The 252,840-nt window shown below is 44.0% G+C and overlaps 1 protein-coding gene across 49 annotated transcripts; it reads left to right on the forward strand.

Moving 5' to 3' along the window:
- Positions 1-23,965: 23,965 nt before the first annotated feature.
- Positions 23,966-212,637, forward strand: MAP4K4 (mitogen-activated protein kinase kinase kinase kinase 4). 49 transcript variants are annotated; one of them, XM_074332400.1, is made up of 32 exons: positions 23,966-24,333; positions 24,687-24,752; positions 110,945-111,001; positions 144,789-144,914; positions 146,179-146,289; positions 150,195-150,285; positions 152,200-152,330; positions 154,050-154,104; positions 155,555-155,633; positions 158,973-159,148; positions 161,646-161,718; positions 163,244-163,454; positions 174,889-175,050; positions 177,833-177,919; positions 178,502-178,717; positions 179,621-179,782; positions 182,370-182,603; positions 183,538-183,644; positions 185,024-185,172; positions 185,863-185,960; positions 187,919-188,094; positions 188,610-188,730; positions 189,695-189,886; positions 191,846-191,963; positions 192,294-192,464; positions 197,881-198,024; positions 200,863-200,997; positions 203,969-204,069; positions 205,594-205,767; positions 206,280-206,439; positions 207,248-207,387; positions 209,128-212,637. In XM_074332400.1, the coding sequence occupies exons 1-32, from the start codon at positions 24,277-24,279 to the stop codon at positions 209,209-209,211; spliced, it is 4,164 nt and encodes a 1,387-aa protein (XP_074188501.1). In that variant the 5' UTR covers positions 23,966-24,276; the 3' UTR covers positions 209,212-212,637. The 49 variants fall into 49 exon arrangements, with proteins under 49 accessions (XP_074188501.1, XP_074188502.1, XP_074188506.1 ...); XM_074332401.1 differs by having other exon boundaries at positions 182,376-182,603; positions 185,021-185,172; XM_074332405.1 differs by having other exon boundaries at positions 178,595-178,717.
- The last annotated feature ends 40,203 nt before the right edge of the window (positions 212,638-252,840 follow it).

Genomic DNA, 252,840 nt, shown 5'->3' on the forward strand with positions numbered 1-252,840 from the left:
TTTGGTCCTGGTATCTTTAACTCTCACTTCTTTACTTGGCTTAACTCATTAGAATATCCAGCATGCTACTGAATTGCAGTGGTAACAGCTACTATCCCTGTATCTTCCTAACTTTTTATTTGAATATTTCTATTATCTCACTGTTAAGTATAATGTTTAATGAAGGAAATTTCTTTTTCTAAATTGCTGAGAAAGAAATGTTGAAATTTAACCAAAATATTATTTTACATTTGAGATAGTTACATTGTTTTTTCTTCTTTAAATTATAAATGTTGAATTACAATAACAGGTTTCTTAATATTGAACTAGCCTTATATTTCTGAAATAAACCCTATTTGGCCAATCATATTAGAATTTGCCTTTAACCACACTGATAAATTTCATTTGCTGGTATTTTATTTGTACTCTGTTTTAGAATTTTTGCGTTTACTGGGGGTACCAAAAAAATGTATACACATTTTAAGAGATGTTATCTAATGCTCAAGTAGCAGTTCACCATAATCAGAAGTGTCTGGACACTGATGGTAACCACTTTGAGCACCTCTTGTAATTGCAGAAGTCAAATGTGACTTGTATTCATTTTTTGTTATCAGTATATATTGAGTATTTCAATTAATACAGTTTTTTCCTTTCTTAAAATGTGTATCCTTTTTATTGGCATCCTCTGTATATTTTTAAATAATTTTCTTTTACAGTTTGTTTATCTATTAATTTGTTTATCTTTTACAGTTTGTTTATCTATTAATTTGAGTTTCACCCAGTCAGGTTTTTGTTAGCCATGTAGAATGACTTGGGAAACTTTCCAGTTTTTTCTAGTGTCTGGAAACTTTGTATGTCCTAAAGGTCTGGGAGAACTTTGCTGTAGCTATGGCTGACAAATAGTTTTTTAAAGATAAATCTTGTGCTGTCTTTAACTTCTATAGAGATTGGTCTATTCTGCTTTTCAACCTCCTTAAAAGTCACTTTGGCTCCATGTTCACTGCAGCATTATTCACAATAGCCAAAATGTGGAAACAACCCAAGTATACATCAATAGATGAATGATAAACAAAATGTGCTATATACATACAATGGAATATTATTCACCCAGAAAAAGAAATGAAGTTGTAGTACATTCTACAACATGAATGAACCTTGAAAGCATGCTATGTGAAATAAACCAGTTATAGAAAGGCAAATATTGTATGATTCTACTTATACGAAATATTCAGAATAGGCAAATTCATAGAGAGAGAAAGTAGATTAGAGGTTACTAGAGGCTGGGAGAAGAGAGGAATGAGGAATAATTGCCTAATGGTTACAGTGTTTGTTTGGGATGATGAAAAAGACTTGGAAACAGTGGTGAGGGTTGCACACCAGTGTGAATATAATTCATGCCACTGAATTGTACACTTAATGTGGTTAAAATGACATCTTTTGCTATATATATTTTATCACAGTAAAAAAAAAAATTAACCTACATAAAGTGCTTTTTGTTTTGTTTTTTTAAAAAAATGTTATTTTTGGTAATTCACATTTTCCTAGAATATCTTCCATTTCCATTAGATGTTTAAATTTATTGGTATGAATTTATAGTTTTGTCCCTTTCTCTAATTTTGTTTATTTTTATGTCTTTCTTTTTTTGTTGTTTAGGCTTGCCAAAAGCTTATCTATTTTATTTTGTTTTTTCCCACCAAGAAATAGTTCTTGGTTTTATTGATAAAATATGCTGGGTTTTTTCTTTTCAATTAATTCTTCCTATTATCTTTATACATTTCTTTTTTAGGAGTTATTTCACTGTCTTTTTTAGCTTCGTGTTTTTCTTATGTAGTCCCCCTACTGTCTTTATTTCAAAATAACTCACAATTTTAGTTAAAATTTCTCTTTTTATCCTAGACATTAAACATTTTTAAAAGTTTACAAGCAAATTGAATGTTTTTTGCTACCCTTTCGTTGTTGCTCATTTTTTAAAAAATAAATTTTATTGGGGAATATTGGGCGACAGTGTGTTTCTCCAGGGAGTTGTCCTTCAATCTAGTTGTGGAGGGCGCAGCTACGCTCCAGGTCCAGTTGCCATTGCTAGTTGCAGGGGGCGCAGCCCACCATCCCTTGCGGGAGTCGAACTGGCAACCTTGTGGTTGAGAGGATGCACTCCAACCAACTGAGCCATCTGGGAGGGAGCTCAGCTCAAGGTGCCGCGTTCAATTTTAGTTGCAGGGGGCACTGCCCACCATCCCTTGTGGGAGTCGAGGAATCTAACTGGCAACCTTGTGGTTGAGAGCCCACTGGCCCATGTGGGAATCCAACCGGCAGCCTTCGGAGTTAGGAGCTCGGAGCTCTAACCGCCTGAGCCACCAGGCCGGCCCCTTGAGATTTTTTTTATGTGGTCTAATTAATAGTGTCTTTTAGGAGTTGTCTGAGGTCAACAGAAAATAATGTATGTGAATATATATGTATGTATTGGCACATATATGCACATGTATATGTGTGTGTGTTTGTGATTCAGTAGTTATGGTATTCAAATCTTCTACATACAGAATTAATTTTTTTGTCTGTTTAATCTTTTAATTTCTGAGAAAAGTTTGTTAAGATGTTCCACTAAGATTTTTGATTATCAATTTATTTTTGCATATTTGCATATCAATAACATTTTTGCATGTTATTAAGAGGGCAAAGACAATATGTTTCTTAGCAGACGGTACCTTTACCTTTATGAAATATCTTTTCTCATTCTAACACTTTAGCCTTACATCCTATTTTGTCTGATATTAATATGCCATACTTACTGTCTTCAAATTATTTTTCAATCTGCATAAGTTTGAATTTATATGGGTATATTGTTTTAAAAACAGAATAATTTTACAAGACCTAACAAAATGAACTCTGCTTCACCCCTCCCACTCTGATTTTCTCTCTCTAGAGACAACCACTTACTACTCTTGTCATTGTTTCTTCCAATAATTGCTTCCACATTTCTGAGTAATAACCTTCCCACTGCTGTCTCTTGCTCTTTCAATTTTGGATTTTATCTATTTCCTGTTGTGGAATGTTATTATTTAGCTCCCTTACATGACTCTATCACATTCCCATTTCCCACATCCTCCCCAAAGAGTAATGATTTTTGGTTAGATCAATATTCAATATTCATTATTCTGTCTAGGAAAATATGATTCACAATCAACTAACTTAGTATATTATGATTTAATATCCTTTTAGGTATAACTTTCTATTTTCCCTGAAGTTCATAAATTTTCTCCTTTGCTTGGTTGTTTGTATACCTATCACAAATTCATCCACAACTTGCCACCTGAAGTGTCAATCTTGCGTCCACTTCACATAGTCTACTGTCTGTCCTCTTATGTCATTGGTTGATGTCGTGCCTTTCTGCATTGCTGTCCTTTTCAGACTTCTCTGCACCCTTATCCTGAACATTCCCTTGACAGTTCTCCTGGGGTTTTATTCCCTATTTAATCCCATTTCTTTTTTTTTTTTTTTTTTTTTTTCTGTTTACTTCCTTGTTTTGGTCCACCATGCCCGAAGCTTCTTAGGACAGGGTACGTGACGGTGACCTGTCTGAAACTGTCTCTATTGTATTCTTACATTTGATTGATAGCTTGGTGGTACATGTAGAATTCTAGGTTGGAAATTATTTTCCCTTATGTGGGGGCAGAGCCCCAGAAAGTAGTTTCCAGGCTCTCGGCCTCACATAGACAGGTGCTGGCTCAGGTAGTAAATGGCCAACTGTGATTGCATGGCCATCAGCTGTGGCTAGTTGGCCGTCAGCTGTAACCAGTGAGCCATTGGCCACAATATAACTGCTGTGGCTATGCTAGCAGAGAGAAGAGAGAAAGGATGGGGGCTAGCAAGAAGATGGCGGCTGGGCTGGCAAGCGTGGATGGCGGTTTGCGGACAGTGTGGATCCAGCCTCCAGTGAGAGTATAGTGCCGCCAGAGAGAATATAGTGGTATGACTCCCCTGCCTATGGCTCCGTGGGTGTTCCTTTTTGGCCTCACCATATCCTGCGTTCTTGTGTGGGGAGCGGGACCAGAGACCCCGCAGGCCTCCCCGCACGACAAATGGCGCAGCGAGCAGGGTCTCCCGCACGACACCTTAGGATTGTGATGGTTTGCTAGTTTCCCGTCTTGCTGTTGAGACGTGTGAGGCCCATCTGATTCCTGCTCCTTTGTCTGTGGCCTGTTTTGTTTCCTGGTAGCTTTTAGGATCTTTCCTTTGTCATGAGTGCTCTGAAATTTCACAATGAGTTGCCTCAATACAGATGTCTTTTCATCCACTGTGCTTGATCATTAGCTGGTGCTTTCTATCCAGAAACTCATTATATTGGGGAGAGCTCTTGAATTTGATGGCTTGATAATTCCTTCTCCTTCTTCTTATCTCTGAGACTCCAATTTCTCAGCATAATGAGCCTTCTAAACTGATGCACTGATCCTCTATCATTTCCAGTCTATTTTCACCCTCTTTCTTACTCATGCTCTTTATTTCTCTCACTTCCTGGGAGACTTTCTCAAATTTATCTTCTTAGCTTTTCATGGAATTTTTCATATGTGCTATTATATTTTTAATTTCTAAGACAACTTTTGAATGTTCCTTTGTTCATAGTCTATTGATCTCTTTTTTCATAGATATAATTATCTTCTTTTACTTCTCTGAAAATATTTTTTGTTTTGCTTTCTAAGTTTCTTGTACTTCGACATTGTTTCTGTCTCCCTCAAATTTGTTTTCTGCTTTTATGAGGAAAGTTTCTTCAAATGTCTGGCGATAGTCAGGAGTGAGTCACTTAAAGTCTTACTGGAAGCTCTCTGTGGGCAGGTGTGGCTTGTTTCCTAGTGGGTTCACTATAAGAGGATCTGTCTGGGCAGTGTGGTTGGGGGACCCCTGACCATTTGAAGGTCTTTTCTCTTAGGCTAGTCAGATTCCTGAGAGAGATTGCTCCAATGCCAGGGACTCATGTTCTAGACCACTGGCATTCTTGGAACCTAATGGAGGAAGGAGACCACAAATCTTATATTTCATACTCTGTAGCATTTCCCTGAACCCGACTTTGATCCCTCATTCCTCACCTAAATCCTGAGTCCAGTGTCATTCTAGTTCATTCTTTCTCTAGTCTTCTATGGAGGTTGGAAGTATAGTTGGAGATTTAAGTACATCACATATGGACTTACAATCCCATTTTCAGCCTCCCATACACCCCATCTTCCATACTCAGAGTGGTGCCTCCTAAACTTGAACCTTTCTGGTGGTTTGTGGCACAAAGCTGCCTACTTCTGGGTTTCCTCCACTGCCAAACAGGGATTAGTTTTTGTTTTGTTTTTCAATAATTTACCAATTCGATGTCTAAGTGCTTTCCTTTCCCAAGATGTTGTTGCATCTCTTTGTTATTATGGGTCTATCCTTATATTTAAAAATGCCCTTATTGTATCGTTACTGGGTTTTGGGTAGGAATGGGAGCATCTTCAGTCCGTCATACATATTTAACTCAATGCTCTCTGTTTGTTTTCATTACTATTGGTTTGCTCCATCTTTGCTTGTTCCTGCATTTTCAAACTTTAAACCTGTCATTTTGTTTCAGGTGTCTCTTATAGCAATAAAAAGAGTTAATATTTATTGAACACTATTTGCTAGGCACTTTACATGTACTATACCTATATTATTTCATTCATTACTCATGATAACACCATGAATTAGATAGTACATGTACTATTTTTATGCTCTCTTTATATATACCTAGTAAGTAGTGTACCTAAGATGGAAATCCAGAGCCTGTACCACTGTACTAATCACTATAGTACTAGGAATGAATCTAGATTTTTTTCTTTAATCCATTGGAGTCCTTGTTCTTTAATAGGGGAATTTCAACCCATCCCATGTATTGGTATAAATAGTATATATAAATGTATTCCTACTATCTGTGTTGTTACTAGCAAATATTATGTTATTATTAGCAAATATATTACTACTAGCAAATATTCACTCTCTTTTCCATCTAAAAGATGGTTATACTTCAGTGCCCCTTCAATGTTAGGTTTAGACATGTGCTTTGTTTTAGCCAACTGAATGTAGGTGGCTTCTCTCTCATTTTCCCTCTGCCATGAACACAGGTAGTCTCAGATAAGGTTGCTAATTCATTCCAAGTCCCAGAATGAGAAAAAACATGGAACAGACCTACAACCTGAAAAATGACGTAGCCAACCCAAGGCTACCATGTAATGTGAGCTGGAAATGAATATTTAATGTCATAAGCTACTGAAAATTTTGAATTGTTTGATACGACATCCTTTATCTTCTCATTTCTATAAAAACTTGTTTTCTTTTGCTGAAGTACATTTTTGAATATTATATTTCAAAGAGATCCTATGGGATATAAACTTTTTTAATCTTACAATGTCTAAGAGTGTCTTTATTTTGACCTCCTACTTGAATATTAATTTGGCTGGGTATAAAATTTGAAGTTTGAAGTAATTTTCACTAGGAATGTTGCAGATTTTTCCCCCCACGCTCCTTGTGTCTATTTTTTCCTAATGCTGACCTGAGTATCAGTCCTTTCTAGATAACCTGTTTTAGTCTTCTGGAAATATTAGGAATTTTTCTTTATCCTTGGAGCTTTAAATTTTTTAAAAAACCTTTATACATAGCTGCAATGGTGATCTCTTTATTTTTTTAAATTCAGGTATAATTAACATATAACATTATATTAGTCACAGGTGTACAATATAATAATTTGATATTTGTATACATTGCACAATGTTCACCATAATAAGTCTAGTTAGCATCCGTACATAGTTACAAAAATTTTTTTTTCTTGTGTTTAAAACTCAAGATTTACTCTCTTAGCAATTTTCAAATGTGCAATACAGTATTATTAACTATAGTCACCACACTCTGTATTATATCCCCAAAATTTATTTATTTTATAACTGGAAATTTATACCTTTTGAATACCTTCACCCATTTTTTTTTTTATCTCCCTCACTTACTTCTGGCAACCACCAATCTGTTCTCTGAATTTATGAACTTGTTTCTGATTTTGTTTTTGTTTTGGATTCCACATGTAAGTAAGATCATATGGTATTCATCTTTGTCTGACTGAGTTGTATCAGTTAGCATAAAGTCCATGAGGTCTCTCCATTGTTGTCGCAAATGGCAAGGTTTCATTCTTTTTATGGCTAAATAATATTCCACTGTGTGTGTACATGTATGTTACATTTTCTTTAGCCATTCATCCAGCAATGGACACTTTGGTTGTTTCCATATCTTGGCTCTTGTAAATAATGCTACAATGAACATGGGGTGCATATATCTTTTTAAGTTAGTATTTTCATTTTCTTCAAATAAGTGGGTCACTTTCGTTTTCTTCAGAAGTGGGTCATAAGGTAGTTCTGTTTTTAATTTTCTGAGGAACTTTCATAGTGTTTTCCACAATGGCTATACCAAATTACATTGCCACCCACAGCGTACGAGGGTTTCCTTTTCTTCACATCCTTGCCAACATTTGTTTCTGTCTCTGTTGTTTCTTATCTTTTTGATGATAACCATTCTAACAGGTGTGAGGTAATGGGGCCCTAAAATTTTAAGTTGAAATTTCTAAATTATTTTTCCTTGCTCAAAACTGTGAATTCTTAAATCTCAAAACTCATATTTTTCATCAGCTCTGGGAAATTGTCTTTGATTATTTATTTGAATATTTCTTCCTTCCTTTTTGTCTTTGTTACCATTAGAACTCCTGTAGAAAAAATGTTCAATGCCCTGTCTTTCATGTCTTATACTTTCTATCTCATAACTAATCATTGTCATTACTTTATCCTTCAGCACTTATATTGAGAAATTATTTCTTGGGTTGATCTTACACTTTCAGCTGATTCCAGTCTTGTTTTCATTTCGATTATTTGGTTTTATTTCATAAATAATTAATAGGTGTGAAAACCAGGATTTAAATCCAGAGCCCGTGTTATTAACTGCTACATTACTAGTAAAGAGTATAAAGATTTTTCCTTTAACTCAATTAGAGTCTTTGCTTTTTAAAAATAAATTTTAACCACCTACATTTATTGGGATCATTGATATGTGTGAATGTACTCTTACCATCTTGGTTTAAGGACATGAAAACTGTTAAATTTTCTCTAAGTTTATCACTTATAAAATATTTTTTCCTTTCCTCTATTAAGGTTATTTACTTAGAGTTTTATTTTTTTTTTTAATTTGATGATTTTGGTGCCTTTCTTTTCTCAATTTTGCTTTTCTACCAATATTAGGCTAATCTTGGCTTTCTGTGTTCATATTTGAGATTCTTCTTCACCTGTCATTGAAAGTTTTGTTTAGTCAGCCTCCTTTTAAATACTGAAAAGAATCAGGGTTTGGGGTTAGGTTCATGTGGGAAGCTTGTCTGCTGGGTCTCCCTCCCTCCTGGAGCCCTATCCCTCTTACCTATTCTATGGGCTTCCTGTGCCAAATTTCCCACTTAGGAGAAGTATTCTTGTACTTTGGAAGTAAATATTGAGTCAGCTCTTTCCACCTCTTTCTTCTCCCTCTAATGTCCCTGTGAAGGTACTTCAGAGTCAACCTATATCTTTCTTTAACCCCAACATAGTATTTTTTGTTTGAAAGTAGTTCGAAGGTTTCTCACCCAGGGACACGTGCTGATGTCATCACTGGATATGGACAGTGAAAGAAGGGGAAGGGAAAGGATTGCTCCAAATATAGTAATTTAACTAATTGCCCTGATAATTGCCTGAAAGTCCAGACCTGTTCTTTGTAGTCATTTATGCTGAGTGTGGAGAAATTTTAGAATTGCTTTTGTGGCCCTGAATTTTAAACAGGTTTTTTTCCTGTTCTTGTTTTGCCACCAATGCAGTCCTATTCACTCTTTGCCTTCTCAAAATTTCTAAAATTCTGGACCATGGAAATTTCTTTCCTGTGTTTTTTTGTGTTGTTGTTATGTTTTAGTTATTTCTTTACCAAAGAGAGGGATACAATGTCTTCAGTTCTTTATTTAGCCCCCTTGATTCGGTACCCTCTATTTCATTTCAAAAACGCATTCCTTGTCTCTAAAACAAAACAAAGTAACTAAGTAGGGAAAGTGGAAGAGTGTACATATGTGGGTAAGTTGCTTCTTCATAGCCACTCCTAACAGGCTTAACTAAGGGACCATTATCATCAATCTCATAATCCATACCCAGGGGAGACTTTCATGCTTGGCCAAACCAGTTAACTACTTTTGTCATTTCTTGGTGCACTCTGCTTGGTGCACTTGACCTTTTCACTTGCTCTCCTGCCCCAACCCACCTTTCACTTAACTTGACTGTTCGGAGTTGTCTAGTAGTCTACTTTCTACTATATAGAAAAATCATCTAAAATACTTGTTTGCATTAAAATGTTAGAAATTCAGTATATTTTCCCTTCCAGTAATATGTGTACTTTGACAATGATGAATGAAGGAAAGCCTTGCTCACCTCGTGTTTGCTATGGACTGAATGTTTGTGCACTCCCAAAATTCATATGTTTCAATCCTAACCAATGTGTGATACTTGGAGGTGGGGCCTTGAGAACACAATTAGGTCATGAGGGTGGAGCCCTCATGAAATGGATTAGTGCCCTTATAAAAAGGCAGAGAGAGGTTGCTTCTGCTCTCTGCTCTTTCCGACTTGAGGATACAATGAGAAACCATCAGTCTGCAATGTAGAAGAGGGCCTCATCAGAACCTGACCATACTGGCATCTTCACCTGCCTTCCAGTCACCAGAACTGTGAGAAATAAATTTCTGTTGTTTGTAAGCTACCCGGTCAATGGTATTTGGTGATAGCAGCCTGAGCTCAGACAGGTAATTGTGGCACTGTAGGTATTTCAGAGGGAGAGGTCTTCAATGCACAATTTTCAGACCACTGCCTCTTTGCCTGTTCATAAAGATAGCTCTGCCTTCTACAAACGGATCCTCCAGCAGCTCTTATCAAGTTTGCAATGTGAACTGCCAACAGTCATTTATTTTCTCTCCTTAGTCCTTTGTAGTCAAAGATAAGAACACTTACTCTTAACAATTTTGAGACAAAATCCAGTGTAGTCCCTGGATATTTGTTAAGGGTGGCCTGTCAGGTACTTATAAATGTGCACCTTTGGGAGGGTGGAGGGCATGGTAGGTGAGTGTGCCAGGGAGTGATTTCACTTTTATTTCAATGTCTTCATACTTTTCTCTAGAAATGGCCCAAAGACAATTTAAGTTTCCAAAAGTCCCACTCACTGCTTAACGATACCATCATAGGAATTTCCCAGGAGGGCATAATCCCACTCTGCACACCTGTGGCTGGAGGATTAATCCACATTGGATTAATCCATCTGTTAGTGTTGACTCCCTGGGGTATGCACAGGAGACAGGTTAATACTTCTGATACTCCTCTCAATTATTGGATCCCTCTACACTGGGTACAGATTCCGTAGCTTTCCTGACACTTTTGGATTTTTAACAGCTCCCTTCATTTTCATTTAATTACTTGAGTGAGCTTGGACTAGACAGCTCTGATGTACCCTCCTCTAATCAAAGTTCTTTCTACTTTACCATGTTGATTCCTGTCAAACACAGTAATATGTGTTTGTTTTTAACTGAGCTATCACACAGGGTAATCTGCACTAATCTTAAAGCAGCCAGGTCAAAGTTAGCTGTGACTGGCTAACCTAATGGTTTTATTATTCTTAAGTTTACTATTATTATGAGTAAGCATATCACTGTATACATGATATAACACAAAAGAAAGTTGCAGAATTCCACCACAGTTTAGAATTAGAAAAGTCAGGATAACAGATTCGCTATAATATGATCCTCACACGCTCTTTCTGGAGTCCTCTATGTAGGAACACCATGACGAAAAATATTTTTAATGTTAACTAAATGTGTTTTGTTATGTGCACATTAAAACATAAAATATTAAAGTCCTTGTGTTAGCCACACTTTATTACTTATCCCTCCACCCCACTAAGAGTCAGTTTTAGGGTTCAATGTGCTATTCTTTTCTCCTTGCAGATCACGGGTACTTCAGACGCATTGAAGAACCAAAACCCAAGTGCCACCAAGTCCCTGTAGAGTTACAGCGACAACTCACTATTTTCACAAATTGCCTCATGCTTCCTATTCCTGCCTCACTTTAGTACCTTGTAAGAGAAGAAGATATTTGGCAAAGTTTAAACTGTGTGTGTGTGTGTGTGTGTGTGTGTGTGTGTGTGTAACATATTAAATATATCTGAAATGAATAGGCAAATTTGGGAATACCCTCTAAGGATTTGTTTTTCTTTGTCTTTAGTGAATTTAAGTGCACATCACACACAATGACCCCTGGCTTTCTCATTTCAACATTCCAAAATGGCACAGAGACTCATACTTGGGGTTGAGCCTGTTTGCCTTTGTTCAAACCAACAAACTGGGCATTGTCTTTGCACCGTCAGTCAGAGCTCTAAATAGTTGTCAAGAATGTATAACCAGACATGCAATTACCCAAAGTGCCCTTTTGCAGACCCCGCTTTAACTAAGTGCATTCCCCTCATTTCTCCCATCTGCCGGGCTTGTTGGCCTCTCAAGATTGCAAGCCCAAAGGCTCAGGACTGTCTGCATCTAGGACAGCACCTATTGTGTGGCTGGAATTCAGCAAATGTTGAAAAATAACGATAATTACTTGTAGAGCAAGTTCAAGGGCTCCTTAATACAATGCCAAGTACTTTCACTTGTCTAGTGACAGAATCTTTGACATAGAGGCTGTTTTCTTGAGAAGAGGTGGTATGATGCAGGAAAAGACAAGCCAAATGTGGTCTGGGCTTCTCTGCAGAGTGGTGTGATCGTGAGTGAGTCACTTACCTCACCTAAACCTGACCATCATTGTCGACGGTCATAGAGCTGCATCATTCCAGGTCTGTGATAAGGATCAGAGAAAACAGTGCGCAGGAAAACCCTTTTGTGAACTAGTAAATGTCCCGCCATCTTTACGACTGCTGTATTTTCTGAGAAGCAGTAGTCTTATGCTTCTCAGCGACCCTGAACTCACAGCCTTGAGCTGGGTTGGCAGCACAGAACTCTGATGGAGTATGTTCTGTTCCAACCCTTCTCTGGTGGACCAAGCATCCTTCTTGGACCATATAGGGAGAGATCAGGTGGCTGCCCGTCTGTCTTGAGAAGTGACAGGTGATCCACTTTCCCCATGATATCTCCCTTGAAAGCCTGCTCTAACACTTGAAATATCCACCTTTAAACCTTCCCCTCTCATAACTTGGCTGAGTCTTATTGGAAGGAGTTTGACAAAATATACCAAGAACCTCACAATTGGTCATAGTCTTTGATTTTGCAATTCTACTTCTAGGAATTCATGTTAAGGAAATTACTAGCATACGTGGTATTTAGAACAGTGACTGATTAGAAATAACCTAACTATCCAAGACCACAGGATTGGTTAAATATATCACATTACAGTTAACACATCCATTAAAAGTTAGGTCGTTACAGGGTATTTAATGATGTAGAAATATTTGTAATATATGAAGTGAAACCAACCAGGTCACCAACAGTACAATTCTGGTTATAGTTGTCCCTCAGGACCCATGGAGGATTGATTCCAGGATCCAAGTGGACACCAAAATCCACAGATGCTCAAGTCCTTATATAAAATGGCATAGTATTTGCCTATAAGCAACACGCATCCTCCCATGAACTTTAAATCATATCTAGATTACTTATAATACTAAATATAATGTAAACGCTATGTAAATAATTATACTTTATTGTTTAGAGAATTATGACAAGAATAAAAAGCCTTTATGTGTTCAGTACTGATGTGACCATCAACCATCATAGGCCAAACCACATAGTACACATCAGCAACAACATAACATGTTTTTTTTTTAAATATTTTTGATCCTTGATTGAATCTATGAATGTACAACCCATGGATATGAAGAGTCAACTATACATTAAACACACACACACACACACACACACACACACTTAGGAAAAAAGACAAAGGAAATATATTAACTGTTAAGGATTGTACGTAAGGATTATAGGTTAATTTTGTTTTTTATTTTATACTTCTCCGTATTTTCTTCAATAAATATGTGTTATTTTTATAATCGTAAGAATGCAATTTTTTTAAAGTCTCTATTTTGCATTAGGGAATTGGATCTTTCAAGACTTGGTTAAAATGTCTAAATTACCTAAAACTTACTGTTCAAATGTATGGGTTGTCTACAGACATATGAAAAAATGTTCAACCTCACTAATCATTAGAGAAATGCAAATAAAAACCACAACGAGATACCACTTCACTCCAGTCAGAATGGCTATCATCAATAAATCAACAAACAACAAGTGCTGGCGAGGATGTGGAGAAAAGGGAACGCTTGTGCACTGTTGGTGGGATTGCAGATTGGTGCAGCCACTATGGAAAACAGTATGGAGGTATCTCAAAAATCTGAAAATGGAACTACCTTATGACCCAGGAATTCTACTCCTAGGTATCTATCCAGAGAAATCCAAAATGCTAATTTGAAAAAATATATGCACCCCTATGTTTGTTGCAGCACTATACACAATAGCCAAGACATGGAAACAACTGAAATGCTCATTGGTAGACAACTGGATTAAGAAACTGTGGTACATTTATACAATAGTGTATGACTCAGCTATAAAGAAGAACGAAATCTTATTATTTGCAATGATATGGATGGGCCTAGAGAACATTATGCTAAGTGAAATAAGTCACATGGAGAAAGACAAACACCACATGATCTCACTTATATGTGGAATCTAAAGAGCAGAATAAATGAGCAAACTAAACAGAAGTAGTCTCAGAGATATAGAGGAAAAACTGATGGTTGCTAGATGGAAGAGTGGTGGGGATACAAATTAGTAGTCACAATATTGCCACGGGCATATGAAAAATAGTTTGGGGAATATAATCAATAATGTTGTAAAGATTTTGTAGGGTGTCAGATGGGCAATTGTCTTATTAGAGAGACCACTTCATAGGCTGTGTAGATGCCTGACCACTGTGCTGTACACTTGATGCTGAGCTGAATAATATTGAATGTCAACTATAATTTAATACATATAGTCACAGGATGTGGAGTACAGCATAAGGAATAGAGTCAGTGGAACTGTAATAGCTATATACAATGTCAGAGGGGTAGTAGATTGGGGGTGGGGGTTATCACTTTGTGAGGGATGCAAATGTGTAGCCATTACATTGTTTTGTACAGCTGAAACTAATATATATATGTTGTCCACATGAGTCCACATGGTTTTTAATCCTGGATCTGCTACTTTCTGAAGGTGCAATTGTGGCCAGATTACTTAATGTATTGTCTTGGTTTTCTCGCCTGTGAAATAGGGGTAACAGAAGTGCTTGCTACACAGGATTGTGTGAAGATTAAGTGAAATAATGCAGGTAAAGCGCTGAGTAGAGCACCTCGCACATGGTTAACACCAAAACGTGGGGGTGACTACCACATTCCGCTGCAAACTACTTATGTCACATCAGCACAGGTCATTGGTCAGTTTAATTTGTGGGAGACCTCTTGTAGAGTTGTTGGGAGTGGAAAATTGAGGACCCAGAGATCCAGAGCTGGAGAGCACCCCCTCCCTACCTGGTTGGGTCCACCCTGCCCATAATCCTGTGTACGGAGTGGGGAGAAATGATATTCTTTTGTATCCCCACAAAATTCCTGGGAGGTAAAACTGCCCCACTTTAACTTTTCTGACACAATGTACAGAGTAGCCAAAGACCAGTGGCTGGGATAACAACACATTTTAATTTCCTGAACTGTATGTGGTGAAGTTTCATTGTACTGACATAGCTTGGCACTTAATTTCCTTAGCCTTTTAGACACAAAGCATTCCTAACAAGAAAATGGAAATAAAAGGGAATAACTGCATAGTGAATACACATGCTGATTTGAAGATGTCACTGAGAATCGCATAATTACCCATTAAAATAAATGCGTGCCTGTAACAAGCGAAATAAATATTTTTGCTCCCAAAAGCATGCAGCAGCAATACAATCATAATTAGAGAACACGAAGCAAGACATTCTTGCTTTATCCGTGCCACATCATATTCCCCGATTTATATTTTTATGTAGCAACTTCGTCAAACTTAGCAGGAGACAGCATTTCTTTTTTAAATTAAGTAAACATGCTTGAGTTTCCATTTAAAAAAATGAAACTACTTCCAGTAACTCAGTGGGAGAAAGTCACAAAGAATAGTTCAAAGCCAGTAAGACACTATTTTAAAACATTTAGCTAATTCTCAAATATCCCAATCAAACTGGAGTTTACTCAGTGCTGAAAAATATTCCTCTGGCTTTACAACAAGCAAAATTCTTTTCTATTTGGACTTATTTCTACTTTAGTTTTCTTACTTCTTCCCCCGACCCCCTACCATCTGTTATATATATTTGTAAAAAGGTCTAAGAAGGATTTTTTTACAATCTAACTGAAAGATAATTTTTTACAGCAATTTGCAAACTACGTCATTCATTTGAAAGTCAGTCTATTTGAAAGTTACAGTGTAAATGAACGAAAGCAACTTGTAGCTAGTGGTGAGAAGAGAGTTTCCTGTGATTTTTTTATTTTGATAGACTAACTCAGTGCTACGAACTCAGTACCTGCCTAATAAATACGTTAGATAATGAGGGGTGGCAAGACAGGTGAGGAAGTCATAGCGAAAACTATCAAAACCACCACTTTCTTAAACTATCCCTACGCTGAAAAACGTGGAAACCAGGACATTAGGTAAGAAAGAATAATGGTCTTCAATTTCTGTAAGAAACATCAAAAGTGTTAAATTACTGTTATAGGCTGAATTGTGTCCCTCCTAAAAAAAGATGTTGAATTCCCAAGCTTCAGTCCTTCAAAATACTTCCTCGTTTAGAAGTAGGATTGTAGCAGGTATAATTAATTAAGACATAGTCATACTGGAGTAGGATGAGCCTTAATTCCATATGGCTGGAGTACTTAGGAGACGATAGCTGTTTGAAGACAGACACACGAGGAGGACGTTTGCGAGTGGAGCTGTGCGGCTGGAGGCAGAGGAACACCAAAGATGGTGGCAACCAGACCTTAGGGAGAGGCGAGCGAGGACTGACTGCCTGACACGGTTCAGAGAGAGCCTGGCCTGCCGACACCGTGACCTCAGATTCCTGGACACAATACATTTCAAAGTACCCAGTTTGTGGTACTTTGTTAAGGCAGCCCTAGGAAATTCCTACAGTTTCTTTATTTCATTTTATTTTAAAATTCAAGTTTATTTTTTATATCATAAAATAAGACATGCTCATAATTTATAGAACCACTAATTTATAGTGTCTTGAAGAAAGGAAAAAATAATTGCTCCCAGTTTTGTCAGCTAAAAACTACTAAAATTTGCTGTCTTTCTTCCCAAGTATTCTTATGAATAGTTTTTAAATTTTATGTAGTTATGACTATAATTTCATACCAATTCTGAATGGTGATTTTCGATTACTATTACAACATACCTTTCTGTATTATTACAAACTTTTTGTAAACATCCTTTAAGGTTTTCAATATAAGCAATGATGTTCAGATTATTGTCGGGCAACTATAACTCCATTTTCATTATTTCGGTCAGTCTTTTGGGTGTGGCTCTGAGGAATTAAAAATGTTTCTGATTATCTCATCAATTCTGAAAAGTGCTGTGTGTGCGAACCAGGAGGTAAGTTATTTAGTTGAAAAGAGGCCATCAAGTAGACCCTGATAAACTGTGGTCATGCTTAAATAGTCGGGCAGGGAGACACAGCTTGTCCACAGATCTGTGCATGAGGGTGAAACATTTAATAATTAACGAACGAGCAGTCAGTGAATACTTGGTCCCATGACACCAAGCTGGGGATCTAACCCCTCAGATTGTCAATTCTGGGGAAGCTGAGTCCTGAGCACAGGGGTTCTGGTTCCCACTCCTGCATCGTTTCTATCTCTCTATTCAGGTCATGGCAATGATTAAAAAAATTCCTAAAGCTCTGCTTACTTTTGAATATATCTATTAGATATCTCTGTCATGTGATCATAGAAATCTTGGTTCTAAGTATATTTGAGCTTGTGGTTTGCAAACTTTTCTTAGCAGTGGAAATCTTGTCTTAATAAACTATTACTCATATTCCCAATTTAGAAAACATGTAAAAGCAGAAGCTGTGTGATGGAAGGAGGGAAGGATAGGCAGCAAGCCCACCAGACCTATTACTACCTTCCTAGACCTCCCTGGGAAATCCAGGAAGCCCCAGCACTGTCTCCAGGGACCCCTAAGGAACATAGTTTGTGAAACAGAACACATACTCTAGTTCTTTGTCCACTCTGTATGTAGAACGGCCATGCAGAAAGGGTCTCTTTTAAGGTCTGATGTGTATAAAGAATTAATAGTTAATAAAAATACTTTCTCAATTTTTCCTAGGCCACTGGTTCTCTCTTCTGAGTGACTGCCTTGTTCCCAGTTCCTGGAAATTTTGAAATGGGTGGTGACATTTCTGAGTGGGTTTATGTTGAGTCGACATTCAGATCATTCCCTCTTCCATGCCTCTTGCCATCTATTGGCACCCGCTTCCTCTGCATTTTCTCGTCTCTGTATCTGAAGAGCTAAGCTGTGATTCTAGAGATCATTTATTTTTGTGTAGCACTTCTCCACAACTATTATTTTAAATCTGAATACATTTTTTACAAGTGAGGAAGTTGATAGTGGTAGGTTGTAATGCAATAAAAGAGGCAATTCTCTGAGAGTCAGTGGTCCTTCCTTTTAGGGACTGAGTTGCATTTCCAGGAGTGGAGTTTCCAGACACACTTTCTTGTCCAACTCTTCTCCTCTCCCAACACCTCCCCACTCCTCAACTGCCAACCAACGCAGGGAGCTGTCTGTAGCCAAGAATTAGGACAAATCCACGGGATCTATGTCAGTCACGGCTGTCTTCTTGACCTGGTCCTGACTATAATTTCCAAGTTAGCGGGCCACCGAGTATAGGAGATTGACATGGCCAAAAGGGTGAAGATGATAATTATGTTTATTTAAAAGAACAAGAAAGGCCTCAAGTTTTATAATTCATAACTATGGCATTTACAGTTCATAGTTTATCATTGGCATGTCACCACTTCATCTTTTATTGCAGAGCCTATTTTGGAAGATTTTGAGACTGGAATCAATATAATTAACTGAGAACTGCAAATCAATAGGACTGGCCAGCTTGCAGTCTCACTAATGGAGAGCTGTGGTTCATTCATTTTTAAAGCGATAAACTTGATTATAATTGAACTCTTCTTCAGTGGGGGTTCTGATGCAGACTGGCTGGGATCTGATGCATTGTATGCAAGCTCATGAGACTGTTTTAGCTGTGACATATTAAATGGCTCAGCCTAAGAGAGGCCCACTGGTCTGGTCTCTTCCTGGGGTCACCTCCTGCACAGGCTTAGGATATAAATATGTGATCATGTATAAATAAGTCTGTTACCTCTTCAGCTCACAGGCCTACTTTGGCCTTTCCTTGGCAGAGTCCCTCAGTCCCCTCACCCAACCACGTATCAAAACCAGACACACCTGATAACTATTTAATGTCACCGTTCGGCTTCTCCCATCTACTTCCTATGGCTTCCATCTTGATTTCTAAAGCTAAGGCTATCTCTGACCTCATTTTTGAGGTCCCTTGAAGATTTTGCTGGTAAAGGTGTTTCCATAGCTGGACTTGATTTAAGCAATCCTGATAAATAAAATACACATTTGCAAAAAGGATAAGTTAAGGGACAGTCATTCCCTTTATAAAAGATGTCAAATAGATGACTTGTATAAATGGCAAGTTCCTCTGCATTTAAAATACAATTGTTTTTTGAAAAAATGTTTACGAAAACTTTTTCCATGAACACAGGTACAAATAAAGTAAGGTAGAGCTACATTTTCTCCTTCTCTAGCTAGCTAGGTCCGTTCAGCCCAGCGGCCCACAGGATAACTGCTCACCAACACGTGTCTCATTGGCTTGTCTCCTTTCTATGTTTCATTTTCCCACCTCCTTCACTTGTGCTTCCTGCGATCATCTTTCACATAAAACCCACGCACCAAATTCTTTTGGGAGATCTGAGCAAAGACAACTTCCTCATCACAGAAGTGACAACATCTACAGCCCTTGTGGCTAGGGTACAGTGTCTGTCTTCTGGTCCGCTTCTTCTTTTGTTGCCCTTTGATCTGCTTCTCTATCCCCCACTTTCCATCCTGTTTTGTGCTACAGTAGTTGCTTCCTTATAATTCAACTGATACACTAGTTAAAAAAGAGTCTGACTCCTTCTACCAGTGCTCAAAGATGGCCTTTCAAAGGCTGAACTCTGCTGCCAAAAATCTATAGCACTCCACATGTTCCATTAACTCCCATTGCCATGTCAACCATCTCCACTCTGGCTAAGAGGTGTGAGTAGTTCCAGGGGTGAGGCCAGGGTTACATAACTCAGAGTCTCTAAGGCCCTCAGGGACCTTTCGATCATTTCCATCCCATTCCTTAATCTCACATGTTAAAGAACTGAGGGGCAGAGAAGTTGAGCATTTGCTCAACACCTTGTCCATTAGAGAATAAGAACTCAGACCTCTGACCCCTAAACCTATGCTTTTCCTTTCTGAGCTCTTCCTGCACACACCCCACCATTGTTTTCTTTGTTTGACTCAATTCCCCTTGCTTCATCATTTATTTCCAGTTGACCCAAGTCCTCTATGCCCCTGAGCCCTTCAGTTATATTCAGGCTCAGTTTCACAGCTCTGCTGCCCTCCTTGCCCTGCCCCATTCTGAGGTTGAAAATCAATTTCCACCAATATTTTAACAACAGACAAAAAAACTAGGAGATATGTAAAGTGATGTACAGGGGGTTGTCATTTTTGACCTCTTGCATAATTAAGCTTCCCCTGGAATTTCTGTGACTGGATGTGAGCTGATTGTACCCTGGGAAGATGCACATTTATATCCCTGGGCCTGCTGAACCCGTAAGCTCTCTCCTGCCATCAGAACTCTTAAAGCCCAAGGCTAGGCCATATCTCCCTTGACTTAATTGATATTCTGGGTTTGTTTGTTAATCCCCACATCATTCATTCCTCGGTTTTGTCTTCTGGTGCCACCTAACCTGTCCTCTAGCTTTATCTCTCAGAGTTCTCTGAACTGAGTCCTCTGGCCCAGTGTGGCCAGTTTCCTCATTCTTTCAACTTCTCATTCTTTGTCCAAGTAAGCTATTTTTCCTTCAGCCTAAAATGCCAAATTAGTATTGTTTTCCAAATTATTATCTTGATTATCTCTTTGGGTGGGTTTATTTTGTATTCTCAGATAGATTCCTGAGGACAAGGGCCATGACTTAAGTTTATTTCCTGACATCACGTATTGCACATGGCTTGTTATAGACTAAATGTGTCCCCCAATATGTTGAAACCCTAAACCCCAGTGGGGCTGTATTTGGAGATGTGGTCTGTAAGGAAATAATTAAGTTTAAATTCATTGAGGTCATAAGGGTGGGTCCCTGATCCGATAGGATAAGTGTCCTTATAAAAAGAGACACCAGAGAGCTTGTCCTTTCTTTCTGTGTACTAGTTCTCAGCAAAGCCCATGTGAGGACATAGTGAGAAGGCGGCCATCTGCAAGCCAGGAAGAGAACTCTCATCAGAAATCAAATCATCTGGAAACTTGATCTTCTAGCCTCTAGTACTGTAAGAAAAGAAATTGTTATTTAAGTCACCCAGTCTGTGTTATTTTATGATGGCAGCCTGAGCTAATCTGTGCCTATTGATTGAGAACACGGCCCCTGCCCTTGGAGCTTGAGCAGAGTTGCATACTGGGCAGGGGTACCCTGCTTCTGTATGAAAAGTTGTCTTCGCACACAGTCCAAAGCCCAACCTTCCTTTGCCACCACCATACAGAAACTCCCATCTTTTCCTCTGCTCCTGACAGCATCCTCCCAAGTGTGGACAAAGCTCCAAACCACAAGGAAAAAAAAATTTTTTTTTTAAGATTTTATTGGGGAAGGGGAACAGGACTTTATTGGGGAATATTATGTACTTCTGGGACTTTTCCAAGTCAAGTTTTTGTCTTTTTCAATCTTAGTTGTGGAGGGTGCAGATCAGCTCCAGGTCCAGTTGCCATTGTTAGTTGCAGGGGGCGGAGCCCACCATCCCTTGCGGGAATCAAGGAGTAGAACCTGCAACCTTGTGGTAGAGAGCCTGCGCTCCAACCGAGCCATCTAGCCATCCCACAAGAAAATTTTTAATGTCGTCTACACTGCTCTGGCATCCCATCAGATGTCAAGTCTTAAGAGAGTTGACTAGCCCAGGCGCTATTACCTGGCCTGTGCTCTTGAGATGGCCCTTTTACTATACTTCTTACCTTATCTTCATCTCGTATACAGAACAAGAAACGGAGGCTCAGAAGTCAAGCAACTTGTGCAAGGCTACACAACTGATGGGAAGTTAAGTTCAAATCCAGTTCATCTTTGCCCTAAATCTAGCATACTTCCCATTGGACCTCTTTCCATCCCGCCAGAATTTATTATGTTCTGCCATTAACTATAGCTATTTATGAAGCTGTTGTACACCCATTTTCAGATTGTAAGCTCTGAGGATAGGCTGTCTTAATCTTCCTTGTATCTTGGGCAGTGGCTAAGCCAGGGCCTTGTGCTGGGTAGGCACTTCAAGAAAAGGTACTGAATAGAAAGTGGGAAATAACCGTCATAGTGGTGATCATGGGAAATTGCAGCTCAGGAGATTTTGAGAAAGCTTGAAGGAAGAGATGGTTTCTGATTTGAGCTTGAGGTGATGGAGAGGAGATGGAGGTGGTAGGCAGAGAAAAATGGGGTGGTCTGAGGCGGGCCTCAAAGTCATGAGTGTAGAGTTGAGACTAGGTTGGGGGGCTGGCTTGGCGGGCTCGCAGGCCCTGGTGTTTCTGCATTGAGTTTGGCTGTGCACACCAAGCAAGTCACTTAACTTCTTTGGACGTTGGTTTCCTAATGTGTAAAGTTGGAAAAGTAAGAGTGTCCGCTGTTTGGGGTTAATGTGAAGAATAATGAGATAACGTATGTAAAGGACTCAGCACATTGTCTGGACCCAGTATGTGTTATCTATTATTCATAATGAACACTACTAAAATATTACTCTAATGTGGTCTGAAAGTTCACATGGGCACCAATCTAGCTCTCTGAGAAAATTATTTAATTTACACTCATAGATAATGCCATTGCTGTTGATAAGCACTACAAAATTCACAAGAACACTTTGGTTACTATGATTTTCCTAACCAACGGATTCCAGGAGTCCTTGAATGTACCTTAGTTTTACAAGGCATTCTCATGGTGCAAAATTATGGAAACCAAACTCTTGGGAGGCAGGAGAGAGCTAAACATATTTGGGGTAGAAGACTAACCTTGCTGAATCAGACTTGGGTTTTGGGGAACAGGCTGACCTGGTGAGAATCCCGGCTCCTCTTGCAGGCTATGCTTTTAAGGACGTTAGGCACACATTACTTATCTTCCAGTCCTTTGGTTTCCTCACCCCTAAAATAAGAATAATATCACTCCCTGGCTAGAGGAGGGACTAAATCGGGTACTGTGTACAAGGTGACAATTGATGATGATGGTGATGTATGTGAAGCCTAGTTATGAAGGGCCTTGGATTTTCACCCTGTGAGGCTGCTGCTCTCGGTGTGGTCCCTGTAACTGCAGGTTAGCATCATGCAGCACTTGTTAGAAATGCAAATTCTGGGGCAGCCTGTTGGCTCAGTTGGTTAGAGCGCAGTGCTCATAACACTAAGGTCGCCAGTTCCCACATAGGCCAGTGAGCTGCGCCCTCCACAACTAGAGTGAAAACAATGGCTTGACTTGGAGCTGATGGGTCCTCCTGGAAAACCACACTGTTCCCTTCCCCCCCCCAAAAAAAGAAGCAAATCCTCAGGCCTATCCCAGACCAGCTGAATCAGACACGCTTGAGGTGGGGTCCGCAATCAGTGCTTTTACAATCCCTCGGGGTGAATCTGAATTTAGGCTTGAGAAACTGCTGTGAGGTAATAGGGAGCTATTGAAGGTTTTTGTACAGCAGAGTGATGTGATGAAAACAATGGTTGTGCACAGACAATAGCTCTTGGTTAACAGGATTAAATTGTCTGACCACCCACAAGCTTCCAAAGTTGCTGGAAGATGCCTGTTTATTGATCCTTATTGATCTCTAGGCACAAAACTTGGGTTAGTACTTATGACCCCAAACAGTGTTCGCCTGAGTTTGGTAACTCAGCACAAGAGGGGCTGTTTGGGAATCTGTTTCCATCCATCCAAAGACTTGGGACCGGGCAGCCAAGGGATGCTCAGCGAATCCCGCCACTACAACCGAGTCACAAATTTAGCCTGGAGAAGGGACAAGAAAACCATGTAGGGAAATCGGAAATGAGGGTCTTGAGGGTGGAGAATAGGGTGGTGGGGGAAGGAGATGGGGATAAGTGGGAATAGGGGGAAAGGGAGGACCGTGCTCTGCTTGGGTACACCCCCTTGGAGTCCCTTTAGAGGGACAGGCTGGACACAGCCTGTCCCTGAGAGAAGGGTCCGGCCGCCTCTCGGCCTTTGGGTCCAGGTCAGTGCTCCTTGCTTATTGTTAGTGCGAGGTAGGGGCGCCGTCTTGCTCTGAGGACCTCCCCGGGGCCACCCCAGGCGTGTTCCTCCGCGCTCCGGCCACTGGGGAGAGCGCGGCGCGGGGCCGCCGGCCGGCCATTGTTCGGCCCCACCCCTGATGCATATTCACGCCGCGCGGGCGGCTCGCCCCGCGCCCTCCCCAGCGGGGCTTCGGTGGGAGTGCGTTTCCGCCCGTTTTTCCTGCCGGAGCAGGAAAGGGGGAGCTGTTTTCTCTCTCCTCGGAATATATTTTCGGTGTCCCGTGTCCCCTCCTCCCTCGCCGCCCGCCCCCCTCCCGCCTCCCTCCCCGCTCCGCCCCCGCCGCCCGGGTAGCTTTGTCTCGCGGCCTCGCGCTCACTCGCTCAACTCTCGGCGGCGCCGCGGCCCCAGCTCCGGGCCCGTCAGCAGCGCGCGGCGCGGGCGCGGGGCCTGAGGCGCGGGCGACGCCCGGGGGCTGCCACCGGCCGCGCCATGGTGTGAGCGGCGCCGCCGCCCCGCGCACGCTCCGTCCGCCCCGGCCTCGCCAGGCGGAGTCCGGGCCGCCGGCGCCCGTGCGAGAAGGCGCCGTCGGCGGCCTGGCCTGCGACGGAAATCATCCCGAAATCGGTATCTTCATCCTCACTCTTGGTCTGGTGGCCAAAAGGGAAGATGGCGAACGACTCCCCCGCAAAAAGTCTGGTGGACATCGATCTCTCCTCCCTGCGGGTGAGTGGCCGCGACGGGCCGGGCGCGGGGCGCAGGGGCGCGCGGGGCGCGGAGCGCGGAGCGCAGGGCGCAGGGGCCGCGCCCTGGGCCGCTCGGCGCTCGGGCGCCGCCGCGGGCAGAGCCGCGGGCGCGGCGGCCCCTTTGTCTGCCAGTGTCGGCATGTGCGGGGTCGGGGTCCCCCCGCCGCCGCCCCCCGCGTCCCGGGCTCTGCACCCGCGACCCTCGGCTGCTGGAGGACATCGCCGGGTGAAACCCACCTCTTTGTAACCGCCCTTTCTCTCCAACTGCCCCGCTGTATTGATTCATTGTTGTGCAGCTTTCAAATGATAACCCCTCCCCTCCTTCTTGTCTAGGATCCTGCTGGGATTTTTGAGCTGGTGGAAGTGGTTGGAAATGGCACCTACGGACAAGTCTATAAGGTCGGTGTGGGGCGCCTTCTTTGTTTCCCGTGGCATGTTGAAACTTCTGGTCGGGGGACCAGAGGGGTGATAAACACGCTGCTGACTGGAGGCCACGCCACTTGGCCAAAGTTGGGAAAGGGGTTTCTCCTCGCAGGCCCTCTGTTTTCAAACAGTTTACATCCAGACTGGCCTTAAAAGACCTCATTTCCTGGCTTTGAGATAAGGAAATAAGCTACACTCTTAGGCATGCACTATAATAAAATGGGAAAGCATTTTTTTTTCTTTCCATAAGACAACCTTCTTTTTTTTTTTTTTTTTCGTTTTCCCCAAATCTGGCCTTCTGACTTTGTGTGTTAATTAAAATTCAGGCTAGGCAGGCCTTGCCCATGGTTATCCTAAACCACTGCCTTGGCCTTCTTGAAAATTGTCATCGTGTTTCCTCGTTTGAATGCTTGCCAAGCTCTCAAGGTGTGGAGTTTGTTGTTACCTGGGACACTGTCTAACTTTGTCTTACATTCTACTGATGGATACATGTTTTGGAGAAGCAGGGAGGGCTTGTGTTTGGGCCACAGGAGCAGGAAGAATTGCAGTGTGAGGATTATAAAATCTGAATTCCAGGAATAACCTGTTTGACAGGTGTGTAATTGAAACAGAAATGAGGGAGAGTGAGGAGTAAAGAGGTTGCCCAGCTTTCACACCCATCCCAGGTCTTTCTCTCTCTCTTTTTTAACACTCACCCCCCAATGGCAAATGAATCTAACAAACCTGGAGACTATGAGTCTGCCCTGAGTAGCTGACACCTGATGTGACTAACTGTGCTGTTCATTTTGTCCAGTGCACATTCTAGAGCTTACGAAAGAGCTATAGGTAATGGAGGCACAGGCCTTGAACATTTGAAACAGAAGGGTAAATCTCCCTGTTCTGATTTGTTTCTTATACTAGCCGTTTTCTAAAAGTTATCTGCACTGGGGGTGTTTGCAGCTGTTAGTTAGAGTGGGTACAAGGTTGGAATAGAAAAAAATATCTTATGAAGCAGGGCTTTGTGGTTCACCATGAAGAATTGTCATTGTCTCATTAATAATGAGAGTGGGGGGGCATGAAAGCTGACTGTAGACATTTTCTTAGGGCGAATTAAGTGTGAATCCTATTGTCTCTTTTTTGCTTAATGAATAGGGTTTATCTGTCCCTTGAACACGTCTCCCCAACCCCAACGTCCCCTGGACAGGACTGTGTACTGGCCGGTGGTCTGAACTTGAGTCAGTATTCTTAGGTGATCTCAAGTGAATTAGACTGTGTTTTGTTGGTTAACTGTTGGGGCTGCGGCCAGATTTTTGAATTTGAAAGGAGCCCTGTTAACTCAGCCTGCTGGCTCAACTGAATTTGGAAGCCTTTGGAAAATTTTGGAAAAGATTGTGTTGCAACTCATTGAGTGGCCTGGTAACTGGCTTAAAGACATTTGCCCTAGCCCCAGTGTTTGTTTAAACACCAGTTGTTTTTTTCTAACCCAGTTTTTCTGGCTAAATCTAAATGGTGAGTATACTCTTCCAAGTGAGTTAGCCAAAGCTTGTTTTTGACCTGGTTACACAGTAGTTGGATTGTATCTTCCTGGGTGAGCATGGATGTGAAGGGTGGTGAAGTAAACTAGAAGCTGACAGTCTGTTTTTCAACCACAAGAAAGAAGAAAGAATGAAACCTCAATGTGTATTAATTGGTTTTAAGAGGTAGGAGTTCTTTTTGCTAGCTGGTTCATTAAGCCTTTTTCCCCTCCTCATTTCCTCTTTGGTTCCATCCTCTCTTTCACCCAAGTTTTTGAAACAGATTTGCCTGAGTACTGCATTTGGGAAGTGTTTGGGATATTGACAGTGACACAGCTCTCTGACTGCAGAGTCTGTACAGTTGAGGAGAAATTCTGAAATTGTGCAAATCTAAAGAATTAAGAAATCTGTGCACAAGTGGCATACAATCACGAACAGAACAGTGCCTGAGACTTTGCTCACCAGCAGTCCTGTTTTATCATTTTGGAAAATTTCGACATACTCAAGGAGAGAGAGTAGATCGCATAGTTTAACAGTTACCGGCACATGACTAATCTGGTATCTGAGGTCTTCCTCCCCTCCATTTATCTTAACCATTTCACCTATAAATACTTCAGGATGTACCTTTTTTGTGTTTTAGATAATCACAGTGCCATTCTCGCACCTAAAAAATGAATTCCTTAGAACCAAATCCTGAGTGTGAACATTTTCCTGATTGTTTCATACATGTTTTCTTACTATCACAGGTTCTTTAATATTTATGAACTGGTGCTGGGCAGTTTAGTCTTAGAGGTGGTGGAGCTAGCAGAAACAGTTAACATCCGTTTCTTCTCCCTTCAACTGTATAATTTCTAGAGCCAGTTACATTATGCATAGGAGTTTAGGATTTTTGTTAGCATAGTTTGCATATGGTGGTTTTGGGATTAGATTATTAACACTCTAGCATTTGTTTATGGCTGCTAAGCATCCATTAGTGTGAATAGCATCAGAGTTTGGAAAATATTTGTGACTAATTGTAAAAAAGAAATTTTTAAAAAGCAATTTCAGGTAAAATACCTGTAAGCTGAACAACCTGTAGTCCTAATTTATTTCATTGTTATAGTTTCTGTTTTTCATTTTTTCCTTTGAACCATTACTCAATTTTAGTCACAGTGGTTGCTTATTTTGAGAAGACTGCATCCGAGTGAGTAAAAAGAGGGAGTTTTCTGAGTTTTGATATATTCTGTGAAAATGGCTTTTTTGGAGGATAGTTTGTAATTTTTTCTACCTCTGAAAAAAATAGTAAATAGTCTGGGTGTAGTTGAACAGTATATACCTTTATCTTAAAAAAGGAGTTGGAACACAGGATATATTCTATCTAGACAAATTTATTTTTTGCCTGAAGTTTTTGAGGGAAGCATACTCATAAGTTAGAACTCAAAAAAATTGTGAATATCTGTTAACAAGCTTTCATTCAAATACCATATATTTATAAGAGAAATGTGTACAGAATGATCTTGTGCATGTTGAGTAAAAATAGTGAATTTTAATTGTTTTCATCAAAGAGGGAAAATGATAGCATGAAAAATTGAAACCAGAAATAATAAATCAAAATTAGTTTTTGTAGTACATTGGATTTTATTAGTTTTAATATTCATTTAATCATTTTTCTTGGGGTAACTACTGTTATTTTGTATTTTGTGAGCATATAATGGCTGGTGTTCCAAAATGTCTTGACCTGGAGAAGGAAAATCCTGTGTCTGGAAGGTTACTGTAGAGAGTGATGGGGAGGTCTGGGAGTTTAGAATTCAGTGGGTGCAGTGTCTGGAATCAGGGCTTACTCCCGGGAAGGCCTGGGCATTTTGACCCTGTCTGACCATGCATGTCCTTGGAGGTTGAGGAGGACAGCACTCTAGGCCCAAAGATGGGAAGCAGAACCAACACTGAGAATGTGCCACCATCAGGGGCTTGTGCTAATGCTGTCCCTCTCATTTTCTGAGGGAAGATGGGGAGAAGGTGTGTGTGGTAGAAGGACTGAGTGTGACCTTTGGGAATGGCGGGAGGTTTAGGGCGCAGGGGGCATCTTGGGGAGAGGTTATCTGCGCACCTCTGCGCAAAAGAAAGATTTGAGGAAGGACATCATTCTTTTGAGAATTGAGGAGCAGTTGAAAGTTTTGTTGGGATTGGGGCTCCCTGGGAATAGGAGATTTGATCAGAGGATGTTTTGGGAGAGGAACAGGAAGGATGGTTGGCCTAGGGCAGCAGTCCAGAGAGAGGAGGTGAAGGGTGGTGCAGGGCGGTAGAGAGCAAGACTTGTTGAGGTAGGTTCTTGGCTCCCTTGAACCTGCTGAGGTCACTCATGTCTGCAGGCTTTGGTGTGGCCCTTTAAGTGGGCACACTGCTTGCCCACTGGGTTAGAAGGAGCTCTGGGATTTGTGGAAGTGCTAAAATGACTTTCCATTGCTCACCAATAAAGTGCCATATAAATTGTGTAGTTTTTAAAATCATTAGTCTAACGTTTAGAAGTCATCACTTAAAGTATTGTGAAGTGTTCTCTAAATGTTACCTTGTAAGTGTAGCATCTCTTGTTCTTGATTGGCGATAAAGACAGCCAGTGGGGCAAAACGAATTTTGTAGCACCAGCTGTTTTCATTAGGTGGAGGATTGGTCTGCTCCTGAGTGGCATGTACAGACTTGTTCCTTGGAGCTGGGAGGATTTGGGACTCGGGTAAGGTGGGAGGGAGCTGGCTGGCCTTGTTGAACACGTGCTGATCTGTAGTTCTCTTAAGAAATAACAACCCCAAACTTCCAAAAACTGTTTTGGAACTAACCTAAATCAGGAACATCAAAAGCCTTAGAGAACACCCAACCACCAGACAAAATCCTGCTGATGGTGGCTTTTTAATTCCTTATTGCTTGAAACTTTGTAATAAATAAATGTTCATTTGCATAGCAGCAAACTTGTATTTTGCCTTTTTTCTTAATCAATTTTGGATATATGTATATTTCTATGTATTGACATAATTCAACAATAATATCTGGGGGCACTTTTGGTGCATTTTGTATTTGTAGATTTTTGTGAATTGATCCTGGAAGAGTAAAATGTTTTTTGAACTAATACATCCTACTTTTGAAATAATGCATCCCTGAACAGGTGTGCTAAGCTAAGGAATAATCATCTAAGGAGTTTCATTCCCAGGACACTAAAAATGTTATAAACTAAATACATTTTAACTTAGAGATGGATGCTTTGACACATGCATTTCATCCCTGGTCTTTTGTTTCTTTGCTTTATTAGTAAATACCTGATTACTTCCTTAGTTGTGAACAGCTGCTTGAACCGAAGGAATTGCCGAGTCTTCGAGCATCAGATGTTTTCCATCTCTCAGTTGTATTAAGTTTATGATGCCTGTGCTTCTTATTAGTATGAGTGCTTTCATTTTTCTGTATTCCAGTCATTAAAAAAAGAACTGGCAGACAGCAGTAGGCTATTTAAATAAGTGCGCAAATGTGCCACTTTCAGACCCAGGAGGTCCAGGTACAGAAGCAGAGCTGTTAACCAGATGGCAGCACTAATATGTGATACCCTGGAGGGCCTGCTCCCCTTTGTGTATACTGGTCTGCTAGGGACGTTGCTGTCACGTGTACCGCAGTACGGACTGCATGACAGTAGACTGTGTTACAGTGAAGGACTTCACAGGAAGTTCTCAAGATCAGACACTACTTATTTAGAATGTATGATGATTTGAATGGTTGGAACAATTTTAGGTCACCACATATACCTTTGAAAATCAGTGTTTTAAAAACTTGTTTCTCTCCAAGTAGATATCTGGTTAGTGGATTGCGGGCCATCCTATAAAGTATTTGTAAGTAATTGCTTTGAATATTTACGGCAAACAGATTTTTCACGAATTCAAGTTGGTTTCTCATACTAGTCGGAATACCAGTGTTAAAATATTAAGATATGTTTAATATTTAATTTGGGGCGAATGACTTGATTTTCAGGGGGTAGAGATTCCCAAGTACTAATTTAATTTTTGGAGAATTAGTTGACAGTTTTTGTTCCCCCCCCCCCCCCCCAATAAGATGATAATACAAGAAATGAATGAGGATAAACGTTTGGACATATGTATGAATGGATGGCTAGGAAGAAAATGGAGAAGGCCAGGGGGCTGTTATATTACCAGTGACCAGCGCGGCAGCTGTGTGTTCTTAAGTTGTATATGTTTTATGACTGTTCACCAGACAATCTGATACTCTGTTATGAGGCTGGCTCGGTCGTAAAAGTCCGCTGGTGTTATTCAGAAGGGAAGTGATGTGTTGGCAGGTTCTGAGATGGGAGGCCCTTTCTTCTATAGGAATTTCAAAAGGAAGGACAGAACAAGTTTTAGGACTCCCCAAGTTTTTAAAGCTGGGATCTTAGAAACTCGGACATCTGTGTGGCATTATGAGGAACTTAGAACCCAGTTGGGGAGACAAGATGCAAAACGACCAACCACACGGGAGTGGTTTCATGTCACCGATGTTGCACTCTCTGTGCTGTTAGTCTTCTGCCTGTTTGGTCTGCAGTGGGGAAGGAAACGGGGATGCACTGGTCGCAAAATGCCACGTCTGTACCCTGAGCTATACATCCTGTAATGTCTCTGTTTCCCCACGCAGCACACGTGTACTCAGACACAGCGCATGCCCCAGTGGGTGGAACCCGCTCGGACTTCAGTGGGCTTTTCCAGCCTCAGCAGGGCTTTTCTGTGCTGGAAAACACAGTACAAACAACTGGAAAAGTGAAATGAAAAGTAGCCGTACAAAATGCCAGCCTAAATCTTTTTATTGTTAGAGTCGAAGGACATAATGTTACCCTGTCAAGTAGCTGTAAAAGTCTTTACATAGTCATTCTCCGTTTCTGAAATGATTCGTGTCTTGTGTTCCACAGTCAGCAGACCAGACCTGGAGCAGCACTGAATGGGCAGGAGCAGCTCTGCCTCAGGCCTTTGGGTTGACCTGTGGCAATTAGCAAGCTGGAGGATGGGGGCCCGTGGCCACGCCCAGCAGGTTCCCCCCACCCTTGAGAAGGAGGGAGCCAGAGCTCTTGCTGCTTACAGCTTTTTGCTTAATTTGCCTTTGATCCTGGGGCATTGCAGCTATCTCAAATATAGCCAAATATTGACAGATGATCCTATTAAATATAAATAATGAAAAGAAGAAATCACTTTTACGTTACGACTTAAAAACTTTATTTTCATTCTATGATAAGTAAGGCCTTAAAAAACTTACCAAACTTATGAAAGTACATAGTTAACCATCAAGTGATGCTCAAATTCTCACATCACCACTTGAAGTAGTTACCCTGTTCCCAAGAGGCATCGGTTTTCAGTGCGTCCAGGAGCTGCATCTGAAATTTACCGCCGTATTTCTAAATCACGTTTATGTGGCTATATGCTGATTTATCAGTTTTATACATTTATTGACTTTTTAAAACAGTAGCTACAGTTGTTTGACGACTAGTGTAGCTCTACAGGACCTGAAGATTCAGTTCTTATGCCCACCTCCTCCCTTAAATGAGTACATCGTAATTTTGGGTTAAAATGATACTTGTATTATCATGACTATGTAAGTACCGTTTATCTCTGAGCCAAGCAATTTAATATGATAACATTTCCTTTTTCAAACACCCCTTCACCCTCTGGTTGTCTTACTTTTTCATTTGCTTAGGTTGGTATGTACCTGTTGTTACCTTCCCCCTCAAATGCCCTAAAAGATACATGAAATGCCTGAAAAAGTTAAGCCCAGGTCAACAATTTTTCCAAATGCTTAAATAGGTCAGATAATATTGTTTCAGATAATCTGTTGATTCCACTTTGTTTTTTTCCTTCGTGGTACCTCACAGCTGGCCAGGTATGGCTGCTCCCTAGACCTGGTGCAGAGCTGTTGACCTGGATTGCTATTGCTTCCTGGATACTAGTCTTTGTTTGTTTGTTTACTACCCTGTCTTCCTGAAGCACATCCTCCAGTAGGAGTTTTTTATAAGAAAGGGTGCATGGCTGTAAAGGTTTTAAGTCTTGGTGGCTGAAAATGTCTTTATTTTTCCTTTACATGGGATTTGTATGTTAGCTGGTGGACAGTAATCTAGGTTGAATATCTTTTTGTTTTAGAACTTTAAATACATTGCTCTACTGTTTGAGTGTGACCCGTTTTAAACTTCTTTTGGGAAGCTTTTAGGATATGCTCTTTATTCTTGGTATTAGATTTTATGAGTGTTTTTTGTTGTTCACTCTTCTAATTATTACTTGGTTAATTTTTTTAATATCTGGAGATGCCCTTTTGTTCTGGGGGAAATTTTTTTGTGCTCCCCTCCAACTTCTCTGCTTTGTCTTTCTGGAAGTCCTATTGGTTTCTTGTTTGATTTTTCTTATCTTTTCCTTTCCTTTTTTTTTTTTGTCTTATTGTTCTAGTATTATGGAATGTCTCTGACTTTACGTTTTAATATTTCTATTGAATTTTTATTTTTAATTTAGAGCAATACTCACTTCTTTTTTTTTTTTTTTAACTGCATCTATTCTTTTGTGGCTATATCTCTTATCTCTCAGTGTATTGAATGTAGATTTTATTTTGTTTGGTTTTCTTGTGTGCCTTTGTTTTTTTTCCGTTTCCCCCAAGTTTCATTTTTCCTGCTTATTTATTTTGGTCTTTGTCTTTAATGGTGAAGATTTTCCTTAAATGCCTTGAGATTCACGACTCTGCTCATAGTTAAGAGTAAGGCACTAGAAATGAATTGGAAGCTCTGTGTATAGGCGCAGGAAGTTGCTGACTGATGGTACTTCAAATGTACAGAGGACGGTCGGGATCCGTACATGTCATGGATGGGAACCGCTCTTCAAAATATCCGTAGGTCTTTTCTTTGGGTCAGTTTCTCTAAGAAGAACACTCTGAGGCTTTTCTTACCTAGAGGATTAACATTTGTTTATTTATTTGCGTTCTGGGGTTCAGGGCAGAGAAAGGAGCTGGAGACCCTGTAGCCTAACGGGTTAGCTTTTCAACCCTGTGTCCCACCTCTGCCTGTGTCCTCTCGTCTGCAGCATTTCTCCTTCAGTGTCTTCAGGGACTACACCTCTGGTTTCTTGTGGGTGTGGAGCGATTGGGATAGTCCCCAGATTGTGCGAGGTAGACGGGACCTGGGCATTCAGTCACAAATTACCGGTTCTGATTTCAGCTTTATCCTTCCCGTGGTATCAGTTGCTTCCAAATGATGATCTTTTCTGAGTTCTCTGGGGCAAATTGCCTCACTTTTGGTGTCCTTCTCAGTAGCCACTTAGGTTGTAACATTTTCGTCTCTACTGAGTGAATTACTGCTCCGTCTGTTTTTTTAATGGTCAAAACCTGATAGAAATGATTTCTCCTGTCATCTATCTCTTCCCCTTTATTTCTTTATTCTTCTGTTTACCTTATAATCATTTTTATGGATTAAGCCCTGTGGATCAGTCCATCAGCCTAGAAGTTAACTAGCAGCTGTATCTTTGATTTTAAACTTTTTTGGTTTTGCCCAGGTGTTTGCCACTTTTCATCCAGAACAATAACAAAACCAACAACAGCAACAATAAAAACAAAAACAGGAATAAAACTGTGACTTAATGTGGGAGCTGCAAGCCCAGGGCGAGGTGGATGAGAAGGCAGAGGGAGGCAAGATGCAGGCCTGCGCGTTAGCAGGCTCCTTGCTGCTCTGAGCAAGCCTTCGAGAGATTCCGAAGTTTCTTCAACAGGTTTTTTTTTTTTTTAAACAGCTGAATGGAGGTATGTTTTATGTATGGTGAAAGTCACCCATTTAAAGCTTACATTTCGGTGCTGTTTAGTAAATCTACTGAGTGGTGCAGCCATCACCACAAATCAGTGTTAGAACCCTTTCATCACCTTAGCAAGATCCCTCATTCTCATCTACAGTTAATCCCTGTTCCAACCTATAGCCCCAGACAACCACTAACCTATTTCCTGTCTATAAATTTGCCTTATTTGAACATTTCATATAAGTGAAATCATACAATGTGTGGTCTCTAGTGTCTGGTTTCTTTCTCTTTGTATTATGTTTTTGAGGTTCATCCATACTGCTAAGTGTGGTTGCTTGCTCCTTTTTATAGCTGAATAGTTTTCCAGAGTGTGGATATGATGCTGTGTTCTGTTCAGTGGATAGACGTTGCAGTTGTTTTCAGTTTTTGTGAGAAACGCATTCAGCAGGTGTTTTGGCCTAGCGTCGTGGACTTGTTCAGAAGTGCCAGCTGCCTGATGGGACTGCACCTTGGAGTCTTCTAAGAAGGGAGAAAGACTGGAAATGTATCTGCCTGGGTCTCCTAGTTCTCGTCATACGACCAGACGCCTCCCTGTTCTGCGCCTGTCTGCTTCCCTGAAGCCTTTGTCTTCCCCACTCTCATTATTAGTCATCACTGTGAGTTTGTTATTTCTTTAAATGTGAATGCACTTTCTTATTGCTGTGAAGACGGACTGTTCACTATCAGTGAGGTCATTGGTACCAGGAATTAGGCCAGACGAGTTTTGGCTTCTCCCTCTTTTGGGGGATTCCATTCTGTAATAGCTGGCCATGTACCATGTGATGCTCAAGACTGGAGTTTTCCTTTATCGGGGAAGGTAGAACGTGTTGACTCGCCAGGTTTTTTGTGTTTTTTTTTAAGGAGGGCGCAGCTCGCAGTGGCTCATACGGGGAGCGACCTGGCAACCTTGGTGTTATAAGCACCATGCTTTAACCAGCTGAGCTAACCAGCCACCCCAATTTCTTTTTGAACTCATCAGATTTAAAAACAAAACAAAACAAAATCTATTCTCTTTGGTCAGAAGGATGTATACCAAATTAAGTGAATGATTTGTTATATATGGAAGAATACGGTTACTCATTTGATTTGCTTCAAGTGTACCTTTCAGAGTATTTTTCTCATCTTTCATTCTAAAGTACTTTTATATCTTTCATTAGGGACTTCCTACATTCATTCTTACCCGCTATGGTAATAACTGAATACGGGTGTTGAGCAGAACCCGCGACCCTCGTTGTGTAATTGCTGTGTAGGTTTATGACTATTCAGTTCTGAGACGTCAAGTCAAGGACTGGTGTCACCTGAGTTAGGGCTGTACATCCGAGGGACATACAGTTTATTGGGGATCCCAAGTTAGGCCCTGAGTATTGTCTGAGGTTGAGGATATGCGTTCCAGTGACGCCCAATTCATTGAGTGTATTCATTCACCTGCCAGGGCGTGCCTTACATTCTAGGGCCTCTCCTGTTTGAACTTGGCATATTTGAGCCCCTGTTCTCTGTATGTTGTACATATGCTCTCATCCATTCTTCTTGCTCCTTCCTTTAGTTTCCAGAAAAAAATATGTGGATGTTCAATTCAGCTATTTACTCTTTAGTGATTTGAGGGCTTTGTATCTATTTTGTGTTCTTCTGACTGTGGATATTTTGAACCTGCTCTGTTTGGCAAGATTCCTTTCGGTCAGTTATTCCTCAGGTACCTGATGCATACATGGTGTGTGCCAGGCATCAGGTGAGGCTTGCCCGCCGGTGACAATGAACAGGAGGAGCAGTCGTGGAGCACAGAGAAAGCGGTTTTACTACCTCAGGTGGGGAAGAGCAGGGCCTATGGACCGTATGGCCAAGCTGGATCTGATAAAGCAGATGTGCTAGTGTGCACGATGAGGCTTTACGATTGAAATTCAGTGGGCAAAGAGCAAGGAACAGTCAGCTCGATCCTTCTTCATCTTGGTTAATAGAACTTTGAATTCAGATAGAATGGGTGTGTCCGCTGATTACGGTCATTGCTGCCCTTTCAGTTTGCCTTGAGCCGTCTGTCTCTTGGGAGGCCCAGGTCCTACCTCTGCTGCTGGTTCAGTGTTCCTTGCTGTTTGAGTCTCCTGTATCACCGAGGAGTTAGCAGTTTATCCGTTTAGCACCCTCAGCACCCCCAGAGCTGGAGGGTGGAGAGGAACTCTCATCTGACCTTTTGAGAGTGTCCTCTGAGCAACATCTGGAATCATACCTGGAATATTTGGTGACGGGATGGCCTACAGCAGGCCACGTTGGGCCTTGCAGTACACACATCGGAGAGACGGCCTTACTCAGCCTGAAGGAACCTCTGTAAAATGGGAAGAACGATGTACAGCATTGTGCTATTCAGATAGTTTTTAATAAGTTTCTGGAGTTCAGATTATACAAGGAAGTGATGTAAAAGGTGAAGTGTTGAATTTCTTTTCAGGTGCTGTATATTTGCTTTTCGGTAGGAGACAAAAGGTGATTTTCCTTTCCTAAGCCTACTGAGTAAAATGGTTGCATGGGCTTTTGCGAAAAAAGTTTAGTATCATGTGAAATATTTCTTATCTTTCTCTAATCATGCTGGAAAAAAGGCCTTTGCTAGTCACCAAAGAGTGAAATTCTGTTTTATTTTGTTTAAACAAAGCCTCTCTCAGTCATCAACCCCAAGATTGAATTAGACATTTCATTAGTTTGCTACTCAATTAACTGAAAATATATATTCTCCTTTTTACTTATTATATGCAAAAAGTGATTTAAAATGCTAAATATAGGATGTTGAGAGATATATATATATACATATATATATATATACACACACACATATATGTATGTATGTATATATGTGTATACATATATATATATATATATTTTTTTTTTCCTTAAGCTTTATTTGGTTTTATTTTTTTCTGGATCTCTTTGCTGAGGGCTTGGTCTCATTGATAGTTTGTCTTTTTCTCCTTACACACTTTAAACCTATCACAGTTTACGTTCAAATGATACGTACTTCATGTATAATATAAGTATACTACAATAATATCACTTTAGTTTTCCCTACCTGGTCTTACAGTATTTTTGGTTTACATTTTACTTTTATATATGTTAAAAATTTCGAAATATATTGATGTTATTTTTGTTTAAACAGCTAACTATTTTTTAAAAAGATAAATAATAAGGGGAAACCCCTAATTTTATGTACCCATGTGGTTAACATGTCTGGTGTTCTCCATTCCTTTTGTCAATCCATATTTCTATCTGGTATCATTTTCCTTCTGCCTAAAGGACTTACTTTATTTTTTGTAATGCAGGTCTGCTGGCGATGAATTCTTTAAGCTTTTGTGTGTCTGAAAACTTTTTTTTCGTGCTTTCATTTTTGATAGTTTTGCAGAGTATAATATTGTAGGTTGCTGTTTTTTCTTTCAATATTTTAGGGATGTGACTCCATCATCTTCTCACTTGCATTGTTTGTATGGAGAAATCTGCTGTCCTTATTTTAATCCTTTGTATATGTATATGCTGTTTTTTTTGGACTGCTTTTAAGATTTTCCCTTTATTTCTGATTTTGAGCAATTTGATTGTGATATGTCTTGGTGTACGTTTCTTCATGTTTCTTGTCCTTGGGGTTTGTGAGCTTTTTGGATCTGGGGGTTGAGAGGTTTCATCAAATTTGGAAAAATTTTGATCGCTGTTTCTTAAAAAAATTTTTTCGTCACCTCCCTTCCCTCTTAGGTTTGGGTATTCCCTTTACATGCTTATTAGGCCACTTGAAGTTGCCTCACAGCTCACTGATGCATCTTTTTTCACCCCCGTGGGCTTCATTTTGGTAGTTTCTTTTGCCATCCCTTATATTAACTTATCTTCAGTGTTGACTCTGCCATTAATCCCATCCAGTGTATTTTTCATTGCTGGAAGTTTTGGGTCTTTTAAGATAATTTTCTGGGTCTTTACTTTTTGAACATATGGAATACAGTTGTATTAATAATAGCTGTTTTAATGTCCTTGTCTGTAATTCTAATATCTGTGTCAGTATTGGGTTGGTTTCGATGGATATTCTCATTATTGCTTATGTCTTCCTATCTGGTAATTTTTGAGTGAATGCCACACATTATATGCATTTTACCTTGTTGTGTGCTGGGTATTATTTTATTCCTGTAAGTATCCTTGAGCTTTGCTCTGGGGTGCAGTTAAGTTACATGGGAATAACTGGATCCTTTTGTGTCTTGCTTTTATGGTTTTTGTTAAGGAAGTCTTGAACAGTGGTCAGTCTAGTGCTAATTATGCCTCACTGCGAGGCAAGACCTTTCTGAGTACTCTACTTCATTGCCCATGATTTATGAGTTTTTTCCATTTGTTTGATGGGGAGAGTGACTATTCTCATCCCTGTCTGAGCACCTGCACTGTTCCTTCCTACCCTTTTGAATAGTTTCAACACCCCCTCACCTGCCACCCAGCCTTCGGTGGTTTCCTTATGTGCATGTGCTGATCATTACTTGGCTGGAAACACAGGGGTCCCTCTGCACAGCGTGGGAGTTCTTCCATTTGTGCAGCTCTCTTCTCTGCTGCTGTCATCGGGAACTCTAGCTGCTTTGGTCTGCCTGCACCGTGAGCTCCTTCTCCTCAAATGAGGGAGTCTGCCAAGCTCTGCTTAGGTTTCCTCTCCCTGTGTGATGCCCAAAAACTTTGTAAAGGGAGTAAGTCCAGGCAATTGTATGGCTTACCTCATTTGTTTCCTATCTCTCAGAGATCACTGACCTTCATTGTGTGATGTCTAGTTTTTAAAGAACCTTTGTTTCATAAATCTTGTATGGGTTTGTTTTGGTTGTTTTCAAGATGAAACGTAAATCCAGTCCCTGTTAACTCCATCTTGTACAGAAGTAAAAGTCCAATGGTATGTCCAGTCTGTCTCTTTATTCACCATTTGTTCATTATGGGACATCAGCAACATGATAAGCTGTGAAAACAACCCCTCCTTCTTTCTTGATGGGAGTAGTAGGGTGTAGGAGAACAATTTTGGATTTTAAAAACACCATTTTCTTAAAAACCTTTATTGAGATGTAGTTCAAATACCACACTATTACCCATTTAAACTGTACAATTCAATGGCTTTGAGTATATTCACGGAGTTGTGCAACCACAGCTGCATTTTAGAACACATTCCTTACTCTAAAAAAGAAACCCCACACCCCTATTTTCCTTTCACTACCTCTACCCTTCCCACACTAGCCCGAGGCTACCACTAACCTACTTTCTGTCTCTAGAATTACCTATTCTGGATATTTCATATAAATGGAATCAAACAATAGTGTGTTTTGTGATTGGCTTGTATTGCTTAGTATGTTTTCAAGGTTCATCCATGTTATAGTATGTATTGGAACTTCATTTCTTTTATCGCAGAATAATATTCCATTGTATGGATATACAGTGGTACCTCGGTTTTCGAACGTAATCCACGAGTTCTGAAACGTTCGAAAACAGCCGACAGCTAGGCCTCAGGATCTTGCACTCAGTGGAAGCCGTGTGACATGTTCGACTTCTGAGTCGTGTTCCAAAACTGAAGCATTTACTTCTGGATTTATGGTGTTCATAAACCAAAATGTTTGTTTACAGAGACGTTCGAAAACCGAGGTACTACTTACTGTACCCCATCTTATCTGTTAATCAGTTGAGTATGTGGGTTGTTTTACTGTTAGGCTATTAGGAAAAATGCTGCTATGAACATTTGTGTACAGGTTTTTGTGTAGACTGTATTTTCATTTCTCTTGGGTATCTAGAAGTGGAATCGTCATATGCTTACTCTATATCTAATCTTTTGAGGAACTGCCAGACTGTTTTCCAATGCAGCAATACCATTTTATATTCCCACCGGCAGTATATGAAGGTTTCAGTTTCTCCACATCCTTGCCAGTACTTATAATTATCTGTCTTTTTGATTGTAGCCACCCTAGTAGTATCTTATTTTAGTGGTTTTGATTTGCATTTCTCTGATGACTAATGATGTCGGACATCTTTTCTTATGGTTGTTGGCCATTTGAATATCTTTGGAGAAATTGTTATTCAGATCCTTTGTGTGTGTTTTTTGTTGTTGTTATTTTTTTGTTTGTGTATTCTGAATACGAGTCCTGTGCCAGATACATGACTTGCAGTTTTTTTCTCCCATTCCTTGGGTTGACTTTTTACTTTCTTGATACTATACTTTGAAACACAAAAGCTTTAAATTTTGATAAAGTCCATTTTACCTATTACGTTTTTTGCTTGTGCTTTGGGTGTCATATTTAAGAAACCACTGCCTAAGCCAAGGTTATGAAGATTTATTGCTATGTTTTCTTTAAGTTTTATAGTGTTAGTTCTTAGATCCGTTTTGAATTAATTTTTGTATATGATGTGAAGTAGGGGTGCAACTTCATTCATTTGCATATGGTTATCCAGTGTTCCCAGCACCATTTGTTGAAAGGAATATTTTTTCCCCACTCATTTGTTTTGATACATTTGTCAAAAACCACTTGACCTTAAATGTGAGAGTTTCTGAACTCTTCTTTCTTAAATTTCTGGACTCTCAATCTACTCCATTGATCTCTATGTTTATCCTATGCCAGTACCACGCGGTCTTGATTACTGTAGCATTGTGTAATAAATTTTTTGTGAGTCCTCCAACTTTGTTCTTCAAGTGAACCTATTTTTTTCCTCATCTTTTTACTAATGACTGACCCTAGCACATGCTCATAATTTCAAGAAACTTTTTTTGCAATTGCCAGAAGTTTTGTGGTTGGGACTTCCTCCTCTCATGACTAAAAGGTTTACTATTTTGCAGACTGATGTCTATTCATACATATGTCTGTGTATGCCCTACCCCCCAACCAAATACATATTTGTGAGAGAGCATCTAGAGATATTTTTGAATCCTTTTCCACCTGTAATTGCATTAAGGAATGATTTGATAATGCCACTGATTCTTTCCGTGTCTTAGTGACTCTATAAATTAAGTACCATATAGCACAGAAGAGTTAAAAATAAAAGATCTAAGTCAGTGGAGCCATTTGGAGGCCAAGATATCTAGATGCTCTACCTAGATCAGTTTATCATTTCTTATTTAAAAAAAAAACACCTCACTGTAAAAAGGATCCCAGAATATGTACAAATTATGTACCTAGATAACATACCTGGTCATTATTAGAACAGTACAGAGATGTTTCTTAAGGAAGATTAAAACCCTGACCCTGAACCACTAAGAAATAGCGTGCCGTGGACTTCAAGGGTTGATTAATCAAAACATTTGTTAAACCAAAATCTTTATTATGTTTAAAATATGTCTTCTAAGAGGAAGAATGTGTTTTGTCAACGCATTATTCTAATTTGACAATGATAAGTGAAAAAGTTCCTAATCTCCCATCACCCTGATCCCACCAGAAGTAACAAATACCCAAGGAGCTTTCCATTTCAGTCACAGTCCTGAAATTCAGCTGGCCTGTGACAAGAGCAAGTTGTTTAATATCTTGAAGAACCTCACTCAGATGATACAGATAAATCTCAAATCCAACCCAGAGCGTTGCTTCAAGCAGTGGTGACTTTCAGGCCTTTGGAAATTTGCTGCTGCTCCGTAAACACAAAATAATCAAGTCTTTTCAAGTTCAGTTTAACGTTTATTATTATTATACTCCCAAAACATAGTTTTCATGTAACTTTTTCAACGACTTGTTATAAATATTAGCGAAACAGGAACTTCCCAGAGCACAGATTTCATCCTAGCAACCTGTTCAGACTAAATTACAGGGAAGGAAGGTTTTGCTAAAGTGCATTTCCTCTACTTGTGAAGAAATCTTTGTTGAGAAATAAACTTTAACTTGGAGAAGATTGTGCCATCTCTATGCAGTGTACTTAAGAGACATAATTATCTTACATTTCAAGAGAGGGTCTATGACGAAAGCAGCAAGATAACCCCTCTCCCGCCAAAAGAAAGAGTCTATAGGAAATGTATTCGACAACTGTCTGATGTAACTGATGGTAGAATTCTGTCTTCCCTTCATCAGCGAAATATGGGAAAACGACCCTTCCCGTGAAGTTCAACACTGACATCAGCCAACCCTGAATAACAATGGAAATTAAAACTCCTTTTTGAATCCCTTGCCGAATGCATTTGAACATCCCGGTAGTTACTTCCGCGTTTGCTCATTGGACGTTAGGGGTGTGAGGAGGCTTGACGATCATCTAGGTCAAACTTTGGTGAAATAATGGGTCTGAGATTTGTTCTGAAGACGCTTTAGCCCCTTTCCGAAATCACAGAGCTCATCAGTCACAGGAATGGGACTAAACCCTACCTCTTACTAAAAATCAATTCAAAAAGTTACTTGCCACTCAACATTTCTTCTGTGAGTCCCTTAATAATTTTTCATTTTTCAGAGCAGTAATGATAGGCCACAGGACCAAATGTATATGAACCCCATACCTGTATTAGTTTGTTTGAGCGACTGTACCCAAATACCACAGACTGGCTTAAACAACAGACACTCATTTTCTCACAGTTCTAGCGGCCAGCAGTCCACGTCAAGGTGTTGGAAGGTTTGGTTTCTCCTGGGGCCCCTCTCTTTGGCTTGCAGATGGCTGCCATCTTGCTGTGCCTTCATACAGCCTTTCCTCTATGCGTGTGCACCCTGCATGTGCGTCCCTATGCGTCCCAATTTCCTCTTCTTGTAAGGACACCAGTCAACTCTAACAACCTCATTTTAACCTAATCGCCTCTTTAAGGTCCTGTCTCCAAATGTAGTCACTTTCTGAGCTATGGGGAGGTTAGGCCTTTGATATATAAATTTGGAGGAGGTTATGACACAATTTTCTGTTCATAACAATACCGTAAAGACACAGAATAAGGACAATAAAGGGACAGAAAATAAGATTGTGCTCTAAAGTACTAATGCTTTTTCAAGTAATAAATCAAGAATTTCATTTTTTAAAACTAAGAAATACATACGCTCTTCTGTTCAAATGTATGGTATATTTATTCAACACAAAAATACTACAGACTCTATTCTAGATGCTGGAGATAAAGAACTAGCAAAAAAAGACAGTCCATGCTTTCATAGAGTTTAGGAAGACAGAAACTAAATACATCAGGTTGTGATAAATGCCTCTTTCAGTTGGCTTGTGCTGGGTAACAAACCAGCCCCCAAACGTAATGGCTTGAAACAACCATCATTTTATTTGCTCATGATTCTTTGGGTCAGCAGTTTGGTCTGGGGCCAGGCTCTGCGTGGGCCCTCTGCAGGTCTCCCAGGGCCCCTGAGGCAGCTGCAGTCAGCCCGCCAGGAGCTGCTTGTGCTAAGACAGGGGCTGGCAAACTTTCTGAGCACCCTGTCGTTTTCTTCGTCACGTCTCAGTGTTCTGTTTCTCTTCTTTTAATTCTTCATTAAGGAATATTTAAAACGTTTTGGATATTGTGGAAAATTCCATTTGAGGGGATTGAGATGGAGATACCATGCTGACCTTTTAAAATGTCTTCATTTTACAAAATTGTCTAATAACCATTTGTTGCAGTGTTACCACATGCCCTGTTTTACAGCTAGGACTTAGGATTTTCCATCCATTTGTTTGGGTAGGATGAGCACAGCAAAGTGGTAAATAAGTCAGAAGTTAGTTGCTTTGGTTTTAGGTGCTCGATTTATGTACAAAACTAGACCAGCTTTTCTTAGCGCCACAGGAAATGAGTGGGGCTTGGGCTGGAGGAAGTCATGCATTCTCAGCTTTCAGTTTGCAGGCTTCTCATTGGTTCTTTAGGAGAGTAAGTGAAGTTTATTTCCTTCCCCAAATGGTGATTTTGAAGGGGAAATGAGATCTAGCTACAGGTGAACTAACCAGATTGTATCTGCTCTTTATGGTACAGAAGATGAAGCTTGAAGATGAGTTTCATTTCTTAGGAAGACTAAAGCAAATGCTGGGCTTTGAGGCTTCAGTGCTGAGGTTAAGGCTTTCATAGGATAACTCTTCATTTCTTTGTGTGTGGGAGGGGGTGGGGGAACAAACTCTTGATGAGTTAATGAGCTATTTTTAAAATTCATAGCCTTCCCTCATTAGCAGAAAAGTTGGCACTGGCTCCATTGCAGGGCGAGTCTCAGTTCCAGGGGACTGCGCACGTGGCGGCGTCTGGGGTATGCCATCTGCGGTGCGCAAGCCGTGTGTTTGAGAACTGAGGGTCTTCTACAGACAGTGATTTGGGTGGGTTTAGAAGAGAAGCCAGATGTGCTTGGCTCAGTGAGGACTCATTAGCCTTTGATAATGTGATTATAAAGATGGATGGCATTGGAGAGGTGAAGACAGAAAAATGCTGACACTGGAGGTTGGACGGGTTTGTGGGAGTTTTGGAACCAGCATGCTTTATCTGAATTAATAAACGGGACGTCTTGCTAGTGTGTTCAAAAAACAATAGCTGTCTTGAGTGCTGACTCCATGAGATCTTTTATAGACATTCCCTTGTTTTTATCCTTATTTTACATGTGCGTAGAGAGGTTGAGTATTTTGCCTGTAGTCACATAGCTAGTAAGCAGTGGAGAAACCAGGCTTTAAGGCCTTTCAGTGTTGACTTTTAGGTTTAGCACTTAACCATTTGCCAGACTGTTTCTCAGGGCAGCGTAGGGTTGAGTTGATGATAAGCAAGACGTGACGAGGCTGCAGAAGGTCGAAGGGCTTGGGCTTTGGGTGGCGCTGGAAGGGGGAGCACGGGGAGTTAGGGTGGCGTTCAGAGGCATGGAGTGCAGAAGTGGCCAGCCCTGAAGCTTTCCTTTCCCCGACTTTTCTCTGCCTGGTTTGGTGCTTCTCGCACTTGAATGTGCACTTGCATCGCTGTGGGAGCTTGTTAACATTCAGATTCTGATTCAGCAGGTCTGGGGTGGGGCCTGACAGCACCTCTGCCATGCTCCCAGCTGAGGCGGAAGTTATCTCACACTTTGAGTACTAAGGACCTACCGTAGGTGGGCAGAGAAGCTAGGGCAGGAAGTGGTAGTGGTTAGCGGCTGGTGTAGACATCCATTGGAACGCAGCTGTTAGGGCAGCTGATTTGGACCAGGGTTATGTCTTATCTGTGTGGTGTAAAGTGTCTGGTGTATCTGTCTGTTCAAAATCGCTGATTTTATGAACGGACCATAACTTTGAGTTGGGATTCTAGTCTGAGAATCACAGGACGTGGGTATAGGGAAGGCTGTTACAGAGATTATGCAGCCCCACTGCTTAGGTGACAGGTGAGTAGGGAGGGACTCTGTGGCCTGCTCGGGACTAGGGTCACAGAGATCAATCTGGGGTCTCCCCTACCCTCACTGACAGTCTTTGTCCATCTGGGGTGAAGGCCATGCAGCCGGGTGCTACCCCTCCCACCCTGTTTGGTTATTTGGTGGCAAAAGTCAGAATAAGAAACTGATTATCATTTTCCTGTTTCATTTCGGTTTGTAGTGCATTTCCTGGCTCAGAAGTGTCTCAGAGAGTGGGTCAGGGGATGATGATGGTATCTGAGCCGTGGCATTGAGTTTCTAGTGAAAAGAGGTGACGTCATTGTGGTGGTGCAGACCCAAACAGTGCAGGCCCGTCACTCAACAGCTGTGTTTTGAGTTGGGGTGGGGGGTGGGGTGGAAATGGGCAGGTGTTAATACAATCAAATAGATAACTTGGAAAGACTGAGGCGGGCTTTTTTACTTCTTAATTACATGCTCTGTCTTGCACCTAGGAAAACAGGCAGGAGAAAGTGTCATTGTTGGAACAGAAGATTCAAAGGCCTGAATGTAAGAATAATGGATGTACCTAGGAACAGCTTGAGGATTTAAAGTACTGTTGAGAAAGAAGCAAGGAAAAAAATCGGTCTGGGCAGGAATATGTATGTGACAGTTGGACTTAAGTGTGTGTTTTTTGAGGGGATAGTGGGTAAGGTCCATGGTTTTCATGTTGAAGACCTGGAGTTCTAGCATGATAGTTCTGGAAAGAACTTCAGAGAGCCTCCAGTTCACCCTCCCTCATTTTTCCTAGGAAAAAACCCCCAAGAACCCAGAGAGGTGGAGGAATTGAAGGGCGTATGATATTTATTTACCAGTTATAGGGTAGACTGCCAAATGGACTTTTACATTTTTGCCTAAACTGACTTGTTGACACTCTGGCTTTCTCTCCTCTTAACTCATTTTATTAAACATTGTTCTTTTTATCATTTTCCTTTGATTTTTAGATTGTGCTTCCTGAAAATTCAGATATTCAAGCTAATTCAGTAATCTTTTGTTACTGTTTTCTTAATATGGGAATAATTACTAGATGTGTTTGTCTTAGGCTTTCAGTTGGAAAGCAAGTGGAATTATTGCAGAATTTCTGGTTTTGGCAGTATTGATATCATAATTGGCAGTTTGTTGCGTCAGGCTGGTCTTTAGAGAACAACATTTTTAATATTCAGGTTTTCTATGTGTCACATTAATAAAATCCACACTAAAAACTTGTCCTTTAAAAGCATTATAGTCTAGCTGAATTGCCTTTAGCACTACTCATAGGTATTTTACTAGCATGGATTCAGATCTGATATCTAAATAGTGCAGAAATAACATGTGTATTGTACAAATAGACGTTTGAAGTGTGTCAGTAGGCTCTGAGGTTAAAGAGAAAGAATAAAACCTAGAAATGGTCAACGCTCCATGGGAGATATTGCTATAAAGTGGCCTTGAGAATCCCAAATCCACTCTGAATGGCTTTGGGAGAGGTGCATTGTTTCCCTTTGACCCTTGTAAAAAAGCCATTTCCAGAGAGGAGGTCGCCCAGAGTATGTGAACTAGGGGCCCGCTGTTTGGGCCTGGATGAGAGGGCCCAGGAGATCATCTGTATGCCAGATATTTTGAGTAGGGAGTTAAGGATGGGGGTGGTGGGTTACTGTGTGTGTGTGGTAATTCATGTAGAACACAAGAGTTGTCATAAAGCTGGGGTAATCTTTTCCCTAGCAAATGCATAGCAGACAGAGCCCCTCTCTCTCAGCTTCTCTTCTTCCCCCAAAACCAATAAAAGTCATCAGGACAGCAAGTCTGCCTTCTGCTGGTAGCAACTTCTGTGGCGTGTTTTAGTCCCTAACTCCTGCTCCACCTGGTAAACAGAGGTCCTAACAGACCTTTTTGTTAGGACCTCTGTTAGGACCGCCTGGAAGCTCCTGACCGTGGTTTACAGCAGAGAGGGTGGTAGCATTGGGGGTGGGAGGGGAGAGAGAGCTGAACCCTCATGCACCTTGGATCACTTTGGGGGAGCTTTTAAGCCTCACCCTAAACCAGTGAGTCCTAGTCTTACCTGCACATCACCATCACCTGGGGAGCTTTAGAAATGCTGATAACTGTGCTGAGACTCCAGAGACTCTCTTGATTGTCACCTGGGTGGTACGGTTTTTAAAAGCTCCCAGGTTATTCTGATGGGCCTTGAACCTTCTAAACTGTTAAGCTTGGTCAACACCTTTTGTGTGCTGCAATCGGTCCGTTTCCCCCGTGGCTCCGCCGGGAGTTGAATTTGGAAGTTCTTTGCCTCTTCTTCTTTTTGTTCCTTCTATAATAACTCAATTTTGGGGAATACAGATTTCAGCTGATTGGAAATTTGCCCCTTAGCTAGTTCTATATTTTGAAAGAAAAAGGTAAATCAAAGCCTACTTCTCCCCCCGCCCCCCTTTTTTACCTCCAACCCCTGAATGGAAAGGTCATGAATTATTATTGATTTTCTGCCTGGCTTAAAGTTTTCAACTAAGTATTAGTTGGAAGTTCTTCCTTTGGGGAGTTTGTTGTTAATTTGCATTGTTTGTAAAAGACTTCTCATAGATACGACTTTGACTTGATCGGAGGGACTTTGACTTGACTGGAGGACGTCTCCTTGGGGGTCCATTTCTGGACTAAGGACCAAAAAGGTTCCAGAATCACCTGTTCCTTCCCCAGGCTTCCCTGTGCTGCAGAATCGCGCATGGCTGAGCTGATCGTGTGTATATCAAACACTGACACTGTGTATTCAGCATCTTATCTGAGGATATTTCCCCAAGTTTTATTTTGCATATGATACGAACATCTTATATAAAACGATAATAGTAGTAACGTTTTCTTGTAAATACTTCTAGTAAATATAGGAGAGTGTTGCTGAAGATGTTTGTTGTGTGTAATAAAGGTAAGAAGTACAGGCTTTGGATAAGCACAGAATGTGGGTAGAGCAGAGCGTAATTTGATTTTGCACAGCCTCTGGAAAACTCTGAGAATCACTGTTTTTGTTCTGTGAGGTTAGGCTTAAGAAAGCCTGGCCCTTTGTGTAGCGTCTGTGCCTTCCATAGCTGAGATCCTGCGCCAGAAACCCGGTCCTGAATAGGGGTTGTAGGTTTCACATGAAGAAACTTCGAAATGGTCTTTTGTAGATTTAAAGCACATTTTAAATTCTTTGTTGCCAGCCTTGTATTGAGCCAAGAAGAAACCGTAGATTGCCTTGATGGATTCAGTGAGCTCCTGATCATGGCCTTGGAGAAGGAAAGGAGCTTGTAAGTTAACTGGTCTGCGTTTCCTCCTGCCCACATTCAGGAAGCCCTCCCACAGCACAGTGTCTCGGGCCAGTCCTGTGTCCGTGTCCCTTGCACACTCAGGGACAGGCGCTCATGGCCGCCATCATGTACACCATTCACAGTCGGCATTGTCAGCTGACGTTTTCTTGCCTGTGGTCCCGCCCTGGTGAGATGATGAGCCAGACGAGGAAGAGCTCACTCACGTTTCCCTCCGACGTCTTAGCTGTAGCTTGGTCGTCTTAGTATGTGTTCTGTGTATGGCTGAGGCCTCTGTGTTTGACATGAGACCTGTGGGTGTGTCCCAGTGTGATAATGACCTGTGTAGAAATGAGGATGCAGAACAGTGGACCCAGCACTTGTGCTCTCCAGCCAGTGAGCAGTGTCGTGTTACGTGCTTGCCCCGCTCCAGACACTGGAACAGCCCCGGGGAACTAGGATAACTGGCACGGAGCCATGAGGTCACGAGGGCCAGAGCCCCCAGGGACCAGGACGGATTCCCTGCGGCGATAGGACCAACTGTCTTGAGCTGGTTATTTCATCTCTTTGGGCGACAGATTTCTTTTCTAGAAAAGAAACGGGTGGGCTAATGTGGGCCATTTAGCGCTACAATTTTGAGCGCTTTCAAAAGGTGGCCCTTCTGAAACCTCTACTATGGGGATTCGTTAGAAGGCGATTGAAATTTATACGGCACCAGGTTTCACCGGCAGGATGTCTCCAGATAGTGTTTTGGGTCTAAATTGGTTTTTTGGTTTGGTATTTTTGCCACATTTTCCAGTCAGAAGAGTCTGTTTGGAGGCATTAAAACAAAAATCAGCTTTGGGTCTAGAACTTAAGGCCTAGTTTTCTCTCTCCCAGCTGCGGGAAATTACCCTGAGCGATTACAAAACAAACTGATCCCAGCACCTTACCCAGATCTCTTGGCGCAGAAATTGGTATTTTTTTAAAGTTCTTCTAGTGACTGCACAGCCACGTTTGGGAAATAACTAGGTTCAAAAGCACTTGCTTCTTTTACATAGTGAAGTATTTGCACATGACATGAGACATGTCTGGGATTTACTTCAGAACAGCCCAGTTTCAAGGAGGGAGGTGGGTAGGATTAAGGGTGGATGGATGCACAGGCCTCAGTCACAACTGTCTACTTTTGTGGTTGACCTTTCCCAGACTGAAAAGGTAAGTAAAAAAAGTTTTGGTTTTTGAAACCATTTCCTCTTGCCTGTTGTGTTTATTCTGTGGTGAAAAAAGGTAAACGGTGAGGTGTGCACCGTGCTCATCTCATTTGAGACGCCCTTGGAACCAAGACCCCTGGAGTTGCTGGCTGCGTTGACCCGTGTGATCGTGGATCCCGCGCTGCTCGGCACCATTTTAGCATCAAGGCCACAAGAGAACATGAAAAGAGACATTCTCTCATACGGTGCTCCTGTGCCAGAATCAGCAGCTCAGCACTGGGGTGTGAAAGGAAAACTGGTGGGTGGCGTTTGTGGCTGATTATTTGGGGAGGAGCCAGGACACCTGTGGCCATGCGGTATTCACGGGTGGCATACAGCCTTCTGCAGTTACTCTGTGGCTTTCGTCTCTTGTCCCCTTACAGCCTGTTTCTTTGTGGCCACTTCATGTTCCAATTGGTAGAAGTCTGGATAGAAGCTCAGTGTCGCCATGAGCCCATTGAAAGTGTGCTGACCCGTAGGGAATCCCTGGCCTGCGGGCTTTTAGCTTCACAGCTTCCCCGGGTTTGGGTGTTGGCACTAGAACTGGTCTGTGTGTGTGTGTATGTGGGGGGATGTCTTTCAGCTTTTCATCTCTTACACTTTGACTATGAAGATAAACCAATCGGATTGGTTTGTCTGATAGACAGTTGCAGATTTAAGTGTTTTGAAACTATTATTTTTGAGGATTTAGAATTATAAAGGGTCTTGGGGGCTTTTGTGTATTTCTGGTGAATCAAGGATTTTGGGAGGAATTATCATGACAACTGCTTTTGAATTAGTGTGGAGTCCAAAACCTGATGTAACCTCCCGTTTACTATCACAAGGTATGTAGTCTGTTGTGGGTGAGGGAGGCCCTTACGGATGCTCTGCCACCGAGGAACACAGTGATTAGCTAACTCATGGTCCATTGCTCTGTAGTGCTTTAGTTTTCATTTTGTTGTTGACTTAGAAATGCACTTGTTTTAGTTAAATTATTAGCTAATATTGGCTAATCATCTTGGAGTTAATTGTGGGCCTTTTGTGGTTGGTAGTAAAAAGTCTTTCATTCAGTTTCCACTCTTAGGTTGGCTTAGGTGACACTTTCATATGCCATCGTCAAGGCTTCACGTTTTACTTAGAACATAAATAACTTTATTTTGGAGTTATAAGGCCTTAATGGACAGGATTATAAAACAGCTTCCTCAAACTACAAAGGAAAGAGCAAAAGTTCTTGATATTTGTTTGGTCTGATTGTTTTATGTGAGATAGAGGAGGAATTCAGATTTGCCCTCTCCTAACTAATGATATATGTGTCGTGCTGGAGACCTTGCTCGCTCCACCATTTGTCTTGCAGGGCGGCCTGCGGGGTCTCTGGTCCCGCTCCCCACATAAGAACGCAGGACATGGTGAGGCCCCAAAGGAACACCCACGGAGCCATAGGTAGGGGAGTCATACCACTATGGTCTCACTGGAGGTTGGGTTCACATGACCTGCAACCTGCTGCCCGCTTCTCTGCCTGCCAACTGACCGACTCACTGACTCTCGACTCCCGACTCTCCAACCAGCACAGCCACAGCAGTTATATCAGTGGCTGTTGGCTCACTGGTTCAGCTGACGGCCAACTAGCAACAGCTGATGGTCATCTACTACCCAAGCCAGCTCCTTTCACGTGAGGCCGAGAGCCTGGAAACTGCTCTCTGGGGCTCTGTCCCCACACTATGTTTGAAGTCACAGATGCTCCATAGAAACAGAACATTTAGCATTTAGTTATACAGCTACCATTTTCAAAAAGAAAAGGATTTATTTACATAAAACTCAGTGGAGTGTATTCTAAAAGTCGCCCGAGAGTTTAAAAAAAAAAAGCTTAACAAATAGTATTATCTCAAAATACCCAGAAGTATAAGGGGCCTCTAGTCAGTGAGGCTGTCTTTTGAGTGTGACTGTGGAACTCCTTAAAGGTAAAAGCCAATTTTATCTGAAATAAAAACTATCTTTGTCAGACATAGCTTACCAAACCACCTGTGTTTTAGACTATTTTTTCCGTCAACTACAGATTAATATGAAAATAAAGAGAAATAAGAGACATTTGTTTGTTGATTTGGCAGTTAGCTTTTAATTAAAAATTGTTAAACAGAAAGACCAACTGTGGTGCTCATTTAGGACTCCAGGTACAAAATAACATGGAGCAAAGAGCTACAAGATGGTCAAGTTCAACTTGCTCTCATGACACAACTGAGGAAACACCTGAGTTGGTAACCTTAAGATTACAGCCTAGAAACCTCCTGGTTCCCAGTCTGGCACATCGTTGGGGTTTTGATCCAGAAGTACAGACAGCAGTGGCATATTTCTCTGCAACATACTAGCAAGGCCTCCATCCGTGGTCCCCCTCTCCTGGGGTGCTCGTCCTGCCTCAGTTTCTGGTCCAGTAGGTCTGGGACTGAGAATCATGTTTCTAGCTAGTTATTGGGTGCTGTGGAGGCTGCTGGTTTGGGGACCAAATTTTGATTTAATATCTGTATGTTATAATCGCCTGGGCGCTTTCTTTCCAACATTTTATTATGAAAAAATTTAAACCTACAGAAAAGTTGAAGTATAAAATAAATACCCATATACATTCACCTCCTAGATTTTATAATTAACATTTTAATTGTATTTGCTTTCTCACACAATTATCCACCTGTCCATCCATCAGTCCAGCCTTCTTTCTTTTTTTTTTTTTTAAAAAAAAGACAGTTTTCTTAGAGCAGTTTTAGGTTTGCAGGTAGAATAAGGTAGAGAGCTTTCCCATATACCCTCTGTCCCCAACGCAGTCACAGCTTCCCCAACTATCAACACCCCACCAGATGGTATGTTTGTTAACAGTTGATGAACCTGCGTTGACACGTCATTATCACCAGGAGTCCCTAAGTCACATTAAGGTTCACTCTTAGTGTACATTCCATGGGTTTGGAGAGATGTATAATGATATGTACCCATCAGGATAATGTCATACAGAGCAGTTTCACTGCCCCAAAAATCTCCTGTGTTCTGCCATTCTCCCTCCACTCCCTTCCTTCCCCCGGCAACCACCGAGCTTTTCACTTTTAAACATTTGTGCCTTTTCCACACTGTCATAGTTGGAATTAGTACAGGCATACCTCGGAGATAGTGTGGATTTGGTTCCAGACCACTGCAGTAAAGCAAATCACACAAATTTCGTGGTTTCCCAGTGCTTGTGAAAGTTATGTTGGCACTATACTGTAGCCTGCTAAGTATGTGGTAGCATCACGTCTAAACAGTGTACTTACCTTAATGAAAAATGCTTTATTGCTAAAAAATGCTAACCATCCTTTGAGCCTTCAGCGAGTCTCAATCTTTTTGCTGGTGGAGGGTCTCACCTGGATGTTGATGAAAATGCAGTATCTGAGATGGGTGGTGAAGCGGAACGGGTGACACGAGGTGTGCCTGTACGTACGGTGTTTCCCCCAAAATAAAACTTAGCTGGACCATCAGTTCTAACGCATCTTTTGGAGCAAAAGTTAATATAAGACCCGGTCTTATTTTAATATCATCATATAATATAATGTATTATAATATATAATTTATTATATATTATAATAAGTTATAAAAATATTATAAAATAATATATTATAAGACCAGGTTTAATATGATATCATACAATATAATACCGGGTATAATATAATACAATAACAGGTCTTATAATAATTTTTGCTCCAAAAGACGCATTAGGGCTAATGGTCCATGTAGGTCTTATTTTCGGGGAAACACAGTAGCTGTTTCTGGGGCCCCATTCATTAATCTGCGATGAGGCGTAGGTACGATATTTTAAAAACAAATCTACCAGGTGATGCAGCCATGTTTGGAGACCACTGCTCTAGAGTTTTCTATTTTTTGTAGTATGTGAAAGAAGTTGATTTATATTTGGAAATCTGTGAAGATTAAGCAATAAGTCAGTCTGTGGCATGAGAAGACTGGTGAGTGTTGCACACATGTTCAGTGTTCAGGAATCTGAAGATGCTGAAAACGAAACAACAGATGAAAGGAAGAAACTTTTATGGCTCAGAAAATGATTTGTTGATTGTGAGTTTCTGGCCCTTCTTTCCTATCCTTTTTCTTCTTCAGGATCTTCTCTGAAAAAATCTGCTGGACATTGTATTCAGAAGATGTAATTTCTGTTTTAGCATTATTAGGCATTCAAGTGCTTGTCCTCAATTTTTGCCCGCTTTTCATAAAAGGACAAAGTAGGACTGAGTTTCTCTAGTTGTGGGTGCAGTCCATTAGTGGGTAGTGCAGCCAGGTTGGTTGGTCAAGACTCTCATCTTTTCTTTTAATTAAATAGAAAATAGAGTGTGTCACATGTACTCAGGGTGTTTTGTGGAAGTTTCGAAACCTTTATATTTTGATAAAAATGTGTGTTATGTGTGTATTGGGTGGTGGTTTTAAATGTATTTTTAATTACAGGTTGCAGTCAGGATAGTTTGAAAGCTAGTGAATGGGAGATGCTAGTTTTTGTTTTTGTTTTTGTTTTTTTTTGTTTTTTTAGTAAAAGGAACATTTAAAAAATAAACGTTTAACTGAATAGACATTTCTTTTGAAATGAAATCCAGCCACGTTGCCTATTGTTCTCTGCACTGTGATCCTCATTTTATTATGGTCTAGTTTGGCTAGGGCTCCTTTGGCTGCGCCTACCAAGATTATTTCCTCTTACTCACCCTCTTCAGTTGCTCTTCCCTCCCCCCACCCCCTGAAGACCCAGCTCCACCTACTCCAGTAGTGTGCTCCCCCCAGTCACAGGTCTTTTCCTCTCACCTAATCCTGTCACACCTCCTGTCACCTCCCATCTGCCATACTCTCTTTTGGTACTCAAGGTGTTTTATGGCTTGAGGGTTATCTTCACTAGTGTGGAAGGCATTTCCTGCAACCCTCAGCACAGCCTCAGGTGGCAGGCAGAGGACGAGTGACCGAGCGAGGTGCCCTCAGCACAGCCTCAGGTGGCAGGCAGAGGACGAGTGACCGAGCGAGGTGCCCGCAGCACAGCCTCAGGTGGCAGGCAGAGGACGAGTGACCGAGCGAGGTGCCCGCAGCACAGCCTCAGGTGGCAGGCAGAGGATGACCGACTGACTGACATGTCGGGACCTGGCCTTGTTTCTCCTCCTGCAGCTCCGTGGGCCTTTGTGGATGTGCTGGCAGGAGATGTCATGACTTCTTGGGGAGACAGACTGGGAGCTCAAGTGGGACCAGGGGACCTGCCCTTGAAAGTATGTCTGTGGACCTAGGATGGGAAAAAGGAAACGCTTGTTTGGTTTGGATTCTGCTTTCTTCATGTACTTTGTATCTGAAACATTTTTTCATGTATCTTATTTGTCTTCCTTATCATTTGAAATCGCTGCCTGGCATTTTGCAGATTTCTACCATTGTGATATTAAAGACCAGTTTGGTCGATGGTTTATTTGGGGATAATCATGGTTTACTTTTCCTCTGGTCCTGAGAGATTGTGATGATATAATTTTGAGTCTAGGCCAGAGGTGTAAACTTGACGGGTAGGCCATCTCGCCCTTACTGAAAGACCTGTCTTTCTCACCTTCCCCCCGTTTTTGATGACAGTGGGGAGTGTTTTCCAGATGATGTGTTGTTTATAGCAAAGGAGAGCAGAGGTTCAAGTCCTAGCGAGTTCGTAGCACTGCAGCGAGGTCCTAAGAAGCTCAGGTGGGGGCAGGGGCTGGTCCCGCTGCCTCATCCATTCCCTGTTGCATGTCACAGACACCACACCACTGACTGCAGGACCCTGTGGGACGAATGCCCGTGAGCGGTGGACATGCCTTGCGTAGGGGCCTGTTCCAGTCATCCAGAAGGAATTGAAATGGTATCATTACTTCTTAAAATTTAATTCCTGTCGATTTACTTCAACTCAGAAATATGTCGAAGGGTACATGTACATTGATTTGAATGGACAGTAAGCTTTTTAAAATTGTAAAGCAGAGAGCTGAAAATCGTCTTTTTTACAAATGGAGGCTGCGGGCAAGGGAGAGGATCTGAGCGTGAACCTGAGATTGCACGCTGCGCCTGTTTCTAATTCACTCAAGATTCCTTGTAAATAAGTTTTGGTTTCTGTTGTGGATTTTATCTTCCTTCCTTCCTTCCTCCAGAAACAACTAGAAAAACCATGAAGCGTTCCATAGTCTAGTCTTGTGTAGAACTTACCAATAAAATGAATCCGCCCCTTAAATTTGAATTGGGAAGGGGAAGCTGGCTCTGCGCGTTGCTGTGGTAACATATATAGTGAGACCATTACTGACGGAGTAGGTGCAGATTTCAGTATACCGTGGGACCTCGGTTTTCGAACATCTCCGCTGATGCACATTTCGGTTTATGAACGCCGTAAATTTTATGGATCTGTGGTATCATTAGATAGTAAAATTCATGCTAAATTGCTGTTTTAGGGGTTGATTTTAAAGGTCTGGAATGGATTAATCCATTTTGCATTACTTTTTTTTTTTTTTTTAAAGAAGTGTGTTTTGTTTTTTCTTTTTTTTTTTTTTTTTTTTTTTGGGTGGGGGGAAGGGGAACAGGACTTTATTGGGGAACCGTGTGCACTTTCAGGACTTTTTCTCCAAGTCAAGTTGTTGTCCTTTCAATCTTAGTTGTGGAGGGTTCTGTTCAGCTTCAAGTTTGTTGTTCTTTCAGTCTTAGTTGTGGAGGGCGCAGCTCAGCTCCAGGTCCAGTTGCCGTTGCTAGTTACAGGGGGCACAGCCCACCATCCCTTGTGGGTGTTGAACCAGCAACCACAGAGCCCGCGCTCCAACCAACTGAGCCATCTGGGAGCTCAGCGGCAGCTCAGCTCAAGGTGCCATGTTCAATTTTAGTTGCAGGGGGCGCTGCCCACCATCCCTTGCGGGAGTCGAGGAACTGAACTGGCAACCTTGTGATTGAGAGCCCACACTCCAACCAACAACTGAGCCGTCCGGGAGGCAGCTCAGCTCAAGGTGCCGTGTTCAATCTTAGTTGCAGGGGGCAGAGCCCACCATCCCTTGCGGGACTCGAGGAATTGAACTGCAACCTTGTGGTTGAGAGCCCACTGGCCCATGTGGGAATCGAACCGACAGCCTTCGGAGTTAGGAGCACGGAGCTCTAACCGCCTGAGCCACCGGGCCGGCCCTTGCATTACTTTCTATGGGGAAACCACACCTCAGTTTTCGAATGTTTCAGAACTCGAATGTCCTTCCAGAAGGGATTACGTTAGAAAACCGACGTACCACTGTAGTTTATTATAAATTTTAAACTCAGTGGGAGCTGAAATGGGCTCAGAAAGCCGACAGAAGTAACTGGTGTGTCATTTGCCATGGCCCTGGGGCCGTAGTAACCCACACACCCTTCTTTCATGAACTTTCCAGAACTTACGTATGTCATGTTGACTTTATTCCTTTGGGAATTCATTACCCCTGAGGGGCTTCTGTGGGGTGGGGCTGAGGAGAACATGACAGGCAGCCATCTCCGAAAAAGTGGTTTTACCACCTTGAGATTAGTAATGTTTTGAGTTTAGCTACTGAGAAAAGGGGACGATACACAATTCAGGGGGAGTTTTTTCCTCCACCTAGTCTTCGCCCCTCCAAACCCCTGCTCAATTGCATTTCCCATCTTCTCTGGCTTTGTTTGAGAGAAAGGAAACCACAGCTCTCCTTCCTGGGTTTGTAGAGTGATTTCAATCAGCTGTTAGTCACCTCCCCACTGCCAGCCACATTTATGTGCTGGTGGACTTGCAAAGATGAAAGCGTGGTCTCAGCGCATTGTCCTTAGTATATTAGGATTAAGCAGCCATCCTCCTGGCAGGGGGCCCTGTGTCACTTGACTTCTGAACCAGTGTCTCAGCATCCCAGAGATGCTTTTCAGATGACTTTCAGGACCATGGGTTGGAACTAATGGGCTACGTGTGGTGTGAAATATCCCACTCAGCGAGCCGTGGGATCTAAAAGCCAGACTCTCCCTCGCAGGCTGTCAGGTTGCCCTGCTGGCCTGGCCTTGGGTCTCCATGTCTGCAGGAGCCCAGACGTGGAGGCTGTCCCTGACCCTCTGTGACAGGAAGGAAGTGGCTGTTGCTGGTGAAGGTCAGGGAAGGTCAGGGAAGGTCTGCCTCTTCAGGGGTGTCATTAAACCACTGTGTGAAAGGCGTGTACAAGTCCCTCGTGATCACCTGGTCCACTAGCCTCATGGACCAGAGAGGTTCAACTTCTCTCATGGGGTCACCCAGCAGGTTGCTGTCAAGTCTAGAATGAGACCTTGCGTCTGTCTCTGTGACAGCTGGTCGTGGGGAGATGAGCGGTGGGCGTTAGGTGTGGCAGTTCACAGAGGAGCAGCAGCAGATACTCTGATTTTGAGGGAGAACAGAGGACTTGGGGAGGCAGGTGTGTGGTGAGCCTGTGAGCCCTGTGGCTGTCTCTGTGTGAGGCCAGAGGGCACAATGCACAGAGAGCACGGGCAGGAGAAAGACATGGAGCCAGACGGAGAAGTGTCCTTCCCACAACCTCAGAGCTTGGAAACCGTGGACAAGTGATGTATATTCTCCTTGAAGTTTAATTTTTCTTACCTGAAAACTAGCCCCTCAAGCCTCACTTTGAAGAGGAAGTGCTCTGTGTGCAGGGGTGTGAGCCGCGCCAGCCCAGCGAGGTGATCTGCGCGGAGGCCCCTCCACGCTCTCCAGCTCCAGGGCGGCCCTGCTCTGGGAAGAGCAGCGATTTGGAGTCTGATGTCTCTGAGCCAGTTTCAACTCTTTCACATACTATGTGTGACCTTGAAAAAGTCAACTCACCTGGAGCCTCTGTTCGCTGCACTGCAGCTGGGAACAGTAACATTGACGGCTGCCGAGTGCTGGACGGCTGAAGGCAGGTCTGGCGGTCGGTGGCACCTGGTGGCATTGCATAAGTTTAAGTGAGCTTGCCCCTCCCCGCACCACCCCCACCCCCACCCCCACCCCCGAGTACCTGGTAAGAATATCTTTTTTCCTTCCGTTATTGCTGAGACTATGATAGAGTAGAGATCCAATGAGTGAGTGGATTCATTATCTATACAGGGAATCTAGTTTCTTGAATAATAGAGAAGGTTGAAATTCTGAAATTACTTTTGCGTGATAGTCTACAAAATCAAATATTATGGAAAATACAAAGAAAACACTGACTTTGTGAAATGTCGTGCCCCCCCCACCCCTTAATTTTTCTTTTATATGCTAACAGCTGATTGTTACATGTATAAGGCTTACTGTTGTATTTTTTAAAAACTCACAAAAAACTCACAAGATAAACCTGAGGCCTACTGTGTCTACCTGTACGGTGGCTATTGTGCTGGGTGGTAATTTAGTACAAATACCAGGTAGTTCACATAAAAGATAATAATTAGCCTTATTACATAGCCAGCCAGAATTTATGTGTGTGTATTTTTGCCAAGTCTGGCTTTGTTTATCTTCATTTCTGTATCAGACGGGCGGAAGTTGTCGGAGGGCAAAGGTCTTTATTTCTTGGAGAGTGTCTGAGCAGAAGGCTTCTGGAGCGGCCCAGCCAGGGCACCAACTAGGCACTACCTGCCTTATTTTTGTACTAGGGTTTCCTGCTGAGATCAATGAGAAACCTGTAGGTTTTGGAGTAAACCTTTCCCAGAATACCCTAAATCACTCTTCTCAGTCATTTGTTGGGGATGAGTTTAGGGCCGTGGCAGAAAGGCAGGCAGAGGCCGGCTGGCCATAGGAAGTCCTGTGTTCCAAGCCTAGGAATTCAGGCTTTGTCCTGAAGCTGTAGGCTGATGGTTTGAAGCAGGAGAAAGATGGTCTGGCAGCAGTGGAGCAAAGTAGGGCTAAAGGCAAGGAGACCTGTTTGGATTCTGTTGAAGTAGGAGTTGAAAATGGGAGTAGAAATGGAGGTACTGCAGTCCCCCCTCTTACCTGTGCTCAACTGTGGTTTGAAAATATTAAATGGAAAATTCCAGAAATAAACAATTTGTAAGTTTTTTAATTGAGCGTCGTTCTGAGTAGCGTGATGAAATCTTGTGCTATCCCGCTCCGTCCCTCCTGGAATGGGAATCGTCCCATATTCACCGTCTCCACTTCCTAGACACTCAGTAGCCGTCTGGGTTGTCAGATTGACTCTCAGCTCATGGAGTCGCGGGGCTTGTGTTCAGGTCACTCTCATTTTACTTCACAGTGTCCCCAAAGTGCAAGAGCAGTGATGCTGGCAATTCCTATGTGCCAAAGGGAAGCCCTAAAGTGCTTCCTTGAAGTGAAAAGGTAAAAGTTCTCAATAAGGAAAGAAAAAAAAATCATGCTGAGTTTGCTAAGCTCTACAGTAAGAATGAATCTAGTGTCCATGAAACTGTGAAGCAGGAAAAAGAAATTTGTGCTACTTTTGCCGTCTCACCTCAGACTGCAAAAGCTGCAGTGTGATGAATGCTTAGTTAAGATGGAAAAGGCATTAAGTTTGTGGGTGGAAGACGTGAACAGAAAACATGTTCTGATTGACAGCTGTGTGTCGTGCCAGAAAGCATGGAGCCTATAGGGAGACTTCAGCAGGGGACCCCCCTGAAACAAGTGACCACACTCACAGAACGTAATTACAGTAGAGTTTACGCTTGGGTTAGGGGTACTGCCCCCCTCCCATGCAATACAAAATCTGCATGTAACTTTTGATTCCCCCAAAACTTAACTACAGTCGTCCCTCGGCTTCTGTGGGGAATTGGTTCCAGGATGGTCTGACACCAAAAGTCCCTGACTGCTCAAGGCCCTTATATAAAGTGTCCTAGACAGTCGGCCCTCAGCAGCTGTAGGCTCCTAACTGCAGAATGAAAATCCTGTTTTTGATGTGCAACCTGGGGGTATAGAGGGTCACCTGTGCATTTATTGAAAAAAATCCACACATAAGTGGACTCACGTGGTTCAGACCTGTGTTGTTCAAGGGTCAACTGTATATCGTTCTAGTTGTTCCATTGTATTATTGGTTATGGTTGTTAGTCTCTTACTGTGCCTGACTTACAAACTCTCCCAGGTATGTGTGTACAGAAAATAGTAATACACGAGTGAGAAAAAGGGTTCAGCACGGTTTGCGGTGTCAGGCATCCACGGGCTTCTTGCGGCATATCCCCTGTGGATGGAAGGGTCCACTGTAGATAGAAGGGTGTAAATTGGAGGGTTGCATGAATACAGTGGCGAGTTCTGGGTGACAGGTCACACTGACAGGGACCCTGAAGTCTCAGGACAGCTGTGAGTGGTTGCTGAGACGCTTTCGGAATGAGGGATGCTTTTTCTGCAGGGGAGAAATCCACTCCTCCAACCTTCTGTCTTCTGGTGTTCTCCCTGAAGTCTGCTATGTACAGGTGTTTATTGCACCAGAGCAAGTTGATGGCCAATACTTTCAAAGCTGAAAATTGTAGCGTTGCCTCCGCCGAGCTCCTCAGCAAATAGCCTGTTCCTAACGGGCCCCTCGACACCTGGTCTGTTCCCTACAGTTCAGCTCTAGGGGTCTGCTCAAAACTGAGCATGTCACCCTCCTTAGTATTTACCATTTGCAATGGGACGAAGACCAAACTCTCTCGTAAGACTCTAGGCCCAGACTGGTCCAGCCCCTGACTTGGTGCAGGCCCCAGCCGGGTGCCATGGGCCCCCTTCCTCTTCATGCTGCCACCGTGCTGGGCTGTCAGCCGCTGCGTCTTGTCCCGCTCCGGCCTGCCAGGCACTGAAGATTTCTGCACGTCTGTCTCTCTCACGTCCCAGCTGGGTCCTGGTCACAGATGTGGGTACTTTGACCACTCACTGCCTGTTGTCGCAGCACTTGGCACAGTTGCATTTTTACATTAGTTTCTGTAATCTGGGATTAGTGTTAGATGGGGGACACTATTGTGTGTCCCCTTGCTTATCACTGTGCCTGGTGCATAACTGGCCATTATGTATTTTGAATTCAACTCCAGTGCATTATAATCATTCATCCTGTTGCCGACCCGCAATCATTCAGAGGTTACATTCAGTGCGTTTCTTCTGAGTGTCCTACACAAGATGAACTCCTTTGCAGCGTGTCCCCTAGTGCCCTGTTCTAACTTTACAACCCTCCTCACGTTTGCTGTAGTTGTTCGTCCCTCCTGCCAGGATGGAAGCTCTGAGGGCCATGGAGGTAGCGCTTCTGACACTTACAGGACTTGGCACCCGGCGGGCATGGACTTAATAACGGGTTATTGACTGGAAGAACTCGTTAGGAAGATACCCACTAAAATAGAAGCAGCGAAAGCGCTGGCATCAGAAAGGTTAATCCCTCTTAGTCTCTCTTCTCCTTTTCTCCCTCCCCAGCTTTTTCTCCTCCCTCCCCTTTCCTCATTTCCTTCCTTTCTCTCTTTTGACAACTCGTTTTTACTGTCACAGTGTTACGTGCTTGCTGTGTTATAAGCTGTCCACACACAGGAAAAAGGGGCGATTGGGCAATTTGGAGTTTTGATTATGAAAAGTTACTCATTATGACAAGTCCGTGAAACACAGATGATAAAGCTGATAGAATCTTGTGAAAGTGTGTGTCAGCCGGAAGAGCTGCCATGCTGGCATTTAGTGCATTTTCTCTGAGTTGCATTGCGGTGGACGTTCCAGTTGGTCAGACATTGTGAATGGGGTACGGTTTCCGGGAGATGGAGAAGTGGGGCCAGGGCTGTTGGTTCACTACAGCAGGAATAAGCTTATGTGGGTAACGAGGGCTGTACCCTCTTTTTAGTTCTTAAATTAAGTTGGTTATGTGGCTCCAAAGAACTTAGGAATGTGCAGTTTGCTCCAGATTACTTAAGTGACTTAGGCCGTATCTGATGTGAGTTCTTTTTATTTTTCCCCTATTACTAATTTTGTCTCTTTGATGGATCTGAGTATAAGATTGGGAAATGTTCAGTATGATGTCTGGAAAAGAGACAGGCCTGGAGTAGTCTGAGGCAGGGCCGCTCAGTGTTGTTTTAAACATGCTGATGGATGCAAACATTGCAGATAATGGGTGTTTCTTTTCCTTTCTGTGCCACTCCTTTTGAATTGCTCAAGGCCCGGAGCCTATGTCTGGAACAGGTGACTCAGATGAAAGAAAGTTTGAAAAGGAAAAAAGCTGTCATTTTCTGGTTACTCACTATCATTCAGGCCCAAATTACGCCTTTTCTCTTTCTTTCTCCTCCCTCCTTGCTCCTTCACTTAGATCCCTGTCTCCTTTAACCTTCTCTACACTTTTTAAGTTTGCCAGGAAAGGAGTGGAAGTGGAAAGGAATGGCATTAATTAGTATTGTTGATCCCCTGCTCTGTGCCCGTCTCTGGAGATGTGATGAAACTCAGAGAGGTTACCTCACGTGGCAGCATCACACAGCTGCCCCGACCGGGTTTGACTGAGCTCACCCGACTGGGTGGCCTATGCTGCTTTATCACCACCAGGGAAGGTGGCTTCAAGTGACAGCTGTCCTACCCCCCACCCCCCAACAACAAGAGAATTGGAGGAAGCTCATTTTAGTTTTTCTTCTCAGAAGTCACTAAAATACATTCCCAGAGAAAGACTGGGAAACTCCAAACACCAAGGAATATCTACATTAACCTGGATCCTCTCTTAATCCACTGAACAAAGGACATTAGAAAACAGCTTCTGACCAGAAACTGACTTAGATTTTTAATGAACATAGGGGCCAACCCGAGGGATAAAAGCATGTCAGACACAGTGGATGAGAAAGAAACGCCTTCCGTCAATACTAGAGGTAACTTACATGCAGATTTTAAAAAAGCAGTAGGATGTATTTTTTTATGCAGGACAATTAGAGTCAGTTTCGTTGAACAAAATTGATAGCCGTTGCCTCTGGGAGGCGATTTAGTGCTTGGAGCTTTGTCGAGGGAAAGAAATAGGATAACAATGACCTGCAGAGCCTTTCGGTTCAGTGATTTTTCCCCTCCCAGACACCTTGAATGTCTTATCCCCCACTATCCTCCCGTGCCTGGGGAGTGCCCTGGGGACCCCGGCTCAGGCATTGTCCTTTTGCAGCTTCTAGTGACCGCCCTTCCCTGTCTTGGCCCCTGTGGCTCAGCCTTGCTTTCTGGGTTCTCCTGTTTGGGGCCCATATAGTTTAAAGGAAGTACCAGTGGTGGAAAGATCACGGTCTGCCTGGGCTGCCACCAAATAGTGCTGGCCCTGGGGAAGTGACTGAACCTAGGAACCCATTTTTTCAGCTGTAAATTAGGCCTAATCCCCATAGTGCCTGTTCAGGAGGTGGTGGTGAGGCTTGTCAAGGGGAACAAAGCCCCACACTAAAGTGGTCAGGACGGATTTTAATCTGTAGTGACTATTGCAAGAGGGAAGAGCCCAGCAGGAATTGGACTCAACCTCAATTTGTACAGAGGTGACTGTGCCTTCTAAAGGGAGGAAGGTGGAGTAGGGAGGGGATGAGCCGGACTCTATAGAGCCGGGAGTGGGGACTGGACCCTGTGACAGCCACCTGGGCCTGCTGACCAGCCCTACTGAAGTCAGGCTCCTCCCCTCCCACAGGGCCTGGGAGATGGGGCCCTGCCCTCAGGCTTTGGCTGGACCGCTCAGTTCTTTTCCCAGCTTGAGTTTTCTCAGGCAGGCACTTTAACGGATGCCGGGGTCATCGTAGGGCTGTGGCCCTGAGGAGCCACGTGCGCGCGCAAGGTATTTCTAGGCCAAGGTTAAGGCCTAGTCGAGAAAAGGGCTTGGAGGAGCCTGGCTAGAGCTGGGTCAGGGAGAGTGTCTTTGTCAGGATTAAATAAGGCCGTGTTCATAAAGTGACATGTGTCAGTGTGGTTGCCGCTGGCAACATTCCTGGTTGCTTTGGTGGGGCATTCTCCGTATTGTCCTTTGTATCATGGTCGTTTCCTGTTACCCTGTAATTCCCGGAAGGCAGAGTCCGTGCCTTAGCGATGGTACAGGGCCTGGTAGAAGGGTCAGAGGAGAACCCATTCTCATAGAACCTGTGACAGGTTCCACCAGTATCTCTGCAGCTGACCGCTCACTTGAAGCTGCATCAATACCGTGTTTTCCTTCCTTGCGGGAGTCCTAACGTGAAACAGCATTTGATTCTAAATCAAGGTTGTTTATTTTGGGGGGGCAGGAGGCTGTATTACTTTTACAATAATTCAGTATAACTTAAGACATAAAAAGCAGAGGCTACTTCTGGAATAGCTGGTCCACTGCGCTTTGCATTCTTAGTGGTTGTAGTTTTCGATCCCTGGAGGTGGCCAGCTGCTTTCTCAGTCTGAGTACTCTGTGCCTTAGTGAACTAGGGCTTATTGTATAGATTTACTTTTCATAAATTCTGTTGACTCAAAAAGGTTAAAATAAATAGACTGACTTTGAAAACTTGTTTCCTTGACATAATGGCAGACGGGGGGAGAATTTCCAGTGAATTTGTAAATTAAACTCCAGAAATGAGTTCAGATTCATTCAGTAGATTAGAGTTGTCAAGCAGTTCCTTGTTTGCTCAGCTGTAGAAGTATCGGACTGGGCGGACCGGCCTTGGGACTCTGAGGGGCTCTCCCTCCTCACCTCCCATAAATGAGAGGGCCCTGTCCATCTTTGTCAGCAGAGCAGCCTCCCTCTGCTCCTCCCGCTCCTTGCGTCTGATACTGGTCCTTCTTGTGGCATTGGGGAAGCAACTCGTTACTTCTCACTGAGGGGAGAAGGTGGAGGAAGCGTCCTCGAGGCTGTGGGCATGTGGATGCCAGGCCCCTAAAGGTGAGCAGTGAGTATTCTGCGAGGATGGAAAATGCTCCCGAGTCTTCAGTAGAACGTCTGCCCATGTCTTTGGCTTCAGAAGTGATTTGTGTCACCTGGATTGATTTCCCCCTAACCATCCTAATCTACAGCTTCCTTGATTGTCCTGTGCTGCGAATTCACTATGTAATTGCAGCACCACACAATTAAGGTCGTTCACTGTCTCCAGCAGAATCAAAACTTGAAGGCAGTGCTTTCTGACCTTGACGTCTGCAGTAACTGTTCCTTTCAAGCTTGCTGCGAGGCCAGAAAGCAAAGTTTTCAAATGGGACATTTTCAAAAGACATTCAAATGGGACAATACCTATTTGAAGGTAGGTTTTAGTCTTCTCTGTTTGCACTGCCAGCATAAGCAAAGCCCTTCCCTTATTCGCTTTGAAAAGAGCTTTATTTTTAGAGGAAGGAAAGGAAACATGTCTGTTCAGAAAACCTTGCTAAGTTTTGTGGAAGTGGAAAATTCTCTCCTAGTCCTGCTCCCCTTCTCTGTAGCTAATAATAATAACAGTGATTGCAGCCAGCGTTGAGTGTTTATGTGCCAGACACTGTACTGAGTCTTCTACCCTGAAAACACCCCCAGTAGCTGTTACTCCCACAGCTACAGATGTTGAAAGTGAGGCCTGTGGGTTATTCATCTCACCTAAGGCCATAAAGAGTTTAACAAAAGAAAAAAAGAAGGATCTGAGAATCACTTCCCACTTTGTGATGTTTGAGGACTGAACCCCATTTTATTACAAACTTTGTAGTTTTGATTCGCCTTCGTTTCACATGGGGAAGTGTGGAGGGTGGTAAGTGTTTTTCTCCCATGAACCTGTCACAGACTCCATGTTAGTGAGGGATTCCTTGCCTGTTGGCTAAGTTGGATCAAGGGAATTTTACTCTGTTTCCCCCTTTAATTACTCAGTTTTAATTTCGAATGAGTAAGTGTTGATACAATTGACCTAAACAGAAGCTCTTTGGAGTTGTTAATTTTTTCTAGTGTAAAGAGATCCTGAAACTATTAAAACTTTGAGAACCACTGGCCTAGTGGTTGAAAGTGTAGGCTTTGGGGTCAGCTGGCCCTGTTCTAGCATTTGCTAGCTATGGGCCCTTGGGAAAGTTACTTTTCTGAATCTGTGTCCTTTGTTGAAAAATGGGGCCAATATTAGTAGTAAGCTAATAGGGTTGTGAGGATGAACTAAAGTGCCCAGTGTTTGTCTTAGGGCTGGACACCCCGTAAATGTTGTTACTTCCGTGTGGGGGGGTGGGGATACAGAGAGGAGTGGCTGCCTCCCGGCCTTCCAGGAGTTCACTGTCGTTTTGAGGGGCATGCATGTAAGCAGAGGAACCATCGTGCTTGTAGAGGATACATGAGGGCTCTAGGTGCAGGGCGGGCTGTTTGTCTTCACCTTTGGCTTGGATGAGACTGTTACCAAACACACAGGAGAGGTGTGTAAAAGGGCCCCAGGGTCGCGCATCCCCAGTGGGTCTTGCCATCTGGGCAGTAGGACGATTGTAGAGGACCCTTCAAAGTCCTGCACTCTTGGGTCGGGCCGGGCTCACCCTGACGCAGGAGGAAGTGTGCTGCCCAGCAGGGACTGAGCCCTAACTCCCGGGCACCTGGGATTTGTCGGCAGGCTTCCCAGGCAGGTCCCGACAGGTCCTGACCTTGCTAAGTTGGGGCAGATTGACGAGGCCACAGCCCACGGCAGTGGACAGTGGCCTGGAAGCTGACAGGTAGCCGAGCGAGTGCCTGTTCTCTTCAGTGACCTCTTTGCACTGGTGCTGTTTTCCTTAAGCCTTTAAAATAATTGCCTCTTTCCTAGTCCTTGCTTTCCCACACATGCTGCTTGCCCTCCCTTCCCTTCGTTTGCTTTCTTCTCTCTCTCTCTCTCTCTCTCTCTCTCTGTCTCTAACTCTTGGTCTCTGTCTTCTCTCTCCCTCTAGGATGTTTATAAGTAAGTGTGTGACAGAGAGTGAAGCCCCTTTAATTTAGTGCTAACCGTGGCCTGAATCAAACCAGTGAGGACTAAAGCTGTTCCATTCATCCCTTTCCCACTTCCCAGCCCCCTTGTCTTTCAGCAGCTGGCACTGGCTCCCTGGCCTCCTGCCTGCAGTGGTTTCCTTGTAAGGGTTTTGACTGACAGTGGGACATTTGGGGTGAGGCAGGTAAAAGAGTGGGAGCACTTACTGCCGCCCTAGGACACAGGTGTGTTGCGCTCAATGCCTTTTCTGAAATGGGTGAGAGAAGACCTCCCTTACCTCTGTCTCCCTGAGTGGGTGGGGAGCAGTAGCTTCCACCTTTACCCCCATGGTATGCACATTATAATTTAGAGGCTGAAAGAACAAACCCATTTCTCTCCACATTTAAATCTAAAGTGAAATGAGAGGCTTTCGTCCAGCCCAGCACACACGCCCCTTGTTAAAAAGAGGTTTTACTTAATTTAAGATTCTTAAAAATAGAAATTTGTTTACGTTCAGTTCTAACTTGGCTTCGAGTTTTCTGCTTGAGGGGCTGGTAAGACTAGAGCAAGGTAAGTTCCACGTCCGTGAGGCTTCAGTACTTGTGAGAATGGTCTTGTTAGCCGGTGGTGACGTATCTTGGGGACAGTTGCAAAGGAGAGGCTGCCGTAATATTTAGGGTTGTAAGGCCGGATGCTTCTAGAAAGCATATATGGATCTGAGAGGCGTTTTTAGGGTTTACGTTTGGTCAGCAATATTTCTAACATGGGGAAAGTAACAAAACAAAGAGTTCTTTATAGGAGAACTGTGGACCTTGTCTCAGTAAGTGACTTGTAATAAGGAATAGTGTTGATTGGGTCACTTGTGGATCAAGGGGTTATTAAGGCTCCAACTCTCCACAACAGTCATCCTTTTTCAATAAATGTGGTGTCTGTTCCCTACCCATGTGACAGGATTTTATGTCGAGCTCTCCGTGGGGACTTGCATTTCCTGACAAGATGCTCTTAGCCTTTGCTTCTCCCCCACCCTCACACCCAGACGTGATCACCGTTTTTACCAGGGATCAAAACACGCCACGTTTAAACCACTCTCAGAAACAGATAGTACAGGCAGGAAGAAACCGTGGGGAGGTAAGGGGGACCGACCGCCTGGTTTCCTTAAGGTCTTTCTGCACTTTCTTCTTTGCCGCTCTGCGGAGAACCGTGAGGAATCTCACTGTTAAACACAGTGTCAGCTTTATCGGTGGAATTTGTGTTAGCATACGAAGAGGAGAACATAGAAGTCTTGAAGTGGCTCCTGAAATTGGACAGAGCAGATTTAGAGAATTTTATCTTTTTATTACTTCGTGAATTTAGTTTGTTTTTCTTTTTTTCTCCTTACTGAATCGCAGGCGTTAGATTTGTAGCGCCTGCCTTTTGGCCAGCACCAAAGGTTGGGAGACATGGCTTTCTGTGAGAAGGTGGGGAGGCCTGAGCTGGTGTGTGGCCTTCCCCTTGGGCTGGGGTCGGCGCTGCCTGAGGAATGGGTGCCCGGCGCCTCGTGGCACAGCTGAGGCCAGCTGTGCTTCATCTCCCACCCAGCGGCCAGGGCTCTTGCCTCACGTGATGACACAGGGTTGCAGGAGGCATTTCTGGCCACCTGCTCTTTGTTGATCTCTTCTTCCTAAGAACAAACAGAGATGGGTAGATTCAAACGACTGTGCAGTGAGCATATGGTTCTGAGGCTCTAAAACTTTGGCTTTTTAAAAAAGGCAGGACTTGAGTTATTCTGAATCGTCAGTTTCCCAGAGAGCAACTCTTCAAGCACCAGAGTTTATTTAGTAACTTCTGTGGTGGGAAGAGTTCTAGGTACTTTTGTCATCTGTAATAGGTAGAAAATTTAAATTCCTTTTTATTGCTAGTGCAGTGCTACCTTTTTAATATCCTTCTATTGCAACATGGCGTGCAGCCAGGAGTTGGACACAGGTGCAGTAGTGGCATTGGCACTTGATTTGTTGCAAAAGTGTTTGATGGTGTGTGTGTTCCTTTGGTTTGTTTGCATCTTTTTCAGGGGTGAAGTACAGCGTATGCAGCCTGTCAAAGCATGTAATTCCACATTAAGTATAACAAGATTTTTTTCTATAATAAGATTTCACATTATAAAATCGGTTGAATCAGAGCAATACTAAAAGATGGAAAAAGTGAAAATATTCTCCCCCCGCAACAATATTGTTCCCCCTTCCCTCCCAAATAATTCTACTTCAGTAGCGTGTCACTCTGTGAGTTTCTCACACACAGTGCTAAGCATAGTTTCATTTGCCCCCAGGTTAAAATAAAAAGTAATAGAACCCACATCTTCTGACTGTGAATCCTAAATTTATACTGTATCACACAGCTGCCTTTGGGCCATGAGTTCTGAGCTTTTTTCTCATTGTACATGTGACTCTCTGATGTGTCTAAGTTTTAAATGCCAGACGTGCGCGCGCGCACACACACACACACACACACACACACACGGGAGGTGGGGTTTTCAGAGCTTTGGGTCGGAATCGTATTCCAATTACGAGCATAGAATGTGCGCAGACACTTAGCACCCATACTCATGAAGCGCCCAGCTGAACACCCTCTCCTTAAGTGGTGAAAACGTTCTGGGTGTGAGCTACTAAATTGATTTCTGGAGCCATTAGCTTGGGAAACAGCTCCAGAGTGTATTACTCCCTCTGTCCGCTCTTGTTGCCTGCATTTTCCCCGTCAGAGCAGGTCCGCTCCTCAGTCTTACTGGTGTGGCCTCACCACGTGCCTCGGCTGCCATTGCTGACACCTGTCAATGACACACAAACTGCGTTCCTTGAAATCTGATTTCATGTGTCCTTTGTTTTGTTCCTTCTTTTTAAGTAAAAGTGTATGCTGATATTTTTACTGATGAATGAATATAGTTTTCATTGTTTTAGAGCGTTTGTGAGAAACTTACTTGGCGTTTTCTAAGTTTCAGAAGTGGCTTGATTTGTTGATGTGCCACCGTCATGCACGTTGTATGCAGGTGAACTGACTGCTTCCCACGGCAGAAGCACAGGCAGGGAGCCGCTTTGTACATGCCGTTCTCTGGAGTTTTAATTTTGTGGGATTATTTTTCTAATTGCAAGATGAGAGCTTGCTATAAAAATGTTGTTTTGGGGATCTTGTACATTTTGAACTATGCCTTTAACTATAAATATTTCTTAAGGAAATTTAAAGTCATATTAAAACTAAATTATATTTCACTTCTGAGAACAGTGCCGACCTTTGGGGAAAATTTTTTTAGGCCAAATGTGGACCTGTTTTCTGAAGTTTTGTTCCCTGTCTCTTTACTTAGGTAGTTTTGATTTTTAGATCCATTCCATTTTTTTTTTCTTTCCCTAGTTATTTATAGAAACCTGAGATTTCTAGCATAGGGAGTGTTGTTGCTAAAACAGGCAGTATTGAGGAATCTAGGTTTAAAGGGTTATTAGCAACTACGAGGCGTGATAAAAAAAATAATGGTTTATATTTAAATATAATAGCTTGTTACAGTAAAAGACACATTGCCACTAATCCCCCTCAAAATACACCCTCTTGCTTCGAACACACTTATCCCATAGTTCTTGCCACTTTCTGAAGCAGTTCTGGAAGTCCTCTTTCGTGAGTGTCTTTAGTTGTGCTGTCATGGCTGCCTCGATGTCCTGAATCAATTCAAAACATTTTCCTTTCATGGTCATTTTGACTTTGGGGAAGAGCCAGAAGTCACACGGTGCCAGATCTGGTGAATTAGATGAATGAGGACACATCGTAATGTTTTTATTTGACAGAAATTGCCTTATACCAGAAGCGATGTGTCACACGGAGCGTTGTCATGATGGAGGATAAAGACACTCACAAAAGAGCACTTCCAGAGCTGCTTCAGAAAGTAGCAAGAACAATGGGATAAGTGTGTTCGAAGCGAGGGGGAGTATTTTGAGGGGAATTAATGGCAATGTGCCTTTTACTGTAATAATTTTTTTATTTAAACATTCACCATATTGTGTGATCACACCTGGTACATTAGGTGAACAACAAAAACTTATGTCCTTATGTCCACATCCTTTTTCCCTCAAACACAGTTTGAGATTGGCATCCTGAATAGTTAATTATGAGAGTTTAGGATGAGACCAGGAGGGAACTCTGAAGGCTTGTCCTGGGGTTGCTTTTGTGTACACATCCTTGGTCAAGGTTGGTGTACGTTTCTGCAGGGTTTGGGGAGGAGACAGTGATGAATCTAGTCCCCAGAGCACAGGTAGGCATTGCAAGGGTTCAGTAATTAAAGACTTCTTTGAGGAGCAGGTACTCCCACCTTCTCATTGGAGAAGGTCTACCGCAGAAGGTGGCCGGTGACCACAAATTGAAACAGTTCCGTAGGGACACAAGGCTGGATGCCATATTCCAACAGCCTTACCCAGTTCTTCTTCCTCCCAGGGTTTTTTTTTATTTTTTATTTCTTCTAAGCCTTCCAAAAGGGATCCGGAAAGTTGTCTGAGGTCACGAACAAACTAACCAACAAGGAACAAAGTCCCCAAATGTCTTGTCATTACTAGCTGTGCTCGATTTGGCAGAAGAAGCGGGCTTACTTGGTCTTTGCAACAGCCTTGGACAATGATTGCGGGCACGAAGGAGGTCAGTTTCTTGCACTGCTGCCACCTGGTCCTGTGATTCTAGTGGCAAATGCTGTGGAGGCGCTTGAGAAACTAGGAGGGGTGGGTGGTTAACAGCGCTCTGCAAGCTCAGGGCAGAGTTGTTTCCTGTGGAGAAGCCGAGGACTGTTAATGCCCTTTAGCGCCTGTGTTTTCTAGATCATCTAGTTCAGAAGAGCAGCCTCAACCCGAGTCTGGTGTAAAGCAACGTCGTCGTGTTTTATGGGGTTTCCAGAGAACGTTGGTGGGTACTGTATGTAAATAACATACCTTGCTTTTTCGCTTTTGAAGAAGATTCCAGAGTGCACTTAGTGAAGCAGTTCAAGGCAAGGAAGCACCCGAGATAGATCTCCATTTGCACACCTTGAACTTCTGCGTGTGGGTGTGTCTGGGTGTGTATGGAAGTAACCAGTGCTGCTGGCAGGTGCCTTTTAACAGCAAGCACAGCGGCAGAACAGTCCCACTGTTTGGCTTTGGGATTGAAGTCCGAGTCCATTGCTATCAGATTAGTGAATGTATTGAAGAGCTTTCTGGTGTCCACTTCATTTCTGGTTACCATTTCTCGACCTTGAACTTGGAATACACGAGACTGCTTTTAGAAGTAAGGAATGAAGAGACAACTTCGGGGCCAGCTGGATGACCTTACCAAGGGGGAGGCACCCACAGAATGTTGTCTTCTGCGGCAAATCCTCTCCCTGTTATCTGTCTTCCCGTTTCACCTCCTCTGGGCCCCACGGCCTGGGAGAAGCGCTGTGGGCCGGCCTGACACCTGCTGTGGGAGGGAGGTCGCCTTTCCTGTTTGGTTTGTGTGGCCCTTCCACCGCCCTCCCCGTCCGTGTGGTGGAGAGTCTGCCTTTGCTAACAGCTCTTCAGTTGTGAATTAGCATTTCTGGGAAGAATACAGAGTTTGTGCATGTAACACATTCTTAACCATGTGAAGGAAGGAGCATGAAGTCAATTAAAAGAGGAAAGGAGCAAACAGACTCCTGAAACTGGTCAACTTTGAGGACATATTGAAAAGGATCCCGACTTCGTAGAAATGCTCTTTTCCTTCCCTTTTATTTTTGTGCCCCAATGGGAGACTGATTTGTCTGGCTTCCCAGTGCTGCATCCTGGCCCGAGCGTGCTGATCGAGGAAACAGATCGCTTAACTCCTGCAGTGACATGTGTCATGGGGCTCAGGCCGGAGACCGAGCCGAGGATTCCTTGAGGTCCCTTGAGACACAGGTGCTGTGCCGTCTCCAGGGAAACATGGGCAGGCAGTGTGGTAGGGAAAGCAGGCCTGAGACAGACAACTGCTAGGTTAGTGATTGATTACGTGACATGGACGCTGTTAGGAGGGGCTGAAACTGAAAACGGGACTGGCTTTATTTACAGACAGGTGAATGTCCTTCCTTAGGGGCCTGGCCCCACGCAGCTGTAGACAGCGCTGACCAGCAGCAGACTCTGGCAGCTTCGAGGGCCATCGGCACCCCGACTGTGTGTGCTGTCCTGGTCGGTGCCTGGGGTTCGCATGGGTGTAAGCTACTGTCATAGTGGGTGGCGCCGTCCCTCTCAGGTCGGCCTCGTCAGCCTGTTACTTCTGTCCGTGTCACTTTCAAAGGTTCCTCTTCCTGAGTGGCAGGCCCTTAGCTTTTAGCTGATGGTCTTTTGTTTTGTAGATTTTTTTTGCTTGATTTAAGGCTTGATGTACAGCCTGGGGGAGGGGGGCAGGGGGGACATTCCGGGCTTGAATGATAGTTCTAGCCGGAGAGAATCGTCTGGAGGTTAGGAAAGTTGAGCACTTGTGTTGCAATTTGCTTTGGAGGGAAAAGTTTGCAATCGGAGCTATAAATCCACACTGCTGTAAAAAAGTTTTCTTGTCACAAGTGTTACTTTATCTGTGAAGTGTCTGCATGGACGGTGGGGGTGCTCGTATCCTGTGGGAAGGCCCCATTCGTCTGGCGGGGAATGGAATGGGCTAGGCGTCTGCGGGCAGGTTCTCATGGTGGGAGTCTTTGGGTAAATGATAGTGCCTTGTCTCAGTTTCTACAAGGGACACAGTGAAGATGAAAACACTTGGCCTGTAGCCTCTCAGAAGGATGACCAGGGACACAGTGGGGGAGCTTTGTAAGCTGCTTCGATGTGTCGTCATGAGCATCGCTGTCTGTCACCAGCTCCGCACCGTCCTGGGGTTTTCAGGCTCTAATAGTTCTCGTCATTGTCACGAGAGCACAGTGATACCCTGCTGGGTCTGGGAAGCAGTGTCAGGCGCGATATGTCTGGGTTGTGCTCATGGGTCATTGTTTGTAAGTCTTTAAATAGCCAGGTTCAAAGCCTATTTCTGAGGAAGAAGCCATGGTTCGGTGGGGCTGTGGGGAGGGTACCCTTTGTCAGGCTTGAGAGGACTTGGTCAGGACATCACCACAGCGTCTGTTCTTCTGACTCTGCCCTCTGAGCGCCGGCGCCCTGGCCAGCACTTCTGCGAGGAGCCCTCGCCAAGCACATTCCTTTCTTCTCATGCTCCTACTTGTAGAACGTGGGAGAAATGGTCAATGGAATGAGTAGGCAAGCCAGCTCTCTTTTCCCCCTCAGCATCTTTTTTTTTTCCCCCCAAACGTTCTTGCTTACCTAGCTTCCCCAAAATGAGTTACGAGGGAATTGGGTGAAATTTGGGCGAGGAGGAGGGAGAGTGGAGTGAACAGCAGGGGTGCCGGCAGCCACATTTGTGGCCTGGACAATGTCTATCACGGTCATTAAGCACGGGGGCTGTTCTCCATTTCCGTTGGATCCTACTCCACTTTGGTCCCAAAGGAGCCAGGACAGGGGCAGGTGTCAGCTGCTACCCTGTTTCCCCGAAAATAAGAGCTAGCTGGACAATCAGTTCTAATGTGTCTTTTGGAGCAAAAATCAATATAAGACCTGGTCTTATATTACATTATATATCATATCATATATCATATCATAAGACACAGCCTTACATTATAGTAAAATAAGACCAGGTCTTGTATTTTTTGCTCCAAAAGATGCATTAGAGCTGATGGTCCGGCTGGGTCTTATTTTCAGGGAAACACATACGGTATGTTCCTTTGCCAGTGCTGTAATAGTTTAGTGCCTGCTCACACCCCTCGCAGGACCGGTGACCTCCGGGTGTGTGGACGTCCCCTGAGGATAAGTTTCTGAACTTTATGGCATTCAGTTCCCGATTGGTTTTTTGTTGTCTTTTTCTTCTGACCTTCCCTTCCTTCCAGGGTTATAAAGTGGATTAAAATTAATTTTATGTCGAAATTGAAAATTGTATGACATGGCCAAGGACAGATGAAATCACCGCCGTATTGGAACCTGGCCTGTGAATGAGATTGTGTGGAAGTCAGTGAGAATAGAATGATGTAGGAATCCCATGGGCACACAGGTTTACGTTTCTTAGTTTGTGTTCACAGTTCCCCAGCTTGTCTTTTATTGAACAGTTAGTTTCCCAGTGATTCATGTTCTTATCTGAAAGGTGGCGTTATCTCATTAGTCCAAGCCTTTTGCTTCAGTTTTGGCTCAGAAGAGAATGCCACTCCCTGTATCAACCTACATTTTCTCCTGTCCTTGTTCATAAAACGCCCAGCCCACTTTCTGGTTATCACAGTTGACAAGCTCACGCCTTGTGCCAGAAGGCACTTGGCATTAGGGCGTTAGAGGATAAAGGGGGAGGGAAGGAAGGGATGGTATGGAAGGTGTGCTGAGCCTGGCACCTGGCTAGTGCTTCCACCTGCAAGGCTTTAGATGATGTAATGTTCCCCTGTAGCTGAAGAGAAAACTGGAGGCGGAGCAAGGTGAAGTCACCTATCTGTGGTCACAGAGCTTGAAGGTGATGACTTGAAATTCAAGCCTATCCCATTGAACTGCACCAAGAGTTTCACCGGCCACGTCCAGGTCATTACTGCTGCCAGCCACTGTCCCACATCCACTCGTGAAAAACCTGTCAGTCTTAGGAGACTCCGTCCTGGTTCTGTGGGGGCCGGGCTCCAACTGCAGGGAGCACCGCAGCCTTCCACAGTCACGGCATTGGAGGGCAGCAGCAGGCGATGGGACGATGCCGGCTCTGCTGGTTGCAGAGTGAGTGATGGGAATGAGCAGCCAGCGTTTATTGCATGTGTTATGCATGCTGGGAGCTGCTTGGCTCCAGGAATGGACCATCCTTGTACACACACTATCTCATTTAATCCTTCCAGTTAATGCTGTGAAGCAAGCATTTTTTTAGATGGTGAAACTGAGCTTTAGAGATGTTTTTGCAGTTTGGCTGAGATTGTATGGAGCTGGTCACTGGCGTGCACAGCTGTGGTTCAACTTCCTTGCTCAGCTTAACCGCCTCCCTAGATTTGCCTTTGGTTAAAACAGGAACTCAGTTTCTGTCGTGCAGTCTCCCTCACCTGGTGACACACTTTTTCAGAGAAAATCTTTGAAATAAGTTTTTGAAATGTGCTTTTGGCATATTGAACATAAACATTCTCACTGTGCTGCTTCCAGGAGACTGGAGGAGTTAGCAAGATGGGGTAGATACCGTCTCTTTTGTTGGGTCCTGGAGTCTGAGGAATCAAGTCAGTTGGCATCTGAAGGTCCCATCTAACTCTGATTATAAAACAGTGATGTGCGTTTTAACAAGCACGTGTACCACTTTTAGCCTTTTGATGTTATCCTTTCAGACGTTTTTGTCTGCAAGGACCCACTGAGTGTTTTAATCCAAGTATTTGACGTAGGACCCCCAGTGAAAAGATTTCCAGCCTCCAGTCTAAAAGGTAATCCATTTGTTACAAGTGGTACTCATAGAAATTGCCAGCACACTAAGAGATTTTGGCGATTGCTATGGCTTTAGTCAGTTATGCAACCTTTAGACCAGGGGTGTCCAAACTTTTTTCAACGGTTTTCACCAAGGGCCATATGCGGTAAAATACACAAACAGCCGGGCCACTCACTCGAGGTGAAGTACGTGTTGCCTCACCTGGTTTATTTAAGTAAACTAAATATATTTTTGGAATTTGCTGCAGGCCAATTAAAAATGGATTGTGGGCCGCAGTTGGCCTGCAGGCCACAGTTTGGACACCCCTTCTTTAGACAGTTACCTCAGCCTTTTGTGGTTTAAAGAGTTAAGGGCCATTCACACCAAGATGACTTACTCTGAACAGCAGAAGGTTGAGGCAAAGGTTTTCGTGGGCATCCTAGCTCCTGCTGCTGGGGGTTTCTCTGTGGGCCTTGCAGGAGCCACTGAAGCCCATCCCCCAGGACGGGGACAGCTAGCCCTTTGCAGGGCGAGGCTGGGGTGGTGTCTTTATTGTTAGTTCCCACGATCAGGAGGGGATGATTGACCAGCCAGGTGTGTATGGCACTTGGTTTCCTTTCTGTAGTTGGAGAGGCTCAAAGAATTGCTTTTGTTTTTCAGTGTTAGATTAACATCGACCAGTAGCGCTGCCTGTATCTTCTGGTCTGGTGACTGTGAGACGCTTTTGAGGGGAGAGGGGGCCTGCAGAGCGGCTCGTCACACTAAATGTGTTTCCGTGTCGCTGCCCGATCTGTGGGCGATCACTTTAAGTACTGCGGGTTCTGATGAGGTTCTGGTCGCCGTGTGCCGGAAGTCTGAGCTGGGCGGAGGCACTGCTGTACGTTTTCACTGAGCAGAGGGACTAAAACAAAGCCCCAGAGAGAATGTATGGAGGCTTAGTGGCTGGTACAAGTAGCAGCGACTTCTCAGCCCTCAGCAGCTCCTTGCTGGAAAGGGAAAGCCTGAGGAGGGAAGGCTATGGAGATGGAAGGGAGGAAAGTGGGGACACTGTTTATAATGGCCCCCAAACCCAGTATTGTGTGCTGTCTCATGACAGTGAACTCACGTGTGTGGTTAAATGCATCTATTTTTATTATTTATGCCTTGCTCCAGGAAGAATTTAAGGTGACTGTTTACTATCCAGGTAAACCTATTGAGGTAGCGAGACAGCTTTCCATTATGTGGGTACGAGCAGCTTTGCATCATATATTATATTAAGAAAACTTAATGAGAAGTTGACCTTATTTGCTAGACTTGGGAATCACTAATGACTAAGAGAGTGACAAGATTTGTCAAGTGCTTTTTAGACATTTAACTTGGTGTTTTGATGTCTTTTTTAAAAAAGCAGAATGAAAAAAGTCTTGTATTCTAGGCTAAAATTCTTGAAGGTTTTCTTGTGTGATTCCTAGGAAAGGCCCTTTGTGTTATGCAGACTCTGACTTCACGTGACCAGTGCTGGGGAGTGAATGACGGCGAGACCCCGCGAAGGGCAAGGCTGGCACTTCTTGCTCCTTTCATGCTCATCTCTTCCTTCTCTCGCCCCCTGCGCATGTCTCTCCAGTTACCCCCATCCCCAAGCGAAACTCCTGTGCAGGAAAAACTTTACTCATGTTCGGAGGTGGCCCGGGACAACTGTTGAAGGAAGCTCCAGAAAATGGTACTTTGAGTATCATCTGTGTCTGCACAGATTAGAAGTTTTTGGTCCCTGTGTCTCCCCCCCCCCCCTTCACACACACACACTCCGTTTTTGCATTGATCCCGTTTTCCCCAGTTTCCTTCTCATCTGCCTCTTACATTTGTGCATTAAACAGAGTAGACTGTTCAACGGAGAACTCTGCATTCATGCAGAATACTAGGGTGTACAGAGTAGTATGTTGCCCTTGAAATTGAGAGGTGATCCCAACCTTTGGGGTGCTGGGCAGTTCGTAGGGACAGGTAGTTAGGCCTTAAACAACACCATGATTGGGGTGCTGACCCCTGTGCAGTCGAAAATCCGCGTGTAACTACAGTCAGTCCTCAGCATCCGACTGAAAACACACACTTGTGTTTACTGCCTGCCTTTTCTCTCACTGGGTGACTTCAGTAAGTGTGCTTTTGTCTGTGGTAACTTTTGTCATATTTCTGTGCTTTACAGGAAACTTTGTTCAGAGCATGAGTTTCTTATAATACAGGTTCTCAGGGTTAGTTTCCTTTTTTTATTGGACACGCCTCTGATCACTGTATCCAAATTGTGTATTAGCAAAATCTGTTGCTTCTGGGCCAGAATTTCAGCTTATGAATTTTCCAGACACAGTTTCTTGAGACTTTCTTATAGGTCAGTTTGCATTTTTTGAGGGGGATTCTTTAAATTTCTGATGAGAATGATACGAAAGGGCTTAAAACTTAATTGTCTACCTTCTGAGAGTAAATCTGTGAGCTTTGTCATTCATTGTTTGGAAAGGATTTGATTGTAGACATTCTTAACTTGACCCCCTCCCCTTTTTTTTTCAGTAGGAAAGAGGTATTAAATTACAACTGAGCGTTTTGTTGGAAGGAAAAATATCTGCCCTTATGAACACTTGAGAGCTTTGAACCATAAGCACACTCCTGAAGTAACAGTTCTTGGCCACTTTCCTCAGTGCATTGACAGAGGTAGACGTGAGGCAATTCCAGATAGAGTTCCGCTTCCCCTTCACCGTGCGCTGGGTTTGTGTGTGTGACTCCTTGGTTTCAGTGCTGGAAGTGCGCATGGTGAGGGGTGGCGCGTGCGGATTTGCCTCCTTTTTACTGCGCCAGCTGGGTTCCGGCCTGGGCTTTCTGGGAACATAAAAGTAATTTCCTGGGCTTTACTTGCCTTGGAGGTTTTGTTTTTCGGTTGGGGTGAGGTGAGGAGCGTTACTGGATCAATGAGGTTTAAAGTAAGCGCCCTGAAGTGAGAAATTTTGAAGAGAAAGGTATGCTCACTTTCAGCCTAAGTTATAAGCAGAATTATGTGCAACCCCATCTACCTATTGCTGGGTCAGCTGTGTTTCAGGAAGTCATGAAGACACTCGATCTTAATGAAGTCATTAAGAGCTGGTTCTTAGACTTGCTGTAAGATTTCAACATGAGCCTTAATAAAAATCTCATAAGCTAAGAGGGAATCTGGAAGCTGAGTAGATGCCATCTAGTCCAACCTGCTTCTATTTTGCAACTGAGAATGCCAACTTCTGCCTCATAGCAGTTGAAAAATACTGTTACAGTATTGCTGGACGTCTGCGGTAAAGAGTTATTAGTGACAGGGCTAGAATCTACTGCGTGCCTTCTGGGTCCCAGTGCATCTTCATCCCAGGTCTGTTTTATTATCTTGCGAATGGCTGCCATCACTTACAAATGAGTTCCCCTCCTCTGCTCTGAAAAGCGCTACAGGGTGGGTCGTGTCTGGGGAGGGCCCTCAGCACCACCCCATTCAGGCGTGCAGAGAGCCCTGGCGCAGCGTTTGTTGGACTATTAAGCTCTCACTCAACTCCTGAGATCTCTTCACAAGTGTCTGCATGTCCCTTTGGGAGAAGGGGGAGCAGGAGGGTAACTTCTTTCATGGGGAAAGCTGAGGGCATAAAGGGCCTTGGGACTTTGTTTTATACAATTACAGAGCCATTGGAAACTCACTGAAATGATTACAGTTGGACGAGCGCTTTTAGCAATAATGACATAGTCACTTTGTTTTTTTAGATCATCCTCTGTTCGTAAGTAACCTCGGAATATTTTGCACAGGTTTTGAAAAGTACTGTATATAATCTCTGTTTCTGTGTCAGTCTTTGTCTCTCTTTCTATAAAACTTGAGAATATCTTCCTGGTAAATAATAAGTAAATAATAAAAAGTAAGTGAGTAGATTGGATCTACAGAAAAGTTATCTGTACCTTGCAAATGGTAAAAATCAAGACTTGAACCCAGTCTCCAATTTTTTATTTTTCAGTAAATAAGACATTTAGTAGTGTGATGGGCCGTATAATACAGACTCCTTGGAAAAACAAAACTTGAAGTAATTTTTATTGTCGTGAATAGAGTCATGGAACTCTCTATTCTTAGAAGATGGTAAGTCAGTACCTACGTGTCAGAATTAGGATAACCAGCTGTTTTACACCCTTTATTTGAAAAGGGGTGCTGACAGAGGGATTTAAAGACACGTTGTCAGGGACATCTTACTGTGCACTTATTTGTGGCTCAGGTCAGTGATCCCGGGCAGTGAAATTCATAATTTCCTGAAATTCTCCCAGTAGGTGCGTTTCCCAGCCGCTCTCCCTTGAGTCCTAACCCTGCCCGACCCCGTAACTGTCTGGAGATGCTCATCCTCTCGGGAGGAACCTTGGGTCTGAAGAGAGGAAAGGAAACATGGCAGAGTTGGCAGACGTCAGGAGTATAGGCAATAGGAGCAACCCTGCACCTTAGGCGGCATGCACTCTTGGAGTTAAATTGATCTTTTAGGAGCTTGACACTGAAAAGAGATTTGCCATTCTATTTTAGAATTCTTGTTTTTAGTTTTCATTCGACTGTAAAGGCTCATTAAATTAGGTTAGACTTCTCTCTGTTTGAATCAAGTTTGTTTCTTTGGGTTTCCTTGGGCATTTTTCTCCTAGAAAGAGGTCTTATCTGTTTTCCTTTTCATGAAGGAGTCTTGCATGATACCATCTCCTTGGCATTTCCTCCGGGTTTGCTGTTCCAAATTCTCCAACCAGGAGGAAGGCTTTGTTTGTGAAGGGGAGCTGTAATATAAGTGAAAATTAACTGAGCTTTTCTTTAATTCCTTTTTAAAAAAATTTAGACTCCATTTCACTTAAGCCTTTAAAATATTTCTGGGCTTTCATACTATCTAGGATCTCAGCTGGCTCTCAGACGTAAGACATCTGTATATGACTTAGATAAGACATCTGTATATGAATTAGAAAAAAAGTGGTTGAGAGGCAAAGGTTTGTATTATTCTGATGGTAGTCTAACAGACAGAATATTACAATTTTTTTTTTAAGCTCAAAACTGAGCCCTTTAACTTGTTGGCATTTACTTAATAAAGGCTAGGTTGAATCCGTAGAGCCAGCCTTTTATCTTTGGAAGTCGTATGGGAACAAAGTAATGTTTAAGCAGTAATAACTAAAGTGAAGCGTTTGTGCTTCATCAACTAGCTCCAGAAGTTCAAGGTACTGGTGAGACAATACGGCTTGCTTTTCACTTGGTTTTGGTGTAAATAAAGTACTTCATGTTTAAGATTATGTAAAATAAAGTGTTGGCGTTTACTCTTATTATCAGACATATATGTATTTTGTTTTTTCTGATTGCGTATAGACTGTAAGACAGTCTTGATGCTTGACCTTTTCAGTGACTTGCCTGAGAGTTTGCTTGGGCCCGGTCAGCCAGCAAACATCCATCCGTGTGCTTTGTGTGTCAGCGCCCAGCTGGGTGCTGGGGAGATAGAGGTGAGGCGGGTAGTCAACCCTTACCCTCCAGGTCACCTTACTTTGTAGGCGGGTAACTGAATTGCAGTGAGAAGGGGAGCTCTGAGGAGAAAGCGGCACTTGAATCCTCTTTTCAGCCATAACGGCCCCGTCACCCCGTTACCTTCAGGGCCTCCACACGTTACCATGTTAGTTAATGATGGGCGACGGGGAGGAAACGTGGTTGGGCAGCAGTGGGCTGGAAGGACAGACTGATGGCAGAGGCCTGGGTTGCCTCTCGGTCAGTGGCTCAGTAGGTCTGTAAGTGTGGGCAAGTTAATTAACCCCTCTCAATCTGTTTCCTTATCTGAAAAACTAGGCCAGGATCCGTGCCAGGCAGGGCTGTCGTTAGGATCAGAACGCATCGGGAAAGTGAATTGACTCACCCTTCAGTAAATGGTGTTATGACTCAGGTGATGACCTTTGGCATCAGGAAGCGGTGTCCCGCACGTAGAGGTGCCTCACTTTAAGTGTCTAGGAGAAATCCTCACGGAGAGAATGTGGAATCCGGCGCGTTGCCACACCGCGATAAAACACAGTCTACCCTGGCTTCACTGCGGTGACGAATCCACACCTGGCACAGGTAGCCAGTTGGCTGTGTCCCTGCTCCCGTCCCCCTCTGGGCAGTGGCTTTGCTTTGCGGTGACTTGAATTCCTGGGATTTAGAATGCCTGGGGAGTTTTCAAAGGAGGGCCTCTGAATAGGACCTCTGTCTGGCCCAGGCCCTGTACTCCCATTCAGGCCTGAGTACAGAAGTACTTTTGATACATCTGCTGAGTTGTCAGCTCTGGTGGAGGTGAAACAGCTAAAGTGGCACAGGGGAAGATTATTAAGGGCCTGGCCATCTAAATGGGAGCTCTTTAACCGAAATCTGGCAGTAAACGGAATTTCCTCATTCTAAATTGCTGTGAAGAACCCCCAAGCATGTGTTGCACAAAGCTTTACTGTTGTCTCGCTGGGGGCTAGCAGAGGGCTGTGAGGCTCTCTGACTTGATAAAATCCCCTCCTCCTCAGCCTTTCAGTGCCCGGCCCTCTCTGTGTGGGTGTAATTGGAACTGGGAGAAGAAAGGATTATGGAAAGCAATAGTCTGCTTTCTGCCAGTCTCCAGCAGCTGTTTTGGGCTGGGGTGTTATGCAGAATTTGAGTGGCTGCCATTTGTGGAAATGTGACATCTGATGAACACTTGGTAGGTAGCTAGATGGGTTTCTCATGGCAGCCTGACTGTCCATCTTCCTGGGGATGTGAAGGCAGAATAGCGAAGTGGCTGAGGGCCCCGAGTCTGCGGCCCCAGGGGGCTGGGTTGGAGCCCTGCTCCACCGCTTGCTAGTTGTGTGACCTGGGGTGAGTGAGGCACCTGGAAGTGTGGGAGCAGTGAGCCCACTTCATCTGTTACTACAGAACTCCAGGGACAAGAAGCAGACCTTCGGTAGCTCTTGCTCTGACTGACCACTCCGCCAGTGGATAAAGGCTCCGTCCGCAGGCTGCCTTCAAGTTGGGCAGGAGGCAGTTCATGGCAGAACCACTTGGCAAAGGATAAAGCTCAACCCAGGTGTCAGTATCACCGCTTTACAAGGCGTGTGCAGGTCAGATGACTGGGTACTCTCCCTGGGTAACATTTTCTCGAGGGGTGTGATTTTTCTAGGGTTTTGCTGGCCAAATTGGTGGGCTTATAAAATAAATTTCCAATCAATTTCTTTTTAATTGAAGAATGACCATAGTTTTATATGAGAGTGTGCAAATAAGTGCACAAGTCCTTCTGTGCGTCTTCTAGCTAAAGGCCATGGGAGTAGAATAACAATTTTCAGAAGACTTTAAATCCCCCAGTAGTTCTGGCAAAGCAGGCCAGGCCATAGGGTTCGTGGTCTCTAGACTTTATAGCAGCTTAGTGAGATGAGCTAACTTGAAAAATGTCCCATCAGGTTTTCTGTGGGAAACAGAGAAGAGGCATTAATAGCACTCTGTAAATGATTAATAGATGCTTCTGTAAAATGGGGTTATCTTCTGATTTCGGAAATCCCCTTTAAGTTAAAAAGAACTCTCCGGGTGTATTTGAAACACAATCTGACTTAAAAAAAAAAAAATCCATGCCAGATAGTGTGCCAGCACTAAGTTCTAGCAGAGAGAGGGCTGGGGCGACCTGGTCCGAGTCGCCGCACTGCCTGCGCTGTGGCTTTAAGCGCTCTTTTGCCCACACAGACAGGACGTGATGCCTCAGCGCTGTCCTCTGTTGTCCTTTGGGGTGATAGTGATGCAAGTTTACTTATGTGGGAAGTCAGTGTGGGACTGTCCCTTAAAGAGGATTTAACATACTTATAAATATTGTCTACTCAAACACCGGCACACACAGGTTAAAAAACAGTAGTGTGTGTGTGTGTGTGTGTGTGTGTGCGCGCGCGCGCGCGCATAAAAGTATACCTTACACATAAAATACGGATATCGTGCCCGTGTAGCCTTGCACAGTCATACCGCACATAAAGGTGTTTCTGGAAAATTGCACCCAAATTGAACCTGCTGTTAAATCATAACTCATCGGATTAGGTCATTATACTGAGTGTCAAGTGACTTGGAATTTAATCTTAGTTTTGACACTTGCTTTGACACTGATCTTGGCTGAATCTTTGCCTTTGAGGTCAAATTCCCATTGGTAAGTGAGGATGAGCACATTCTTGCCCTGCTCGCCTCCCTGGGTTGTTAATGAAGATACATTGTGTGGATAAACCATTACAGTAAGTCCTCACTGACCGTCGTCGTCACTTAATGTTGTGGTCTAACGGAACCAGTTGTTACCCAAGGCTGATTGATATAAACAAACAAGAATTAGGCTCCTAAGGCAGATTTCTGGTCACAGAAACACCAGAAAACGTCTAAAGACCCCAAATATTAAAAGTTGAAATAAATGTCAGCTCTACATACATTGAAGAAAGTGAATAAAAACAAGACCATTCTTTTCCAACCCTCCGATTCCAGGTCAGGGTCACGGTGGCAGGAGCCCATCCCCGCAGCTCGGGGTGCCAGGGGGACCCACTCTCGACAAGACGCCCTCCCGTCAGAGGGCCACCCACACACACCCACTCAGATGGGGACAATGCAGACACACTGTCCCCTCACATGCTCGTTTTGCGGTGTGGGAGGAACCTGGAGTCCCCAGAGAAACACGCAGACGCGGGGAGGACGTTCAGAGTCCACACTGCCAGGGGCCCCGCCAGGAATCGATTTTTTTTTTATCAACACTGTAGTGAAATGACGTTGAATGGAATGACGTTATCTGAGGACCTGCTGTGCATGGAAAGGCATGTTTGAAAGTATGTGATGACTTAGAAGACGGTGCCATATGTACAGCATTTTGAAACGTTTTAATGGTACCTGAGGAATTAGTTATGTGGCTCGTTGTGCAGTGTTATTACTAATAATTGTGTCTGCCTTGAAGGTCTTAGATTTTTCTAAGGCAGATTATACCCGAATACTACAACGTCTTCACGTTCTGGTCACATTTGCTGCTCATAACTTAGGCCAACTTATTTGAAGTTAGATCCTGACTTCTTTCATATTTTTGGCTCATTTGTTTCCCTTATTTTTATTATTCCCCTTTTCTTTCTCCTGCATTCTCCCTTACTTATAAACATCCCTAAAAATCCTAAATGCTTTGAAGTGAAATAATTTCAGATTAAAATACTTATTTCACTACTCAAAGTGATTAAACTTATTCATAGGATCACTAATATTGGCTAAGCTGACACTGTGTAATCCCTTACCGTAGAAAGTGCTAATCATGAAATACAATTCCAAAACATGTCAGTCAGGATCTCACCAAGTCAGGTAACACTGGGGAGAGAGGCACGAGTCAACCACACAGGTGATGTGAAGTCATCATCAGCTAAATCCAAAACGGGAGCCCGTCTCTAAGGCTCCTGCCTCGTTTCTTCCAAAGGTCAGTGTCACGGCCTTGAACAGGGTGCTGGGAAGATTGCGTAGAAACAAGCTAGCAAATGGGGAGGGGGACTTGAGTATGGACTGGGTACTGGATAATGGGGTGTGTGTGTGTGTTTCTTTTAGCTGTGAAAGGCAAGGGGCTGTTTTTTCCTGGTTTGGAAACGAGGTCTCTTGATGTCTGCAGCTTACTTTGAAATGGTTCAGTGGGGAAATCTATCTTTTTAAGAGAAATACATAAATATGTCAAAATGTTAACAAATATTGACTCTAGGTATCGGCTAATTAGATAGTCATCATATTTAGGACCATTCCTTCCACTTTTCTGTACGTTTAGAAATTTTACAATTAAAAGTTAAAAATAGTATTTTCATTTTTGAGGCAGTTAGTCTATAAGTTATAATTTAAAATGTAGACCCCCATGAGTTCGTCTAAAGGTATTTCTTTGCCGTGCTGACTTTTGGCCTCTGTACAGCTTCCTTGTTTAATCTTCAGCAATAAAAGGTTGCACACGCTACTGTAAGACCTGGGTGGCTGGGGCAGGGCTCGTGGATGCCCTTGGCAGCGCTTGGCCTTGGGCTGCTGGCTCTTCTGCAGACCCACCTTTGCCTTCACTGCAGTGATGAACCCTTCTTTGTACTCGATTGCTTCTGGGAACACTTCCTCCCTCACCCAGCCGCTATGCTGTAAGTCTGTGAAATGAAAGAAAAATAAGGCTGTTGGACTGATATTCCTCCCCTTTGAGTGAGTAGAAGCAGGACAGGAGGGAGCTGGCTGTGGTCACACAGGCGTAGTGGGGAGGAAGTGAGGTGTGGGGTTTGGAAGTCAGGGAAGTTGTTCGATGTTTGCAGCATGATAAGCAGTGTCCTCCGTGACTTAAACTTGGACCCTGGGGCCTCTGGAGACCAGAGCAGCCCTGAGCTCATGGTCTTTGGGGTGTGGCCCAAAGCTCTCTTGAAAGTTACTTCTTAGCGTATAAAATACACATGCAGTTTGAATTGGTTGGATAGTTTTGAAGGAGATTAACCTAAGCCTTCGATTTCCAGCCATAATCAGAGTTGGGGTTTCTGGGGGGTTTTTTTCCCTTCATTTTAAAGTTTTCTTTAAAATAAATTAAACATTGCATGTTTTTTCCTAGCTTGTTTCCGGCTCCAGGATCTCTAAGCTCATTTCCCTTCATGTTTCCTGTACTAGGAAATAATTCTTTCAAGCTCTGTCTGGTTGCATAGGTTGAGGCAACTTCTTTCCATTGGACAGACTTGTTGACAATGAAAAAGGATGGCTAAATGGGACAATGGGTAGGTGACCCTGTCCGGTGAGGACGAGCCACAGTGATTTGCTTTAAGAAGAATAAACCCCAGCCAGGCGCACTGTGCAAACCTGTTCCCTCCCTGGTCGTTGGGTTCAGAGGTCCTATAATTCAACCTGGTTTATGTTAGAACATTTTTAAAAATTTAAAATTATAAAGCGCTTCTCTCTCTTGCCACAAGCATGGTTTTTCAGAATCTCTTCAGTTTCCAATTCAGAAGGAGATTGAGCTACCGTTTCCTTGTGGCAGCTTGCTTCTGGTTGGACCTGTTACCTGCAGAGTGGCTTTGACCTTCAACTCTCAGACCTTAGGAAAGTACTCTAGTACTAAGCATTTGGTGTGAACAAACGTCTCACCTTTCGAGATGCTTTTGCTTCTGTTTTTATCCAAACCAGAGTCCTTACTGGGCAGAATTCTTGGGCTGCTGGCCTCCCAGACAGAAATGGTCCCTTCTCAGTGGCATCGTACACGAGGTGTATGGCGGGTTGTCTTCGCCTTTAATTAGGCAGGAAATTTGCTTTAATAATTGCTGTGACAGCTTGGCTTGCTAATAACCCGGTTAGAACGAGCTGTAATATTCTGTTGCTTGTACTCAGACCTATTATTTTTTTTCTCTTTTCTTTCCCACAAATAAAACTGCCTTTTGGATTGGATGGCTTACTATAAAGTGGTACTGTTGTTCCAATAAAAGATGGAGTTTCAGACTTTTCTGGAGTAGCTAATTGAAACGCGGATTTTCTTTATCTTTTCCCTTAATTGTTACTTATTCATATGTTTCCTCTTTACACTGGCTTATTACTGCAATTACTTAAGCAGCTTCTCTTAAGTATATGAGTATTTTGCATCATAATCATAGTAATATTTTACCATCATAATGAGTTGGGGGCACGGAAGCGACTTTCTCTTTGCATTTCCACATCCTTGGGGGTACACTTTGTCCTTTTCCAGTAAGATTTTGATCTCTTTACCCTGTAATTGACCAGTGGGCTGGAGAGAGAGAGAGACCTTACTCCTCCATTTAATACCTGCTGCTTTTCTGTGAATAGTAGTGACTGCTTCACCAAAGCATGCAGTCAGGTTAGAAAAGATAGCGTTAACCTCTCAAGGAGCAAGAAAGTGCTTCGTTCAGTTCTGACACCCGCAGTGCGGTCCTCAGTGTTCCGGTTTTGGCTTAGGTATTGTTTGTTTTTGGTTACAGTACTGACCTTTCTGAGTTGGCTAGATTTTCCTTAACGTGCGTGTCTGTACAACGCACACAATCCACTTTTTTCTGGGCACAGCTTGAGATAATGCTGTACGTCCTCTCTCGCCCACTGCTCCAACAGTAACTGGCACAGCTTGTGTCTTTTTCCTGTTAGTGGGGGGCGGGTGGGACTGGGGCTAGGGGAGCAGATAGACACGGTCCACGGCAACGGGTGTTTGCAGCCAACATCGCTGGCCTTGCTGCTTCTTTGGCAACCTAAAGCTAAGGGTTTTAGGAGCTACTCAGTTAAGTGTCTTAAGAAGACACCCTCTTCTGGCCTTGCAGGGCTGCTCCTCCTCCTTTTCAGCAGAAGGCAGAAGTCAGTGCCTTTCATTTGCTCTGTGGTGAAAAGACGCCAGTTCTCAATAGGCCCAGAATGTCAATGGCCGCAATTGATAGGAGGCTGTTCAAACCCTTCAAATTTATAACCACAGGGGTATGTGGTTACAAAGCTGAAAGGACAAGACTCTGTGAAGGTCTAGGGTTTTATTTATTAGGTGCTCATTTTGTAATTTTAGATGAAAAGAAATCTTGGCTTTTTGTTTTTGCCAATATTTCCTGCTTACGTTTGATATGTGGCTTCTTGGAAATAACTATAATTCACCGAATTTTAAGTAGTGTTATGTGACATGGCTTCTTTTTTTTTAAAATGGGGAAATTAAGTGCTTGATTAAAGTCTCTTTTGTTCTTGTTATCATTTAAAGAAAATGTAGAGTGAATTCCAGATCTGTTTAACAAACGTTTACTGAGAGGCAGCTGTGTACTGGAGTTGTACTGGTGAAAAGTCAGCTAGGTAAGGCCCCTGCTCCTGGGACCTGCAGACTCAGGAGTTTATTCTTCAGTGGAGGGAAAGATAGGCGCTCATGGTACATAGACTTTTGAGAAGAAATAAGGATTAGTTAATGGAAATACAATAGTGTAGGGTGGAAAAATCATTTAAGATTTTTGTGGTAGATGCTTCTCCTTTATGTTAGAAATGAACTAAGTTCTAATATGTTTCTATATTAATAAGTTTTTGGAATTGTGATGCTCATCAAGAAATACGAGATTTTGAGTCATGATTTTGAGCCATTTGTTGGGCATTGTCCATGTGAAGGAACGTCGGGAAGGAGGTAGGGATGACTGACGACTGACGGTTGATGGGTATCAGTGAGGTAAGGTGTTCTGGCTTTTATCATCAGGTCGGTGCAAAAGTAATTGCGGTTTAAGAGGTTAAAACAATTGGGAAAGCCACAACTACTTTTGCACCAACCTAATAATTTGTCATAAGCAAAATTGTGTTTCATAAACAAACACTAGGAAGATCACCAGCTTCATTCACATCTTAATGACTGTTGATTGAACGTGATCGTATCACTTGTTCTCCTTCCACAAATAAGTTCTGAACATTAGAAAGTTGCCGGTAGTTTATTTCCTAATAACAAGATGTTGACATACACGTAAGTGGAACCCTCAAAATTGGCCATCTCAAAATATGTCTTAGGTTTGAATTTCGCAAAGCATTATATTGTTCCTTCTAATTTTTATGGTATAAAAGTATTACACTGTAAAACTCTGGTAATGCAAATTTAGATGTAATGTGACTAGTAATAGCTCATCTCCTGTCCGGCCTCGTTTCTCACATCGAGGGCCGGTCTTCGTGTCCTCAGTCTTCTCCTTGCCTAATCTCCATGGATTGGACTACAAAGTCTGACCTGGGATTCTTAGAATTGCCGCTGCTGTCTTGAATGGCAGCCAGCCAGCCACAGGACCCAGACTTGTCCCAGTGGATAATTAGGTCGGAGCTGACAGCTGTTACCAGGTGGCAGCAAATTGTGGCTGCATTCAAGATGGACGTGGATTGCGTAGATAGGTGTGTGGCATCCCCGACCCCCACCCTATGGAGGACGTGCTGATACCTTCTTGCCCCTTCCTGGAGTCATGGTTAACTTGGTGGGGAGAACTTTTTCCAGATCACGAGGATATGCGGTGAGATGGGAAGATGCTGTGGCCATTTTCATAAGTTGCACCCCTTTTGCTGTATCACTTACACTTAGGCCCAGGTCTTCTGTAAGCACGCAGGCCCCTCTCTTTTGTCCTGTCCAGTTGTGGAAGCCCATTCTCCTCTCCTGTTTTCCTCTGAGCCAGCTGCTCAGTCTCTCTCCACTAAGTTTCAGGTGCCTGTTGAAAAGAAGGGGGTGCATTTTTCCACCTCGCATCAGTCCTAGCCCTTCACCTTGGTTGAATTCTGTTCCCACCACTGTCTTTGGAACTGCGTGGAGACTGTGCAGAAGGCGGACGACTCGTTGAGTTGTCCTGTGGTCCCTCAGTCACGTGATTCCCTCAGTGCTCCAGGATGGATGCCATCGTTTGAAGAATTGGACACTGTAATGAGAAGACGCCCGACTGACCCCGCTCACTGTCATTCCTTAAATAGAAGCAGAATCCTACATAATTTACTGGAGGCCTGAGAGTGAAACACAATAGCTTCATGCCTAGTGATTGATGGTTTGGAAATCTAATTGCTGGTGGTCCTGACACTGAGGTCCCCGGTGGGTCAGCACGGCTTCTCTGTGGGCCTCTCAAGCCTCAGCAGGTCAGGCCAGGCTGCAGGCAACTCCCGCTGTCCATGTGCTGTGCGGTGGCTCTGCCAGGGCTCCCAATTCTGTGGGCTGAGTGTGTGTTGAAAGGACAATGCCCAGGTAGACAGTTTTGCTCTTGGCCTCTACTTGGGTGCGGCCCCTGACGGGGAGGGCTGACGAAGAGGCCCACAGATTTGTATTCGGCGTGTCAGCCACTTGAAAATTGTTCAGAAACAAATTCCTTGTTTTTAATTCCCTGAGAGGGCAAATTGTCTCCCCAGGGCTTACAGTCAGGCGTTCCTCATTTTAAACAGACCCTGTATCTGAAGTTGTAGTTTACACACATGACAAAAAAAAAAAAAGCACCCAATAAGACTTCTTCAAACTTGAACTTGAGTGAATGTTGCAAAAAATTCTTTGCTCTAAATGCCTGCTTTAGCAACACAGGTACTGATTGAGAAGAAACATCGCTGTAGAAATATTTGTCTCCCCCTGAATTTTGTTCATGTTAAATTCAGGACTGTTATGACCCCTTTTCCAAAGATCCGGACGAGATGATTTTGTGTGTCATCATCCAAGAAAGGATGAGACAGAAATGTTGCTGCTGAGTTTTCTCAGTTATCCCGTGTTTGGAATAATCGTGTGCTTCCCTTTCAGCGCTGGATGGGAGCAGCAGTGCAGAAAGCAAAAGTTAGTGAATGAAGTCCTGGCAGCGTTCATGTTGCCAAGTGGCTCATCAGTCATGTAACGTAAAGAGCTGCCTGTGCCATCATGATAACTAACGTGTCTTTATCGGGACTTTTCACACACATCCTCACTGTCTGTGCCTGCACTTTGAGGTTTTGTGCCAGTGAGGGGACCGAGCTCCAGACGCTGGGAACGATGCCCACCGATTCATGTTACTTACTCTGCTTTGCTTTATTTGGGTTGGCAAGTTCAGTTTCTTTGCACTGGGTTTTCGGACAGTGAGCCCACCTTGCTGTGGGTGGTGCTTTGTAAATGCTGCGGGACTCGAGACCCCTTTCCTGTGCCTCTCTGTCCCTAATGGGCTTTAGGTGGTTTGACTGTGGCACCCGGGTAGGAGTTATACGTGTCCCTACTAGAGACTCTGAATTGTAACTTTGTTGCTTGACAGTGTCTTAAGAACAGGAAAAGTGAGGGGGAGGGAGCGAAGACAGTGCCAACACAGCAAACTCCCTGAGCGGATGTGCCGGTCTGTCTGAGGGGCCCCTCACTGAGCAAACAGGAAAGAGTCTGAAGGGCCTAGAGGTGTCCTGAGTTTTGAGTCATTTCTGCTTCCCTTCACTATTTAAAGATGGTCATAAAGTACACTACTTCTGTTTTTTTTTTTGGCGTACAAGTCTGAATGTTAACGCATGTGTAGATTCAGGTAACCACAGCCAGAATCCAGAAGAGTTCCATCACCTCCAGACCCCCTCCTGCTATCGCTTGCAGGTCATAGTTTGAGGACTGTGTGTGGGCGCTGAGGAGACTTGCATTCTTCCTGTCCTTGGCTTTTTGCGAGGACCCGGGTGGGGTGGGAGATGTGGCGGGTCCAGGTGTGGGGCAAGGTGCGCAGGCTGCAGGCCGTCCCCGTCAGTGGTGCTGCGAGTGCCCTCGGGTCTCGTTGCTCACTGGGTCACACTTAGTGCTCTGATGCTCATTGCTTATTGCTCTCACGAACGAGGGCTTCCTCCTCCTTTTTTTTTTTTAAAGGTCTGGATGATGGTTGTAGGCATTCATGGGTTTTGCAGTTGTATTTTCGACTTCCTACACCGGTCTTAACCCCTTAAGCTTTCTGCATATTGTTGAGTGGTTTTGCAGGGCCCTTGTCAGTTATATTTCATTCAGGAGGGTAAGTTCCTGGGGGCAACTGGCCTGTACTCAGACCTGGAAAAGGAAAAGCCCTAACTGTCCACCCCAGAGGCGGGATGGGGTGGGGGACGGGGAGGAGAACTCTGCACCCCAGAAGGGCGTCAGCATTTGGGTTGTATTTGGCTTCCTCCTCCTCCATTTGATTGTATTTCCTGTGAAGATTTTGTATCTCACCAAGTTTATTCTCGGATGCTCTGTTGGTGCTGGGGACGGCTCTGGTGGACGTGCCAGGAAGCCTCTCAGGAGACTGCCTGAGAGATTTGAAGGTTGTACCTCCTCTTTGAGGTTGTGTGCAGAAATTGTGTTTACAAATCACTGAATAGATCCGCCACACTAGCGTCTGCCACTCATAGCCCGGTCTTCATTGGCGTCCTCATTATTCATTGAAACACCACTTACCGAGCACTTGCTGTGTGCCGACCCTGCGCTAGTCGCTGGGGTGTTGCTTCTCCTGCCTCTGGCTTCAAATCTAATAATTAGTGATTCGCCATCTGGGTGTTTTTTTTTCCCCCCTTAAAAATTCTTGAAGCGCGGTGAAGGGCGGGTGACCGTACCTTCTGTTTGCCCAAGGCAGCCCTGGCTGACACCTGCTGTCTTGGCATACCTCTTATTAGTGCCTCGTTCATTCTCAAGTGTCCTGTTTGGATGATAAATTAATATGGTCACCCAGAGAGGGGGGAAGGATGCAGGCCCCATCTTTGGCCGTTTACCAGTCGGTATTTTTGTTGGAGGGTTACGTGGCATGTGCTACTTGGGTTTCTCCCACGCTGGAGGGGCCACACCTGCTTGTTTACATGTCTGGGAGATAACAGTGTGCATTTATTAGCTCCAGCGCGATGCTTAACTTACTATGATGGGCTCCAGGGAGATGACGTTTACGGGCACTTTTCAGTTATTATTGGGAACATGAGTTTTGGAGGTACATACGGGAGTCTTTGTGACATTCTTCCTCAGGGGGCTACAATTACAGTTACTCTGAATTATTTAGGGGAGGTTGCAAAATATGGACACCCAGCCCTACTCCTAGGGATTTTGATCAATAGATCTGGGTGAGGCCAAGCACGTATAATTACCAACAAAACGAAAAACACCCGGCAACAACAATACAAACCTCTCCTGGTGACTGATTGTCAGCTAGGGGTGAAGAGCCACTGCGGCCACCTCTGATCAAGGACCTTGGCCTCTGTCGATACCTACATAGGTGAATATTCTGAGTGGCGAGGGCCGGAGAGCTCCTCCCAGCCCACCTGGGCAGCCTTTGCTCAGCTCAGCTTTAGACATTGTTTCCTTGGGTCTAGGGACCCAGCTTTTAACAAGTCGATTTTTCAAGAGAAGCTAAAAATCTGGGTTTTAGAAATTTTACAGCCTCTTAATTTTTGGAGTGTTCAGTGAAAAAAAAAAGACAAAAAACAACGTCCCCTTCCCCCCGACCTCTCCACACACACTGTAGGAAATGTGATGCCTAGTTTAGTGAATTATAGGGAGAAGAGCCCCGCTATTTGTACCTAGAGCGTGGTTTCTGGCCGTACGTAGTACTTGCTAGAGTTGCCTTAATAAGATGCCAGGGTGACCTGAAATAGTAGAAGTGCAGTCATAACAAGACAACACACAGAGGCTATTTTTAATATGGCTCTGTTAAGAGGCTTTTGTTACAACTCAGTAATTGAATTTTGTAACCTCGCAACCCAAGGAGCCACATACCAAATGTTAATATGTAGTGATGTGCACATAAATTTAGGGATTTATTTGTCAGTTAAAACCATTTGTTTTCCCTCTGACTATTGTCCTTATAGAGAAAAGGGAGGCTGCTTTCAGTGCTTGGTTGGAGAATCCTAGCCAGGCTGTACCAATTGTGGCCTTAGGCCTTAACCTTGAGGAGGAGTTCTGCTGAAGAGAGCCGTGCGGTCAGGTGGTAGATGGAGGAATCTAGAAGCTTTTTTTTGCCAGAGCCTCTGGATTGGCCTCCCGCAGCCCTCCCTCTATAAGGAGGAAGCATCATTGTGGAGTGTGGCCTGGCTTGTCCGAAGGCTCCTGCTCTCACTGCGCTGGGCGCCGGGCCGGCCTGTTTACAGAGAGGGCTGCAGTGAGACATCCTTGGGCCGCTGTGTCTGCTGTCGACCTGAGGGAGTGGAGGAGCAGGTTCCATTGTTGAAGCGTGGCTGGAACCACCTTCATGCTGCCCTGGCAGGTGGGGCCTGTGCGGTTTCTGTGTGGGTTAATTCTGGCTCCCAAGGCCCTGCAGGACGCGTCATTCATCACCTCCTTCTGCTCTCTGCCCAAATGACAGGGTATCAGAGAGGCCACCCTGGCCACCCAGCATAAAATAGCAACTCCCCTTCCTGGCCCTCCCTCTCCTCTTCGCTCTGCTAGGTTTTCCCACGTAGCTTTTTCCCCCCTCCTTGTACCCATCAGTGTGTAGTCACGACAGCAGCAAGTGTATTCATTCACCTGTGGACTGCGTGTGTCCCCCTCTTAGACTGAGCACAGACCTCATCTATTTCACTGGCGTATCCTGGTGTGTAGACCAGTGCCTGGTAAAGCAAGACGCTGGCCTGGGCAGCAGACCTCAGAGCCATGGACATTTTACAATGAGGTGGCCACACATCGGAGAAGTTAAGTGACTCATTGAAGGTCATAAACCTGCTTGTGGCAGAGTGAACAGTTGACTCATATAATTAGAGTTTATCTTTGCTTTTAATATCATGGGTTTATCTTAGGAAAGCAAATTTTGGTGTATTTGTGGCTTGAAGGGTTTCCATTCAGTCCTCTCCTTCTACCTATGGCTCCGTAGGGTAATTTTGGAGGCCCATGGCTATGGTTGAAGAGAGTGTCTTCTCTGGAACAGCAAGTTCATTGACAGACGTTGTCCCATCAGGGGGCTGATGAATGGGAGCAGGTGGGTTTGGGCTGAACCACAGGCAAGCTCTGTATCCCTGAGAAGAAAGGGGCCCTGGGCATTTCTCCTGCTGTCCCGAGTTAAGCATGTTGAAAGCCAGAGCCAGTTAAGCACTAGTGTAGATTTGTGCATGTCACATTCCCTTATCTTTAATTTGTGGGGCTTCTGCTTCCCCCAAGCAATTTTGAAATCTTCGTTCTTTCTCCCTGGTGTCATTTTCTGAGTCTTGCCCTTTCATACTGACAGCCCCAGGCTTTGCCCAGACCTCAGTAACGTTCTCAGGGGTTCTGCGGGCACGGATAGGAGGTATCTGTGGGGGTAGCAGCAGGGCTTTGGGGTGATTACTTGGCAACTGTCAGTTTTCTCAGGGTGCCTTGGTTGCAACACTGGAGGCTGTGGGACCAGTGGGGTAGACTGAAAAGTGGAGGTAGGGTTAGGAGGAGTTGAGAGGCCTTTCGTAAAACAGCCCAGTGGAAGTGTCCCTCTGCCCAAGGCGCCAGGCAGGGAAGGGGACATGTATGAAGGGATACACCCAACCCCTGATGCTTCTTCCTCACCGGCGTTTACATCCTGACTTCCACCCGCCCACTGTTGTCAGTTACTGAGGGGGATGGGCGTAGATTCTGGAACACAGATTGTTAGCTTTACATCGCTGTGGCCTGTAAGGAGACATGCGGATCCCTGAGTTAGGATTCCATCTCTCGCTCTTACTACTTCCTGTGTGACATTGGGCTAGTTGCCTAGTCTCACGGAACTGCCACTTCCTTCTGTAAAATAGGGATGATTTTCTTTTTTGTGAGGTTGTGGCGAGGACTTCCTGTATTATGTGTTAAAGTGTTTGTTTAGTATGTGCCAGGCACAAAGATAAATACGAAACTATTTGTTAAAAGAAGGAGCACGCAGTAGGTGCTTCTTTATCATTCTTTCCTTTGCAGGGTGGGAAGGAGGTTTCTGGGCAGGAAAGGGGAAGAAAGGAGGGCACAGAAAAACGGAAGCATCCATCTCATCACCACTGCACTTTGCCCATTCATTTAGTTCTGTAATGTGATCACCGCACGGCGTTGTCTTAGGAGTGTCGGGCGGTGGTCAGAACACTGGCAATTGGCCCCTCTAGGTTTATTTAGACCTCGGTGAAGTTATAACACTGTTCTTTTATTTACTTATTCACAGAGTCTTTCATTATGGTTCTTATTCTTAGAAAGCTATAATGGGCGCGTGGAACTCAAAAAAAGAAATGGGACATAACACTGAGGAAAACTCATCTGTTTCTATAATACAGTTTTTTGTAGTAGATCATAATTTTTAACAAAAGATGCTTTGAAGGGAGAATTTTTGTTTTCAGATACTGAGGCAAAAGCTCTCTCTATTTTCTGTGGAAATAACTTATAAGACATCAACGATCCGTTTTTCATTTGACCAAGTTCAGTTTTGCTGGTCTTAGTATGAGTTTGCATGAGGATGTTTTGATTTTGAAAACTTGAGTTGATGGCTTGAATGCATCATTCTGGTAAGAAATACTATCAAGTGGGGCCTCAGAGGGACACTCTAAAGGTGGGTTTTCTCTTTTACCTTTTTTTAAAATAGGAGGAGTAGGAGGATTATGAATAATGAATGAAATAGCTTTTGAATATTCAGCACACGCAAATACAGGGTTGTATACAGACTTTGAAAACTGGAAGCAAAACAAATACTGCAGGTCCGCAAATGACATCGTTTCTTTATAATGTGGATGAGATGCCAGAGGAACTTAACTCTTGAGTATATCAATTAACCTGTGGGAAAATTGGTTTCGTTATAAGTGGTCACAGGCACAGGATTTATCCATGACATTAGGTGAGGACTGGTGGTACTAACCCCAGAGGCCACATTCCAGGGAGGAATTATGCCTCTAAACTGTGCCACTGCCGAGGACACTGCAGTAGTAGTTTAGGTTCAGAAACCAGATTCTACTTGTATTTAGAAATCGTTCACGGAGACAGAAAGCTGCTTACGGTTTGACTTTATATAAATACTGTAAATATATCCAGGTTCATGGGCAGTGTTATTTTAGAGTCAACGTCTTGAAGTGCTGAGAAAAAGTAAGGAACAATTTGCAAACCTTAATTGAAGGTTGGGCTGGTGATGTAGGAAGGGACTGTGGGTGGGTCAGGAGCCGGGAATGGAACCAGAACCCTTTGTATCACTTAATCTCTTACCTTTGGGTTTGTGTCTGGAACTTGCACCTTTTTCTCAGTTTGAGTGCTTTCGTGATGCTTGAAGTGATATTTTAATATTGAAAGTACACCCTGGGTATAATTCTAAAAATTGAGTGCACTGTGAAGTCACAAAGGAGAAATGTAGGAAAACTTCTTGGTGGGGGAGGGGATTAGTGATGGGAGAAGAAGAAGGGCCCCCACAGAATTCTGTTACATCTGTTGTTCCAGGTGAATGGTTAGCCATTACAGTAAACAAGCTTTTTATGAAAATTCCCTGTTCTGGGTATGATTGGTGACCTCCAACCGTCGTGTGGAGTCATGGGACCCTCGGGTCCACTGTGTGTCTGCTCTGGCCTCACAGTGGGGCATGTACTTTAGCCCCTGTTGGTTACGTTGTGCTGTAACACTGGGTTCCCCAGCTGCTCGGTCATGAGGCCCAGCGCCCTTACCTGATTCTTTTCCTAACGCCTCAGGTGAGAAACTCAAAGGTTAATGTAAGAAATAAAGACAGGACTCCTTGCTTCGGATTAGGGGATGGTGGTCACCCTGCTGTTGCCAAGGGGAGGCCAGAGAGGAGCTCAGACTGAGAATTATATTTACCGGTAAACGGGGATCATTAATCTTGGAATAAGTAAAATAACGAAATGTAGCATATGACTTGGTTTTAAGTGAGTAAGAAAATATGTCAATTTCTAATAGAAGTTATGAGTGCTATAATTTGCATGGGTTCTGGAGAAAAATTCTGGTTATACATTTTGCCTGACATCTGAATGAACAGACATGTATTATTTTGTGATTGTAGAACTAGGTGCATCCTTTTCCCACCATGAAGATATCTCACTCTGGAGGGAGACTCCTAGTGACCCATGGTCGTTTTGAACTTGGGAAGGCTTGACCTCAGAAGACGCCCTTCCGCTCTCAAAGCCCGTCTGACACTGATGCCTCAGGCCCATCCCATTCTCTTGCTCCCCCCCCCCAATCATGGTGCTGTCTGCTAGACTGAGGCCTGCTTATATCTCATAGTTAATGGGACCTGTTGCCGAGGGGGGTTGTTTTTATTACCATTTCACAGAGGAAGAAAAGGACGGCCCGCCAGGCTGAGTCACTGGCCGGTGGTTGCCCTCCCGTGTGGTGGACGTGGGCTTCCAGCCCAGGCTCCTGACTCCAGGGCTTGCTGTGGGCATCACTATGCAGTTTTTAAATATTTTAACATGTGAAATAAAGGAACTAATGGAGAAATAGTTTCTTATTTTGCTCCTTTAAAAATATTAATAAATTTGAATCCTAAAAATATTGACAGTCTAGAAGCATAGAGAAAGGTGAACTCACTATTTTGAGTAGCTTCAGTCAGCAAATATGAAACTGTATTTTATGTGTAGCTCTTGTTGTGAGAGCCCTTAAGTGGGGAATGTGTTTTATGGGTTGCGTGTGTGTCTCCATTGGTCAGTTATCTTTCATCCAATGTGAATTAACTTATCTTCAGGAGTTTAGTATTTTAATGTATCTGGACCGTCATATTGATTCAATTTCAGGTCTAACATGACCAGCTTGACTAATTACCTTAGCTGGTGAATGTGGTATGCCTTGTCTCATAGTGACTCAGGTAGAAGAAGGGCTTTATACCTGTTTGCCTGTGCTAAAGGATTTGGATTGTTTGTGCTATTAAATATCCTTTTGTTGTTTTAAACTAAAATTACTGAACCTGAAGTTAGGGTTTCTCAGAGTGAGTAGAGGAAAAAGCAGCTGCAAATGTATTTTAAATGTTAGTGATAGAATCTGACATCTCCATTGTTTTAGATAGTTTGATATGAAGACTTGCCAGTCAGTGCCTTTTCTTTTACTATTAATGCAAGAATGGATATGCTATTCTTTTGTCCACGGTTGTAGTTTTTGGACTCTTTACCACTGTTGCTTTTTAATTTGCCAGTTTCACTCTTAAAACATAATTCCTCTCGCTTGAATACTCTAGTCCAGACACTGGCTCACATGTGTGTCACACTGCAGGGAGCTGTCCCTTTTTCTTGCAGCTACACCAGGTGTCTTTAAAAAGCAGCTGCCCTTTCTGCCCACTTGCCCCACTGCCCATCCAAATCCTTCTGCCCCGTGCCCCACTTGAAGGAATTACTCATAAACTCATGGCAGTAATTCTTCCCTTGCACCCTTTCATTTCTGTGTTCATACAAGTTGTCTCCACTTCCCAACATAAAGGTGATTCTTGCTACAGTGATGCTGCTCACCTAATGGGCTTACCTTGCTGTCTGGCCAGTCCCCCCACCCCCTCCACCTCCCGATCTTTTCTAGAACACAGATGAAAATGACAGAACACGCATGCGGCCCCATGAGTGGGCTCTTTCTTTGTAGGAGTCAGAATATTACTGCCTGACGTAATGTTCCCTGAGGCTGTCACTTAATTGTTAGGACAGGATAGTAATTGATGTTCATAATGATTTCCCTGAGCCATTAAGAAAAGCATCTCTAATGTACTCAAGATTTCAGGGTTTAGAAAGATTTCCATCCACATTGGGCTCTTAAAGAAAAAGGATGTGGGGCATAAATTAGTTTACTTTCAGCTGTCTGCTAACTCACTTATGCAAAGTGTCTCACTTATTAGACGGTGGGCACTTGGTAGTTGAAGTCTTAACCATGCAATTCTGACTGTTTCATTCTTAGTAGAAGTTACGTGTACACATTTTCTGCTATTGAGACATAATTTTCCTTAAATGGAATGTTGTTCCAGATAAGGTAGCTCTGACCTAAGAAAGGCATAATTCTATGTTGAAGCCTTTAATTTTAAACTTCGGGGAATAGAAGCACTGTCTCATTAAATCACATGTCTTGACTGATCTTATAACACTTATATATTCCGGTGCTTTCTTTGTCTTCCTGCTCACCCACAGCCCTGATCACGGAAGGGAGGTAGAGGGAGATAAACAGATGTTAATTATAATAAGAAATCATAGTTACAAGGGTAAAATGTACAAACATGTGCACCTGCTCACCACACACTTGGTTTGGGCCTTGGAGGAGCGCGACGAGAAAAGCAGGTGTCCGTGGGGCCGTGTTGCTCTGTTCCTGCTGCTGGAAGGAGGTGTTTACAGGGCTGGGATGGGTGTTCCTTGAAGTCTTTCTCCCAGGTTAACCGTGTGGCTCCTTATCCAAGTTTGCTCATGGAGTGCTGGCTGGGTAGTATGCCTCCCCCCTTTGGTTGAATTTTGGATTTTCGCAGGTACTTCCTGGAAAAGAGCCCTGACAAATGGGACATGTGGTTTTGGGGTTCACAGTGCAGAACCAGTTAAGCTGGTCTTTGATTTTTGGCGTGGATGGATGTAGAACCTTAGAAAGAGTGGTCAGTGGATTGCCCAGCGCTGAGCTCATCCATGGAGAGCTCATGGTCGTGGAGTTTCTGTATTTGCTCTTAAAAAATAAGGAAATCTAAGGGGGAGTGGGTTGGAATTTTAAAAAGTTTTTTTAAAGACTATTGTTTAGAGCAGTTTTAGGAGTCACAGCAAAATCTGTGAACACGGAACCAGCTAACGAGGTACTGAGTTTCTTTTCAGAGCAAACAGACCCATACACAAGACAGGCACTGAAGCATGTGCAGGGGAGAGAACTTTGACCTCCAGCTGCACCCGGAACCTCAGGTTCCCCCTCCAACCGAAGGACCAGGACATAAGCGCAAGGAACTTGGACACTGGAACCCTTTCAGAAGCCAAGGTTCCGTTGTGGACGGCCTGTTACCACAAATGGCCAAGGTCCAAGGTCCTCCCGTGAAAACGTGCCCACCAGCACTTGCGCACACCTGTCCCCCAGCCCCTTAAAAACCCTTGGTCAGGTCCAGCGAACAAGATGGATGTGAGGCGCCATTAGGCCTCCCATCTTCTCGATTGGCACCTTGATCATTAAAACCTTTCCTTACTCCAAACTCTGAAGTTCTGCATTTTGGCCTTTTGAAGCCTCGGGCACACAGACTTTGGCACCAAATTGAGAGGACGGCACAGAGGTTTCCCATAGACCCCAGCTCCCACATGCGTAACCTCCCCGTTACCGGCTTCGCCACCAGAGGTGTACGTTTGTTCCAACTGATGACCCTGAATGCACACGTCATGGTCACTCACAGGTCATAGTTTATATTGGGGTTCACTGTTGGTGTTGTACATTCTATGACTGTGAAAATGTATAATGAAATGTATCCATCCTTGTTGTTTCGTACAGAGTGTCATCGTCCAGAATGCCCTAAACATTCCCTGTGCTCTGCTTGTTCATCCCCCTTCCTCAGGCGGAATTTTTAAGTCAAAGTGTGATGATGTGCGTAAGACACCCTTGGGAGAGAGTTGGCAGGCCAGGTGTGGCTTGGCCACTAGACTTGTGTCCTTCTAGCGCTCTGGGTTGTTCTCATTGGTCAGCTATTTTGTTGAACTCGGCTGGCTTATCCTTTGAGCTGTTGAACATTTCAGAACATAAGTTCTATGACTTTATGGTAAGTATAATTGAGGTTTATTAGAATTGACTTGTTACAAGTCTAACCTTCATACACCCCACCTAAGGCATTGAGTGCATGCATATATTATTGTAATAAATACTGTATGGTCCAAAAAGGATGTGAGAACTTGAATTTGGGCTTTTTCAGACAAGCTTGGAGAAGTGAATGCATACTTCAGAATGTATACAAATCACTAGAGATTAGATGAAAAGTCATGGATTCCTATACCCACGTACAGAATTCTCATGCTTGGGTCTAGTGTGGGGCCTGGAAGTGTGCACCTCACAAGTGAAAGTGGGAAACTGAACTTGCCTTCCTTAATAGAAAAACTTGACACCTCTCCCTCCCACAGTAAAGCTTTATATCCAAAATATTACATCTTCAAAGCAACAAAACACCACTAAAATCATTGAGCTCAAGGAGCAAAGCTTCCAAGTGGGATGGAATGAGGAGCAGGCAGGGCGTCATGCCTTCTGCCACAGGTGCACGGTCACGTGATGGTGGAAGGCCCTCTTCCCACTTAGTGGGAGGCCGGCATCCTCTTGACCAGGTGCAGTATATGACACGCTCCTTTCGTCTCGACATGTCTGGAGAGGTGATGCAGCTTTGACACAGCGTATAGTCCTGGCCTGTGCACAGCTGCAGACATGTCCCTTTCTGGGATTTAAGGTTTGCGTGCAGCTCACGTCTCAAGGGCTCCTCGTCTGTCCTTTGATGACCTTCAAGGCCACTAGGGCAGTCCTTGCGGCCTTGCTGCAGCCCGTGGTGGGTCTGTGTCTCTGTCCCATGTGATGTTCGCTTCCCGTCAGAGCAGACACTTCGTCCCACACTGTCCCGTTCCCGGAGTGTTTCTGCCACAGAGTACATGTTTCTCTGTCACCATGTTATGTTCCTTCTTGTGGACTTTTTTGTATGGCCCTCTAAATTAGAAGCTCCTTGAAGGCAGATGTGGTACTTTATCCCTTTGGCGGTGTGGGGTGTGTCCTGTTGTCAGCCTTCAGCTTGCTGAGATCTGCATGGGTAGGCTTTGCTGTTAAGCAGTTTCAGGCAGTTATTTTCAAGTTTTTGTTTCATAGTAAACTCAGCAGAAAGAAAAAGCATTCTGATGTCCAGTATTTGTTGAAAGAAAATTTATGTTGAGATAAAGGAAGGAACAAACCAAACCCATTATCAGTTTTAGAAAGCCGGGGATGAGGGGTTTGAATGTGTTTGCACTTGCCTTTAGACGTCCTGAGAACTCCTTTGGGATGTTCTTTCATGGACTTTGCCTGATTTATCATAGGAGAGTAAAGGCCAAGGGTTTGAAAATAAGTTTTTATTATTTGTTACTGTGTTTCCATGTCCTATTATATCACTCACGTAAAATATTTATGTTGTAGAATAGTATACTTGGCAGTCCCCATGTGAATTGGTTAAATAGGACATTTGAGGTCATTTCTATTTTAAAGTCCACACCCTGCTCTAGGGAACAGTCCCGGTGTGAATCTTGAGCTAGTTAACACTGTTAGCATTTCAGTTTCTCCATCTATAAAATGAGGATAACGACACATATGTTGGGTTGTGTGAGCAATAAATGGGAATGCATACAAAGTGCCTTGTTCACGAAATGTCCCAAGAGTGGTGTCTTGTGTCCTGTTCTCACAGCCCTGTCTCTGGGACTGGAATGTTTTCCAGGTGTCGCAGGGCCATGCTTGCTGAAGTTCAGGCTGTAAGTGTGCACATATGTCTCTGGGTTGTTGAGGAAAGAACATATTTGTTAATCCTAAATTGTGTTTGCTTACTTAGGAGGTATGATCAAGAACTACGGTGAATGTTTAAATAAAAAAAAAATTTATAGCAAAAGACACATTGTCATTAATACCCCTCAAAACACTCCCCCTCGCTTCAACTACACTTATCCCATCGTTCTTGCCACTTTATGAAGCAGTTCTGGAAGTCCTCTTTCGTGAGTGTCTTTAGTTGCGCTGTCGTGGCTGCCTCGATGTCCTGAATCATTTCGACTTTGGGGAAGAGCCAGAAGTTGGGCGGTGCCAGACCCTGTGAATAAGGTGGAGGAGGACACACTGTATTGTTTTTATTTGACAGAAATTGCTGTACCAGAAGTGATGTGTGACAGGGAGCGTTGTCATGATGGAGGATGATTTATGGCACATTTTAAAACACAACTCTCAACTGTAGCTCACACCTGACTCACTGCACTGAACAAGTTGAAACTTGTCACACACTGTTACTAAGAGTCAACGTGCCGCTTCCTGTATTGAAGACCCCTGCCTTTCTGATGGATGCAGCAGCGTTCACCGTATTCTTTGATCACAATGGAAAAGCTCTGTGTCACACATCACTTCTGGTATGACAGTTTTTGTCAAATAAAACCATGGTGTGTCCTCATCCACCTCATTCACTGGATCTGACACGTGCGACTTCTGGCTCTTCCCCAAAGTCACAATGATTCAGGTCGAGGCAGCCATGACAGCACAACTAAAGACACTCACGAAAGAGGACTTCCAGAACTGCTTCAGAAAGCGGCAAGAATGATGGAATAAATGTGTTTGAAGTGAGGGGGAGTGTTTCGAGGGGGATTAATGGCAATGTGTCTTTTACTGAAATAAATTTTTAAAAATTTAAACATTCACTGTACTTCTTGATCACACCTCATACCTTACATAGTATCACAAACTTAATGGAATTTCCTTCTCTAATATTCTGTCCATGCTCTCACCCAGAATGATTACAAAAGCTTTACGATTCTGTGAAGAAAGGTGATGTTCAAGTAGAAAGTGGTTGGGGCAGAAAAGGTGCCAGACTGCAGTGCAGTTCCTTGTTGCGGTCTGAGGTGGTGCCATGTGAGAACTAGGGTGCGTGAGGGAAGGTGGAGCAGGAGTGGGAGACTCTTTGATGGGCTAATTGGTGTTGAACAGGGGCATGACCACCCCATGGGGTAAGAGGACTAGTTAAAGGCTCTTTCACTTCCTGATTCATTTGCATCCCCTCTAAGTTTCCTCTTATGGATGACACCACCAGAAGTTGCCTCTCAGTGAGCATACTTACTCATCACAGGTATTTTAATGGAGCTATTGGGGTCTACATTATGCAACATGAGTTAGTTACCTAGTACTTGGTGACAGTAGAAAGTTTAGGAAGATAGGAGCATTGCCATCTTTTCTCTTGGGACTTGAAAAGCATTCTTTGACTACTGTTCCTTCTGCTAGGCTCCCCTCTGTGGGTTGGGGACAGACTTCATTAGAGGCAGACAGGCTGCCACAGTGCCCTGCATTTTATAACCATGTGGTGTGTGTTTTTCCCCCTTGCTTTCTTTCTTGGAACATGTGTAATGCATATTTGCAAATGCAAGTTGGCAATTTTGACTGTTAGAAGAATCATGAAGGAGAGTTAAAAATTAGGGCATTTTCCTTGGCTTGGATGTCTGCCAAGAATAGTTTGAGTTTTGCTTTTCAAAGGGAAACATGCGTTTTTCTCATTTAAAGACTAAAAATGAACCAAGTGCCACGAAGGTTGCTCTGCTGAAGGGGACGTTCTGGTTAGTGTGCGCCAATAGAAATGCGTGAAGTAGTATGGATTGCAGTAACAATTTTAATTCTAAATCTTGCTGTGTTTGCTAACCCTTTGAGAGAATTGAGGGGAAATAGTTCAAGCTGTTTCTTTAAAAACAAAAGACTTCAACTGCAGGAATTTGACAAGATGATAGAAATCGGAGTCCATCTCTTCTTGCATTTTACATAATCATTGTGGAAAGGGGATCCTGCTGCCTTCTACCCTGGGCAGATAACGTAGTAATAAAATTCAATCAGAGCTCTTCATCTGCAGAATAGGATAATGACCTGATTTGTTGTCCTCATAGGAGTTTTCAGGATCTATTGGGAAAATAGCTGTTAATAGTATTGGGGGGCTTTTCACCATCAGATGTCTCATAAGTGCATTAATGTTTTTCATGGTGCCTCATCAATAAAGCAAGCGTGGGCCTTCAGTCTCTGCCTCCTGGCATTTTATAACCCTGGATGGGACACCATGTCCAAGAAATGTAGACAATAGGACAGGAGAGTCAAGTTCACACATGGATGTTAGGTATGTATGTTTAATCCTGACCAAGTCATGTACCGGTGTATTTTAAGAATAGATGATGCCATGGAAAGAAGGATCCTCTTAATATTAAGTTCCTGATCTCGCCATGCACACACCGGGAGTCGCAGTGACAGGATGCTGGATCCAGAGGCAGGGGAAGGAAAGGGGTCATGCTATTCATCTGTGTTGAGCAGACTAATGAAGCAGCCTGTAAGAGATGGGATGGCGGTCAACATGGGATGATACAGTGCATTGTAGCCGCAAACTTCAGGGAATAATGTGTGTTCCTGTGTCCTGAAGCCCCCAGCGCAATGCAGTTGGCTCTGATTGTGTGTATTTTCACATACTACTGAGGCAGTGTGAAGGAGAGCCATTTGTTTAGAAGCTAAAGCCATGCCAAGGGGCCGTGGGTGGCCTCCCTCGTGGGTGGGCACCTGGCTTTTGCAGACTTAAACTCATAGCCCACCCTGAGAAGGGCAGTCATGGTATATTCTCTTGGGTAGTGTTGAGTAAATCACAGACACATTTTTATCATTTCAGAAGACTCTTTACGTAACCCCCTCAGCACAGGATTACATGTACATTCAGTCCTAGTATTAGTTTTTGTCCTCAGGCTATTTTACTGGCCATTTTGGTTCCTTTACACAATGGTGGCCCATCTCAGCAGATAGATTATTCTTTTTCAAATTTACAGTCCTTCCTTCCTTCCTTCCTTCCTTCCTTCCTTCCTTCCTTCCTTCCTTCCTTCCTCCCTCCCTCCCTCCCTCCCTCCCTCCCTCCCTCCCTCCCTTTCTTCCTTCTTTCTTTTCTTTCTTACTTATAGAGAAGTGCATTACTTAAGCATCCCACTGCCTTCCCACATACTGGTCTTGCCTTTTGAATATTTCGAGAAATGGGCCTAAATTGACGAGGTTTGAGATAGCTGCAAGCTGAATTAGTGAGAAAGGGTCATGAAATCGGCATGGGCCTCTGGAGGGAGTGCATAGAGGAAGATTCTCTGTGTCCACCAGGTATGGTGGCCAGGGCTTTACGTATCTGTGCACTTACTATAGCCTGCCTTATTCTAGAAAGGAGCTTCACTCATTGGGTCCCACAGTGATCTTCGGAAGCTCGTAGACGATAACCAACTTTGCCAAGGAAATACAGCAGTGGGGTGGTAGCAAAGGACGAGAGCCCAGGCCGCCTGAATCACAGATTCATTTCTTCTAGTGCATTGTCTTGTTTCTTATTGACAGAATTGTTGGACAGCTTAGCGATTTAAATTTCCATTTAAAATGAACCTAATTTTGGAAGACCTGGTATGTGTTCATGAAGACGGAGGCCTTTGCAGGGTCTGTTGTCTGACAAAGATAATTGAGTAGTTGTTAGTCCTAATTCTGTAATCCCTCAGTCAGGGAAACCAGTGTTCTGTATAAAACTGATGTTCTATATAAAACTAGTGTTCTGAGAATGAATTCAGAGCTCTCAGCGTTTGTGCCACCGTCAAACTACTAAGTCCTAAGGATACACTTGCAGTCTTGAGTTCAGGGATAGAGGGAAGAAAGGAAGATGCCGCTGTTATAGAAACACCTGGAGAGAGTTTTCCATAGACCAGTGGATTTTCTTGACCTGAAGGACCTTAAGTGTTACCATATCAGATGCTAAGAAGACCCTCACCTCGCCCACATGTCACCTGACACATTTCCAAAACTCTTGTGACATTTTCTCTCATCCCTCGTTTCTGTCAGCGACAAATCTGCTTTAGTGATTTGAGAGGAATCCCGCTGCATGAAGAGTAACAAGTATGTTTCCAGATTTGAGGGCTGACTGGGTGCAACAGACATGATCTTTGTGTCTCTTACATGGAAAGTACCAGAGGACCACTTAATGCTTCATCTTGTTAAGTTCTGTTCTTCTTGGATTCAAGGAGGTCATGTTTTGGCTTCATGATGTGTTGCCAGTCACAGGTAGTCCTGGGGGTTCCTTGATACTGTGCTAACAATTCATTTTCTGTGAGTTGAGAGAACCAAGGTCCAGTCGGAATTTATTACCAGGGTTGCACTTGACTGTGTGCCGTCTTTGCTCCTCAGATTTTCTTAACAATAAACCAGTGAGGTAGGTGCCACTCTTCCCTTCCCCTCTGTGACGGACAGGAGCCTGAGGCACACCCAGCGGCGATGGGCCCAGGTCTCAGCAACCGCGTGGAGGGATGATGTGTGGATACGGTCTCGGTGCGTCGCCCAAGCTTGGGACGGCTGTCCTGTAGCTGTAATAGCTGCAGGATCGTGCCCATGCCCAGGGCGTGAAGGAGAGAGAACTCAGTGTCCCACATACTGATGCGTAGCACAGAGCTGTGGTTACAAGGCTATATAAAAAGGCTGAGATTACAGAGCCTATAACACAAGCAGGTGGAGATTTTAAATGAGCGATTCAGAGGGGAACACTATCAAAAGATGTTGAAACTTGGACAGACAGGTAGCAAACAATGGCAGTAAGATCCAAAATACGGGAGCCCATATCACATTCATAAATTGCTGCTTTCCTGACGCAGAGTTGTGTTCCACTCTGTGCGTCTCTCAGATGGAGCTTCTGTGGACGTCAGATGGCCGCCGCCTCATTCAGTGTGCTGTATGGTAGCATACAGACCGGGCATTTCCTTTCAGGATCATGGGTTACCCAACTGTGAATGCAGAAATGGTGCCAGACTGTTCTCGGGGCTCTGCAGGGATGATGGAAGTGTGATAACGGGGTACTCAGAGGTGGCAGTTCAGGCCTGTTGAGGCTGGAAAACATGCCCATGGAGTGACAGCTGGGTCGGTGGCTGAAAGGGCAGGAAGGCAGAGTTCCCGGTTACGCAGCCCACCGTGGGGTCGCCCTGCCTCAGAAGCAGAACGTAGACCATCTGGGCTGCACATGTGGGGATGGGGGGCTGGTGCCCACAGCCACGCGCAGCCTGTCACAGATGAGGAAGATAGTTCGTGTTGAGGATGGTGGCGGTGGTGGTGCCTGTAGGTGGGTGACAGCGGGAATGAGGTTCCTGGCCTGTGGATTGTATTTGTCCTGCTTTCCTGTATGTGAAGTTGTTGCACGGTTCCTGCTTGTGGACTGCTGGGCCGTTGCTGGACTCCATCCCACCATGACCACATAGAGAGACATAATTGTAATACAGTGTCATTTTCAGAGTTGTTTTGTCCGAGTTGTAACTTGAGTTCCCACATAAACTTTCCAGAAGGGAGAGCTTTCCTCAGGTTTCAAGTTCTAAAGTTCATAACGCTCCATCATGAGACCACAAGAGAGAGACGCTCTTGGAAAACATGGAGACATTCTTTCTGTTTTACATTTGTTGCAGGAGGACTATTTTTCACAAAGTCCTTGAGTAGATCGTGCTCAGGATAGCTGGGTAGCTCTTTGTTCCTCACCTGGGAAATGACCAAGAGTGGGCAGAGGATAAGACTAACAGTAAATAGATCCAATAGTCCTTATCCAGGGGAGGGGAGAATGGCAGCACATTTGTTTGAAATACCTAGTAGTATAAGTGTTCTAGGTCAGGAATTCTAACATAGCTGTAAAAAAGCTCTCCCCCTTTCCTTTCCCTCTTTGTGCCCCCCATCTCTTTGCACACTCCCTTTAGTCTGGATAATTATTCTCCAACCTTCCTACATTGGAACTACAAGAAAGCTTCAAAGAATACTGTCAGTATTAGCTCTTGTACAGTCAGGTACTGGGTACTGGGAAGTTCACTAGGGAAAAGTGACTGTTGACCACTGGTCAACCTGATGTATAGAAAACATTTCTTCTATATGCTTGGACTGAGAGGTAATGATATGTACATTAAACCCTGGAAAGAATGAGGGAACAAAACTCATTTGTTCTTCTAATTGTTTTGTTTATCAAGTGGGGGTCATTAGTATTGCAAACCATATTGTTCTCCTGGAAAGCACGGGACTATTTCATCATCACTTTTGGGAAAAAGTGTAGAAGAGGTGATTTGTTAAACTTCAACTGTTGTTCTGTTCTAGTGATTGTGCAAAACAGTGGTGCCAATTATCTTTCTTTTCTGTTTTTTCAGGGTCGACATGTTAAAACAGGTCAGCTGGCAGCCATCAAAGTCATGGATGTTACTGAGGTAAGGTTGGGTCACAGATGTGTTTAAAGAACTTGTCAGATGAAAGACAAGCATCCCTCTGTCTCTGTGACCCCCAGTGTAAGAGTGTTGTTCTCTTGGGAGAGTCGATCTTCAACAAATTGCCCTCCTGTGACATTGTGGGTTCATAATGTCCAGCACGACAGTTGACTTAAATTGTTGCAGATGGTCCCCAAGTAACTAACAATCAGTAGCATTTTCTTCACACACACACACACACACACACACACACACACACACACACACACACACACACCCCCTACCCCTAAGTGATGTCATCCTTGGCAACATAATGGACCATAATTGGAAACATCTTCTCTAATGGAAAAGAAGAGATCTGAGAAGAGATCCTGGAGGTCACATGAATGGGGAGGTTGAGGGGTACAGGGTGGGGAAAGGCTTCTCTAGGGTCTTAGGCCACATTTGGGCCATTTCTTTTATTTTTAACATGGGGAAAGAAAACAGATCCAGCCAAGTTCCCAGAGGTTTGAAAACAGAAACATCTGCTAGGATGTTGAGCAGATTGTTGGCAAAATTTAGTAGCAAAAAATAGTTCTTGAAATGGTCACATGAGGATTTACTGTGTGGCTTTAGATGGGAAAGAGGAGAACTTAACTCAGACAAAAAATAAGTGCCTCTGTGTGTGCATGTATATATAAATATATATGCGTGAATCCATATTTAATTTTTATAAATAGGCATAGATTATAATGAACTAAATCCATCCTATTTTAAATTATAGTTGGCTCTTGAACAGCATGGGTTCTGGAACTGCACAGATCCATTTATACATGGATTTTTTTTCAATAGATACTGTAAATGTATTTTCTGTTATGATTTTCTTAATGTTTCTTCTCTCTAGCTTTATAGTAAGAATACAGTATATACAGTAATACATACAATATACGATGTGTATTATATGTGTATGTATATGCATGATGTGTGTAAATCTTCCAGTCAACAGTAGGTGATTAGTAGTAAAGTGTTTGGGGAGTTAAAAGTTATACGTGGATTTTCAACTGCGCAGGGGTCAGCGCCCCTACTCCCACGTTGTTCAAAGGTCAACTGTATTTTCATCAGAAATTTTACTTTACGTTCTCATTATTGCTTCTAACTTGCTTAATTATGAATAAGGTTTACTATCATATATCACAGATTCTAGAGAGAGTTAAGCAGCAGCCTTGGCAATGTGGGGGTATCGTTAAATCAAGCCATAATCTCCCCAAATCTGGGAGGTGATGGCAGAACTGATCTCAGGTGTACAGCTGCGTAATCTCAGGAGGTCTCTTTGGCTGCCCTCTTCTCCCGTTGGTCTCCGATAATATGCTCGTCTTCAGTGTCCACATTAGTAAGAATTAGAACACGTCGTTGTCTCTGGACCACACGACAACGGGTAGAGCTTTGTGCAGATGTTTGAAGATGTGACATTTCTCGAGGGGACTGCTCTCTTTTCTCTGCCAAAGAGGATGTGGAGGTTTTATAATGAAGTAGTACCATTGCTTGGTCTGCTGGCCAAGAGTCCGGTAACAGACTGTGTGACGTGTTGTGTTGTGCTGTAGTGGTCCTGTCTCGTGTGCCACTCAGTGGGCAATTGGCTGCTTTCCAGGTAAACATTATTTTCAAGATTATTTTGTAGCGTGGTGAAGGAGCAGCAAATTCTAGCCTACTGTCATCTGAATTCAAAAGTCCAGTTATTTCTGAGGTGCTCTCTGGCCCCCCCTCTAGCCGCCAGTCGCCGGCTGTGCCTGGTGGTGCTACCCTGGGCAGTGGGGTGCCCAGAGCCTGTGTTCTCCGACGTTTGTTAACACACTTCCTGCCTTGTTTGCTGGCAGACTTGTGGGTGCCATTCTAAAGGGAAGCTCTGGGAGTTTTATGAAGCATTTGCTGCAAGTCCTGAGAGTTGAGGTTCTTTCCTCACTTCAGCCTGGGCGGCCTGGCAGACTTGGCCGCGGTGGCCCCATCCTGCTGCTTTTCCCACCTCAGGTTGACGTCAAATGAGGTCTGTCTTCTCCGTAGAGGTCCTCTTCATGTAAGCCTAGCTCTGATTATACAAAGTCACTGTTAAAAAAAAAAAAGTGTAAAATATAGGAAAAAAAGGTACATCTTGATACTTCCACCACCTTATATAATAACCATTGTTGGTGCTTTGGTGTATTTCCTTTCAATCATCTCTCTGTGAGCAGAGCTATAAAATACACACATAATTGTGTGTAATAGATACTTTTGTATTCCACTTTCGTTGAATTGTATACAGAAGGTATTTCCTTGCCTGAAAAATCAGGCAGTGTTGGAAATGTGCATTTCCGGGACTTTAACAAATAATTATGCCAAACCCATGTGTTCAGGTGAAATGAAAACCAGATGGTGAGTCTTTCAGAACAAATACAAACTCAATCAGCCATTTACCATATTGGCCTCTCAGTAATATTTCTTCTGTGCTGTTTTCATGCCGTGATCTCTGTGCTATAGCCTGGGGCATAATACAGCTCTAGGCCGGCATGCAGCTGGCACCCTGGGAAACGCCCTTGCAGACCCCCACATCCAGGGCCTCTCAACACTCCTTGTGAAGTTGTAGGCATTGTCCAGGGTGGGACTGGGGTGCAGGGCGGGACTGGGGAGCTGGCTGGCATGAGATAGAATTTGCAACTGCTGTTTCTGGTTCCAGCTGCATTAGCAGGGGTGGTGGGAGAGGGTTCTGTGGATGAGAGCAGCATTCTGCATGGTTTCTGACTTCTACTCAGTTTCGTGTCAGGCAGGAGCAGAAAAGGTGTGAATGCTTATTCTTGGGAAAGAATCACAGACTCCTCCTGACTTTTGAGCCTGTTCCTTAGGTGAAATTGAGAGGCAGTTACCAGGCTCCTCCTCAGTCCTCAGGCTCAGAGGCGAGAGAACAGCAGGTGTGGGACTGTGAATGTGTGCGTGCTGTCCTCCCAGCTGGCAGCCCCTGGCAGCCCTCAGTGAATGTGCTCTAGGCTGCACTGAGCCCACTTCACTGCTCTACTTGATTATGAGAAACAAAGCCAACGGAGAACTCACATCTTACCTGGGGTCAGGTGGCAGGAGGGGGTGGGGGCTGTGGAGGAAACTGACGCGGTCTGAGAGGGAGGCATTTATTTGCAATACATGTAAAGATCTCTTCATGTGTCTTCTCCGACTTGAACAATTTTAAGAATTGTTTATCTTGAGGATTTGGAAGGGCTTTTTTTCTTTTTGAAGATTGCTTGTCATTTATCTGATTGTTTGTGGGAAGGTTTTAAGGAGCAGGTTAAGGATATGTTCAAACTGGACAAAATCAGTACATGAGATCTATAGCTTTGTTGTTTTTGAAATAATTATAGAGTCACAGGAATTTGCAGAAAAGTGTAAAGGGAGGCCCCGTGTACCCTCCCCCAGTTTTCCTCAGTGGGAGCACTTGCATAACTATTGCCGTAAAATATCATAATTGAAGTCCACGCACAAAACGAGGCAGGCGAATGATGGCTTTTACAAGCTGAGGATTTGCACTGGACTCCAAGGTTAGATTATAGCAAATGAGGCTGTATCATTCCACTGTCTGTCTGCCTGCGTGGCTCAGAACCAAGGCAGGCCCTGGAAGTTGGCCTTGAGACAATCCGCTGAGCTGATTTGGATTTCCCCAACTTGAGAGTGCGTTCATTTGCGTGTGATGTGTTTTGAGGAATGCTTGAATTGGTTGTTTGAATTCATGATAGCCCCTTCATGTCAATTCCTGTGTCTTAATGTCAGCTTGTATTAAACATAAGGGACTGATTGTTTCTTGCAGTTTTGGGGGGGGTCTCCCATTATTTTGAAGTGACACTCTGGAAGGTAAAAAGATGAATTAGATAGGTCAGCAATCCTCAATTTTGGGGTCCATGAACTCTTAGAGTAAGGTTTGTCTCTAGAAGTCAATTTTATGTTTTCATTTTAATAATTTCCCCCAAACTTTTTATTATGAGAATGTTTATAATTACAGAGCTGTTGAAAGAATGAACACTCTACCCTTCACTTACACTCAACAGTTGTTAATGTTTTGTATGTGTGTTGTTGTGGTACCACAATGGCCTTTCACTTATAAATATATGAGCACGTTTCTCTTAAACACAGTCGTCTCCATAATCGTACCACCAAAGAGAATTAATTCCAGAATTGCACACATACATGTCTATTTAGTCTGTATTCAGATATCTTCAATTGTGCCAAGAAAGTTTTTGTAATCATTTTTTCACATCATAATCCAATTGAGTTTTGTGTGTTACACTTGGTTAGCTTATCTGTTTATTCACTTTTAATCTAGACCCATCCCTCTGTGCCCTCCTTGCCCCTTTCACTTTTTTTTTTAAAAAGAAATTGACTTGGAAGAATCCGGCCAATTATTTCATAGAATATCCTACATTCTGGATTTGTCTGACGGTTTCTTCATGTTGTGTTTTATCTTGTTCCTCTCGCCTGTATTTCCCGTCACCTGGAAATTAGGTTGAGAGGCTTGATTAGATGCAAATTAAATGTTTTTAGACAAGAAAACCTCTTTGGTGGTATTCGTTACTTCATATTGCATCGCACTGGGGGGCACGTTCGCTCTGGTTGTCTCATTATTAGTGAAGCCAAGTTTGATCACTTGATTGGAGAGGTGACTGCCAGGCTCCCCACTCACTTTGCGTAAATGGTCTCCAGGGTGACACCCAGTGAGTATGCTGTTCACCCACGACTTTTTAGCTAAGGTTTTGTCATTCATTTGCTGATCCTTGCTTGAGTTAGTTGTGATTGCAAAATGAGGATGTTCAGATTCTGTCTTCTGCGTTTATAGTTACATCTGTCTATAAAGAAGAGTTTCCTTTCCTTCCTTGTCCTCTTTCTTTTATAGACATGGGCGATTTTATTTATTCGATATGTTTCCACCAATTAAAGCTGCTCTTATTATAATTATCATTATTATTATTTAATCAAATTTTGCCAAATTTGGCCACAGGAGCTCATCAGACTGGTTTCTTGTAGCCCTCTGACACGACCCCATTCGTTTTAGGACTTCCTTGTTTTCTGGCACAAATGGACATTTGAAGCTCACCTGCCAGAATGTGGAGTCCTTTCCTCTGGGGAGCCTTAGTTCCTTTAAGTGGGAAATATATTTAGAAATCAATGTCTGAACGCCAAGTGTGCTCATTGCCGCTGAGGTGTTACTGCTTCTAGGCCCTTTCAGTAGACAGAGCATGGAAATGGATTTTTCAAAGATTAGTTTTTCCTTATTTTATGCTTGTCTGTTTTATAGTTCTCTTTTCTCCTAGACTGAAAAAATCTTGGTTCGTAATAAAGTAATACATTTAGTTATTTATTTTTAAGTGAATATAATATCATTTCAGAATTCTATTATAGTAACAATGCTACTGCTTAACAGTAGATATGGAGTGAAGGTTACAGTTTCTCCGAAATTCTTTCTGTCTTCACAGTGTATCTGTCAAGCATAGTCAGAGTGCTGTGTTCAGAAGTTACTTGAAACAATTATTTTCTTTGTATGGTTTATCAGTTTCATATATAGCTAGGTTCAGTTTTTATTTTGATTCGCTTATAGGGTTTGCTTTCTCTCCTGATTTAATTTAATTTTTGAATGTGTAAATCGTTTCCACGGCTCACAAATCAAAACGACATAAAAAGGTGTGCATTTTGATAAACAGTTTCAAAAAACTTAGGTTAGGTCATCTGGATGACAGACCACCTTACACCCAAGTGTTGGGCATGTAATTTCACTGTTCCTGTTTGTGTTTGTTACTGCTTTGGGCAAAGTAGGGCTAAACCTTTCTGGGGTGGTGCAGAGAGAACAGAGGCAAACTTAATATTGATGTTTCCTGTCAAACAGAGATGAGATGGTGTTTCCTGTCAAACAGAGATGAGACGTTGCTCTGTGGGATGACGTTTCACCCACTTCATCACCACTGGGGGGGTGGGGGGTGGGCTGCGTCAAGCCAGTCTCCTGGCCGGCCCAGTGGCCTCTCCTCCCCTCGGCCTTCTGGCGTAGCCTGCGGTTAACCAAGTCACTCTTAAGTGTGGTCTGGACCCCACTACAGCAGCACTTGTTAGAAATGCAGCGTCTCAGGTTCCATCCCAGACCTCTGCAGCAGAAATTCTAGGTCGGGGGCCCAGCAGCCCCCTAGGGGATTCTGACACACCCTGATGTTTGAAGACTCTTTCTTCTGTGGAACCTTAGGAAAGAAGCCGCCCTCTCTTCTCTTCGGGTGAGGAGCTCCAGCTCAGACACTGGCACTGCTGCTCTGAGAGACGTACATTACTAGTGAAAGTGTAGGGAATAGAACCCAGATCTTTGATTCTCAATTTATGGAACCTTTGCAACTATCAACAATTTCAAACATCGGGTTCTTAGTAGGTTTGTTGAGAGTTGGTTTGTTCTGGCCTTAAGGGATCGATGGGTCTTGACTGTTTTTTCGCCTTTCAAAAGTGTGTTTTCAGCAGATCAGCCAGAGCAGACTTTATTTTAGTCCTATGACCAAAATGTGTGTGATTGGCCAATGTGGCGGATGCCTCGGAGCACAGGGGATGCTGGGCCTGAAGCCCATTGGCTGCAGGAAGCCAGCCAGCAGGTTTTATTGAGTCCCTTCCACGTTTCTTGCTCTGAGAGATGTGAGCATAAGGGCTGCGTAAAAACCTGGCATTGTCTAGAACAGCCAGTGAAATCCCAGCCTCTGCCTGTCAGTAAACTGGAGAGGCAAAAGCCACAGAAAAAGTGGCCAGGCGCTGAGCAGTGTAGGAGGTGTGACAATTAAGTTCGCGAACTTGTTGCAACGCTGTTGCTAACCGTTTTTGATATCAGAGGGATTATTCATTATGAATTTGTACCAACTGGACAAACAGTTAACCAAGTTGACTAATTGGAAGTGCTGAAAAGGCTGCATGAAAAAGTTAGACGACCTGAACTTTTTGCCAACAATTCATGGCTCTTGCATCAGGACAATGTACCAGCTCACACGGCACTGTCTGTGAGGGAGTTTTTAGCCATTAAACAAATAGCTGTATTGGAACACCCTCCCTACTCACCTGATCTGGCCCCCAGTGACTTCTTTCTTTACCTAAAGATAAAGGAAACATTGAAAGGAAGACATTTTGATGACATTCAGGACATCAAAGGGTAATATGACGACAGCTCTGATGGCCATTCCAGAAAAAGTTCCAAAGTTGCTTTGAAGGCTGGACTAGGCGCTGGCATCGGTGCAGAGCTTCCCAAGGGGAGTACTTCGAAGGTGACCATAGTGATATTCAGCAGTGAGGTGTGTAGCACTTTTTCTAGGATGCGTTTGTGAACTTAATTGTCCAACCTCATGAATTACCGCTGGTGGACAGCTATGTGAGCTGGGTCCACAGAGCAGGAGGACACATTTCTTACTCTCTGGTAGTTCATCCTCTGGCAAGAAGGAGCAAAACAAACTTCTCCAGTGACAAAGCCAGGCCTGTGAGGCTTAACAATTTCAGTTTTCAGCAGGAGGGGAGCACAGTGTAGTGAATGTGCTGTTCTTGTCTAGACTGAAAATAAGAACGAAAGGAAGGGAGGGAGAGATCTCTGTGGACCATGGGACCCATCGTTCCGTCCTGTTGTTCCCCAGAAGCCAGTTAAACGTGCAGGCCTTACAGCTTGGTGCTGGTTCCTTCAGGCCACTGGCAGTGCTCTGTGCTGCTCTGCGTGGCTCTGGCAGGCTTGTATCGGCTCGTTCAGGGTTGTCAGGGAGAGAGGGTCGTCAGTGCATCAGTGACACCCAGTGTGTGTCCCCTCCCAGAATGTTCTTTCTGGCCTTCTCTTCCTCTACTTTTTACCTTTCTTAACAAATTACCTTCTCTTTCTTACCAACTGAGAGGGAAACTGATGTGCCAAAGTCAATAGGACGAGGAAGGTGAAGACTAAGCTGTCTGCCTCAGGTATTTTGTGTTTTTCAGGCATTTTGTGTTTTTCATGTTGAAGACTCTTCATTTTATTTATGGATGACAACAGTTGAGGTTCAGAAAGGTGACTGACCTGCACAGAGGTGGCACCCCAGCCTCCTTTGCATCGTACCGGGGACTTCTTAGTTCACGTTGAGCGCAGCCGTGCTCGTCTGTAGTTGGATTCTAGTGTAGTGGCAACTAACACGTTGCGAGGCCGTGAAAATCGTAGGTGCTCAAGTCTTTGATGACTAGAACAGGCTGTTCTGTTTTCAGTGGGCATTTAGATAAACATGTGATAGATCACACTATTGACTTCATTGTCCAGCGAATGACAGTAATATATTGTTGCAATAGAGGACTCTAGAAGGTGATCGAGGGTTATAGCAGTCTCTTTCTGTACTCAAAAATATTAAAATTAATCAGAGATGGTATACACTAATCATAAATAAATAATAGTAAGAACTACTCTTCACGTTTAATCCCTCTGGGAGAGAAAACAAAGGAGTCCTTTAAACTATTAGTGGTGAGAAAGAGTGAGTACATTTCTGGGCTTTGTTTTTAGAATTGTCACTGAACTAATAAAAATGATTTATCTTTTTTCTCCTCTTTCCTCTGAACATAAATTTGAGGCCTATAACTATTTTTCAAGGTGAATTTATAGTTTATGAGCTTCATAGAAGTCGCCTCATTATTTAATACTCATGTCCTGGCTTTGACCCCAAGATTGTGTTAATGTCCTTTGTTAGAATCGGGCCTAGAATTAAATTTAATAAAGCCTCAGTTTCCTCATCTGTAAAACGGAAAAATAATTCCTATCTCATAGGCTTTTGTCAGAATTAAAATTATGTAATAGGTGTAGTGTCTCGCATGTGTATTTTTACATGGAAAATGAGGGTTTCTTTGTTCCTTCCCCTCATTAAAGGTATTCAAATAACTCATCACTTTTGCTGAAGATTATTTAGCTACAAAGCTGCGTCCTTACTGTTGTCATGGCTTCTCCCCGGGGCTTCTTTGGTTCCCCTCTGGTTATAGAGTCACTATTTGGTCCTTGGAACTTCTTTCTCCCTCTCTGTGCGCTGTCTTCTAGTGGTGTTTGAATGACTGCCTCGAGAGCAGTTCCCACATGTTCATTTCACGCGTACGTCATTCTGTGCTACATTATAAACTCTTCAGGGCGCTCTTTTAGGACTCGCATAGCCCTCCCAGGCTCAAGACAGATCCATTCACATGGGGGGTGCTCAGCTTGTATTTGCTGTTTCTAAAGAATGTCCTGGCAATTTTAAAGGAGAATTCCCTAAAGCGTTGTGAGCATGGGCAAAATATATATATATAGCATCTTTTTTATAACATTAGAGACAGCCTTTATTTTAATATATGTGGTAGTATATATTTTATTACTTTATAATCATACATTTTCTCTAGTGCTTTGTGGGATAGTTTTAAATATTAAAAAGGAGTAGAGAAAAACATTCTGACTGAAAATGTGACCAAGTACCAATTGCTTTGGTCAGATGCAGTTTGGGTTCATTGCAACTAGAAATGGCAGGTGGCAACCATGGTTTGCCGGTTTTTTAGTGCTGTCCATGAAGTTGCTCAAATTCATTCATTTAAACAATTACTGAACACGTAGCCTTTTTACGTGTGCGTTCTCAGATCTGGGGTGGGATGGAACCTTAAGTATGCTCTAGAAGGAGCTATTCGTGATCTCTTGGTAAAACAAAACTGGCTGTGAAAGGACGTTCTTTGTAATTGTTAACGAGCGTTCTTCAGCCAGATAGAGCTTCCACAGTTTTCTTAGTTTAGTGCCATCACTTCATGAATGAAAGGCATTTTTTCTAAGTAAAATAAATAGTTATAAAAGAAAGAACCACCCAGCAAATTTTGTATAAACTAAATTGCTGTTTTAAAAAATATGGACACTGTTCTTTAACAGTCCCATCCTCCCTGCCCCACCAACTTTTTTTTTTAACTTTTGGGCTGTAAATGTGGAATTTGTTTTTCACCTTGACACCTCCCTTCTCACCCCCGTTCTCAGCAAATTGATCAAAAGGGGTGTGTATCGGAGGTCCTCCAGACTGTCCTGGGGTCCCGTGATTTGCGAGGGAGACTAACAGGTCCTGCAAGTCCCCAGCTGTGACTTACAGCACAGCGAAAGGACACAGAGCAGATGAGCAAGGGGAAGGCCCTGGGGGAAGCCTGAAGGGACCAGAGGTCCAGTCCCAGTGGACTCACTAGGACGTGCTTCATTCCCCCGGCAGCAAGTTGGGGCAGCGCACGTGAGGTCTCTATCCGGGACACCTGCTAGAGACTCAGTGCCAGAGTGTGTACTTGGAGCTGGTCACATAAGCACCCTCAGCCTGGCACACACCCCAAATTTCAGACTTCCTGGAGGAAAGTCGGTGTTTAGCATAAACCACATTGTTTGTTCATACTACCTAGGAACCGGGAGCCACTCTTACCTGTTCTGCGAGTGGTGGAAACCCTTCTGAAATCCAGGTCCCAGGTCCCAGCCAAGGGCCACCCTTGCAAGCAGGCCTTTCTAGGGATGGCAGTCTCAGGGCTGGGGACTACACTCGTCTGAGCGCTGCAGTTATCACCTGCTTGCTCACCACCCATAACTGGATGTCTGAGAGCCCAAACGCAGCATGTCTCCTGCGAGTTCCTAGTCTTCTCTCACTGACTTGTTCCACCTGCAGTTTTGCCCTTTCTCAATTGCTGGCAACTCCAGCCTTCTGTGTGCTCGGGCCACAAAAACCTTGGGGGCTTTATGATTGCTCCCTTTCTGTCATATAGCACTTACCTTGTCTCTTAGGAAATCCTGGTGGTGCCACCTTCAAACTGTCCGGTTTGTGTCAGAAATCCTAGCCTCTGGTGGACGGGGGAGGGAGTGGGCCACACATTAACTGTTGAGTCTGGGTTATAGGTACAAGAGAGTTTGTTACTGTATTTTCTCTACTTTTGTATATTTGAAATTCATAACAAGTTATAATAGTCTAAGGGTCTGTAAAAAAAATAACACCCACATGAACCTGACCTCTTGCCACCACACTTTCTACTGCCAGGTCCTCCCTGGTTTCCACTGCCTGCACCTCTCGCCTCGGTTTCTGTAGTAGCTCCTAACACGTCTTCCTGCTTCCGTGCTTGTTGACTAGTCTTTTCTCAGTATAGCAGCCTAGTGAGCTTTTTGAAACAAAGTCAGATCAGAATCTTTCATTGGCCCTTAGTGAGCTCAGAGTAAAAGCCCAGGCTCTTGTGGTGGCGTCAGTGCCTACGGGATCGGCCTCCCACCCGTTTGTTCTCAGACCCCCTCTCCTGCTCCCCCCGCCCCCACTCCATCCACACAGGCCTGCTCACTGTTCCTCCAACCTGCCAGGGTGCTCCGGCCTGAAGACCTGTCACCTGCTGCTTGTCGCCTCCCGGAATGCCATTCCCCCATGACAGCATGGCCCTCTCCCTCACCGTGTTCATGCCTCCTGCTGCCCTTATCTTGTCTGCATTTTCTATTTGCATGGCACAGTTTACAGCTGGCTCATTTATATCTCCTGCCTCCACCATCACTCCACCACCCTTTCCCTCAAGAACAGAAGCTCTATGACAGGGGTCTTTCTCCATTCTTTTCAGTGATGTGCCATCCCCAGCGCCAGTTCAGTGCTTGGCGTTTCATGAACATTTGTTGAATGAATGAATAGTGTCAGTGCTGGAGGGTGTATTGGAAATCTGCTAGAGTGCCCCTTCTTCCTTTTCAGACGCGACAAACCCAAAGCTTGGAGAAATTAAATGTGGTTGGTTGATGGTTTGGTGTTTGGATGTGCACGTACTTTGGTTCATGAACTACCTGGAAATTAAACTTTTAATCTTTTAATTATATGTGATGAGATGATACCCTTTGAGATGTGATAAGAAGATGGTGAAGCAGTACAGTTGGAAAGAAAAGGTTTCAAATATCCTGTGCCCATTCCGTGGAAATACTTCACCTTTTTTTAAAAAATGGTAAAGCCTTTTAAAAGGACCTCCTTAGCATCCCAACCCGTGTTTTTCTAAATTTAATTCCAATAACTGCTTTTTAGTTTGAATTGTCTTTATAGGACGAGTATAAATCCATATAATAAACTTCCTGGAATTGCGTCTTTGATTAGCCAATGTCCAGTGAAAATCTATGGTAAGAATGTACACAGTGTCTTAAGCTGATATGACAGTGAAGGGGGTTTTAGAGTAAAAGCTTTAATTGTTTAACTGAAGGAACCCCCCCCCCCCCCCCCCGTGTGGCATCACAGCCTGATAGAAGGAAAGGGGTACATCTCGACTGCCAGCATTCCTGTCTAGTAATGATTCTGACCTTTGTACTCACCCTACAGAAAAGAGGGTTGGTTTAGTGAGCTCCATCTAAATCACGGTCAGAGAGCAGGTAGCTGACTGGCCAAGTATTCAGCTTCCACGTCTGCAGTGTGTGGGATGGCCCCTCAGCAGAGCGGCACCAGGCTGTGTCCCCCAGGTAGGAAAGCTGCCCTTTGGGGAACACGCAGGCGCAGAGCAGCCCCTCTTCCTGTCGCTCCCCATCACACCCCTAGCTCTGGGCTGTGCCACACATTACACCGTCCCCTAGATTGTAACCCCACGTGTTACCACCACACGACGAAGCCCAAGTTATATTATGACCGTATCCTGCCCCAAAGCTCCTGTTTAATTGTTCCTCCTACAGATTCACATCGTCCCTTGGGACCTGGGGCATTGCATGTAGGTCAGTATGTGTTAGAGGTTTGAAATGAACTTGAGAGTCACTACAGTGATGGAACTTTCACTGAAAACCATGGTGAGGAGAAGGGAAGCGATCTCCTGGCTCCTACCCTCGTTCTCACAGCTGCTCTGATGGGACGGCGGGCCGACTGGAGGAGCTCCGCGTCCGCACCCCGGCTGCTTCTGTAACCTGGGCTCTGGTGGTTGTCCCAGTGTCCGGGGCTTGTCTCCTGGCCTGGGAACCCTGTGCCCGTCTCCTTTACCTTCGTGTCTTTTATGTCTAGATGTTCTCAGAAAAAATTTTCCCCTTTCCTTAACATACCTGTGTTGTAGCGATGTAGCTGACACGTCTGGAAGAAGCCACTTCTCAAGGGTAGCTGTGTGTGCGCTTGCCTTTGTCTGTGTTTGTGAAGCATAATGTGTACAGGAAAGTGCACAAATTATACGGAAGGTTCCAAACACTGAACATCCGCACTCCTGAGCCCGCAGCTGGATCCACAGGCACAGCATCGGCAGCATCCCGGACAGTCCCGTGCCCCTCCGGCCACCGACTCATCCCCCAAGAGTCTGACTTCTGACTGTCAGACTGTCCCAACTTCTAACATGGCAGATTATCTTTGCTTGTGTTTGTCCTTGATGTAGATGGAACCATGAGGTACTCTTATGGCATCTTTCACTTCATATTATGTTTGTGAGACCAGTTCCTACCACTGCTGTAGAGAGAGTTTGTTCTCGTTGCTTTCAGCATTTTATTGTGTCCCAATAAAGCATCTAAGCGAATATATCTGTTGGGTGCAGAGCTGGCCATGCAGCCTAGCACCGTCTTGCGTGTAGTAGGTGCTGAATTGAATTGCTGCAGAAATGGAAGGAGATTTACCTGATTTACCTGGGGTGGGAGCATTCCCTTTAGTGGGTAAGAGATGCTGAAGTGCATGTTGCAGGTAAAAGTTTCACTTTTTTATTTCTCCTGTTTGGGCATGATTAAATCTTTACTTCTTAGTTTTATTTCCTCAACTTCAGGAGTCGTGAGAAACAGTAGAAAACGCTGCTAACTTTTTTCTTTTTTTTTTTTTAAAGATTTTATTGGGGAAGGGGAACAGGACTTTATTGGGGAACAGTGTGTACTTCCAGGACTTTTATTTTCCAAGTCACGTTGTTGTCCTTTCAATCTTAGTTGTGGAGGGTGCTGTTCAGCTCCAGGTCCAGTTGCCGTTGCTAGTTGCAGGGGGCTCAGCCCACCATCCCTTGCGGGAGTCGAACCGGCAACCTTGTGGTTGACTGGATGCGCTCCAACCAACTGAGCCATCCGGGAGCTCAGCGGCAGCTCAGCTCAAGGTGCCGTGTTCAATCTTAGTTGCAGGGGGCGGAGCCCACCATCCCTTGCGGGACTCGAGGAATTGAACTGGCAACCTTGTGGTTGAGAGCCCACTGGCCCATGTGGAAATCGAGCCGGCAGCCTTCGGAGTTAGGAGCATGGAGCTCTAACTGCCTGAGCCACCAGGCCGGCCCGCTAACTTTTGGTGACTTAGAAATCAAGTGTTACTTAGCACCTGTTTCCAGAGCCCCCATCTTTGTTGGTCTCAGAGCTTTTTCCACGGTGATGGGTCTCCAGCAGAGCTTACCAATCACCTTTGGGGGCTCCTGTTCCATCCTGCAGCATGTCCTCCCCTCCTCCCTTAAGGTGGTGGAAGTTTGGGGCAAAATAAGATAAGGAGATAAGGAGATGGAACCAAACAAGTGAAATTCCCAGCGAGCCTTTGTCCTTGCCCCACCCTACCCGCCCCTCCCTGCTGCATCTCCAAGTGAGAAATCTCTCAGGGTTCACTCATTCTCATTTCAGTGACAAGCATGTTTATAAAAAAAAAGCAGTCTTTGGTGTGACATTTTGTTATCAGTAAGAGAGCTGCAATCACGGTAGTAAGTGTTAGGTTGAGGGAACATGTCCATCTGTGGTATTTCCTGGCCATGACTCACTTCCCATGAGCCCCCTGGTGAGGCTTCTCCTGTGAATGGATGCGGGAGCCAAGGTGTTTGTACAAGAAAAGAGCCAACACCTTCTCTGTGGCGGTTTCACTTTTCCTGTGCCTGGGAACTCCGCCACCCTGGGTCCCCTCTCACTTGTCTCCACTTGCTGAAGATGCAGGGTCCTCCCCCCCTCCCCAGACTAGAACTAAAGAAGCATCCCTGGTTATTTGTTCCTCCTTAAGTTGGTTAGAAAGAAGAAGAAAACATTTTATTTGAACAGTGATTGTGCAGATGTTTTTGTTCAGAGGGGAAAGGACAGGAAGGCCGTTGAGATGGGAGAGATGAGAACGTGGAGCTGCAGTGTGAGCGCGGCACCTGCGGGCTTGGTGCGAACAGTGTCCACTTGGCCCTGATTCCTCTCTGGCTTGGTAACAAGGGAATGCCTGCTCACGCCGGCTGGCAGCCTGTTCTCATGGCCTTCCCTCGCCTCAGCTAACCTGACAGGGCACTTCATGGGGGTTTGAGTAGACTGCCTCATGTCTGGCCATGTTTGTGTAAGTGCCACAGGCTGGGTGTGTGTACGTGGGGGGGCGTGTCAGTGGAAGTCAGTCCTGAGACAAAAGGGACCGATGAGGTGCGTGACATTTGTGATGCAAGATTCAACAAAATGAGTTACTTTCTTCAAGATAAGTCCTCTGCCTTACTGGTGACCACCAGTTGCAGTTATTTCCTCTGTGCTTGTCTTTTCCCCACTAGGAGGATGGGAGCAAACGCCCATTTCTCCTCACCGTGAGTTGAGTGCGGGGTGAGTTGGAGATAACCAGAGACCAGTGCTGTGTAGTGGGGGTGTGGCCTGGGAGGTCGGGAGAGGGACTACTGGCTCCCTGCGGGGGGGTGGGGGGGGGAAGACAGACTGCATCTCCCTCTAAACCCCTGGAGCCCCTGCTGTGCGGCCCCCCACCCCCACCCCAATATAGCAGAATCCATAGCTGACCAGGTAAAGCTGAGGTCATTACGGATGGTGGTTGTTTTCTTAACCGCTCTCCTCATGTTAGCTTAGAAATTCAAGGTCTTTCGGGCCTTTGAATTTTACTGGTTAGTTCTGCTTATCGTGATGGTAAGAAAATTCAAATTTATCCCCTCCTTTGGACCCCAAGAAAAGTTCAGTACACTTAGAATGGTGAATTATATGGTATATAAATTATAGTTCAATAAAGTAGTTGCAACACAAAGTTTAAATGATTTCTGGAGTATTGTTGGGTTTTTTCTTTTTTATGGAAGATATTTTAGGGGAAAATATAGAGAAATCAAAAGATAGAAAAAAACATTTTGTAATTATGTCAGCTTGGCTTAATTACTGTTAAAATGTTAATGTATATTTTTCTAGTTTCGCATATAGAGATATATTTGTGTGTGTATACATATAAAATCATTTATAAAATGATAAAGTAGCCTTTTTTCTAACATTAAAAATAATATACTCATTTAGAAAATTGGAAGATGGAAAAGATTTATTTTTTTCTTGCAATGTGGTCCCCCCTTCCCCCCAGGATAACTGGTGTGTTTTCAGTGGTTTTTGTGTGTGTGTGTGTGTGTGTGTGTGTGTGTGTGTGTGTGTGGATTAAAGCTATTTCTTACTGCTGCTAATCGCTCAAGGAACTCCAAGTTGAACATGTGTGTTTATGTAGATGGGTGTATTTAGTTTAAAAATAAGTTTGTATTCTAGGAATAGTTGAGAAGATGAATTCCGTAACCTTGTCTAGTCTCAAACATACACTTCATGTGATGTTTTTTCAGTTACCATCTTATAATACGCTTCTACCTTGAAGCTTGTTAATAGTGCGATATACTCTTTAATTCCTATGGTGGTACTTCTGCCCATGAGCTTTGTTTGGACAGTGTGGGCCTTAGACTGGAAACTATTAGGACAGGTCAGTTTAAGTGACTTCACAGTACTATGTAACTAGAAGCACTTTTTTTATTTTTAGTTGTTTTTGCAATTGGCCTACAAGATCTTGAAAGATAGACACTAACCACCATGTACATGATGGTCAATTGATCAGTATATTTTCCTTGACAGGTGTTCCTTAAATGAGAAGGCATTTGTCCTTATCTTTATTATTTTAACTCATCTGAATATAAAGAAAACTGAAGTTAGGGAAAGGAAGCAGTATATAACTTACAAAAAGCCTGATGACTGAAATTTATGTACTATTTGAAACCTCTGATATATTCTCTGTATTTCTACTGATACTTCAGTTTCCCATCAGCTTCTTAACAGAGGTGGTTGCGTCCCAGTGTTTACGGATCTTCATCTGTGGTTTTGTTTGTGTGGAAGGAAGATAGCTGTCAGCCAGCTTGTCTCTAAGTTGCACTGGGACAGCATGTCTGAGCAATGGACACAGCTGTGGGGTTTCCATGTGTGCTTGGCAGAACCCGCACCACAAACATCTGGTCTAACAGTGAAGTTCTCTTCTCCTGCAACTGTATGAAAATGATCTGTGCGTAGTGGAATCATGCCCAGTAGACTTACTCGGGATAAAGGACACAAGTGATTCAAGAGCCCAAGATCGTTTCCTGTGCAGACTTGAAGATTTCAGTGATTTGAAAGTATCATTGTCTTATTGAGTGTGTACCTATAATCACTTAGTGCCGACAGTTATGTGCTAATTTTCTTCATTCTAAGTTTAAGAAATGGCCATTTTGGTGGAACAGGTAACAAAAACAGACTTTGGTCAAACAATCAGTAAATTTAGTTTTGATTCAAATCTCATAAGGATTACAGTATCTGAGATGCATTTCTTAGCAGTTCCTGTACATTTTCAGAGGGGATGTTTAAGGAAGATATTATTACTGTGGGTTTTCTCTTTATATAGATATTTAATATGTATGTGTTAATGTAATTTAATTGTATTTGTTACAAATTTATACATATTATAATTTATGCACTTAATATAATCATTTAACCTCATTATCTTTTGCATTGGCATTTGTGGGGAAGTCTTTTGTCTGGATTGACACTCGTTTTTATAATATCTGAAAATTTTCAAAATACCATTTCAAAACGCAAAGGTCTCTTGAATTTGTTTTTCTTTTATGATTTTTTTTCCACAAGTAATTAAGGATGTCATTGTCTTCAGTTAAAATTAACCACGGAGGGGAGCTTAGCTGGCAATAGCAATCCCCAAATTAACCCTTTATTTACTCTGGACTCTTAACTCGAGGCGTTTCTTTTCTTTTCCTTTGATTTTGAGGTTTTCTGTGTAAAGATTGTAAGCTTTAGAGAACCTTAAATTTTAAACTTGTGTTTTTTCTATTCTGTGTCTTTGCTTAGTCAGAGACACAAATCGACCTAATTAATTCTGCAAACAGAGGGCTCAGTACTCTTGTGTGCCAATTTTTAGCCCAAAGCTTTATTAGTATTCAGTAGAAAGAGGAGCTTTTGAATGGACGAGTGTGCACACATCCATGCTGAGCGAGCCAGTGAGCACTGCTGATGAACTCAGCTGTGAGTTCCCATTTACACTGAGCCTGGCGGGAAAGGGGGATTTTTCTCGATTTCTCTTAGAGATTTGTTTTGTTGATAATTTACTTAGTCGAAGGTCTGAGAACGTGAACGTAGTTTCACTGGCCTGTGAGTGTTCCTGCTTCTTCCGGTACACAGTGTGATTCCTCTTGTCTGGAGTTTTCTTGTGCTGGCTCTTCCCAGCCCCCTTAGCTCTGTAAGATATGCCCATGGGCCACCCTGCGGGAGAGCAGGCTGCCCTTTCCTGACTACTAGCCATTAGTGCCTGGGTCCTGTTTCGAGACCCTTCCCAGTTCCCGCAGAGTCTGTTAAGAAGTGGGCTGATTGACTGTATTTGTACCAGTGGATGGGCATACACAGGATGTGGTTCTTACTAAAAGGTTGTTCAGAAAAGTGACATCGCAGCTTCATTTTTGGGTCACGGCAGATGCTCAAGTCGGTGGTTTGTATTGCTGGATAGAGGTAGATGAGACGGGCAGGTTCTAGCACCGTAACATCCTTTGTGTTTATGAGTTTGAGCTGCTGAATGGCCTTCCACGATCTTCACTGGAGAAATTTATTGGAACAAGTAACTAACTGGTTTGCATTTTGGTCTCTATCTTCCCCTTGGAGGGGAAGGTGCCATTTGAGGGAGTTACTTTTCATACGTGTTCATGATGGTGTGGTTTACTTTCCTTTGTTCCTTTCCTTTCCCTCTCGCACAGAAATCCAGCCCTACCTTGAGGGTAGGCGTGCGGTAGTTTGTGGTCCTTTCTCTCGCTGACAGTGACAGGTCCAGTTTTGGAAGAGTGACTCCGAGGTGGCCAACCTGACTCAGGCGGCTGCACACAAACTCGCCATGTGTTTTGCTTCAGTGTCATTCCAAGTACAGGGAGAGGGTGATCCAGCGGAAGGGAGGGAAGGGAGGGGAAGGAAGGGAGGCTGCATTGTTCTTCAGGGAGTGGCACTGTTTGTTGTCAGAGGGAGAGCCTGTGCAGAGTCCCCAGGCCTGCCTGCCGGAGCTCCTCCGGTGACTGGGGCCTGCAGTTTCCTTGCTCGCAGTGTGTGCGCTGCGTGTATGTGTATGAGGAGGAAAAGTGCATTAAGGAACATGACCCTTAATGAGCTATTTTTAGACCAAAATGACTTCCTACAGTTTCATGAAATGTATATGTAGTAAACTTCTCTCAAGTTCTATATCAAGTGATAGATAACACAAAGGCTACTAATCACTTATCTTTCTGATGAGCTGGAAAAGAATACTACACCTTTCCTTTGCTTTCAATAATTGCTGTACAGCTGCCTCACTGCTCGTTGGGGTCGGTACTGTATGAGGTAAAAGAAGCAAGGGTAAGGTAGGGTATGAACTTGTCGTCAAAATTTGTGGGGACTTTTTTCTTGGTTGCCAGTTTAAACTGGATTGCTTTAATCCTTTGTTATTGCCTTCCACTCTTAAAATTAAAGATTTTCTGGAAAACACTTTTTATTCCTGCATGCAATTAAACTCACATTTTTAGCAATAATTCTGTATATCTTTTAAAATCACATTCCAAAGAAGAATTATTTTCTGATAAACTATGAATAGTACCCAAGATCAGCATTAATATGTACTGTGTTCAAAACACGTCTCTGACGAAACTGCTAGAATTGTTGCTGGAGCAGAGGCAGTGCGTGTCCAGTGGTAGTTGAAACAGCTGGTTAATGTCAGTCTCAGCAATGAATCAGCTTATTATTTCTAGTTGAACCGCATATTGAAGGTAAGTGGTTATCCCCTCCAGTCTTTTTGGTACCTGGATTTTCAGCATCGTCTCACGTTTTTCCAAGAGGAGCACCTGTAGTTTATCACTGTGGTTGTATGAACAGAAGGTAACAGCTTACACGATTAAGGACACACACTGCTGACCATTCTTTAGTAGTAGACCTAACCTCCCTCTGTAGGCGGGCAGGAAATCGGTCACAGTGGGGTGGGCTGTTTTGGTGGCTGGCTGCTGGTTTAATTGAGGGCTGGGATCCTTGCTTGGCCCTCTTAACCTGTCCCAGCAGTGAGTGGGCAAGCCTGGCAAAGTGTGTGCTGCCCATCAGCTTCTGCCAGAGGGCAGGTGATGCCAGAGTCACCAGTGCTCGGTTCACAGGCTGCTTAGTGTTCAGAATTGTGTCAAATCCCCAGGTTATAACGCAAAAGATAATTATAGTTCATTTTCCAAACATTTTATTTGAGTGCCTACTATGTGCTGGGAGCCATGTGGGTCTTTGCCAGTTATCTCCTTTTTTTCTTTAACCCACCCTGGGTTGTGACTCACTGGCCAGGAATGAATGGATTAGGTTTCCTCACCTTGCCTGTAAGGAAACTGAGACTCAGGGATTTACTGTTTTTTTTTCTTTTTTAAATCACCTGTCTTATCAGCATCCAGCTGTATACAGTTGCACACATGTAATGTGGCAGGCACACGGGTGGGTACAGAAAGAACAAGATGGAGTCACTGCCTTCCAGGAGCTCATGTTCTCACAGAGAAGGCAGATTTAAAGTCATCATTGGAGGGCGGTGAGTGTGTGAAAGACTGTTCTCTGTTCCCAGACCACCTGGTTTTTATGCTGCTCAGTGTTTTCATGGCCTTTCTGGGTTCTTCTGGAGCCTGAGACTTATAGTTGGCATGGCTGTGGTGCCGAGCCAGGGTGAGGCTTTGGAGAGGAGGGGTTTCTCCAGCTGCGTGGCTGGGGATGCAATTTTAGGAGTTTTTATGAATTTCTGTGGCATCCAATAATACTTTCCTGAGAAGGCCCAATTCCGTAGTGGACTGTAACTGTGAGTACTGGTTTGATTCAGAGCAAAACTTCCCTTTTGGGTTTGATAAGTGATATGAGGTCAGTTTACCTGTCTAGTTTGGTGCAAAGGGTGGTCCTGTAGAAGCAGATCCCCCATAGGCTGGTCAAGGGTAGTGGTTTTTCCCTTGGGACTTGGAAGCTCCTCTCATTTTCTCTCCACATTATTTGATCAGTTTCTAAAAAGTAGGCAAAATTGGGAGGGAGAGACATTTAAAATTACCTTCCTGGTTGGAATTGAAAAATAAGGAGGTGAGGTTTAATTACTGAAGGCATCCTTACTGGTACCGTCCTGCAGCTTTCCGTCCAGCAGTGAGAAATGCTCAGAGATTTGAGAAGCTGTAAGAAGCGTTGGCGTGCTCGCCACGTGTGTGCTAAAGCCTTCCTTCCCAGGAATGTGGCGGCTGCAGTGTGATACCGCCAAATGAATCCTCTCACCTGAATTTTGTCACCTAAAGTCTCTTCAGTGGAGGATATCTGTCAGGAATCAATATCTTGCTTCTGTTTTCTATTTTACGTAATGATATGTGGGACGTAGTCATTGTCTTCTTGACAGCGTCTTCTTGAGTCGTTTCTGTGGAAACCATCTTTAAATACTCAGAGCTAAGGGAATGGTCCTTCATATGTGGTTTCTATGAGGTTTCCCAAGACTTGTCTAGCATGTGAAGTGGTAGAGGTCACTCAGTATGTCAATGGAAACAGCTCTTTCAGAGAAAAGACACGCAAATTTTCCACAATGAAGAGAATGATTTGAAAGCAACAAAATGGCAGTGGACACACATTTAAACTAAGGCTTACTTCCTGGTTGCCCTAAGAGGCACACCATAGCAAATTTCTGTTGTCCGGCAAGCACTGTCACATTTGAAACAGTTTATTAAGGGGAGATTTTACTACTTTTCTCTAGGTGATCATTGTTTGATTTCTTCTTTTTCCTTTTTTCACTCATCTACTGTGGTGTATCATGAAACACCAGGATAATATAAGCAGGAATTAGGGTAGCTTATGAAGAGGAAAGGGGAGAGCCAGGAAGAGTGAGGAAAAGATTAAGGTAAAATTATTAGATGTACCACAAATCTTTGCTTGGCCACTGATATCCTTAAGAATTGGAAAATCACTGATCTGGTTAAATGCTGGCCCTTAGAAACCCTCCTTCCCCAACCACCACCCCCTCCCTACCCAGGCACTTCTCCAAGTATGGTTCATTGAGTAGTTACTTGCATCACTTTGGCAATTGCTGTTCTTTTGATTCAGGTATAAACTCAGAGCTTGCTTATAGCAATTGATATCAAACAAAACTTATTCTAATGATCTTACCAAAGCTGGGTGATCGCACACATGCATTTTGTTTAGGCTTTTCCCCATGTATGATTTAAATTTTTCAAAATTACGATTATATTCTTTTAGTGGTGGGCAAGTAGGAACAGATGGTGTGTATGTGTGGGGTGTTTTACTCTTCTGCCTGACTAAGCAGTTGAAACATCTGTAAATCCAAGATGTTGTTTTCCAAATGCACTGGGTTCTAATTGAATGCACCATATAAAACAAATCGAGTCTCATATTTCCTCACGCAGACACCCAAAAGGCATGAAGGTTACGACCTACAGGGTAGGTAGTAGGCGGTTTAGTGTTTTTAAAAGTTTGCTAATTCTATCATCTGTGTCAGTTCCCAGTTCTTTTCGGTTGACCCCTCTACCCCTCGCATGAGTATTTGTCCCTGCTTCTCTCTAGGCCTGGTAATTTTTAATTGGATGCCAGACATGTGATTTTTACCTTATTGGGTGTTGGATAGTTTATATTCTCGTAATATTCGTGTGCTTTGCTCTGGGATGCAGTTAGGTACTTGGAAGCAGTATGATCCTTTTAACACGTTGCGTACGGATCACGAGAATCTTCGTTTTTTCTGAGCCATGCGTTAAGGACGGATAACGAGAATTCTTGTTTTTACTGTTGACTCTTTTTACTTTGCATATTTTATTGAATTATTTGTAGAATAATTATTTATGGAATAATTTATAGAATAATTTGTTTGTAGAATCTATTATTTATAGAAAAATAATAAATGACCTAGAAGCATTTACGCTTTAAAGAGAAGAGTGCCTTTTAAAGTAGTTTCTTTTAAAAACCTGCCGGAACAGAGGGGTATAAGGGATTTAAACCCCGCCGTATGCAACGTGTTCAGATTCCCTTGTCTGGATCAGGTCAGCATTTAGCGTACGGCTAATTGTGCCCCACGATTAAGTAAGAGCCTCCTGGATGCTCTACCCAACTTCCTGGGAATAACGAGGTTTTCATCTGGTCAGTGGTAGCAGGCACTGTTTCCCATCCTTGTGAGCACTGGGTACTGTCCCGTCCTTTTGGGGCTCTCTCCCTGGCCCCAGGTAGTTTCGTCACGAGGATGTGTTGAGCAGGGCTCTGCTAAATACTCCAGGGGCAGCTCAGCTCCAGGGCTCGCGTGCGCGCTGTGCGGCTGTCCCGTCTGGTCTTCTGTCCTGTGAGCTAGCCGCTGTGTTCTCCGCAGCCGCTCAGCTCTCTCCTTAACTCAGAATCCTCCGCGCTCCTGTGGGGTTTCCTGTCCCTCGGCTGCAGTCTGGAATCCCTTTAAGGCCGCCAGCCGGCCAGTTGTAGGGCCTCCCTCACGTTTCCCGTCCCTCAGGGTCGCTGTCTTCCAGTGCCTGATGTCCAGTGTCCTAAGCTTTTTCATGTTTGTTCTAATTTTAGCTGTTCAAGTGGGAGGCAGATCTGGTCCTTGACACTCCATCTTGTCTTGGCCAGGAACACAAGTTCCCATCATTTCTTTTAACTGAAGACTCTTTCAGAGCCCAGCCTTTATCTGACTCACCATGTTAGATATGTAAGCAGGAACTCCTGTACAAGTGAGTACACAGATGGATCCAGTACGAAGTGCAGAAACTTGTCCTGCTATCACACCCATCCCTTCTTCAGAGCCGAGCCCTGTTCCCATTCCTTACTTGGGCCTGTTTTTTGGGTTTTGAGCAAGACACTTAAAGCGTGTGCAGTATTCTTCCCTGCGTGCACTGTGGGGAGCTTCCTGCAGTTTGCCAGTGGCTTAGGGAAGGGCGTGACTGGACTGAGGCAAGAGTCTCTTTTTTACAGGGTTCATCGCAGGTCAGGAAGGTGAGGCAGCGTGATGGGTCATCCTGGGCTCCATTTACCTTCTCCTTTGCTCCAGGAAAGACTCACCTTGGAAATTTCCAGCCTCAGGAAGCTATGAGTCTGGATTAGATACCATCGTAGCAAACCATGTAGCCAAGGTCAGAGCTCTGTGGTGCCGTTGACCCAGTAGAAAGCAGACTAACTGTTAGGTTGTATTTCTTCAAGCTCCCATCAGCCGCTCTGCATAACCCACTGACCATTGGTGGAAGCAGCCTGAGCAGGGAGATTGGCAGGGACTCTAAAGCAGCAAGGAGGAGGTAAGGGCCCTCAGTCCAGGGAGGTGGAGGGCCATGTTAGTTGTCAGAAACTTGTCTTGAATTCTTTTTTTTAATATTTTTATTAAATTATAGCTAACACACAATATTATATTAGTTTCAGGTGTACACCATAGTTACTCAACATTTACATATATACCTAAAGAAGTGATCACCATGGTAAGTCCAGCAACCGTCTGACACCGTACCACGCTGTCACAGTATTACTGACTATATTCCCAATGTCGGCTTGAGTTCTTAGAAAGCTATCTCCTCTATCCTAAACTTTTCACTGTTGTTTTTTTCCTAATTACAGAAATAATGTATGTCAATTGAAGAAAATTAGGTTAAGTTAAAGGGAAAAAAAATGTCTAGAATCCAGAGACAGTCTTGGTAACGTCTTATTTCTTTCCATAGACTCATTAAAACGTGTGTAGTTGTTTAAATATACTTGCACACTTGTGAATGGCAAAGTGTTTCTGTCAAGACACATTATGTCATAAACTTCTGAGCATTTTGTATCACTGCTCCCTTTTGGGTCTCATAATTATAAGTTTTATTAAGTAGTGGAGGGAAAAAAATCTTTCCTTCTAGCCTTCTAGATTCTTGACTGGTGTCCCTATAGCAGAAGACATATTTGCAAGAGAAAACAAACAAGTTTATTACTGTGTCTATCTCATGTGTACGTGGGAGGCTTCACAAGAAAAATGAAGACTCACAAAAGTGGTAAAACCAAAACTCTTTTCTACTTGATTGAACAAAGAGAGGCAATTGTGGAAAAGTAACTGAAATGGATGGGGAGGATAAAGGAAGATAAGAGTTATTTTAACAAGGTTTGTTTGTGCAGCATTCTCTCAGCCTCGACTCTGTCTCTGGTGTTCAGATTTTTTTCCAATTGGTAGAAAGAGGGCATCTTGCATGTGGGAGTTTTCTCTCTTTCAGGAAGAAAAGGGGGTTGGGGGGTCAGAGTGCCTTTTCTTGCGCATGCTGTGTTTCAAGGCCTTTAGCTCTAAATACTCCTTATGTCAAAGAAGCATATTTTGGGGTGACATTCTGGTTTCCTTCAATTACAATCAAGTGTTTTAATGGAGGATTTGATTTTGGTCAGGTCTTCTTACCTGGTAGATCTGCTTTCCATTTCAATCAGGATCTAGACTTCAGGTCCTGCGTTTGGCTGCCTTACTTTAGGGTCCCGAGTAGCAGGTACAGACCGACCGTGCAGATACTGTGGGTTTGGTTTCAGACCACAGCATTAGAGGAAATATTGCAATAAAGTGAGTCACGTGAATTTTTTTATTTCCCAGTGCATTTAAACTTACATTTACACTGTACTGTAGTCTATTAAGCATTATGTCTAAAAAACAATCTGTATGCCTTAATTTAAAAACACTTGATTGCTAAAAAATGCTAACCATTGTGTCTTGCCTTGTTGTTGATGGCTGCTGACTGATCAGGGTAGTGGTTGCTGAAGGTTGGGGTGGCTGTGGCAATGTCTTAAAATAAGACAACAGTGAAATCTGATGCATCGATTGACTCTTCCTTTCACGAGCAATTTCTCTGTAGCAGGTGATGGTGTTTGATAGCATTTTATCCAGGGTAGAACTTCTTTCAGAATTGGAATCCATCTTCTCAAATCCTGCATCTGCTCTATCAACTAAGTTTATGTCATTTTCTACATGCTTTGTTGTCATTTCAACAATCTTCACAGCATCTTCACCAGGAGTAGTTTCCATCTCAAGAAACTACTTTCTTTTCTCATCCATAAGAAGCAACTTCTCATGCATTCGAGTTTGTCATGAGATGGCAGCAATTCAGTCACATCCTCAGGCTCACTTCTAGTTCTAGTTCTCTTGCTTTTCTACCACATCTTTTCTATCCCATAGTATTGATATTTTTACCTCTTCCCGTGGGTCACAAATGTTCCTAATGGCATCTAGAATGGTGAATCCTTTCCAAAAGGTTTTCAATTTATTTTGCCCAGATCCATCAGAGGAATTCCTTATCTTTGGCAGCTATAGCCTTTTGAAATGCATTTCTAAGAAGACTTGAAAGTTGAAATTACTCCTTGATCCATGGGCTGCAGAGTAGATGTTGTGTTACCAGGCATGCAAACTGCATTAATCTTGTTGTATGTCATCGGACCTCTTGGATGACCAGGTGCATTGTCAATGAGCAGGAATAATTTAAAAGAACTTTTTTTTTTTCTGAGTAGTAGGTCTCAACAGTGGGCTTAAAATATTTCATAAACCATGTTGTAAACAGATGTGCTGTCATCCAGGCTCTGTCGTTCCATTAATAGAGCACAGGCAGAGGATTTTCAGATGATAAATGAGCATTGGCTTCAACTTCAAGTCATCAGCTGCATTAGCCCCTAACAAGAGAGTCAGCCTGTTCTTTGAAGCTTTGAAGCCAGGCATTGACTTGTCTCTAGCTATTAAAACCCTAGATGGCTTCTTCTTCCAATATAAGGCTGCTTTATCTACGTTGAAAATCTGTTGTTCAGTGTAGCCATGCTCATTAATTATCTTAGCTGGGTCTTCTGGATCACTTGCTGCAGCTTCTGTGTCAGTACTTGCTGCTTCACCTTGTACTTTTATGTTACGGACATGCCTTCTTTCCTTAAACCTCATGAACTAACTTCTGGTAGCTTCAAACTTTTCTTCTGCAGCTTCCTCACCTCTCTTGGCCTTCATAGAATTGGAGGGAGTTTGGGCCTTGCTCTGGATTAGGCTTTGGCTGAAGGGGATGTTATGGCTGGTTTGCTGTATCCAAACCACTAAAACCTTCTCCATATCAGCAATAAGTCTGTTTTGTTTTCTTACCATTTGTTTGTTCACTGGAGTAGTAGCACTTTTAATTTCCTTCAAGAACTTTTCCTTTGTATTCACAACTTGGCTTGTGAATGATTTGGTGCAAGAGGTCTAGCTTTCGGTCTGTCTCCGCTTTCGACATGCTTTGCTCACTGAGCTTAATCATTTCTAGCTTTTGATTATAGTGAGAGACACGTGACTCTTCATTTCCCTTGCACGCTTAGAGGCCATTGTTGGGTTATTAATGGCCCTAATTTCAATATTGCTGTGTCTCAGGGACTAGGGAGGGCCAACGAGAGGGAGAGAGATGGGGGAATGGCTCGCTGGTGGAGCAGTCAGAACACACACATTTATCGATTTAAGTTCGCCATCTTAATATGAACATGGCTCATGGCACCCCAAAACAATTACAACTATAAAATCAAAGATCACTGATCACAGATCATCATAATAAATATGATAGTAATGAAAATGTTTGAAATAATTAGGAGAATTAACAAAATGTGACACAGACACAAGGTGAGCAAATGCTGTTGGAAAAAGGGCGCTGATATCTTGCTCAATGCAGGATTGCCACAAAGTTTCAATTTGTAAAAAAAAAGGAAAAACAAAAAAGGCAATTATTTGTGAAGCACAATAAAGCAAAGTACTATAAAACCAGGTATGTCTGTACTGTGTGTGTGTGTGTGTAAGTAACTAATTCCCTAATGGTGTGTGTGTGTGTGTGTGTGTGTGTGTGTGTGTGTAAGTAACTAATTCCCTAATGGGGAAGGAAAATGGATGGATTCTAAAATCAAGTACATGAACTATTTCAAGTTACACTGTCGAAGTCACTTGTACCCGTGGTATTGTGTCTTGTAGATTGGGGCTTGACAAGGCAACTGTTAGGACTTCTGGGTGTTGATGACATGAAACTTTGGGAAGTTCTAATAGTTACATTTAGATCCTAGAGAAAATAGTGATCTGTCTTACTTGACTTTATTTTTTGAGTGAGGTCACCACATGCATTTGCCCTGTTGAGCTTTTGGTAGGTGGTTGTCATGGAGGTGTATGTTGGCCTCTCTGTGGATCTGGCATCAGTCATGGAAGGACCAATCTCCCAAGGTTATTTATGAGTGAGTGATGCTGAGGCAAATGGAGTGAATTTTATTCCCCGTCCATCCTGCATCATTTAGCAGTCTTAGCCTGAAGTTTTCCGCCCTCACTCCCACCCCATGTCCATCCAAGTGAATGGTGTGATTGTGTAATTCTCTTCTTAACCACACTACTTGTAAAAGGTACTAGTTGAGTGATACAATGTCATTGAGATATTCAGCAAATAATGTGCCAGGCTAACTTTGTAGAAGATGGAGGAGCTAGAGGGCCGCCCTCTTTGAGAACTTGTTGTGTCTTGTAAGTTCTGTCTGGTGCCTGTAGATAGAAAAGACAGAAAGGGAGCAGGTTGGGGGCTTCAGGGCCATTCCCCTTGGAGTTCAGAATCCGAGAAGTTCTGATTCAGTAGCAAATGGAGAGCATGTCTTTTTGTCTGAAATGTGTTCAAAACACATTTTTCTTGAGCAAGATGTCATGAGTGCCTGATTTTCATTTTAGTTACGGTAATTTTGTAATTTTTCTCTTGGCTTTTTATTCTGGGACTGATTGGTCCTGGGCTATGGGGGCTGATTAATTTTAAAGAACATGCCATCCCTTCCTTTGACCAGGTCTTACAACCTTAATTTTGTTCTAAAATACTTACTGCATAGTTCTGTACCTTTGTTTGGTTGAATGTCAGTGAATTTAAGTTGTGTAACTTTTCATATATCTGTTTGAGTCAAAAAAAATTAATTTTGATTAACTCATCTTGTGTGGTGCTAAATAATATTCTCAGAAAACTGGGATTTGCCAGGTAAAGGGTGATCTGTTCTCATTTTCCTACCAGTTCAGTCACACAGAGAAGGATTCAGTAGTAGTTAACTAAAATAAACAGACTTGCAAACTGGTTTCTAAAAATCTAAGTGTATATTCATTGATACATTTTGGTGGTGAAATCTGCCAGAAACATTTGCACACCTCGTCTAAGAGTCCTCTCCAACTCGCAGAAATAGAGTGCGTAATGAATCACCCTTCCTTTTTTGCCACACTGTTAGTGAGCAGACTGAATTCTGTACAGAGGGCACGCTGGGAAGAAAGACGATTAGCTTAGAACATTGCCCCGTTCTCTCGGATCCTCCTGGTTGGCTTCTCTGAAGTCTGCCTGTCTCCTCACATAGCTACTGCCATCAGTGGAAGGAGAGAAAGCATAGGTCACAAGCATTTAAGTAACATTTTAAAGAGTCATAAAAAACAAAACATGGCATTATATGCACTCCTGGGTGCTCAGATGGTGGGTGGGCAGAGCTTGTCATATGACTCATTTACAAACCCAGAGCTGACTGAGACTTACCACTGTTCAGATGTCCGCCCCTCCCCCTTGCATGGCAGCCGAGTGCTCCGGCCTAGTCATCTCCCAGCCTGAGACAAAGACCTTTTCTCTGGGAATTTGCTCAGGCTGGTTAGAGTCCAAACTGCTAATTGGTACCAGCTGCAGTAAGTCACTAAGTGAGAACTAGCAGCTGCCTCCTCACTGGAGAAAACCAGGGGAGCCTTACCTTTCTTTCCAAAAGGTCCTCTCTTCTCTCTTGTTAACCCCACCCCCCGCTCCCCTCTCCCCTTTTCATTTGTATGTATGACTGTGGCCTCCTAAAGAGGAGCATGAAGAGCAAAGTCTTTTGGACCCGGCGTAGACACCTGGGATGTTGAAAACTTTTGTCCTGTCGTGTCCACAGCTCCACTTTCTCTTCATATGTGGGATTTGTTATTGTTTTAAAGTTTCAGTTCTAGCCTCCCCCGCCCCCCCCCGCCCCCCCATTGTCTGTGCTGTATCTTCTCAGGCTGAAGGAGGAGTTTGCTTGGGGTGGGGGGGTGGGGATGGGGGTATAGTATGTATTTAAGTATTGGAATGAGACCACCAAACGTATTGTTAGCTAACAGCCGAAGGAAGGTTTGAACTCAGAAGTGGGTTCATTAATACTCTAAAAATGACAACACTGTTACAAGCATTAGTCAAAATCAGGATTCCGGTTGTCGTTGGCTCCAAGCCATTGGGACATTCTGCGTTTCTGATGCTTTCTCTCCAAGGGGCCACTCATTAGTAAATGACAATGAGTGGTATTAAATGCATTTTTATTTTATAAGATGTGTAACAGTCATCTATAATCGTGGACGCGAAAGAAGGAATGTTCGTAAGTCCTGGTTTCATTACATAAAGTAGTTGCGTATCTATCTGTCTAGCAGCAGCTTAGATTCGAGGACATACCTCGGATAATCTGCCAACAGTATTTACCAATATGTATTGTGTTTTCCACACCAGTGGACAGTACTGAATTTAAGCCTGTAAGAAGCTTTAGTTGTATATAATGTGTAACTCGGACTCTGAAAACATCAAGTGCCTGTGGAAACTATTGATTCTTCTTATAAAGAGTGGTGAACAAGTTAGATCCCACACGACATTAGTCCACGTCACTAAAGAAAAATAGGTTGCAACTAGTTGAAATACGTCGTGATCCTTACTTATTGCTTAGGAAGAGAAACGTAGGTAGCGTTTGTTTCTATCAAGAGCTGAAACCTACTGACAGAGCGTCATAAATAATAATGACCCCTGGAATAATTTTGCCGGGACGGGGAGGAGGGTAGGAGAGAGGTGGGGTCAGGGCTGGATCCATAAAGCAAAGTCTGTGCAGTCCAGTAACATGCTTGGAACTCCATGAAATGATTAGCTGCTCTTACCACAAAAACAAAATTGCAGTCAATATTTTGATTTTTCCCTATTTTAATTCAACATGGTCCTTTCTGTTTTTACCCCAGATACTTCTAGATTTATTGATTTTTGGATAAAAAGGAAAATAAAACCTTTTGTTCATTTTCTAATGACCTAGTTGTGGTCCAGTGTAAAGAAAGTGGGATGTTTGACTTTTCAGGGCCCAATGTGTTTAACCGTGGGCCTCGCCCCAGGACTAACACCACGTGCCTTTCTCAGGGGAGCATGTTTATGGCCATAGTCACGTGCTAAGCTTTGTTAGGAATCTGTCAGCCTTGACAAGCTTTATTAGGGTTGTCCCGGGCTGCTCAGGAGCCCACAGGTACTGTTGGGAGCTAGTTGTGGTGGCAGGGAGAGAGCAGCCCCTACGCGCCCTGTTGTATATTCTGTGCGTCTGAGTGAACGTGTGGAAAGAGCGTAAGGTAAAGCTTTTGATGAACTGGGCTTTCTGAGTTCTGCTTGCAGCATGCTTCCTTGCCCCTTATGTTAATAAAAATTGTCGTCCTTTTCTGTTGTAGTATGAAGTTCCCTTGGAGAAAGGTCCCAGATAAAAAGGTGTTATTCTGTAATGTTAGCCAGGCTGGATGCTGGTTTTGTTTAGAATTCAGGTAGTTATCCTAGGTATTCAGTGTCACATTTTTCGTTGCTTCTTTATACGTGGCCATGTTGAAATCACAGATCGAAATGAAAGGCATTTGCTGTGATTTTCCTCTCTACAGGGTCTCAATGAGAATCATTACACTGACTGTTATGTAGACTGTACTGGCCATGTGACTCCACCGCATATTCGCAGCCATCGCCTGCTAGTCAGGTGACAACTATGCCCATAGAATATGCTGTCATATTCTAATACTTATGTCTTGGAACCAAGCTGGAAGCCAACATTTTGAGAATCTTGTTCTAAGATGATTACATGTTTTGTTAATGTATCTGGTTTCTAAGGCAGTAATGTACAACTGAAAGTTTATACTTGAAAACATTTTTTCGTTTGGCCTCATCATTAATATCTGATTAGTGATGTTGCAGCTTTCATCTTAAAGAGCAATATTTGCAAACCAAACTTACTTTAGGTCTGTGAGGCCTTATGAATGGTTTTTGGAGATTCTAGGCAATAATAGTAAGTTTCTTCAGAGTGAGAGGGTGTGTGTGTGTCTGCGTGTGTGTGTCTGCCTGTCTCACCTTCTTTTCCCTTCCCTTTATTTTTTTATTTTTTTGTTTTTTTAAGATTTTATTGGGGAAGGGAAACAGGGCTTTATTGGGGAACAGTGTGTTTTTTCCCAGGACCCATCAGCTCCAAGTCAAGTTGTTGTCCTTTCAGTCCTGGTTGCGAAGGGCACAGCTCAGCTCCTGGTCCAGTTGCTGTTTTCAATCTAGTTGGGGGGGGGGGGGCGGCGGGTGGTGCGCAGCCCCCATCCCATGCGAGCGTTGAACCTGCAGCCTTGTGGTTGAGAGCCCACATTCCAGCCAGCTGAGCCGCCCCTCCCTTCCCTCTGCGTGTGCACGCACAGTCACATGCTCTGTCTTCTCTTTCTCACACCTGCACACACCTGCACCTAGCCTGCTCAGCAACCCCAAGTCCTCTCTGGAGAGGGAAGAATATTAGCTCTAAGTGGGATGAGTGTGTCAGTGTAGAACAGTAGTGAAGTTTTGGGGAACCAGTTATTTCCTTTTGAAAAACCATACGTAGTCAAGGGAATCCGATTATCAGAAATTTCTTGATCTTCTTTGTCTTCCCTCAAACATTGCTTTTCTTACTAACCAAGGCTGATTTTCTCTTTTCCTGCACCTTCTCTCTTACTTCTCACTTTAATTCTGCTTTCCCCTCATTCCCATGCTACCTATCTTCCTTAGCACGACTCTCTGCAGGTGGATTGGCAGAACCGTCTCTCCGTGTCATGTGCCTGCCACAGGGGCCGAATGTGCGTGCTGGTGCCATTTCTTCCCCAGGAGAGTATATGACAGAAAGGCGGAGACTGGCAGCTCTCAGCATTCACAGGGCCACTTGTTTTTCCATACCTGTGTCACCTTCTGTTTCTGTCATTCCTGCTCTGCTCTCATACAAACTTTGCATTCCTTCCCCTGTGTATCTTATGTTAATAAAGCAAGAGGCTGGGGGATGAGCCAAGTCTAGTACCACCTGCTGTCACTGAGTGGTGTTTTGTGACTGGGGTTCACTGGACTCACCTGGCGCTCTTTGGGTGGAGGGTGGATTGTCACCAAGCACGCCGGGGCCTGCTGGGCTGGTCTGCACTCAGCAATCTGCACATGTGCGAGGTTGTCAGAGGTGACAACTTCTGCCATAAGTGTGCTGGGTGATTTGGGTTCACACGGGGTTTCTAGAAAAACAGTCTTTCCTAGTAATTTGGTGAAATATTATAGTGTCAGTTGGTCCGTTCTCTTTTTTCCCCCTCCCATATTTACAGATGAGCAAATTGAGACCCAGGGAAGTGGAGTCCATTGGCTGAGGTCACTTGGTTAGGGGAAGAGCTGGGACTCCAGTGCCCTCTGCTCCGTGCTGCCGCCTGTATTTATCTTTACCTTTTATACTTCATGTGCTTCTTTCATGGCTTGTACTCACATTTCAGAGGATGAATCCCCGTCAGGTCCCCAGGTCTTGGCACGAGGATACAGGGAATGGATCTCTCTTTCTTGCTGGGGGGAAAGGGGACTTGTGTTATTCCTTGTGTGGGGGTGGAGGAAAATCACACACATCATTCAGAAGCCATACATTTTATTTTTATTTTTCCTTAAGGATGAAGAGGAAGAAATCAAACTGGAGATAAATATGCTGAAGAAATACTCTCATCATAGGAATATTGCAACATATTACGGTGCTTTCATTAAAAAGAGCCCTCCAGGACATGATGACCAGCTCTGGGTAGGCACATGTTTCCTTAGCGTTTGTGGGCGTCCTCTTGGGTTGGGTTCCAAGGGCCTTGAAGACCTTCGGGGGGAAGAGGGGAGAACAACAAAGAAAAAGGGGTAGTGGCGGGTTTCTTTCTTGGTTGACAGTGTACTGAATGTTTATTTTGATGTTGATTTCACTTTGCCTGGAAAGTAGTTAACTTTGTGTTTCAGGAATAAAATGGCACGTTTTAAAAGGAATGTAGACAGATAGGAAATTAGGAGCTTGAAAATAAAAGCAATACGAGAAAAACTTTATTTGTGGAAATTAATTAATATGGAAGCCTAAGTAAATGCATCTTTCTTTACCACCCAGAAGTGAGAGACAAATCGCAAGTAAACAAACTTATGTCAGTAATTTGTTAGTAATATTAGTGATAATCATTTATAAAAAAATAGGTAGTTCCAAGGAAATTTCTAGAATTGACAAATTCACGTCCATCTCTTATTAAGCACATTTCCATTCAAGAAGATGAAAATGAGTTACTGTTGGATCTGTGATCATCACATTAGTTATGTCAAAGGTACTGGACTTAGGAAGCAAGGAGATAGATGAATACTTTTCCTAATTTTTTAAAAAAAAGCCATTGCAGAAAATTTGCAAAAATTGGGAAAGTAAAAGGGACCTAGTTAGTTTCATTTCCATTGCCCAAATCCCATCATAGGTAAAATTTTAGAATAGTTCAATTCAGTTCATTTTCTTAGGTACTTTAAAAATATACTTGTGTTCATATTGTTCAAACATTTAGGTATAGTAAATAATGTATTGTTAAAAATTGTGTATTGCTTAAAAATAGCATTTTTGTACTAAACCTAGTTAATATAAAATAGTTTGAGAATCATAACGTTTGAAAAATAGAACATCTTTGACTGGCAGATGAGGAATAATGTTAGGGAGTATTTATATCAGATTTCTGATGATGGGACACTGATGGAGAACAAAATGCTGCTGCCATGTCCATGTGCTTAGGAGAGAGAACACTCTAGAACCTCTGCACTGGACGATGTGCGGTAGAATATCAGAAACTCTGACTCTCCTGGACCAAAGACACATAAATCGGCTGGGGAACCGTTCTCAGTAATGTGGCTGTCTCCAAAATGATCATGTGCCCAGATGTGCAGGAAGGGCCAGAGGGGGTCAGCCTGTGCTGTCTGACTTCTCAGGTGTGTCCTGAGAGCCTGATGCCTCACTGACTGCCGGTGTGTGTTGGTCACACTGTGTCTTGTCTGCCCTGTAGCTTGTGATGGAGTTCTGCGGGGCCGGGTCCATCACGGACCTCGTGAAGAACACCAAAGGGAACACGCTCAAAGAAGACTGGATAGCTTACATCTCCAGGGAGATCTTGAGGGTAAGGAGAGTGCATGGCTCTGGTGCCCCATACGGGTCCTTTGTTTTCCTTCCCACTCTGCTAGCCCGGAGTACTTTGCATCCATTACAGCTCTGCAGGTCATTCTTTTTGTGACCACCAAGGACTCTGTCCCTGGGTGGCTTTGATAGTTTAAGTTGCATCACGGTGTAGACTCTGGCAAGTATCTAAACAAAGCAGAGTGAAACAAAAAATAGTTTTTTTTTGCATTTCCCAGAGTTCATCTCCAGGTGTTAAAAAGAAAATCAGAGTGGAGGGGAAGAGGAAGAATCGCTAATTATTGTTTTTATAGGAATCCTGTGTCTAAGTTTGTGAATCAGTATCAATGGTGCTGAATGCTGACTTTCAAAATCATCTTACGGACTTTGGCATTAACTGTTCAAATCTGTTGCAGTATTTGTGAGGAAGAGTTCTAATGTTTCATGTTATTTATAGCCAACTAGAAAGCTGGCTTATGATCTTAGAGTAAGTTTCTGAAACTACTGTTTTAGCAGCTTCTAAACGATTCCTTTCAATGGTAGGGCCATCTTGACAGCAGGTAGAAGGAGAGGAATAGTCCATGTTTGGAAAGTGTGTGTGACTGAGTGGGCCTCTTTGCTTTGGTTGGCCCCCAGTTTTTCTCTCTCCTTTACCCTTGCGTCACGTGCTTACATGTGACATGACTTGGATTTCACTTACCCTCCACCTTTTAGAAATAAAGACTATGGAGTTAAACTGGAACCTAATTCTTATGCTTCTCTCACCAATAAAAAAAAATTATCTTTGACTTGTAGGTAAATTTACCCCACTGTTTATAGAGGAGGAAGTTTAAAAAATGCCATCTCGAATTCATTAAAGATAAGTCTTAATTTCTTTTTAAGAGCTCTTGAAAATTGACCATTCCTTTAAGAAAACTAGTTGTGGGGCTGAGGTGGGAGAGCCATCTCTTTATAATCGAACTCAAATTTCATTATTAAAACTTGAGGGTTCTATTTTTTATAGTTATTATAGGAAGCAGAGCCTAAAAGTGGGACACTAAGTACCTCACCCTCCAGTGCTGTGAGTTTTCAGTGAATGGGCAGATGTATTTGTTAGTTAATAACTAAACCACTTAGCCGGGTGGGTCAGAGTGTGGGCAGCAGAGTCAGACAGACTCGGGTTTGGGTCCCACCCAGGCCCGTCATCTCCTGCACCCCCTCGCAAAGTCACTCAACCTTTAGGACTTACTTCCTTCATCTGTAAAATGTGGGTACCGAGCCTAGGATGGGGGTACATCGTGACGAGAATTGAATGAGTTAGTGTATATGAATCATCTCGTGTCACATGTGGCTACACAAGTAGTTCTCAGTAAATATTAGGTGGCATTATTCTCTGCTGTCAGCACACACTCACACGTACACATTACTATGTGTAACTCCAGTGTAGGATTTTTCAAGCAGAGAAGTAAGTTTTAGTGTAAATGTCTGAGACATCAGATGCATTTTAGTCACCAAAGACAATTCACATTTTTTATATGCACAAGCAAGCATTGTTCACCTACCATGTGTAATAAGTATACGCAGCTATGTTGCCACCATTGATCTGGGGCAACGTCTGAAAGGAGCCCAGGCAGTTTGAAGCCCCTGTTGGGTCTGAATACAGTGGCCTAATGGACATCTTTTTGAGGTGAAGCTAGTGTTTCCCATGTCAGCGAGCATGTGAAATGCGTTTCCTTTATCTACATTTCATCTAGCATGGGGGTTTTCTTACAACAAAAGTCTAAGTGAACTGAAAACAGAAAGAGCCTCGAGAAGAGTCGGTGGATGAAAAGCTGGTGTGTGTTTATCATAGGAGTTACTAAGCATCAGTTTTGGTAACCAGAACACGGTGTGGTGGGGAGGGGGTGAGCTCTCATGGGAAAGGAGGCAGCCACCTGCAAGCAGATAACCCAGGACGCAGCTCGGGCTGCTTAATGTCTGTGATGGCAGAACTGGTCCTCCTTCCTTAGTGGATGTTAGATTCAGATGCTGCTGTGTGAGGATCCCTCAAAAGCCTGCGAGTCCTGAGCATGTAGGCCTTAGACGTCAGTAACAAAGCTCTCCTGGGCCAGCCCACAGAAACCCTTGGGACCAGAACGTTTAGCAACAAAGCCAGCACGGGCATCCCGCCCACTGCCGCGTTCCCAGTCCACACGCACTTCACAAATTTTGCTCTCAGCCAATATTTCCTGTTGAGTAGGGGCGCTTCCAACCTTTCATAACCAGTAGTGAAGGCAGCCTCTGACTCCTCCTCGTTCTGTGTCCATGAGCGAGATAGTAACAGGAGAAACGTTTGGGTCTAGAATGCGTATCACTGTGTATTTGGACTTGTCATCTCTGCTGAGGAAGAAGAGTTGTGGCTTGGCGTTCAGCGTGGGAGGCGTTGGACACACACACATTCCCTCCCTCCCAGGTGCTTCACGCAGGAAGACTGTATTCATTGTTTGGAACAGTCACAACTCAGGGTGACATTGGTTAAGGGCCGTGAGCCACACTGTGCGCAGGGGGACGCGCGGCAGCAGCCTTCCTTTGCCTGCCGCGCCCGCGGGGAAGGAGACTCCTACGTTATTGCTCATGAGAACACGAGGGCACGCAGGCCTCATTTGTTTGAGAAGATGTGGGTACTTGTGTTGCTAAGATAATCCTATAAATGTGTGAGAAGGGGCTTTGTGAAGGTTAGAGAATAAAAAATGAACTGAAGTAATAAAAGTAGAAAGAATTAGGGAAGCTGCATATTTTTTGTCTCTTTTGCTGTTCAAAAGTTATTTCATGCTGAAAGGAGGGACCGTCTTGCTAACTATAGCACTAAGATACCATGTATTTTTAGTACTTTTCCCCCGTAGTCAGTGCTTTGTGGTGTAACACTGCATGTCCTGTTGGTGGAAAAATAAACAGCCGTCAAATAAGCTCTATTCTGTTTCACAAGCAGACTAGTAAATGATTGGTTAGAAACCCTGTGCTAGAAAAATGAGTGTTCTAGAGCAGCTGTTGTATTTAATTCATAGAAAGTCATGATAACAATAAAACCCCATAAAATGAAGCAGGAAAATCAAACCCTTATTTCTCATCGGCCTTTTTTGAATTGAGACGTTTCAGAGTAAATAGGTTGCCGTATCTTAAGGAGGTGGGCTATAGATGTGGCTTCTTGGACTAAAGATGGAATAAGTAAATGAGTTGTGAGAACGGTGCCTTTTGCCTTGTAGACCATATTTGGACGCAAAAATGTGCTTGTGTTCTTGTACCATCTCTCACCAGAGACATGTTCTTGGGCTTCCTTCCAGATACGAGGTCATCAAAAGCACCATATGCCCAGCAGGGTTTATCTCCTTGGGAAAGAAAAGCTTTGAACACAAAGCTCTTTTGGTGGCAGAACGGTGTTACACTTGGGGGGGAGGTGGGATTGATCACCAGTTAGCAGTGTGTCACTGGTGCTGGGAAAACCAGGCAGTGTCCCAGAGCCAGACCGGAAACCCCACTCTCGCCCACCGCTTTTCCCCTGGAATGTGTCTAGTTCAAATATACCACGGGGTCACCCACTGAAAGATAGATGTGTAGCGTGGGAAAGGAACCACCCTGTATACAAATAGCACACATTATAGCAGAGAAAGTACAGATGGTCATCTGCAGTATGTCTTCCAGGGGCAGCTAGAAATGGTGGTGTTGCTCACGGGGGACCTGACCCAGAGCAACTGGGGTGGGTACGGCTTTCTATCTGTGTCGTGTGCGGGGTGATGTCTTCCTGGAAACGCACAAAGATGGAATTGTATGTGCTGCTAAATATAGTTCACAAAGCCTTTGGCCTGCACGCGCACTTTGTCATAAAGAGTGTGTTCTTGCCTATGTACTTAGAGCGACAAACGCCCTAAAATTCCGACCTGTCCTTGTGTGTAGGGCCTGGCGCATCTTCACATCCATCATGTGATTCACCGGGACATCAAGGGCCAGAATGTGCTGCTGACCGAGAATGCAGAAGTGAAGCTCGGTAGGTGATGGACGGGCCACGGGGTGTGACGCTGGTACCTGGGCCGAGCAGCAGTGCTGCACTCAGTGTGCGTCCAGCTAACAGTCCATCACCCGCATTTTTAAATTTCTGTTCAGCTTAACAAGTGGGAGCTGGGCTTACTGCTCTGTCTGCCTCCACCTCCCTCCCCCACACATCTCCCCTCCGCTCTCTGTGTGGTAGAATCATGTCCAAATCAGGTCACATCACTTTCCTGCTTGAAGACCATTGATGGTTTGCTGTTTCACTTTGAATAAAATCCACGTTTCTTACCGTGGCCTCTAAAAAGCCACAGCCCATGCCACTTTCCAGCCTCACTTTGTGACCCTCCTCACTTCTCTCTTCTTCCTCAGTCAGTCATTTTTAACTTCCTTGGCACTTGCCTCAGAACTTTCCCACACACTGTCCCGTTTGGAAGTGGCAGTTTCTCCCTCATCCACAGAGGCCTTCCCTGGCCCTCTGATCTGTATTGGGTCCCACTGCTTGTTTCCTCCGTAATACTGATCACAGTCTATAATTATGGAGCTGTTTGTTTGCCTTCTTTACCAGAATATAAGTTCTGGGAATGCAGTGACGAGGATTATCTTACTTGTCATGGTATTCTTACCCAGCACCTAGCACAGTACCCTGGATGTAGTAGGTGCTCAGTAAACACATGATGGATGGAGCCCAGAGTGTCTTCCTGGAGATGACTTTACAATGGCTCTTTTATATTTCTGGTTTTCCTTACCTGGATCTGAACTTGTTCCCATCCCACTTTCTTGTCATGGGTCATATTTTTAAACAGATTTTAAATGGTTTTTCTTCCCCTAAAGCATCACACATACACAAAATCTTTACGCTTATAAGAATCTGGTTCGCCTTTCAAAAACCTGAGGCACAGTAGTTAACCTTTATAAATAGGCTCTTCATTATTGCTTTCTTGCCTAGTGCCCGTGTTTATTGGTGGTCTGTGGAGGATAGTCCGCCAACTTGGAAAATCCCCTCAAAGCTAAGATTGGAGGCACTCGAATTGTTCTCATTCCAAACAACTCCGCAAGTTGTGTGCGTTTCCTGCACTGGCCCTGTGGTACTAGGCCTGTGACAGTCCCTCGGTAATCACTTGGTGATTGATTCCTACTGTCCAGGTAGCAGTAGCCACACCGACTGCCCTGCCCGTGTCCCTGTCTCAGAGAGGCCTCCTGACCTGGTGACAGAAGCTGCATCTGGGGCCGCTGATGATGGCAGCCCTGCCTCCCAGCTCCCACTGCTGTGCCCCCCGCTGACCAGGGGCAACGGCAGTGTGTGTAGCTGATGACGGGGGCAAACATCCCATTGCACGGAGCAGACCTCCTGCCAGCCCTGCCTCCCAGGCTCCACGCTCCTATAGTCCCCGTCACCATTCACTTGGGTGGGAGGGAGGAGGCCCTGTGAAGCACGAGCACAAGGCCCAGGTCCTTGGGGAAGCGTTTCTTAGTGTACATGTGATTTAGCCTGATTCCCTTTAATTCAGTCCTGTGGTCTCTCCAGAAAACCCTTGTGGGTTTCTTCTCTTTCTGTGTCTAGTGCTGCTTAGGGAGCTGAGTCACGCGGGTCTCAGCCAGTTCTCCTGAAGTTGGGGCTTTCTGTGACTCGGTCTTGTTTGCCCAGGCATGTTCCCAGCTAGCACTGAAAATCTCAGCTCACCCGAAAGTCCCTCTGGTGGCCGCTGTCGGGGGAGCTGGGAGAGGTGGCTGGGGACAGGCCTCCCAGGAGCTTCCAGACAGGCACGTGGCTCCGTGGCGTTGGTGGCCTGGAGGAGGCTGCATGTTCATGAAGTATTACTGTCTCAGTTTACTCTGCAGACACCTCCTCTTCACATTTCCTACTCCTGCGTTTTACTTGTTTCTTCACTGTGCTCCACTCTCTTCCTCCCAGTGGATTTTGGTGTGAGTGCTCAGCTCGACAGGACCGTTGGAAGGAGAAATACGTTCATAGGCACCCCCTACTGGATGGCTCCGGAGGTCATCGCCTGTGATGAGAACCCAGACGCCACCTATGATTACAGAGTAAGTGGCACCGGCTTCTTGGCCTTCACCAGGTCCCTGCCATCCCGGAGGTAGGGGGCTCTGCTTACACGTCGCACACCCCTCGTCCCCTTCCTGCTGTCTCTGAGGATGACATGGGCCCCCTGCTGCAGGTGCATATTTGCCAGGACAGCACTTAGATGCAGGCTTCTCTGCCCACTCCGCACCCCCTGTCCCCTCCTTACTAAGCAGTGCAAAGCTTTTAGGGCAGTCGGGGCCGCTTCAGCCTACAGAGAACTTTTTGTCATGAGGAAATGAAATGCTTCTGCCCTGTTTGCTATCCTTTTAACTTGAAGAATATATTATAATCAGATACTAATTAAAAAGTATATTGTCAGGATATACAGCAATAGCTTCATCTACATGAAATTTTTGAGTCTTGTTAAAGAGCTTATCGCTTTGATTGGGGTACACAAGTGTTTTTAGATTATTAGAGTGACCTCTAGAGACCTGTATCAATAATGCACTTTTTTGATCCTGGTATAAAACCCATATTTGATCATTAGACTCAGGTTGAATATGTTAACAAAAACTATTTTAAAAAGAAAAAGAAAAGTTCCCTTGCCTTATTTAATGAGTCAGAATGGTTAATGTACCTGTTACATGCTATTCAAAATTAAGTTCATATCTTAACACTCTCCAGTGTATTTCAGTATTTATTACAAATACCCAATTAATGAAACTCAACTTCAGCCCAGGGAGCAGAGGAATTTTTATTTATTTTGTTTTATATGCTGAAGTATTTTAGAATACAGTATAGACTTTATGACTTTTCACTCTTTAATGTATCTTTTACATCTGTAACATTTGAAAACATTTTCCAACATCTCCAAAACATTTTCATGTGTAAGTAAATGAAAAACAATTTTTAAATAGAGTCCATAATTAGACCCAGCTGGTTTACACCTGCTTTCTCCAAACCAGTATTCAGTATTGGATAAGACATTGTGTTTGGTTATTTGGCCTTTGAGTATCTTTTAATCAAGACTATTCCCTCCCTCCCCCCCCCCCTTTTTTTTTCACGACATTGACTTACTGAAGAGGCAATGTTCCCTCTAGATTTGTCTTACCATTTCCGAATTTACGCTTTTCCATCTTTATAATGTCATTTAGCTTCTTTCCTATATGATGGAGAGACTCAGTATAAGGAAAAACCTTCGCAAGATCCCCTGAGAGCAGAGGTGTGGTTCCCACTGCATCACACCGGGGAGCATGGAACGTCTCTGTTCTCCCACCATTGGTGCTGCTACAATTAGTCATTGAGTTAAGCAAGGTGGTGAACCTCTCCTTTGCACCACAATAGTATAGAAAACTCCGTACAAATAAGGGAGACATTTGTGGGCCTATCCTTATACTTGTAATCACACATACGTATAATTACTTACTTAGAAACCCTTAAACTTGAAGTAATTCCTGTGTTAGGATAGTATATAAATAAAAGAATGCTAATGATAGTAGTCATCCATTACCTACTTTTAAAAATCTTGTTTGGATTTTAAGAAACTGGTTGATAAACCTTTATCTATTCATTGTCCATATTTACTGAGGGCCTACCACATGCGAGCCATAACTCTGGGGATACAAGGTGAATAAAACAGGCAAAAATGTGTGTATATGTCATTTGTGTTAGTAACCAGCAATGGTAAGCTCGTGGCCCCGTAGCTAATATTCTACCCATAACATACTGTTCTGTTTTTTTAGAGTGACCTTTGGTCTTGTGGCATTACAGCTATTGAGATGGCAGAAGGTGCTCCCCGTAAGTAATGTTCTCTCCTGTATAGCCCAGTTGTTATATGTAATTTAAACCTAGTTTCAAGGCTTCCCAAAGAACAGCTTCATGGATAAAGTCATTCCTGGTGGGCGTTTAGATGAAGGAATCATCAATACAGTGAAGTTTTAGATGTAAAAGGAACTCTTAGCATCCATGATTCCTTTCACAGATCTCCCTGAGCTCTGCAGGCTACATTATCATTTATTTAAGGTGTGTGGCGTGAAATTATGGTGACATCAGATAATAGGTAGTACTTTTTCCTTTTGCAATTTGAACTTAGTATTCGGTGAAACCGGTCCTAACACATAAAATTTAAGTATTATTTGTGTTTTGACTTTACACATAGAGGCAAAACTTTTTATGTGTAGAATAATGTGGGGTTTTTTTTTGTTTTTTTTGTTTGTTTTTGTATTACCTACGAAATTTTGCTTCTGCCTTGGATTAAATCAGTGACAACTTTATAAAATTGATTTTTGATTAGGGACGGGGTAGAATTGCAGAGAAGAAAGGAAAAAACAGCATTTTCTGCTGGTTCCCCCTTTAAAAAAGATATACACAAAGAACGTGTAATTGTCTGGTACATAGTTGTTGCTGAATAAATTTTTGTTGAATGAATGAAGACAAATTACCAACAACTAAGAATTAGTGTGCAATACAGAAATGACATCTGTCTTGAACACCATATGTTCCATCATGCTTTCCTCTGAGGAACTGAGACAAGGACGTATTGCCTGACCCTTTGTCTCAGTTTTCTGTCACAGTGGAATAGTGTTATCTTTTTCTTTGGCCCCCATTTCCCAGCTGCCTTGTGAGATTCTTGTGAAGGTAACAAACCCATGAAAATGCACGTTGCCTATTGTGACACAGTGTGTGTACTTGTGTACCTCACACGCCTTTGTTGGGCAAGTGAGGAGTACAAGCAGTAAGAGCACAGCATTCAACGTTTCCATTTTACTCATTTTACTCAGTTTTGCTGTTTCCTTGCAATAATAGCTGTAACAATAGCTGACATTTTGGAGGGCTAACTGCCTACTGCATTCCAGGCATTGTGTGGGGCCTTTGCAGGCAGGGTCTCATTTAATCTCACAACAGCCCTATAGAATAAAATTATTTTCATTGTAATATTATAGATGGTTTTGAAACTTAGGCTGTTGACTCTTGTAAGACTTTAAATCAATGTTTATCTTTGACCATGAAAACTTTGCAATGTCTGTTTGAAATTGTGTATTCTTATTACTCTCGTCCTCCTCATATTTTGCTATGTTTACATGGGAAGCCACGGTGTGCCCTAGGGCTCATAACTAGGTAACTGGACTGCTTGACATAAAGCATATCAAGCAGACGATGGGACAGGGTATTTGATACTATGAGTGAGCCCTAGAGATCAAGAATGAGTAATAAGTGCCATACTGACACGACCGTCTCCTCTCCCCAGCTCTCTGTGACATGCATCCAATGAGAGCACTGTTTCTCATTCCCAGAAACCCTCCTCCCCGGCTGAAGTCAAAAAAATGGTAAGCTATGTCTGGTTTTCATTGTTGTTGTTCTTTTCCTTTTTTAAAATATTGTTCTTTTTTTAGTATTACTCTGAGACACAATTCTGGCCATTCTGATTCCCCAAGAACACAAGAGCCAGTGCCCCCAAAACAGCGTTTAAAAGGTGTATTGATTTTGTTTTTTCCATGATAAATTCTCTTTGATTTATAAGATAGTGACAAGTGGCCATATGAAGCACCATAACGTGATTAAAGAAAACTCTTCCATTTTAATATGTCAACACACTTTCACATGTAATATATTTCTAAACACTTTTGCATTAAAAAGCAAAGCTGCATTGATTCACAGTTCCTCGGATGAAATAGGCTTTTAAAATTAGTGGTGGCATTTACTGTACTTATTGCAAAGCATTTAAGTTAGATGTATCATTTTTCATTCCCCAAGAACACATCAAAGGAAGGGTCCCTTTTCTTTAGGCTGCCGCCTTTCTTTCTCCCTTCAACTCTCATTTTGTTTGCTAAACAAAAGTTTCTATCCACGGAGGGAAGTGATGACGCTCACTGACAAAAAGCTTGAAGACTTGCTGCAGTGCGAGAGATGCTGCTTTGGTTTAGGGTTAAGATCTGTAAGGAGGAGGGCAGTGCTCTGGTTTTCACCTGAGAATTTTGTCCACTTGTTCCCTCTTGAACTGTGAGTCCTTTCCTGACTGTCTCCGTTTCACACAAGCTTCTCAAGCATGGGGGCCTTCCCTCCTTTTTCCGGTTCCTGTTTTCCTGGGCTTATCTCTCTTACTAATGCTGACCTACTATGGGTTTGGCTTTTTTTTTCTTTCCGAAGTTATTCTCACTAGTTTTCCAATTAGTGTTGTCTCCTCTTAGGTTCTTGACTCTAATTCTGAAATAGGCAGAAGATCTCAAATTTAAGCCTTCTATTCTGGATCTGGTCTTTTCGCTGTTACTGTCTGCTCTTTTCTTATTGATTGCTTCTGATGTTCTGTAGTTTTCTTTTCCCATCTATGAGCGTATTCACATACACACGTAATTTTACTCTTGTTTCTTATTTCTCCCTGGTCCTCACTGTCCTTTCCCCTCTTTTGTCTGCTGACAGGATTTTTCTTATTCTTTTTATACTGTCCAGGTAACAGGTTGTCTACTCACCAGTGTTTGGAGAGTTTTTTGTTTTTTTTTAAGGCCGTACAGTTGCAAAGATTTTAGCCCCAGTGGTCTCCTGTGGGCACCCATGGGGGGGGCCACCCCTGGGGGGTCCACCCCTAGGGAAACCAAATGTATATAGTGGACATCAGCAAGGCGTGAGCCATGGGGCTGGGGTCACACTTTATCTGGTCATACCAAACTAAGTAATACTCATTTTCCCTTTGTTTTTCTCTGTCACATTTTATTAAAGGGAATTTATGCTCTGTCTTAAGGTGCCTCACAATTTACAAGTCTTGTCAGCTGGCTCCACTCTGATGATTCTGTGCATTACTGGCTGTTTTGGGTTAACTACTACGTGTATAATATAGTGAGGAAAAGAGACAGGAGCAGTGGCGACCAATTCTTCCTGTATTCTTCACCTAAACTTGATTAGATGCATTTTTATCCATTTACATCATTGCTCTCATTTTACCCAAGTTTTCTAAAGGGATGAGATGGTTACAGACATAGAGTCCTCTTCCTGTGTGGTTGCTGTCTTTCTGTCTACATGTGAGCTCCTACTGTTTCTGGATCAGTGGCTTTCAAAAGATGGTCAGTGAACTAACTCTCTTCCACCAGAACACGATGGTTGACTTTAAAGAATGTCTTGTGGACCCTTGGTCCCCAGTTAATCTGTAGACATGGTGCATGAGAATGCCTTCGGAATCTTTTCCTTTAGGGCTTCAGCCTCAAAGTTCCTGCTCTGTTAGGTCTGAGGTGTAACCCAGGTATTTGTATTTTTAATGCACTCCTGAAGATCCTTGTGGGCTGTGGGGTTTGGGAGTCTGTGTCAGAGCGTTCCAGTACAACTGTGTAGAAACCTCCATGTTTTTCATTAACCACAGAATAAAGGAACAACCTCTTTAAGTGACTTTGGGGGCCCTTGTCTGAGCTGACCCCAAACCTGTTTTTCTATTCTTTTCCACTTCTCATACTAGCATCAGAAAACGATTCATTATTCCTAACACTTGTTTACCTTTGTTCCTGTTGTTCCTTTCACTCTTGACTGATGGCTTCTCTCCCGCATCTTTAAAATATCAAAGGTCCTACTTTTCCTTGATATCTAACCCTCTGTAGCCGTAGTTCCTTTTCCTTCCTCTGTAAGTTTTGATGATACATCGGCTATTGTTGTCTATGTTTCCTCCACTTGATTTCCTGTGTGTATTTCTTATAGAGGCTGGCATAAACAAATGTAGATCGTTGATCCATAAATATTTGTTGAATTGAAAAAATAGTAAGGTTGAACGGAATTATAGGACAATGAAAGTGATTCTTAAAAGCAGTGAAGTCTTGGAAAGAATTGAACTGATTTTCTGAATCGTATTTTTAAAGACTGAATAACTCATTCATTCAACAAAAATTGATTACATACCTGAGTGGCCCGCCATGCTCAGTGTTGGGCGTTGCTGACAGCCAGCAGGGGAGACCGGCCATAAGAGCCCAGCCTGTTTGTTACGTGCAGGGCGCCCGGAAGGAAGGCTCCCCGCTTGGGGAAGGTGAACGTCGCCCGGAAAGGCTTCGCAAAAGAGGCCTGAGCTGAGTCTCAACAGATACGATGGATCAGAGGGTGTGGGCCCAGGCGAGGGTGGAGGTCATCACGAGCCAGGACCGAGAAACAGGCAGAAATCCAAGTGGCCAGCTGGGCAAATGTTGGTGACGGAGTTGTTGCCCCCTTCAAAAGTAGGATTTCCACCTCTAGAGAACTGATAAATAAACCAGTTGGAGACTCTGAAATGTCACATGAGCAGGTTCAAGAGCCCAGCATGTGGTCACTTGGCTCCTTGTCTCTGTGTGTCTCTTTGTCTCCCAGGTTCCAGACGTTTGTCTTCTGTCTGCCCTCATTTTAGCCGAAACTTCCCTTTACCCACGCACCACCTCCACCGCGGTGATTAAGTGATAAATAAGCAACATTAGATTTAAAGCCAGTTCATTTAAGTCGGACGTCCTCCATGCCTGGGGTGTGTTGTCAGTGACACGGTGTCCCTTGTAAACCGTGTATGAGGCATGGTCCTGGTCCCCAGTATCCCCTGAGAGTCCCAAACATTCGCGGGGTGTTCACCATGATCCCGAGGCGCCTTTGATTTCAGGCTCGTACGTTACTGATGTTTTGGAGCTCTGCTCTTGCTGGCAGAAATCCCATCATCCTTTTTCCTTCCTCTACAGGTCAAAGAAGTTTTTCAGCTTTATAGAGGGGTGCCTGGTGAAGAACTACACGCAGCGGCCCTCCACGGAGCAGCTTCTGAAACATCCTTTCATCAGGGATCAGCCAAACGAGCGGCAGGTCAGAATCCAGCTCAAGGACCACATAGACCGCACCAGAAAGAAGAGAGGAGAGAAAGGTATTAAACTTGCCGTATGTTCTTCTGAAAAGAAGTTTTTTGGGGGTTTTGCCAACTAGAATAGGTTACTCCTTTCCTGACCGTGAGTCTGTGCTCACGTCGCCTGCCTCAGGCCTGCGGGTCTGGCGTGTCGCAGCACCGGGCCACCAGCCTGCCTCATGTTTGGCCTGGTCCTCGCCAGGAGCACGTCTTTGCTGCTGCCCTTTCTGCTTCATTGTGGATGTTGCTTTCCACACCTGTCATTTGGGTTCCCTCAGCATCAGCTGTGAGCGTTGCCCTGGCGCAGTCCTGCTCTGGGACCGCCGGGGGCCTGACTGCTGCACTCGGCTGCCATGCTGTGGGTAGGCCGGGGCCGAGCGCGGGACCGGACTCCCTTTTTCTCATCACGCACAGCACGGACGTGCCCTCGCTCACCAACAAGTCCCGTTCTGTTTCCCGGGTCTTACGTGTTCCGTGTCCACCTGCCTGGCGAGGTACTGACCAAGCTTTGTCACCAGCTTCACAAAAGCTGCCTCCGTCATGCTCCAGCTTACATTGGTCTGTCTGTTTTGTGCAGTAACTACAGAACAGCATTTGGATAACGGGGATCTCGTTAATGAGGTATTTTTGACAGTCTGATTTCAAGGCCAAAGAAGAAACTAAAAAGAGCCAAGTTCAAGGCAGTAAAAGAGTCTGTTACAGTCATCTTTGCAGGCCTGCACTGAGCTTGTCACATGTTCATTTCAGCCTGACATAACTTCAGTATTTGGAGTTAGACCACCACTAATGGTCATAATGACTTTTTGCCCTCGGATACAGTCACTCATAAAAGTAATTAACCTTTTGTACATTAAGCTGTGCAGGTGGAACGAAGTGAACTAAAGTTTGCAACAAAATAAAGCCTTTTTTAGAAAAGGTGATTTGCATATTGGATCATTTTTCCAGTACTTTCTTAATAATAGCCAACAGTCATGGAACATTGCAAGGCATTTACTGAGTACTTAACCTGGAGCTTCTCATGTATTTCTCATCACCCGCATTCTGCATATGGGAACAGTGGGGTACTTTACCTGCATTTCTCATCTTCAAGTCACAGTGACCTCTTTTTTTCTCTTTGCATTCATTCACCTTCCAAATGACCTCAGCCTCTTGTCAGTAATGAATAGTTCACCGCACAAAATTTGAATCATAACAGAGTACCTATTTAAAGGATTCTAAACAGTATTTAGGTTGGAATTTCCCTTGGAAGCTAGCCTATTTTGATGTTCTTTAAAATTGTATAGTTTGTCCAACATAGAAGAACTAATGTCCTATGTATGGACTGATGGATTTGTTTTGTGTGTGTGTGTGTGTATGTGTGTATGTGTGTGTGCGTATGTGTGTGTGTATGTATGTGTGTGTGTATGTATGTGTGTATGTGTGTGTATGTGTGTGTGCATGTGTGTGCATGTGTGTGTATGTGTGTGCATGTGTGTGTATGTGTGTGTATGTGTGTGCGTGTGTGTGTATGTGTGTATGTGTGTGTATGTGTGTGTGTATGTGTGTGTGTGTGTGTGTATGTGTGTGTGTGTATGTATGGCATATGTCCACAGTTGTATACAATGCAGACTGAACCACAGTCTAAGTTCTCAGTCTGGTTTTTCTTACTGGGAAACTGATTTTAAACTTATGTGTCTCTGGAAAAAGTTAGAAATGTATTTTTTTTGTGTGTGAATAGACCTTGTTTTATAAATCTCTTTAACCTTTCTAGTTTTGATTGCTCTATGGAGTGAAATTGCTCACTCAAAGCCAAGTACTGACATGAAGTTCAGAGTCAAATAAAAGGGACGATTAGTTACTTTGGGAAAATGGTTAAAACCTGTTGAAGTGGAAGGGTGTTATTCATGTTGAAACTTTTGCTTAGTCTGGTCCAAGTAGACCAGCTTCTGTCTCCTCCTTTTGCTGTATTGTTTCATTAGTTTTTCCCTGGTTTCACCTTTATAGTTTGTGGGAACATTCAATTTTGTTTTTTCTGCTTTAAGTACCTATTCAATGCTTCACTTTTTGTCAGCCCAGCAGACTTCTTTCTCTCTGCTGTGTTCTAATGGATCCCCAAGTGCCAAAAATAACCAAATATATTCCTTTAGTTGGGGCAGTTAAATCTCTTCCTTTTGAGTTTTGTCATCAAGATGGACTTTCTGAATTTGCTGATGTGCTTGGGCCACTTGTGTGTCGAGGGCTGTGGGGCCCCTCTCACAGCCCTGGTCCCCTTAGCAGCGCTTCCCACAAGGGCTTGTGTCGAATGCAGCTGGATCTGCCCGTCCCTGGCAGGAAGCCCCGCCCAGGGAACGGCCACCGTGCGCTGTGGGAAATCGGTGTCATGCTCCTCCTGCCCCCACGTTCGCCGCCATACACGTTGTTATTGTCACAAAGAGCACGGTGTTTATTTTCTGCCGTAACACTCTTGGAGATGCTTGCCTGTACATGCACGCATCATGATTTGTGAACTGCCCGTTTATCCTGTCCTTTTTTCCAACAGATGAAACTGAGTATGAGTACAGTGGGAGTGAGGAAGAGGAGGAGGAGGTGCCTGAACAGGAAGGCGAGCCGAGGTAACGAGAAAGCCGCTGTGCAGCTTCCCACGTGGTGAGGCGGGATGCAGGGGTTCACAAGCCTGTGTCGTATGAAGGAACCTTAAATTCCTGTGAAAATGCCTTAATAACTTCTATTCTGGTGTTTTTTGAAAGATTCTTATAAACAGTCCCTTCACCCCCCCACCCCACCCTGGATCCTCTTACCCAACTGTGGGTAAAAGTACGTTACTTCCCCTCCCCGAGTCATTTGGAAATGTGTGGGGTTGTGTTTGGTCCTGGGGAAGGGGAGCTAGCTACCGGCATTTATTAGTCCAGGAGATGTGGATGGTAAATGTGTTGTAGTGTACAAAACAGTCCCACACACAAAGAATTGTCCTCGTCGTAGGCTATAGGCTTCCACTGCAAAACACTGCAGTCTTGCCCTAAATATTTTTGTTGGTTTGTTTTGCTCTTCCCACAACTGTGGGGACCAGCATTTCGTTTCCGCGATGAGGCCTATTCTGTCCTGATCCGCTGTACGGTCTGTGTGTTGGTTATCGCTGGCTTCCCACCGTGCAGCGCAGGAGAAGGTTGAAGAGTTGGTAGCACGAACCTCGTAGAAACTAATCAGTCAGGGAGTAGAGGATTTTACAGTATTAATGTGGGTCTTGCCTGGCAGCTGCAACTGACTGACCACAGGAGGATGGAAGGGAGTGTTGGAAGGACCTGTGCGGACCCATGTGCAGAGTGGGAGTTTGAAGAGAGCATATCGAGAGAATTTCTGGAAAAAGCTTCATGATGCCTTTTTGTTTTAACATAGAAGATTTGAACTCATTTGAGATGGAAACTTTTAGAGTAATTTGAACTTGTTTTCATGAGCAATACAATTGTGGCTAGGAGCATGAGCTAATGAAAGAGGCCGTTTGAGGAGATGTATTTGCCGTGTTACTCTGGGTGTTTTGGAAGTGGAGAGGTGACACTCAGCAGGGAGACCAGCTAGGAATGAAGCGGTTTAATCTAATCAGTGGCTAATTCTTGGGGCCTACTGGGCTCAGCGACTGACCCTGGAAATAAGGACAGTGGGAGGAAATCCGTGACAAGACGTGGCAGACCAGGTGAAGTAGATGAAGGTAAGGTCAGTGCTGAAGATCACGGCTCTTTCTGTCCTGGCAGACCTAGAACACGATGTTGCTCTTACTGATGGGCAATAAGGTGGTCAGAGAGGGACTGACTGTGGAAGAAGGTGATTTCAACTTTTCATTTTACTGCTTGAGTTGATGTGAGAATCCTAAGTGGAGATGTCTTGTCATGCAAACACCCCGGAGAGTTTTAAGATATTTATGAAACAGATGACAGAAGATAAATACTATTGGATTGGAGATGTAGTTATTCCCATGGGTTTATTGTCGAATCTAGGAGTGGGAGGAACTCATGGAGAGGATGAACGTGGAAAGGCCGCATGTCATGTAGGAAAGGCTGCACACTGGGCTGCATGTCATTTAGGGCCGCATGTTGTCTAGGCCGGTGGGCCGAGCGGCCCTGACAGCTGCGCTTCCTCTTACAGCTCCATTGTCAACGTGCCTGGCGAGTCCACCCTTCGCCGGGATTTCCTGAGACTGCAGCAGGAGAACAAGGAGCGCTCCGAGGCTCTTCGCAGACAGCAGCTCCTGCAGGAACAGCAGCTCCGGGAGCAGGAGGAGTATAAAAGGCAGCTGCTGGCGGAGAGACAGAAGCGGATCGAGCAGCAGAAAGAGCAGAGGCGGCGGCTAGAGGAGGTAGAAAAAGGGAAATGTCCACGTTGGTTTTCTGTCTTTATTTGCACTGGCGGGCGGATCCTCACCGGAATAGTTTCTGTAGCTTCCTGAGGTCACTCCTGCCTCCCACCCCGGCTTAGCTATTCAGTAGCTTCTGAAGGGAAGCCTGCGGCTTTGCGACAGGCAGGGCTTTGCATTCCTTGAGGTCTCAGCAAAGTTGTTCTTGCTTGGAAAAAACGTCAAGGACACAATCAGTCAGCATCACATTGTGACAGATGCTGGGCGGCAGGTCCCAAACACAGCCCCAGACCCATCTGGGGGGCAGTTTCCATTGTGATTTAAGTTGGCCAGCTCAGGCTTGACCTGATTTCTTCCCATGCTTGGCCTCTGGGTTCAAATTTATGTGTACATATTTTTCTGAAACCTCAGACTTTTCCACAGGAACTGCATTTTTCTACAAAGGCTAGGTTTTTCCCCTAAGTGCCTTAACTTCAGGCACATGTAAGAGTAAGGCATGAAGAAAAGCATTATACTGGGTGTAATGCAAGTGCTCTCCTGTAATCTAGTAGTTAATGGAGGGCTGGTTATGTCCTGCAGCGGGGAAGTACCTTTGTGCTGCCTGCTGACTTACCTCGTTAATGCTGTGAACCTCGGCAGTGGGCTCACCCACCGCCTTTTCATTTTAATTCACAGGAACATTATTTCCCTGTATTTCACTTGGGACTCAGAGAGTTTTTTTTTTTTTAATTTATTGGGGTGACAATTGTTAGTAAAATTACATAGATTTCAGGTGTACAATTCTGTATTACATCAAGAGAGTTTTTTGATTTTCTTTTCCTGGCTGCCTTTTATTATGTATTTCACATTCCAAGTTCCTCATTCATAATAGTTTCTGTTTCCATTTAATGGACACACCTAATTGTTTCACCTTTGTCTTTCACTCTAGACAAAGAACTGCAAACAGCAGTAAATCCCTGTATTGATACTATATCCTGGAGTTTATTTAATGACAACACACGCTGTTACCCAAGTTATTTAAGTACATTTTGTGGGGGAAGTCTTTACTTAGTTTTCCATGTTTGCAGTCTGAATCCTGAGAACTTGAGAATTTGTCTTTCCTTTAGAAGACCAGTGTCTGTCTAACAAGGAGGCTGGAAATACAGTGGTATCTCGGTTTTCAAACGTAATCCCTTCTGGAAGGCCGTTCGAGTTCTGAAACGTTCGAAAACTGAGGCACAGTTTCCCCATAGAAAGTAGTGCAAAATGGATTAATCCATTCCATGCCTTTAAAATCAACCCCTAAAACTGCAAATTTAGCATGAATTTTGCTATCTAATGATACCATAGATCCGTAAAATCTATGGCATTCGTAAACCAAAATGTTCGTCAACGGAGACATTCGAAAACCGAGGTACCACTGTACTCAGCCAGGGTTTGTGGACGAAAACACAGCACACAACCTTCCTCTGTAGTGGGGATAGCATTGCTGTTTATGTGACTCTTTTGGCAGTTTATTTGCAAACTCTTTCATTATATTTTTATGATGATTCTCAGTGCCCTTTGAATATAACACAGTGGGTTCTGAGGCTTGTTCAAGTTGCATGTCGACTTAGCACATGGGAATGCTTGAGTTTGGGGGCTCTAGTTGTTTCTCTAGAACATGCGGTATTCTTTACTGACCTTTGTCACCCTGGGCTGTACTTTCCATAACACACGATACAGGTTAGTTTGGTGGTTTATAACTTGAAGTGCCAAGGACCCAATCAGTTAGAGCTGGAAACGGCTTTCAGGGCCAGTGGTCATGACATAAGTGTCTGTCATTCAGCCTCTGTACATGATAGGGAGTGAGGATTGCCGAGCAAAGGCCAGCAGTGGCTCAAAGAGAGGGACTAAAGATTTAAAGCTGTTTTGTTTCATTAGCTACAGAGGCTAGAGAATGAGGGACGTTGTCTCAAAATGAGAACTTTGCACTTGACGACTTGTGTCGATTAGCCCTTTAATGTCAGCTTCTCAGTAGACGTTCAAACTCAGAGTCACCTCTTGATCAGGAAACGGGGAGCTGGTACTGAAACGGGGAATGTTTGCGTGAATAGAATCCACGGGTTTGGATTCTTGATGAGCTAGCTCCCTTTTATTAGCCTGGGTAGTTACGCACTGTCTACACTCTAGGTCTCAGAGGCTAATTTCGGATTATTTGTGCCATAAATGGTTTGTAGCCCTTGTTGGCATTAAAGGTTCAATCAGAACTGGTTGGGGAACAAAGTAGATAAAGATAGTCAGCCTCAGTCATAAGACAAATGACAATTAAAACTGAAAGAAGATAACTTTCTACCAGCAACTGGCAAAAAGAAAAGGTCCAAAAGTCGAGGTTGTGGGAAGCACAGCGCAGCTGTCCTTTCTTTTCAACTGCCACTAAGTCAGGCCCACTGAGGATCAGGACTTCTCTTGCTACCACCCCATCTCTTTCTGAACCCTCTTTTCGGGTAAGAGGTCCTGCACCATGGGTCCTGCGTCTTTAAGAAATCTGTCTGTACATATACACTCCACTCTTCCTTCGATGCTCTTTGAAATTTACTGCTGCTGGCATCTCTCTCCTTTGTTTTTCTCTGCTTCCTCCTCTTTGGCTCCTGTGTGAACTGGAGATCTTGCAAATATTTTTGAGTATGTCTCCCAGTTCTGCTGAAAATGACGCTCTTGTTTATGTTTTCCATTGTCTTGGTTGCTTCTGGATGGTCCCAGGAGGAAAAGTGGGGGAGGCTGAGCTCGTGCAGCCAAAGTTCATCCTGGTACTTTCATCCACTCCGTTCCTGTCCCTCACAGCCCTTCAGGGGTGTGACTGTGCTCCTAGCCTTCTCTTCGGGGTGCAGTCAGTGCTGCTCAGCCTACTAGAGGTATTTTATCCAGATTCAGAACCCCACATGATAAATAAAGGTCTCCCTTCATCAAAAACTTGAATATTACCACATTCCTTTTCATATGTAAACACAGCACCACCGCTTTGGCTCACGTAGAACTTGGTGTCTAGCTTATTTTTTTCTCCACAAAAATTGTTCACAGGCCATCCTTTTCTCCCGTGCTGTTCTTTTTTTTTTTCTGTTTTGAGCAAAAAGGGAGAATATTTAATTGTATTATCTTTCTACCCTAATGGTTTTGTGCCCTTTTTCATTGACTCTTGATGTGGTGCCTGTTAACTCTTTCTCTCTACTCCCATGGCACCCACATATTTGATGAGCATGTTTTCTCATTCTGTGTCTGTGTTTAGCAAAAATATTAGACAAGCTGTTGTCTTTGCGAAAACCCAGTCAGTATCTAAGACAAGATTACTGTCTTAGTTGGGGTACTTTGGATGTGTTTTTGAACATGTTACATATTTAACTAAGTTTCCTGTCTCCTAGTCTGTACTTCTTTATTTTGACCTCATAGAAACTGAAATTATTGGTAAAAGCAAGATGCATTTGTCTGTGGTTTGTTGTGCTACTTTTAGTAAGCTTCAAAAAAAAAAGCAAACTTCTTAGGGGAAGATTTGTTTTTAGAAAGCCTACAGTGCCATCATGACAGCACACTTTTTTAAAAAATAAACTGTGCATAAATGATATTTTTAATATAGGTAGGAGTCAAAATCAAATTTTTCATTTGAGGTTAGACCTTATCCTTTTCTTAAAAAATAAACCATAAAAGGGAAAACACCATCCCCTGTCTTCCCAGTCTTACTCTTTTGTGGCAATGATGCCCTCCATGCCTGTGTTCTGGAGACTGTAATGCTGGCCATTAAGCCCGGTTAGGAACACCACAGAGCAGCTGCGCCGTTTTTTCTACTTGTTTCTCCCTTTCTGTTCTTGATCGGATATTCAGGATTCGCCTGTCTCAGAATCTTTCTGCAGGTATTTAAAAAAATAATCTTTTATGATCTTTCCTTTCAAAGCTTTTAGCCCTGAAGTGGCCGTCATCACTTTGTGGTTTGGGGGCACCTGACCCCTCCAGTGAGGGCGTCAGCGTTAGTGTCAGCCCAGCACTTTCTTTGCTTTGCTGCTGCTCCTACCCTAGAACACACGGTTACATTCGTTTCTATCATTTCTACAAATTCCAAAGTGACTAAGGTTTTAGAGAAGTGGATGGAAGTGGAAGCAAAGGGAAAACAAGAGAAAAATAATTTTTTTTTAATGTATAAAATAGTTTATATTGGCTTGTAAAGTGACTTTAATCAGAGACTAAAATTTGTTATTTAATTACAGTTTTAGTTACCAACGCTCCAGCACCAAAGAGACTGTCAATATAATGTCGTGCTCAGTGTTTAAAAATCCATTAGGGTTATCAAGAAAGAAAAGTTTTCTGTATTAAAGCTTACCGCTGTACAGACTGTCTTATTCTACCATCAGATTTAAGCTATTTAAAGAGGCTATCGAGAAAAACGTTTTTCCATGTGAAATGGGATTAGTACTGAAGCTAAATTATAACACAAGGAAAACAGACGTTTCTAAGAAAAAGATTAGTAAGCTCTGCCTTGTGTTTGTTATGTATTTCTTAGTTATGAGATCGTGGAAAGAAGGCGATAGTACATCATGACAGCACACTCGTCTCTCTCTGTCTCGCTCTCTCATTAAAAAACAGTCCATAAGTGATCTTTCTAATATAGATAGGAGTCAAAATCAAACTTTCTGAGCAAAAGTGAAGACTGTTCGCCACAACAGTGATTCCATGCATTGGAAAGAAACAGGAGCTGTGTCTTCACCCCTCCTCATCTGCACGAAGGCCCTTGGTTTGGCTGGTCATGCGTATCTGCGTGTTAGCACAGCTCCAGCTTTATTGTCTGCAGTGATCGCCGCCTCAGCATGCAGGTACCCCCTCTGGCCCAGGCAGCGCTCGCTGTGACGTCAGCAGCTTCCCTGTTTTACAGAGGATAGCTGTCTTGTGTTTCAGAACTCCCTAAGTTCTGGTAAATCTTTCCGTGCCCCCGTCTAGCATTTGGTTATGTTTACAGATAAATTTTGTAAGAGTTATTGTAATTCAGCAAATGTTGTTTGTTGCTTAAAGAGGAAGAATTGCCTTTGGGAAGAAGCAAATCGTTTCTCTACTAAGGCTGCATCAGAATTTGGACTTACAATACTCGGGGTGGCGGGCATTATGTGTGTGCAGTAACATGAGTTCAGGAGTTCCTGGAAACGGCTGAGTCTGACGAATAGGATGGTTTATTAAAGTCAGTTAGTTGCTGCTAAAGACTTACAGTGAGTCCAGTGGGGTGTGTTTAAATAGATGTCACAATTATCACTATGACCTATTTAGAAAAGTTTTTAGAATCGTGAGATGAAAACATTGCTTCTAAATACCAAACTAGAAAGGGAACTTAAAGATAATTAAAGCATAGTTAGAAAAGTACATATTTACTCAGGCATACTTGGAAAAATTTATCTAATAAGGAAATCTCTTTATAACTTGAGAGATTTGGATATCACTTAATAGCATCATGCAGTTTCTTGATTTTTGTTTGATTTTGTTTTTAAAGAAAGAATGATTTAAGAAAATAATAATAACATTAGTTTGCAGATGCTTCAAGAGATTATATTATGTATATCATTCTTAGCGGGGTAAATCAGGAAACACATGCTTATTAGAATCTCCTAGGTTTTGTTATTTGAAATCACAGGCATAAGATTAATCCAATATTACTTAGGTGGTTTGGTATATATGCTTTATTTTTGGCCATTTTCTTTTGAGGTTCTCTTGCAAAAGGCCAGCTTTTGATGTTAATCATCAATTAAGATATACTTACGAGGGGCTTTCTTTAACTTTTAATTATTCCCCCTCCCCCACCACACTCACACAAATTGAGGGCCTGTTCTGACTGCAGTGGTTTCTATGGTTAGTAGTAGTTTAAATTCTTGCTCTTGGTCCAATTTACCATTGCAGATATTAGAGCATAATGTGGAAGGGGATGCAGTACCTGCCTTGTTCTTGCCTTGGCCGTTGGCCTCCCTCCCATCTAGGACCTGCCTGGTGGGCTAGTTCTGGGCCACCTACCCGTTTCCACATTGTCTTGTGGACTTTTTAAAGGGATATGACTTACCTTCCCTACTTCTCTTGGTGGAGAGGGGCCGTGTCTGGTTTATCTTCTTGTACTCATGGTGCTTAATAGTTCTCAAATGGATGAGCCAGTCATTTGTAGTCCTACATGTATCTCTGGAAAGAAAAGTCTTGTTCTTGAAATTTATGCCTCTTCTTACCTGGACCTTTGGGCCTGAGATCTCTAATTTCAGTTCCAGAATCACCTTAAAGTACTTTGAGGGAGCTTATCAAATATCTGAGGCATAGACAGCGTGTTGTGTAACGTATGCTGCACTGTGCAGCCCTAACAATCATTGTTCAAGCCTTTCTGTACTTCCTCGGTGATGTGGAAAAGATGGCTTTCTGATTTGAGTGGATTCCGTAGGACCTAGCGATAAGAATGGATTCTTGAGTCTTTACTCAGATGCTCAATGTTGGAGATAAAACCACAGCAGATTTTGTCTTGGATGTCATGTGCTGGATGAGCGTTAGATTTACAATTCCAAATAGCGTTTATTGTGATCCTTACTGGGGTGGGGGAGGGAGGGATGAGTGAAACAAGATTGCTGCTCTCAAGGAGCTTATGTTCCGTGGAGCATGTTGATCTAGTAACCACGAGGGCGCTATTTCACAGGAAACAAGAGCCTTCCAGAGGTTTTCATTTAACAGTTCACATCATCTGTTTTTGCCTGTCCCTGTTTGTAAGAGGTTTGCTTACTGTTACTTTAGGATGTGCATTTTGAATTAAACTTATTATAATAATTTAAATTATTTTAATTAAATAACCACATGAGAATGTAATCATTGACTTTGGAAAACAGTTGAACAAAAACAACTTGAAGCTTACTGACTTTCATTGAGAAATCCCAGTGAAATGACTGAAAAAACAAAAATGGTATAAACGACAGGACAATGAGAAGAAGAAAGGAAATAAAATTGTGTAATTAGCGCATGGAAGAGTAAAGACTAGAACAAGGCCGATACCACAAATCCCTCAAAATGGGAGGTGGCAGGTGGGGCCACAAGCATAGGTAGATCTGTGGAGCAGGCCGACCCCCACCCCATGCAGCCAGGCTGCTCGGACACCTCCTCAGCAGGAGCTGGTACAGGTGAGCGACAAGTGAGAGACTCAGAATGGGGAGAAATCAGGCACAAATACAACCGAAAACGGGGGCATTAAGTGACAGTCTGAGTGAAATCAGTGTGACTGCAAGCGCGCCCACCTCCCCCAGGTCCCTCGTGCTGGCAGCCACCTCCTTCTCCTGCACTGTCTCCCAACCAAGGCAGGGTATTGAGGGGTTCTCACAATAGCGTAGATTCCCCCCGGAGATAGCGGCCAGCCCAAGGGAGCTGGGAAATGGGTGTGGGGTGTGGGCAGGGCCGGTGATGCCCCTGCCCTCCTGTGAGCCCGCCCTGATACTGGTTCCCTCCTCTCTGCTTTTCCTCTGCAACTTCGTTTCTTCTCTGGAGACATCGTGGAAATTTGAATTGAGAGGCTGGTTTGAGTCGGGTGCTGGACTCACTCCCGGACATCAGCCTGGCAGCACCAGGGCCCTAAGGAAGGTGTTTCTGATAACAGCCAGGGCATCGGCAGACCTGGAGACAGGCTTTACGTTCAGATTTTAAAAAAAATAATTATATATATATATAGTAACAAGAACAGAAAAGCAAGTACATCCCATGGCTTTTCTTCTGTGTGACACCGTGGAGCTAAGTGGCACCTGTACTTCAACGGCATTCCTCACAGTTCTGTCGCCTGCCACATGGTGTGTAAGGAAATGGCAGCAGGCGTGTCCGTAAGGCGGTTTGCAGGTGTGGCTATGGTCCGTGGCATTGTTTTGAGCAGGGGCCTTGAAAGGGTTGTACTCATGCGTCCCATCAGTAAAAAAAAAAATTGATCATGTAATGTGACAGAGATATGCCACTTACATACTGTTGTACTGACTATGGACATTATAAAATAGCTATCTGAAAAGGGTGAATTGCAAATATAAAGAAATAAAAGTTCAAGTTTTTTCTTCCTTTTTTTCCTCCTATACTCCGCCTATGCTCGCTTTTAGAGACAACTGATGCAGAGACACAGCATCTCCGTTCTTCACTTCCCTCCTTCTGTTCATCTTTGAGTGTCACCGCATCCAGGCACACTCCCAAGGGTGTAGGCAAGGAAGGGTAGAGCCCAGACCTTGCCAAGAGGAATGTTTCTCTTAACAGTTCGCTGCTTATGAGACTCCAAAAACAATTTTTCCCCCTCAGACACCAACGATCGACTTCTTCCAAAACATATCCAAACTCCACGCCATGAATGGATTTCCAGTCCAGACTGCCTTCTTCCCACCCCCACTGCGCACTTTGACAGGTCAGGAAACTGAGGCGCATAGAGGGGAAGTGGTTTATGCCAGGACAGCTGAGTCAGGACCAGAACCCCAGCCCATGAGTCGTTTCTGTCCTCTTTCTAGGATTCCATGGTGGCCACACTAAACCTTCTCAGAACCCGTTTAACACATTTTGACCACTTTGTTATCTGAAAGGTGTAAAATTCAGTGTATAGGATCCTTAGCCTCTTCTGACCTGTTCACATTATTCTGATTGGCTTGGAACTTGAATTCTCTTGAAGCTGAGGGGGAATCTTCAGGGCACAGACACTGGTTGCCTTTCTTCTGTTTTTCTTCTTCTGTTTTCCTTCTGTCCGACTGACTTTGAGGGAAGTTGTTTCTGTGTCCATGTAGGAAGCTCTTCGCCTCCCTTTGTTGCGATTGTGGGTTCTTTTCTTTCTTCCAGAGGTGGGGCCCTTCTTACCTAGCCTCCCGGGTGTTTGCCAAACCCAGTGTATTCTAGCAGCTCATTCCTCTTTTACAAACCTGGAAGTGTCCGGACTGTTGCCGGCTTCATCCAGGATTGTCCTTGAGCACCTAAGCAGCACTGAGTCTCAGTAAAAGTGGTAGAGTCACCTTGCTCGCTCCCTAGAACCGAAGCTTCCAGAAGCGTCCATGTAGTTTAAGCTTTAAAGCTGAGTGAATGAGATAGAGATTCTTTGCAGGTCAGCCTCAGGTTTATTAGAAGGCTTTTTTGTTTTACTTTTCATGTATTTTTACTGAAAAAAATAAAAGTTCAAAAGATGTTTTTCTTGGAAAATGCGGTTAGCTGGGAATATCTGAAGGAATGAAATAATGTCTATTTAAAGCAAAGAAATTTCTTTTCCCCAATTGGCAAATTAAAATCATTATTATTTTTTCGCCAATGTTAGAAAAATGGTTGTGTTCTCAGCGACTGTATATTTGTTGTAAGTGATGTAGTGGTGAAAACCAGTCTGGTTTTTTGCTCCTGTATAGGAAAAGCAATAGATATAAAAGATCTTCACTTAATTTGCCCTGAAGGGGAAAGACTCCAGGAACACTGCTTGCATGCAAATCTCAGATTTCTTACTTCAGATTTCTGTGTGTGTTGTTCGAGGAGTCTGGGGTGGTGGAGGTGGTTGTGTTTGTTTTGTGTCCTGGTAGCTAATTTTTAAAAACAAAGTCTCCAGCTCTGAGGGGTTCAGGGCAGTGCATAGGGCTGGGACTGTGCCCACTCCCTCCTGGCCCTGAGTGCAAACCACACAGAAAAAATGGCTTCGGAGCAGAAAGCCCAGTTTTCGTGGTTTGGAATAGACTCTACTATCTTATTTTTCTCAGACTTAAAAAAAACAACAAAGTATAAGGGCATTAAGCCAGCAAGCACCAGGCAGCAAGTGCATTGTATGGGGGCACTTAGGTGTTAGAATTTAATGACGATGCCATAGCCGGTAAAGTTGTAGTTTGTAAACACCAGGGCCAGACACGGTTCTTTTTATGCCCACCTCACCCATGGGAAAGTGGTGAGTTTTGTGTTCTGAATTCTAGGAGCAGACAATGGGGAAACTCCAAAACACGAAATGTAGGGAACAAGAGAGAATGTGGGGCCAAAGGCTGACTCAACTTCACTGAGAATAATGATGATGTAGTTAGTTCTCAACGGAGAGACCAGATACTAGGTAATCCTTTCCGTCCAGTTATTCCACATGTAAGACGTTTGCACATTTCTCAGGCAGTCGTTTTTGAGTATCTACCTGCAGATTGAACGCTAGCTGAGGGTTGGGGAGAAACCCAGAAGGAATACTTAACTCTAAGTACTTACTTTGTACAGTAACATCCCCCACTGCTCGACCCCAAACTTCCTTGTTTGTGTAATAGTTCATCTCAGGGTCACATTCAAGTTTGTGGGGATAATATCAGTTCCCTGTATCTTGAGAAATCCAATGGCTGATTATTTTCTAGAGCTGTGCAGTCCAATCCAGTAGCCCATGTGACTATTTAAATTAACTCTAATGAAACAAGGTAAAAGCTCAGTTTCTCAGTGGCACTAGTCACATTTCCGGTGCTTGGTAGTGAGGGGCTGCTGCGCTGGACCGCATTGTCATCAGGGAGGACTGCTGGGCAGTGCCTGTCTAGAGCCTAGCAGTTTTTTCACATTTATGGAAGAATTGGTTCATTTTATACTCTGCACTGTGGAAGTGCTTTATGACAGACAGGTCGAGCTGGGTGGGACACGCAGCGCACAGGTGCCCCTCCTGTCACAGTGCTCTAGACCGTGGGGTCACCCAGAACAGACTGGGTTAGGAAAGGCTGTCAGAGGGAGTGTGCTGATACAGCAGCACCTTTTGCACCTGCTGATGGGATGCAGGGTGGTGTCTGGTTAACAGGAGAGGCTACGAGGCAGAGCGGCCCTTCCAGCTGGAGGCCTGCGAGCTGGTGACACTGGGCAAGTCACTTAACTTTTCTGAACCTGTTTTCTCATCATACCTACTTCCTAGGTTTGTTATAAGGATTGTGTTAGGTAAAGTGAGTGGAATAAGGAAAATGAAATACTTAGCACCGTGTGAGCTCAATGCATAGCAGGCCTGTGCTCAATCGCAGTTTTTTGATATTTGTGGTGATGACTGTGGCATTTCTTATTCTTGTTGAGGCCCATTCCTGTCTTCCTGATATGTGCTGCTCCTCCGCCCTCAAAATCATTTCTCTCCTTTCTTTGCTCTATTTCTGTCCTCTTTATTCCTTTCTCTTCTGTCTTTTTCCTTTGACTTAAGGGCCTTGGGCCACTCTGCAGTGATACTCAGGATTATCCCCTCATTGCTGTGGCAGAGTGGAGAATGGGGAATAACTGATAGAAAAACGAGACCAAACCCTGTAGTGATTCAAAGAAACACAGCACCTTTGACCAGGAAGGTGGTACATGAGGAAGCTGGTACATGCAGGCCCAGGGGCCTCTTGGAAATGATTGGCCAGCAGAGACGGGGTCCACCAACGCACCCTCGTTAGCACCGCCCTATAGCTGGTCAGCTACCTGTTACGAGAGCCATGGCCAGAAGGTCCCTGCTGATGATCTGTCTTTGCTTACGTAGCAACAAAGGAGAGAGCGTGAAGCTAGAAGGCAGCAGGAACGTGAACAGCGACGGAGAGAACAGGAAGAGAAGAGGCGCTTAGAGGAGCTGGAGAGAAGGCGGAAAGAAGAAGAGGAGAGGAGACGGGCAGAAGAGGAGAAGAGGAGAGTTGAGAGAGAACAGGTTAGTTCCCAGGGAATGTTCCAGCCATGAGTGAGTTTGTGAGTTGGGGTGATTGGGGCAAAAGTACACACACGTGTGCATGCACGCACACATGTTTAAGGACGTTAGAGATTTAAAAATGCTGAAACAACAATTGGAAGTGCACCAGTAAACTGAGTCTCTTGTCTTTAAAAAAAGGTACATAAATTATTATGCTTCACAAACCTCTTGAAACCAGCTAAATGGTCTCCAAATAGTATGATGGGTGAAAGATTTCTGAATACATCTTCTTGGGTCTGGCTTAAATGCTTCAAACCTCACACAGCTGGATGATAATTAACCCTTTTTAAAAAGTGAAATTAAAAACCAACTGTAAGAAATTTCTGTGAGAAATGTTTGAAGCAGCCACTGGGTAAGCGAATATTTCATATATCCTGGCATGTAATTCAGTACATACATATGTAACATTAGAAAAACTAACAACGTTGTTGTTTTGTTTAACAAAAAAAAAAAATCAGGATTTAGTAATATGTACAGCATTTGATAATGCCAGATAATAGTTGTCTTTAGAAATCTCTTAAGTTTGCTGAACCACCTGTGCAAACAGAATCGACTGCTTTTCGTTACCTTTGTTGTCAGAGTGAATCCCATTACCAGCCTGTCATGCCTTTGAGTGGATCACTCTTTGTTATGAACTTTGAATAAAGAAATAAAGTTATGAATGGGGACCAATTTAAATAATGCTTGAAATTCATACTTAAAATACTTGAAAAAAAACCACCACAATTGCATTAACTTCCAAATTTGGTTAATCAGCTACTACTATCCTTGATACTAATTATATGCGTCAGGTTTCCTGAGACTTGGGTCTTCATGCTTATCAGTTTTTCCTAGGAATTTAAGTGATATTCTTTATCTGTTACCTTATTGATATTATTGGCCAGTTAACTGATGTGTTTTTTTCACATTCTAATTTATACTTGGGGACCGCAATGAGGAGAGAAAACATACACACTTTTAAAAATTAAATCACCTACGGGTAATTCTCACAGTTTGATTGTGCAAAGATGGTATGAAAGTAATACTCAATCTTTATTGTTCTAATGGCAGTCATTAGCTTTTGTGGATAGCAAGTATTCTTCACCTCTTCTTTTAAAAAATAGCATCAGAATTCACTTTTATTCTGCTTTCCTCATTCTGTTACAAAATAATTGCCCTCTTGACAGCGGTGTAGGAAACATGTCATTTCTGCCTCAGTGTGCGTGTTTGTGTACATGTATAATTGTACCCTGTGTGTTCATTGACTGTTAGGGCCTTTGTAATTTGGATCGATGTGAATTTTCCAGTTGTCCCTATGTTTTGAAGGCAGAAAACCAATGAAGGGACTAAGTAAGTTATGGTTTAATTCTGTCTAGTTCAAAGAAGCGCTGAGCTGGGAGTCAGATTCCTTTCTCAGTCATTGCTGGGGACGCCACACACCACGTGGGCAGCCCTTGGCATAGTGTGTGTCGTGGAGGGTTAGGCTTACATGCACCTCGGGAGCCCAAGGTGCAATCGGGGGCATTTGCCAGTGGCCTTGCAGACATGCTTTTCCCCACATTGGCTCTTTTTGGCTAAATTGCCTTTCTAAGGAAATTTTGTCATAATTTCTATTACCCAGCATTCTCTGAACCAGGATTATTGGCTAATTAACACTTTTGTTCAGCCCAGATGTATGGTTATTTTTATCTTAAGGTGTGAACTTTGGTATGAGTGGATGGTCAGCAGTAGACACTAAAGAAATCTCCTGAATTTCAGCATAAATTTGCCCTCACAGACCCCATAGTCTACTCCCCTTCTAGAGAACTTAGCTTTCTTCCCTGTTGAAAAGGAAGGAAACTTCTTTTGTCTGTACAATGTTTCATTCTTTTCAGTTATTTTATATCTCATGTTGGCGCCTCACAAGATGTCCTGAGAGTATTCTTGGTGCTCATTTCTCAAATGAGGAGACAGAAAATGGGAGCTTGAGGGCTTGCTAGAGGTCGTAGGTGGAGGTCACGTGCTTTCCCAGGCCTTTAAATATGCATGCAGCGTCAAGGTTGATTCTTTCCTCTTTACATAACATGTTGTGGATGTGTTTACCTGTTGTCATTAGTTTATCATTCTCTTCCCATTGGAAATAAGTCACGTCCACCCCCTCCTTTCTCTGCGTGCGAGCGCACACACACACACTCACACTCACTCTACAGTGAAGAGCCTGGACATATTCACTGCTGAAAAGTCACCTGAATCTGGTGCTCCCATGACTTTCAGAATGTAGTCATTCCAGGTATCTTCTGTATCATCGGAGAAAACACAAATCGTGTTTGTTTTAATGTTAAACAGGTTTTAGTTTGGGATTTTAAAAGTTAGCAACCTACACTTGTTATAAATAATGACTAATGCGCAGATATTTATTAATGAGAACCCTCTGGTTTCCTGTCTAATTAAACTCTTGATTTCTCCGGAGTCTGCCATCCTAAGAGGAACTTCACAGTTCTTTAAAACCCAACATTTGTGTGTCACAGCTGTGTTCTCACAGAAAAACTTTCAGACATCTTGGTGTATTCGACTGGAGTGCATGTCGTCATATTTTAGACTCTAGATCTCAGCAGCGAATTTGAAACTATTGGGAAAACCCTTAGCAACAGACTTGGTTAGATGTCATCACTAAGTGAATTACCACTAAAGACGGCTGGGGCAGATGGTTCTCGGTGCTCCATTCAGGAGGTTCTGATGCTTTCCTTTTGGCTAAATTGATTGCTGGGTAATTTCTGTGTGACAGGAGTATATCAGGCGACAGCTAGAAGAGGAGCAGCGGCACTTGGAAATCCTTCAGCAGCAGCTGCTCCAGGAGCAGGCCATGTTACTGGTAACGCCCCGTATCTGTCTTGTTCTGTAGTGCCAGGGCTCGTGTGTCTCCCCCTCCCCTGAGCTGGACGTAGCCGTGGTCGCCACCACACCATTTTGGTTAGTGCTGTGGGCTGACAGGCTCAAGTGGAGACGTCCTCTGTGGTCCTACTGCTTGGGGCACATTTCCAGGTGGCTTTTATTTACTTATTTCCTGTTCATAACTTAACTGTTCTCGTTTGGTAGATAGACAAGGTTTTGAACAGAAGTTGGCATTCAGTGAACAAACCAGAATGCTAAGGGCTGAAGGTTCAAAGCACTTGCCATAGGATTTTTACATAGTTTAAGTACCTTTTGAAACCATCGAAACCAATGACGTTTAATTCAATTCTCTCTCTGTCCAGTGATATTATGGCTAGCAACAAGCTGTCAGATTTTTCCACAGGTAATATGCTATTTAAAATCCTAGCCATTTTGCTTTGTTATAAAACAAGGGAAGGAAAAAAAAAAGCATGGTCTTTAAAAAGAGTTGAGAAAGTGAATCTGGAGAAGAGGTGCGCTCTGCAGTGGCCCTAGATTCAGTGTTCTCCTCTCCCTCTCCAAGGAGTGCCGATGGCGGGAGATGGAGGAGCACCGGCAGGCAGAGAGGCTCCAGAGGCAGTTGCAACAAGAACAAGCCTATCTCCTGTCTCTACAGCACGACCACCGGAGGCCGCACCCACAGCTCCCGCAGCTCCCGCAGCACCCGGATCGGAGCAAGCCCAGCTTCCACGCCCCAGACCCTAAGCCCCACCACGAGCCCGCCGACCGCGCTCGAGAGGTACCTGCTTCCTGTGCTGCTGAGACACTGACTGTGGGATGCCCCCCTCCTGACAGCTGTCTGATACTAGTGCTGGGGGGGCTTAACACCTCGCTGCTGACCCCCACACCCTGGGTTTTCTAGCTGAGAAGTGAGGGACCCGTCCAGCGTCTCTTATCTAGTGAAGTGTTTTGTGAAGCGAACACTAAACCAAACAGAAAGAGGGACGATTGAGGGACAGAATGGATTTTTAAAATGTAAACGAGGGGCATGTGGCTTGGCTGACTACTTTCCTGCCATGAGCAAAAAGTACGCGGATGGCCTGATTTACTGACTTTTTGGTGATGGTGATTTGTGACAGAACTGGTGCCTCGGGGCCCCAGAGCCTCCCAGTGAGGATGTGGCAAAGCAGTCGCTGTTCAGGGGACCTACCGTTAGGAAGATAGGGATCGGCCTCCAGAGGACACTGAGTTCTGGCCAGTAGGTGGCGACCTGCCACCGCGTCTGGCTCCCAGAGAGGAGATTCTGGGACCAAGTGTTCTGCTTGTTGTGGAATGCCTTTCTTTTTGGTGGAAGGAAATGTGTTTGGGATTCCTGATGATAATTCTTTAATTTGTTGGTTTAGTTGGTTGTGAAGATTTAACTTGGTTTTCTAGTTTATCATCTAGAATTCTTGCCAGGAGGAGATTTTAAAGGGCACCTCTCCTTTTATCTTAAGTATTTCTTTATCCTGCATCAAATCCTAGTACTGGTTTACTTGTCTCTCCCCGACTCCCTCACCCCCCAGCTACCCCTCTCTTTTCTTGTTTTCTTCAACTAGAAAACAGGAAATTTCTCTTTAGAGTCCGTCCACTGCCAGGCTTTCTCGGGTATCTGCTTTTCCCTTACTAACACTGAGTTCTGTCTTCTAATTCTCTGATGCAGGTGGAAGATAGATTTAGGAAAACTAACCACAGCTCCCCTGAAGCCCAGTCTAAGCAGACAGGCAGAGTATTGGAGCCACCAGTGCCTTCCAGATCAGAGTCTTTTTCCAATGGCAACTCCGAGTCTGTGCATCCCGCCCTGCAGAGACCAGCCGAGCCACAGGTAGCGAGCGGCATCCAGCCGGCTGTGGGTGGAGGAGACGCACGTGATAGCTCCCGAGCCACGGGCTTGCTTGTCCTGTCCTCGTTTCCGTGTGTCACCACATGTGGAAAGAGAAGGGGTCAGCAGGACTGAGTTTAGACTAACTTACAGAGGACAGAGCCTCATTGACAGGGGAGAGAAGGATTTTTCTTTTAAGACTTCTGTTGTATGTATTAAGAAATCTAGATTCAGTGATTTCTTCCTTTAGTCTAACTTTTTGCCTTTCCTAACTGAGATGTTCATAGATAAGCACCTCCTTATTCTAATACAAAGATTTGCCAGTTTCGTTTTAGGAAGGTAGTATCATAAGTACATAGAGGGAGAACCAGAACTTTTCCTTAACCCATCGTCCTTGGCTTCTGGCCACTTCTGGGAGTGGGCTTTAGAAAGCCAACGACGTCCCTGAAATTCCATGTAGCAGTTTTTGGTTTTGTCCAAAGGTGCATAGTTTTCTAGGAAAAGGGCCTTTTAAAAGATTCTGGAAAGGTTCAAGATCCAAATAAAGGTTATGATTCCGTGGGTTAAGTGTGGCTTTCCCTGTAATAGTTCAGAGTAAAGGTCACGAGCTCTCATTGGCCGACCACAGCCTTCTGCCCTGTCCAGGTGAGGCAGAGCCTTCTGGGCTGACTGCTGTGTGGTTAAGAGACCCTCTGCCGTCTGGAGAAGAAAGTAGACTGCAGAGGTTACCCACGTCAGAGATCTCAGAGATCCTTAAAACACCGACTCCACCTCTCTCAATGAAAATAAACGACTTAGACGTTTGCTCCTTTCAGCTGTGTTATTCAGAACACTGGGAATAATTTCTGAGGCTGAGTTTACTTGTCACTGATGTTTGCATGTACTGGGAGACAGAAGTTCACATGCTTGTGATAGAAGCAGCTGTGGTGTTCTGAAAAACAAATTCAGATGAGGATTTGAATGTGTGTTATAGTAAATAATCCCAGTATGAAGTAGTTTTTTTAAAAAAAGAACAAGGACTGAAGGAAAAGGTGTATGTGTATGTGTGGGGGGCGGGTGGCGGGTGTTGGGAGGTGTTTACATGGGATCAGCTGCTTCTTGATTCACAGAAGAACTGACCACAGGCCAGTTGGCAGCTCCAGAGAGTGATGGTTGGAAAGAAAATGAAGCAGATGAGAGCAGGAGATGGTAAAACCGAAAAAAGGGAAGGAGGGACTAGTAGAATTGGTTTGATGACACTCTCACAAAGAGTCCAGGATTAAACTTTTTATTCTGAAAGTAAAACTTAACCCCAAATAGAAAATTTTTATCTATTTAACCACTAACAGTTTAGAAAATAGGAGTTCCTGAGTTGTGTAGACCACTTTTTATATTAGTGACTAGTTATTGCAGTTCCTGGAAACAGCCACCCTTTTCCTCCTTCTGTGTGAAATTGCTTTGTGCTGAAACATACACCTATGAAAACATGCTTTGGGGGGAACTTTTTATCAGGTAGGACTCGTTATTTTAAAACCCATTTTTGAAAATTACAGATAGTACTTTCTGTTCCATGTTTTTTCCCCTGAAAATTTTAAACATTTTAGGCATCTGGGCTTACACCAGTCAGTAACTGGAATTATATGACTCTCACCTAGAAATTATGGAATCGTAAACCTGGAGCTAGTTCTGAATCTTGTTTTTCAAAAAGCTGACTCAGTTATGAATTGGTACTTCCAGTTTTCATTAAATGCATTATGTAATAGATACACAGCTGGAATTATGTAAATTGCAATGTTGAACACATTTTAAAATAGAATTGAAAGAAAGTACAGATTATTTCAGATTGTTTCCCCTGTTTAAAAGCAACCAGATAAACTCAGTTGACAAGTAATTAATTGTCAAGTAGAAGGAGAAATTAGGGACTTATAGCAATGAATATTTCTAAAGAAATCAAAGTTCTTTTTTTCATAGCTGTTAATAGTATGAAGATGCATGGAGATCTAGGATTTCAGTGTTTTAAGACTTGGGAGAAGAAAAAGGAAAATTATTGGTGTATTTGAAAAGTTGACTGTTTTTAAGTTATTCTGTTATAGTCTGTCAAAACATGAGGGGTTTGTGTTTGCTCATTAAATGTGTTGTTTTGCTGTTACTTGGTTTGAAATCCTGCACTGCCAGGTAACCTGCGAGTGGATAGATAGGTCTGCATGTACGGCAGTGTACGTCCTGTCTCCTCTCTCTCTCTCTCTCTCTGCCTTTCCTCTCTGCCTCTACCTGCTCTGACACGGATGTGCATGCAGCACGTTGTCCCTCCTTTCAGGACAGGAAGGCGAGAAGCCTTTTTTAAAATTTTAAATCTTCATGTTTACTTCTAGCTGTAATGTTTGTCCGCATATTAAAAGAGTTTTCCTTATAAGTGTACATTTATTTTCTCCATGTTGTGTTCCCCAGACCATTTCTTCACTTAAAAGTATAACTGTTTTGCTGCCTGGCTTACCTAATACTGTAGCACCCCAGTTTGCACTCCCCCAATTCCTGCTTTGAATTTGGTATTGACCAGAAAAGCGTTTTATGCAGAACGCATTGAATGTTTTGTGTTTTGTTTTCTCGTAAGGTACAGTGGTCCCACCTGGCATCTCTCAAGAACAGTGTTTCCCCTGTCTCGCGATCCCATTCCTTCAGTGACCCTTCTCCTCCCAAATTTGCACACCACCATCTTCGCTCTCAGGACCCATGTCCACCTTCCCGCAGTGAGGTGCTAAGTCAGAGTTCTGACTCTAAGTCGGAGGTACCTGACCCCACCCAAAAGGCTTGGTCTAGATCAGACAGTGACGAGGTGCCTCCAAGGGTAAGAAGCAGGAAGACAGACGTGTGCTGCTTTTTCCATTCTGTTACTTTTAAAAAATTATTTCAATTAAGGGTATGGTGACTTCACCAGAATTAAGGGGCGATGAAATTTCAAAGGAACTTTTTATGGTGGGGAGAAAGGTCCATAGTTAGGCAATTATGTTCAGCCAACAGCCAGTTTTTTAATGTTGTTGTTCACTGTGTACATAAACACAAGGTAACATAATAATTTAAGAGTAAGTCTATAAATAATATGCTTCTAGAACAAACAGAATCAAATATGTATTAGCACTTGTCTTATAACTTTACACAGAAGCTACAAATTATTTTGGAACATTAACCAGTACCAAAATTTTCAGAAAAGTCTTATAAAGAAGAAAACTAACATAAGCATGTCAAAGAAAATGATTTTTTTCTTTTTAAATTGAGGGACGTTTTTGTTTTTGTTTCGAGTGTTTTTTTTTTAATTTTTTATAATTACTTAATGGTGAAATGAAAGAAAAAGGCACATTTTAGTTTATTTTTCCTCCACTTGGAATTTGCTTCCTCTGAATATTTTCTTGCTTCCTACCAGTCTTTGTTTCTTGCTGATCCATTTGCAGACATTGTTTGGTTTCTTTGAGCTTATTTTCCTGATTCTCACATCATTTCAGCAAAATGCTTTGTATGTCCCCTGCCACCAAACTTCAGTCCAAACATCATATATAGGTGTTACAGAAGCCTAAAAGGGCTGTTTGCCCTGGCTCCTTTGATGCCTTTGACTAAATGTTCTCTTTCTTCTGTATCAGTGGAGGGCTGAGAAGGGTCAGGGATGGGGGAGGTTGTGGTAGGAAGGCCGATGTAATTGGGACTGCTGTAAAAATATGTTTTGGTCGGGAAATCTTTTTTTCTCCTCATATTTTCAAGAATGTAATTGCTGTATTTTCTACCCAAAGGTTCCTGTGAGAACAACATCTCGTTCCCCTGTTCTGTCCCGTCGGGACTCCCCACTACAGGGCAGTGGGCCGCAGAGTAGCCAAGCAGGTCAAAGAAACTCCACCAGGTAAAACGAGGGAGAGGCTGAAGAACAGATTTCCGGCGCAGTCTCCTGCAGTCATATGTCATCCGTTTTCATAAAAATGCCCACAAAAAGGGACGTGCTGGGACAAAGAGGTGATCAGTTTGTAAAAGAAAAACTGCCATAAAATCCATTAATGTAAATCACATTACATTAATCTGGAGTGAAAAGAGTCTGAATCCGACTGTGTACACTGGCAGTTTTAAAATGAAAGCTAGCACCTGTTTTTGTAAGCGTTAGTGGAAGGAACAGCAGAAAAGGGGGAGCGGGCCTAAGAGACTTGTACCCTGAAGGAGCTTACTATCTAAACGGTGGCCTAAGGCCTTGGCAATGGTATGGGACTCACAAAAAGGCCGCTAAAGAAAGCCTGCGGTTGACATATAGTCTGCAGGAAACTCGTGAGTTAACCAAGTAACAGTTTTAGATGCTATTGCTGTTCCGTCCTGTACAATAGCTATTAGCCACTTGGGGCTACTTAGATTTGAATTTAACTTAATTTAAATAATAAAATTAGAACCTAACTTTCTTAGCGGCACTGGCCACATTTCAAGCGCTCCTGGCCCCATGTAGCCAGTGGCTTCCGTGTCACGGCTATAGAACACTTTCATCATCCCAGTAAGTCCCACTGACCAGTGCCGTCCTAGTGGAAGAAGCAAAGGGCACTGTGTCGCTGTGTGGAATGTTTTGTGCCTGATCATCACTGATCCTCTGAAGGTACCTTTGTGCACACGGAACCTCAGTGTAACTTGAAGTAGTGAGATGGCTGATAGCCCAGAAGCTGCAGGGAGCCGTCTTGGTCCTTAAATGGTCAGGGCGGACTGTGGGTTCCCCTGTGACTGGGTCTGTGCATCAGTTCTCACCCAGCTAACTGGTGCCCTGGGTGCGTGCCTGGTGGAGACACATCAGAGCCCATCTGTCTGTCGTGTTTCCAGCACAGCGCAGACAAGGAACCCTGCATAAGTGTCAGTTCATGAGAAGGGGGATGGATGGCTGAGAGCAGCAGCCTGCAAACAGTATAATTTTGTGTGTAATTATATGTAAGTGGAATTTTTCATAGTAAGAAACTGAGTTTGTAGCTGTGACAAGAAATAATGACACTTCTAGACCAAATAGTAGCATTTCGTCTCACACCTGATGGCGATTTGGGGTCTGCTAATGGTAGAATATCATTTAGCATTTTTGGTTTGTTAATATGAGATAAAAGCCATGAATAATGTTGTTACAGCTTTTGCTGAGCTGAATGTTAAATGCTGTTTGTAGGCTGTTTTTCTCATCTTCCCTACATTTCATACATGTGTTATCAGTTGACACTGCATCTTGGCATAATGCATTAACGGTTCTCTCCTCTTCTTTTCCAACAGCAGTATTGAGCCCAGGCTGCTGTGGGAGAGAGTGGAGAAGCTGGTGCCCAGGCCCGGCAGTGGCAGCTCCTCTGGGTCCAGCAACTCGGGATCCCAGCCTGGCTCCCACCCTGGGTCTCAGAGCGGCTCGGGGGAGCGCTTCCGAGTGAGATGTAGGTTGCCTTTCCTTTCTCCTTTCCCTGTTAACCACATCGGGCTACGATCATGTATTGGGAACCCTTTTCCATCATGGGAGCAGACGTGTAGTCATCACATAGCTGCGTATCACAAAACAATATTTCAGTACGGGCTGTTAGTGACACTAATTAATAGTCATCATAATGTTAATAATTAAAGAGTTAACTTTTGAGAGCTTACACACGCCCAGCACGGGGAGCACTTTGCATGCGTTACCCCATGAGATCTAGTTATTGTGTCCATTTTACAGATTACAGTAACTGCAATTTAGTGAGATTAAATAACTCCTTCAGGGCGACTAGCTAAATGTCTGAGCTTAGATTTGAACCCACTTCTTTCAATATAGACTCCATCAATATTGACGTCAGTATTGGTTATTTCAACCTACTCATAATAATAGGTTATCAAAATTCCCTCTCCCTGTATTGTCATAATATAAGAAGGTATTGTGAATATTAACTAGAGTGTGATGATGGTGTAAATAAGGAGTCAGAAGCCCTGGGGTCCAGACCTACATGTGGAGACCCTGCCATGAGTGGGGCTAACAGAAGTGGGCAGGGGGGTGAGGGGAGAGAAACAAAAGGCGGGTGGGCTAGGTCTGCTCTGGAGCACACACCTGGATGCTGACATGTATCCGCCTTTCTTGTCTGTTTTGAACTTTGCAGCATCATCCAAATCGGAAGGCTCTCCATCTCAGCGCCTTGAAAATGCAGCGAAAAAACCTGAGGATAAAAAAGAAGTGTTTAGACCTCTCAAACCTGCTGTAAGAATTGCACAAAATCAGTTTTACTTATTTCAAGGTTGAGTGAGATCTTTCTATTAAAAATAACGTAGTTGAGAGGCGCAATCCCTTCTGTGGGCCCCCCCCCTCACAGATTTGAGGAATTATAAGGAAGCCATGTACCTCAGACACATTTGTGTCTCCCCACCCTAGTCATAAAAAATTGCGAAAAAAAAAGCCTTTTTATCTCTTTGCTTAGCATTAACCTTTACGCATTCTTGATGAGTTGGGCATTTATAATACTGGCTTTTAGAATAAATTATTTTACATCACCTTCTTAAACTCACCTGTTATTTAAATTCTGCCTTTTGGCACCTGGATGGCAGTGTGACTGTTTCTCACACTTCTCCTTTAATCCCTGTTGCATTAACTGACCACGTGACTGCTCACACTGTGGATTTCTTAGCCTGTGGGAATTTTGGTTTCCTGCTTGATTGATTTCTGTGCTTCTCCTCTCTCCCCTTCTTTCTCCCGGGCTGCTTTGTGCTATGCATTCTTCATCACTGATGGTTTACCCGGCTCAATGGAACTGCTGCTGGACTGCAGGGTGAAGTGGTAAGCCCGCCGGGGAAATTCAGCCTCAGAGCAGTAACCTAACTGCCTTTTAAACCGAGCTTGTTTTCGACCTATGTTGCTTTTCTTTCCTCAACTTGCCTTTCTATTCTTTTCTAGAATGAAAAACACTAAACTTTTGCCTCATGTTTTTAACAACAGAATTTGCTGCATGCATTTTTAAAATTATTAAATAGAGCTTTTTTTTTTTTTTTTTTTAATTTTTATTTTTATTTTTTTTATTAAATAGAGCTTTTAAAAACGACTTCTTAAAAAGCCACAGCTATAGTCATGAAATAGTTAACAAGACTCAAGGTCCAATACTTGACCACTGCTATTTCAGAGGCTCAAGCTCAAAGAAAAGAAACATGTTTTCACTGTAGAGAAGAAGAAAACTGTTGGAACTGGTAAAAAGAAAAAAACAGAATAGCCTGCTTTATAAAAAGTCATTATTTTAATATAAATTCCCAAGTAGAAAGGTACACTTCAGACTTCTGTATGAAAATGTAGAATATAAATAATAATCACACTTGGAAATTATATTTGGATAATTGGTTCAGTCTTAAAATATCTCAGTATAGAAGAGTAAAGGGAAATGAAGCCCTATTTGAATAATATCTTTTACTATGGATTTCTTCTCTCTCTGATGTTCATATTTACTGGCACTATGACGGGGATGTGGAGACGTGGGTACAGTGGGGACAGGGCGGCCTGCCTCATTTCCTGCCCGCAGCAGCACACACTGCTACCACCCTGTCACTTCGTGTGTCATGAACTGTTCTTATGAATGTCGCAAGTTGTTAATGATTGAAGCAAGATGTGAATGATACACGGGTGCTCACTTCACTCTTTCACTTTTTGGTAGGTTCGAAATTGTTAAAAATAAAAGTTGGAGTTAAAAATAAAAACTTCACCAAAGACGTACTTTAAATCAGCCTTCTTTAACTAGAGTCTTGCTTTATGGATAATCTCCTTAGAAGATTTTTTCACAGAGGCAGATCTCTTTATAATAAACTCCAAGGACCTGTCTACACACATTTGCTGATCTAGAATTTTATCTTACAGTTGAAAGAAAAATGCTGTCAGCTTATCATAAGCAGATTATTATTTTTTTTATTGTGATATTTGAACTGTATTTATCATCTTTGACTTCTTTTTGTCTTATCTGTATTTTTGTCTATCTTTTGAATTTTTTTGGTCTTTTCTACCAGAAGCTTTAAGGACCTACCTTTACATGATACTGGTAAATACTCTACCAAACAGTTTAATGAAACTACTGTTGTGGCTCTTCTCCATCAAGTAGTCAGAACAAACAACTCCTCATTCTTTGCTGGTTTCTCCCACCCCCGCACCCGGCCTTGCCTTACTCTTTTTCTCCTGTGCATCAGGATTTGACTGCACTGGCCAAGGAGCTTCGGGCAGTGGAAGATGTGCGACCGCCGCACAAGGTGACAGACTACTCCTCATCCAGTGAGGAGTCGGGGACCACGGATGAGGAGGACGACGATGCAGAGCAGGAGGGGGCCGAGGAGCCCGCGTCCGGAGCGGAGGACACCAGAGCCGCGTCAGTCCTCGGTGTCTCTGGGGAGGATGAGTGTCCCCACTGGGCCTTTGCACTGGGAGCCAGTTTTTCCTTAACCTGTCCTGAGAGTCTGTGAACATGTAACATGCAGGTGTCCTGGGGTCAGCGGCAGGCAGCCTTTGTGTTTCCCTTCTGCTCATATGTGTGTGTGTGTGTGTGTGCGCGTGCGCACGTCAGTGCCTCTCCCCAGGACCCCCAGGACCCCCGCATGTGTTTCAGTGTTTCCTTTTAGTTTGAGGACATGGTAGACGCGAAATTTCATTTCAGCGTAACTAAGTATCCATAAGTGTTCCTTCTGATTTTTTTGCTCGAAAACAAACTGTACCAGCAGGAAGTTCATTATTGAAGGGGAAAAGCTAAGCATTTGTTTTCCTTGAGGGAACTTTCTGGCTGGAGAGCTGACCTCACCTAGTAACTCTGAGAGGGTGCAAATCTAAACAGAATGTCCTTAACTAACGGGACTTCTGGCCCTTCACCTCTGGGTTTTGTCACAATAGGTCATCTCTGAATTTGAGCAATGGTGAAACGGAGTCCGTGAAAACCATGATTGTCCACGACGATGTAGAAAGTGAGCCAGCCATGACCCCGTCCAAGGAGGGCACTCTGATCGTCCGCCAGGTACCCGTGTCTTCGCTCCATGGTTGGAGGCTGAGCTTCTGTAGTCATTAACCCACTTGCTCATTCACTCACTCATGCTGTTTCTACGCCATCGTCTGTTTTCATGTTGACAAGCCCCAGCGGGTAGAGTGGGCTAGGGCGGCAGGTGCGTGCTGCATGCGACAAGGTGGCCAGCCGTCTGCACCCCACATCGCTGCTCCTCTGCATGTCTTGCGACGGCCCTCATTCAAGCAGCGCGCTGAGTCTCAGTCTGTGTCTGATAGAGAAGCCGCAGGGTCCTGGGCAGGCTTGTGGCGGAAGATGGGGCTGGTCTAGCGTCCTGTGCCCCTGCAGAGAGCGCTGAGCTCTGAGCCCGGCAGCACAGGGAGGGCCTCGGGCAGCAGCAGGGCCGGGAAGTCTCTGGTGTGTTCCCCAATGTTAGTCTTTTCACTTGTTGACTATTAAATGTGTACCACCCAGTTGTGCTCAGATTGGATGATGGAGTTTTACAACTGTCTGTTCATGTCTCAGCTTAGCTGTGAAGAAAGCGATCGGCTTCTCATTTAAATAGAACAGGGCACCGATCTAGCATTTTGGACTTTCCCCTGAGTATGTCCCATGCTACGGGACGTGGGAAGAACATGGACAAGACCAGGATTCAAAGAAATGACAGGGTACTTTCTAGAGCTTCAGACAGAAAGATTTAAAAAGAAAAAACTCCTGGTGGTTTTGGTAACAGCGGCCGGTGTGGCAGGAGAACCTGGGTGGATGCTCGGGTCCTGTGGCCAGCAGATGAGGTGGCTGAGCCCCGACGGCTGCACTGTGGTGTTCAGCAGGGCAGTGGCAGCGATTCCGGCCAACGTCGTCTGACCTTTCCCTGCTGATGTAGCAGCCTGGAAAGTCACAAAGCAGAGTCAGTTATCAGTAGGTCGTAGGCCATTTCAGCAGCGCTTGAGCGAGACCAGTGTGCCTGTTTTCTCTGCAGAGTACAGTTGACCAAAAGCGTGCCAGCCATCATGAGAGCAATGGCTTTGCCGGTCGCATTCACCTCTTGCCAGATCTCTTACAGCAAAGCCATTCCTCCTCCACCTCCTCCACTTCCTCCTCCCCATCTTCCAGCCAGCCGACTCCCACCATGTCCCCACAGACACCCCAGGACAAGCTCACTACTACTGAGGTATGTCTCGCACCACAGCTGGCTGCTCTCCTAGGGTTAGACCACTGCCTAGTTGCTAGTGTGCAGAGGAGACCTTCCCCACCCGCTTTCTTCTGTCACCTGCCCTCCCCCAGCCCCACGTAACATGCTCCAGACCTGCATACAAACCCCTAACCTAGACCAAGCGCCCTCCGGACTTGCCGGCTCACGGTTTCTTCTCCTCTAGATGAGTGTAGCTGCATGGCTTTCTGTATTCAGTTTATTTTTTTTTAAAGCCTGAATGAAATGATTGCTATATTCTCAGATCCGTTATATATTTGCTATGAAACTCTAGCAGTCCTTTGTGGAATCTGCCTTTTGCATTCTTTTTATCTGATAAATAAAATACAGAAAACTTTGGTTAAGCAGACTTGGCCTGATCTGACAAACTCGTTGTCCTGAGCAGGGATTTCCTTCAAACAGGGCTGGATTGTCTTTTTTTGAGGGGGGAGGGTGCGTGGGGGCTTGTGGGTTGGTTACTCTTAATTGGTTTCTACCAACCCTGTTATAAGGACTTCTTTCCTTGACATTTACAACCATTCAGAGTTTAAGAGGAGGCCAAATGCTTTTTGGGGAAACCTAGAAAGTTAGGACGTTCAGCAAGACGGGCAAAGGTCTGAGTGTGCTTTTAATTGCAAATGTGAGCGGGAAATCCTGCGTGCTCATTGGTAGGCTTGGCTGTGGTGCTCAGTCTGGGTGCCCGTCGGGGGAATCCCTTCTGTGGAACAGGGGCCCCCCCGCAGGGACAGTACACCTTGCCCACCCTGTACTGAGTGACCCAGTGATTTGGTTTCATGGGAGGTTTGGTTTCTATGCATTTGTCTCACAGTTGAAGGAGGCTGAAAGTGGCTTGTAGATTCAGCCAGTCGTGCTGATGTACACACTTAACAGCCTGCTCCTACTTCGGTTTCCTTGTTAGAAAGGATCGCACACTCCTCACCCCTGAGGAGTGGGGGCAAGTCAACTGCTTTTAAGGCAGGCTCGCCTCAGGGAGGCCGTTGGCGACTGGCCCCTGGTCGTGGGACAGGCAGGAAGGCTTCCAGCGAAGGGCATGGGTCCTAGGACATGGTGACTGCAGCTGCCCGTGGGGGGAGAAATGGTACAGGATGAAAGGACTGGAGCAGACACGTTCTCTTTTATCCAGTGATGAACCCCACCTGCACTCACATTTCTCCTCACATTTATATTTAAACTTTGCTCCATTTTGCTCTAATGTACAGAATTTACTATAACCCTTAACTCACTAAACTGGCAACTTTACTTTTCTGTTTGTTTTGTTTTTAATTGTCATTACATTTCCACTTAACAATTTGTTTCACTTCCTTTGTGTTTTTTTTTTTTTTGTCTTAAGTTACATTATTAACCAAAACACTAGTGCTGGTAAAAGAGCAAAAGGATATGCCTTATTTTGTCGTTTGCACCTTTCACTAATGAGCCCCTTGTTTGATACGGGTTTAATGATGCACCTGAAACGAGGGTAGCCAAGCTTCTGTAGCTTTCTGGCAAGAGGCTCACTTTAAAATAAATAATATAAAATTAAGATTTGCTGCTATTCCAATATAGATTAATTGGACTTTTGGGGGCAGGAATTCAGAAATTGATGAGAGGAGATCAAGACATTTCAAACCTCCTTTAGGAGTTTTTCATTACAATTATTTACTCAGAGCATGGCATGTAGATCTTACTGGTAGCGTGCGGCATTCCGGTCTTGGGGAGCACTGTTCCCGAAGAGACGTAGCTCTCCCCGTGGGCCCAGGTCACACCGCCTGCTAGGGGGCGTGTGGCACCTGTGCAGAGGCGCCCCCATGAGCGTCTGGGGCCTCATGCAGAAGCACGGGGGCTTTCATGGGGAACCAGTACAGTAGAGAAGTGGGTTGAAATGTTTTAATGTTCATCTTCTTAATGTCATTTGTATTAATAATGTTGAAATTTACATTGCAGACTCAGTCCGCTAGTAGCACACTCCAGAAACACAAATCTTCCTCCTCCTTTACACCTTTTATAGACCCCAGATTACTACAGATTTCTCCATCTAGTGGGACAACAGTGACTTCTGTGGGTAAGTAACGTAGCAACAAGAACGCAGCTGACATCAGGACTCGGTCACTTTGCGTTGCTCTTTCTGGTGGCTTACTAGGCATAGCACAGTGGTGTTTCATTCAGGCGCAGACCTTGGATACACACACCCCCACCCCGCTTGCGTTGCCTTATTTGCAATGAGCTGTGTGGTCCATTTCCTTTTTCCATTTCCATTTCCTACAAATTTCTTTTCCTTGACAAAGACTCAGTTATGCCATAAGAATATTTCCTCGATGTGTAGCGGGGTGGGGGGGGGGCAGGTGCGGGGTTAGTGTGTACAGAAAATAATTTCCAGTGTCCTGTGTTTTAGTGGGATTTTCCTGTGATGGAATGAGACCGGAAGCCATAAGGCAAGATCCTACCCGGAAGGGCTCAGTGGTCAATGTGAATCCCACCAACACTAGGCCACAGAGTGACACCCCAGAGATCCGTAAATACAAGAAGAGATTTAACTCTGAGATTCTGTGTGCTGCTTTATGGGGTAGGTATCTTACTGCTGCTCTGGCCCTTTTATTTTTGTTCTGAACAGGGGACTGGTGTTTTAGAGAAGTACTGTTTTGGCTAGTTTAGGGATGTTTTGAAGAGCTGCTGACAGATAAGATGGCAGACAGCTCTGACGCCATCCCTGTCCTGTAGAATCATGGCAGGTGTGTGTGTACGCTGGCACTTGGATCAACCGTCAGGTATTAGAAAGAAGAAAAGTAAAGCGATGAGAAAGACATCCAGTTTGGTCCACAGGGAGAATGAAGAAATGTGTTGAATGGCTTTACCTTAAATGTTTTGGTTTGACATTTTTTCTTTGCTTTTTGTGACTTGGGCCTCACATCTCAATGAGGCTTTTAAAAGCAGTCTGCTGCTGGCCAGGTCTGCAGCAGGGGCCCGTGGAACTGACTTTCCTGTTGAATCCCTGCAGTGTTTGTGAATCATCTTGAAAACCTACAACACCGTCAGAGTGTGTTCATGGAGCATGCAGTGTATAGGACCCTGCCGTCTCACTTTCTAGAACTTGCTTTTCTGTCACCCCCCACCCCCACCCCCACCCCCGTCCACCGTCACCTTCCTCACTCCCACAGACATCCTACTGTTGGCCTTCCCTTGTCTTTCGTTCCCACACTTTATTTTTGTTCTCCTCCTCCCTGGTCCCCCAAATCGGCTGTTTTTAACAGAGACCCTGCATTTCTACTCAGAAGTCCCTTAATCCCTTGACATTGCAAGTATGAACAGATAGAAGACATGCAATCCGTTCACTGAGCCTACACCACCTGCACCTTAGCACGCGCGTGCCTTCCCCATAGGGACTGAGCCAGCTTCGCTCCCCACCCACCTCACTGCCCGAAGTGAGGGAGGCTGACGTGGAAGAAGGCAATGCGCTTACTAAGCCCCTCCCGCTCGTCCACCTCTGAGCTTTATCTGTCCGCTGACTCCTCCCCTGGCCCCCTCAGACGCTCCTGCTCAGCCTGGCTCCTAAGGGTTTGGAAGAGCTTCTCTACCCATTACAGACACACCTACTTACTCTTTAATTCCTGCAGCTCTGGGTTGCTGTCCTTGTCACTACTGAGTATTTTAAATCCCCTAATGATCATAAGGCCCTTCCTTTATTAGCGTCCTAAGTAGAGGTAACCGTAGCCACTTGGGGGATGGTTGCGATCACAAGAAAGTGGCCGGCGTAGCATTGTCTTGGCACGTTCGCTGCTGCTTACGGAATGTCGGCTGTGGTCGTTCAGAGAGCCAAGTCCCACACGGAAGGCCTGTAATAGGGGTGTTTATGTCATCAAAAATGATTATATTCTATTTCATGTGGACGTAGTATTAAACACGTTAATTCTCTAGAAGTTGAAGTAATGTTTGTCCAGACTGTTTGCACTGGAAGCCGCCTTACCCTTATTTTATATTCCTCTAATTCCTCTAAGTGCTGGGCCCCACTCTGTGTGCCGTTAACTGATAGTTTTAAGTAAAATTCTTCTTTTTCCTAATTAGTGTCTTTAATACCTCTGAGAAAAATAAAGCATCTCGAACCTGTGTTTTTAAAAATGAAGTGGTGCTTTCTGTGGATCACTGTGAAAAGAAGAGATTAGGAGGTGACTTAAAATTGAAACGTTTTTTCTGCAAATGAGTGTATTTGAGTTGCTGAGTGGCTGCAGGCACATCCATGGTGGCTTTCGTTAACCTGCTTGTGGTAGCTGCCGTGAGTTACCTGTCAAGTTAAAAATAAGCCTCTTTCAGACTTAGACCCAGAGACGTCAAAACCTGTACTGTGACAGCTGTACCCTGACAAGAGAAAATTCAGAGGATTTGGAAGTTTATTTTCAAATGGTAAAATTGGCGCATTTACGTTCTGCTGCCCAGTGTTAGATACATTTTTTGTGTGTACCTTCCCAGAAAATGCTTGCAGTGATCATTCTTTTTTAAATCATCTTACATAACAGACTTTTGTTTTGTAAATTGTTGTGTATTTATTGCATTTTTTAATAAGGCAATTTTCCCCAGTTTGCAGCCAGGATTATTTTAACACGTCTTTTGAACATGATTGTTTCCAGTCTTATGGTCATAACGAATCGTCTGCAGTTAACTGCAGCATTTTGCCTATAATATAATTTATAGACTTTGAAGGAAATTTTAAATCATGTTATACAGCTCTTAGCCATTTTCTCCATCAGCCGACACCAGATTCCTTTGAGTATAGTTGCAGTTCTTGGCACAGCTTACCTTTGAATGATTAGCCTCGTAAAGTTTAATTATATCTAGCAGTTGAAAGGTTTAAAAAGTGAATTTATAAAAAACTAATTGCAGCATGCAACTTAATTTTTTTCATAGGCCCATAATTTTCAAGGTTGTTATTTTCCAGTGACTGTCTATATTCCTTCAACTGCTAACACTCAGTACTTTACACAGTTTTTGGAACAACATAATAGAGAATTAGAATTAGGGTATAAGTGCCAAAATATCTGCAATTTTGTGTATATGAAAAGATTTTTTTCAGCTTAATGTTTATTCCTTTATTCTTTCTTACTGTAAAATCTTGATTGATATTTGAATGCTAGCTATTTTTGGAAACCACAAATAATAAAAAGATTTCACACAGGTCATGTTTGGGGTAGCTATTACCAAATTTTTAATGTATATTTTTTTAGCTACATGTTATTGACAATTAACCAGGAAACTATTAAGATATTATATGAAATGAAACCTTTGGAACGGACACTTTGTCTGGTGACACCTCTGTCAGTTAATGTTTTGTTTTATCTGCTGCAAATGACTTAAAAGCTATTTAGAATTACCTCACCTAGGGATGTGAAGGCAATCAAGTCCCCATTGACAGGGCAAAACGGCCAACCTCCAAAGTAAAATTTTAGGAAAGTGAGTGGAGCATGGCATCAGCATTCATTTCTCTTATCCTGACTAAATCTGTTTTTAAATTGGACGGCAATTGTTTTTCTTTAAGTCATCATCTTGTGTGTGTGATATTTCTATTGAAGATGAACTTTTTATAAGAGCATAATGGCTTGCTGTAAGCCTCATAAAGTGTAACACTGTGAGCGCTAATCCAAAGCCGTGATGTGACCTGATTAATAAGATATCAGTGTCATCCATAGCTGCACTGGCTGGTACGGCAGCCTCTAGCCCATGTGGCTGTTTAAAGGTAAATGCATTCAAACAGGAAATTCAGTTCCTCAGTTGCACGAGCCACATTTCAAGTGCTCAGTAGCTACATGTGGCCATTGTCTGACATCAGACATCACAGGAGAAAGTTCTATTGGACAGAGCTGGTCCAGATGGTACATTTTAAACTAATTAGAGATGACAGAAGAAGCCTTATGTATTTATAAGCCTTTTTCCTTATAAATGCGTATGAGTATACGTTGAGGTCTTTGTTGAATTTTATGGATCACTCTAGATGAGTAGTGAATAACTCATGTTTTTCCCTTTTCCACCCAAGTTCCAGAGGCTTCCCTCAAATTTTCTGAAGCTGTTTCAAAGTACGTCAGGCTCTAACAAACTATCTCATTAAAATAATACTGCACTAGACGGAAGGCACCTGTGATTTGGCGGAGGTGTATGTGGGCTGGGCACTCTTGTAAAACGTCGTTTCTACAGGGCAGGGCGGAGCTGGATTGTATGCCAAATAGATTTTTAGTGGGGGACTTGATCAGGCCACACTGTTACCAGAGACTGGATGTCTGTCTCTAGTATGTGGCTTGCATCCTTTGAGGTTCCAGAGCTGACAGGCGCGGCATTACTTGTAGCTGTCATCTGTGTGGGCCTGGCCGTCTATTAGCTGCTCAAGTTCTTACTCGAGTTCGAAGAGCAGTGATAGGAGGGGCATGCGTGAATTCCACGTTCCTGCTTTCCAATACTGATTAAGTAGTTACTTTGTAAAAGCACAGATAACTTCATGCCTTGTCTCTGTGAGTTTGTTACCTGGTTTGGGGAATGTAAACAAAGGTGCTTCATCCCCTAGGAATATAACCTGATCTCTGCTGCGCCAAGTTAGTTTAGACCCAGGAAGCAAGTTCATTTGGGGAAATAAGTGAATGATAAAGACGTAGAAGTAAGTTGGCTGTAGGGGCAGAGAGTTTGGAATGTGTCCTGGACCCTCTCCTGTCAAGAGAGTGTAGTTTTGAAGATCCAGGATGACTCAGCGAGCACTGTAGGAAAAGTAGGACTGTTCTGATGTGCAGCCATGAGGAAGTAGAGGGAGGGTATTGTAACCACCTTGTTTAAGGTCTCCATCCATCAATTACAAGGTCGCCTGAACTTGGGTGAGAGCACAGGAAAGGGGAGGAAGGTTTTGGTGGTCAGTCTGACCTGTGGTAAGGAGCAGTTGTGGGAGAAGGTGGTGCTGTTGGTAGAATTGGCAGCGGTCCAGAAGCTGTTGGAGCGGGTGGTACAGCGGGAGGGTGGGGTGTGGACTTAGGCGCCGCCCCAGCAGACACAGCAAAGGAGACGTCAGTATTTAGGAAGCAGAGATGGTGCACGGAAACAAACAAGGAGGAAGGAGACTGGACGCAGCTGGGGACAGTGGGAAGAAACTCGGCACATAGAGAGCCAGGGTGGGACCCATGGGGAGGTCACAGCATTTTAATATTCCTAAGAAACAGGACAGAGGACTAACTGCAGTTGTTGCTTTCTTGGTGATGATGGAGATTGGTCTTTAAGGAAGCCGCACACTGGGTGATAGAAGCCTGATCAGCCACAAACTGTTAAGGACTTCAGGCTCTGTAGAGCCATTCCAGAAGTTTGCCAGTGACAGTAACGACAGCTAAGGGAAGCACAGGGTGATCAAGAAATCTTGTCAGACGGAAGTTTGTTCAAGTGTCTGATGTGGTGAATGAGAAGTAGCGTCTGTAACCAATGGGATGGTGAGCGCAAAACATTCTGGGGCAGCTGGGGAGCCCCAAACGGGTGGACTGTTTGGAAATTGGGGGGCGAGCCTTGCTTGCTTTCCCTCTTACATCATTTTTCATGTTTAGGTAAGTACCATGTCTCCCCGAAAATAAGACCTAGCCAGATTATCAGCTCTAATGCATCTTTTGGAGCCAAAATGAATATAAGACCCGGGTTTATTTTACTATAATATAAGATCCGGTCTTATATAACATAATCCAATGTAATATAAGACTGGGTCTTACATTCATTTTTGCTCAGAAGACGCATTAGAGCTGATGGTCCAGCTAGGTCTTATTTTCGGGGAAACACGGTAGTTCACCGTCCCTCCTTGATGGTGACGTGTTGCAGTTCGGTTACTTGAACCTGTGACTGTTCTGACCTTTTCTTTTTATGGGTGAGTTAAGGAAAGTACTTTTTGCTGGATGGGTGGTGTTATCTTATCCTTCCCACACAAGCAGGTTGTTTGCTGAGCGCAGTACACATCAGGTCTCTCTGTCTCCTTGCAACAGGAGTGAATTTACTAGTGGGAACAGAGAGTGGCCTGATGCTGCTGGACAGAAGTGGCCAAGGGAAGGTGTATCCTCTGATCAACCGAAGACGGTTTCAACAAATGGATGTCCTCGAAGGCTTGAATGTCTTGGTGACAATATCTGGTAAGTTTGTTGAGTAAAGCAGGATGGCAGCACTGTTTAAACCAGTGCTTCACAACCCTCAACAGTTAGCTTTTTTCTGAAGTAACGGTTAAATGAGATGCGCCACAGCCTGATTTTACAATAACATGACAGCAGAATTAACTCCGAGGTGACCCACACGTGCGCTTAATCTCTGTCTTCTCTAAAAAGCAGTCTTGCAAAGCACAGGGCGAGCACTAGCCAACTGACATCTCCCACGCCACCCACACTCTCCGCCCCCTGCTGCTTGCTGGGTTTGTGTTCACTTCCTCCACGGGACTCCTTCAATGCAAAAGGAACTATTCTTTGCTGAGCTGGTCAAAGTACTGGATTGGGTTTTTCTTATGCCAGTGACCACTGTAAGTTTATTTTCAGAAAGAGCATTTTTCTTAGTGAAAATTATGTAATATGTGTTCACTGCAGAAAGTAAGAAACTACAGCAGAAAAGCAAGGAGGTAGGAGAAATAAAAAGTAAAACGACCCAGAGATGACATGTATTAACTTTTCGGGTTCTAACTGCCAATCTTTTAAGCATATGCACACTCACAATACACACTTAAGGGGGGAAAAAATCTGCATAAAAGTGGTTATGGAGTATTCCAAACACCCAGAAAATAATAATGACAGAATAACACGACACCCATGTGCTAGTTTTCACAGGTGCCAAATACACTGTTGTACATACACTTAGCAGCCTCTCTCCCACCCACCTGCCCTGGGAACCGCTGTCCTGCAGCTGGGGTGTATCCTGTCCGTTCTTGATGGTCCAAACCATGTAGCCTCCTCTTTCCATGTCATTAAACCTTCCGCCATGATACCCGTTTTACATGGCTACAGTACGTTTCTTTGCATAGATGTCCTAAAATTCACCTATTCATTTTCTATTGTAAGTCTTTCAGTTTACTCCCTCTCATGTAAATATTTTTCACAAATATTTTTGTGCCGTACTTAACCTTGAGCATACATACGCGTGTTTCATAGGTCATAATTTCCTAATAATTTGTATGATTTCTGGGATGAAAGAGTATACAAAATTATAAAACGTTAAATGGTCTTATAGTGACCAGCAGCCATTTTGAGCCAGTTATCTGCTAACTCATGCTTGTTATTTTTGTTTACATGTAGAAAATTTCTTGGCAGTTATTTTACTTTTCAAATAGACTTTTGGTTGTAAGTAATGACGTTTATTGAAATGCAAAAATTTCATCGTCACAATTAAATGAGAAAACAATCACTTAAAACTTGAGTGTTGATGGCCAGTGGGTTTTAAAATTGGAGGAAAAAAATAAATGTGGAGCTAAAAATGGTTTAAACTTTATTTTTTGATCCAGTGAATAAGAGGATTCATGGGGATCAATACTCAGCTGATACCAGTGATACTTTTTTGGTCTAATTATTTCCTTTTCTTGTCTTATTGCAGTAGAGAGGACATTCAGTATGACATTAGTAGGAGTAGTGAGAGGACACCCTTGTTTTCAGATCTTAGGGGGACATTATAGAGATTCTCACCATGAGTATGATGTTAGCTGTAAGTTTTTTGTAGATTTTTTTTTTTTATCAAATTGAGGCAGTTCGCCCCCATTCCTAGTTGCTGAGAGTTTTTATCATAAAATGGGTGTTGGGTTTTGTCAAATGCTTTCTCTCCATCTAGTCATATGATCATAGGATGTTTCTTCTGTAGATTTTGATGTGGGTGTCTGGCTTTTCTCAGCATCTATTTTTTCTGGTTGTTTATAGCTGTAATTTGTTTCCCTTTTTTCCTGTGTATGACCATACCTCAATTTATTCACTCACCCTACTGTTGACAGATGTTTGTTTCCTGTTTGGGGGTGTTATGAGCAAAGCTGCTGTGAACATTCCCGTGCATGTATTTGGGGCTCATGCACACACGTTTATATTAGGAGATAAATTAACTGGATTATAGTGGGGTGTATGTACATCCTGCTTTAATAGATAACGCCAAGCTTTTCAAAACGGTTCTAGCAGTTTATATCACTTGTTTCTGAAGTTTCTAGTTACTCCATATCTTTCCTACTTTCAGTATTATTGCTCTTTTAAATGCTACACACCAATAGGTATATGAAATTATATCATTATGGATTTAATATGCATTCATTATTGACTGTGAGAACAAGTACCTGTTAGTGTTCCTATGAGATAACTTCTTTGGCTTGCTCTAGATGCTTGCCCAGTGTTCCTGTTGGGCGAGCTCTCTTTTAACTGATTTTATGAGTGTTCTTTATGTATTCTGGGTGGGAGTCCTTTGTCAGCTCTGTAACTTACACACATCTCTAGTTTATGGCCGCCTTTCGCTTACTTCAAGTCCCTGCACTCAGTGATTTCTTTACCCCTTCTGTGCTTTCGAATGGGAAATAATGGCCACACTGGAGGGTTTTGAGAATTAGATGTCATAGCACATGTGAAAGCATCTTAGCAGCTCTGTCAGTTGAATGTTTGTGCAGGTGTTTGTATTACTTGTGGTTTGTTGATATGATACTGTCATATATCTACATAAGGGTGAGTTCTTTATTCTTTTTTTTTTTTTAATTTTTTTGGGGTGACAATTGTTAGTAAAATTACATAGAGTTCTTTATTCTTTAAAAATCTCTTCTTCTAACTTGGGCTACACCTGGTGATAAATCGGGGTTTCAAACGTCCATCTGAATAGCTTGAATTGAGTTTCTAGAAAAACTGATACAAAATGGTTCCCTTCAGGGATGATATTTATTGTTTATTGAAATTTCTTTTGGTTACTATTGTTGGTAATGATGATACCTACTTTTGAATATGTATGTAAAATATTTATATTTGCTTCACTAGGCAAAAAGGATAAGTTACGTGTCTACTATTTGTCCTGGTTAAGAAATAAAATACTTCATAATGATCCGGAAGTTGAGAAGAAGCAGGGATGGACGACCGTGGGGGATTTGGAAGGATGTGTGCACTATAAAGTTGGTAAGTTCCAGGAGAGTCAGAGGGCTTTGTTTTTCCAGAATTTAGTTAGTGTTTCACTTAAAATTCACGTGTTCTTTGAAGATTTTAATAATAAACCTGTTTCTGCTACATGTACCTCATTTCTGCTACTATGTTCCTAAGGCATCTAGACCCAGGTGCACCTTTAAGCCTAACACACTTCCGTCCTGCCGCTCACTCTGTCCTCTGTCCTCACGTCCACCAGTTCGTCTTGTGAGAGAGTCTGTTCACCCTTTCTCTTTGATGGTCCACATCTACTCTGTAAGGAAGCCTTGCCAAAGGAAAGCCTGCTGATTTGGGATCGTCCTGTGTGCTCCGTTTAGAGCATCACGGGTCCTGGCAGTCCCTGGGAGGACGTCTGCGAGTTTGCCCAGATCGCTGTGGCTTGGCCTTTTGAACTAAGTGCTCTGTGGAAAGCTGCTGTGCTCATTACTGATCAATGAACCTAGCAGTGTTTCGTGGCAACTGTGCTTTTTTCTTTTTGGCACACATGCTGTGGTTCTCATGAAATAAGATCTCATAAGAACAACATCAAAACAAATTTCTTTGCGTGTATTAAAAAAGATGAAAATACTGGCACTAATGTTGAAAATAAAGGGGAAATAATGGAGCTCAGTGAAGTTAAAGTTTTATGGGAGAGATGACATATATATATATATAATTTGAAGTGGGAATTTGAGAAGATGAACAAATGGTCTGTATGTACCTAACACTTATTAAACATAAGGGGCTTATTCAGTGTCGATTTCTGCTGTTTGTTTTCTTTTTCTGTGTTTATGAAAACGTATACTATAGCCAGTTCCTCTGCTCCCAGGGATGTTACAGTTCTTGACATCGTGTTCTGTTTACGTCCTGTGTCCACGGCCTTCACATCTCTGGTTCACATGATTGCAGGGGCCACCCCAGTACTAGAAACTACTGCTATCTCCTTTGGTGTAGACCTTGGGATTAGGGTTTTCTGTGTTTGTGTTTGGGAAATATTTTTATTTGTTGAGGTATAACTAAACAATATAACTAAAGTCACCTATGGCTAAACTTAATGAAAGCTGCAATGTTCATGAATAGATTATCCTACAGGGGGAGCTAGTGGCAGATGTGTTCGATAGAAATGGGCTTTTCATCGGAACATAACAGCAATCCCCAGGCCTATCATTCTTGCAGAATGAATCACAAGCATTTTCTGGAAATAAAGAGTGTGTAGTACCATTCATTTCAATTTATATTTAAATTTGTTGATGTGAAATAAACTTTCAAACTTAGTTCCTCTGTGGCACTAATACATTCCAAGTACCCAATACCACATGTAAATTGTGGCTATCATATTAACAGTACAGATATAAAACCTTTTTGTTATTGCAGAAAATTCTGCGAAATAACACTGGTATGAGCAACCTCTTATAATCCTTTGTGTCGTAATATTAACGTCAGTGACTTACTTGAGTAGTGACAGTTTATGGAGTTTAGTGAGGAGAGGTATTAGGTTAACCAGCCATCTCTCAGGTTCAAAGGCAGAATCAAGTACTATGTGATAGTAGATAACTTGTAAAGAAACCGGTGCCTCTGCACCAGACCAGTAAGGCGTGTGGTCAGATCCCCTCGGAGTATGTGTTTTTTAGGCAGAGCTGCCTGACTATGAGAATTGAAGCAGCTGTGCACAGGAGGGTAATTATGTATATAGTTATAGTTACGGTTATATACAGAGGGCGCCAAAAAATATATACACATTTTAAGAAAGGAGAAAACGGTATTAAAATTGTAATACTCAATATATACCGATAACAAAAGACGAATACAAGTCATGTGTATACATTCCTTTGGAATCGCCGGTATATATATAGTTATAGTTCCAGTTCCTTATATAGTTATATATAGTTCTATAGTAATAGTTATAGTTATATAGTATAGTTGTGTACATAGTTATAGTTATGTATAGTTATACATATATAGTTACATATAGTTATATAGTTATAGTTTTAGCTATAGTTATATATATAGTTACAGTTATATAGTATATAGTTACAGCTATAGTTATGTATATAGTTATAGTTATATATAGTTATAGTTAGTTACATGTAGTTATATAGTGTATAGTTATATAGTGGTTATAGCTATAGTTATATATATAGTTATATAGTTATAGTTATATAGTATATAGTTATAGCTATAGTTATATACATGGTTATAGTTATATAGTTATAGTTTTTTAGTTATATATAGTTGAGAGGTTTTCTTTTTTTAAGGAAAAGTTTATTGGGGTGATAATTGTTAGTAAAGTTACATCTATTTCAGGTGTACAATTCTGTAATACATCATCTGTATATTCCATTGTGTGTTCGCCACCCAGGCAGAGAGGTTTTCTTTACTGCTGCTCTTTTGGTGTGGAACTTCAGGTAGAACCCTAGCAGTTACTAGATCTGAAGGTCAGGAAGTGGTTTGTCAGGGATACAGTGTTGTACATGGAAATAGAATTCAAACTCAGTCCGAGTTTTGGTGCAGCCTTCTGTGTTCCTCCGACTGTAAGCCCCTAGGGGCGGGACTCGGGAAAAGCCACAGGAAGATTTGGCATCTTGCTGTGATTCTTGGCTGATTAATGACACCATTCTCCTTTTGAACTACTACTGAGCCCTTGAGGTTTTAGGGTGGTGTGCCTGGCTTTGCCGTTGGTTACCCAATACTCGCAGTCTAAGGAACATAGTGAAAGTACTAAGCAGAGTATTGGTGTTGAGTCCAACACAACATCAAGAACTGTGAGAACAGCCTGGATTATCTGTTAAAGAACCTGGGAAGGAAAATGTGAGGCTTCATCTCACTGTCTAGGTCAACATTTCCTCCTGTTGGTGTGGATGAATCGGTAAAGGGCGTATTTATAAAGCTTGCAGAAGACAGTCAAAAGAATTTGGAGTTCTGTGTTGATACTGACCTATGCTTTTCTCTTTTATGTTTTTTCCCCCAGTAAAATATGAAAGAATCAAATTTCTGGTAATTGCTTTGAAGAGTTCTGTGGAAGTTTATGCGTGGGCACCCAAGCCATATCACAAATTTATGGCCTTTAAGGTAACAACATCAAGGGCACTTAAAAGTAGCCTGAGCCATGCACGCTATGACCAAGCGCCAGGGAATCAGCTTAAAAACCTGGAACAGTTAAAACTGATCATTTAAAAGCGATGTGCTAATACAGTGTGTAACTATACCCTAAGAGCGGCCATCTCTAGTGTAATAAGCCTAGCTGTCTGCTTTCCGAGCCCTTGGAGAGGGAGAAGGAGACAGCTCAGTGTTGGGCGGACACTTTGAGCCATGTGCCAATGTGGTAACAGGGAAAGACAAAGCAACACCACCTCCGTTTAAAAAGCAGACCTTGACCTTCTACCTAAAGTCATGGATCTGTATAAACATGTAGATAAGTTTTTGATAACAAAAAAGTATCCAACATTAAGCAGCTTTAAGGTATATCTATGCAGTAGAGTACTAATTAAAAATTAAATTATGAAATGCATAATGACACAAGGAATGTGTATTATACATTAGATAAAGTAAGTTAAAAATACATACAATATACCATTTTTGTTTAAAGAAAAAAGTAGAAAAATATTTTATGTGGGTATTTTTACTATTTTATTTGATTTTAGAGTTTGCATTAAGTACAAATTCATGAAATTCTTAATTAAAAGTGACATTACTGTGACGTTAAATATTATAAATAACTTAACATCATTTCTAATATTATACACAAAACCTTAAGCATAGCTCCTGGGACTGTTGAGTGCAGGGCAAAGAATTTTTCATCCGAAATGATTCTATTTACTTATTTTTATAAATAGTTTTGATATGTTTTATTAAGGGTAAGCTTCAGTTATTTGGAAAATTGGCACATTTAAATTGCTTGTTGCTTGATTCCTTGTAAAACAGACTAAATGGGGTTACCATATTTGCTTAAAAAATAAATCTACATATTATTGACTGAAAGTATTATAATTGGTTATAAAATTACAATGATCTTCTGAGAGCTTCTCTTAATGTCCTTTATGTTACAAATACTGTACTGGTTGCTTTTATTATCTTATTTAAGTCTGTCTTGTGAGCTGTAGGTACTGATATTAATGAAGAACTAAGACCACCCAGTGCGTTACAGGCCATCAGTCAGGCCTGTGTATTACAGCCTTCCATCACCTTTTCATGCTAGTTGGAAAATGAAAGTGTCAGATACAAGCCGGATAGTGACTGTAATTACCATACTGATAAAGTTCTCAGTGTGGGACTCCTCCAGATCCTCTCTGTCCGTTACCTGCGTTTAAATGGTTGAATAGTCCATCCTGATTATTTCACTGTAGATGTTTTTCTCACCAAAGCAAGCCACAGGACTGTAAGTGGCAGAGCAGAATTCTTGGGAAGTGTCTTCGAGATGCTCGTTAACAGACAAAAGCATAATAAATTAAAGACTTATTTTAGAGTCTTTTTGGTGTTAGTTGTTGCCTGGCTGGCTCCATAATTGAATGACTTGGGAGTGGCTTCTGTAGTTTGACCTACTAGAAATACGTTCTGCTGGGTTTCACAGCCCCTCTCTTGGTCACTTGTCTGCAGTCGTTTGGAGAACTGGTACATAAGCCATTGCTGGTGGATCTCACCGTTGAGGAAGGCCAGAGGCTGAAAGTGATCTATGGGTCCTGTGCTGGGTTCCATGCTGTCGACGTGGACTCAGGATCAGTGTATGACATTTACCTACCAACACATGTAAGAAAGAACCCACACTCTATGGTTGGTTGACTGGCTTCATTTTGTTTTGACTTTTTTTCTTTACTCTGCTTAGTGAACTAACACAAGCAGGGTTGTCTCACTTCCCCTGGTGTGGGGGTGAGTGTTTAAGTGATGCGCCATTTTCAGGAGCTCCATGCTCTGAGACAAGTGGAAATGGTCCCCTGGAACCCTCTTAGCCCTGGCTTTGACTAACATGGGATGGGTTGGGGGCAGTTGCTGGCAGGTCAGAATGTCCCTGGGTTGGGAGTGGTTTGAGGAACATAATTTCTTAAATGGAGCCCACAACCCAAATGTGTCCCAAGGAACTCAGGACATGTGAAGTGGTAGAGTATGTGACCTGTAAAATGTGGGCTTTGGGAGGTAGATCGCATGAGTGTCCCCAAAATGTTACCTGAGCTCTGTATTGAGCGTCAGGAATAGGAACCAGTGCATTCGCCAGGACTCTTTCTGAGCACTTTTGCAGGGGTGGAAATAGCCACAAAGCCGCGTCCCTGTGCTATGTCTTCATCTAGATCCAGTGCAGCATCAAACCCCACGCAATCATCATCCTCCCCAACACGGACGGGATGGAGCTTCTGGTGTGCTACGAAGACGAGGGGGTTTACGTGAACACCTACGGGAGGATCACCAAGGACGTGGTCCTGCAGTGGGGAGAGATGCCCACGTCTGTAGGTACGTGTCACCCAGAGGCGAAGGCAGCGTTTGTAAAAGGAGAGCCCTCTCTGAACTGCATGTGTGTGTCATACCTGCTTTACGTGCTCTTCGGGCTTTGGGCCGTTTAACAGAATGCTTGGCGAGTGATGGTGGAAAGTGAGGTTGGGGCTGGTCGTAATGTACTATAGAACAAAAGGCAAGGAACTATTCATGTTTAATATTTTAGAAACTCCTGTCATTCAGATCCTTCATTTACGACGTCCAGGGAAAATAGGGCCGATGTGGTTGTTCAAGGATTGTGGGAAGTAAAGGGAGACAGAGGTGATTTGCTTCTTGCGAGTGGCAGAGCCATAGCCGGAAGCTGCCCCCTCTTGTGTAGGAGCAGCCGCAGGAAGAAGGTGCAGGAATGAAGGGAGAGGCTGGGATTCCCACAGCTCTCAGTTTATACCCCAGACCATTTGGTTTGATTGCACCTAAGTCACTGTCTGTCTACTTGTCTTTCTTCTTCCTGTCGTCCCTCATGACTGCTTTGATGAAAATATACGCAAAAGAACTATAAACTCAGTAGGCAGTTGCTCAAGATAAGCATGAAATGCCTCGGGGAGATGAATAGACTCAACCATTGAGTCAAATGACCACTTCCCAGGACAGAGTTCCTTAAAAACTGTAATCCTGTTACAGTCCCCAAATGCTGGACATTTGGGGCTGTGTGTGTGTGTGTGTGTGTGCGCGCGCGCGCGTGTGCTCGTGTGGGTGAGGGTGGGGGGCATGAGCAGCGTCTGCTCACAGCTGTTCCTTCTCTAACAATGTGTGTTCTCCCCTCAAGCATACATCCGATCCAATCAGACGATGGGCTGGGGGGAAAAGGCCATAGAGATCCGATCTGTGGAAACTGGTCACCTGGATGGGGTGTTTATGCACAAAAGGGCTCAAAGACTGAAGTTCTTATGTGAACGCAACGATAAGGTAATGGTCCTCATAGATTCTTTTTAGCTGCTACTGTCTTTTAACAGTGGCTTATTTTTCATGGAGTTTGGTGAAGCTTTTCCTTGGGGTTTTGATAGATTCTAAAATAAATTCATCAAGGAACTTTTTAGGAGTTACTTTTTAGACCTGTTTATGGGGGTTGTGTGTGTGTGTGTGTGTGTGTGTGTGTGTATTATATATTTTGCTGTGTGAGGATAGAGATATTTATCTCTGCAGCAATCATCATATATTGCCGTTTAAAAAAAACCACAAAACCATTAGATGACCTGTTACGACTGTGCTTCGCTTAGGGATAGGAAAGGTTAAAGCTGCCAGTTTCACTGGGTGGGTTCTTTGGTGGTTAGAGGAAAGCACCCAGGCAGATGCAGGTAGGATGTAAGGTTCCTCTCCCCTGATGTGTACAGGAAGCTACGCACTACTTGTTAGCCTGCCTGTTGAGTAGTGAGATCACATCCAGGTTTGCCTGTCACGTGCCTAACAGCACAAATCATTTTATGCAGAAACACCCGTGCCTCTTACTGCTGAGACCCCAGGGCAACCAAACCCCAGTGGAAACCTTTGTTTCTGGAAACTGACCTCGTGCTAGTCTTCTCATTGTGCTGCTCGCCCTCCTCTCCAGGAGTCCCTCCGCAAACCAGCGTCCAGGGCAGCAGATGAGCAGATCCATGGCCCAGGGGCTGACCCGTCCCGGCCTGCTTTGGGAAGGACCTGGGGAGGGGGTGGGGGACTGATCTGTGCCAAGCCCTGCCATCTCTCCTGTCCACTCGGATTCAAGCGGTCTTACCGCCTGAGGCAACCCCACTGCCTCTTAACAACATTTCCACCTGTTGTTGCTTCGCAAAATGGAGGAAATGTCCTAGCAACCAGGCTGCAGGTTTGGCTTCTCAGAGTCAGCTGAGGATTTTGACCTGAGAGAGCAGAGCTGTCGCTGCCCCCTTAGCAGCCTGCACGCCCCCTGCCGGCCCACTGCGTGCTCAGCACCAAAGCCACGTCCCCACCAGCCACTCGCTCCTGCAGTCCTAAGGGTCCTTTGCTAAGGAGTTGACTGTTTTCCCTACATCGTCTCTCCCAAATCTTTTTCCTTGAAAACCCATACAACCTCACACCTAATCCCGGATTTACTAGCTTTTTGGCTTATATTTCCCTAAGTATATTTAATGTAGCCATGACTATAATACTCTTTGAACTTTTGGTATTTAAATCATTTTAGCATTCATGATGTCCATATCCTTTAAAGTTTACTAATAAAAGGTACAAAATTAAGTTACTTTATAGTCATATGAATAACTAAGACATTTTAGCCTAATTTTTTAAGAGAGAAAAATTAGGTTACCGAGGAGCCCTGCCCGCTGCTCATTGAGTTTTATCAGCACCTTCACGTTTTGGAAGGTGCTCACAGTGGACGTAAAAGAAATCGCCCAATTTCAGAATCGTCATTTTTTTTTTTCTTTTGAGTTCTCGCAACATGGCAATGTATAAGGAGTTATCTGACTAATTAGCCGCCTTAGTCGTCATCAAAACCGGCTGCTGCTGATGACTCATAAATGGGAATTGATTTCCTCTGGGATTTGCTTATTAAAGGGGCCCTGGGCTCTCAGCTTCTCCGTGGGGAGGCGTGCGGGTTGCTGGAGGCTCCCGGTCATGGCCTGGGAACCCCAGGAAGCGTGGCTCCCACAGATGGTTTTCCTGCAGACCCCTCCTTTTCCTCTTGCTCTGCAGGTATTCTTCGCATCTGTTCGGTCTGGTGGCAGCAGTCAGGTTTACTTCATGACGCTGGGCAGGACTTCTCTGCTGAGCTGGTAGAAGCGCCGCGGTGAGGTGGCCCGTCCCTGAGATGTCACGATCCTGAGAACTTGGAATTCCTGGCAACTGGAGCTCAGAGCCGCACTGGGGGAGTCCAGGACAGACAGCTGTGTGCGCAGACACCACGTGTGGGCTTCTTGTCTCCTCTCCCTCCCGCTCCTCCCTTACCAGGCTCCCCCCATTCTTTTCTTTTCCTCACTCAGAAAATAAATCGAGGCTGCCATGCAGCTGGTGCTGTTCACATTCTACCATCAGGTGCTACAAGCGTTGGGCTCGAGCGTCAGACCAGAAAGCAAATGCCTTTCCTTCCGCTCCAGAATTCCTATCTCTGAGTGACTGTCGTATGGGTGTCTGAAGGTGGAGACCGTGAACAAGCCGTTGGTTTATTGGAAGTGGGCACAAGGAGAGGGGAAGTGGTGGTCTTAACGAGCAGTTTGCTGAAGCAGATTTAATATAGTAACATTAACAATGTATTTAATTGACATTTCTTTTTTGTAATGTGACAATATGTGGACAAAGAAGAAGGTGCAGGTTTAAGAAGTTAATATTTATAAAATGTGAAAGACACAGTTACTAGGATAACTTTTTTGTGGGTGGGGCTTGGGAGGCGGGTGGGGCCGGTTAAGGGGGTCCCATTTTCGTTTCTTTGGATTTTTTTTTTTTTTTGGCTTGGCCAAGAACTCAGCCATTTTTCTGTGTACCAGGTTTTGCCTAAATCATGTGCAGATGGTTCTTTTAAAAAAAAAAAAAAAAAAGGAAAAAGAATATGTGTGCATTTGTTTAATGGCCAGAACTTTGTTGTGTGACAGTATTAGCACTGCCTCAGTTAAAGGTTTAATTTTTGTTTAAACCTAGAAGTGCGACAACAGTTTTACCACAGTCTGCACTTGCAGAGGAAAAAAATTTTTTCAACCACATGTTTATTTTTTTTTTTTTTGCCTACCTCATTGTTTTTAATGCATTAAGAGGTGGTTTAGTTTATGTTTTTGGAGGAAAACATTAATGTTTAATTTAATCTTAATACCAAAACTATCAGATTGAAGTTTGACTGTTATTTTGTCACTGGTCTCAGTAGGCACAAGAGAAATTGTCCCCGAAGATGGGAAGTAGCCAGAGGGCTTTATCAGCAATGCTGACCGATGCAGTCTGCTTTCTAAGTGGAGAGAGCAGGGTGCTTTATTTTCACCACATCACCGTTAGTGGTTGGTGGCGACTGGAGCCTACAACACAAGGGCCTCATTTTCTCAATTTGGGGTTTGCCAGCAAACAGACGGGGGGTCGTGTTAGAATAGTCACACAAACTGCTCAGTGTTGCAGGAACCTTCGGGGGAGGGGGGCGGTATTTCCCGTTTCTAAAAATGCAATGCACTAAAACTATTTTAAGAATGTAGTTAATATTGCTTATTCCTAAGATGGCATCTTCTTGTGTTCAGGTGTAATATCAGAGCCCTGGCTTTTCTTGTTCTCTTGTTCTCTCTCTGTTTTTTTAAACCAGTTTTACTTTATGAATATGTTCATGACATTTGTAATAAATGTCTTGGGTAATAATTTGTTTCATGGCTCCATGGTCACTCACTTCCTCTGAGGATATCCATCTCTTCTTGGTCAAGGAACGATGCCCAGTGTCGTGGTCCTACCATCTTTTCTCTTGTTGGCTTCTGTGGGAACACGTCATGATGGCCCTTTAAACAGAAACTTGGTGTTCCACAGGCTTAATCTTCCTTGGGATTAATTTTCTTTCCCAACATGAAAAGAGGGGACTTGCCTCCCCAAACTGTAAGAGTCATTTTTGCCAGGGCTTTGCCCAGCATTCTCATCTCATTTGATCCGTTTTGACAGCTGTTACGTTCTCTTCCTCTGGGTTCAGCATTTTTGCCAAAGGCTCTCCTTTGAATTACAGAAATCTAGTGAAAAATATATGTACTCACAAAGGCAGAAACAGCTGGTTGACATACCACAAAGGCAAAGTACACTGGGAAAGCCTTTCCTTGGGGAGGACAGGGCGATGGGAATGGTCTTTCCATCTGTGACTCTGGAGTAGTGCTAATGTCAAAACAGAAAGAACTAGTTGTTTTCAACTAATTTGTAGTTAACATAGAGAAGATCGCAGAGCTAATCCCACGTTTGGGAGGGACTTTTGGGATAGGCCAGATTCCATCACCAAAGTAAAATTATTGCTGGCAATTTCCTACAAACGTTTTGGCTTTTCAAGTCAGGTGAAAAGTGCCACAGTGAACACGTGCGTGTGCCAAGAAGAGAAAGAACGGGATGACTGGGTCCATTGTCGCCCTTCCCATTTCTTTAGAGAGAGGTGAAAGTTGGGCAGGTGTCTGAAAAAAGTACTACTAATACTAATGTGGAAGAAAGAAAAAAGGACGGGGTATCATGGTCTTAATTATCCACAGACTTGAAGCTCAGTGTAACTCAAGGGGTGTCACACAGTTGATGCAGACATTTTATTGGGATTACTAAGTGTTTGGAACTTGAAGAAAACTGGATTCCCCTTAAGATGTGCTGGGGTCTGAGCTCACGTCAGAATCGTGCCTGTCCTGCTCCCACGGCCCCTGGCACCCACCTGGCACTCTCCTGGAGTGTGAGCTGAATGGAACTACTGAATTCAGTGGTGGGCTTACTTCACTGAGCTCTGACAGCCATTGTCCTTGTTGGGGCGCCGGGGGGGGGGGGGGGGGGGGGGGCTCCTCCCTTCCTGGGCGTCACCGGCTTGTCAGCCAGGTCGTGTTGCCACAATTTGGAGCACGTGCCCAGTTAGGTTTCTGCATAGAACACTGGGCCGTTGAAATTTCATTCTTCTAGAGAAGGGGTGATTTTGTTCCTTTAGCAGGGTAGTGACTTCACAGAAGTGCCACGATGGCCAAGTGATAAAAGAAAACAGTATTATGATGATTCCATTAAATAGGAAACATGGAAAACTATTACAGCAGTGCTCTTCAGAACAAAACATTGACACGTCTCTAGGTTTAGTCCAGGCTTTAATAAGGAATGCCTTCTTATATTTAAATCAGAGTAACTAGTGAGTGCAGTGTTTTTACTTTTTTCTCATGCACGTGTTACGTTGGAGAAAATGTTTACAAACGTGGTTTTGTTACACTAAATGTGCATCACATATTTATGGTTTATTTTTAAGTGACTTTTTTAAAGGGTTATTTTGGTTTTCGTCTTCGTTCTAGTCCACTTAGGGTGATTCACAATCCCTAATTTTGCCAATTATAAATTTTGCTAAACAGTAATACCAGTGACAAACTGCATTGAATTTACTAATCATAGAGCTGCAAAGCAAGACTGGTGGCAAGTACACGGCCTTTTTTTTTTTTTCCCAGTGCTAACTTGTCTTCTGTGTATTATGAAAATTACTGTTGTTCCTTCCCCCCCCTTTTTTTCCTTAAATAAAGTAAAAATGACACCTGTTTTCTGTGGCATGAGTTTCAAATATATCGTGATCCTTCAGAATGTCGCCTTCCTACAAGGATCCACATTTTATGCACACCGCCTTCCCTGTGGTCACCCCGGCTCGAGTGGGTGGCGCCCACTCCCTGCGTCTCCCATGACGGACTGCCCCCAGGGGTCGCCAGCCCTGGGTTATGAAAGTAGCAAACGCGTGTTCAAAGATCTCAGAATGAAATTGGCTATAAGCCCTCAATCACCATGTTCTTGAAGCCAAAAGGGAGTAAAGCTGAGCCTTAAATAAGAAACATGTTTTATTTTTTTCAGAATTGGATCCAAAAGTAAAATAGCATTTTGTCTGTACCTAACAGAACAAAACAACCCTTTTTCGCAATAGCGCATAAATACTAACTCAGGTCTAACTGGAGCTCCTGCAGTGCCAGGTCAGTGTGGCTGAGCCCCAGGGGCTGCCCCATGGTCCCCCCACAGGTCTGACGGGAGTGACGCCCAAGGGCAGATCTGGGCCAGCCTTGGGGTCAGTGCCTTGCCCAAGCCTTGGGTTGCGGAGATGTGGCTACACTACAGTCTTACAAATCAAACGTTACTGAACTAGCTCCTTTGCACTTCATATGAGAAACATGTTACTTGTCTAAAGCGAAATAAAATTATAATATCTAGGTCTCCAGATGAACAGGGTGTTTCTTTGCTGCTGGTGGGTGATTGAGAATAAAAACCCGGCGGAGCACTAGTTGTTTTGGGACCACCCGCCATTCATGGGTCCTGTTCTGACTTCCCTGCCCTCAGTGGGTTGACCGTTCACTTAAAGGAAGCAACCAGGAGCAAGTCAGCCCCGTGAGTGACGCCGGCTGTGTGTTGTGGCGTCACATTCAGGTGCAGTGAGATGGTTTTCTCTGCCATATACAACGTAAAAAAAGGAAAAACATTGCCCATGCTTCACTTTAGGAGAAGTAGGTGTTAACATTTTAGAAAAGTAAAGCGGTTAAGGAATGAAGAACAGAGTCGTTCCTACATTTTCTTATGGGAGAAGAAGTAACGTGTTCAAATACCAGGTTCTCATACCTGGCCTCCTCCCTCTGTCTTAAGGTGAATCGTATTATGCCCACGTTGCCAACTCTTCCTGAAGCTGCCCCCTCTGCCTCTGCCTATCCTGACTTCTCTGTGCTTCCAGCTCATAACCTGTTACCTTCATTCCCCGATGATGGTGTGGTGTCTTGTTCGCTATTTGTGTCTCTCTGCACAGAGCCTGCCCTGGCGTGGAGATCGGTTCTCAGGTTGGACTATTTACTAACTCCTAAGTGCTCTGCTCCAGCAGACACTCAGAAATCCCGGCTTGTTTGCATAAGTGGCATGGAATCCAAACCCTAACGTTAATCCACGGGAAAACCAGTCTGCCTGTGCAGTGTGGGACTTGTGAGGACGTGCCCTGGTGTAGGGAGGCCCCGGCAGGTGTGGACCCCCCACTCCATGCCGGGCACGAGGCCACCGGCTCCACACAGGCCCCTGTCTGTCCGCAGCAGTCCCTGTTGCTGCGGCCTGGCTTGCAGTCAGAACAGCACGGGACCCTGGATTGCTACGTCATGTCTCCTAGTTTGCTTGGTTATAGGAAATTTGAATTGGATGGTCCGACTGGAAATGATGTAAAATTCTTATTTTTGTTCTGGACCAAGCCGTAAAATTCTGGCAGCGTGCCCACCAGAAGTTCTGTGGAGGGACGTGGATACAGCTTGAGCAAGGCAATTTGGCCCCTTAAATTTATTTGGAAGTTAGACACAACGATAAACATTAAACAGCTTTTTCACGATAAATGATACTGATTACTTCATAAACAGATTTTTTGAGATATAATTCACATACCATACATTTCACTCATTGAAAGTATACAATGTAGTGGCCTCATTCTATTCAGGGTTGTACACATACGTCGCCACCACAACTTGTAAACATTTTTATCATCCCCTCGTCCATCTCCCCCTCCTACTACGCTTTAGGCAACCACTAATCTGCTTTCTCCTTTGGATGTCGCAGATAAGTGGAATCGTAATGTGTATCCTTCGTGACTGGCTGCATTGACTTGGCACAATGTTTTGTAGTTCGTCTGTGCTGTAGCGCGGAGCAGTACTTTGTTTCTTTGTATTTGGGTTCTTGATCTTTGTCACTGGTACCTTCCTTCAGCTTTAGGACCAACCTCCTCCCGGACAGCCAACTAGGTCCCAGCCGCGAGTTAACCTTTGACCACGATTAAGCGGTCCCAGAAACAGATTCCTGCTGAGAGGTGTTTTCAGTCTGAGCTCATAGAAACGCAGTGACACATCCCCTTCTCCCCCCTCCCAGAGATCATGGTGCTAAACAAGCTGAAGCACAGGGGTTGTGGGTCCTGCCTGCCCACAGACCGCAAGCCTCTGACCCCCGGGAAGTTGAGGACTGGTGGGTGTTCTCCCTGATGCCCAAGGATACTCAGGTTGTCCCTTTACGTGTACTCACCGCTAGGAAGGGACTTAAAAGCTGGTCCCGCTGAGCCAGACCCCTTTTTCATCCCGGAGAAATAAATACAACTCACGTTTCAAAAGGGCTTTGTCCTCTGGGGCCCTCTGTGTACCTTACTGGTATCGTGAATGTTTCCTCTGCTGCCTCCTGGGAGGCCCCTGGCTGGTGGCCTCAGCCTTCCCTTGCAGGGCCCATCGTTGAGTAAGTGTAGGTGCTAGTAATGTTCTGGGAACTTTTTGGAATTTTGGTCAATCTAAGAAGCTGAGCAACCACTGGTTGCTGGGCTGTCTTGAGGTACGGTGCTCCTTCGAGAAAATGCAGGTGGTTGTCTAAACAGAGAAGTCTGAAAATGGTGCTCAGTGTATTCTCGATGTGAAAGCAGAACCTTTAGTAATGGTGCACATGGAAAAGATGGACCTTTTTTGGCTAAAACAGCAATGTGGCTGCTAAAAGAGCTGGTGTGTTTGGACTGCGTGGATAGAACTGAAGAGAGAAAATGATGCCCTGAGAGGGTAGGTCACTCAGCTCGATACACTTGTGGGATCTAGACCATCTGCACAGCATAGGGACCTTCCCAAGGGCTCCACGCTGGTTCCTGTAAAGACTGGTTTAAAGGAAAAGTAACACAAATAATTACGTAAACTTGTAAAGATTATTCAACTAATCAATCCATCCTAGTGTGAGGTTATTAACAATGATGAAGGTCGTGATACTTTGTGTGTGTTTGCTGTGCACCAGGCGTGTACACGTAAGGGCTTTTACACGTATTCTCTCAGCCTGTAGCAGAGAAGACGGGGCACCCACTAGCTTATGTCAATGTATTTGGAGAGATGTCAAGTGCAGGATGTATTGCTCTGCAAGGTGCGGGGTGGGTTGAATCCAAAGAGAGAATCTGTCTCCAGTATGAAAGGTATAGTCAGAATTGTGCAGGATGCAATGGGCACCTCGGCTGGCTGGCTGGGGCCATACCTTCAGGCTGCCTTTGTTGGAATGTAGACGGGATCCTTGAGGAGTGTTGGGACTAGATATATATACAAGGTAGGTAAACAGTCCTTAGCGCCATTTGAGAACATTTGAGCTCATGTACAAAATGGCTTTGGAATTCCCTATAAACATGAATGGATTCTTGAGCAAATAGGCGTAGATGGGAACATCCTCCAGGGCACATTTGATTCCTCTTTCCCGGTAACATGGCTGGCTCCTTGGTGAACCCTACAGCTAGGAATCCTGCAGACATTCCCACCACAGGAGATGAGCAGGTCCTGCTGGATCGGAGAGCAGACGAAATGGTTCCATTTGGTCCTGAAGGGCTTTCCACATTTAGTCAGCCCTCCAGGTTGCAAAAGAGAAATGGTTGCACATTCCCAGATTCAAGTCTGTCTCAGATTTCCAGCCTCATTTAAACAGTGGAATGCCAATATATAAAGCAAAGAAAAGAGGTATTGGTGTGGACTTGAAATGCAAATTCATAACATTCTTCAGATGAAACAGAACTGATACCGCTTTGCTATTGGTGTTTATGGATAGCAGCTGTCAATATCTGTATCAAATTTATTTTTCTTTTTTAGTTCTCTTGTGGAGATAATTCTGATGACAACAGGTTATACGATTGCAATTTTTAAACAGTTAACCTTGCAAGAAAAGAACCTAAAAAATGTAAGAAGTGACAATTTGGGGATATTTTTTTATTTAGACGTAGCAGCAGAAATTTTTTAAAGATGTGCATAAAAATAAGTTAACCTGTTAACACAAACTATCATTTTGTTGGTCTCTAGTATAAAATATAACTTAATTGTGCATATTAGAGATTTTTCATCTATTTTATTTAACTCTTTTCCAAAATGTAATTTCAACATGTGATCAATATTTTCAACAGTAGATGGTTTACATTTTTTTTTCATACTAAGACTTTGAAATTGGTGTGTATTTCACACACTACGTTGTGACTGGCCATGTTTTAAATACTCAATGGCCATGTATGGCTGGTGGCGACCATTTTGGACAGTGCAGTGCTGGGGGGCTTCATATATGTTATCACGGTTAATCCCCTCTGGAATCTTCGGAGGTAAGTATTGTTGCTACATTAATGAAGAAGATACTGAAGCTCCCCAAATTTTAATAACGTCCTGGGAGTCTTCCTAGATGGTATGAATAAAAGAGGTAGGATTATAACCTAGTCTGTTAATCTCCAAATTCTGGTTTTTCTATACATTAGTGCACGTTATTATGATCGTTTTTTAAAATCCTTTTTTAAAACACTTTATTTTTTTAAGGTGAATTTCCACCAGAATGTCACCTGAGATTGGGGTGGGGGGAGTGGTATCTAGTCTATTGCATTCATTCATATTTTCAACAAGAAACTTGGATTTTAGAAAATGGATTTTTTTTTCCATTTAGAAAGCATTTGTTCCCTGGTGTTATTAAAACAAATGTGAGGGAGTAGATCAGTATGCCACATAATTTGCAAATATCAAGGGGGCAATTTGGTGATGCCTGATGCGTATGACGTCATCTGCCCTGGAATACTGATACAGCAGGCTTTAGTGTCGCCAGTCCACCTACCTTAGTGTTTCCCTTATTTCCTCGAGGCCATAGAAAGAGACATCACATACCCACAAGAAGTCACACGGGCAGCTGGATGATTTGCTTTTTCCGAGGAAGTCCAGTGTTTTAGATGGAACTCCCTCTTCAATACCAGGTAACACATGGATTACCTGGTATTACCTGGTATTACCTCATCCTGCTGAGAAATGACGTTGTCACAGATTTCTCATAGTTGTGGGGAAAAACCATTCCACCTTTATGTCCAGACACTGGTCCCGCCATTGTGTGCTTCCGAAAAGAATGGGGCCCGTGTGGTCGGAACTGGAAGATAAAATGGTAGTTCTCCAACTTGGTGCACTCATGGCACATTTCATAACTAACCTTGTCACAGACAAGATTTCCTGCTTTTGAATTCCTCTGTACTGTCACAGAAACGCAGGGTAGCTCGGCATCTCCTAAGAGGCCAGGTCATGATCTCCGTTGTGTTGAGCTACAGCCCCCTTGTTTTAATTTATGCTCTTAATGCTTGGAGATCCTTGGAGAGAACTAGATGCAGGTGTTTCTAACGTGTGGTTTGTGTTGAAGCTATTGTTGTTGTGACTTGGGTGTCGCATAACAGAATGCTCATCCTGGAATCTGCCAGAAGTAAGGGCTTATCACGGAGGACCGCACTCTTAGACCACGTTCCCCCAATATCAGATAACCAAGTTCAGCCATCGGAGAGGGGACTTCCCACCTACATCAAGCTGAATGCGAAGCGTCGGCATCAAAATAAGTGTTTTATAGTTGTATGCACGGAATAGTCTATCCATTCAATACGTACTTAGGAAGTCCGTACTTTGTGTGAGCCACTGTGTTACATGCTGAGGTTATTGTAAAGAGTGAAGGAAGAGGGTCTAATTGCAGCTCAGGTTCCTAAAGGGAGTTCATTATAAGGAACTTAAAAGACAGGGCAGCCTCCCTGGTGCATGGAGGACCCTGAGGCAAACAGGACACTGCAGCATCGTCTCAGGGGAGATTGAGAGGGACCCTTCCGGGTGTGGACACTTCAGTCAGTGGTTTCAGACCTTGACTGTGCCTCGGATCGTGGGGAGGGCTTGTTAAAGCCCAGAATGCTGGGCTTTCTCGCCACAGGTGGGGCCAGAAAATTTGCATTTCTCACAAATGTGCATTTGGTGCTGATGCTGCTGGTCTGGGACCACATTTTGAGAACCGTTGTTCTATAGAAATTGTTAGTAAACACATGAAAATTAAGGTCATTGAAAAATGCATAAGGTCAGCCCAGTAATTTGAGCCCAATTCCCCAATTAGATAGAAGCGCAGTGACCTCCCAGCGGAGAAGGTCTGAACCCAGAGGGGACAGAGGCTGTCACTTGCCCATGCTTCTTAAGCCTCATTAGAAAGTTCCTTAATGAGAAGGAATCAGGGACTGACACCTGAATCAGTTGCCATCCCCTTGACTTATTTTGTAGACGTACCTTTATTGATAGAATGCCTATTTTCCTCTTGCAGCTGTGCGAGATACTAGAAGGGTGTGTGTTGGTTCTTCTCACACCGGGGCAGCCAGGTCGGGCACACGGAAGACAACCTCCACTGCCAAGATTTCTGTTTAAGTGGCCAGGCTCCCTGGGGACATTTGGTGGGGGGTGGCAAAAGAGGGTTCTGTTAGGGACTAAATTGTGTCCCCCCAGATTCATGTGGAGCCCCAGTGAGACTATATTTAGAGTTAGGGCCTTTTGGAGAAGGGTGGAGACCTAATCCAATAGGACTGGTGTCCTTTTAAGAAGAGGAAGAGACACCAATCGTGCCCACAGATAGAAAAAAAGCCATGTGAGGACACTAGGAGAAGGTGGCTGTCTGCAAGCCACAGGGAGAGGCCTCTGGAGCAACCCAACCTCCCTACACCTGGATCATGGACTTCCAGCCTCCAGAACTATGAGAAAATTAATTTCTGTTATTGAAGTCACTCAGTTTGTTGTCTTTTATTATGTCAGCCCAAGCAAAATGATACAGGGTGCAACCAAGGTGAGAAGGTGAGCAACCCGAAGATGGGGAAGGAAAGGATTTAGAAGGGGATTCTACAAGTGGAGACTCATTCAGTTCCCACCAGGTGACATGACCTGTGAAGAGGTGAAGCTCATGGGAAATGAACATGAAAAGCCAAGGTCACAGAAGGCATAGCCAATGATCCCCAGGTGACAAACCGAGTCCACAGGTTGACCAGCGAATGTCTCCATGGGCTGAAGACTCAAGATCTATCTTCTGTTTTCTGATGATACATAAGCTCCAACAGCTCTGGTGCAATCCTACAGAGAAGAAGCTTGAATTTCTCAACATTTTAACCATTGGGGGCTTGGAAAGGATTCCATCTGATTTTTAAAGAAACAGTGTCCTATTTCTTGCCTTCAATGTTGTGGAGTAAATTCAATCTAGTATGTAATATGTAAATAAATAACAAGCTAAGCCTTAACACTTTCAAAAACTTATTATAGAAAAATGTTAATGTAGAGAAAAATAGTAGAAGGAATGAACCCCTATGTATCCACCACCCTGCTTCAACTATTATTCATTTTAGCCATCTCTATATTCTCCTAGCCCAATTTCCTCATGAATTATTTTGAAGCAGTCCCCAGACATTCTATCACTTATCCATAAATATTTCATCCATTTCCAAATCCATTAACCCATTATCACACTTAAAAAACTAACAACAATTCTTTAATTTTCTTGAATATCATTCAGTATTCAAATTTCCCTGATTTTCATGATTTTTAACAGTATGTTTGAATCAGGGTCTCTATAAGTTTAACACATGGTAATTGGTTGATACTTTTTTTTTTTTAACTCAGGGTTATTGATGTTCAAATTGTTCCATGCTTTGGTCAGTGTGAGCCTCTTTAAGTTGGCTTCTGAGTATTTTATGACTGTCGTGGTCTTTGGTAGTTTTGCTTTCCGGTATTACAAGTTCCAGGCTCATTTTGTTCATCTTCTACCCTACCCCTGGAATCTGCCATTTCTTGAGGTACTCTGAGTTCTTTTAGTGGGAAATGGTATTTTGTAACTACAATCTGGCGCTAGTGTTGCTCGTCGCTACAGTGCTGGACGTTTGTCTAGGTCTTTTTCAATGGAAAGAGGATTTTTTTTTAAATGGGAAAAAAATGCATCATGAATTTATACTGAAATTCAGGATGATAGGGTTTTTCTCAACCCTTTTCGGTCTCATCATCTCTATTTCCTTCCTCCCATCCTGAAAGTCCTAGTTCCAGGTAGCACCAACATTGGCTATAATTCTGAGTCTGTGGTGTATATATCGTGGCTCAGAATAATAATGTCCACACGATCACAAGCAATGTGATTACTGAAGACGATTTAAGGTTTGTTTAGAGGTGGGTTTTTGTTTTGTCCATAGAGTGGTTAGGCCACCACATTGACTTTTCATTTCGCTTTGCATTAAAAAAATTTTTTTTTTAAATTGGGGAATATTGGGGAACAACAGTGTGTTTCTCCAGGGCCCATCAGCTCCAAGTCATTTTCCTTCAATGTAATTGTGGAGGGCGCCGCTCAGCTCCAAGTCCAGTCGCCATTTTCAGTCTTAGTTGCAGGGGGCGCAGCCCACCATCCCTTGTGGGAATTGAATCGGCAACCTTGTTCAGAGCTCGTGCTCTAAACAACTGAGCCATCCGGCCGCCCCGCTTTGCATTTTTAGTGATTTTTTTTAGTTTAACTTTGTTTTATAATTATGTAAAATATTACCTTGTTGTAAAGTCAAGTCTACAAAACAAAATCTATTCAGAGAATTCAAGCTCCCCTCCCTTCTCTACCCAGTTTCCTCCTTTCCTTTATAAGTGACTGTTTTTATTAGTTTTGGGTTTATCATTTCATTAAAATATGTATACATGCACAGATATAAACAAATACACAAGTATTTGTATTTGCCCCTTGCCCACCTCACTTTTCTCTACCTGGTTTTTTTCCATTAATAATTTACCCCAGAGATCGCTCTATAGCTACATAAAGATATTTTACATTCCTTTTTAAAAACAGCTTTAGTGAGGTGTAATTTACATAGCATAAAATTCACCCATCTGAAAGTTGCAGTTTGATGAGTTTTCATAAACAACCATGTAACCATCACCGCAATCGAGTTTTAGAACTTGTCCATCAACCCAGAAAGCCCTGCTTGCCCCCTGGTTTCAGCAAAGACGATCAGCTCTCTTTTCCACAAGGCCACTGACAGCTGTGTCCTGTCTGGTTCTGTGCATGCACCATAGTTTATTCAGCCAGCCCTGGAATCCGTCAGTGACTCAGCTTGTGCACGTCTCGTTTGTATTTGCACCGGTGCATTTTTGGGATAGATTCCTAGGAGGGTTTCAGAGTCAAATGGTCAATGAACATGTAATTTCTGTAAATAATACCCAGTCTCCCCTCTGAATGGCTTGTACCGTTTTGCATTCCCACCCATAATATCTGAGAATGTTTGTTTCCCCACGGCCTCGCCAACAGAGGAGATGGTTAAACTTAGAAACTATCTCAATATAGTTTTAATTTGCATTCCTTTTACTGTAAAGAAGGTTGAACATTTTTTTTCAAGAGTTTAAGATCCATTTGCATTTTTTTTCTTTGTGATGTCTGCTTCTAGCTCTTGCCCACTTCTCTATTGTTTTCTTTTACAATTTTTAGAATCTCTTTATATATGAGGGATCTTTTTTTTGTGTGTTATAAGTTGCACATGTTTTTCTCAGTTATTTATCCTTTTACTTTTTCTAAAATTATATTTTTACACTGGATAAAACATTTCCTTTTTCTGTAGCCAACAATCAATATTTCCCCTTATTTCTTCAGGACTTCGAGTCGGGAACAGCTTCCCAATCCTGGTTTTACAGTAATTTGCTCATATTTGCTTCTCGTATTCATATGGTTTCTTTCCTTTTTTTCCAACATTTCAATTTCTGACTTGTCTGATGTGCAGTGTGGGGAACAAATCTGCTTTTTATCTTTTACCGTGTGGTTATCTTGATACTCCAGAACACATATTTAAAAACCCAGCTTATCCCCATAGATTTGAGTTGACGACTTTATTATATACAAAATGTGCATATGTAATTGGGACTATTTATGGATTTTCTGTTGTGTTCCATTCATCTGTAAATTCATGCACAATTGCCACACTTTTTTAATAATGCAAACTTTATAATTTTTTGAAGTGCTTTTTCTCTTGATTTATCAACTTTAACTGTTTATTAACTCCTGATTAAGAAAAACAAAGCTTTGCAGAATTTACCCCTCATTTCTCATATTAATATCTCTCCCTCCTGGTACTCAATCCTCTTTAGGGCAAGAAGACTGGTTAGGCTTCAGAACTTGCACAAAAAATTGCCAACTCACCTGTCTACTTATCACTTCTCTTCGTCAGTCCCTCTGCCTTCAGCCAACCACATGGAAAAGCAGAACCTTGGGCCTTCCTCAGACAGTGTGACCTCAACCTGTCAGCTATGCACCTCTGGTCAAAATCCAGGCTGAGGAAAAACAACCTTAAGAAGAGCGTCTGAAGCAGCATTTCCTAAGTACTCCTCCGTGGAACACTACTTCTGCCAGATGTCAACCGATAAAAGAAGTTCCGTGATTAAGCGAATGCACAACTGCGTAGGAAGGGGTCTGAGATGGGCAGCCTCATAAGAACCAACCTGTTTAACTCGGGTTAAACCAGGCTTTCCCCAGTCTTTGACTCCAGGACCTTCACTGACGGGTTTTTACCAGAAGCACACACAGGAAACCCACTTCTCCATTTGTCACCCAAGGCTATTGGAAAAAAGTCATCTCTCATAATGCTTCGTGTCCAAAACACTCCACGAGACAAGTGTCCTTCTGAATTCGTGTGTGGGAGTGAGTGGGAACTGGGGTGCTTTTCCCTTTCTGCTGAGCAGAGCCATGTAACTTGTTCCCCTTTATGCTCAAGGAAACTCTGAGTCAGACTTGATATTTAGTCTTCGTAACAATATCAGTCTTGAGAATTAGCAGACTTACTTCCTCTTTCCATATTCTTCGTGTTTTGATTTTATTTAACCCTCTGTTACTACATCTTTTGTAAACCCTTTCAGAAACGTTTTAGGAACGTCAGGGCCGAAATGTGTTCCAAAGGGAAAACATGGCTAAGAAAACCTGATCAAACTATGACATTTAGTGTTGACAGATGATAATGTCATCTCTATGATCATACAGTTTCCACAACACAATCATTCTCTAATCACACGTTGTGACAAGATCCAGACTTCAAACAATTTTTATGTGGGTTTCAAGTATAAGAAAAGATTTGGCTTTAAAAGTAATCACTGCTCCGTTCTTGTGCTTGGGTGACCTCTTTGATGGCAAAAAGAAAAACTAGTTTCTTTTTGAGGAAAAACTAGTTTATTTTTTAGGAAAAACTAGTTTCTTGCTCTAGTTTCCTCAGAGAAACTAGTTTTATATTTCCATTTGACAGGGGGATGTGGACTGTATTTAAGAGAATAGTTTAGACATTTTATTTCAAAATGCAAATTCATCATTGGAGGGGCATGGCTGTTTCCCTACCTTCTCGAGCATATTACCACATAGAGCACACTTTGTGTTCTTAGGAAATACCTTCGGTTGTTTTTTTAAAGTGACGATGCACAGTCCCGGCTAATGAAGGAAGGGAAGCCAGGAATAAAGAGGTGCATTCTGACCTCAGGTCTCCAATAACAAACACTGACAGTCCTTTCCCTTAAAACTTACATTGACTTGTAATCAAACCACTTGCCCCAGGACATTCAATCACGCGAAATGGGGTGGGACCTGAACATCTGGTAATATATTACTAGTTAAATAAAGTATGGGGCCATACTACAAAACCAATCAAATAAATTTAAATGATGCTTCTTTGTAAATGTGTAGATTTATCCTTTTATCTTTACTAGAGCCCAAAACAGCAGTAAGACTTTGGGGGCACCCCGTATTATTTATTGAATAGAGCAGGCTACCAACAGTGTACTCAAGGTGTTTAAAATTTTGTAGAGCATAACCTACACGTCTATATATTCATAGGAAAAAAGTCTACAGAATTATAACCAGGCAGATTTACAAAGCTGTTTCCTCTGTTGTGTTTTTTTTCCCCCCTTTCTGTGTTTTCCCCATTTTCTATACTCAACAGACATAGAATGTTTGATGTGGAAGGGGAAAACCTTAAAAACGTCTGTGGTATAATGGGTCTGAGGAGACGTTCCTGGTTACCTGCCCTTTGTCCTTCCAAACAGAACTGATTTGGTTCAGGTGTGTGCCCCATGTCACCTACCTCCTCTGACCAAGGCTTGGTGGGGGTGAGGGTGACCCATCTGCCTTGGTGGTGATCAGAAGTGGGCGTGTGGCTGACTCTGACAATGAGATTTGTTGGTAGGTTTGCTGGAAATTTCTGAGAAAACTGTCTTCACTTTTGTGCAAGAGCTGCAGGAAGAGACAACCACTTTCTGTTCCTCTGAAGTCTTGACAGCAGGTTGAGAGGCCTGGACCTGCTGCTGTCACGAGAGCCAGCACACAGGGGTAGCAGCAGGAGGGTGTCAGAAACTTGGCCAGGCCTAAGGATCAGCCACTGACGGGCCACCAGACGCGGGCCACCCAGGTGGGAGACCCAACACCTGTCCTCATGTCCAATCCAATGTGAAGTGGGATTCTGTTTCATTCATCCTAAAGCTTCCCAACAAATACGAGATCTGACAATTAAGTTCGCGAGCTTATTGCAACAATGTTGCTAACCTTTTTTAATATCAGAGGGATTATTCATTAGGAATTTGTACCAACTGGACAAACAGTTAACCAAATTTACTATGTGGAAGTCCTGAAAAGGCTGCATGAAAAAGTTAGACGACCTGAATTTTTCTCCAACAATTCATGGCTCTTGCATCACGACAATGTACCAGCTCACACGGCACTGTCTGTGAGGGAGTTTTTAGCCAGTAAACAAATCACTGTATTGGAACACCCTTCCGACTCACCTGATCTGGCCCCCAATGACTTCTTTCTTTACCTGAAGAAAAAGGAAATATTGAAAGGAAGACATTTTGATGACACTCAGGACATCATGGGTAATACGATGACAGATCTGAGGGCCATTCCAGTAAAACAGTTCCAAAATTGCTTTGAAGGGTGAACTAGGCGTTGGTGTGGGTGCATAGCTTCCCAAGGGGAGTACCTTGGAGGTGACTGTACTGATATTTAGCAATGAAGTGTGTAGCATTTTTTCTAGGATGTGTTCATGAACATAATTGTCTGACCCTGCATAGGCGCCTTTCTAAGATCCTTGCTGCCGTTGGCCTTTGGACAAAGTTCTCCTTCAGTCTAACATGTCAGCTCCCGCAAGCAAGTTAAGGTTCAGTTGATGTGAGGCCAGTAAGCAGATGGTGGCTCCCATTTTTCCTTCCTGGAAAACAGATCTACTACGTGGAGCTTAAAGTTTCTCATGTGTTTTCTTTTCTGAAGAATGGCATTTATTTTTAATGCACTGGGAAGAGGAGTCAGAAGGCCCAGAATCACTTTCTTCACTGAAACGTCAGTCTCTGTTCTTTCTCCTTTACACTAAAATCAGGTCGTGGGTTCTGTGGGACAGCACAAACTCACATGTCCCCGGAGGCTGACAGAGAAGCACCACAGGGAGAAGGAGCTGGCACAGATCTGCAGGGGACTCAAACGTGACTTGTATTCATCTTCTGTTATCAGTATATATTGATTATTACAATTAATATAGGCTTTTCCTTTCTTAAAATGTGTATACATTTTTTTGGCATCCTCTGTATATATATTCTGGAATATGTGAAACAAACTCAAAATTCAACAACAAAAAGATAAAAAAAATTTAAAAATGGCACAGGACTTGAATAGACATTTCTCCAAAGAAGATACACAAATGTCTGAGAAGCACATGGAAAGATGCTCAGTAACATTAGTCATTAGGGCAATGCCATCAACAATGACAAAAAGGAAAGGATAGACCAATATTTCTTATGAATACAAATGGAAATATTTTTAAATTTATATATTTTAAATATATTTTTAAAGTTTGACTTCTGCAATTACAAGAGGTGCTCAAAGTGTTTACCGTCAGTGTCCAGACACTTTTGATTGTGGCAAATTATTGCTTGAGCATAGATAACATCTCTTAAAATGTGTATACATTTTTTTAGCACCCTGACATTCTTTATACTATATTCTGGATGATATATTCTGGTAATTATATCCTTTTCAGTTAGATGACTTGCAAATATCACAATGTGATGTCTTCCCTTAGCCATTGTTTGAGGGTAATTTTGCTGGCAATAAATTCTCTTAACTTTCCATGGTCTGAGGATATGCTTGGGCACGTCTCTTCCCAGAGCAGTCGTCACTGTGACTCATCGAATCTTCTCATGCATATATTCAAATCTTTTTTCAGCTCGGAGAAGTGAACTTCCACTGTTTGTTCATTGTCTCACTCCCACCTGCCCCTTTTCCTCATTCAGGAACTCCTATCCTGGATCTGCCCTCCAGGTCTCGTTCGTTTCCCTTCAGATTTCCATCCCTCTGTATTTTGGTGCCACAGTTTGACCTGCTTCTCCCTTTGGATTTTCCACAGCACCATTGGCAGCCAGCTCACCTGCTCTCGGTTTCACCAGTGACTATGACAGCGACTCATTCAAATTATTTACTGAATTTTTGGCTTGAGAAATTTTCAAGTTCCAAAATATCTTTTTTGCCCTGTTCTTAAAAACCGTGAAGTGCTCTTATTTCCTTTTCCCCTAAGAGGTAGCATATGTAGTGGTTAAAAATGTGGATTCTGGAGCCAAACTGCCCAAGTTCAAATCCTAGCTCAGCCTCTTACTGGCCATGTACCCTTTGGCAACTTACTTAACCTCTATGGGTCTCCATTCCTCCATCTGTAAAATCGATATAAGAATAAGGGAGTGGTGACGCCAAAAGCTGTAAATTCTTCATAATGTCAAATTTGTGCATCTCACTGTCTGACCAGGTTCCGTCTTTCCAGCTGACTCCCTCTACTTTGCAACCCTGTCCTTTGGCTTCACTTGTCTTCATCCCATGTGAAGTTCCTACCTAAGCTTCAAGACTCCTGTGAGGAGTTACACCCTCTCCTGACATGCACACTTTCTTCTCCTGCTCCCTCTCATGTTTGACCTGCCTGACAAAGTCACTACTCTGGCCATACAAACCGCTCCCCTGTTGCAGAAAAAGACACATTCAAGCTGAGTGGTGGCCCTCTAGATTCTGTCCCCAGACCTCATCAGGCCCTTGCTGTGCCAGGAACTCATTTGTACTACATTTTCTTTACTCTCTCCAGCCCTCCCTTCTCACTTCTGCTGTCAGTGTCCCCAGTGGGGACACTTCCCCTCAGTGGAAGCTGGTGGACTAAGTACCACGGTTTATAATACAGTTCAATTCTGGAGCTCTTCTAGCATCTTATGCAGTTTGATTTTGCCACCAAATCCTGAAAGGGCCTGAGATCAGCAGAGCGCTCAGTCCACTGGTGCGCTTGTTTAATTTGAACAAGAAAACATGTTTTGAAAATTTCTGTGCTAGACAATATTTCAGACCAGACCCCTCCGGTGATGGGCCATAGTGTCAGTCTCTGGGTTGCATTGGTACAATTTTCAGGGAGAGGTTTCAGGGGACCTATGTGGGGAGTAAAATTGACAAGGCGTGGGGTACTTGGTCCTACTGGGGAGAACGACTAGGTTTTCAAATTAAATGAGCTCCTCTACACAACTGCTCAGTGAGTGGAATGTGTTCTGTAAATTCAGGAAATAGACTGTGGGGCTGCGACGTGTCTCCCGCTCTCTCCGGGAAAGGAAAGTTAAGTCTTGAAATTAGATCTAGACTTCTCAGAACCATGACGTCATTCTCACTGACAAATACATGTTTACGACTGGATTTTTTATTTTGTATTCCTGACTGCTTCCTAGAATTCCTCCAGCAGCAGGCCTCTCCTGGCTGGAAGGGGATTGCCTGTGTGGCAACAGCCTTTGGTGTCTGGGAAGAGGTGCCCAAGAGGAGGAAGAGCTGGACTGCCTCAGGTAAAACGTTGCAGGGGTTATGAAAAGCAGGTTTCCAAAGGCCATCCCACAGGGGCTGGGAGTTATTCACTGGGCACCGCAACCTGACCTTGGAGCTGGTTTTGCCCAGTGAGCCCTTGGAGGGAGCAAAGCCTGTTGCTCAAAGCCCCAGAGTGCAAGGAGAAGCCCTGTTGGCTTGGCGAGCAGAGGTGGGGGTGGTGTCATGGGTGGAGCCCTCTCCACTTTTAGCTGTTGCCACCAGTGGGATCACCTCGCAGGGCACTGTTTAGCTGGGCAGTTAAGGAGGTGGAATTGCATGTGCGTCCGTGGGCAGCGGTAGACAGGTGCATCTTTTCTCTGTTGACCCATGCCAGGGTCTCTTAGGCTTGAGTCCCAACTCAGTAACCAGGAAGCACATATAGAGAGCATCAAAGGGCCGCATGGCTCCTCAAAACTGCCAGCAGCCAGATCCCAATGTGCCCAGGAGGTAGAGGTGAGAACCTACAGCAAGGTGTCAGGTGAGATGTGGGAAGAAATCCTTCTCTCTGGACATTCGCTAGAAGAGAGCAGTGCCTCGGTGCTGTCTGAGCAGCGCACACTTAGGAGGCCAGTCGAACCCAGCCTTTCTCAAACCTTGGATGGCTTAAAAAAACATCCATGGCGGTTGTTAGGTCATTCCAGCGTGCGGCCAGAGACGAGCACAGCCAGGCTTACTCCACGCTTGGGGACACCTGCTGGCCACCGAGCGTGGGAGGTCTGGATGGAGGCAGGACATGGACATGCCCCCATTCCCTCTGTTGTTCCTTTTATCCCTCCAGCTCTGCATAGACAATGTTGCTCTAAGAACAGAAACGCTCGCTCTGGTCTTCCTGCCCTAGGTACCTGCAACAAAGCTGGGGTCTGCAGAGCGGCCATAATTACCCAGGATAACCTTCTGGCACCAATCTAGGGTGAAAAAGTAGAAACACTGATTCCCAGGGCTCGAAGCCATTTCTCAGATTGTCTCTACCCAATGAGGGCTGTGCGACAGTGGGTGCCTCCTGCCCTATCCCGTATCTCCTCCTCTGTGTGGGTGGGGGTGGGTGGCAGAGCTGTTTCTAGAGCAGAAGCCCTTTACCTGGAAACATGCGGTCAGGGAAAGGAGATTGCTGGGTTCCCCCACCCCAGCACTACTGTTTTACTTTAATGAATACACAAATATTTGGTTCATTCCTAACCATAATTCCATAACCTAATCTTTTCATAAAGCACGGCAGTCTCCAAGAACTGTTCAGAGGCTTATTGTCCACAAGAGAGCACGTGTGCAGGTACACAAGCCGCACATACACACTCACAGCCTCATTAACTAACAAAGAAGACAGGGGCCGAGTATGAAGGCCTCCGAAGGACTGCCCATTGCCTGGTCAGTTGGCTTTTGTAACCAGGAAAGAGCTGGAGAAGCTTGGAAAGAAAGGGGAATGGAAGATGACCCCGATGAACTTCCGACAAAGTCCAACCACCCACTTCCTCTCTTAAGTCCAGCAGCACTGGGCCTGGCCAGGAGGTGGAGTTGGGAGGGTGGGCCTGTAGGCGTTTGCCCCACTGAGTCTTGGGACTAGAGCCAAGAGCCCTGGTGTGTGTGTGTGTCGGGGGTGTGTGTGGGTGTGTGTATGCGTGCGCGTGTGTCCGTGTGTGTGCGTGTGCATGTGTGCGTGCGTGTGCATGTGCACGTGCATGTGCGTGTCCGTATGTGCGTGTGCGCGTGCGTGTGCGTGTGTGCATGTGTGTGCGTGTGCGTGTGTGCGTGTGCATGTCCGTGTGTGCGTGCGTGTGTGTGCACGTGCGTGCGTGTGTGTCATGTGCGTGCGTGTGCATGTGCACGTGCATGTGCGTGTCCGCATGTGCGTGCGTGCATGTGCGTGCGTGCGTGTGCATGTGTGTGCGTGTGTGCGTGTGCGTGCGTGCATGTGCATGTGTGTGCATGTGTGCGTGTGCGTGCGTGTGTGTGCATGTCCGTGTGTGTGCGTGCGTGCGTGCGTGTGTATGTAGTCTTTGGTCTGAGGGATGGCCAGGGGCATCTATAGTGGGGTGTGCGCTGCTCGGCTAGAGAATGGATAGAGCTTCGTGACCGGTGTGCTCGGGGACCCATCCTCGCATGCGAGGTCCCTTTGGTGCTAGACAGCGCGGGGGCTAGAGGAGGAGGCAATGGGCTGGGGCTGGCCTTTCTCAAGTCTCCATGTTCCTGTCTAGAAACCCACGTGGGAATCCAAGATCTCTCTCATTCTAGGTGGATATGCTGGGGAGTTTGCTAAGAGTATACATATTTCAGTGAAGTGTTTGTTGCTTGAGTCATGTTTTTCAAATTTTAGGTTTAAAGTCTGTAGGCTTCCATTTATAATCTTGCCCCAGGCCCTGCAATGTTGAGGGAGGCCAAAATGTCACCGTGGGAATTCTGTTCTTTGCAGCTTTCTTGAGATAAGCTCCTCATTTGCTGGATCACATGTTTCTCCATCGGCTTTCACTAGGTAACGAACCACCTTAAAACTAAGTGACTCAATCAACAAAGATTTTCATTATTTCTAATGACTTCATGGGTTAGCTGGGTGGATCTTCTGTCCGGGTGAATCTCCTGTTTCCAGAGCCTCAGCTGGGATGGACATGGTGGCTGATGCCTTTTCCTACACGGACCCTCCTCCTCCAGCAGGCCAGACCGGGCTTGTTCATGGGGTGCTGGGAGAATTTCTAGTGTGAGAACAGAAGCTGCGAGGCCTTTTAAGAACTATGTTTGGATATTGTTTGTCATTTCTGCCACATCCTATAGGTCAAAACAAGGCACAAGACCAGTCTGGTTTCAAGAGTGGGGAAACAGACAGAAGGAGCTGCAAAGTATTGTGGTCTTTTTTAAAAAAATTGATCACAACATACTTTCTTCCTTTTTGGTCTATTCCCTAGTTCTACAAGAACACAAATTCCAGTAGTTTCTTTAGAGTTGTGCATGGGAAGTAAATGTTTTGAGTCCTTTTGTGTCTAAAACCAACAATGGGATTTAGCGTGGGAACTGGTCACGCCAGAAAGATCGACAATGTGATTTAGGGCTGAGGCTTTGTGCCATGCCTGGATAACTGAAGACTACAGCCTGAAATCACCCACGTGAACTGATTTGCCTACTAATGGAGCCCCAAGAAAAGTTCTGGACAGCAAGGCTCAGGGGAGCCTCTGGTCAGCCATACTTCACACATATCACGACATATCGTCACCATCACCAAGAAAATAACATGCCCTGACTCCACGGGGACAGCACAATGGCAGCTCTGTGTTTTGTAGGTTTCCTGGGTGGTACCTGATGCGCTTCTTCCTGTGGCTGATGTTAATTTGTAGCCTTTCTCTAATAAACTGTAACTGTGAGTATAAGAGCTTTCCATGACTTCTGAGTCCTTTTAGTAAATTACAGAAACCTAGAATGGTTTGGGGAATCCCTCAAGCTTGCAGTTGGCATCAGAAGTGAGGGATGTCTCATGTGGACTATGTCCACTGGTTTGGCAGTTGGATAAGTTCTTGCAGTTTCCCAAGAAATCTTTCTTGTTCTCTGATTATGCCTTTGTTTTGGCAGTTGGATAAATTCTTGCAGTTTCCCAAGAAATCTTCCTTGTTCTCTGATTATGCCTTTGTTTTGGCAGTTGGATAAATTCTTGCAGTTTCCCAAGAAATCTTTCTTGTTCCCTGATTATGCCTTTGTTTTAACATTTTATTCTTGTAATGTGTACATGTAGGGTGGGTGCAGTATCTTATCTTATTTCTCCAAGGACATTCTCAGGTTTTTATTTCCTGGACCCTATTTCTCCTTCCTTCTATTTTCTGTGAATTTGTTTGTCTCTTTTGGTTCCTCTCTTTCATGTTGGGCACCTTCCTGAAATGTCTGCTGATTCATCACTATCCATTCATGTTTAAGATGAGGCATGAGACGGCAATCAGAAGCCTCGTGTCCTGTGCAGACCTTGTGGACTGGGGACTCATAGAGTGATCAGATGGTTGGTTGACCTTTCCCTCGGAGGATCCCTAAATCTGCAGACCATTTGGGAGGTGTTGAATTTTTCAAAGACCCTCTGACTTCTCGTGGTGGGGGTGATGTAGACCTGGCTAGGGGAATTCTGGAGACAGAACTTTGTCTGAATCAGACAAAAAAAATCATTTCTTCTGTCTTTGCCCTACATTTTTACTGCTCTTAGTAGCCTGGAGTCTGACGCTTCCATGGTTCCATTTACTCAGAGAATATACCTCTTTTTATTGAGGGTTGGGTTGGGGGTGGGGACAGGAGTGTGGAAGAAGGGTGGTCACCTTGCTACCTGGAATGGAAGAGGGGCCTGCCAGCCTTGGTTACTAGCACTCAGTTCAGCCCTGACATCTGAGGTCAGACAATTAAGTTCGCGAACTTATCCTAGGAAAATGTGTTACATACCTCATTGTTGAATATCAGTACGATCACCTTTGAAGTTCTCCCCTTGGGAAGCTGTGCACCGATACCAGTGCCTAGTCCACCCTTCAAAGCAATTTTGGAACTGTTTTTCTGGAATGGCCCTCAGATCTGTCATCGTATTACCCATGATGTCCTGAGTGTCATCAAAATGTCTTCCTTTCAATATTTCCTTTTTCTTCAGGTAAAGAAAGAAGTCATTGGGGGCCAGATCAGGTGAGTAGGGAGGGTGTTCCAATACAGTGATTTGTTTACTGGCTAAAAACTCCCTCACAGGCAGTGCCGTGTGAGCTGGTACATTGTCGTGATACAAGAGCCATGAATTGTTGGAGAAAAATTCAGGTCGTCTAACTTTTTCACGCAGCCTTTTCAGGACTTCCACATAGTAAACTTGGTTAACTGTCCAGTTGGTACAAATTCCTAATGAATAATCCCTCTGATATCAACCCCTCCGATATCCCTCCGGTATACTTCCATGGGCTGTTCTCAGGTGGCTTTTGTCCATGTCTTGTCTCCTCAATGAATATCATCCAGTAATGGCATTTTTGGGGATTGTTCCAGGTATTAAGCATTGGGCCAATTGTCGGGAGAGACCAAAAAGGATAAAGTCCCTGTTCTCGAGGATGTTGGCATCTTAAGAGAAAGAATAACTGCATGCAAATAGCTATAATACCAGGTATACGTGCTCTCTGCTTTAACAAAGGAACAAATATAAAGGTGTAGGAATGACAGCATCGTACCAAGGAAGGGTTCCTGGAAGAAGTAAGATCTGGCTGAGTTTTGAAAGGTGAGTTGGATTTCAACAGGCAGACTTGGGCATGGGCTGGGAGTGGGCAGTGGAGGGAAAAGGGGGCCTACCAGTCTCTTTCCATGTGTTTCTCCACCTGGAGCATCAGATTCTTTTCTTGTTGCCATAGTGTGCAGCTCGATCCTTGGCACAGGCTGGGTGCTTATATTAGAAGGATTGTGTGGAGCTGGTCTAGGGGAAGACTCTAAGACTGACTCCCATAGTAATTCTGCAGAACTGGCCCTGGCCATGCAGGTGGGAAATCAGGAGGCCACCCCTGGAACCACTGAGTTAATAGCTTGTCACATAGCTTGACCTGGGAATTGGGAAGCTGCCCCTTCCTCTACTGCTCTCAACATCCACAAAGCTGGTGAGTAGCCCCAGAAATGCTTTTCAGAAAAACTCAATGTCTCTATGGTCATGCTTGCCAGTAGCAATAGCAGAAGCCACTGGACAACGGCTGTGCTGCCCTTTGGCCTCTGGAACCATGAGGAAGTACATCCAATTGATGGGACCTGGTTTGCATCTAGAATTTGAGCAGCAAGGGCTTTTTGATCTGCAGTATAAATCTTCCACATATGTGGTCGGTCCTGGGCCTCTGAGATTCCAGTAGCAGTGTTTCTTGCAATGCTCCATTTGCTTATAAGCATATTTATGATGATAACTTACATGGTGAGGGATATTTATCTGGGCTGATGCCTGAGCGAATGCCACGGCTCTCCATCTTACCTCTGGTATTGCAGGGGTTTTGGACAATGCACTATTTTGTTGTTCATAGAGAGTAAAAGTCCTGTTGGAAAGTTTTGCTCAGGAACAAGGAGATGGTGCCTCTAGAATTTGTGGCGATGGCCTTGGGTGCCAACTCTGGGCTGGGGGGGCAGCACATGTTGGTGACGTCCTTGGGATACTTGTTCCAAAGGATGAAGCAACCACTGTCATGTCAGAGGTTCCTCCAACATGCCAGATATCCCTTCTGCCTAGAACAATGGACTCCTCCCTCTGTACCTAACTCCTCACTCTTTAAAGCTCCATTTCCCTGGAAAGGACACACGTCCTACTAGGAAGTGAGTCTTAGCAAACTGAACAGGGCTAGGGGTTTACTTGCTCCTTTTCTACACGGTGATATTTTCTTCCTTTGCCCACATGGAAGGGCTGGAGATTGATATCATCAAAGTCAATGATGGGTCCCCACGCAGCTGGGGAGGGGGGATGTTCTTCCTGAGAGGGTCTCCCATGGGCTCAGCCACTGGGGAAGGACAGGGGAGGGATCACCAGGGTATCAGGAGACCGCTTTGCCATCAGTCTAGCCCAGCCACAAGGTGCGTGAGGGCTGGCTTCCCCAGGCGCGCAGGCCAGCAGGGTGGTGGAGCATCCCAGGGCCTTTGAGAAATGGAAAGCTGTCTCCAAGGTCATGTCAAAGGTGGTCTCACCCATGTCCCTCACTGGACAGAGGGAGACACGGAGGCTTAGAGTGGCCATGACTTATGTCTAAAGTTGTTTATTGAGTTCTGCAGAGCAAGGCTGTGATTCTTCATATTTTCTCCCCAGTGAAAGGATTAAAAGCATGTTGCTTTTAGCTGATGAAGTAAGGGCAGTGTCTTTTTTTTTTTTTGAAAGCCAATTTGTGACAGCAGATGCTATGTGACCTTGGGTTTTAGGTGCCTTGAGGTAGTATACAGATCCACCCAGACACCCCCGGGGATCCTGGCACGTTGGTACCTGGGACGCAGGAGTTGTTGGCTGTGCCTTTTGCACCTAAGGAGGTGAGAGCCCAGGGAGGCTAAGTGACTCGCCCATGGACAGATAGTGAAATCAGGACCAGATGATGTGGTCTACCTGGTCATGGACCTGCTCACTTATCCTCTAAGCGCAAAGCTTCCCGAAAGGTAACCAATATTTTCTTTGGAAACTCTGGGCCATAAGCCTTTGTCTCAGTGACATGGGGGGCCTGGGAGCTGACCGCAGAGTCTAAGGAATTTAAGGGTCTCTGGCCAATGGTCTCGCAATGGCTTGGCTTAATGTCCCTTGGAGACATGTCCCAGCCCCTCCTACAGCCTCTTCCCTAGAGCTGGGAACGAATCGTGGCCACATGGGCTTTGCGAGTGGCATTTCATAATGTGTTTCTGCTTTGCATAGGGTCAACCGCAAACTGTTTCTCAACCAGGCAGAGAAGTTCTGGCATTGTTTCTTTGCAAGTAAATTACTGTTAGGCAACTGCTGTGTTGAAACACAGTGTGGCTTGTAAAACAAACCTGGGGGTTCTGCCTTTTGTCCTGAAGACTCAACTCTTCCCATGTGGTGGGTGTAACAGAAGAGATGTCAGTGTAGAGAAAACATGCCATGGGTGGGGGGGCCTGGGCCAAATCGCCTCACACACCCTCTGAGTCTCGGTTTCCACATCTTTAAAATGGGACAGAAAGCACATAGCGTGACAGTGGTAGAAAATGAAATGATACCTTTTAAGCAACAAACTCTGCCTGTTCCCTTTCCAACTTCCCCACCCCAACCAAGTTCCTGGGTCCCTGCCCACAGGGACCACTGGTGAGGTTGAAGAGAGTCACAGCAGAGCAGAATTGGTCCAAGGTGTCTGGTGCTGAGGTGGACTGGGGATGGGGGGACTGTACCACACAAACCAAAGTCACTATAAACCAGCGAGAATAATCTACAGGAAGAAGAGTACCCCATAGGCCGCTTCCCCCGCCTGCTATGAGCAGCTCGAAATGAATCATTCATCAGGGTACTTAAGGGCCTGGCGGTGAAATGCCAAGTGCTGGGTCTGGAAGGCAGAGAGACGGTTATTTCTAGTAGTATGGCCTGGCCAGACCCCTTGTATCAGCCCGGGTCCCAGTGGGAAGCAGAGTCACCCTTGTGTTTCTACAGGAGGGCTGTCTTCCAAGGTGTGGGCAGGTAGGGGGACTGCAGGAGTATTGGGGCAATAGGGTGGCCACAGTGGGAGCCAACCCCCCAGCGCCCACCAAGGAGAGAAAGGGGAGTTTCCTGAGTGAGCAGCGGGGGTGCCTTCCCTGTCTTCTCTCATCTCCCAGTCTCCTGCTGGGGCCTCCTAAGGGCTGAAGAGAAAGCCTGCGTGACACCATTCCAGGGCTCAGCCTCTGGCCCAGAGCAGGGCGGTGTGTGTGTGAGTGTGTGTGTGTGTGTGTGTGCCCTCGCCCGCACACGCACATATGTATGTCTGAGCACGCATGATGGAAGATACCAGGCTCATTCCTGACCTGCCCTGAGCCTCACCTCTAAAAACAGTAAGACAATCCTGGCTGTGCCTACCTCTAAGGATGGTCCTGTCAGCACATGAGCAAAGCTCCTCAAACTTGCCAGCTATGGCACCTCTGCCAGGGCTGGGGTTGGGAGGCCAAGGGCACAGGTAGCCCTAAGGGTAACGCATGTTAACTTAGACATTCTTGTGAAATTTGAAATCCAATGGCGTAATGTAATCCCCATTCGCTTTCATTTCAAATAATATTTTAACTTACTTATTGAATTTACTTATACTAAAGTATTTTAAATTCCTGAATGTTGAGTACATTTGGTACTCTGGGGGCGTGAAGCATGTTTGGCTTGGGGCTTCATGTGTCCCCTCCACCCTCCCCTAGGGCTTCTCCAGGTGTAGCAGCCCAGCTCTCTGAGCCACCACCTGTGTCCTGCCCGGGGTCACAAAGGTGAGCGCCCAGCAAGGCCTCAGTCTCCATGCTAAGGAAGGTTAGAAGGCGTGTGACAGCTCTCAAGTACATCTCAGGGGTGAGGCGCTGTGGGGGCACCATAGCCGGACTAGTATCAGGCCATCCAAGGTTTGGGGCCACGTCACTCCACATGGAGAAGATGGAGGTGAGGCTAGGTTGTCCTACTGGGAAAACCATAAAAACAAAATCTCACAGCTCAGAAATATCTCTCCACAAAGGCAGGAGAGAAAGAAAACAATTTTGTTATTAAATAAGCCTGAAACCATCCCAGGCAATACGCTAAGAGATTGTCAAGGTGGAAAGAAACGTCACAGCTTATATGGCCAAGCAGGTACGACCGTGACATATATGTTCTCAAGATAAACAGTAACTAGGCCTCATGTAAAAGGACTTGTCAGCGCCACTTGTCACACACAGTTCATCAGTTCATCCTAAATTTACTTGGTAATTGGGGTCACCATTTGTGTTAGTTCATTGAGAGAGAGAGAGAGAGAGAGAGAGAGTTATCTTTAGGACAGGAAGTAGTTTTGCAACTTGGAGCCAGGCCCCTGTTCTCCCACTGAAATTGGCAGAGAGGCTATCTCCCCTGATGTTTTCATTTCAAAGAAATGGCTCCCAGTTCCATGAGAAAGACATGCCTCGGTCACCAAGCTGGCAAGAGGCTTACTTAGGTTCTAAAAAGGATTTACATACACTTCAAAGAGACAGAAAAAGAACTTGGACTTTTTCTGCTCACTGCTCTAAAAAAAGGGAGAGGGGAGAGGAGCCTCTTCGTTTATTTTCAACAGGGAGAATTCAGCCTCTTATTTTTAATTTGCGTTTATCCTTACAGGCCCTGAGTGGGGAAACGCGTAACAAATTCCACCATGGTCCAGCTGGCTGTTCTCTCTCACACACTGAGAGGACCTCAGGGTGTGATTTAGACTAGAGTGAGGGTGGACAGCCAGGGTCAGGCTGGCTGGGTTGACTCAGTCTTCCATGGGGCTCTTTGTGGCTAATGAAGTGGTTGAGGCTTAGGAGATGGGGGGGGGGCAACTTGTGTTTCTGCAGACTCAATAGTAGCATTTCTATGGCCAGAGAGCAAACACAGTGGAGCTCACTGCTTTCCATTTTAAACCCACATGTCACAGGTTGAAACCCCTCAGCAAGAGGCTTTGGACAAAGTTGATGGTTGACCTAGGTACTCAGTGGGAAATGTTCTTAGATCCATATAGGAGACTATGTGCTCCGTCCAGTGGGAGGCTGAAGCACCTGGGTCCCACCAGCCCGAGTCTTTCACTAACAGACAGCAGCATGCACGCAGCCTGACACCACCCCAGCTCAGTGGCCTCAGGCCCTTGTCTCAGGCCATCTGGTTTCCTCCTGCTTCTAAATATGGCAGGGGCTGTGGGCCTGGCTGGAATTTGGGAGAGGCAGGAGGGTTTAGCCTATGCCTGGCAGGAGAGAAGGCTGCATTTAGTTTCTAATCCTCTCTTCCTGCGTTCTCTATCTCTGCCCTCAGGCAACACCTCTGCTTCCTTTTAGAAAAGACACACTCAGCTTTAGAACGTTTTCCCCAGCTCCTGCTCCTTTCACATGGGTTTCTTTGTTCTTTCTCCTTAAAGATGAGAAAGAGCAGGAGATACACACACACACACACACACACACACACACACACACACACGACAGTGAGAGACAGACTCAATGGTTTTCCTGGGAATCCAGGATAGCACTAAATAACAAAAATTCAAGTAAAATGTAAAGATCTAATTGGCTTTATTCAATGACTCATAAATCAGGCAACATCACAACTAGTAAGTAGAAAGGAGCTTCATTGAGCGATCGAAAAGTCAAGGTTTATAAAGGCAGAGAGGGCTGGAAAAAGAAAATTATTAGCCAAGAATTCATGGTTTCAGGCCAAGCCGCTCTCCTATGGGGATGGGAGGGGTCCATCAGCGGGTCACCTCAGTAGTGCTGAGCAGGAAATTCCACCTTGACTGGTCAAAGGCCGCATCCCTGGGGAAGGTTGAAACTGTAGCAGGTTCGGTATTAAGTCTTGGTTTGCTGACGTGGGCCGAGTACAAATGGCTCCATTTTGGGCCTGTTGTCTCCTTTAACAACAGCCATCTTTTTTCTCACATGTGGTCTAAGATCTATATCATACTCACCTACAAAAAATGCAGATTTTTTGCACTTCTAGAACTGGAAACTCTGGGGGTGGGGGTGGGTCCAGGATTCTGCATTTCTAACCACCATCCCCATTGCTTCTTACACTGACAGGATTTTGAGAAAGGGGCTCTTCCAGAGATAGCTTGCCTGGGAAAGAGTGCTGTCCCCGGAATTAGAAAGGCAGGACTGCCACTCACTGTGCGGGTGACCTTGGGCAAACCACCTAAGCTCCCTTTGTTAAAGAGAGTTAACACTGCGTGGAAGTTTGGGAAGGGTTACATGAGAAAACGTGTGCATAAAGGGTCTGGAAACTGCAAAGGGCCAACCATAGACGTAGTATGGTACTGTTACTACGTGGGACTCTTCCAGGCCTTTGAGCATCACCATGTCTGGAAAATACTCTGAGTCCACTAAAGCATCAAGCTCTCTGTCCCACTGGCTGGGTCCACTGCCAGGTCTTCCTTTTAAAGACGTTCAGAGGAAACTCCAAAGGGAATTCCAGGACCAAGCTGCTGTGCTTGGGAAGCCCCCCCGCCCACACACACACACCTCCCACCCTAGTCTTCGCCTGCTCACACTGTGTGCTACCCTGTGATGTCACCCACACCTTGTCCAGGTAGGAGGGAGCTGTGGCCACTTCCTCCACTAGGGGCACCACTGAGATCTCAGTACCCGGGCTCCTGGGCCATGGCTATTTATGTCTCTCTCCACCCTCCCAGTGACCCCCCCAAAGGTTTCATTTAATGTCCATATGAGCAATGAAGAAAAAAGTGCAGAAGTAACATGGACTCACTATGGTCAAACTGCTAAATTATTGAAATCAAGTAGGCTCAGGCGTGAGGAAATGATCCTGTTCTTGCTTTAACTACCTTGGATACTTAAACTTTTGAACTTTTCAGTTGTGCCTCAGTGTCTGCATGTACCTAAATTCCATAGATAAACCTCTGAAGGACTTAAGAAAGAATGTTCGTATGCCAGAGGTGTGTATATTTCTTATAGGTAACCATGTGTCATGCTTAAGAAACAATGTTTCTTTGTCCAGACCACTGGACATCTGGAAGATTACTCCTCTGAGCTAATCAGTGGTCTAAGAACACAGGACTGACTTTTCTCAAATGTGTGCTTTTTTCCTATAAAAACTCACAGACTTTTCTTTCTCTTTTGAAACACTCTGTGTGTTACCTGGTAGTGTTTTCGATTTGCAGATCCTAAAACCCTTGAATAAATCATTGTCATGTATTTCTTGCCAAAGCCTTCTGATTCATTTATGCTTAGCTGACAACAACTTACACTACACGAGGAAGTAAAACACACACCAGATACTCCTGGGTCTTGTCTTCACGGATGTGTGAACCTTCCCAGTGGGATTCTGGAGTTGTCGGGGGCAGGGGCCAGGGTTGAACAGTCTCATCTCTATATAACGCTTGGCACAATGCTAAATTGACAGTAAATTCTTGTCGAATTGAAGTGTTTTTAGTGCTCTGGTTTTCTCAGATCTGGCCCTATGGGGATCTAACACAATGAATATTTAAATAATAATAATAGTAATAAATTATTACTATATGTGCTTGCTACAGTCAGATGCCAAGGTTAAGTGGGTTATCTATGAATCATCTCCTTTAATCGTCCCCACGATTTATAAGCAGGAACTATCACCTCTGAATCCACTGATGAGGAGATGGAAGCTCATAGCAGCTAAAGTAAGTGCCCAGAGTCACACAACTGTTGGTAATGGGGCTGGGATCAAACCCAAGTTAGTTCCCCCCCCGAACTAATAAATAGCCCTTTATAAAATGCAAATACTGTAGTACTGGCTGTGATACTCACTCCCAAACTCCCTAAGCATTATAGTAAGAAGGAAGGTGGCATTTCGTGGGCCATCGTGTCTTCTATGTGTATGGCTTTGGCTTTATTCATTTATCTGTGTTTTGGGGTTTATATTTTTAACTATTTTCAAAGGAGAGCTGCACAGTCCGTGTGATCCGATCCGCACGTCAGCCTGTGAGCCGGTCAGGAGACGCATGGCTGCGTTTTTCTTGAGCGAGACGACTCAGAGAGGCTGCGATTTGCGCAAGGACTGGGGGCTGGGAAGTGACAGGGTCCGACCTAGGACAGGAGACTGCTCACTTCTGTCCCAGGAAAGGCAAATGGAGCCAGAGCCTGGAGGCACTAGCAGGGGAGGGGGGCAGGTTGATTGGATCTGTGGTCTCCAGGCCTTGGGCTGGGGGTTCAGAAGCTGGTAGTAGCGATAAGTCAGTCAAAAAAGCTTCAGTCTCCTATTTGATGACAGTAATGCTGTTTAGAGTATGTTAGTTGATAAAACACAGACATACAAAAAGCCACAATGATTCACCAGTGCTTTCAATGAATTTTTTTATTTTACGGATCAACAACAGAATCTCTATGCCCTTGGTGAATGGTAAGTTATGCACATGAGAATATAATTAATTTATTGTCCCAATAACTCCTAGAGGGAGGTAAGGATTTCAGGATCTCTGCAATTCCTGTTTTCCCCATACTTCATGCCTGCCCACCTCTCGCCTTGCCCTCCCACACCCCAGGTCTGTAAGAAAGCTTCAGAGGAAGACTCATTTCAGGGCTGCCGGCCAAGGTGTTGGGAATGAGCAGCTCCTGGGGTCTACAACGGGAAGTGGACCACCCTGAAGAAAGGCCTCTCAGAGTAGACCCCCCACTGCTGAGTATCATCTGCAGGGCGAGTTCAGCATTGGCAGCCAGTGTCAGACAGCTGCTGCAGTGACCTAGAGCAAGAGTAAGATGGAATTTGGAGGTGGTCTTGTGCTCATGAATACGCCAGGAGGAGAGGCTCAGACGGTGGGATTTTGTGTAGGGTGCAGTGTACATTTGAGAAAGGCTGAGGTGCTCAAATGTCTTTCATAGGAGTATTGTTTTGGTTCGTCGCTTCCCTGGCCTTCAGTGGCCAGGAAAGGATGGGGAATCACAATGTTGATTGCCGTGTACCATGTCCCCTTTCTGTGGGGCAGCATGATGGGTGAGTGTAACTGTCCTATTCCTGCCACTGTAGAGAATGAACAGGTAAGGTTTCTCTTCTCTCCAGTACAGGTCGGCAAGCTGAGACTTTGGATTTTGAATTTTAGCCTTTCTCGTTGTAGGGCATGAACAAATATTTTATACCCCATTGTACAGAACATGCCCTGTGAAAATAATCACTACCCAAATGAGAAAAGCAAAGGCTAATTATCGAGAGCTGGCTATAACAAGGGAGTCAGCCTCCATCACGTGGTTTTGGCAGACACTCGAAGGCAGCCAGAAGAGTTGGGAAGCTTTAATGGTGGACAAAGAGCAGGCTCAGGTGTTCCCTTATGGAAGGCTGTTGGCCTGGGGAAACGGGAGGTGGACTAACTGGATGGGGGACATCCTATGTGATTGGTTGGTGGGGGCGCATATTTGGCTTTCTCTGGCTGGTCTTAAGTTAGAAGTTCACGGGACAGGGGGACAAATATTAGGGCAGCTGTAAGTTATAATAGTAATCAGTCTTGGCCATTGTGGGACAATTGTTACAGGCAGGGTAAGTTATTGTTTGGCTTCCTGGACTGGTTGCAGGAGATGGTGGTCAGAATTCTATTTTTATATGTAGTCTGGCCATTGTGCATTTGTATATTCAGATGAAGGAGGGATGGGAGAGCAAAGGTAGAGCTCAGTTGATTTGTGTTGAAGAAAAAATTGTCATGTTTCAATGGAAAACTATGCATCATCTATAGTATACACTTCAGGGTTGGTTATCAGAGTCTAGTCCTGTTCATTACTTTGATGCTGTTCTGTAACTCTTTGTAAGTTGTAGGAAAACTGACAGTCATGTACATTGTGTCCTGTCTGGTGGAGATTTAACTGGGTTTCCCCAGCCTTCTTGGAAAAACCAGTTTTCCTCCATTTGCAATTCATCTCAGCGTTTTTTCCCCCCACATAAATCAGTGCTGTTTAGACCTTTTCTTTGATCCAGTTATAACATCTGCATACATCCTTTCTATCTTTTTAATACATGTTTATTTTTCTTTTTGTATGAGAGTCATGATATTATCTCTTTCTCAGAAGTATTTTTAAATGGTGTGTGTATGTGTGTGTGTGTGTGTGTGTGTGTGTGTGTGTGTGTGTGTATGAATGGCAGCAGGTGTCCCTGGAGACCAGGTACAAAGTAGGGTGGCCTTGAGAGTGATCAGGGTCTTGGGGGCTGGGCTCCTCTGTGGGAATGATTTTTCGTGTGGCTCCTGGGCAGAAAGTGAAATAATGGTGGTGAGTTCCTTCCTGTGGATTCTTGTTTGACCCTGGACTTGACTGAGATTGCATTTCTCACCAGCTCTGATTAAGGTATGTGTGTCTGTGGTGGTGCAGGTGGGGTGCTCAGGCCAAATCTAATTTAGTGTGCAAAAATTGAGGAATGTGAAGTGTCTTGCATGTCAGATTGATGGAGCAAATTCCATGGTTCCTTGACCTTGAAGGTAGGTCTGGGCTTGCTAAGAACATTTGTGTGGCATGTATCCATACCAGAGAGTTATTACAACTCCATTGACTTGGAAACAAGGCAGGTTTGGGAGAACTGGTGTGTAAATCACTACTAAGAAAGGGAGGGCATGAAAGATCATTTTAAGGACCCTATTTCGTACTCTGAATGACTAAAAGCAGCAGCCACGACAATCACAGCAGAGTAAAATAAAACAGAGTCAAACTCTGCATACCAGAAAAACTTCCTGGTGTCAAAAGAACTCGAAACGAGTCTGGAACCTTTGCTATCAATACATGATAACGATTTAGTCAAGGGTCTTAGAGTTTGCAAATGGGGAGACACAGCTAGGCCAAAATCCAGAAGTGTTCCAAAGAAGAAAGAAAAGTTAAGGGTTCTTATAGAAAAAGTACATTCTTGAGAATCATCAGTCCTGCATTCTTAGCCTTGGGATTGGTCAGGAGGGTGATCAGTCAGATGTTAGGCTGTCTGAATGCCAGGAGGTCTGGAAGGTGTGTGCCAGGTGGGCTGGTCACATCTGGTGGTCTGGATAACGGATGCCAAGTGGTCTGAATACGTGAGTCCTTCAGAGGGTTATCTGGAGGTCTGGTGTGTGTCCAGGTATTTACACACAGTAAACTGAAGTATATCCAGACATTGACACAGGGCTGGAAAATTCAAAAGTTTAAGTTCCCAGGCTCGTTAGAACAAGAAGAGAATCTTTTCCTCAGGCCTCAACCTTCATAATGTTAATAATTTCAGCAGCTTGGTTAAAGTGACTCCATCTTATGTATTCTTTATCTTCACTCTTTCCTCTCTGTAGAGAGAAGGGTGTGCAGGGATAATGTCAGGAGTGAGGACGTGGTCATACTTTCCTCCCCAAGCCTGGGCCTGACTCCTGAGATGTGGGCCAATGTGATGGGCAAGGAGCAGGGCTGGCTGCATGATGAAAACAGAGCTACCAGCAACTTTTGGGGAGAACATGCCATTGGGAGCATGGGGAGTGGGGCTGGAACCTGGGTAGATGATTCAGCTGAGATGATGGGGCAATGGCGGCTCTCGGAGGCCGAGGAATGATGTCGCTGAGGGAATGCTTTAGGGCTCCTGGTGTGCACACGTCAGTGACTTAGGCTGGATGACTGAGAACTCAAAAACACAGCAAAACACACCTGTGGGCACCTATCAGAGAACTGGTTATTCTATCCAGGGGTGTCCAAACTTTTTTCAACGTTTTTCACCAAGGGCCATATGCGGTAAAATACGCAAACAGCCGGGCCACTCACTCGAGGTGAAGTATGTATTGCCTCACCTGGTTTATTTAAGTAAACTAAATATATTTTTGGAATTTGCTGCGGGCCAATTAACAATGGATCATGGGCCGCAGTTGGCCCGCGGGCCGCAGTTTGGACACCGCTGTTCTAGCTCCTTAAAAACTTTCCAGGTATGGGCTGAAGTTTGGGACTTGAGATCACTGGGTACTGGCAGAGCTCTCTGGTCTTGGAACTTCAGAGACTGCATACACAAATGGACAATGGCCAGGATATGTGTATAGAGAGAACTCTGACCCACAACCTGTAGTAACCAGCGTGCTATCTAAAAGTCAGCCTTGTAGGAAGTCAGAGTACTTCTCTAGCAACCAATCTAGGAAGCCAAATAATAACCCCGCTTGTAATAATTGGCCTCCAATGGCCATAACTTGATTAATAACTGACAGCTTCCCTAATATTTGCCCGTGCTTCCAACTTAGGACCAGCTAGAGAAAGCCAAATATGCACCCCTACCAACCAATCACGTGGGATGTCCCCCATCCAGTTAGTCCCCCTCCTGCTTCCCAGGCTCACAGCCCCCCATCAGGGCACACCCAAGCCTTCCCTTTTTCCACCATAACGTTTTCCCACTCCTCTGACTGCCTTTGAGTGTCTGCCAAAACCACATGATAGAGGCTGACTCTCTTGTTATAGTCAGCTCTGGGTAAATAGCCTTTGCTGGTTCTCATTTGAGTGGCCTTCATTTATTGCCCCCCAAACATGGCTCTGACCCATGAAGAAACCTGACACAAAAGTGGGCTGGCCAGTTGGAGGGCTCCTGATTCAGTTCTGCTCCGAGTTCTCTCAACATCTAGAGGTGAAGCAAGGGGAGGGGAGGGGAAGCAAGTCTTGAGCACGATTTTAGTGGCTCCTTTCCAGGCCCCAATAGCAGGGAGACAGGAGGAAGTGTCACAAGAGTGGGGGTCTTGGCTGCTGCTTTAGCCGCCTGGGAATTTCAGAGAGGTGGATCCCCCTGAAAGCCAGTTGCTGAGTCACGGGGTCCCCAAAACCTGGTAAACAGGGATGTGTGATCGCCTTCAGTGCAGTGGGCAGAAGGCCCGGGAGGGAGGAGGGGACCCAGACCTGTCAGCAGATGAGAAAATCAACCAGGAAGGATGATGGGAGGGGGCTGGCGTTTTGACTTAAAAAAATTACTTTGACATAATTTTACATTTGGGGAAAAGTTGCAAGAATAGTAAAAAGAATTCTCACATTATTCACTCAGATTCCCCAAATGGTAACATTTTATTATATTTACTTTGTCTTCTCTACCATCTCCCGTGTGTGTGTGTGTGTGTGTGTGTGTGTGTGTGTGTGTGTATTATTTTGCTCTGAATCATTTAAGAGTGAGTTGTCAGCATGTCCCTTTATTCCTAACTATTCTATGGTATGTTTCCTGAAGACAAGGAATTCTCTTATGTAATCACAGCACGATGCTCAGAAGCAGGTCATTCACATGGTATTATTATCTAACGTACAGATCGTGTGTGGATTTTTCCATTTGTCCTGCTAATGCCCTTAGAGGCAAAAGAGAATCCAAGATTATTCGTTGCCTTTGTTGTCATCCCTCCTTAGTCCTGTACTCTGGAGCAGGTTAGTCTTTCTTTGCATTTCACGAGACGGACACTTTGGAAGAGTGTGAGACGAGGATTCTGTAGAAGGTTCCTCACCTTCTGTCTGGTGTTTACTCCTGATTCAGGTCTGCACCTTTGCCAGGAACCCTATGGGAGAGGCTGAGCCCATTCAGTGCCTCAGGTAACTGACTTTGATGTCACGTGGGCACAACATGTGACATCACGTGGAGTCCGGAGGTTAAGTTTTACCCCAGGAGCTGCGGACATGTCGGGCAAGAGAGCTTAGGCCAAAGGTCAGCCCACACCCCAGAGGAGGCTCCCTGTCATCTCTATCTCAGTCAACAACCAACCGAACGTCAGAGTGGTTTCTTTTTTGTTGAAAACAGTGACCTATTGATATGCATGGTACAATTTAGAAATGGGCTCTCACTGCTGAGATGAAAGGTATTTGAGATGTGTGGCTCAAATATTTTAGAGAGCATTTTCCATTCTTGCATAAACAGGACATAACACATCCCCTTAGGGTCCTCCTGTATTTAGCCCACGTCACTGGTGGTTTCTAGTGGCCTCATGCTGGCTTGGCTTTTGGCTTGAATGAGTATTTCATGTCAGGTGGTGGTCAGAGTACCTACAAGAATGGAGAGCTGGAAACTTCTTGAGCCTATTGCATAGGATATGTGAACATTGTTTTTTTGTCGTTGTTGGTCATGGCTTGGTAATAAATGAGTTAAAAATGTCTGTATGTGTATGAGGCAAAAGTAGGTCTTGGAGTCGCTCTCCTGGTAAACTGGTGGCGAGGTTGTGGCATGGAGTTGCCAGGCTCCACCGTCTTCAGACTTGTTCCCCAGCTAATGTTGTCTATCAGGTCTGTTTGCGACCATGGGCTCTTCCTTCATACTGTCACTGAGCATGTAAGAAAGCCCAAGAGCCCCTCCTGTAACTATGCAAGAGGGAAAGTTGGGTGAGTCATGCTGTCCTGCATCAGGAAACAGAACAAACGGCGATAAAAAGGCAAATCCAGCTCAGAGCACACAGCTGTCTTCAACTCAGCTAAACATTGGAATTCCCCTGGGAATCTAAAAAATCCTGGTGCCCAGGTCACACTTCAGACATGTGAGATCTGAACGTCTGTGGTTGGGGCCTGGGCATCAGGATATTTTAAAGCTCCCAGGTGATGGTCAGGTATGGCCTGGGCTGAGAACCACGGCAGACTAGACAGCTGGGACCACCTTCCTGCCATCTTTGAAAGCAGGACCCACGAGGGAGACAGGAAGAGACTGGGATGTTCTTCTTGGGGTGGATGCCAGGCAGGCTAGGGGACTGGCAATGCCATGGAGGCCACCCCCTGCCCCATCACTTTTGGGTGAATCCTCCTTCTCTCCTCTCGACCTCTTGGAAACGTCCAGGGCAAACAATGAAGGGACCAATAGCTCAGACAAAGAATGCCTGGTTGGCGATGTGGGGTGGGATTGGCACCCAGTACTGGTCACATTTAGTCCTCACACACCTGCCTTAAAGCCAGACAGCATCTCACTGCCCATATCGTGGGAGAAAGGTGCTCACGTGGGCAGGACCATGTTTAAGAGTCTCTGGAAACACCCTTCTGTAAGGTTTTGGTCTCATGTTCGGTTCGCAAGCTCTCTGCTCCCTTCCCGCCCATGGGGGCTGCCCGATGGTGGGGCTGTGGTGGACCCCAGCTTCAGCACCACTTGACCTCCTCCCCTGGAGGACACTGGGAGGCAGGGGATATCTCCATGCTGGTGCTGGCCCAGCTCTTGTCCAAGGAAAGGCTGTTGAGATGTAACTTTCCACCTGGTTCTTAAGGTAGGAACGCAGCGTGTCTCTCTTCAGTTATTTAGAGGCGGCAAGCAGGCCTGGTGTTGACGTCCTGGGTTATGACTTTGGCATTGCAAGAACAAACGCCAACTCTGACTCGTTTGCGAGCAAAGGCCCACTGAGAATAGTTAACCTGCAGGGGACTTTGAAAAGACAGGAGGGGCCTCTCTGGGAGAGGAAGTGAGGGGGACAACTCTGCCTGGGACAGCAGGGGACTCAGTGCTGGCCAGTCAGAGGTTGGTGTCTGCAGGATGAGGGGCTTGAGTGAAGGTCTGGGCCTGTGGTTAGTGGACAGGACGACTGAGGCCGGAAGGCTGGTGGTGGAGGCCTGTGTCCTGATTTTGTCCACTAATGAGACCACCATGGGCTTCCCTCACCACCAATCTGAGACCAAGTTCGAGTGCGACCCTGGTCATGGAGCTTCATTCAGGGGGCTCTGAGTGGCCAAGAGTGTCTCTGGAAGATGAGACGCATTGTCATCTCAGAAGGGGCTACTCTGAGTCCCTGACCACACACAGAGCAGAGACTCGGGTGTGGCAGCTTCTGACGGACTGACTGCCCCTTTCCTAGCTGCCACCCCGAGCAAAGGAATTCTCAGCGGCCCCACTGTTCAAACTTCTCAGCTCATCTACCCAATGTGAGCGTGCAGTTATCAAAAGCTCGTCACCCTGAGAACCAGGGCTCTGAGGAATGCAGATTGACAAGATGTGGGGGAGGTGTCATTCCGTGAGCAGCCTGCAATCCCCTGGGAGAGGTTCTAGAACAGCCGGGAGACAGAGGCCAGGCAAGTGACCTCCACTCTACTCCCTCCCAGGGGGTGGGACCTGGGGCCAAGGGACCTGTCTGGCTGGAGAGGGGCTCATGTTGTCCCCAGGATCTGGGGGTGGGGAGCAGGGTCCTCCTGGGGTGAAACCCTGTGTGTCTTGCTTACAAGTTATGTGACTTAGGCTCGTTGCCCCTTAATTGTCTTACACCTCAGTAAAGTGAGCTGACACTGCTCAGTACCTGGTGGCTTGGGACCGTAAGTGGAAAGATACATGTTGTGTGTGGAGCCCAGTGCCTGGAGCATAGAATGGACTTCATCACCATCAGCACCCTTTGTCTCCTTTCACAGAACTGGGGTACACGTGGAGCTGACGATAAGGAAGAAGGCAAGGACTGTCATCAGAACCGGGGATCTCTGGGGACTGCCGACTTCCTCAAAGGTCCATCCCCCACGGCCAGGCCAGGCACAAGGAACCCTCTAGCAGGTCCCCAGGGGTGTGTCTGGAAGGGGAAATGGAGTCCATTTCACTAACTCAGACCTCGCTCCTGTTCCCCACCCACCAACTCTCCAGTTTACCCATCTTGCCTTGCCTCCATCGATGTCACTACCTTCCAAGTACCTGGACCAGTTTCCTAGCCTCTGACCTCTCTTCCTCTGGGTATCTGGCCCTACATGTCTGTGTGCAGCTAGGAAGCAGCTCCTACAGGTCCCGGCCTGACCTGGGAGAGGGTCTGGACAAGAACAAGGTCAGAGGCCTGGCAAGGCTGACTCGACACTGAGCCAGTTGCCTGGGGCTCCCTAAATCCCCTCTGACTGCAGTAGGTTGGTCCCAGCACGCAGGGTGGGGCTGTGCACATGGGTGGGAGCCAAGAGCCCTGGCAGCCAAGGCTGGGTGCAGGGCAGGCCATCACTCAGCCCTTGGATAAACAGACCTGTATCTAGGTGGATTCCTCAGACTAGCGGTCTTTCTTGGTACCTCATGTCGTTACCCTTCAGGCTGGTTCTTCATGTCCAGTGCATTAGTGAGTTGGTGTTGGTTGTGCAGTAGTGGCTTAGATTGACTGAGTACTTTGTGCACAGAACTTTCCTAACTGCTGGTATAATCGTAAAACAGCCCTATTATTGTCCCTGCTGTACAGCAGAGAAAAGCAAGGCACAGAGAGGTTAAGAATCGTGCCCACGGCCCCTGACTTGTAGAGAATCATACTCACCTTTACACTTCAACTCCTTGAACTCAGCAGGTGCTTAATAAATGTTTGCTGGGCTTCACTGAATAGTGACTGATATTGCTTGTGAATTTCCCCCCAACTCTCCCTCACCAGCGCCTCCGTTTTGGGGGTGGCTATTCAAGATCAGTGGGTCAGACTTTAGTCATGGGGCAGGGTAGGGGCTGTGCTTCTGTCCATCACCCACACCCCGAGTTGGGCCTCCTATGCCGGGCCTGGGACCCAGAGCCAACCTTGGGGTGTGATCAAGCTGGAAGAATGCCTCTTACCTGCCTTACCTGGAAAGGCGTCTCACTTCTGGCCTCTTTCTGCTTGGCAAGAAGAGCAAAGTAATTAACTTTTGATGGGATGTGATAGGCTCAGTGCCCCCAGAGTGAAATATCATTAAAAAAAGAAAATGATCAACACACCCACCCCTTTGCTGCAGGTACGTGACATGCTGGATTGAACTGCTGTGTTGCTACACGCTGGGGAGTAGTTAGGGCACGGTTTCCATCTTGTTGGAGGTGTTTGCCATGACTCTTTGTATATTTTAATCGTCTGAGAATATGGACGACCACCCCATAAATGGTGTGTATGCTATCTTTGCAGAGTTGTGAGCTAACCACTGCCACTGTCACTACATATGAGCTGCTCTATGTCCTGGCACTGAGCTGGCCACTGTCCCCGACAGTCACCCTGTGGGGTTGTGATGAATAACACGGCCTCTGGACCAGAGGGCCCAAGTTGGAATCTCAGCTGCCACACGAACTCCCTGTGTGTATTAGTTACCACACACAGGCTGGTTTGGAGCAATACAGTGTGTCTGACAATTCTGCAGGCTAGACGTCCCCAGTCGAGGCATTGGCAGGCCCACGCTCCCTCTGACAGCTCTAGGGCAGGGTCCTTCTTTGCCTTTTCTGTATCCTGGTGTTGCCAGCAGTCCTTGGTATCCCTTGGCTAATAGATACATCACTCCACTCACACGGCTGTCATCCGTTTGTGTGAGTCTGTCTTGGTCCAAATTTCTCCTTTTTACAAGGACACCAATCATATTGGATCAGTGACCCTAATGACCTTATTTTAACTTGATTGCCAAAGATCTGATTTCCAACTCAGGTCACATTCTGAGGCACTGGCTTTAGGACTCCAATTTGTCTGTTTTTTTTGGGGATGGGGTGAGAAACACAATTCAACCCATAACACTGCGTTACCTTTGACAACTCACTGAATGTCTACACACCTCTGTTTCTCTATCTGCAAAACGGGCTGCTAATACATCATAATATTTACTTCATAGGGCTGTTGGGATGATTATATAAGTCAGTATGTAAATAACAAGCTTGGAATAGAGTTAGGCACTTAGTAAATGCTCGATAGGTGAGAGCAGCTATTACCATGACCCTCTTCTTACAGCTGCAGAAATGCAGGCTGCAGGAGGTGACAATGCTTGCAGAGGGTGTGAAGCTGGATTAGGAACCTGAGTCTATCTGGACTCAGAGATGGCTCTGGGACAGGCCACCACTGAGAGGTCGCACGGCCTGGCGCTGTGCAGCTGAAGGAGGCCGACTGCACCCAGGGAGGGCAGAGTCTCTTCTAGAAAATGGTTTTCTCCATCTGCTTCTTCAGAGAATTGTTGTCAAAGCCAGCAAGGCTTGAATACTCACTGGTGTGTAGGGGGTGTCTTCACCACTTGGTCTTTTACTTGGGTGAAATCCCACCAGCTGCGGCTTCCTTGACTAGAGAGGAGGCCCCAGGCCTCTTCCTACTCTGACAATCTGTGGGTCTATGGATCTCCAAGTACAAGAACCAAACACATGATGGTGACTAAACCAGTTCCAGATACTATTTTACTTATTTCTACTAGTATTTGGCGCAAGATGGC

Source organism: Rhinolophus sinicus, linkage group LG05 (genome assembly GCF_036562045.2).
Source record: "Rhinolophus sinicus isolate RSC01 linkage group LG05, ASM3656204v1, whole genome shotgun sequence".
Lineage (NCBI taxonomy): Eukaryota > Metazoa > Chordata > Mammalia > Chiroptera > Rhinolophidae > Rhinolophus > Rhinolophus sinicus.

Bases quoted from the DNA above. Each gene is read 5' to 3' on its own strand.
- MAP4K4 (XM_074332399.1), top strand. From the start codon at position 24,277: ATGGCGAACGACTCCCCCGCAAAAAGTCTGGTGGACATCGATCTCTCC. The intron at 161,719-163,243 runs GTAACGAGAAAG...TTCCTCTTACAG, and splicing joins GAACAGGAAGGCGAGCCGAG to CTCCATTGTCAACGTGCCTG. The intron at 191,964-192,293 runs GTAAGTAACGTA...CCTGTGTTTTAG, and splicing joins GACAACAGTGACTTCTGTGG to TGGGATTTTCCTGTGATGGA.